At 37.0% G+C, this 247,040-nt stretch overlaps 20 protein-coding genes and 2 long non-coding RNA genes across 27 annotated transcripts in view; 10 read left to right on the top strand and 12 right to left on the bottom strand.

The window, feature by feature from the left end:
• Positions 1-14,498: 14,498 nt before the first annotated feature.
• On the bottom strand, positions 14,499-25,239 carry dkk2 (dickkopf WNT signaling pathway inhibitor 2). Its single transcript, XM_052545083.1, has 4 exons — positions 24,744-25,239; positions 18,627-18,777; positions 18,411-18,536; positions 14,499-16,024 (listed from the first exon to the last, which is right to left on the bottom strand). Exons 1-4 carry the CDS (start codon positions 24,924-24,926, stop codon positions 15,774-15,776), a joined length of 711 nt encoding a protein of 236 aa, XP_052401043.1. The 5' UTR covers positions 24,927-25,239; the 3' UTR covers positions 14,499-15,773.
• Positions 25,240-45,253: 20,014 nt separating this feature from the next.
• On the bottom strand, positions 45,254-62,953 carry LOC127949281 (bifunctional 3'-phosphoadenosine 5'-phosphosulfate synthase 1). Its single transcript, XM_052546349.1, has 12 exons — positions 62,718-62,953; positions 61,881-61,995; positions 61,545-61,780; positions 60,998-61,136; positions 59,213-59,331; positions 58,557-58,670; positions 58,310-58,421; positions 56,749-56,954; positions 52,587-52,722; positions 52,096-52,364; positions 50,474-50,703; positions 45,254-47,030 (listed from the first exon to the last, which is right to left on the bottom strand). Exons 1-12 carry the CDS (start codon positions 62,775-62,777, stop codon positions 46,892-46,894), a joined length of 1,875 nt encoding a protein of 624 aa, XP_052402309.1. The 5' UTR covers positions 62,778-62,953; the 3' UTR covers positions 45,254-46,891.
• Positions 62,954-65,114: 2,161 nt separating this feature from the next.
• On the top strand, positions 65,115-74,354 carry pkd2 (polycystic kidney disease 2). Of its 3 annotated transcripts, none has more exons than XM_052546105.1 (15): positions 65,115-65,279; positions 65,520-65,883; positions 66,838-66,951; positions 67,350-67,483; positions 67,579-67,829; positions 67,925-68,149; positions 68,913-69,141; positions 69,241-69,411; positions 69,504-69,685; positions 70,386-70,506; positions 70,588-70,808; positions 70,901-71,018; positions 71,224-71,387; positions 71,498-71,645; positions 72,541-74,354. In XM_052546105.1, the coding sequence occupies exons 2-15, from the start codon at positions 65,538-65,540 to the stop codon at positions 72,766-72,768; spliced, it is 2,652 nt and encodes an 883-aa protein (XP_052402065.1). In that variant the 5' UTR covers positions 65,115-65,279; positions 65,520-65,537; the 3' UTR covers positions 72,769-74,354. The 3 variants fall into 3 exon arrangements, with proteins under 3 accessions (XP_052402065.1, XP_052402064.1, XP_052402063.1); XM_052546104.1 differs by having other exon boundaries at positions 65,126-65,283; positions 71,227-71,387; XM_052546103.1 differs by having other exon boundaries at positions 65,126-65,283.
• Positions 74,355-74,731: 377 nt separating this feature from the next.
• On the bottom strand, positions 74,732-83,251 carry abcg2d (ATP-binding cassette, sub-family G (WHITE), member 2d). Its single transcript, XM_052546106.1, has 15 exons — positions 82,965-83,251; positions 81,418-81,477; positions 81,136-81,250; positions 80,839-80,991; positions 80,511-80,668; positions 79,910-80,061; positions 79,371-79,472; positions 78,853-79,103; positions 77,073-77,155; positions 76,781-76,870; positions 76,069-76,193; positions 75,751-75,905; positions 75,590-75,679; positions 75,403-75,488; positions 74,732-75,186 (listed from the first exon to the last, which is right to left on the bottom strand). Exons 1-15 carry the CDS (start codon positions 83,234-83,236, stop codon positions 75,039-75,041), a joined length of 2,040 nt encoding a protein of 679 aa, XP_052402066.1. The 5' UTR covers positions 83,237-83,251; the 3' UTR covers positions 74,732-75,038.
• Positions 83,252-83,678: 427 nt separating this feature from the next.
• On the bottom strand, positions 83,679-93,296 carry LOC127949302 (protein phosphatase 1K, mitochondrial-like). Its single transcript, XM_052546391.1, has 7 exons — positions 93,152-93,296; positions 91,747-92,323; positions 90,848-90,948; positions 88,918-89,083; positions 88,694-88,838; positions 85,801-85,935; positions 83,679-85,421 (listed from the first exon to the last, which is right to left on the bottom strand). Exons 2-7 carry the CDS (start codon positions 92,184-92,186, stop codon positions 85,290-85,292), a joined length of 1,119 nt encoding a protein of 372 aa, XP_052402351.1. The 5' UTR covers positions 92,187-92,323; positions 93,152-93,296; the 3' UTR covers positions 83,679-85,289.
• A 540-nt stretch (positions 93,297-93,836) lies between these two features.
• On the top strand, positions 93,837-103,372 carry LOC127949102 (probable E3 ubiquitin-protein ligase HERC4). 2 transcript variants are annotated; one of them, XM_052546041.1, is made up of 24 exons: positions 93,837-94,128; positions 94,311-94,425; positions 94,499-94,575; positions 94,685-94,906; positions 95,054-95,145; positions 95,237-95,367; positions 95,534-95,661; positions 95,766-95,836; positions 95,938-96,056; positions 96,277-96,336; positions 96,433-96,508; positions 96,644-96,830; positions 96,915-97,075; positions 97,158-97,232; positions 97,329-97,403; positions 97,513-97,581; positions 98,019-98,168; positions 98,268-98,408; positions 99,961-100,127; positions 101,247-101,313; positions 101,418-101,476; positions 102,234-102,417; positions 102,499-102,598; positions 102,701-103,372. In XM_052546041.1, exons 1-24 carry the CDS (start codon positions 93,915-93,917, stop codon positions 102,913-102,915), a joined length of 2,955 nt encoding a protein of 984 aa, XP_052402001.1. In that variant the 5' UTR covers positions 93,837-93,914; the 3' UTR covers positions 102,916-103,372. The 2 variants fall into 2 exon arrangements, with proteins under 2 accessions (XP_052402001.1, XP_052402002.1); XM_052546042.1 differs by lacking the exons at positions 101,247-101,313; positions 102,499-102,598; positions 102,701-103,372 and having other exon boundaries at positions 102,234-102,382.
• On the bottom strand, positions 102,243-121,950 carry LOC127949103 (uncharacterized). Its single transcript, XR_008152239.1, has 3 exons — positions 121,806-121,950; positions 111,879-112,014; positions 102,243-102,472 (listed from the first exon to the last, which is right to left on the bottom strand). It is a non-coding gene; the product is annotated as an uncharacterized LOC127949103 (long non-coding RNA).
• On the top strand, positions 104,029-123,240 carry LOC127949101 (probable E3 ubiquitin-protein ligase HERC4). The gene is made up of 25 exons (XM_052546040.1): positions 104,029-104,123; positions 114,811-115,022; positions 115,187-115,301; positions 115,386-115,462; positions 115,572-115,793; positions 115,943-116,034; positions 116,146-116,276; positions 116,446-116,570; positions 117,773-117,843; positions 117,929-118,038; positions 118,321-118,380; positions 118,467-118,572; positions 118,655-118,841; positions 118,927-119,090; positions 119,182-119,256; positions 119,348-119,452; positions 119,568-119,636; positions 120,112-120,240; positions 120,314-120,454; positions 120,543-120,709; positions 120,811-120,877; positions 120,967-121,025; positions 121,431-121,614; positions 121,695-121,794; positions 121,892-123,240. Exons 2-25 carry the CDS (start codon positions 114,812-114,814, stop codon positions 122,104-122,106), a joined length of 2,982 nt encoding a protein of 993 aa, XP_052402000.1. The 5' UTR covers positions 104,029-104,123; position 114,811; the 3' UTR covers positions 122,107-123,240.
• Positions 104,116-112,795, top strand: LOC127949100 (probable E3 ubiquitin-protein ligase HERC3). Its single transcript, XM_052546039.1, has 24 exons — positions 104,116-104,332; positions 104,523-104,646; positions 104,720-104,796; positions 104,906-105,127; positions 105,283-105,374; positions 107,653-107,783; positions 107,920-108,047; positions 108,148-108,218; positions 108,304-108,413; positions 108,576-108,635; positions 108,731-108,836; positions 108,917-109,103; positions 109,182-109,345; positions 109,434-109,508; positions 109,613-109,711; positions 109,816-109,884; positions 110,192-110,338; positions 110,412-110,555; positions 110,814-110,980; positions 111,087-111,153; positions 111,233-111,291; positions 111,640-111,823; positions 111,904-112,003; positions 112,105-112,795. Exons 1-24 carry the CDS (start codon positions 104,125-104,127, stop codon positions 112,317-112,319), a joined length of 3,006 nt encoding a protein of 1,001 aa, XP_052401999.1. The 5' UTR covers positions 104,116-104,124; the 3' UTR covers positions 112,320-112,795.
• Positions 123,241-129,390: 6,150 nt separating the features above from the next.
• On the bottom strand, positions 129,391-131,102 carry LOC127948376 (inositol 1,4,5-trisphosphate receptor-interacting protein; the record flags this gene model as incomplete). The annotated part of the gene is given in 2 exon segments (XM_052544805.1): positions 129,391-131,024; positions 131,026-131,102. Coding segments are annotated over 2 exon segments (693 nt in total), but the record flags the coding sequence as incomplete, so codon positions are not given.
• A 54-nt stretch (positions 131,103-131,156) lies between these two features.
• LOC127949099 (uncharacterized) lies at positions 131,157-139,572 on the bottom strand. The gene is made up of 2 exons (XR_008152238.1): positions 139,476-139,572; positions 131,157-134,032 (listed from the first exon to the last, which is right to left on the bottom strand). It is a non-coding gene; the product is annotated as an uncharacterized LOC127949099 (long non-coding RNA).
• LOC127949093 (calcium homeostasis modulator protein 1-like) lies at positions 134,602-138,031 on the top strand. Its single transcript, XM_052546033.1, has 2 exons — positions 134,602-135,951; positions 137,327-138,031. Exons 1-2 carry the CDS (start codon positions 135,400-135,402, stop codon positions 138,023-138,025), a joined length of 1,251 nt encoding a protein of 416 aa, XP_052401993.1. The 5' UTR covers positions 134,602-135,399; the 3' UTR covers positions 138,026-138,031.
• Positions 139,571-150,499, top strand: zgc:175214 (uncharacterized protein LOC557610 homolog). The gene is made up of 6 exons (XM_052546036.1): positions 139,571-140,664; positions 142,329-142,479; positions 142,892-142,934; positions 143,820-143,861; positions 144,782-144,864; positions 149,774-150,499. Exons 1-6 carry the CDS (start codon positions 140,640-140,642, stop codon positions 149,895-149,897), a joined length of 468 nt encoding a protein of 155 aa, XP_052401996.1. The 5' UTR covers positions 139,571-140,639; the 3' UTR covers positions 149,898-150,499.
• LOC127949094 (uncharacterized) lies at positions 145,700-147,418 on the top strand. The gene is made up of 2 exons (XM_052546034.1): positions 145,700-146,303; positions 146,391-147,418. Exons 1-2 carry the CDS (start codon positions 145,987-145,989, stop codon positions 147,310-147,312), a joined length of 1,239 nt encoding a protein of 412 aa, XP_052401994.1. The 5' UTR covers positions 145,700-145,986; the 3' UTR covers positions 147,313-147,418.
• On the bottom strand, positions 147,830-149,641 carry LOC127949095 (uncharacterized). Its single transcript, XM_052546035.1, has 3 exons — positions 149,142-149,641; positions 148,906-149,062; positions 147,830-148,573 (listed from the first exon to the last, which is right to left on the bottom strand). The coding sequence occupies exons 1-3, from the start codon at positions 149,284-149,286 to the stop codon at positions 148,066-148,068; spliced, it is 810 nt and encodes a 269-aa protein (XP_052401995.1). The 5' UTR covers positions 149,287-149,641; the 3' UTR covers positions 147,830-148,065.
• Positions 150,500-150,535: 36 nt separating the features above from the next.
• On the bottom strand, positions 150,536-169,302 carry pdcd11 (programmed cell death 11). 2 transcript variants are annotated; one of them, XM_052546030.1, is made up of 36 exons: positions 169,178-169,302; positions 168,830-168,942; positions 168,584-168,718; positions 167,822-167,989; positions 167,566-167,727; positions 167,080-167,188; positions 165,890-166,065; positions 165,594-165,701; positions 163,579-163,788; positions 163,368-163,492; positions 163,220-163,280; positions 162,971-163,117; positions 162,011-162,262; positions 161,447-161,572; positions 161,150-161,347; positions 160,758-160,928; positions 160,453-160,666; positions 160,192-160,344; positions 159,352-159,467; positions 158,777-159,261; positions 158,157-158,219; positions 157,933-158,014; positions 157,768-157,857; positions 156,871-156,976; positions 156,479-156,656; positions 156,301-156,357; positions 155,144-155,266; positions 154,935-155,057; positions 154,675-154,843; positions 154,430-154,597; positions 154,188-154,331; positions 153,140-153,390; positions 152,720-152,888; positions 151,904-152,057; positions 151,564-151,729; positions 150,536-150,959 (listed from the first exon to the last, which is right to left on the bottom strand). In XM_052546030.1, exons 2-36 carry the CDS (start codon positions 168,926-168,928, stop codon positions 150,788-150,790), a joined length of 5,430 nt encoding a protein of 1,809 aa, XP_052401990.1. In that variant the 5' UTR covers positions 168,929-168,942; positions 169,178-169,302; the 3' UTR covers positions 150,536-150,787. The 2 variants fall into 2 exon arrangements, with proteins under 2 accessions (XP_052401990.1, XP_052401989.1); XM_052546029.1 differs by having other exon boundaries at positions 154,424-154,597; positions 169,178-169,301.
• A 69-nt stretch (positions 169,303-169,371) lies between these two features.
• Positions 169,372-170,390, top strand: LOC127949098 (ATP synthase membrane subunit K, mitochondrial). The gene is made up of 4 exons (XM_052546037.1): positions 169,372-169,509; positions 169,896-169,998; positions 170,127-170,222; positions 170,307-170,390. The coding sequence occupies exons 2-3, from the start codon at positions 169,912-169,914 to the stop codon at positions 170,214-170,216; spliced, it is 177 nt and encodes a 58-aa protein (XP_052401997.1). The 5' UTR covers positions 169,372-169,509; positions 169,896-169,911; the 3' UTR covers positions 170,217-170,222; positions 170,307-170,390.
• Positions 170,391-170,392: 2 nt separating this feature from the next.
• On the bottom strand, positions 170,393-177,932 carry LOC127949091 (transcription initiation factor TFIID subunit 5-like). The gene is made up of 11 exons (XM_052546031.1): positions 177,479-177,932; positions 176,874-177,099; positions 176,428-176,743; positions 175,704-175,867; positions 174,624-174,759; positions 174,433-174,553; positions 174,198-174,327; positions 173,842-174,006; positions 173,505-173,682; positions 172,543-172,720; positions 170,393-171,049 (listed from the first exon to the last, which is right to left on the bottom strand). Exons 1-11 carry the CDS (start codon positions 177,915-177,917, stop codon positions 170,832-170,834), a joined length of 2,271 nt encoding a protein of 756 aa, XP_052401991.1. The 5' UTR covers positions 177,918-177,932; the 3' UTR covers positions 170,393-170,831.
• Positions 177,933-179,260: 1,328 nt separating this feature from the next.
• LOC127949092 (glycogen synthase kinase-3 beta-like) lies at positions 179,261-199,618 on the top strand. The gene is made up of 12 exons (XM_052546032.1): positions 179,261-179,626; positions 179,897-180,027; positions 184,337-184,530; positions 184,659-184,742; positions 191,011-191,121; positions 191,325-191,455; positions 192,667-192,773; positions 193,432-193,529; positions 193,859-193,954; positions 194,220-194,406; positions 196,069-196,164; positions 196,246-199,618. The coding sequence occupies exons 2-12, from the start codon at positions 179,940-179,942 to the stop codon at positions 196,311-196,313; spliced, it is 1,260 nt and encodes a 419-aa protein (XP_052401992.1). The 5' UTR covers positions 179,261-179,626; positions 179,897-179,939; the 3' UTR covers positions 196,314-199,618.
• Positions 199,619-201,574: 1,956 nt separating this feature from the next.
• si:dkeyp-80c12.8 (uncharacterized protein LOC107963954 homolog) lies at positions 201,575-202,475 on the top strand. The gene is made up of 3 exons (XM_052545063.1): positions 201,575-201,685; positions 202,112-202,261; positions 202,337-202,475. Exons 1-3 carry the CDS (start codon positions 201,640-201,642, stop codon positions 202,438-202,440), a joined length of 300 nt encoding a protein of 99 aa, XP_052401023.1. The 5' UTR covers positions 201,575-201,639; the 3' UTR covers positions 202,441-202,475.
• A 1,497-nt stretch (positions 202,476-203,972) lies between these two features.
• LOC127949277 (homeobox protein MSH-B-like) lies at positions 203,973-206,137 on the bottom strand. The gene is made up of 2 exons (XM_052546330.1): positions 205,745-206,137; positions 203,973-204,858 (listed from the first exon to the last, which is right to left on the bottom strand). Exons 1-2 carry the CDS (start codon positions 206,094-206,096, stop codon positions 204,455-204,457), a joined length of 756 nt encoding a protein of 251 aa, XP_052402290.1. The 5' UTR covers positions 206,097-206,137; the 3' UTR covers positions 203,973-204,454.
• A 23,758-nt stretch (positions 206,138-229,895) lies between these two features.
• The window catches only part of caly (calcyon neuron-specific vesicular protein), a 21,488-nt gene continuing 4,343 nt past the window's right edge, over positions 229,896-247,040 (bottom strand). Inside the window, exons 1-5 of one of the 2 annotated variants that reach the window (XM_052545022.1) lie at positions 238,114-238,244; positions 235,902-236,032; positions 233,612-233,728; positions 233,369-233,482; positions 229,896-231,296 (exon numbers count right to left, since the gene is read on the bottom strand). In XM_052545022.1, coding sequence (XP_052400982.1) covers positions 231,126-231,296; positions 233,369-233,482; positions 233,612-233,728; positions 235,902-236,030 — 531 coding nt within the window. In that variant the 5' untranslated portion in view covers positions 236,031-236,032; positions 238,114-238,244 and the 3' untranslated portion in view covers positions 229,896-231,125. Of the gene's footprint in view, positions 231,297-233,368; positions 233,483-233,611; positions 233,729-235,901; positions 236,033-238,113; positions 238,245-247,040 lie in introns of those variants that run through there. The other variant, XM_052545023.1, reaches the window with a different exon arrangement.

The raw sequence follows: 247,040 nt of genomic DNA, 5'->3' as shown, positions 1-247,040 counted from the left end.
ATTTGTATTTACAGTGTTTACTTTTATTTTGCCTACTATAATATTTAAATTAAAATTTTCCAATTTTACATTTATAAACGTATACATTTTGTCCAAGATCAACTACATACTAATTTCCAAGAAGTGCTTATGGTATTTTCTTAGCACACATTTTATGCTAACCCTCCCTTATATAAGCACACACACACACACACACACTGCCACCTCTCCTCCAGACACTACCCATGAAATGTCCTTAGTGTGCAGTTTATTTTTAAAGCTGTTGTTCCAATTTCCATGGATACTTAACATAGTGAGGCACCATTAGTTATATAGAAACAAGTGTTTTGCCATATCCCCATAGAAAAAGTCTCTCAGGGGATCACTACTGTTAATTTCTCATGACAGTGCAGAGTTTGGTTTTTTGATAGAAAAGTATCGATTTACTTGCCAAAGAATACATCATTCCTCCCACGGTGGGACCCAATTCTATGTCTTGGCTGATGGCAATAAACAAATCATTAGATTTCCAGAGCTGCTGTAGTGCTAGGAAGGTGACAAAGCACTGGAGCCTGTGGTCTCCTGCAGAAGGAGGTGGTCGGGGCTTGTAACATCAGTCTCCAGAGGGGTGGAGTAGACAATTGAACAGGGTTAGGACAGGTTAAAGGGCAGACAGAAAGAGATCTTCTCAACACCAGGAGACAGAGACAATTCGATGAACAAAGCCAGTCGCACGGGTAATGAACCGTGAAAACGTGGAGAAAGGGTACAGCTCTGTATCTGTAATCACACACTTCTCTACTATATAGTAGGTGAAAACAGTGTATGACACGATTAGCATATCCGGATTCACAGTATTCATAAAGAGTATAAAAAGAAACTGGATGACCTCTGACTGTGCGATTATGAAGTGTGCATGGACGCAATACTATCCCATGATGTCACGGGAAAGGATTTGTGAAGGCAGTGAAGTGACATAACAGACGCTGGTAGGTCACATGATAAAATCACACACACATTCAGAGTACACGGAACATACTTTTTTAGCAGCTGCCAAGTACCTACTCAAGAGAGTATGCAATTTTGAATGCAGCTCTAGTCGTGTACTGAAGTATATTAAAAAGGGAAGTCTAATGCCATTTCATTCTGAATCATTTACACTGTTAAAGAGTTGGATTCTGATGCAAACATGGCCAGTGTTCAAAAAGCATGTTGAATGTATAACAGTGTATTTCTGTGACAAATACACTCCTCAGTGATCATATAAGGTGCACACATCGCAACCAGAGTGAGAGCAAGAGCATGCCAATCAATTTGCTTCATTCACTGCACAAGACTAGCTCGAGAAGGATTTGTCATTTTGTTTTTCGATCACGAAATCAACAATGTCACCATAGAAGTTTGATTTTTAGGGTTAGGGTTATTTAGGGTGATCATACATTCCATTTTCCGGGGACACGTTCTGGCCAGGGTGTCTGCATTGCCCTATTACTTTTCAAATCTATTTGTAGAGTAAATCGCAAAGCTCTTTCTCGTTTTATATGTGTTTTGTGATTTCTGTCGTAGCGTTCACGCTGAAAAACCAATGCTTCCATTCAGCCCTTTTGCCATTGGGTAACGCGTTCTTTAACGTTCTGCCTGAAAAAAAAAATGCTGTGGTGCCAAACCCCCACACAAAAAAAGAAAGCCGTAGTGTTTACAGCTGTGACGACGAGTGCTTATACGGATCAACTAAACGCTGGATATTTAAAAGTATCTCAAATATTTATAGTTAAAACATCTGAGAATTTTATTCACCTTTCTGTCATTGTCGCGACGAACTGTGATGGGTTGTTTGACATGTCAGTTGCTACAAAACATGTCATTCCAAACCTACAGCCATCAGTCTGAAGGTCTGGTTTTGCGAGACTACTCAGTGGACAGAGCTGTAGTCACTGCAGCTGACGGTGACGTCAATAACAAGAAGAATAACAACATAAATTACCTTCAGCTTCCCAAAAAACCCAGCATTTTGGAAACAGTAAATGCAGTTTGTTTCTCAAGGGCAGCAACAAAGTTGTGGAGTTATTTTTTTGTTCCTTGCATTTCGGTGACAAATTATTTATAAACAAATTAAATAAAATTTAAGTCAATAAATGTATTGTTCCTGTCTTATGTCAACGTCACAGCTTCCAGAGAATCATCATGCAAAAGCTCTGCATGCATGTGACTCTTTAGCTCCGCACTCGGCACGCCTCCAGGAGCTTGACGGTTTTCGGAGAGAGGCGGTACAGCTGTATCTGTCTTTTATAAATCTTACAAAACTAAAGACTCTTTATGGAGCAATGAAGGATACAATACTATTCTAAAGGTACTCAAGATAACTGGCAACTGGTGTGTTATGTCCCCTTTAAGCTGTTCATTTTTCCAGGTCAGTGTTTGTGTAGTCAATAAGCTCATAATTCATGTTGATGATGTGTTTTATGTCTAGGATTAAATTCAGAGTTTATGTTTTTGAGTTATTACCATCGTAAATAAAACAGCACTTTGGTTTGCTATGCCATCGCCCTTGTGTGCTTCATGTCAGCAGCATTACATGACCTACCATGAACCCTGCTGTGTCTATGCCAGGGTAATCGTCCCATTAAGAATTACATGGAAGAGTTATGTGGACTGTGCTATCAGGTGGGAATTAATGATGTGGCCTTAAAAGGCATTTTTTTTAATGGCTTAAATGACTTGCTGAATGACCTAATGCCTGGAAGTGATGGTTCAAGGACTCTAGTCGAGTATTGACTATGCCCTTTTGCCGTGCAGTTTCCTACTTACTGTGGGAACTGTGGAATTGGACTCAGCTGCTCATGGCCACTCAAGTTCCCCTAAACATTGTTTTGGGGATTGGGTGGACCATATGGGTACCTGTGCTCCCAAGTCTGGTTTTGCCTGTGCTTGCTAGTTTGGTGATGCTTAATCTCATGTTGCCAACAATTCAGACTGATGGCGTAAGGTCTGGGAACCTTGGCTGCTTTATTTAACTTTATTTTTAATTTTATTATATGTCTTTTTTACATTCCCTTATTGTATAGTTGTATCTACATTTTATATTTGATCTAGATTTTTAGGCTCTACTGTTAATGTTATCTGTATGCACCGGGGGTCTGAGAGTAATGCAATTTCGATTCTCTGTATGTATGTACTTTACATGTGGAAGAATTGACAATAAAGCAGACTTGACTTGACTTGAAGAGCACACATGACTGACAGATAAAGCAACCAATCCCATTTCATTTTGTGTCTAGGCATGTTTAGGGCCAAGGAAATCTCCCCACAATAACAGATTGGTGTGTAAAACTCTTTTTAAAGATTTAAAGACATATTTTAAAGATTCTAGGCCGCAAACTTAAATTATTTAACATACTTTTGAAAATCGAGTGTTTAGTTGATCCTGATAAGTGCTAATGGTCACAGCTGGAAACACGATGGCGTTCTTCTTCCATGAGAGGGTGTGGAATCAAGGCGTTTTTGTTTTCAGGCATGACGTTAAAGAACGCAACACACACATCTCCCGAAAATCTTGTATAATTCAACCAATCCGATGATAACTTTGAAACTCCTGAAGTGCTTCCGATTTTGTGTGCGAAATGCATTAGACGTGATGTCTGAGGCTAAGACTAGGTGATCCTAGAGGTCCTTCTGTTGTCCAAAGGCAACGGCCATCTTTTTTTGTTCTGGGCTGCAGATGCTGAGATGTCTGCTTGTCGTGTCACATGCAAAGAAGGTCTACTAGCTTCCTGTGCTCCATATCATGCCCACAGGGGCCAACCATGCTTAGTCTGTCACGACCACGGTTGCCATACATGTCTGTCCTGCCATGACCATGAAGCCATCCTTTAACTCTCTAGGCTCCATGCTTCACAGCCTCCATCCTGGCTCCATGTTCTCCTGGCTCCACATTGGCTTCTTGTTCCATCAACCCTGGCCTGACCCCTGGCTCTGTTCATTGGTCTTGTTATCTTGTTTACCAATTCATTGTTCACAGAATTGTAGCAGTTCACAGCTGTCCATTGTTTCAGGTGCCAGGCCATTGTTTATAGCCCAGTCAAGCTCATAGTCCATGTTAATGTTTTGTTTTACTTCAAGGATCAAGTTCATGGTTTATGTTTTTGGGTCATCGGTCATTGTAAATAAAACTGCACTTGGGTTGTCCTCATTTGTTTCATGCCAGCAACGTTACACATAGCAACAAGCTCAATGGACAAAATGGGTAGCAAACTGAGGAGAATGTTCATTAGAATATTTAATAACATCTAATGAAAAAATTGCAATTGTACAAATGCTAATGGCAAATTGCCAATCGATTGTAAGTGAAGTCGCATGCACTTAGAGCGTTCCAGATCAGTCCCTAGTTAGAATGCTGTCTAAGTAGGAAGCAGACAGAAAGATTGATCATTTGGAACAGGACCATCGAGGTTGAGATGTACTGGCTTGGCACAGACAGAGTTCTCACAATACACACTCAATATTCAGAACTTCCCTTTGTCTGGGCTGAGTGATTGGTAACAGAAGCACAAGTGACCTACACTAGCTGAACCTGGGTTAACAAAAGAGCCAAGCTCTTTCAGGACTTTTATGTTATGATGAATAGAGCTGACAAGCCAAAACTGAACGCTATACAATTTATGATCTGCTCGGCCACACACTCCACTCGTGAAGAAAGAGTATACAGCTGTGTTTTCAGTCAGCACGAATTCTCTTTCTTCTGAGGTAGGAAAACAACCTGCTTCAAGATTTTATCCCAGATTTTCCTCCCACATTCATGATGACCCCATAATGCAATTAAAACATGATAAAGTTACATGGGAAGCAACAATGCACAATTTTATATAATAATACACAAAATTGTATGTACTGTAATAATACACAAACATATCCTATAAAAACTATTTCCTATTCAAATTTTTTTTTTCAAATGTAATTTATTCCTGTTATCAAAGCTGCATTTTAGTTCTTAAGTCTTTAGTGTCCTACATTTTTGTTACTATCAGTGTTGAAAACTGTTATGCCGCTTAATATTTTCCTCTCGAAAATTATGATTAATAGAATTATATATAAAAAAAAACAAAAAACATTTCAGATAAAATCAAGCAAAGGGTGTTTTCATCCGGTGAGCTCATCTCTGCGATATCAGTCTGAATGCTATCACAGGTAAAGCTCATATAGGCTTGGATGTTCAAAAGATCTTTCCCAACTTTTCATGAATGATGGGATTGTGGAGGGAGGGAGGGGGTTGCGGTGGTGCGGGAGAGGAAAGACCAGGTAAAGTTATCCGGTGGGAGCCGCCCAATTTGTGTGATCTGCCCATTCATACGATGGGGTGTGGGGAGGCGGGGAGGCTGCTCTTTTTAACCGCCAGAGGAAGGATGTCTCCTGCCTTGATGAAACTCTGGCGTCCCTTTTGTTGTTTGTAAAAACAAAACAAAAAAGGGCAGTGAGTGAAAAAGGAACGAGGGGGAAAAAAACAGACCGAGAGAGAAGAGAAAGGTTTGAGCCAGTCAGTGATAACAATGCAGTCTGCTCACTTGAAGAGACATGATGTCACCAGGGCACCGGAATCCCTAGTGTGGAGTAAACAGGGTGGGGTACGTTCCTCCCTCGCTCCCTTGCTCCCTCCCTCCAGTTTGCCCCTGCCCCTTTCTCTCACTCTCTTTCTCTGTCTTTTTCCCTTCATCTTTCTCTTTCCTGTCTCTCTGTCTGTCTCTCTCTCTCTCTGTGTGTGTGTGTGTGTGTTCGTGTGTGGACGTGGGAGCTGTTGAGCAGATAATAGCACTCCTCACAGCTCTACTTCCGAAGAGTGGTCATATGAAACGTCCATTTCCAGGTCAGTCATTCACAGTGGTCCCCGATGAGCATGACCGAGCCTGCTGAAGCCTGTCAGAGGATCGGCCCCATGAGGAGGCCGTGTGCCACGTGAGAGCAGGATATGGCTTAGCGTTGTGATTGTGATCTGCTAAACAACTCAAAACTATTAAAACACACTAGCACTCCAAGAAATTTCCGTTTTTTAAATACCTTTCATAAGGTAACAACAATATAGTAAGTAAAAACTGGAAGCATTTCAAATATTTCTTATAACAAACAAGATTAAATAATTTTTTTGTAGCAAATACAGGCAGTTAGTTTTTTTTTTTTTTTTTTTTAATGCATCTGCATTGGGAATGTGCATCTCCATAACTGAGGCCAATGCAATATGCATCTCAATGCTTAGCCAACGATACATTAAAGAATAATATTAAGCAGCTACTGATGCGATGCATACAGTTTAGAGAGAAGAAATCAGTCTACATATAAAATATTGGTCACAAACATAGACTGTATAAAAACATGGACGTAGTGTCCGTGAAGTCACCCGTAGGTTCCTGAAGAGCGATTTGGAAGCTCAAAGTGGGTGGGGGCAGCCATAGCCATTTTGGCAGCACATCATCGTGCGTCACTCCAGGATACATGAAAATGGACACTAAAAAAATGTTAATGAGAATGGCAAAATAACTATTGCATTGTTTGTGAAAGACATCTTTCATGCTCAAGGCTGCATTTATTTGATCAGTAACATAATTAAACAGTAAATCGTGAAATATTAGTACATTTTAATGGCAAAACTGAATTTTATCCGGCCATCCTGTCAGTCTTCAGTGTCGTATGTTCAGTTTAGAAATCATTCTAATATTATTGTTGTATATCTGTTGCACCACAATTTTTTGTATATAGATTGAAATGGATTCTTTTTGCAACAATGTCAAAGTATTTACTGGATTTTTAAAATTCAATTTACTGCATAATTGCTGAATAAAATTATTTTATCGTTTTTTTTTTTATGTGTAATGACCCCAAACATTTGAACTGTAGTTTATGTAACATTGTATAGTTTGTGTTGTTTTGAAATCAGTCTCCACCAGTTAACAGAAGCATACTTGAGTATAAAGCTCGTAACGCAACGGATGATAACTGCCGTAATTAAGACCTCACACAAGACCTTTTTCCATTACTTTGGAATGCTTTGTGAATAATAAGCCGGTAAGCATTATCCGTCCAATTAGCCGTATGTTCTTAAAGGTGGTCATCACCGGGGTGGTCAGAAATTGATTTGTGAGAGGAATTTGGAAAACAGCAGTGCGCTAAACGCCTCTGCATGCAATGCATGATCAGGCACATCCCAGCAATATACCGTAGATGTGACTTTTCCGTGTAAACGCTGCCTCCGAACAAGCCTGCTGACAGCAAGAGAAGTGCCTGCCACCCTCGCAGCCACCCATTCACAGTCTTTCAGCAATGCACAGTGTGCCAGATGAAGTCATGGCCCCTGGCGCTCGCCTATAAACCGGCTCCGTAGATGCCACTGCAGGACTCCAGCGCTGCTTTCAGCATGACCGTCAGCAAAATGGCAGCGGGCTAATGTGTAAAACAGTGATTGCATCTCAATTACGGCTACATGTGCCGAAGTGGCCCCTGGCAAACGTGCTCCAATCTGGTCCATAAATGAAACCCAAGTATGAGCGTGCATGTCTCCTAACCCGAGTGCAGCATGTGGTTCTGCCTTTGAGTTGATTACAAGCAGAGACAGCTGGCTCCGTCTTCGTATCGAATGCTGTCCGTGACATTCCTCCTCCAGTCGATCTCTGGCTCCATTGTCTCCTGGAAGCGTCAGGAGAACGTTGAGACAACCGATGGATGTGCTGATTCACCAAGGGCCCTGGTAATTGTTTGGGCTCTTTCTGTATTTGGACAGGGGGGGAAACTATACCCTTTGCCACCCACAAGAACTCAATAAGGTCCTATCCAGTTAAACTGCCAAAGTGAGACATGTGGACAAAGAGCTCTTTTTGGAGATGTGGAATAACACTGGATGTGGACGGGACGAGGTGATTGGAGCCGTCCTCATGGGAGTAGGAGTGGCAGTGTCGGCGCTCTAAGCCGTTGAAAGGTGCACAATACAACAGGATATCATATTGTTCTGTTTGACAAATGGATGCTCAGTGCTGACTGGAGCAACAGTGGTGTCGAGGAAGTTCAACTCAATAACCACTACAGGTTCATAATTACTTCCCTAGAATGGTAACAAGATCACTTTATCCCTACAAACGTAAAAAATACAAATGTGACACGCAATATTATTTAAATACTGAGTGAACACAATAACATAACTACAATAAAATCACATAAAGCAACTTGACTAAATACAAACTCATGAAATGCAATGTGTACTTATTGGCCACAGTAAGCCATTCTAACTGCTTCTTAGTATTTTGCCCTTTTTCAGCTGTGGGATATTACTTTTATCACCTTTAATAGTTTTTTTTTCTACTTGAATTTCTGTTTTATAATACTAAAACAGCTAATAAACAAAACTTATACAAAAAGAAGATACCTTTATAGTTTTGTTCAATGGTATTAACGATGCCTGTTAAACAATGTCTTTCCTACATGCTTTTTTAATAAAAACGGAAATAAAATATATTTTCTTGCACAGGATGTGGTTTATAATTCAGTTTAGTACCTTCCGAATCTAACATACAGTAATAAGTTTCAAGGTTTTATGAACACACTCTGGGTGCAGACAATCGCAAGCAGCGCAATCCTGAAAAACAAGTAAACCACTATTAAAAACGAATGCAAGTTGGCTCTAGATTTTTCAGACTATATAGCTCAACAATGGTACACACAACATGCAATATCACCGTTAACTGTAAACTTACAATCAACTATGAATAACCCCCTAAACCCGCATCACACAATTTTAGTCCTAGTGAGTAATCAGATCAAACACAGTCTGATTTGAACACAGCCGAAAGCATGCTGGTTAACCAGCAGTGCCACGATATATAACTCATCATGTGATTCACTTTATACTGTAGATGTAAACTTGCAGAGATTCAATAATGACAATAGACTTCCTTTGTAGGTTATGGTTTGTAGTCTTTCAAGAGATGCACCATAGAAATGATTCATTTAACAAATCCCTTGATGTAAAATGTGACATGTAATGAACTGCGCAATGGCTGGCAGAGGTTTTTATTGGACTGTTGCTGACAGATCTTACACTCTCGCAGCATGATCCTAGTGTACATAAACACTCCTCAGCTGTTGCTCCTCCTGAGCTGTTGATCAAGGCTGGTAACACTGGTAACCACAAGGAGAAAAGAACAAGATGGATGCCCACTCTCAAATCTCTTTGCAAACAAACATTGCCAGAGTTTGTTTGTAGACAGACACACTTGACCCCAAATGTGTTGCAGATGAAAACAAACAGGAAACAGAATCTCATCCCAGTAAGTGTCATGAAGCATGTAGCACAGCTCCAGTTCTTGAGATACATCACAAGGCTGTAATCGAAATCATCCCACCTCTGAATGAGCAAGGGAAAAACAACAAATTCAGATGCTGTGTGTAATGTGGGAATTTGTTTGGCGTGTTGCTAACGGAAAATGGATATTCTCTAACTGCTAGCTATTGCGTGTATAATGGTTGCATACACGTTATTGTGGTGTATAATGGGATTGAATAAGTGCATTTGATAATGGGTCTTTTTTTATTTTGTCGTTAAATTAGCAAAAGTAGATTCGGACACGCGCTAGATGCGCCTGCGCCATGCGCTTCAGACCATGCACTTAGATTGTTAAAATAGGGCCCACTGTTATAGACGTTGCAATCTTTGATGGTTATAGTTAATATTCACAGCTGGTGTAAGAACAATAAAGTTATAAAACATGGTTGTCAATTTCGAACACTAATTTTGTGGGAATCAATTCCCATTCAGTAAAATCAAGTCCCATCCTACTTTTATTTTTATTTTTTATATATAAATCCTGCTGGAAATATGTCAAATAACAAAATAGGCAGTAAATGTATTGTTTTGATTGTGTTAGGTCATAAATAAACACATTGTAAACAATACTGTATGACCGGGCCCCTAAAAAATGATTTGTGTTTTACATAATAGATATTCCTGTTCTTTTGACTTTTGTATTATGATGTGGTTTTGTTGAACTATTTTTGTGCAATTTTGCATTCACTTTTCTTCAAGTTACTAGGCTATTCAAACTGTCAAAATAAGTTGACTCCCTTTCTGAGTTTAGTCGATCCCCTATCAGAGCTGACAGAACACACTGCACGGCCAAAATTGGCCTTTACTTTCCACACAAGCTGAACTACAGTGTGACAGGGTGGAAAATCCAAAACTGGAAAATTGAGATTTGAAGTGAATTTGGAGTATAAGAGCTGATGGCCCAAGGATTTAAAGGAATATTCTGTGTTATTTTCAATGTTATGTCTATGGACAGCATCCGTGGCATATAGTCAATTAAATTAGAGAAAAAAATCATAACCTAGTTGAAATAAATTGGTGAACTCTGGGTATTAAGAACAAATAATGTTCAGCAAGACCACCAAAGTCTGTTGTTCGTCCCAAATGAAGCAAAAAGAAACAAAGCAAGCGTACTGCAAACTGATGGAGCCACATTCAATAAATAAAGAGATATTGACTAAATAAATAATGGACAATGCAAGTCTGAGCTTGGAGTGGATTCTGACCTGCTGAGCGGAGCAGAACGTTAAAAGCAAACAAAACAAATAAACCAATTTTTGTGACGCACACAACATTTTTCTGCTGTTTACGTTCTGTCAGATTCAATCAGCTGTGTTTGGACATATGCAGAGATGTCTTTTTTTCACGCTAATTTCTCAAACATAACTAGAGGTAATATTGGTAAAATCACATTTAATTTTCTTTGCTGTGCTCTATCTGATGACGACAGATCTCAGAAATCCTCCTAGTTGTCACATTTTGTCTCCTAATTAATAAAATACACAAGTGGGTCATGATAGATACACAACTTTCTGCAGGGCACTAATATTGATGATCTCCAATTGTCTAGAGTATAACCGAAACAATATTGTACTGAATAGTTCACACACACTTACATGTTTAAAAACAAACTCAAAAGCTTCACATTTTTGCATGTGAGTTATGATTATATGTATTATTTGAATTCTAATTTATTGCACTTTCTACCCTAATATATCAATATTTTGAACCCCTGATTACTTTGTCTCCAATGCATAAATGCGATTCAAGTGACGTTTCACAAGGAATAATCTGGAATAGACGATGAAAGATTGAGGAAGTATGCATGCAGTGACCCGCTGACCGAACTTGAAGCGTCCAGTTCAAAGTAAATATATTTCTGTGATGCACATGACATTCTTTAGCTGTTTACAACATGATCTGTCAGAATGAATCAGCTGTGTTTAGAAATATCAAAGCCACATATGCAATGTCTCCTTTTCATTGTGATCTTGAGCAAACGTAAATCGAGATAGCGTCACTGACATTGAATCATATTGAGATAATATCGCTCACATTTAATCTTGTTTGTTGAGTTTTCTTTTAAAAGCATGCAGCCGGAGCTTTAAGCATTTACTCTGTTTGCAAGAAATGTGCTGGTTTGTATACAGCAGAACTGGCGATTTGGTTAATTCAATGACGGATTGTCTCTTAATTCCTCCCAATTGTAACATTTTTGTCTTCTGATTAAAAAATACACAGCTGGCCATTGGTTATGACAGGTACATGACTAATTGAAATTCCTGGTTTCTTCTCAGTGTGGAGTAATGAGGAGCGAGCCGGACTGATTGTTTCACCAGGAAGAGCTCCAGAAATAAGGGACTGGCATATTGCAGCCAGTATGTTTGGATAAACTCTAAAACAATTATGACCCGTTTCTTGGCCTCTGTGTATGTGGTAGGTTTGGCCTGTTTGAAATGATTTAAAAATCGTAAGAAAAATGGCTTATGTCAAGAGCAGAAAAAGCAAAGAGTAATGGAAACTTTGAGTCTTAGCTTAAACTCAAGCAAACAGAATTCCAGTTTTAACAAGGTCACTGTGAATATCACCTGTGACAAATCTATCTATCTATCCATCCATCCGTCACCAGGAAATATAAACCTGCAAAAAATGTTTTCTGACACATTTACATTCATGCACACAATATATTGCTAGCCAAATATATTGCTTAAATGTTAAAATACAGTTAGCTTTGACCAATTTTTTTTAAGATGTACCAGGTGCAGAGTATTTTGTTCAGCTGTGCCGTTTACAAGATTTATTTAACATATTTTGGCAATATAGATATTTTGTAAGCATAATTTCTTTGTCAAGGTTACTTAAAATGCTTATCTTAAATATTATAGAAATCTAAAAAAAATACAGTTCAGTGTGAGGAATTTTCAGTATTGATTTACACAGATGTTTTACCTATATTATACTGTGTCATGTTTTAGGATTGGAAGAAATGTCTAGAAACGTAATGGAAAACGGTTAATTTCTGCCAGGTCATTATTCGTTTTTCTTCATCTTTTTCTTACGGAGTAAGTTCACAGATGTTAGTCGACTCAATTTAGAAAATGAAAATCCAATAAGCTGGAGTTTATGAAGATATGAAATGCAGCCTGGAGGTGAATACATATGCTCCATCACACTGTGCTGCAACTCTCATGCATACAATGTTTGTTCAAACCCAGGATGCACAATTTCCCAAAGGGCCAAAAAGGAATTTATTTTAAAATATCAGAGAAAACAGAAAGTCAAAAAGGCACAGCCGACACATAAAAAAGTGCATTTTCCCAGCACTAGTTGGGGCTTCATCTGCCACCCCTTGACTTTCATTCTTCCACATCTGATGTCCAGGAAAGTGTGCCACATGCCACCTCACCAGGGCCCTCCATCCATCAACACGACACCAAAGCCTGTTGGCACATGCACAGTCACATGGAGGGCCAATGCCAACAACTGTGTTGGATTACGATGACACATTTGTCTCAGAGAGAGCAGCTTTGGGCCACAGACATCACTTTGAACCAATTAGCAGATTGCTGCTCTGCTCTGAACTGGTGGGTGGCCGACTCTCTTCAGCTTTGGTGCTCAGAAAAGAGCTTCGGTCAGCGTTATATTTCAACTTGGATTTGAGGTTCAATGCCAATCAAGGGATTTTTCAGAGAAAAATTATGAATCCGAACTGATAAAGAACAATGCTTACCTTGGTCCCAAAAGCCCACCCAATGCTAAAGACACAAGTCATTATTTAGAATGAAAAACACATGTGAAACATAATCCAAATGCTTGGACAGCATGACTTGGTTGACCGTGAGCTGAAAGGCTAGTATTTCATAATTATTACAGGTTGTGCCTGTAGATGGTCCAAAAACATTGAGAAAATGATTCATTATGGGCTGCAACATCAGACGCTAGTTCCTTTAACGGTCCGTAAAATGAAACCGCTCTGAATGATTTTCACTAGATCTAGATCACTATAACCAATACTGTTTAAAATAGAAAAAAAGAGCATAAAAAATATGTCCGTTTTATTTTATTTGCTGATCTCTCAAGGTGTTTTCAAGGAACGAATGTGGAAAGTCCCTGCGATTTCAACACTTCCAATGAAAGCAATCAAATCGTCGAGCTGATGAAAGAAGTAAAGCGCAGTGTTTGTAGAGCTGCCACATGCAACTCCGTTAGCAGTCTAAAGACTAGCATTTCTTCCAATTTTCCTTTTTATCACATGCATATCCTTTTTGTTCATCAAAATTCACTATAATTCAAAATACATTTCTGGCCTTTCAAATTTAACCAGTGACTGGTTGCACATGCGGTTCCTGAACGTTTTGGGGGAAATACAATTGCAAAAGAGTAGGAATTTTGGCAAAAATATAATTCCCTTTTAAACCTTTATGATTCAGTGAAATTAATCTTCTTACTCACAATGGCATGATTCAGTTGTGATCAGTGTTAGGGTGTTACAAGTAATGCAAGTTACATAATCAGATTACTTTTTCAAGTAACTAGTAAAGTAACGCATTACTTTTTCATTTTCAACGAAGTATTGGATTTACTTTGTTTTCCCATTCATTCACTGACACTGCCCAGTCTCTGTTCTCTCACCCCAAAACGAAGCCTGAGGATTATTAATTCCACTTTAGGTGTGAAAAGGGCCTTTACAAGTAGCCAAAAATGTAACTTTTGGGGGTTTGTTATTAAAAAACAAATAAGTAAGCCTAGCGCCGGGCACAAAAAGTAATGCAAAAGTAATGTAATGCATAAAAGTATCTAATGCAATTAGTTGCATCCGTGGTCCAAGAATATTTTATGGACCGCTCCAGCTTTGTTAAAGGTTTGTCATGTTAACGGCCTTAGACGTTTTATATTCTTTTGCCTACTCGTAACCTGTCTGGCAGAAACACAAGGGCCCAGTCTCCATGTTTTACTGACATGTTAGACTCACGGCCATTAAGCTAATCGTGAAACAGCCATTGAGAAGAAAGGGAAAATGCATGTTAGTTACTTATGTTTAATGTAGTAGTTAATAAATGTCATTACATATACAGCCACAGAAATACAGAACGTAAAAAACCACTGGGACTCATTCACTGAATGCTGACAGCTTCATAAATTCTTTTTTAGAAGCGAAGACACTGAAGCGGTTCAGTTTAGAGCTGAAAATATGAGAGCAGCCAAATGCTTGTAATATAAAATACATTCTTTAATCTGTTTAAATCACTGTAAATACACATTAAGACACAACAGCACTGTTACGACAGGAACAAAGTAAGCACGAACCCAGGAAATCAGCCATTAAACAAATACACAACATGAGCTCTGCAAAGAAGAAATGGGTTTTGAAAATAATTTAATAGAAATAGTTCTGTGTGGGGATTTTCATAACTGCAGTGTAAAAACAGAGCTTGAAGAAAATGGAACCACACCATGCTATGACAAACAATAAGCAGATATTAAAAAAGTATTTATGCTACTTTATCCATGTCCCCGTCGGTTCCTTTTTACCAATATATACATGATATACAACTGTTTTTAAATACATTTTTGAAAATTTTGCATTTTATTTACAATATAAGAGCTTATTAGTTTTTTTGTTTTATCCTAGCTAAAAGACGGTGTGGAATTTTACAGAATAAAAGCATGGAATATGATTCATAATGTCATGAAGCATCTGCACATTCACTGAACAGCACTGTAAACAACTTCCCTTGATAATCAGAACCGATTTAGCATTTCTGATACAATAAAAACGTTATCCGTTGAATAAAATGATCATACTTCTCAGACAAATGCATTACTAGTGTGTGGCTACCTTGAAAACATACTGTTCCTCTGTTCTGGTGTTACACATAGGATCTTTTTTTTAATACAAGCAAACTCAAAGTGCACTTTCAGAAGAGACTTCAGAAATGTAGGAAAAAAAAAGTCAACTAAAAACTGAATTGTTTTCAGACAATTATTAGTGAACGAGAACCAAAGTCTGTGATAATGTAATAAAAAAACAACCTAGTTAATATTTTAGTGGTTATGCAGTGAAAAACTCATATGTGCATGAAATATTCAATAAAAAAGAAACCAAATCAGAGCATTCAGATACTAAATTGACAGCACGGACATACTGAAATAATGCCAGCGCTTGCATCAAATGGTAAATCAGTGATAAATATGGCTTGTAAATCAATTAAACTCCACCAAATAATCTTGAAAAGAGGCCCGGAGTGCTTCCTCAACAGCTTCGACTGGGCACCCCACCATATCAGTTCGTTCCCATCCCAAACCCACCCTGTTCTGGCACACATTCATCTGTATCTCACCCTTTCTCTCTTTATCACAGCTGAGTAAGTCCTGGAGAAAGGAGACCTCGTCCACTCCTCTCCCAGCGGGACGCAGGGGCCCCAAGGTGCAGCTTGTTTTGCAGGGGCGTCCCGTCTCAGATCCTCTGGCACACGTGCAGCCTGGACCTGGAGAAGCTGGTGGCGTCTTTCCATACCTTGCAGGCAAGTCCTTTGGCACAGTCGCAGCGCTGGAAGATCTCCAGGCTGTGGGAGCCTTTCTTGCGCTGTTTGGTGCAGACTTCGCCCTGCCGCAGCACAGGCTTGCAGATTTTGGTCCAGAAGTGGCGAGCGCAGCAGTAGCCCTCCGAGCAGTCGGAAGATCGCAGGCAAGGGTCGCCCTCGTGACCTGCAGATCAATGAAGATGGCAATTGCATTTCTGTTACTCAAACAGAAGTATGGAACACTAATGATGAAAAGGTCATGGAAATACATGCAGTTAAAAATGCTTTGGATAAAAGCATCTGCCAGATGCATAAATTCATAGAATCCATAGAACTTAATTCATGTTTTGTAATCATTTACTTGTGACCCTCATGTTGTTTCAAACCTGTACGAGTTTCTTTCTTATGTTGAACACAAAGTAAGATATTTTGAAGAATTGTGAAGAATCAAACAGTTATTGGTCCCCATTGACTTCCATAGTGGGGGAAAGAAATACTATTGAAGCCAATGGAAACCTTCAACTGTTTGATTACCAGCATTCTTTAAAATATATTCTATGATATTCAACATAAGAAATAAACTCATATAGGTTTGGAATGACATCAGGGTGAGTAAATTACGACAACTATCCCTTTAAGGGATGTTCAATATATTCCATATGCAGTTCATATAGTTATTTTTTGCTATAATTGTATTTTTTAAATGATTTTCACTTTCAAAATAGCTAGCCCGTTTGAGTTTATTTAATCTTCCTTTACAAATCTCTAAAAGCATTACAGTTTGTAACATTAAAATTGGCATGAAAACAGCCCCATATGTTGTTTTGGCTTACTTATAAAACACTAAAGCATTTTCTGTACTGCATTATACTAATTTCAGTTGCATTATGAGGCCTATATACAGAAACAGTGTTGGGGCCCCTAATTTGAGCAAATCATTTCCTGATATATATTAAGAAATTTGGCCCGTTTGAAGGGAACCTGATATTCTCAGCTTATGGTCTGCTTTACTCTTCAAAGTGATAATTAGTGAAGCAAATATTTATTATGTATATAAATATTACTTTGTCGTGCAAGCTTTTTTTTTTTTTTTCTTTTTTTTTTAACCGTTCACCATGAAAGCTTTTCCTTTCAAAGGCGTTTTAACACAGAAAGTAGACTTCCTGTAACAAAGCCACAGTTTCCTGCATCTTCCATATTGGTTTGTGGGTATTTTTAACAATGAATTAATTCATCAAATCAATCAAACAATCAAATAAATAAATACATTAACTTCAAAATAAACAATAACAAAAATTGATGATTGATTAACAAAAGGAAAAGTTCATAATTTTTTCTTAATAGCAGTCTGTACATGTAGGGTGCCTCAAATGGCTCCGTCTAAATCTGGTGTGGTTTAATTAATGTTTGAGCGTGACTTTGCCGTCAGCATGCATGTTACCGAGGCGAGAATACGGAGGTGTGGGAACAGCACGGCATTGTGATCCTTCCTTCACAGGCCTCCAGCTGTGGTTAAAACTTCAAGATATACGAGCTGCGTGTAGTTACAGCCAAATTTGTGGCCCGCCGTCCCCCTCAACACATGCATGCAACCACATCCAGTGAATCAACTCATTGCAGACATAGTTCATAAGTGAGTATGAATATGAAACAGTCTTAGACCGCCCAAGGTACATCGACTGACTGTGCACACAAAACTAGACAGAAAAACATTGCTTGAGATTATATGTAACTTCCAGAAATCAGGGTACACAGAGAAAAAAAATTTATCACCGGACAGTGTGTCAGGTTAGAGGCATCATTATTCACTAAACTATTCAGAGTTTATTCTAATAACTCGAAACACTTTGTAGGAAGGTTCCTTTAGTTAACACGAACTAACACTAAACTTAGTTCTATCATGAAGACTTTTGGAGGGTTTAGCATGGTAAATTACTTGACAATGTTAACGTGTTTGGTCTTGGGGGAATAGATTTGCTATGTACAGAGACTTGCTTCAGCTAATACATCCACAGACATGCTGCTGTGAGCATGTTGCTGGACATAATATACAGCATACTGTACATGATCACCCTGTAGCAGATCTATACAGGTGGAGCTGGGGAAGGTGGAGGGTTTCTGAAGCACACTGCAACTGCTACAGCAAGTACTATTAAATGTTGAGCAGCGAGCTCACTGGCTGCTAATGCAAAAAGAACTGTGCCAATATTTAACACTTTGGAACATTTAAGATGTTAATAATTATGAAAACAGTCTGTGACAATGTTTTATTCATTACAAAAATTGAAAGTTGTATCTGTTAACATTATTTAAAGGACCTGAGCTGACTCAACTAACCATGAATAGTATGTAAACCTTATAAAAAAAATAAAATAAAAAAAAACTATTTTTCCCCCAGATATTTTCTAGTTTATCATTGGTTATCGGTTCTTCTGCTGCAAACCCGACCAGGCTTTATCCACGCTGGGCAAAAGTCTGTTTGAGTCAATGCTCTCCCTAACCCTGCAGATCTGCAAGTCCTAGACTAATCTTTTCACAAACTGTGGTTCTCCATTTAGTCAGTTGCTCACCTTTGAGAGGGATCTTGGTCTGAGTTTTGCCGTTCCTCCTCCAGCCTTTCTCTTTGTTGGAAAGCTTGCTGTGCTCGTCCATAGGTGACTTGGTCAGGGCACGCTCTGAGATGGGGATGCAGATGTCTAAAGAAAGACAGAAGAGATCCACTGTAACTTTCTTTTAGTTAGTATGGGAAACGATCAATATCTCTCAGTGATCAATCAGGAACGTACAGTTGCTGCAGCGGTTCCCAGGGCAGCACATGCTGTCTCTGTGGCAGCGCTTCTTTCTCCTGCGGCAGGTGAGGCAGCGGGACGGGGCGTGCTGAGGACTGTGGCAGTACGTTCCTACTGTGCACTCTTTATCACTGCTGCATGGATGACCCTGAGAAAAGAATGAGAAAGACGGATCAGATCTGGTTCTTCTCCATTAAATCCTGATTTCAACACAACACTCAAATCTCAACACTCAAAAACCTAGTTAATGTTACAATAAATATAAAACAACAGGAAATAGGGGTGACAATATACATTTATTTGATCCTTAATTTGAATTAGATTTTTACAACCATCATTAATCCTTGTCACCAGCCATTTTATTTTTTTTATGTGACCGCTGAAAATTCTAGATGAAATTACCTGGAAAGTGATCCCATGATAAACTATTTATGATGGGAATGTGATGAAAAGATTGCATTCTGCCGGAGTGCATTATTTCTACAAGATCCTGGGAACATTGATCACTGTACCAAGTCCCGACTGAGTAATTTCCCACTTACAAGATTGCTACATACCAAATAAATGCACTCAAAACATTGGACATTTTAGATTCATTTTTCTGAACAAGATAGTATAAAAGCTCGTTTGAACTGTGGGATAACTAAAAAAGGTAATTGCAATGTTTCATGTCAAAATTCTGTATAATAGTGTATAATAATACACTTACAAATGATCTAATATGTGTTTTATTCTAGTATACCTTCGAGTTACAATTAAATTAGTCTAGAGGGCATCCAAAACCCCTACTAAATAAGCAAACCAAACCATAAGCACATTCATATTTGGTTAAATTACCTTAAAATAAATATAAGCTCAAACTGAACTCAGCTTGACAATGTTAAATGAATCACAAACTCCAGCGTTTCATCACCCATAACAATCTTCAGTTCCGCGTCAAATGCAAAAAAAAAAAAAAAAGCGTGCTCCAACAAGGGGAGAAGAAAATCTCAATATCTAATAGCAAATAAAAACAAGTCTGTTTTGTAGCTTGACAGACCTTAGAGCAATATTCCTTTCTGATGCAAGGAACAGAATTGGTAACATTGAAAACACATGATGAAACCAGGCCAAACCACCAACGATACATTCATGAGACGAATAAGGAATGGATGAGGCTCATAAAATGTTTAAATACTAAAAAGTCACTGACCTCAAACATTCAGTATTCATTCACTGCATCATTAGAAAATGATCGGGTACATTACATTAGCAGAAGAATGAACCATGTAAAACAGACAGTTTCATTCAGACATCATAAAAAAGACTACATTTTCCATCTCTTATTCGTTTCAGTTATATGATGTGCTTAGACGTAAAATGTGCTCAGCTTTCAAGCTAAATTATGTCAACTTAACGATACAAACTGTAAAAGACAAACTGAATTTTGACTCCGAAGCTGCAAGAGTCACCCGCATCTCTCCACAGCGTTGCATAAACCGCCAGAGCCAATGCAGACACATAATCGCGTCTGCACACAATCTGGCAACGTCATCACATCAGGATTTTAATGACCCGGCCAACGCTTGGATACGACTCGTTGATCCTCATCCCTCATTGATTCCACAGTCGGTTTTTATTCCTCCCATACAGTACATTCATGTGTGAGATAAGTGTCACGATGATAAGCTCGGAGACAGACGGCGATGAGGGATGCCCACTGGCCCCTGTGTCACCGCTCTCATGCTCGCAAAAAGGGCGGACTTTGAAGACTAAATGTGCCATGCCTTTGAAAATCATCTCCCTATCTGTATTCTCCCTCATGCTTTCCAAAAACATTTAAGGATTGATATCAGGTAATACCCAAACTACGTCAAGTCTTATCTTGTTAGTAGCAACCGATATGCATGCAGTACTTGAGCAGGCAGATTTGTAAACTGCCAGAAAAAAAAAATTCAGTTAATTTTTTTATTTTCTAATATATTATATATTTGAATACACTGAATAATACATTGATTATACATATATTATATAATATATTGCAAAATATACAAATGATTGCCGCTTTCAATACATTGCAATATATTGGAACAAAAATAAATATTAAACCCATATATACGAATATATGGCTAATATATTACATGATATTATTTTCCAAAATACTGCAATATATTTTTGTTTCATAAGGGTGCAACAAATACTTCTTTCTTTTCCCAGCTACCTTTGAGCCCAAAATAGATATTGTACACTACAGCTTACAAAATAAACATCTTCCATCTAATTTCAGTGTGCAACTATAGGACGGCAAGGCTTTCTTTGAACCCCGTCTAAGTTCATCTACACAACAGACTCATGAAATCCTGAAAAGGGTTTTCACACATAAAACCTGTGTCTCACACATATGTTCCTCTAGGGCCCTGGGGCCCAGCTTAACTTGACCTTGCAAAAGCAAAGCTGACATCTGACACCATGAATGGTGTTAGTGAATTGAGAGGGTTTTCAAGAGTAAAATAAACTATGTCACTGAACAAACAAACCTTATCCACCCTCAAAGGGCATGGCCCTATAGCTATCAGATTGCACAGGAAAGCTGCGCACTCTCCCACTGTTTGAAGCACAAGTTGAAGACTAATCTCACCAGCAAGAAAAAAATATATATCTGGAACAAACCCTTAAAGGCACTATTGACAAAAATATGGGGGCTCTGGGAATATTCCTTTATACACAATCTAGACAACAAGAAATAAAGAGAAAAGGTTCCTCCCATACATTTCAAGCATTTGACTGCAACAAATGACCAGTGGTGGAGTAAGTTGCTTTTAAAAGTAATGCATTGCAATTTTGTGCAACCGGTGATGATTATTCCTTCTTGGCTGTCTTGTTCCTCAAATGAAGTCAAATCCAGATGATTAGCCTGGTTAGCGCTAAAAAGCCGCCACACCTTTGCCTGTTTTATTTCACCTTCTTAGCTCGTTAGCATCACTAAACAGTCACTTAACCTCAGAGGGAGCTGGAGAGGGCAACCCACCTCGCCTTATTACAAGCCAGACCCAAACAATCCCTCCTCGTTAACGGAACCTCAGCGTCAAATTAAATAAGAGGAAAAGTTAAAAGTCCCAAAGCTGCGCCACTGATGTGAAACAGCTCTCGTGTTCATGGGGAATACTATAGCTTCTTCCCCTCTAGTCGCGAGGTTAATGTGGTGAATGAGTTCTGCCAATCCCAATATCCCTCTTTTTGGGTTGCCCACAACTGGAAAGCACTATTAACCCCCCCTTGAACATTTACTCTGATCGTCTATAGTGAGTGATTTTGGTTTGTTTCAAATGTACTGTTAGGTTTATTATATTTGTGGACAACATCTGACATGAGTTTCACCGTCAAAGAGTAAAACGCATTTAAATGAAGTTGAAGCTACTAATAAAACTCTGACATCATGGCTACCAGCCAGCTTAACTTACAGCACCGAATACTGCTTGTGCCCTTCAGGACGGATGTATGAAACTGGGTGGCCGTTTCTCTTGCCTGGCTAATTTGCAGCAGTTGGGAGAACGCCAGTGTGGGAGATTTATTGGGAGCTTGTGTTATAATCTTCGCCATATCCTTGAGAGTTAGAGGACTTGAGAGGAAACATTTCAGCAGCTGTGTAATGACATATAAAATGTAAAGCATTCTGCAGACAGCTCAATCAGATGGGAGAGAAAAATGTAGGGAAAGTGTCTACAATGACAAAATGGTAAATTAATTCCTGGCACTCTTCTGGGTGCCATCATTAACTATTGTAAAGATATTCAGTGCATATATAATTTACGCAATATTAGTTAGAGCCTAACTGGACTAATTTGCTTATTTTTATTATGTCATTTGCACTGTCATTAATTCTAAAACCATATTATGTTTATACATTTTTTTTCTACGCTGAATTATTAGACTGTATCAAAAAATGCTACTGTATCACACACTACTTTGCATCCATCTGACTGTAGATGGCACTATAATAAGATAATTTACATTTTTGTGAACAACTATGAAACTGCAGGGGCTAGATTTATCCAATTCCACCCATAGGGGGCATTACATCAAATATTTTTATTTTTTTATATCCACCACCAATTGATAGCAATAAGAAAAAGCCACCAACGATCAATGTTCATGTCTGTGGGAGTGCGCGTGTATATGGTATTCAAACACATGATGGCTATTTGCTTTTAAAATGTAACCGATATAAGAGGAAACTAGAATGAAATAAATTTCTCAAAGCCACAGGTGCAATCAAGAAATTTGCAACAACATAAAATGCTTCCACATGACCAGTTCTTTCGAATCTGGTATTAAATTTAATACACTGTCAATGTAAACTGTTATACATGCAAATGATGTGTACTCTGTGGTGATCTATGGTGTGACCATTGGCACAAAAGAGCTATGAACAATATAACCGATATAACCCGCTTTCATCATCTACAATTTTGTTTGCTTCATCTATTATAAATTACTGCACAACACACACTACATAATCATGAAGTAAAAAAACACTACCCTTCAGAAAATACAGATAAGTTTATCTTTTTTTTATTTATTTATTTTTATATTGAAAGTCCTTGCTGGTCTCTGCAGCTGATTTGGTTGGTTTTAGAGATGTTTTTAGCCACTTGTTAGTCCAGAACCTTAAATCACCTAAGACCAGCAGAACAATTTTAGGCAGTTTTTTTTTTTTTCAGCAATGTATACGATTTCCAGAGTTGTCTTTAATTAACATAATTAAATCTCCTAAGCAACTCTTTCAGATTTAGAGAGCAGCCCCAGGTATAGAAAGCTGGGATCTTGCCACAATATCTGCAACATCTGCAACTGGAAACTTCCAAATGAGACAACAGTCGCTCTGTTAGCAATCTACAGAGTTGTTAGCAATCTACATTTGGATAAGCAGCTAAATGTAGCATGACATTTAACTAATATTGGACTGTAGTGGTTTCCACATGTATGGCAGTGGTCTGATCATCCAGACCACCTGCGTTTATGGAGATGGTAAAGTTGAGAGCAATTGTTTAGATGAGGGTCTGGCAGGAAAACTTGCATACTGGAGATCTTCCCACTCCAAAGAGGAAGCGAGAGGGAGAAAAATCCCATCAGCTCATCTTTTTTTGCATTGAATTGCATCTGCTCTCAATTACAACAACATCTGCATATTTACAGCTGATCTGAGAGACATTACCAGGACCAAACACCAGAGGATTTATTTATTTTTTAATCTAAAGTAACAATATTGTGAAAGTGTAAACTTAAAACAAGTCTTAAATAAATCTTGAGCTTGGCATGAATCCAGGATTTAACAGACTAGAAATAATGAATACAGCTTTCAAAAGGACATTGGACCCTCAACTGAGGCACTATGACTTTCTGATAATACTTGAGTATTTTTTTTTTAAATAATACATATTTTGAGGCATTTAGAATTGATTATAGTAAATGAGCCACATAATATGAAAAGTCAGTTGCATTATATATATATATATATATATATATATATATATATATATATATATATATATAAGTAAAACTTGGCGTGAGGTCCTGTAGATTAAAACGTATATCAACACTTTGTCAAACACCCAAATGAAGCCTATAATGGATACACATGAGAAGTAAGTAGTCAAGAAATAAGTTTTACGGTTTAATATGTAGCCTATAAAAGAAAATTAATACAAAACAAGATTTCGGTAACAACTAAAAGTTTGTTTACATGTCAGTCACATATCGCTGAGGTAGCCATAGCAACAGTTTGCCGCTTGACCGCGTTCCGTTATCACGAACACAGCAGACTACATCAACAACAACAAAACAACTTTCTGTCAGGTTTATCACTTTAGTGTAGATTGTTTGTAGATCACAAGAACGTGTTTTAAAAACTCGTTTAAAACACATAGGATGTAGGATAATCAATGAAATCTTGCTATTTTAGGAATTTGGCTTTGAGTTTGTCCTCAAACAGTAAGAAATTCCTTTAATTTCACAATTCGTTACAATTCGCACACGTGACATGTGAGACGTACTTCTTTAGCCAGTAGGTAAGTAGAAATTCCTGAAGGTTTTTAGCTTAAACTGATGAACTAATGGCCGAGGTGTCGGGTTTACCTGAGCGGGGATGTTGTCTTTCTTGGGGCCGTCGCTGGAGCGGTTGGCGGCGGTCTGTGGCTCCAGTGATTTGATGGAGTTCACCTGAGCTTCGCTCTCGGTCCCTTGAGCTTCTCCCATCCGCACTACCGCGATCATCAGCATCAACATCCAAAAGCTCAGACTCCGCGAATCGTTCAGCATCCTTTCAGTCTTTTTTTTTCTTCTCTCGGAATGAAAATGTGTTGGTTTCTTGAAGATAATATATTTCCTACGCCACTAGGTGCTTTGACCACCACACTTTGGCTTAAAAAAGTATAAACCCTTTACTGAGTCCATCAAATAAGCTGTCAGATAAAATTAACATCGCATACACATTGCAGATAGACTTAATACCTTATAAGATAAAGATGTGGAGGAATTTAAAGCGTCAGGATGCTCTGTCAAAAAAACATTTAAAAATCAAAGTTGGTTGCAGCAGAGAGGAGGATTCCTGTTCGTGTGAGTGTTTGAGAAGAAGCCTGGCGTTTTATGATGTGGGATACCTTCTTTTTATAGGATGTGTTTCCTCCGCCCCCAGTCTGTATTGACAAAAGGATGAAACTGATCTGGTGCGCCCCTGTTCACACACTCTACAGACTGAAACAACAGGAAACCATCGCAGCACATTTGCGATAGGCTAAGCTTAAAAAAGATGAAGCTGAACCTGCAGGATAAACATAAAAAAATAATGTTTCATAAAATATTTCAGGTGGTATTCAATCAGTCGATCTGCCTGCCTATATGTTTTTTGATACATTTAATTTATTAATTTAACTAAGTATGGTATAAAAAGTAATGTTTGTGGCATACTATATCTATCCAGCCATCCATCATTCCATCATCCGTCCATCCATCTGTCTATCTATATATCTGTCTGTCTGTCCATCTCTCTATATATCTGTCTGTCTGTCCGTCTATCTATATCTGTCTGTCTTTCCATCCGCCGGTTTATCTTATCTGTCTGTCTGTCCATCTGTTTGTCCGTCCGTCTATCTGTCTGTCTTTCTGTCCATCTGTCTGTCCGTCCTTCCATCCATCCATCTGTCGGTCCATCTGTCTGTCCATCCATCTGTCAGGTCAATCTGTCTGTCTGTTTGTCCCTCATCTATCTATGTCTGTCCGTCTATCCATCCATCCATCTGTCGGTCCATCTGTCTGTCTGTCCATCCATCTGTCAGGTCAATCTGTCTGTCTGTTTGTCCCTCATCTATGCATGTCCGTCCGTCCCTCTATCTGTCCGTCTGTCCATCCATATCTCTATACGTCCACCCATTCGTCCATCCATCATCTATCGGCCTGTCTCTCTGTCCGTCCATCCGCCTGTCTCCATATCGGTCCATCAGTCACTCTATCCATCCGCTCATCATCTATCTGTCTGTCTCTCTATCTACCTCTCTATCTCTCTATCTCTCTATCTATCTATCTATCTATCTATCTATAGCTTTCAAAAACTAAGAACTTAGTAACTAGCCCAGTTTGGGGAAAGAAGGTTCAAATCTATCAATCAATTTTTTTATGGGCTATTTGTGTCAAAGCAAATAAAAACATTTCCGCTAATTAAGTATAAGAAAATCATCTTATATGAGAACAGTCGACTAATGAGAGCACAAGAGTTGTTTGCTTTTTAAACTTTCATAGATTAAAAACATAATATCATAAAAAGAAAAACAGAGAACATAAAAAAATAACCATTTAAACAAAATCACACTTTTTGTATGGTTTTAATACAAAACAAATTATGGTTTAGGAAACAATAATAACGTTAAACCGCAAATATAATTACGTAATGTCAGTATGAGTCCTCGCTTAAATTCGTTGCCAGTGACCAGATGGAAGCTTTGAGTTTCCCAGCAGTTGTTTAAAGCCAGGATTTTTTGAGAACACCTGTCTGCTAAAGCGGAGAAACACATTTCTCACAGTTTTGGATAAAAACAACATTCAGGATGTTGATTTCAAACAACTGACATGCTTGAACTTTTACCCATGAATCAGCAGATCTTGGAGGTATAAATTGTATGAGACGGTCACAATAATAAATCTCATGTGGATTAGGACCATGGAAGTAAGTGAACAGTAATATAGTAATGCTGTAATGCAGTCATGCTTTATGATGATGAAATCATAGGGATGGTGTTTTTGGCAGCTAAACGATATAGTGTTGAAATCAAAACCTCACTGGTAAAAATGTAGCCTGAGTGGAAAATATGGTACTTGAAAGTGAGGAACAGGTTCAAGGGTGAATAAGCAGTGGAAAAATAAATAAAGCTTCCAATGAGGTTAACGCAGAACTCTGGGTGGCGTTCTGAAATTCTGTCATCGCCACAGTGCTAATAAGCCAACCGAGATTTGATCGCTACGATGTAATGTTTTGTGCGTATGGACAACATTAGAGTCCAAAGGCTTTATCGCCTCAAGCCATCTCGAGTAGAGCAAACAGAGACAAATTTACAGCAGAGATCAGCAGTTGTTGTTTTTCATTGAATTTCATTCAAATTTGGTGGCCCGCAAGTTCTTAAGCCATTTCAAATGTCAGGAACCATATCCAGGTGGTAACCTCAGCTTGGTTAGATCTCACATCAACATGAGTCATGACTGGACTGATTCCAGTAGAAATAATGCCGCGAGAGGTATAATAAGAGAAACATAACTCATCTGTTCTGTCAATGAAGCGTGTCTTATCTCATCACTCTGATCATATATCAGAATCTACTGTCCTCTGCGTCAAAACTGCAGTCACATCTGCATATTTTATTCCTAATTTTGCTTAACATAAACACACTGTAGGTCAAAATTTGCATGGTACTAAAAAACTTAACACTTAACAAAGACTCCATTGAAATGTTCAATTTGTTGGTGTTCTTTGCAGTGTCCAAAACGGGTACAAACAATGATTATGTTTAAATTAACTTACTACTGTTACTATTTTTGCCGTATATATTATGAACACTATGCTTACTATATAAACAGAACATGAGGTCACTGGACAATGACTTGACAAACAATTGTACAGGTACTGGTCATAATTAGAATATCATCAAAAAGTTGATTTATTTCACTAATTCCATTCAAAAAGTTAAACTTGTATATTATATTCATTCATTACACACGGACTGATGTATTATTTCAAATGTTTATTTCTTTTAATTTTGATGATTATAACTGACAACTAAGGAAAATCCCAAATTCAGTATCTCAGAAAATTAGAATATTGTGAAAAGGTTCAATATCGAAGACACCTGGTGCCACACTCTAATCAGCTAATTAACTCAAAACATCTGCAAATACCTTTAGATTGGTCTCTTAGTCTAGTTCTGTAGGCTACACAATCATGGGGAAGACTGCTGACTTGACAGTTGTCCAAAAGATGACCATTGACACCTTGCACAAAGAGGGCAAGACACAAAAGGTCATTGCAAAAGAGGCTGGCTGTTCACAGAGCTCTGTCAAAAAGCACATTAATAGAGAGGCGAAGGGAAGGAAATGATCTGGTAGAATTTTTTTTTACATGCAATAGGGATAGCCGAATCCTGGGGAGGATTGTGAAACAAAACCCATTCAAAAATGTGGGGGAGATTCACAAAGAGTGGACTGCAGCTGGAGTCAGTGCTTCAAGAAACAGACGTATGCAAGACATGGGTTTCAGCTGTCGCATTCCTTGTGCCAAGTCACTCTTGAACAACAGACAGCGTCAGAAGCGTTTCGCTTCAAAAAGGACTGGACTGCTGCTGAGTGGTCCACAGTTATGTTCTCTGATGAAAGTAAAAGGAGCCCCAACTAAGTATGGAGTGCTGTACATGCTCATACTTTTCATTTTAATACTTTTTAGTTGGCCAAGATTTCTAAAAATCCTTTCTTTGTGTTGGTCTTAAATTATATTCTAATTTTCTGAGATACTGAATTTGGGATTTTTCTTAGTTGTCAGTTATAATCATCAAAATTAAAAGAAATAAACATTTGAAATATATCAGTCTGTGTGTAATGAATGAATATAATATACAAGTTTCACTTTTTGAATGGAATTAGTGAAACCAACTTTTTGATGATATTCAAATTATATGACCAGCACGTGTATTAAAAAAAAAAAATTCAACAATTTCTGGTTCCCCAAAAAAAATTTCAATGAACAGTTGAAACTTTTTAAATTAAACTTTTTTGTTTAATTTAAGTTGTGAAGAACATTTTAATGATAATAATAATAATTGTAAAAAAAAATCTAAATTTTTGTTTGCAATGTTTGTGTTGGTCTAAATAACAATTTTAACAAAATGCCTTTTGTTCTTTTTTTCATGCTTGCCGAGATGGGTTGTTTTTGATCCTTCTAACACCCAAAATCTAATGTTTTATTTCTTATATATTCCGTGTGGTCCTTCTATGTGTGCACATTCAAGCAGAACCAACAATGACAAATAAAACCTGGAATTCAGACCCACCTCAGTGCTGCCAAATATACAGTATGTAAGAATTATGATTGGAACAAAACAATTTGCTATTGCATTTATCCATTTCATCGTACAAATGTTTCTAAGATTCTGAACCCTTTGAAAACCTTTGACCCAAACCATGTTGTTTCCTGAATGTATTTTTCAACAAATGATGGAAAACAGGTGTGTGTGGTTTCTTGTTTTATTTCTGTAAATCAATTACCCATAAAATTCTGCTAGAAGTCAAGGCTTTCTAGATAAGTGAATACGGAAAAGAAGTGTTTTATCTTTTGCCAGGAGTAAAACAACAAGGAAAACTGAGGCTAGGATTTGCATTTCATAAACAAATGCTTTAATGACAAAATAACCTGCAACGTATTATTCATTCAGTCTCAAACAGTCAAAGTTTTTCTTATTTTTGTAATGATTCTGAAATAATTATTTATACAGAATATATTACATAATAAAAAAATAAAATAAAACAAAAATTATCATCTATAGCTAACAATTGAATATAGATAAAGAATTTTAATTTAAAAAAGCTAGAAAAAAATAGATTAATAGACTAAGAAATTGCTATTTTGGTTTACTTTTTTCATTTTATATTTTATTTTGTACTACTGATAACTGATTTTATTTGTAATAATATTGCTTATTTTGTTATTTTTGTTGTTGTTGTTGTTGCACTATTCTCTTTAGCATGTTCTTAATAAAATTACCTTCAAAATCATAGCAGAGACAAACCTCTCCAACCTTCATCAGATTTGGTCAACTGATTCAGAGAGCTTATTCCTCAAGACCCCTAAATTCCAGGAAGTCTTGGAAGAATTGGAATTTTTCTCTGGAATGGTGGGTGAGCATGAAGAGACCACATTGCCTCATCTGAAAATAACCTTTCCTACACTGTCCCCTTTTTTCCGGAAGATGGATTGGGCCATTTCCCTAAAAGTCACAAAATGGTCAAATCATGAATGCAGCTTCTTGACATCTTAATGACTCAGATTTTTTAATTGATAACAGTGACCACATTAACCACATGAAGGGAAGTTGCTGTCAAATTACAGCCTTAGAGGCATAGTCTCTGACTCAAACCCAAGCAGCCTGATCTGGGTTAATACGACAACGCCTCGGGCTTTGAAGGCTTAGTGAGAAGCAAGTCACCTTGCGTGCCAGATATTGAGAAATATTTGATGAGTTATCCTAAAAGACCTTGAATCCATAAAGTGGGGTTTTTCCTGGAGTTACACACAGCTTGATTTCAGCGCTGCATATTTTAAAGGTGTTCACAGGCATCAAATATTTTATCCATATGGTCTTGGATTTTAAGAAAAGCCCCTGAAGAGGCTACTATTGGCCTCTAAAAAGCTGAATTTTCAGCATCATTACTCTAGTCTTCAGCGTCATATGATCCTTCAGAAATCACTCTAATATGCAGATTTGCTTTTGTGTACATTTTTACAAATACACCTTTTTCAGTAACCAAAATCATTTTCATATGATAAATTACTTGTTGTCGACCTGAAATAGTATTCTTAACCCCTTTTTAATTTAAGAAATCAATTTGGATTTCATGTTGAAGTTCTTGTAAATTCTCAGATTAGTATGAACAGCAATCCCTCTTAAAGAAACGCTTCATTTAAAATTTTCATTACATTTTAAAATGTCAATAGCATTCCATCTTGTATTATCTAAATAAAAGTTCTACACAGGAAGTGCAACTTGGAGCAAGTTCATCTATTTAGCCTTACGATGTGCCATGACCAAATACTGTAGGCCCTAAACCGCTCTCATGATAAACTGTGATCTCACAAATATTCCACTAAATCAGTCCAGTCAACCATAAAACAGCAATGCTATCGTGTCGGTATGTTAATAGCATGCTGAAATGCAACAGAACACAACATACTTGTGTGCAATTATTGTTGTGTAATTATAGCGGTGTACACTCCTGATTGGGTTTGTCAGGAATAGGGTTTTAATTATAGACAAACAGATCTTTAAATGTAAATCAGACACAGAGTCATTGTTGTTCGTGTTCTGTTCTGCTAGTAAAGGGCTGCAAATGTTTTTGTGAGTTTTTTTTCCTTATATTGAGAACACGGTGAACCACCATCAACACTCAATTTCAGAGCAAATAAAACTTTACATCATCTGCAGTACCAGAGGGAATCTGATCCATGGAATCAGCAGATTGATTTTTTTTTTTCACTGGAATTGTAGGGTTAGTTCACACAAAAAAAAGAAAATTCTGCGTTTCGTACACAATTTTAAAAATGAAGATTCCAAAAAGGATTTTTCACACCAATATCATAGAACATACAAAGAAAGTATAAGCCTTTGAGGGAAAGTTCTTAAAAGAACCATTTTTTTTTTTTTTTAGATGAACATTTTAATAATATGATGACATTTTTTTACTATAAAGAAATGGAAAGGTTCTTTGGATGTTAATGGTCCCCTCTTGGAACCATAAGGCTGGGACACACTAAGATGACTTCAAAAAGCTAGCGCGTAGGACCAAAAAGCTGCACTGGAACACACCGCACTGACTACTGCCGACGGCAAACAAACGTGCATTCTGCGCATGCGTGAGAGGAATGAGCAGTTCATATCAGCAGCTATTAATGGTACACATTTGTCATTCAAAAGGAGAAACCGAAACAAATATATACAAGATTAATGCAGATATATGAAATGTAAAGAAAGCAGCGCCTACTCACCATTTGGAATATCAGTAATGTTAATAACTTTAATCATTTTAAGTGGCACATGTTGTTATGAAAACATTCGCATATTAGAATGATTGGGAAAGATCACGTAACATTGAAACAGCCTTCTGTCTGTACGGCCTTAATTTACATGCTTGTTTTAATCTCTTTCGCTTTAATTCAGGGGAACTGACTCGTTCGCTTAACTAAACATCCAATCAGAGCTCTCACTTGCAACATGTTGAATCGGGCAATCTGCAGCCGACGTGAGCCCAATAAGAGCCAACTAGTGGAACACTATAGATGCCAATAACTTTCATTTTTAAGAGTGTTTAAGAGAGTTCCAAACATGTATGCCTTTCTTTTGGAGAGATAAACAACATTTTGAACTATTTTTTCTCTCTCCATACAATGAAAGTTCAAAAAACATGGTGGATTACAACATATTTTTTGTTTGAACACTATTATTTGTAGCTGAAAGCATAATCAATCAACCTAATAGTCAATAAATGAAGACGCAATGGACATGGGATTTGTAGAACGTTTTAGAAGTCAGGCATTCCAGTTTCTTTGGATCCTGGGTTTCAAAAGTTATTTTCCTTTGTTGTCATTTAAAACGTTCAGTAAAATCCATGTCTCTTTTTAAGGACCAAAATTGCCTCATTCTGTAAAATCAACGCGCTTGTGACTTTTGTTACAGACTTCCTCTGAATTCTTCAGCGTTCCCTCACATTAATCTGGCCACAGATCAGTATCTAGGTGCTCCTTTGTACTTGGCTTACAAGCATTTGCAGTGACATCATTTTATGTGATCACTCAATGTCAAAGCTCGTAAGCTGCACAGGATTGAATAACTGCCACACAATGGCTCATTGTCCCTAAACATGAGATGTAGAAATTGCAGAAACAACAAGCAGGGACCGGGAACCCTGTGTAATGACTACCAGAGTCCATTTCAGCCAACGCTTACATGCCCAGCTGGCATGATAAGATGCCATGAAGTCCTGCATGATTAAGTCGTTTTAAAGACAGCATTGGATATTTTTAGAGAATTTGAACGGTGTTATAAAATAAAGCAAACTATCTAGAGAAAATCATAGCACAGTCCTGAATTCATATTGACAGTTTTCATGATTGGTTCAGATTCTAATCAAGGAGATCTTTAGAGAAGAATAAATCAAACTGCATTCAAAGTCACCCTTAAAAGACAGCTGCCTGTCAGTGAATTGTGAGACAGCTCACTACGTTATGAAACAGAGCTACTTGTTGGCTGTGATTTTGCCTTGGGTGACATTTTCTACAAACTGCTGAACTAGCATAGAAGCCTTAGTTTTGGTCTGATGACAACTTTTCAGGAGTGCTGACACACTGTTGAGGCGACAATTGATTCCAGAAGACCTTCTGGGTGTAAAAGGAAGAATTGTGGGTAACATTAAAAAGAGGTTCCATACTTTGCCATACCACAAGCATCTAACTGCCATAACAGCTACTCCTGTTCTGACCTGATTTTCACCATAGGTCACTGACAAATGTTTGGATGAATAATTTGGGTTTAAAAGAGCATGGAGATGTTCCAAGCAGAATTAAGAATGTCTTATCAAAATCCATCATTGTTGTTCTTGGACACTTAACTACCCAGTTCTGGGCAACAAGAGTGATGAGCAAGCGTACCATCACTAAAATACTCAAACCACCATTTAATAAACACTGAAACATAAATACACAATGTCTAATGAAGTTTGGCTTCTCTACAGGGAAGACTGCAGTCTCTGCTCTGACCCCCAGGCCGGGTTTGAGTATGAAGTAAACACTAAACTAGCACATTTTCATTAGCAATGCAGTAAATTGGAACACATATCCATACATTCAGACTCAAATGCGCTTGACGAAAGAGTAAAACATATACTGAGACATTTAAACAGTGTGTGATGGTGCAAAGTACATTGTAACCATGTGTTGGACTAAATGTTGCAAAAGCTTTTCACACTCTGGGAGAAGCAGGGGAGATAAGAGGAATTGACTTAAAAAAAAAAAAAGTATTTACTTTCTTTTAAACTTTGTGTCAATCTGGATTTGATTAGCCTTGAGAACACAAAAATTTCATTTTTCTAAAGAAAAGGGGGAAATTTTGTAAGAGTGTTAAGTAGTTCCAACAATGTGACTTATTTTAGAACATAAATGGATGTTAAAAGAGCAGCATATACTAGAAAAACCAGTGGTTCTCAAACAGGGGGCTGAAATAAGTCTTAAAATGATTTAAATCTAGTTAAATTAACATGATCTTAATTAACATCCTAAAAACACTAATCATAAGCGACGCAATAGTTTGTGTGAGGAACTGACTAAAATGCTATTTGTTATCCACTGAAACCTGCTATAGATTTTCAAGTTTGGTGCACTGCAGTCACTCACAAGACAAGGAATGATATATGATTGACATCAAAACTAGCGTAACTTGAACATCGATATCAATGAATATTTTCAGTAATTATGCCGTTTTTTGTTCTATTGACATAAAAAGAGCACATTTTGCTTAATGTTGGCTGAATTAACACTTTCATAGTCTATTCAGTCACCATATACGTTAAGAAGGTTAAAGTCAAAACCACCAGCTGGGCCTTTGTATGATTATGAGCCCTATATATTTTTGGCCTTTCAGCTCAGCCAAGAAAGTCACTTTTGCTTTCTCTCACTCAGCAGACAACTTAAAAGGGATTTGAAAAGAAAGGAAACAGCCAAGATCAAATGTAATTTGTCTGAATAGCGAGGAAACACTTCTTTATTTTCAGTTCAAAGGGCCTCATAGAAGTCTGTAATACCGTAAGCAAACCCAAAGTACATTGTAAGTCTATTCAACAGCCACTTCCTAAAGTCATTAAAGGAAAATCTATACTGGCACGGGTCCAAAGCTCATTCTATTATGAGTTTTAGATGGAGTAAAATGATATCAAACAGACTAATCGCATTTATCCAAATGATTAGAGTTGAAATCGTAACCTATCCTGCGCATTATTATAAAGCTTCCACTAAGGAAAAAAAGTCCATTAAACCATACAACACATTTGTCCTGGCAACAAGACCAACAGTGCAACAAAATACAGTAATATAGGCTACTGTATGTGTTTAAAATACCTGAAGTTTTCTGCGGTGATTATCGCTAAAAAGCGTGAGACACAAGATGGCGCCAGATGTGATTGTATAAAATAAAAGAGCGCGAGTTCACGATCTATGCCAGTTTCAGTTATTGAAACAAGCAAACTGAAATCGCTGATATGGATTACTACTAATATTAAAAATGTCTCACCACTGGATGCCAATCAGAATCGAGTAATTTCCGACGCGTATAATATGCATATATTAAGAATTAATATTAGCCTAATGGTTACTACATTGTACTTATAAATATACTAAGTCCTTTAAATAAGAAAAGCGATTATTTATTCATCCTCATAACAATCTTTTTTTTCAGCGAGAATTTGACAAGTAGCTACATTAGGGTATATATATATGAGCTCAATGCATACATTGGCGTAGAAACAATTTTTACTCTAAATTTCAAAAATATGAATTAAACATTTGCACATTTTGAAGTACAATGACAGAAATAGTAGGTTATTTTACATTTACTCATTTAGCAGACACTTTTATCAAAAGCGACTTATAGTGCTATAAAAAAAAAAAATCCAGTATGCGTGTTCTCTGGGGATTGAACCCATGACATTTGCGCTACTAATGCATTGCTCTAAAACATAATCCAATAATGTTTTTTCTACAACTTAATTTTTTACGAAGTAGGTGAATAGCGTTACTAATTACGCCTATATACACTGTAATGCATTTTATCTTTTATACATACCCTGACTTACTGAAAATTCCTTGGGACAGTCCTCAAAAATGTTTTAGTAAAAATTATATGCCACAAAATTCACTGGCATCAAAACAAAATGGAAGTTTGAAAGAAGTCAAAAATCATGTAGAAATCTGTCGACTCTTAAGCTTCACAAATGAAATCCATGTGCAAGGATAATGCCCACTGTCACTCTGACAAGCATTAGTAAGCCACTCAGTCTGTGTGTATATATATTTTTAATATGTTCCATCTGCCTTTCCATCTTGCCTGATTTTCACACTAAAGAATGATTAGGTGTAAATGAGCAGAAGTGGAATCCAGACTCCCACAAATACACACAAGGGGATAAAGTTAGTAATACCACAGCAATTTCTCACATAAATAACCCACTCCTGGTGGGATATAACAGTAACGGAGCGCTTACGAAAGGCAAGATGGCAATGTCCCCTTATAAGAGTGATTCAGTGGGACAGAGTGTTTACATCACAGATGTTCCACTTCATGGAGGTCCAAAAGACCATTTAATTGTGTTGTCCCACTCCACCAAAAACATGACGCAAATAAAACGTTGATTTGAATGCATTTGGCAGAGAACCATAGACGTGATACAGAAACACATTTGTTACCTTGATTTGGGATGTAGATAGAAAATGTCTCTGGGGAGCCATTGAGGGCTGATGCATCACGCATACAGGACGTGTTTCTGTTCATATTCATACTGCCGAGAGCTCTTGGCACTTAGCTGGAATTTTGTCTGCGGAAAGTGAAAAAAATCTGACATTCCGATATACAGAAAAAATATCTGTCATTTAGGCCGCTGGACACACTTGTCTGTAAAATTACCTTCTTCAATCAGTTTTCTGGTCTTTCTCGGAAGCCCTCTCACTTTGATGGTGAACATGCTTGTATTATTGGCAAATAAATGTTGGAATACTTAAACAATTAAACCCAATAATTGACTGTATTAAAAAACGGAATGCATTAGATAAATGCCGATTTCTTTCATGAAACTCTAGATGGCACAGACAGATGGGTTCTTAATGTAACGTGATATTCACAGCGTTAAATGGCTTAGCACAAGCTGATTGGTTCATTTTGAATATGTGTTTTGGAGGAGGCGTGGCTTTGGAGAGTGATTTGCTGGGAGGGTGGGATCTTATGCTTCCAAAGCTAGACTGCTATGCTAACCTCTCTGAAATCACCTACCCTACCTTTAAAAGACCCCCAAGCTGAACACCAATCGTTTTTGAGGCATGGTGCTGTTTGCAGTTATTGAAAGTCAAATAGTTGTACAAAATAATACAATATGACAACTGAATTGAACTGTGAGCCTGCGGCAGAATTTCGCCAAGTTTCCTGGCAGAAGGCATCATTTAGACACCATTCAGAAGCTAGATGATGCACATACAACTATTAATTTGAAAAATAAAAACTATATTGTTCACACAAAGAGTGGAACAAATACACAGTGGACCAGGTACCAGGTATAACAGCAGAGGTTCAAAAGGCAGAGCATCATGGAGAGTATTCTCCAATTTCTCATCATATCCATCCAAGATCTTGTTATGCTTGTTATACAATTTTTATTTTATCCCATCTGCTATGGACCACTGAAAAATTATATTTTTTGTCAACGTCTATTCACATTGGTTTCATTCTAAACCGGTATGATTTTCTTTTTTTGTGGAACACAAAAGATATTTATAAAACAAACAAAAACAACATTTGACCCCATTAACTTTCACTGTATGGACAAAAAAAACCTTCAAAGTGTCTTCCCGTCTGTTCCACAGAAGTCAGTCATAAAAATAAAACTTCCTTAGAGTACATTGTTCACTGAAGAAACCCCCCTTCTTCTAAAAAGCTGATACGACAAGACGACGAGTTTCTAATTACAAAGAATAAAATTACAAGCTTAGAGATCTGCTGATACAACAACTAAAGAGACTTGTATATTTATCCAACTGCACAATAAACAGAAAACACTGACGTTAAATTATGGATGTTGTGCCAAAGCGCATCTATACACAATAAGCTCCAGTGGAGCCATATTATTTGAGGACAAATCTGAATATATCTCTTCCCTTGGCTAGTCTGGATGTGGCCAAGGGAAATTAAAATTTCAGGGGGGACACGGGGAGGGGGAACGAATGGTTTCTGACTGTCCTCCAAGAGCGTGATTATCACAAATAAGATTCCAAAGCTAAATATGTCTTTGTCTCTTCCACAGTCACTGCTAATTAAATCTGTCCGATATAAAGCTATTTTGCATTCCACTAAACTCAGAAAGCTGGCTCAGGATTAAACCAGGAGGGCAGCAACAATACTGCTGGGGGATCCGTTGGGCCTGATTTATGGAGATGTGTGTTTTGTTGGAATTTCTGGACAATGGAAATGGAAACATGCAATACTACTTATAACTCATAAAAAACTTGTAAAAAAGCCCACATTTGGCTTTGGCTCTGAGGATAGAGGAATGGTAGTGAAGGAAGAGTGAACTATAAAAATCAGGACACCAGGAGTGAAGCTGTAAGCCAGTCTCTGGGGAACTCCTGGATTACCTGAACTTCAGGGTGGGCTGCTCGCTACCAGATCTAGATAAAATGTTTTTTTCCCCCCTTTGTTTTAACTCCTGAGACACTAAAAGACAAGAAGTCAACAGAACAGTACGCACAAATGCTACTGTGCCACTGATGGAAGTGCTGAACATAGATTACTATTAAAAAGTGTCTGTTTTGCCCTCATTACTGATGTAATACAAATTCTTAATTACAATTTACCATAATGTTTTGAGTAGAAGCATTGGCATGATGTGACGTAAATTTGTTACTTAAAAAAATAAACCAATCTGTAATTACTAATATAGGAGATATTAAAATAGCCAGAAAGCTGCAAATAGCATTTAAAAAAAAAGTGTAAAGGAAAAAAATTAAAGTGGAAGAATGAACAAGAATGAAATACATAATTATCAACTTTTTTAGCAAAATTTAGCAAAAAACAAAATAATAATAATAATTATTACTATATATATATATATATATATATATATATATATATATATATATATATATATATAGAAAGATAGATAGATAGGATAGTACAGAAATATAATTTAAATATTAAATATATGTATAGGCCCTATGTATTTCTCCAATTCAATTTATTGAACACATTTTTTTATCTGCATTTTCCTGCTATTCTAATCTTATGATTATTCTGTGTTTTATATTCATTTGCATACATATACATACATATATATATATATATATATATATATAACAACTTATCTAAGTACTGACTTACAGAGAATAAATATGGGCATGTGATAGAATTTTGAATAACTGCAAATAAAAATATTTGTATAAGGTTTTTTTTTTAATAAATATATTTTTATTGACAAATAAAATGTATTGGTCTTTTTAAACTGTTTACTTATTTTATTTTATAGTGCCTATAAAAAAAAGTAATAGACAATACACTCAGTACAGTAAGAAAAAAAAAGTCAAAATACAAAAAGAATTGCATACAGAAAGCTTCATTGTTCGCTCCGCACAATAGCTGAGCTTTAGGGAGGGGTCAAATGCGTGGTTTTTGGGGTTTAATGAAAAATCACCCTTGTTTTCGGGCCCGATTGCTCCTGTTTTCCGGACTCCATAAATGAACAATTCCCTTTCATTCACCTCTCAGGTTTAATTCATGTGTTTATTTTTGTTTCGGGACCTAAGGATGAAAGCCTGGAGGGGGAGGGTGGGCCTGCTTCAATTTCCACTGATTCATTTACGTATCCGCCTTCATTCACAGACTTAAAGAGTGTTGCACAATACCAGCCAACTGTATTGTTGATGAAAACCATAAAGGAGGCATTTAGTTGGGCTATTTATCCTCTACTTAAGTCCTGCACTGTGCCTGGTCTGTTTGGGATTGTGTTCACACATACACACACACACACACAAGGCCTTCTCCTGTTGCACCGGCTGTCTCCTGCGGAAAGTGCGGGGCCAAATAATTACAGCTGCTCATGATCAAAGCTAGAACAATGTCCAAGACAAATACAATCGCGGCATCGAATAGCACCACAGCAGATGATATATGGGAAATCAAGATTGCCAACCAGGTGCTCAGCCAACAAGCCCTGGCTGAAACAGAGCCACTGTGTATTACTAATAAAAACACATGGCTAAAGGCCAAGCAGATGTAACTACACACTCATATTTCCGCTATCGGTTATTAATTATGCGAACAAAGCTTAGGTAATCTGCAGTGGCAGAAACGTGAGATTTTGTTCAAGCCGGGCTTTGGGAAACGGTACAGTGTGTATCAAGATGAGACTGTATTTATGAGCTCACAAAGCTACCACTCCATTTGCATGCTGTCATGATAGGATCTTCAGTTTGAATGCAAATGCCAGATTGCTCATATATCATCAGGTTGTGTTTATTTATGGCCAAATACCGTGAGAGAGAACGTAAACCAACACAAATGACCTCAGCCTCTTAAACCTCAGACAACACATGTATATGTACGGTTATAAAGTTGCATATTTTATTTTTTATAATGTATTATTAATTCTCTTTTTTTTTTTGTAAAGATATATATTGGAACTTAATATGCAGACATTCAATATAATATATCATTCAAAGACTGATTTCCTTGATAAGGAAACATTGCATGGCCCTAATATTGCTTTTTTGTTGAGCATCTCCACCAGCAAAATTAGGATGTTTGTTTAATAGAAAAGCATTTAAGAAACCTGACACTTTGAATACAATTAATAGATTTATACACACAGCAATTAACAACTTTACACATTTTCTTTTTTGTGTGTGTGCCAAATTCACAACCCATATGGTTAGTAAATGAGACCAAAACATTTTTTTGTTTGGTGACAATACTGATGGACAAAAGACCATTTTTTTTTGTTTCTATGTAAATCTGGTTTCTTTTATGCTTGCATTTTTTTTTTTTTTTTTGCATTGTTTGCTTGCTTTTTTCTAATACAATTTCTTAAGATGCAGTAAACTGAATCATTATATACTATAATTGCATGTTGAGCATGCAACTTAACTAGATTTCCTGTAATAGAAAATCTAAACAACTGAAACAAATACAATACAAAATGGCAATAATTTCACTATTGCATGATTTGCATCCACCATGTTTTTTCAGTAACGCACTCAGAAACTCGGGGATAGTAATTTTTTGTGCAGTTTAAGTGTGTTCAGCGCTTAAATATAGCCTTTTTGAAATTATTTAAATGCACCAAATGTGTCAGAGTTCAATTTTAATTTCAAAACAGCTTTAATATCCTTATAGCTAATTATCCAAGGTTTTTTGTTTTATTCTTAAGAACTCAATTCTACTTTATTTCATTGACATTTTAAAAGGTACAGCATTCTAGATGCAACCTACCAAACAACCAAATGACTCTTTAGCTATGATTATAAAATGAAAGCAACACAAAAAATATCTAAAACTTGAAAAGTAACGTTAAAAGTAACTTTAAACCTACTGAATTTATCCCCCTAAACACAGTTTCTAGATGAACTAGCAACAATCACTAGCAGCGCTACTGGCGCTGTACATGTTTACTTTGTGAGGTACCGGTACCCCCTGAAGGGTGGTCTGAAACTGCTAGTGATTAACAAATAAACTCCGGGATTAGTGCATGTTTCTCTTCTCACAGATAGCATCTCTGTCTCCTGATTCAGGAAGGACAGATAAAAGGAGAACAGTGCAGCATCAGGACGCATTCAGATGGTGCTGACGCAAGAGACCGCTCCACATAACCCATTGCATTTGAATACAGTAGCGTGTCAGTGAACGCTAATGTCTTATTAATGCATCGTTTTGACCTATAAAGCATACAGCAGATGATAGCATCAGTGTTACCTTCGTCATCAACTCATTGTGGCCAAAAGGCACAGAGATGTGCTGACAGCTTTCAATCAGACAGACAGTGTCACTCCAACTTCCCTGTCGCAAATATCGTGACTGACTGAGTGCAGCGCATTACCTGAGAAACACACGCAGACAAGAAAATCAAACTATCAGCATCAAGTCTGGTACATACTGTAGCTTGTTCTAGGCATGACATAATAACGCAAACATGAGGAGGACATTTGAAGTCAGCGCTAACACTGAAAGATGCATTCACACTGACAGTGATTTGAAGCAGAAAATGTTCTTAACACATTTATAAGACTATTCAGAGTAGGTTCCAGTTGGTCCTAATTTTTTTCGCAAATTGTGAATAATGTTTTTTTTTTTTAATAATAAAATAAATAAAACCTTCAGGTCCATATATTAAAATGTCATCACAGATAGAAAATTGCAGTGCTGACAAAAATGAATGAGTAAATAAATGCATACATATTATCTACTAGGACCCAATAAAAAAAAGGGGGGGGATTCTCTTGAATGTATGTGATGGTTCATGATGCTGGAAATACAAGCACAATTACTTTAAAACACACACATATAAACTAACATAATACAATTTTCCACACTTTTAAGATAGACTGAGCTTCACGCTGACAGATTTTGAATCTATATAAGTATTAAGATACAGACACAGCTGTGAAATCTTAAAAGATAAATATTATTAAAATTAACCTCATCATTCTGTCAGAACATAATAGCAATGTGCAAAGGCTTCAGTTGTACAGTAGATATACTGTCCGTGTCTATATACATACATATATATATATATGTATGTATATATATATATATATATATATACACATATAGACAAAATCTTGTTTACTTATAACTGGATCACCACTTGACTCCTGGAAATGGCAGATTTGAACAGTTCCTGTCATTTAGACATACAATATGCATCATATGGTTTGTGAACATCCTTACTGAGACGACGGAGTCTTTCGTAATGACAAAGATCACTTTCACTCAAGGTAGGTGGCATGAGGTTGGAGCGCTGCCATACCGTATAAAGACACTCAGACGGTGAACGAGGACAAGACGAGGAACGCGAGAGGCTTGACTGTCAGGTCCTCCTCCTCGCTGCCTCATGGGACTGGGTCCTCATCATGTCATGAAACAGATGCGTCTCTTTGATGTGAACATAGTAACATGTAGCATTTGATTTATGATACCCCTCTATCCATGTGATCTCTTCATTGCAAAACCCTTAGATTTTAGTATCTGCAGATACGCCAAACCGGATGGAAGCAGATTAAAATACACTATACACATAATAAATAGAACTAGTAATACTGTATGTGTCTAGTAAAGTGGGACCGGGGACTAAGCTCGAGTTGTTTTACTGTTATTTATACACCATTATAGTTTTTTTTTTTTTTTTAATTAGCTTTTATTTTCAGTTTTCATTTTTATTCCAATGTTTTATAGTAATTTTGTTATTGTAGTTTTTTTTCTCAACACTACGATTCAGGATAAATTTATTTTATTTCAGATTCAGTTTTCAGGTTTGTTACTTAAAGAGACAGTTCACCCAAAAATGAAAAGTCATCATTTACTCAACCACATTTCTGAGTTTCTTACTTCTCTCGAATACTAACAAAGATATCTTGAAGAACGTTGGTATCCAAACAGTTGCCAGTAGCCAGTGACTTTCATTGTATTTTCTTTCATTCTCTGGAAGTCCATAGCTACCGTCAACTGATCGGTACCAACATCTTTCCAAATATCTTATTTTGCTTTAAACTTGTGTTTAGAATATACCTTTACATTCTTGTAGTTAGTTTCCAAGTTAACTCAAATTTTTGTTCAGTTGAAGCTTTTTATTTGATTTCAGATTAATTTCAATTACCAAGAGTCAAGTTTTAAGATAATAGCCCAGCTTCATTGTCCTTTTATAGGAGGCAGATTTTGTCATGGACGGCTTTGTATGGAAGTAGAAGCAGATGCAGGGGAAATGTGGCCGGGCTTCATGTAACAGTTTAATCTACCGGTACAGCCGATGATGATGTCACATGATGGAGTGGTGACACTAATTAGTCACGGAGGATGTGCAGCAATGCGTGCGAGTTACCGGCCACTTTCCACACATGGGTACAAAATGGGACTTGAGAGTTTCAGGAAAAATGTTGGTTCTTTTTCAACAAAGATTCCGAGAAATAAGGTGCTCAGGTATCCAATTTGTTAAATCATGCATTTAATGGGAATGTAACCAATATCCTTGGCATTGCTAGAGTATTGTATAAAATTAAATTAAAAAGTCACCTTTTTTTCTTACAAAGATGTTGACTGTTAAATGTTTGCACATCTAGAGTCAAGACGACAATGAAAATCGAATTGGATTGTCTTCCCGCCACAATGATGTCAGTTCATGGGTGTCACAATTTTATAAAAATATTTAATTTTAGTAAGAGGCGGCAATATGGCTGTGCGCAAAACATGAATTTGGTAATAATTAGTAATTTTAATAATTATTTTTATTCTCTAATGAACTTCATATCAATACAAATGGAAATTGTTTGACTGTTGTAGGTCAAGACGGTCAAAACCTATGAGCTGGAACGCTTTGAGATCTCAAAAAAGACATGAACTGTCTGCTGAATGATCCAAGACTCTGGAGTTTGTATACTTAGAAATAAACTCTAACGTGTATTTATTTGTCAGGAAAACACATGCTGTTCTGACAGAGACGTCTATCTTCAACAACAACAAATATATTGACCGCAATAATTTGTTGAAAATATCTTCACTAACCCATCTTTACATGTTAAGGATATTTTAATGATTTCCACATGATTTGATGCATTTACCTTTATGCATTTTCAGCACTGGAGGGAAGGTCAAACGGGCCCAGGCTCGAACCAGGTGTTACCAAAAGCCGCTTCCCTGTCTGTCATTATTAATAAAGCCTGTGTTAACTTAAAAGACACTGCTGAAGGAAAAAAAACAGTTGGCAGAAACATTTACAAGCATCATTTATCATACACATACACTGTTACGTGATTGACTGAATGCTACAAGTTGGGCACCCTTTGTATTGACATTTTTTCTGGCAAATTTAGTTAAGGCATAAGGCTGGTCTTGCGTCTCAATCGAAATAATTCAAGTGATCCCATAGGAATATAGGTAAACTGATGAAAAGGGAAAATGTAACTTTATACCAAGGCAAACGTTCGCGTCATGTTCAGATTGAAGAGCTGTTCACTCATGTTGAAGGCGCCACTCGATGCGGATCACAGATCGAACAAGATCTGGCAGAGGACGTATGGAGAAAAACATGACGGCTGGCACATTTGGACGTTTCATCTCCAAGCAGGAATCAAAGGAGAGGGCAGGGTATTCCTGAAAGAGTCTGGATTAACCCTAGGTGTCCCACTTTCACAGGGGCGCGACCGCATCTGGAGGCCAGCTGGCTCTCTGCGTGTACTTTCTGATGTATTTCATTGACCTTGTACAGCAGTTGCACACGGCACTGTTTAACTACGGGAACTGGGGAAAATGTACGTTATGATGAGTGATTTTCATGCCTTTTCATATTTTTAGACAAGCGCAGACTTTTAATAATCAATGAAGCTGTTATTTGTGATTTTGTATTTTTTGGTGGAATGGTTTATTAAAGACACTGAGGTAAGAAGGACAATGCTGTTAAAAATAAACAGGGCAACTATGAATTGTAAACTGAAGAACATCTACATGAAAATCTTTCTATTCTAATACAACACAAAAAATCATAAAAATAAATACTACAAAAAATGCACCTAAAGACAAAGCTAAATAATTTTGTTCAACAAAACACTATATTCAGACAAAGGAATATCAAAACACTATGGATAGAAATGTTACAGATTAGACAGATGCTATTAAAGTAATGCCAGTAACTTCAAAAACAAACCTCACAGATTTCAATTGTTTTTCTGCTTTGCAAGCAAATTCCTTAAACAGCCGTCCAGGTTTTAGAATAAAATGTTGCCAAAAATGAAGACAAAGATACTGTTGTCACCACACTCAGTTGAATAATCGTTGAATAAAACAATAGGGATTTTTCTAATGATATCAACCGTCACAACAACCGTATACAGTCCCATCCAGGCACACATTTTGGCTCCAACAATTGTTCACTGCTCAGTACATTAAGCTCCATCAACAGCAATTGAAATTATTTGATGGTAAGACAAAAAAAAAAAAAAAAGGTGTACATTAGTGTACTTGCAATGTATTTTTGCATTTTTATATTCGTAAATACTAGTGCTGTCAAACGATTAAACTAAAAATTTTTGCTTACATGATATACGTCTGTGTACGGTGTATATTTACTATGCATATATAAATACACACACATTCAAGTATATATTTCAGATTTTTTTAAATATTTCTTTAGAATATAAATTATATAAACGTAAATATAGACATGTAAATATTTTCAAAATATATACTGTATATGTGTGCATTTATATATACATAATAAACACAGTATACAAAAATATATTATGCAAACAAAAACTTTTATTTTGGATGCGACCAATCACGATTAATCGTTTGACAGCACTAATAAATACATTATTTGTGCAGTGGGTCTACTGTTCTAGGTCTTTTGTTTGGATATTTCTCTATGCAAAAAGTCCTTTATTTTTGCACCAATTGTGCAAAGCGTCTCAGCTTTACTGATGTTACCGACTTCCGGGGGTTTCTAAAAAAAAAAATAAGAAAAAGTCCAAATCTATTTTTTTGTTGTACTTCTGTTGACAATACGTCATAAATGCTGTCAATAGAGCTCAAAATGCATGAAAGCCAGAACAATGCTGTAAATATAACAGTTTCAATAAAAGCTCTTTAAGGCAAGTAGGGCAATTTTAAATGTACATGTTACCTTTTATCCAATTGTTACAGTGATTATGGAGTGTACAAGAATAGAGATGGCATAATTTGGCATAATCTTTACAGTATTGAAAACTTAAAATGCACCTTTCACAAGTCAACTCACATTTTTTTTTTTTAACCGACAATATAAAAATGCTGCCATAAGACTCTGAACTATGAAACCGACAGTGATTTAATGAGGAAACAACATCCAAAACATTGCAAGAAGTCCTTTGGGTGGTCCCAGTGTTCAATCATTGTGTGTGTGTTTTATTTTTTACAAACCAAGAACTTCCTTTCCCTTCTTCCACTGTAACAGAATTGCTTCCACCTGTCTCTCCGCACCTGGAAACCTGCTTAGGCCTTCTCTAAAGACTGGTAGTATTCCTTGAGAACATTCCAGGCTTTGGGTGCCATGAAGCCTTCCGGAGGGTTCCGGCCTTCACGAGCCATCTTCCGCATACGGGTTCCTGAGATGAAGTCATAGTCCTGGTGTCTGGGTAAAATGAGACGGCAGAGGGAATGTTAAGATGTGCATGGTAAAGGGACAGTGTGGTACCCAATGTGATAAGAAAATGACAAAGAAACATAATCTCGGGGTTTGCGTCAGAGATAATATAAAGGTGTTGTACACTGCTCCTTTGTTCGAGACATTTCACTCTGGATGGAACCGTGCATTGTTCTCTGAAAAGAGCTCTATGATAAAATATGTTTTCTCAAGTGGCTCTTCAAGCCGTATAATTCCTTTCAACGGTGCAAAGACGAGGAGGTAAACAGGCTGACTTTACTTCTAGACAAAAAATAAATTAGCAAGAAAGAAATCTAAACTTCAGACCCATGTCATTAAATCCAAACTCTCGGCTACACGTTTTCATTTAAACAAATGCTTTGAAAATAAACAGAGTGCAAAACGTCTGATAAATAGAGTTAATTAGTCTCCAACTGCATGAATAAAACTCGAACACTAGTCTAAATACAATCCTCAACGGCTCCTACGGATTTGGTTTATTTGTTACGGATTAGTTGTTCTTCAATTAAGACGCAGACCTTAAGAAAACAAATTCACGCAACGCAATGAATTTATAAATGTACACTGTTGCACTGCGCTTTCCCTATCGTAACCACATTCATTAAACTGTGTCGTTCACAGCAGCTCTTCAGTCTAGACAAGCAGTTTCATATGTGCTTATAATGTGGAATGTTGAATAATGCATTCGAACAAACCCAAGTATTTTGAATCAGTCAAGTCATTTTTATGGTATTGATAGTGTTCAGTAGGATTAAGTAGGTTAGGTCAGTAGGTTGTGTTTTTAATCAATTAATACTTCAATTCAGCAAGAATGCATTAAATTGATTAAAAGTGAAAGCAAAAAGTGACAACTATAATATTACAACATTTCCTAATTCAAATAAATGCAGTTCTTTTGTATTTTTTTAATCAAAATGTATCCTTAAGACATTGTGTGTCTTAATGTACCAACTTCTGAAAAGTACACACACACACACACACACACACACACACACACACACACACACACACACACAGGCATTCAGAACACCTAAGCAATCATCCAGTAGTAAGAGGCAAATATGATGCATTCTACTATTGGATGAACCGCCAAAAGATGGTTTATAGAATATTATCACCATTCCACCTGGTATTCACTTCAGTGGGGTGAAGGGGTGGAACACATAAACTCCAACTCCATAGAGAACAGTTAATATGAATTTAAATGAGAAACAGCTTGGACTGATTTGAGGCATTTTAGAAAAGGACTTCAAGGGGGATGGGCTGGCAATTAGGCTCAGCATCCATATTCGTCTTGAATTTGGCCAGGCCCAACACCCTGCTTAAGGAGTAGACAGAACGCCATAAATTTACTAAGGCGCCAAGTGGGACCCTTTGAAAGTCAGACGGAGTGCGAGTCTGCCACCCCAAAATCACCCCCCAACCAATATTTCGGTGGTCTTGCTGGGCCATATGAGGGAAGCGATGCCAGTAACCTCCAGTCTCACTGTCGCATGCTGCTCGACTTCACATATCAAGTTAAGCAATGATCTCAAGAAATAACTGCACCACTTAAAACATAGGTTAAGGAGTAATAATTCCAAAAATTGTCTCGTATTACTTTTTTCTTGCATGGAAGACAAAATGAGATGTTTTACAGATTGTTCAAGTTGCTCTTTATTAACTGCTTCAAATGTTTATATTCTTTTACACTTAAAGAGTTTATATGAATTGCTATTATTTTGCTTATTTGGTGTAATCCAATGTGTCTATGTGGTTTAAGGTTCAAAAAACATTATTTTCTACATACTGTAGATTATTGTTTCTCCTCTATTCCCCACCTTTTCTGAAACGCAACATTTTTTCAAAGCTCATCGATCTGAAAAGCGAGGTATACGCTGATTGGCCAGCTATCCAGTGCATTGTGATTGGCCGAATGCGTGTGATGGAAATGTTATGCCCCTTAACACTGTCATGCCGTGTGTTCTGGTGCAATGAGACATACACCAATAAAACGAGGCATTCACATATCGTGTCGACTAAACATAAAACCATTTCTGCATTTGTGTTCAGAGAAACATCAAACAACAAGCTCTAACAGTTACTCTACACTGCTCAAAACTCGCATTTGAATCATCAGTGCAAATCCTTTACATATGAAAATGTACTTATAGACTGTGAGTCAGAAGTGCCAGACTGTCCTTGCATTGTTTATCAAAATGCACAGCACGCATCTGAATATTTGGGTTGAACCTTTCCAGAACAGTGTTGTAAATATAACTTAAATGTGTAATAGGAGATCTTTGAAAATGCTAACATTAGCCTGATAGCACTGAAAGGGAACGTCCCACCCTCCCTGCAATCGCTGTCCAAAATAAAAGTTACCCCTTCTTTCATTGTGTGAACATTTGGGCGGTGTTATGCAAATCTTCCCACATCGTGACGTAGACATGTGAGGGCATGTTAGAACGAGCCGTTTTAGGAAGGCATGGTTGACTTTTAACTTTGATAAAGAATATCTCTTTGGGTTTGAGACTTTAGTCTTTGCAACTTTACAGATCTTCTTTATGCACCAAGAGCTTGTAACACTCCAAAGAGATAAAGGAAATTTTTAAATCGTGTCATATGACCCCGTTAAACCCTAAGTGACCATAATGCACATAAATGATTCGTATAGATTATTTTCAGAGCTTTTTTTTTTTTCCTGGTCCATCTATTTAAAAGGTCTTTGTTGTTGTTGTTCTGCTTCTTCCATGGAAAAAAAACAGTCATATATTGTTTTGGAATGACCTGAGGGTGAGTAATGGATACATTTTTTTTTTTGTTAAGTTATTCCTTTAAACTCCGTGTGGGATGAGCATTTGCAAAAAGATCATGCAACATTAAAAGTCCACTGTCTTTCTTCAAGTCAGTTTTGCTGCATGTTGACATGCTGCATGGTCTTCATCAAGGTTGACTGAAAAGTCTGTTCACTTGATAGCAGTGGGCGCTATTAATTGCAAGACGAGACATAGCGAAAGCGCATGATTTTCGTTAGTCATCTTCTGCAGCATTTGCACAGGGCCAGAGGAATAATGGCAGATCTCCCCTTCTAAATGACTTCAAAGAACGGAGCAAATCCGTAGAATTTGGTGAAGGCACACAACAACAAAACATTTCCTGTTATTCTTGGCAACGCAGCTAGGAATCGAGGAAGCCTGACATGGAGGGAAGTTTGTACAGTGATAGATTGCTTGAAGATGTATAGAAGATAAATGTTCATCAAGTAAATTCATGCTTTCAGCGGTTGGTTTCAATTTACAACTGTCAATATACCCAAGTCTCAAATTTGATGAAATTAGTTGCTTAAAGATACTCGTCTTACTGAATTTGTATAGTTTTAATAGAACGGAAGGCAAATCTAAAGAGGAAAAAAAAAGATAAAAACTTACTTTTTGGGGTCATAAAAATCCATGGCCTTCTTGGCTTTATTGTAGGCTGCCACTTTGAAAGGCACAATTTCCAAGGATATGAGTCCAGGGGCCATGGTGAGAACTTTAGCCCCGTGGGAGGGCTCGTAGAGGTCTTTACCTGTGTCTGGGTGAGGCATTCCTGCGGGGTCACGGCCCACTATGTAAAAGTTGGCCCCAGCCACCATCCGGGCCCTACAGTGCCACTGCACCTGTTGAGAGCAGTTTGAATGTATTTTATGTTTACTTAAAAACAAATCCAACTAATAGATAGTCCAAGCAGTTGATTTATGAATGAGAATTGGAGTTGTTGTTGAGCTTTGTGTGAGAAAAAGGCAAATTTTAAACCATTATTTGCTTAAAATCTTTCCCTCTGTTATAGCTCTCAAATGTCATTCACATTTGTGTATATTTGAATATGGCATAACAAAATGTTCTCGCGACCAAATGCATGCGAATAAGATTTGAGAGCACCCACAATTGTAATTGACGTACAAGTCAAACAGATAGACATTAAAAAAAATCTGGAACAATCTGTGCTTAAGATTTTATGTCTGATTAACAATCCTGTGCTTAAAATTGGAAGAACATTGATCATGTAAACCAAATGCAAATGTGAAATTTTGTTTAATGGCACAGAGAAAGTGACGATTTAAAAAGAAAAACGTAAAAACTTATCATTTCAAAATAAATGAAAACATCTCTTATTATGGACGCATGATTAGAATTGGCCTACATCACCTAAGCTAATTCTTTTCTGTGGAGTCAGTGTGTTTCCTGTGGGCTGCTTTGGTCTTAAGACTCGACTGCTCCCAATAAATTTTTTAATGTCCCCAGCCACATGATTAAAGAACAAGAGACTTCAAAATAGCCATGGAACACTACACCAGCAAAAGTTTGTGTGTGTGTGTGTGTGTGTGTGTGTGTGTGAGAGAGAGAGAGAGAGAGAGAGAGAGAGAGAATGTACTGGCTTCTAAACAATTTGGTTCTGTTTACAACTCTCTTGGAGACACAAATCAAATCACAAATCAGATGTGTGACGCCCACAAGAAGAGCCTGTCCCCGTTGTCTTCAGCCTCAAGCACAGGTTAGGTGGAACAGATCAGAAATCCAGTGCACCTCCAACAATTCATGGAGGAATGTGCCCTGTGCAAGCTTCCTCACCACTAACTTTCCATACGACTGTTCACTGGCTTCAAATGCTGTTTTAATTATCATTCATAGTACAAAGTGCAATAAATAGAGCTTCTTTCTTTAAAATATTGCATATATCAAACAATTTCCAATTCCTGACGAATTCAAGTATGGGATACTTTAAGAATTACATATTGAGAAAGATCTCAAAAGCTACAAGGCTAATTTTAATCTGGTGTTTCAAAATGAGGAGCTAGCAGCTGCATTACAATAGGTCTGGGGAGGGGATGTATCAAGTTTTATTTTTTTTATGTGGTGAACATCATATCTTAAATAGATGACTAAATGTTCAAGATTCTCCACTAAAAGCAAGAAATTTTTTTAAATATAGTGACCAGCTGACTTTAAGTTATTATTTTAATGGGGTGCCTCAGGTATCTGTTCTCGGTCCTTTTTAAATTTACACTAACCTCTGTTGGGCCAGCGTACATCATCGGTGAAGGGAAAATGGCCACTATGGTGGAGTTGGGGTCAAGCAGTCCCTCCTCCAGTACAGCCGCATGCTGTTTCATGCGCCAGGCCAGCGGCACGTCATCATCTTTGGTCCAGCCACCCAATGGGTGAAGCAGAAGCACGGGTCGACGATAGCCACGTTCAATTAGACGCCGATGTGTGTCCTGCATGAGCAGCGCATGGCCATTATGCACGGGGTTCCGCAGTTGGAAGGCAAAGACGGCATCTAAAAATGAGAGAAGAGTGTTTAATATTTCAAAACTTGCCCTATTTACAATTGTATTGCAGCAATATATGGATGAATGCAAGTCTAGGACAATACAAATCCATTAATGAAATTGTATGTCTGTGTGACCTGCTACGGTTCGAGGCCAAGACAACTTCTACCTCACAACATACTAGTCACAATTAGGTCAAAGGGAGCAACTCTTTGAGTGAAGCTCCATACCTGCATTCATCTCTTTAAACTTCTGCTTAAGTTCGGTTGGTGTGAGCCTGTAACTATCCAGCCCATCATTCCAGTAGATCCGATCCAGCACCTGGAGATCACCACCAACCAACCAATCTCCGCTCTCCATCACCATCTGCCAAAGGTTAGACCATCAGGATAAACAACAACGATCATCTGTACAATCCTGTTGGAAAAACTATCATAATTTGCCCCGTCTCTTTGAGGCAGGAGGAACATAAGGAACCCTTCAGATTCTGAAACCAAATAATGCATGCAAGAACATACTGACTTAAACTCTCAACATGTTGTAATAAAGTGGTCTTACATAGCTATTGAATAAAGTCTTGTCTACAGTCTTCTTCTGGCCACAAACCAGCCACAAAGACAGAAAAAAAACGGTTTAAATTTGCCAACCACATTTGGTTCTGAAAACATACTAAAATCAAACAAAACTATGCATTTCAAAAATATGATTTGTGATTTGTACAACCCAACAGGCTTTTCCTTAAAAGTACTCATTGTAGCAGCCTATGACCTTACATAGACCTTACAGTTTTGTTTCCCTGTACAAGTTGAATAATTCTAGTTAGAAAGCTCTAGTCTACAAGCTCTTTTCTACAGAGTTCCATTTAAAACCAGGAATTACAATCCCTCTATATAGTGATCTATTATATCAGGCTACAACTCTCGGCTGCTTCTGCTAATATTTTGCCTTCAGGAGGTCTTCGCTGGCATTCATTGCACCGGTAACTTGGCCAGGGTTAAAAAGCAGTACAGTATGGTGAGAATTCCACAGCTCTCAGCAGATTCAGGGCCACTAGGATGGCGCATACCATTTCACAACCCCAGACTTTCATCTATTGATTTGACTTGACAGCAGCACTGGTGGCAAGAGAACTTTATGTGCAAGTATGTGATCATATTAAGCAAACTTGGAGAGTTCTGAAAGCGGTGAATGTTAATAAAACGCTTCATCCACTGCATTGCTTTTGCATTTGAAGACTGAATGCATGTGCAGCTGTCATTTGCTGGCCACAGTATAGCAACAGTAGCAGCCGTTTATTTAATTTATGTTGCAGAGCCTGGCAATGGAAAAACTCAATGAGTGATCTGTTGGCACCAATCGCATCTATACAGTAAATCAACTCTATTAGCTGTCATAGAAAATAGCAGAGCACTAGTTGATCACTGTACCCCTTTCAATGAGGGGAAAAAAAAAAAAAAAAAACATTGATAATGCAATTAGGTAAATGCTCTCGAGTCTGGTTAACATCCCCCTGCACCAAACCCTGAATGTGGATTCAGCTGTCAGACTGACAGCCGAAATAAACAGGAAAAGTGTATTTACCTCACATAATGGAGGCCAGTTTTACAGTCCTGCTGATTGACACGCTTCAGCAGAGAGAGTTTAACATGCACACCAGACACAGTCAAATAATGAGATGAACGATTCTATGAACATACTATATTCTCATCTCACATACCTTCATATTTTACACATACAGATTCATAAAATCAAATTCCAGATTCATAAGCTCAATAACATTCGCAAGCCATTTTCCGCAAACAATTTTGGTTCAATTAAAAACAATAAATATATAAATGATGACCAGTAACCTGATATTTAAATTTTATCCCGTTCCAACTAGAACAATTTAGAACTATAATAAGAAGAAGAATTATGCACACCAGATAAAATAAATGGTTTAAAACTCTACATATCAATTCAGGCATGACAAGATCATAAAGTACACCAAGAAAAATGCATATTCATTTTGAGATTTGCTTATTATTGGATGATTGAATGAGTGTTTTACTGTGTGCATGCAATTTCTTTCTTTGGTCTATGGATGGGTTTATTTGTGACCAAAGGCAAGCAGACAGACCGGGCCATTCCAGAGTCCGAAAGCTCTCCGTTGGCGCCCATTAGAGCAAGCTGGAGCAGAGCGGAGCCATTAAAGTCCACCTAAGCCCACAATCCCTACTTACAGATGGAAACAATTGTTCAGTATTTACTCTGCGAGATTTGTAAGAGGAAGGTGAGGGGAGAGGAGGGGAGGACAGCGCCACTTGCCTAAACACGGTTTAAATAGAACGCAGGGCGAGAAATCCAACTAAAACACATGTGTGAAATGAAGGAGGTCGAGGAATAACGAGATTACTAAAGCGGAGGCTGAGAGAGAGAGACCTTGTTTCCATAGACCCACGAAGAGGGCATCACGGCTCTGTCTTCTGTCAGAGCGCAGTCCAAGGAAAGCTTGGCAATGCAACCGCACAAAGACCTATTAAAGCATCAGGTCAGCTGTTTCTCGCTAGACATCCATGACTGTACCTTCAAAAAATGGGACATAAGTGGAAAATCTCTTCTTTTAAATACAATTACAGACACAAACCAAACTTCATTTGAGAAGAAAATGTCCCTGGGATAACTCACAGTCACGATCTTAGGTGTCTTCTAAGGAACAGTAGATTTAAGCTTTAATGTCTTTAGTGCAACACTGCGGGTTGAGTTTCAGATCAAGAGCAAAGCAAGAGCAATAATATTTGCTTATAAACATCACTAAAGGGACATGAAGCAACCGTCATGTATTCCTATAAAGTGTGCTCAGTCTCAGACAGGTGAAAAGTGATGCATTAATGGATCATGCTGCTGAATCACTGTGATTCTGCTTTCTTTTTAACATGTATGTGGTCTAAACAGTGCTCGCATTCACGGCCTGCATATAATCGGGACTTTCCAGGTGGTTTGTGAGTCAGAAAAGAAAGATAAGGGAGGGAGCTGACAACAAAAATTAGATACAGAATGATGCTAATCATTTCCAACTGCTTACATAAGTTGATAGAAATTTTTATCAACAATTTTATCCTAACCAGCATCAGGTCTATGGTTACGTTAACATGCATGTGGTTACACAGCACAACGAAATCTCATTAGTCCAAAATCCAGCTCCACACTGTTATATAGGTGCATTCACAACACATCAGAATTAGTTCAATTCTGAAAGAATAATTTCAACGTAATTGTACGAAACTTGGAAACGGTTTTGGCACTTGCTATGTGAACACAAAAGAATTAGGAAAAAGATTTAGAAAGGTTAAATTGGCCTGCAATTTTTTTTTTAAATAGTCACTTGTACTGTTTGACCACGTAGGAAATAGTGTGAAGCAAATGTTATCTAATGGAAACATCTGGTACAGCATCAAAACTAATTTTCATTTTTGAGATATCAAGCTCAAATTTGGAACATAACTTGTTTAGATTATGGCTTTGATTTTCACACAATTTTAGAGTAAAACATGTTTAGAAAACACATTTCAAATAAAAATTTTAAATAAATAAAATACCATTTGTCTTTTTCACTTCAGCAATAATCTATATATATAAAGACACCAAACTGCTCAAAGTAATTTAAGGACAGTTTATGTTTGAAATTTTGCATGCCCAAAATGTAGTTAATAGTTACCCCTTCATAATTGGTAAAAAATGTATCATATAATTTAGTAATGAATATATATTAACATACGAAACATTAACGAAAAAAAAAAAAAAAAACGGTCATTTTTGAGCAGCACCAGAAGTTTAGGACATTTCCAACTTGTAAAATGTAACAATTACTTGTAAAATCTAAATTTGCTGCGAGCTTCTACTTCCTCAACACCATGTGGAAGCACTTAAAATGGCAGTGGCTTTAACATTACAATGTAGTTATTTTGTAATATTTCTAATAACTTCTATAATTGACTACTGTAAATGTCTTAATTATACAATAACAATTTAAAAGCAAACAAAAAGACATACAATGCAGTTTAATGTTGCTAGCGGCGTTAAACACCGATCTACTGTACCACGAAAACACTACGTTTATTAACAAGACGTTTGCACAACTTCTTGGATTGAGTTTTTCTTCTATTGATTGCTCGAATTATACCAACTCATTTGGAAATAATAGTGTTGAAATTTAAACGCAGAATTCCGAGTTCTAATAAGCGAGTTTCAGAGAAGAGTAATTACAGTAATCTAGTAATTACAATCAATCAAATACGTTCTAAATGACTGTGATTGTGTCACATCATGCAGAACTTTTGCTTGTTCACTTTTGTTAGGAAACTGTTAGTAATCTACTAATCATACAGGTATTGTCTATATTGACCCCCTGACCTTGATGTGAGGATGATCCTTGCATGTGGTCCCCCACTGCCGCGCACAGCGCTCTTCCTTGCGATGTTCGTAGAACTCTGGGTTTCGCAGTATCGCGACCCTCTGACCACCGTAGGCCAGCGCAAACGCAGTGCTGCCATCCAGACGCTCCTTATCAGCACCGGAGATGGGGAGGACCACTGGCACCGACAGGTTAATAACCCCACCTATAAACAGAGGACAGATGCACAGTACATATATCAACCAGACTGGGGCCAGACCGAGTCCTATGACCTATGGGGCAAGATAAGAGAAAGAACCCTTGAATGTGAAAGTGATGAGTTTTCTAAGAAAGTTAGAGGTCTGACACCTTGATTGAAGCAATATGAGCGGGAAGCTTTTAAAATCCATTTTCAGGATCAAACACACACACACACACACACACACATCATAGCAGAAACAGCTGTTTTCCATTAGAAAGAGCCCAGCGAGCATCCCATTTCAGCTCAATCCAAATTAAACTAGTATTAGGCCGCAACATGCACAAATCTGTCCGCTTCATAAAAATGGCAGTCTGGTCCAACAAGAGTCCAACTGGGCATACTGTAAGGATCAAAACAATAAGACAAGGTGTGATGTACAGTAATCGAGTTTAATGACGCTGCTGATGTAATGCATGGACACCTAATGGCTTTCTTTTGCTGCATCCTGTCATAACTAAAACTAAAGATCTACTAGGTCCACTTTTTATCTTAATAGGTGTGTGTGTATGTGTGTGTGTGTGATGTGTGTGTGTGAGTGTCAATGCATAGCTTGGATGCATATTTGAATACTAGGCAAGACAACACACAGCAGAGCGTTATGAGGCTGTAAAACTAAATTGACACATTTTGGAAACTCAAGCTTGATGTGGGAAATTGCTGTAATTACCCAGTCCTATAAATGCGAGGACCGCATTATGGTTTTAAAAAGCCATTCGCACATTTGTCGTTCTTGTAATCAAAAAGGTGCCGACTTTTTATTTCAGATGATCGGGTTTCTGAAACTGGCTTGAGAGCATGCAATCAACATCACCCAAGCCACCATTAAAACTATAATAGCTCTTTTATTTCTACCACTAATTAACATTTAAAATCCACTTTCTGAGGCTTTCAGATTCCCTCACTGAAATGAAATGTTTTCTTTGCGATTGGACCCCAATTCTGAGTTGTTCTCCTGATTCTAACCAGAAAGATTAGATGATTACTAGTAGGTTCTTGTTCACATCCTTGAGTTGGGTTTCTTCATGCTCTATCTGATGTTGGTTTCCAATCAATTTGCTTAAGTTTTCTCTTTTAAATAAATGTGCAAAATAACTCAAAAACGCGTTTCTCCACTCTGTCATTGTCAGTTAAAATAAAATGATTCAGTGAATGCAAACAAGTGGAAAAGATAATGCACTTCTGAATGTATTAGTGGCTGACAGGAAAAGGTGCATTGCACTGTCAAACATCACCATCTAGTGGTGCATTCAGATGACAGTGCATGAAAAAGAGATCCATGCCATGAGAAGACACAAGATCACGCAGGGTCATATGTTTACCATCAAGCAGACAGTTGAAGTGTAGACACTGCAGGTACTCGCTCTCCCTCATGAAGCCGTTCAGAGGAGTAGCCCAGCCCTCAGCGAGCACCTGAACCCACTGCATGTCCACCTAACACACCAACACAGACCACACATTAGCTGCTAGGATGTACACAAGTCATGCCTTATTAAGTCATAATGTATGTGCAAACCATTTTCAAGAGTTTAAACCTGTATTTGAGTGACACACGAAGAGAGAAGATACCTTAGTGATCTCCACTGCTGGAAGAGTCTCTGCATCAGCCTTTGCCAAGTCCAGCTTGTTCTCCTGCACATAGAGCTCCTTGACCTCGTAGGATGCGTCCACAGGAACTATGTCCTGCAAACAGTCAAAACATTATCAGACAGAGATCACTGTCATTTATTTCCAAGTCTGATGAAGGGATAAGAGACACTGCTAAGCCAACTTGCAACTTTGTTTGAAAGAATGAGTGTTGAAGTACAACTGTGGCTTTGAGTTCATCAAATATGTATGTCACAATAGAGTGCACAGAAAAATATACCATCATGTAATGTGATAATGACTTTAACGTGGTTAACGCACAAAAACTTCAGTTTAAGGCCATATTTAAAATATGATGGTTAAATGCATGAAGGCATCAAAAAGTCAATTTATTTAATTAATTAATTTTATCTAAAAATAGAAATTTAAAAATTGCCGTCTTGTCGTCATCACAGAAATGCATTCATTTAGCCATGAGTTGCCACTGCTAAATAAACTACAGTTCAGATGTTTGGCAGTACGATTTTTATTTTTTTTGAAGAAGAACTAAATAGTTTTATTCAGTAACCTATGCATTATTTTGTAAACCAAGCGAGACATTTAGATCACTGTAACATGAATGAGAGGAGGGAACTTACCCTCTCCTGCAGGAGGTCCAGTAGCTGCTGGATGCATTCGTTCACATTGCAAGAATCCGTCTTCAGTACCAGTTCAGGGGCCTCTGGCTTCTCATACTCAGAGTCTATTCCAGTGAACCCTGAGGACAACAGGAGAAACCGGTTAGATTAAAAACCCAATTCATTCACCAGCAGAAACAGACATACTATGAATGCACTTCATGAAAACAAGTTTTCATTCAGTAGGACTTGAAGCAGTTTAGTTCTTAGTAGTGCTGAAAAGATTTGGTGTTTTCTTCCACTGTGTAAAGCAGCTCAGATGCATTGAGCATGTATCAGTTAACATGTACATGAGAAAGACACTTCCTGCTATAAACCTTAATCGTTTTCATCACAAAATGTGGGCAGCTTTCAGATTTGCATCTTTTGTGTATGTGATTTGTGTCACCTGATTTACCCTCACTTATTCTGCAGCTCCACAGCAAAAGAAATGAAATCTAACAACAACAGCAGGAAACACAGTCACAGTCATCTCCTACCAGAAACCTGCTTTCCAAGAATCACCCCAAAAGGCTTGTGATGAATCACCACTGAACTGCTCAAGATGTTTGGTGACAGTGTGACCACTCAAAGACCTTAAGCTTACTCTCAAACTACTCACACAATGGTAAAATCACAATTGTGCTTCCCGATATGAAATGCTACGCACATACGCAATAAGCCCACAATCTCCAATTTTAAACATTTTGCAAAAAATGTAAGAACGCTTGTCTTGTCTCGTTTAATCATTTCCCATATTTCTGCATATACAGGTCCTTCTCAAAAAATTTGCATATTGTGATAAAAGTTCCTTATTTTCCATAATGAAATGATAAAAATTTAACTTCATATATTTTAGATTCATTGCACACCAACTGAAATATTTCAGGTCTTTTATTGTTTTAATACTGATGATTTTGGCATACAGCTCATGAAAACCCCGAATTCCTATCTCAAAAAATTAGCATATCATGAAAAGGTTCTCTAAACGAGCAATTAATCTAATCATCTGAATCAACTAATTAACTCTAAACACCTGCAAAAGATTCCTGAGGCTTTTAAAAACTCCCAGCCTGGTTCATTACTCAAAACCGCAATCATGGGTAAGACTGCCGACCTGACTGCTGTCCAGAAGGCCATCATTGACACCCTCAAGCGAGAGGGTAAACACAGAAAGAAATTTCTGAACGAATGGGCTGTTCCCAGAGTGCTGTATCAAGGCACCTCAGTGGGAAGTCTGTGGGAAGGAAAAAGTGTTGCAAAAAACGCTGCACAACGAGAAGAGGTGACAGGACCCTGAGGAAGATTGTGGAGAAGGACCGCACTGCAGATGGAGTACGTGTGGCCCTTGGGCAATAAATATATTGGGCAAAACATGTAACACCTGAGGCACCGCTACAGTGAGCTTTATGACCAATGCATGGCAAAAAACATCCCTGAACACAGGTTTTATTTTATCTTTTTATTATAATTTTTTGCCATATGTCTAGATTTTGTTTGACATCTTTACTTAGTGATTATTTTGACTTAAGTCTGTTCTAGAGACATGTTACAACTTTTTGATAAAGCTCTCATTGATTATCTTTTGGAAATATGTTTCAAATTTATACTGAATGCATTTTTGACTGTAAAGCATGCCTGTGCGTGTCAAAATCGTGATTAAAATCGAAATCGCAAAATGTATCAAAAAATCGTGATATGTTTTTTTTTTCCATATCCATTACAGCCCTAGTAAAAATAAGCATATTTGGACACATATTTTGTTACCTCTGATTTCTCCAGCTCTAGCTCTCTTATAGAGACCCTTCACATCTCTCTGCTCACACACATCCAGAGGGGCATCTACGAACACCTCAAAGAATGGAAGGCCAGCAGCTTCATGGATCTTCCTTGCATTCAGACGATCCTGAGGACATACAGCAGACAACAACGGATTCAACATTTAACTTTATAAAGCTTACTGCATCAAAGTTGAGACATGCAGGTATCTCAAAGGCAAGTACATCTCCCTTCAGGCTACGTGTGTGTTTTAGCTGTGGAATCCATAATGATTTTTATAGAGTAAATGTGAGAATAAGACAAACACTTCCTGGACTGAGGCAACTGAGGTTTACTTTGAATATCTTTACATGCATATTGAATGTTTCAGTTTGGGTTTCAAGAACGAGCTCCATATTCTCCTATATCAGACTAGCCATGAACCATAAAATCCTGACTATAACAGAAAATATAAAACATTCGATTTTTCTGAATATTATTTCATATGTCAGGCTTTACATGGTTATACACACACAAAGTTCTGCATGTTTCTCACCCTGCTGTATGGGGAAATGAAGCTGGCGATGCACACAAGCCCAGCGTCAGCAAACAGTCTTGCCACTTCTGCGATACGACGAATGTTCTCCTCGCGGTCTTCGGGGCTGAAGCCCAGGTTCTTATTGAGGCCCTGCCTGATGTTATCTCCATCCAGAGTGTAGCAGGGGATGCCATGACACACCAGATACTCCTCCAGAGCCATGCTGACCGTCGTCTTACCCGCGCCAGACAACCCTGAGGATGCAGAACAATGGGTATTTTCAGATATAGGCATGATAGAAACATCAAGTTTTTAATTTTCCAAAATAACAGAAGAAAGGGGTTGATAGAGTACCTGTAAGCCACACCGTGCATCCTCGAAATCCTCCTCTAGTGCCGACGACCTGGCCACGCTTGTTTCTACTCACATGATGGGCTTGATACGTCACATTGGTGGCTCTTTGCATCCCCTGCACAAATTGTAGGAACCACATTTACATCACATTCACAAAGACCTCCTGTTTGACTGACGTACTGTAAGTGATGTATAGCCTGAATGCACTGTTATTTACTTTGGATAAAAACGTCTGCTAAATGCATAAATGTAAATGTAATAAATGAAATACTTAAAGAAAGTGTTTTCTTTCGGTAACATTTTCAGTTAAAATTTGTATGTTGTATTGCACACATTTCTTGGTGTTATTTTTATTATATATAATATAATAATAATAATAATAATATAAGTTATAATTATTTTGTTATATATGCATATATAAATGGAAAAAAAAACGTTTAATGCCATAATACATATACTAACTAAATAAATTGCAGTATCATGGTAACATGCCCAAACATGGTCATCTTTATTGATGATATTCAAAACTATTGCACAGACCTATAAATCAAAAACAGTTTATAGTTACACTGATAAAGAACGTGGTATTAAATGATTACCATATCTATGTACCATGGTATTTACATACCCCTAAGAATACCATAGTATGTTACACGTCCTAGAAGCCATGTTAGTATCGTAGTAAATGTCCAAAAAGTGCTTGTGCTGCCTAGAAATACTGTCTAGGTGGGCAGCACACTAGGTAGTAAGACACAAGTAATATCTACGCATAAAATGATTACGTTGTAACTGAACACATCAGTAATGCAACATATTCATCCGCTAACAGATACTCACCCAGCTCTCGGGCGCGTTACTCAGCTTCTGCTTCTTACTCGAGTTACCAGATGTCTCCATTATAACCCGCAGAATTCACACTTGATGGATAAACGAATAAGATAGTGCGATATATATTCGAAGGAGATGTTTTAATGGAGTGCCGGATCCACTGTGTCTGTGTATTGAAGCCCAAAGGATTACAGGCTGCGGCACGGGAAGCGATGGAGGCCCGGTTAAGTCCCGCCTCTCACGCGTCAAGTCTCCGCCTACTAGTCCATTGGATTGGCAGGAATGACATCAGAGCCGATCATGATTGGACAATTGAAAAATCGTTCATATAGCCGTGGAAACCAAACAAACAAGTATCAGTTTTTATTTATTTATATATATATTTTTTTTAGTTAATTCTTCTCTTATACATGTTTATGGTTTTTAATATCACTACTAGTATATTTTTATATGTGTGTATTTAACGTTGACATTTTTTATTCATTGTATAACTTATTAATTACATAATATAAATTACATGTTTTGAAAGTTTAAACCGTGTGTGTGTGTGTGTATGTATATATATATATATATATATATATATATATATATATATATATATATATATATATATATATATATATATATATATATATATATATATAATGTGTGTGTGTGTGTGTGTGTGTGTGTGTATCTATATATCTATCCATCTATCTATCTATCTATCTATATATATATATATATATATATATATATCTATCTATCTATCTATATATATATATATAGATAGATAGATAGATAGATAGATAGATAGATAGATGGATATATATATATATATATATATATATATATATATATATATATATATATGCTACAATGTATTTTTTAGGTTAAAATGTATGTCACAACTCTAACAGTGTTTTTGCAGTTACATACTACTTAATTACATTGTCCTGTGATGAAGCATATAAAAACAGTATGAAAAAAGTGGTAGAAATAGAATTAATGTCCTCCCATGTACAGTGATTTTATTTTTATAAGAGACATGCTTCATAGTGGTACAACACAACTATATACCAAAATAAAATAAAAAAAAGTTATACAATACAACGATGTACAAAGTGTACACAATGTAAGAATCACCACCTCCACATTGATGCCAATAGGATTAATTGGCTAAATTGTATGAAGCCTATGTTTAGCATGCTGAAAGGTAGCAGTTAAAGTTGTAAAACGAGGAACTTCCAATTTTTGGAAACCTGAATAGCCATCGCAGGCCTGCCCACTATTGGCTTAACCACCCCTGATCCCTTATTATTAAACACAAATCGTTAGGGCTATACTGAATACCAGAAAAACAATAGACTTGATTGCATACTGAACGAGTCTCATATTTCACACAGTCTCTGTCAATGAATGCAAATGGGGCCAACAATTCAGTGGTTCAGACATTTACATAACACACCAATGGAGATGTATTTGTATACCTCTTTGAATTGTGTAAATATTATATGCTCTGTGCATGTCAAACTCACCCAAGCTTTTTTTAGGCCTGTGTGTCAGATGTAGAATACAAGCAGTAGGACTATTTACAGTATTGACATTTTTTTTTACAAGCACACCGCTGAAAGTAATTCATTATAATAAATGAATTATTTAATACTAATAATTAGGCATAATTAGTAAAGCATGACATTAATGACCAGATTTGTCATATATAGTCACTTGTAATCTACATGAATGACAGAAAATTTGATTTATTGAAAAAAGCTTATACACTCAAAAACCAAAAGGTTCCAGAAGGGGGTTTTCACATCGATGCCATTGAAGAACCATTCTGAATTTCTAGTTCTTAGTATAAAGAACATTTATAGTTTATAGAACCATTTTCGAAGTATTTATAGTATTAGGCCTACTCTTATAAATGACAAACTAATAACTCCATATTGAAGTAAAACATTTTGTTTGTATATATTTAAAGCCTATTATTAAAAACTTCAGCGGTAATTAACTGATATAAAGGTAATATAAATGGCTCTAGATATAGTTCATTACTTTCTAAAGCCAAATCGCACTTGCATATATTTGAAAGTATTTTTATTTGATATTTTGATTGGTTCAACGAACTGTCAATCAGACTTCCGAATCCAATCCTAGAGAGGGGGCGATATCTTGTTGCCAGGCAGCAAGAGTCCAAATTAAAACAGTTACAAATGTAACAAATGTAAACTCACTCTTTTAGACCTAATGATACAAATGTATTGTAATTGTTTTAAAACGGTTTTAACCGATTCACAAATTAATTTAAAGATGTGTAAACTATTTACAAAATCGTTCATTAATTACGTTTGTATTAAAAGCGCGTTGTAATGATGTTGTGAGTGTCAGAACTGAGAGTGTGGGGGACAGAGACAGGGAGGAGCCGCACTAAAGAAGGCTGATGTTTAGTTTCCAGAGGTTGATGTCAGTGTAACTGGATTCCTCCAGTCTGGAAACAACTGGGAACAAGATGGCTGTTGAGGGTGGACTGGAAAACTGCTTTTCCAAACTCTCACAGAAGCTGGACTGAAGCCACCCAGAGAAAAACATGCAAGTATAAACTATTCTTATATTTCGAAGCGTCAGTTTTTCCACACGAATACCTTCACTGCGTTTTTGTTGTTGTGGAAGTTTTCACTCGGATTTCATCGTAAAAGTAGATTTTCGATTTTTTAAAAGCTGAAACAATAGCTGTTCAATAACTCTGACTTGACGGAAATCAAGTTCGAGACTTTCTGTTAGTGTTTAGAGTTAAAGAGCGACTAAAATGAAGACGTTTGTTTCTGTTAGGTTACTGTAAATGACACGATGAGCTCCAGTCGCGTCCGTCCTCAAGCACCGCAGGCCTCTCCGCCTTACGAAGGGATCGAGATGGAAAAGATGCATCATGAAGAGGTGGGCCTCGGAGTGCCCGATGAGAGCCCCTCTCCACCCACCTCCAGCTCCAGACAGGCGTGGAGCCGGGATAACCCAGTGTTCGAGCCGGAGGAGGGGATGATGGAGGCGGACTGGCCTCCTGCGAGCCCCGGCCGGAGGTCTGTGTCCACGGCGTCCAGCAGCAGCATCAGTGCGCGGATCAACAGAGGACTGTATCCAACTCCACCAGCACAAGAACACCGCAGCTGTGGGAAGAGGATACTGGAGAAAATGAGAGGTCAAACTTCTGCTAGCATTACTGTGGTTATGTTTCACTACACTGAAGATACAAACAACAAAACGATTAAAAAATATATAATAATCATCATCATCTGAATAAATAAGCTTTCCATTGATGTATGGTTTGTTATGATAGGACGATATTTGGCTGAGATATAACTATTTGAGAATCTGGAATTTGAGGATGCACAAAAATCTAAATATTGAGAAAAAACTTTTAAAGTTCTCCAAATGAATTCTTAGCAATGCATATTACTAATAAAAAATTAAGATTTGATATATTTACGGTAGGAAATTGTAAATATTTTCGTGGAACATGTTTTTTACTTAATATCCTAATGATTTTTGCCATAAAAGAAAAAGCAATAATTTTGACCCATACTGTATTGTTGGCTATTGTTACAAATTATATACCGTGCTACTTATGAGTGTTTTTGTGCTCCAGGGTCTCATAGAGTAAAACTTTTAATAGCCTTGCAAGGATGGGTTACACTTCAGATAAAGTTGCTTTTTTTATATAAAGGGCAAAGATAATTTCTTTAGTAAAATGGTGAAAGGGTCTTATTTATAATTTTCTTAAATGAAGCATCCCAAAAATATCTACCATGGTTTTCACAAAAGGATCATTTGATACTGAACCCTTGAATAATGATGTTTAAAATTCATCTTTGCATCACAGGAATAAGTGATATTTAAAAATAAATAAAAAATTATTTAAATGTATTTAAAATGATTTTTTTTTTTTTTTTAAAAGCCAATAATATTTCACAATATTACTGCAAAATAAGGGTTAAAGAATAAGTTGTATTTTATAATTAAATCTATAGTTGGTCTGTATTTTTATTATTACTTAATCTTAATTTGTAAGTGAAAAGTGCCTAATCATATAGCTAGGTAAGCATGATTTTGTGAATTAATGGAGGATTTCTTTTTTTTTTTTAATCTTTTTCAGTGCTGTGGGATACCCGTCTTTTGGGTGAGAGCAACAGCAACAGAGAGATGTACCTGAAAACCGTCCTACGAGAAATGATCACCTACATCCTCTTTCTGGTCACCCTCTGCATATGTACGTCGAATATCAGACAGTTTCATGCTTGAATATGTCAATGCATACCATGTTACATTAATATTTTTTATTCTTTTACATTTCCTTTGCCTAAATGTTAGAGTAATAGGAGAACTGCGAGATATAAAAATTGTGAGATTTAAAGTCAGAATTGTTAGAAAAAAGTCAGAATTGTGAGTTTTTATTTTGCAATTGTGACTTCAGATCTCGCAATTCTGACTTTATAACTCGCAATTGTGAGTTTATATCATGCAATTCTGAGAAAAAAAATAAACAATTGCAATAAACCATTTTTATTCAGTGGCAAAAAAAACGGGCTTCCATACCAATACGCTCTACCATGTACAGAAACACAACATGCTATTCTGTTTAAAACACATTATTGATATTTGTATCAGTAACCTATGGAATGGTGAGCACCAACATGTACTACTACACCAAAGTCATGTCCCAACTCTTCTTGGATACACCGCTGACAAGCGGAGAACCGACGACCTTCAAGACCCTTTCAACGATGGAGGACTTCTGGAAAGTAATTATTCCACTGACTTGAATGCTCTTTAACAGTATGAAACTGCATATTAGTTCCAACTCCATCACAGATGTTAATGAAACCATTATCTGTAGTTCACAGAAGGCCCTTTTCTTGATGGCATGTACTGGGAGTTCTGGTACAACAGCAAGAGCCTCCCAGAAAACCAGAGTCTGATCTACTACGAGAACCTCCTGTTGGGCGTCCCACGTCTCCGGCAACTCAAAGTACGCAATGAGTCCTGTTCTGTCCATGAGGACCTGCAAGACGAGGTTTACGACTGCTACAGTGTCTATTCTCCTGCCAATGAGGACAAGTCACCATTCGGACCGAAGAATGGGACAGCGTATGTAACAATACACATATATCTTGAACAATAAAATATTGGCTGATCTTTGGTCTTTTACTGGTAACAGTTTTGTTATTCTGTTTGTTGGTCAGGTGGAGGTACTCAGAGGAGAGCAGGCTGGGTGAGAGCAGTTACTGGGGTCAGGTGTCGACCTATGGCGGTGGTGGATACTACCAGGACCTGTCACGCACTCGAGAGAAGTCAGCCAATCAGCTGCAGGAGTTAAAAAACAACCTGTGGTTGGACCGTGGCACTAGAGCAGTGTTCCTGGACTTCTCCGTCTACAATGGCAACGTTAACCTGTTTTGTATTGTGAGGTAATGAACTGAAGCTGTGTTACAAGTGCATTAGATTTAATACTCAGTGTGGATTGTTACTATAAAAATGATTAAACCAAGAATACCAAATATTTCATTTTTGCAATTAATTATGCCCAAACCTTATAACATAGTCTCAATTTAACACATCAAGCTTTTTTTGTAAACATTTTGTACTTGTACTTAAAAAAAAAAAAAAAAAGGTTTCTTGATTGATTACATACTGAATTGTTACTGATAAATAACTATTTAAATGAAAATTAATAACTACATAGGTTTATATATAGTGTAGATTTAACATTCTACTTTTCTAGCTTTTCTGTACTTTTTACTTCTAAAGTATGAAGAACCTTGGATTAAAGTTTAGTATTTGTGATGGTTTAATTTGCCCACCATTTGAACACTCTTTCTTGCATTTATTTAATTTAAATATATTATATCATTGAAAAAACTATTTAAGCGTAAAACATTACAACCAAAGATTGACAAACTCAAACTCAAGATTTTGGTGCTACGAATTAAGAGTTTGTTCCCTCATTTTTATATAAATCCAGGTCACAATTTAACCGAAAAGAGGGAACAAATGAGCAAATTATGAGAACGAAATGACTATGCAGTGTACTTAAAACAAGAGCTAATTATAATTTTTTTTTAATTATTTTATGTAATAAGATATAGCATAACTTTAGCATCCATGCTTTACTTTTCTTTACTTCATATACGAGGTTTCCTCAAAGATCTGTCACTTTCTGCTTTGCTGCAGGTTGCTGGTGGAGTTTCCAGCCACAGGTGGCGCTGTGACCTCCTGGCAGTTCCAGACGGTGCGTCTCATCCGGTACGTGTCCAGCTGGGACTACTTTGTGGGGATGTGTGAAGTGGCCTTCTGCGTCTTTGTGCTGTATTACCTGGTGGAAGAAGTTCTAGAGATCCGCCTGCATCGTTTGCGTTACTTCAAGAGCCTGTGGAACTGCTTGGATGTTCTCATCGTCGCAGTAGGTCAAAGTTCATAATGATAGATATCTGTGGTTTACTCCAGCCACTACTGACTGTGACACCTTGGTTTTTGTTCATCTTGTTCATCATCGTCACAGCTCAGCGTTCCAGCCATCATTATGAACATCTGCAGAACGTCAGCGGTCAGTCACAGACTTCACTTCCTGTTGGAGAACCACAGCACATACCCCAACTTTGAGCCGCTTGCTCGCCTCCAGGTTCACTTCAACAACCTGGCTGCCGTCATTGTCTTCCTCTCATGGGTGAAGGTGAGGTCTCTCGTCTCAATATCTGACATGTACAAAAACTTTTTTTGTTGTTGTCGTTTCATCAAAATACAGCCGTCTTGCTTCTCCCACAGCTTTTTAAGTTCATTAATTTCAACAAGACCATGAATCAGCTGTCCACCACCATGTCACGCTGTGCCAAGGACCTGATGGGCTTCGCCATCATGTTTTTCATCGTGTTCCTGGCCTACGCTCAGCTGGCGTATTTAGTGTTTGGAACTCAAGTCAACGACTTCAGCACCTTCCAGGCCTGCATGTGAGTTGTGGAGGCATCTAAATAACCAAAAATATACTTCGAATATAGTATTATATAAATAATAATATGTAATAATACACAAAAACATGATGATAATTAGTTGTTAGCTATTTTGAAAAATTAAATACAAGATTAAATCCATCATGCATACATTCGAAATGCATGCTATAGATATTACGGTGTATGATTTTACATATTTAAACTTTTTTTTTTTTGTTTAAATAAAATGTAATTTAACTACAGTCCCTGCATTACATTTTGTTACTATTATTTATTTATTTTTTTGCGGCTGTTAGAACAAAGAACAGAAGGGCCACTTTTATTTTTATTTATTTTGTATTTATGAATGAATATTTGATTTCAGTTATTCATTTAATTATAAATCAATACATTTAGTTAGTACTTTTAAAGGGATAGTCCACCCAAAATGAAAATTCTGTCATGGTTTACTCACCATCAAGCTTTTAATATGAAAAAAAAAAGGAAGCCAATGGGGAACAGCAGCTGTTTGATTACCCACATTCTTGAAAATATCTTTTGTGTTCAACAGAAGAAAGAAACTCATACAGGTTTAGAACAGCTTGGAAATGATCACCAAATTAAAAGTTTGGTGTGAACTGTCCCTTTAAGACAATTTGTTTTCCAAATATTGTGATACTTTATGAATATAACTAATGTTGGTGGTTTCTGTTGCTCACAGTTTCACACAGTTCCGAATCATTCTGGGAGATTTTGACTTCTCAGAAATCGAGGAGGCCGATAGCGTGCTGGGCCCGATTTACTTCACCACCTTTGTGTTCTTCATCTTCATGATTCTACTGGTAAACACAAACATAAATCACACAAGATCAATCCTAAATGTGCAAATGCTCGTGTTTTACTGGGCCTTTTGTTTTATTCAGAATATGTTCTTGGCCATCATCAATGACACTTACTCTGAGGTGAAAGCTGACATGGCCCAGCAGAGGTCAGAGATGGATATCACAGACCTCATCAAGAAGAGCTACAACAGGGCGATGGTCAAACTCAAGCTGAAGAAGACCTCCATCAATGACATCCCAGACAGTTTACACCAGGCTGCAGGCAAACTCAGCTTCGATGAGCTCCGGCAGGACCTCAGAGGGTGAGAAACGTGTACCCCCACTGTATGATGCAGTTTAAACCTCTCGCAAAATGGACATAACTTTCAACTGTTTTATATGCATCTGTGCACAGAAAGGGCCATTCGGATGCTGAGATTGAAGCCATTTTTGCCAAGTATGACCTTGACGGAGATCAGGAACTGACAGAACACGAGCACCAGCAAATGAGAGATGACTTGGAGAAAGAGAGAGTGAGTGAAAAACTAATGCTACAGGATCTCGCACGATTAGTATTGTTGTTGTTTTTTAATTCAAGGTACACATAATGTACAGGTCTTGTTATCCTTGGGAACTGAACCCATGACCTTCTGAACACCGTTAAATCATGTCAAAGAAAGAAGCAAATTGCTAAATGACACTGAGACGGATGCTTAGTATCTGTTGAACACTCGCCAGGAGGACTTGGATCTGGAGCACAGTTCGCTGCCCAGGCCAGTGAGTGGGCGGAGCTTCTCGCGTAGCCAGGATGACTCCGAGGAGGACGATGATGAGGACAGTGGACACAGCTCTCGTCGCCGTGGCAGCAGCTCAGGGGGCGTGTCATACGAGGAGTTCCAAGTGTAAACATCGCCTGTCACTCAATATCTTTTAGCTAGGATTACGCTTTCACAATATATTGAATGTTTGAGCTGTAAATAAAAGGTTCCCTGTGCTGATTGTGGCCCATCAGGCTCGTGCGTCGAGTGGACCGCATGGAGCACTCCATCGGCAGCATCGTGTCAAAGATCGACGCCGTCATCGTGAAGTTAGAGGCCATGGAGAGAGCCAAGATGAAGAGGAGAGATGTGCTCGGACGGATCCTGGATGGAGTCATGGAGGTGATGATAAAAAAAGTTTCACTTGAAAAAAATGTGGGCATTTATATATTTTTTTATATATATTTTACACACAAGTCAAAGTCTCAAATAATTATTCAATGTCACTTATGCTCAGCAAGTCTGCATTTATTTGATTAGCAATACAGTAAAAAAAAATTGGTATTGTGAAATTATTTTTACAATTTAAAATAACTTCTCTTTGAATACATTTAAAATGTAGTTTATTCCCAAGATTTTAGAGCATCACTACACCAGTCTTCAGTGTCACATGATCCTTCAGAAATCATTCTGATATGATCATTTGGTGCTCAATTATTAATAAAGATGCTTATTATTCAGCAGTTTCAGTTTTGAAAAGTTTTTAACACTTAATATTTTTTTGGTAAATTTGAATGTTAAAAGAACAGCATTTAACATCATTGAAATATAAATATTTTGTAAATTAATCATTTGTGTTGAATAAAACTATTTAAAATAGAAAAATAAAATTTTCCAACCTTTTGCTTTTTAGTGTACATTTTGTTTAATAATTGATTTTATATATATATATATATATATATATATATTATTATTTTTTTAATTATTTTTTTCACATTATTAGTTAAATTACTATTTACTTTAAAAAATATTTAGAATATTACAACATAATTTACTACTCAATAGAAATGTAATCATATATACAATATACATTACTGTCGAGTTGCATTTTTGCTTTTAGACAAATTATTTGTCAGGACATGGAGAGAACTTGTGTTGGGACTGTGCTTTGCGATTCCCAAAAAATGTGTTAAAGACAGTAGGTTTTGAGAGACAGCTTTAGTCATTTTTATATTTAATTGTTGATTAGACCAATATATTGTAGCATACATTAAGAAGTCTAATTTGATTCTCTCAGGACGAGAGGATGGGCCGAGATCCAGAGCTGCACCGAGAGCACATGGACAAGCTGGTGAGAGAAGAACTGGAGCGCTGGGAGTCTGATGACACCATGTCACAGGTGAGCCACCATCAGGCCACTCCCATCATCCCGTCTGCTCAGCTCCGCCCACGCAGCTCCCGCTCACCATCCTCACTGTCCAACGAGGGTCCAGATGGAGCGGCCAGTGGGGCTGCCAACATGTGAAGGGTTTTAATTGTAAAAACATTCCTACAGATCACGAAGTCCACAATTTGTTCTCCAGTGCCTTGCCTGGTGCAGTGCACTGGGCAAAATTTACTTAAACAGTATTAAAGGTCCGTCCCAAAGCCACAGTATTAAGTTAAATAGTAATAACTATTAATAAATAAACATTAAGAGTTAAATAGTCCTGCAAAAAGCTATTTATTTGGGTTTCTTTATATTAAAGTTAAAAGGGGCTTTATGATGCAAAAGTTGAGATAAATGGAGTTTTTTTTTAGTTCTAAAACACAGTTTCCTTATTATTTAATAAAAACATTTTTTTTGAATATGTTATTGAAATAAATTAGATTTTAAGGTCAGTCAGTGGAAGCTTAACTTTGGTTTGCCCATATTAACCAGGTACATTTAAATGCATTTTGAAATTGATGTACATTTAGCTTTTTTCAGCAATCTTAGCTATGATTACTTCTATTCAGTATATTATTTTCCTATCAAGCTATAACTAATTTACTGTATGCATTGATCCCAAAATTGCAATACATTAGTAATGGCTGTTAAGCAAAAAAAAAAAAAAAGTTCAATTAATACATCTATGTGAACCTAATAGTCACAAAAAATTACCTTGTCACCATCTGGTTGGAAGTCATTGGCTTTGGAAAGTATATAAGAAGTACATTTGATCACATTTTTTGTACTGTATCCTGCGATGGTTGAATGCAGTGCTTACAGTGTGGATGAAACGCAGTATAGATATGCATTATTCTCACTAACCTACAATATTAAAGTCCATTTTCATCCATAATGAAGAAACCAGATGGAAAGCTTACAGTAATGAAGGAAATAATGTTCAACAAGGATCAGTATATATATATATATATATATATATATATATATATATATAAAGGGAAAATAGCTATTCTTACACACAATTATACCTTACAATGCATCTCTTACATGAGAAGTAAACATTCATAATTGTCAAACAGTGAAGGTGGTCGCACAAAACTTTATATATAAACTATAAACTATGCATTTGGTAATCAGCTTTTGTGCATTTTTCCCTCAGTTTGCTTTGCATATTTTGCAGTTCACATCTTGTTTTAGTACAAGTGTGGCATGTTTTGTTAAACATATATACGTAAATGTATTTTTAATAATTATGATTCTTAAATCATTTTGATACTTTAACAAACTTCGATTTGGAGTGCATCTGATTTCATGGGAAACCCATGTACTATTTGTCTTAAGGTTGGATTTACAGAGCTTTTCATGATTCCCTAAATGTAAAGTGTATAGTTTCTGCACAACTAGCATCAGCAAACTGCTAAAATAATTGTTTTCATAAGTTGTATAAATATACAGTCAGACAGGTAACCACTTGTGCCAGATGTGATATGTTGGGTCGCTCAAATCAGTGTTTGGTGCTGCTTAAGAAACACAAATTACACACTTCTTCTGAAAGCTTAAGAAAAAGGTCAAAAAACTTTTTTGTTCAATTTCCTCTAACTCTGTATGGTACTCTGTTGTTGTCAGATTCTATTACAGTTTAATATGACAGTCATTCAAAATAAAATCCATTCAGACTCAAATCATGTGCTCATTATTTGGCTTGATCCCAGTCATAATGCCCTCTAACAAAGTGACTATATGATCTGTACAATAGGGATATTGTGTAGTTATCAGCATAGCCACCAAGTTTACTAGCTTTTATCCATGGTTTTAGCATTGTTAATGTGGATTAGGCCACATTAAGACCAGTTACACGGATTATGAAGGAGCGAGTCGTACCAGGCCTGTGACTGAAGGAACAATGAAAGAGTTGACAAAATATTTACATTGAACTTAATCATTTCAGTGAAGGTAACAATGTAATCTTATGAAATGCTCTTATTTAGGATATCTTGTTTTTTTCTAATAAACTAATAATGTTTCGATGTATTAGTACACTAACAATCAACATGAAACATTCACATAAAACCCATTTTATTCCACTAATGCAATACGTTCGAACAGAATAAGAAAGAAAAGTAAATTTAGGGACACATTGATTACCAGAAAAATAATGTGAACTGATTAACTATTCATGGTAAGGCCGGACATGATGTGTTTTTGTAAAGTAAAGAGAGCTGATTTTACTATGAATTCTACAGTCTTGAATTTGGGACGAGATCAGTATAGAAATCCCATCCCATCTACCAAAATTATATTGTAAGATAGCAGAATTGAGTGTGTTAATGTGTGATGATTCTTAAAGCCAACAATAATCGGAACATTTACGAGAATTTCGGAATGAATCGGAGCTTGATGTAAGCGATGATGAGAAAAATCAAAGTCATGAGCGCAAGTGCTATGTGGTTGTGCCATAAACCCCAGGATGAGTAATCGATTCCTTGGAACGCCAGATGCTGTTCTCCTGTGCACCTGTCAAATATAATGCAATAGAAGATTATGCTGAAATATACGCTACCATCACACTGACACCAAAATTAAGTTTTTTAACTAATTAGTAAGATAAAGTGGCATAGTTAGGTGGCACTACTGGCACGCCAACCTTACACAATATATAAAATTCTAAATATCTCAAAGTGCAAAACAAAACTTATTAGGAGACTAATATATACATATGTTTTTACATACATGAGGATGTCAGCAGCAGGGCTGCTCATCACGGCGGAGACATTCCCACAAAACTTCAGCCCCACAAACTCATTTATCTCCAATGCCTGTTCAAAGGATTAGACGTTCCTCAACCATCATTAAAATATTATCTCAACAGAAAGTCTTTTAGTCACTCGGATGTAGGGCCAGAAGCGGAAGTTCATACCTCGAGTCCATAGCGAGGGATGCTGAGGTACTTCAGCCAGGACAGCCAGTCCATGATGCTCTTCAGGTTAACCAGCAGACCAGAGAAGATCTGGACACACATGCAATTCAAGTTCTGCTGTAAAAAGACTTGTTCTGAGGCGTGCGATTGTGTGAACTTGCCATCATGAAGATGAAGCTGATGGTCATGAAGATGTTGGCCACGGCCACCACTGATTGGTCAGCTGAGATGGCCATGGTCATGGACGCAGCCGCACAAGAAACCAGAATCACTGTCAACATGAAGATGAAGAATGCTGCCACTGTGGGTTTTAACCCTGCAAAACAAAGATTTCAACATATTAGAACATCCGCAAACGTGCACGCAGAAATACATTTGAACTGTATAACGTTTACAGAAAACTGGTGGATCTTGCAATTCAATTAAACAATTAAGACATTAAGCACTGTTTCTTTAAGGTATAATAATTTACAACATACCAATCATGAAATAAACAACACCGGTGAAGAGTATGGTGGGGACTGTGCGCTGAGTGATGATGTCAGACAGGATCTTAGACAGGAAGTAGACAGACACTCTGTAGTATCCACTTGTGATTTCATGACTGCAAAAAAAAAAAAAAAAAAAAAGTTAATAAATAACATGCTAATTTAAACTGCAGAGGTGGAACAGATGCATCCAATCCATAGCTGTCCTGCATATAACACAGAATGAATCACAGAGATTAAGTAGAGAAATAATGCAAAAATATGTTAAAATATAGAAACTGTGAATTATGTATATAAATGTATTTAAAATAGAATAATCTTTAATAATATTTTCATTTATTAGAATTATATTTTTCATTTTTAAATTGTATATTTATTATATATATTATATTATATTAAAATAGCAGTAATAGTAAAAAAAAACACTTCAATTGCATATTTAAAAAGTTGAAGGCAGAACCAAAACTGCATCAAAACAGCTTTTTGATATTAGGGACAGAGACAGTTTTTTTTATGCAGCACTGCATTATTACAGATAATTTAGAGATCAAGGATATGCAGAAAGAGAAATAAAATCACTCGCAAGAACCTTTCAGTTTCTCATTGTTTATGTGTGGTTATTTGCAGCATCTGATTCTCCGTAGTAGCAAATCAAATATTTCTTGAGCTTTTCTAAATGTCAAACTGGTGTCGAAGCACTCACATAAACAGTTTGCGCTCAGTGATGAAGAGTTCGGCAGCCGAAAGTGTGCTGAAACATTGATTCGTTGTGATGAAGAACAAAACACCAAACCTGGGAAGAAAATGGTGACATTTGCATTTAATAATTCAATAGTAAATAGTAAATTGTAGAAATAGTAATATATATAGTACAGGATTTGTGTACTTTGTCCAGAATAATGGGAAGCTTTATACATAGACACACACAGTTTTAATAAAAGCATTAAATGAAATAAAGTCACTCAATTCCATTTACTTAAGAACGATTATCTCACCTGTTTTGTATGCCACTCTGGTCATCTTTGACTCCATAGAAGATTGCACCAACAATGGCAGCCATGAGGGTCGTGACAGCCAGCTGCCAAAAATAAAGATCATAATTCAAGCAGTGTGCTTTAAAACTGGTAATAAATGATTTCAATGTAATTGACACATGAACATGATTTTATTAAGATATTCCTTTGAAGGTAAATATAGAAATACGTAAAGAAATGCATAAGAAATAACTACTAGCAAATCAAATTCAACCAGTGGCATGCACACACAAACAACTGAGATCATTTACTCAAAGCTAATGGGCAGAAGGAGTGACAGTCGTCACAATAATCTCTTAAAGAATATGATCATTGTGAAGAACAGTTGGCTAAGCAAATACAGCCGAGCTCTGGATGATAAACCACTCTCCAATCCTGATGTCGAGGCACCAGCACTCAACTAACTCCAGTCAGGTGATGGTCTGATAGACACCATCCTGTCACACTTGTGAGACGTTTCTCCACACTGCATGGTGAGAAATCATATCACTTCAGATCCTCGAGGCGGGTGAGACCCAGATCACAATGGTCACCAAATCCGCTTAACTTTGACTTTGAGAAATTAGTCGAAAGCCTCTGGGAGCAATCAGCTGTTAATAATTTGATGGTATTTGGTGGTTAATGAGCATCTAAGTCTCTAGAAAGTCTCTTTTGAGGAAAATCTGGAGCGGGATGGTAGTTGGGAGGGAGGAAATGGATCTAAACCATTGGGCAATACATTTTTGTTTAGGGAAATTTGTCTTAAACTGAATGCTTGAATCTCATGAAAACAAAAGCTGGTTACAATGCAAAGGAATAAATTATTGTCACTTTATTTTATTTTAAATTAACATACCATTAACTATGACTTGCCTCAATTAACTCCTAATTTGCCTCTTATTTAAAGTTAGTAAGGTAGTTGTCAGATTTAGGTATTGGGTAGGAATAGGGATACTAAATATGGTTATGCATAATATGTGCTTTATAAGTACTAATAAACAGCCAATATTTTAATAATTGGCAGGCTAATAAGCAACTAGTTAATAGTAAAAATTTGTCCCTATATTAAAGGGTTACCAGAATTATGACAAAAGTCTATATTGGAACCATTAGATGACATTGTAACATTCTTTTTTTATAATAAATTTTTCATGTGTCTCAAGGTTTTGTTTGTAATTACCATCACTCTCAATTTTCATACTACAATTCTCAGTACTGCAATACAGGAATAAAGTAAAAATTTATGCTAAGCATAATTGTACTAGAAGGCAGAAAATTATTGTTCTATAAGAAAATCATAATAGTCCTACAAAACAATTATTTTTTAAAAAAAGCAGTACATTATATATATCAAATATTTTAACATTTTTCTGGCATTACAGTAATAGGAACTAATGGACCTAATAACAGGCTTTATCTTCTTTATGCAAAATATGATTTCTTATTATACAAAAAACCTACAGTAGCAGCAGAAATTATAAAATTAGAAATTATATTCAAATTAGAAATCTAAACTATTGACATTTTGATGTATTTTTAAATACAGCACTCTGTCGGTTTTGTGGTCACATTGCTTTAAAAGAATACAATAAGAAGTTAATTTATATTTTTAGAAATTAATTAATATATATATATATATATATATATATATATATATATACATACACACACACACACACACACACACACACACATATACATATATGCTTGTTAACAATTTAGAGGAAGGTCAGACAGACCAAAGCCATATATACGGTGGTACCTGTGCTACTGAAGTCTGAGGGTTCAGCATTAGATTCCAGAAGGTTCTCCACAACACCCAGTGGAGCTGGTGGAAGAACGAGCTGTTGTAGGTGATGGTGTGACCCTTGGCTCTGATGTTGTTGTCTTTGGCCCAGGTGATACGCTCTAGCTCCGCTTTGATGCTCCGTGCATAGCTGCAGTTTCTGTACTTCTCCACCAGCTGATCCTCAATAGACTGCTGGCTGACGGCTGCCACTTCAAACTCAAAATCTGCCAACAGCATTACACATGATGTCATGTAAAGTTATACACAATTCATAATCTACAAATAGTTGACAACACTAATAATATATGAACCCAACAGCTTATGTTTTTTCTTATTTATGGCCAAATACTTTGTAAATGCCTTTTAACTAGAAGCAAGACATGTTATAGGCTATTGTTGAAAAGTTCTACATTACATTTCTGATGAGGAAATCAATTGACAAGCGAATCTGGCTCCTCAAAATCCATTTAAATGGAAATATAACAAAGTACCTCCGTTATTGTGAATCTTTGTCATGTTGGCAGCAGCACAGCTTCCATTAATGATGTCCAAGAAGAAATCAGCCGGGTTATTATGAGCTTCACAGGCGTATCCTACAATATCAATTGGAAAAAACACCATTAAGCGAAGAAATATTAGTATTTAAAATATTGTATTTCTGTAAAACATTCACATCTTTTGACACTTGACAGGTCAGATATTAGAACTAATAATATTTGAAACCGATAAGAATATAACTTTTAGTATGGAAGCCAATTTTCGACACTTAATAAAAAATAAAACAAGGTAATTGTGACTTTTTAATTCAAAATTCAAGTATAGTCACAATTCTGAGTTTTTTTTTCACGCAATTGCAAGTTTATATCTCGCAATCTTGACTTTATTACTCTCAATTCTTAGGAAAAAGAAAGTCAAAATTGCGAGATATAAACTCGCAATTACCTTGTTTCATCAGTTCATTCAATCAGTGGCGGAAATGGGCTTCCATTCTTTTATAGATTTAAGTCATTGTATCTGTAAACTATTCTACCGATGTTGGTAAAGTAGTCTAGAGCATCTTGAGTGGGACCATGATAAACTTGTTTGCCGTTGACCAACAGGGTGAGGCTGTCAAAGAGCCGGTAAATGGAGTATCGCGGCTGATGAATAGACATGATGATGGTGCGCCCCTGACCGGCCATTCTGAAAACAAACAGGGTTGAGATAAAACAACAAATCAATACTTAAATTATAATTAATTTTGATAACACTTTATTTTAAGATGTCCTTGTTACACATTACATGTACTTACTTTTATTATAACAACAATACATTATGCATAATTACATGCAAGTAACCCTAAGCCAAAGCGAATCCTAACTCTAACTATATAGTGAGTGCATGTTGTTAATTATTTAGTTAATTAAAATAGGAAGTTTGAATATATATTTTTAAAATCGTAATAAAGTTTTTAATGTATTTTGGAACAAATGAAGCCTTGAGCAGAATATACTTTTTTCTAAAACATTATTAAAAAAATATCAAACTGACAACAAAACTTTTGAATGATATGATGACTTGCATATCTCAGAAATGGATACGGAGAACTGAAACTCAACCAATGGCTGCTTAATTTGACAGAAGATACAGACCTCTTCAGCAGCAGGAGCACAGAATAAGCTGTGCTGGCGTCCAGACCAGTGGTGGGCTCGTCCAGAAACAGCACAGAGGGGTCTATGATCAGCTCCATCCCAATGCTGGTCCTCTTCCTCTCGCCACCTGAGATACCTCGGATCAGCTGCGTGCCCACCTGTAAAAACATATACACTTATGGTTTATCTACTTTGTAATGGGACACGAGTAAGATTCTGTGTAATATCAGACATGATAGAACTAAATGAAGATTAAAAATGGCAAAAAATATGGAGATCGCTTACATAATTTTATATATATAAAAATATATTATGCATACTATTTCACCTTTGCATCAGCGACTTTGTTGAGGGCCAGCTCTGAGATGAGGTGGTTCACTCTCGCCTCTTTCTCTTTTGGACTGATTTGGGAAGACAAACGTAGCGCGGCTGAGAAACAGAGGTTTTCTCTCACCGTCAGAGTCCCCATCACTATGTCATCCTTAACACATAACCACAAATGTTGTAGATAATGTATTGATATGGTCAACAAGAAAACTTCATTCAGAATCCCAGTATACGATCCTACACCTTAAAAGCATTTATGCATCAAAAAGTTCTCACATCTCAATATAGTGCATTGTACCTGGACAACATAACCAGAAAGACATTTGAAATTAGGTGGTTGTATGGCTCCATTGATTAGAACTTCACCAGAGAGTCCCGCGGGATCCTTCCGGGCTGCAAGTACATCTAAAAAACTGAAAGAGAGAGAGAGAGAGAAGCGGACGATAATGATGTTTCTTTAGCATTCATCTAATTGATTCCACATTACTGGAGGAAACTAGTCAGGAGAGATTCTCCAAAACCTTGATCCATTTGGCACCGATATCTTATTAGGATGTGTAGAAGTCAAATATGCACTCACGAAGATTTGCCACTTCCCGTAGGACCCAAAATAGCATTTAAACCAGGTCTCATGATCCCACTGAAAACGGAGATAAAAATGAGATTATGTTCATGTCACTAGCTATGGAATTCATACGGCACTGTGGAAAAAATGAGGTACGTTATTGCACAGTCTAAAAGTAGAGAGCCATGTGTTGAGATGAATGCTGCCCATCTAAGCAATGGATCTGAATGTCAATGCATGGCTGACGAAACACTTGTTAAATCTGAAATGCTTATCAAACTATAATACTGTTAAAAGTAGGTCATCTAGACGCTGCTGAGACCCTCAATTTAACTAAGTCTTTTATTAGGTCGAGATCACACTTGACTGCATTTAACCCTGGTGGCTTGTAAGCCAAGAGATCAAGAGATTAGAATCACAAACCCATTCTTAATATCATATAATTGACACTAACACTATGGAGAAGAATGCGCTTGGCTCTGGGAAATGGCAAGCTCATTTAATGCCTTTAAGCAGTTTTTCGGTTTTCTGCTGTCCATTGTTCTGCCGAAAACATTTTATTCAATTCAAGTTTATTTGTATAGTGCTTTTTACGATACAAATCAATGCAAAGCAATTAAGTTTCTACAATATTTAGTAGTAGCTTATACGTGTTGACTGTCAGTTTATGTGCATTTGACAGAAATTTTCAGAAAAATGTATACAAGACGTAGTCAACCAGACGATGATCATTATTAACAGCAATTATTATGTGATTGCATAGTAGGTAGCGATATTTGTTAGTTCTGTGTGTTGTTTCAGGGTTAGCATCATCTCATTTCATGCAGCACGTGTAAAATTGTTTTATACAGAGGTTACAAGAGACCTTTGGTATGCTTCATGTTTCTATGAGGCCATGAGAAATGTCTTAAGATCCATAAATGTCACTGTTTTTATTTTTACTGAATTATTTTTTTAATGCCAATGACCCCTAATCACATTGTGAGGCAAATATATTTTCAAATTTAGCATATAAGCAACGTGTTCTTGAACGTGCACATGGCAAAGAAAGAGAAAATGCTTCACAAAATGATGCAAATTTATTTATGAACTAGGTTGGAAATAAAATAATTACAATGAATTGAATGATTTGAAAGCAGGACTGCTACTACAGCCATATGAGAACATTTGTACATTAGTGTTGTCATAGAAGGTCTTTTGAAGTCACAAGGAGAGAACCTTTTTAAATTCTTGTGTTTCTATGATATTTTTATGATGTCATAAGTGAGCCTTTTTAAATTCCTATGTTGCCATAGTGATAAAGTTCTTATGATGTCATAGATTTTTTTTCCCCCAATGATGCAAAAAGAGAACATTTTAATATTATTGATGTTAAATACTTGAATAGAACTAAGAGAATGATTGGGGGGGGGGGGGGGGGTAAGAATTACAAGAACATCAAGAGCTCAAGTGTAAAAGATATTGAAAAGCGCCAATGGAAAATTAACCGTTGACATACTGAAGAGAGTATGAGCACTAATCATTTTTCATTGGATCTTTTTGTCCGTGTGTCATTGACTCACTTGAGGTCCACCAGAATCTCTTTATGGACTGTTGTCCTCCTGCAGATGGGTCCACTCTTCTGCTCCACTCTATAACGGATGCTGTGGAAACTGACAGTAGCTCCATGTTGCTTCTTTATGAGCTCCATGGCAATGACATTTGACCCAGACTTCCCATTTCTGCCCGTCTCTTCAGTGATTTGATCATGCTCAAAGACAGCATTATCAGTCATCTTCTGACAGGTTTTCTCCCTTAGAAAACATACGCAATATGATAAAGAGAAGAAATGCATTTAATTTGTATGTAGGCGCAAAAACAACAATGTAAGGGTTGCACTAAAATAAATATAGCACAAGCTTCAATTTACTGTATTAATTCAACATAGGTGAAACGGAGAAAGATGCTTACCTCCTCGCGCCGCTGCAGTGACTCCTGGACGTCTGGGGTTTAAGCTCTTCTCAGGAGTATCAGATTGGGGGAAACTATTCAAACCTGACTGTGCTCGAGGCAGTGAAGCAGAGATCTTATATAGATGGAGCGGAGGGAGGGATTTGGGGACAGGAATCAGGGTTTAAACCTCCTTTTTACATTTTCCTGTATTACATTTACTGGAACACAAAATACATGTTTAATAATGGAAAAAGATATGTTTTTTGAGACAAGCCTTTTAATGACTCCTTGAATATAATATTAAGTAGATAGGACAACAAATAAAGAGGCAAAAATCAATCATGTTTATCCAACAGAGATGTTTCTGGTGAAACTTTATTCACAGCTGCATTATACTTCACAATAAACTGGATATCAATAAAGCCAAGTTAGGTCCATATATAGAGCAGGAAACACTTGCAGTTGTTTTACAGATTGTTCTGAGCAAGATCCATGCACAGTTGTATTAACACTGAATATAATATATTTTGACAAACATATTAATTGGAGAACAGTACATATGAAAAAAGACCCCTATCGTACAGGATGTGCTTCTGGACCTTAAAAGAGGAAGACAAAGGAAAAAGGCTGTTGAAGGCCTAAAATGAGAGTACATGCTGAATGAGAATGATGAGAGATAATGCAGAAATCAATCAATAAAAAAACTGCATCAAAATATGAACCAGTCTTGCAGACGTGAATAAAGTCACCGACTAGTTGAGGTCACATGTGTATGGCTCTACAAATAAAAATCACTGGAAATCAGAGATCATGACAATAGCCTTCCAATTAAAAGCTTTAGGTTATAAAGTTACAGCAGAATGCATGCAATTACATCAATTCAGTGGATGAATGAATGAAATGTCACATTTCTGCTTTACCCAGGAGAGTTAAAAGAAAATATTTAAATATAATACACAATCACATACACCATAGAGTTAACTGTCCATCGTGTACATTATATAAATAACAAAAATATCTGGACTTTGCTTTATGTATTGTAGGGAATACCACTGAACAAAAATAGTTTAGTAACACTAAACAAGCACAAGTCACAGTTTAAAACTTCAGTTCTAAACCTAAAGTTGAAAGAATGACTGGAAAGTGTCAGAAAACAACAAGGTTTATGGAAAAGGCACAGAAAAAGAATTGATTAGTTTGCGAAATGATCCTCAAGTTAGGTTGTTGTTTTTTTTTGAAGTAGCTTTAAAATTGCTGGTAGTCAAGCTGGAATAAAGCATGGATGAATATTCACACTACAAATAGGAGACAAAGTTATTGAAATATGTGCTTGCACAAGAAATAGTCCACTTCAGTATGTACAGTGGTTTAACGCTGTAAATACGGGCTTATGAAAGTGCACAGCCATCAGACAAAGCACGTAGACCACTGAAATGTGCTTCTGCGTGTCATTTAACACTCAAAGACTAGAGTTATGAGGATTCCAAAACATTGAACCTCGCATAATCTGAAAGTGCTTAAAATTCCTATTCTGAAAATGAAATGAGATTCACAATAATAGTACGGAGAATAATTGTTGATTCCACCTACAGCACACTATTCTGAAGTATAGTATCTGCAAAAAGTAAAAACCAGAACTGAGGTAACCAAATGAAAGATACGCAACACAGGTTAGGAGCTAAAAGCGGGAAAGAACCATTTTCAAGACAAGGATACATTCGAACCTCAGAGGAACTGAGGTTCAGAAAACCACTTCTCCAGACAAAGTTAGCTCTGTGTCATTCTGTTGAGTCGACAGCAACTCAAGACCACATTAAATGTGGGTTCTGAAAGTAATAGTCTTTTTTGAGTTGATCGTCACAGGATGGATTAGGAGAATATTGCACATTGTTGAATTCAGACTAGGGAGTCACTGCTGTGTAACGGTTAAACCATCGTGGTCTTCTTATTTTTGATTAGGCCCAACGGCTAGTGGAGACGAAACTGCGACTGAAGGAGAAGCTCACGTCACAGCTTTTGTGTTTGCCCCAGGCACCGAACGGCACCACAATGATAGTGCTGTTGTCTTCAGAGCCATATTGAAGAGCCTGAGAGGGACAGAAGTGTATGACAAGAAAAGAACCTTTGAAGTTATTATGCAAACGTATGCATGTTTAAACCTGCTGCATTCACTATAAAGACAAGAATCAATGAAGCTGTATGAGTACGCTCACATCACAGTTTATTTGTGTCCTTGTTGTAAACAATCTACTAAATCAACACTTAACAAAATGAACTGTTCTTTATCTCATTTGATTATTTTCTTTTTTTATTTATAACTCTGACACACACTAAAAAACAAAAGAAAAAGAAAAATTAGCAATCATTGCACAATTTTATGTTCCCATACAGGGCTAAGGGTTGGTAATAACTAGAACATATCCTAAAAAAAAATAATAATGGTGGATGTTGGATTCAATGACTCACCTGCTCAGATATGCATTGTGCAGCCTCTTTAGGGTCGTTACATTGGTTAATGAAGTCACAGATCTCCTGACTGTTCATGATGAAGTTAATGCCGTCAGTGGTGAGTGCCAGAAAGGAGTCGTGGACGTGGTGCAACTGACAATACAGGTAGACTTAAATCAGTACAACTCAAAATATAAATTGCTTTTGAATATTGAAATTTTATATTTATATTTAATATATATATTAATATTTCATAATGTCATCAAAAATATTTAACTCAAAAGTACTCAATGTAAAATTCTATGAATTGTATGCATAAATACTAGGGCTGGGGTCGATATCATTTTTTAACCTAATTGATTACATGATGTGTTGATTAATTAATGAATCGCAAATTACATTTGACTGTAAAAACACCTCCAAAAGATTATTTAAAGTGTATTAAATGAGAAATTACTAAATAAAGCACATACATTTTTTTTGTGTGAACTATCCCTTTAAAGTTTTTTTTCCTTTAAAAAAAAATTCTAAATAAGAAACTAAAACATCCAGTAGGTGGGGGTAAATGTCTTTGAGTCATTCATTAATTTGAGTCATTCATTAATTTGATTCATTCAAAGCACAGATTCATTCAGAAAATAAACACTTTAAATATACAAATATTTTAGTTTAAATAGCTTAAAATATTACACAATATTAACTCATTTAGTGAACTGTTGTATAAAAATCACATTTGCACTCAGGACAAACAGCACTAGTGTGATATCGCTTATCATCACTATTTATTATTAAAACTATTTATTTTACATTATTAGTAATAGAAAGGCAAATATTATAATACTTTCTCATTTTTCGTTAGCATTCAGCTAATATGTATTTATATAATTTAAACAAATCTTTGAATGACTAATATATATTTCATTTCACAAACTTAGCCGAATCCAGCTGCGAAATCTTGTGAAATGTGCATTTGTATACTGCATGATAGCGTGTTCTCTGCGTGACGGTCGGTCCGTGCGAACTGAATGCAGACAGGAGAGTTCAGCTTCACCTGAGATGCACGATCGACAAACTTTAAACTCGTGATTTCCAATTATGCTGCTCTTTATCTGCTTTATATCGACCACCCTGCTTTCCAAGATGTCCTAGGTTGTCCAAAACCTAATATCAGTCGACCATTAGCTTTTACTTATTTTACGTATATTTTACGTAGCTTTTATGTATTTGGAGTCTCTGCGCGAGAGCTTTGGTTGAAAATGTAATAGTGATCACAAAATTGTGCTTCACTGAAAGATACGCATGACAATCAAAGCTTCTGCCTAATTGCAATTTATCAACTTTGCAACTTCATTTCAATTAAACGTGTAGCCCTAACTCATACAGGAGTATTTTTGGCCAAATATCTTGAAATTTAGTGCATAACTGCATTCATGAAGTTGTTACCATGAATCATATTTGTCCACATTCAACTGTATTAAATGAAGATGAAGTACAGGTCTGGGGACAGGGACGTGTATATATATATATATTAGTGGTGGGCATAGTTTAATTTTCTTAATCTAGATTAAAATGGCTCATTCGAATTCTGCCAAAGGCATTCAGAATATGTGTTACCCAAATAAAATTGACAAAGATTAAGTCTTTGAGAAGGGGTTTATCAAGCTAGGTGGTGAATTAGAAAAGGGGCTCATCTCCTGTTTCCAAAATGCATCACAAAGTGCTTGAAAAAGCTGTAAACCAATTCCACATTGCACAAAGTGCAAACAACCTTACGCCTGTTTCACACATACTCCGTCTGCAGTGCGTATGCGTGGCATATTTTTTACGCACCCATGTTAACGGATTCCAGTTGCATTCCAGGAGCGTTGCCTCTGCAACAGTGCAGCGATCATTTACGTACCGAGTAGCGGACTGCAAACGCGTCCTGTGTGAAAGCACATAGAGTCCGTGCTGCACCACATACGTAACACACAGGCACTGCATACGCACTGCAGACGGAGGATGTGTGAAACAGGCGTGTACAGGGCTGTAGCTGGGGTCAGCGGGGACCCAGGTTGTACCAGTGGGCCCTGTTTGAAATTGTTTAATTTGTCTGTTTGTTTATTTTTATTTATTTGTGCTATTTACACAATGTTTACGTTTTTTTTCAAGTTTGTGATATAATACACATCCCATTTTTTTCCTCAACTGTTTACTTTCACTTAAGAAATAAGTTTTTTCAAGCATAATTTCCTAGGTGGATATTTTGACATATTTTGTATATATTTGTCGGCACAAGAGAAAAAATAAGCAAATTCGATGTTCAAGTGTTTTGAGACGTCTTTCTCTGCATGAGCCCTGAACACCAGAACACTGAGAGTACTGAATTGGGCTCTTTCACATCTTTTTGTTTGTTCAAACTGCGATTGGTATTTGTTCGTTCATGAGGAGAACTTCGCAGAAGAGAGCTCGGTTCAGTGTCGCTGTCCGTGATACGCGGCTCTCTCTCTCTCTCCCGAAAACAGCACGCGAGCAACCAGCTACTCTGTTCAGCTTTTCCGTGTCTTGTGTTTGGATGCTTTAATGTTTAAATGGACAAGCAGTAAGGCTTAAAAACACGTGAAAGGGATAAGCTTTCGTGACGATGCGCAGCAGTGGCCCGTCAACTGTCCTGAGCATCTTTTTAGGCTGGCCTCAGCCAGTCGGTTATTTAAAATATCAAGGTGAAAGTCATCATAGCTTGCTTAGTATAGACCCAGCTCTCAACCCAACTTTGAGAATAGATTAACGGCGATATTTTATTTTAATCGCCCAATAAGAGTCTCACATTAACGCAGCATGTTAACACCGATAGCGGCCCACCACTAATATATATTGAATATAGTCAGCACATTATTAATATGTTAGTGAATTTAAAAGAAAAAGCTCTCACTGAAATCCTCTTAGTCTCTGGTTCTGCGATGACACCTGACGTTTTGAGGTCAAAATCTCCAATGCTGCGTGTCATGGCCAGTCTGCCATTGACATGAGGCTGACCCAAACTGTTCCACGTAATACAACCTCCAGTCTTCCGTATTCTTCAGAAACAAACAGATTGTGATCAAAACATGCGCTCTGCAATGCAATATCTCAGTGTGCTCAGAGCAGTTAGTGTACCTCTCTTTTTCATCCTTTCTCTCAGGCGTGTGATCCTCAGTGAGTTTGAGGGCTTTTCCTTTGCGGCACAGCATGGCTCGGCTGTCCCCCACACTGCCCACCACCAGCTCGATCCCATCTCTCAGCAGGGCCACAGTGGCCGTGGTCCCTGCACTCAACAGAGAGGCTGTAACACACCAGAGAGCGAGGCATGATGGTTAGTTTGTGATGCGTTGAAGGTCACAGAAACATTATAACATGAGATATAGAGTTTGTATCTGTTTTAGCACAAATCACACACAGAAAATAGACAGCTATTTACTTAGTCTTGATTTGCATGTAATGCTAGTACACTATACTACACAATACCGTGCACAATACTGAGTTTCCAAAAGAAATGATGTACTGGAGTGGTCAAGGCAAGCAGGTAGCATTGTGACTTTGACTAACTAAGGCACATAGGACATTAAAAAGTAAACATCATTGTTTAGGCAAAACATTATGCATAGTGCTTAAATAAAAATAAAAAAAGCATAAAAGCAATAGATTTTATCTCTTTTTAGCAAATAGCATTTCTTCACTGAAAATGACTCCCGCAGTAAATATTCTACAGTGTTCAGTTCTCTGACAAATAAAACTATTGTTATCAATACAGAAAACAAGCTTTGAACACAACTAATCAATAATTTTCCAGCAACCAACACATGTGAAGAAGGCAGAGCACAGTAAAGGGAGATAAAGAGAAAGACAGAAAGGAAAGAAAGAGAGAAAGGTCAGGAACCTTCCAAAAGTCCACGCAAGGACCCGCTGGAGCAATCTAACCCTCCGGCCTCCATAAAGGTACCGCAGAGCTGCAGCTCTTATAGGGGTAAGCTGGGTCCGCGGCTGTTGTAAATATAACACGCACACACAGGGCAAGATTGGACATGTCACGCAGCAGGCCACACTAGTGGGCCACAAACTACATGAATATGATGGACCTAGTATAAATCGTATTTATTCTATCACAACAGCATTTCATATCCTTATAAACAACATTTTTTTTAACCATGTATTTATATTATATACTAAAGGTGGGACTCAAGTCATCTTTGATACTCTTTCAATTCAAGATGTTTCTATAATTCCTGATGCATCAATTTTTTCAGCGTAAGGTGCAAATTTTTACTATATTAAGATTTATAGGCTAAACCTGTTATGATGAACAGAAATGGAATAAATGAGCATAGCTTCGAGGTTTAACTTTACTTAAGTTTGTTAACAAATTAATGTACATCACTTTTCAGCCCTATAAAAATAGAAAAGAATTAAAATTAGAAAAAAACATTGATAAAGGTTCTGCATGCCACAGCACAGATATCTGACTACTTACAACAAGCGGAGTAAAGGAGCAAACATTTTCAAAAACTTAAATATTAATTTTAAAAACAGCAAATATAATTTACAGTTCCCTAAATGTACACACACATATACATTATATATATATATATATTTAGCTTGTCACTAAAACAAATTCCTTGTATGCCTAAGCATACTTGGCAATAAAGCTCTTTCTGATTCTGATGAAATGTATTTATTTGTTATAGTAAAAGGTTTTATAATTATTTGCATTGTAAGAATACTGATGCATCTAGGAATCATTTTTAACCCACCCCTAGTATACACAAGCATGTAAATGCTATGTTGTTGGGATGGATGCAGTTTACAGAGCCAAAGAGAAATCTGTGAATAATCATGACAAGATTATAAAGGTACTGACTGCTCTGTATAAGGGATCATAGTCAAAATCATGTATTTAGTCTGCATTGTCATGTTCAGTTCACAAATGTCCATTTGGCTCTGTTACATGTTTACCTGATGCATCAAAACAATAATTATTTAAGACTCTAAAACAACAGCTGAGAGACTAAGCATGCTTAAACAACAAATAAATCGGTAAAATAGGACCTACCATCTGCACTGATGTGAAGATCCCTGGCTAAAGCTTTGTCCACCTCAAGAAATGCTTTGGTTAAAACTAATTCCAAGTTATCCTCGTCTTCTGCAATGTCTCTGAAACACATGAAAAATACAACATAAAAAGTTAGCTACCCTGAAACACAACATGCCCCAATTCAGAAGCCCATAATGGAATGGTTCAAACCGGTTTAGATACTCAGTCCTCTTGAATTAATTCCAAGAACGAGTCATGTTAGTAAATGCGGAGCTTGCATTCCAACAAAGCTCTACCTGAGTAAAATCATGAGCTTTTTCTGTCTATGAAACATCTTGCATATTCTTGCCAAATTCATAAAAAATTAAATATAACCCCACTAATTAAATATAATATAATATTAATAATACTGCTTTATCCAGAGGAAAATATTCTGAATCAGCAGAGAAATATACTAGTGGGTTTAGATGCAAGATGAAAATGGATTTGTTTCACCCTTCCATTTTCTGCATGGAGTTTTTACTTTCACAAGACATTGGGATAAGAGGATCCATTGGTGAGCAAATGATGTAATGCTGAATTTTGCCAAATCGGTTTTGATAAAGAAACAAACTAATCTACATCTCGAATGACCTAAGGGTGAGTAAAATTTAATTTTTACTTAAACAGTGATGACCAAAATTATTAGAACACTAGTATTTTCACCAGCTAAAAATGGTTTCAAGTTATTTCTAACTTTTGCTGTAGTGTGTCAATAGGCAAAATGAATATTTGGAAATGTAAACTGATATTTCCTACTGACACAAAACAGAAAAAGATAAAAAAAATAACTGACTTAAAATCATTTTTAGCTGGTGAAAATAGGGTACTAGTGCTCTAATCATTTGTATTATTCCTTTAAAACCACTGATCCTTACTTAATATACTTCTCCATGTTTCTGTGGCAGAAATCAGCAGCCTCTGCTCCTCCATGCCCATCAAACACTGCAAAGTACATGATGTTGTCCGTCATCTGCGATAGCTGATAGCGGTCTTCGTTCACCTTCCGCAGGCCAATCTGCGATGCACAGCCCACCTTGGACAGGCTAACTTTAGGAATGGGTTTACCATATCGGATGCTCGACGGAAGCAAGATGGGCAAATCAATGCGGTTGTCCCAGATCCCAAAGGAGTCCCAGGTAGTTGGCAGGCCACTGCTGTCCGGATCAAAGCGAGAGTTGCTGCACAGAGGAGATGATGGCGTGTGTAGAGCCCGTTTTGGGTCTTGTTGGTGGATGCTAGTTAGGCCGAGGGCAGCCCTGCAGCAGACACGGGATCCGCGGAGCGTGGCATATCGCACAAGAAGAGCCACTGACATACTCCGTAGCAGGATACTAAACTTTCTGAACAGGCAATAAGAGTCTGAAACAAATGGCCCTTAAATATGCTCCAAAAACCAATGCAGAATGTGGATACACTGGTCTCTGTAAATAAACAGTCTTGAACAGGAGTTCTCTGAAAAACAAGGAAAATAAATTATTGACTCACCCTGAGGCTTGTTAATCCCTAGAGTGTACATACTATGCAACAAAGCACGTAGCTTTCAGCTGTCTCAAAATGTAGCGAGATGTAAACAAAGACAGACAGCACATTGGGGTCACCTATGATTTCCAAAAATAGCTACTTAGCTCACTGGGTTTTCAAACACAGCCTTTTTGTTTGAACACTAATAATAAGATTACAGCTCCTCCCACTGAAGTCAATGATTAAAAACATGAGACATATGTACATAATACATGCCTAAAAATTTTTTTGCATAGGTAGTGGTTAGGTATAAGAAATTCTTTGTTTAATCACTAAACAATGTTTTGACTTTCCCAATGGAGGCATTCAGCAACACTACAACTGTGCCCCACCCCCTATTTAACTCATACTACAATTCATACGTTATAAACCAATGACCCGCAAAAACAACATAAAAACGGTCATTTCTAATGGAAATAACCAAATTATAGATAGACGGGCGAAGAAACATCGAGTTAAATATGAATAGAGGGTAAATAAACATGACGTAACTCCTCGCTTATATAACAACATGCTAGCAAAACATTCAAACCGCTCTCTATTAAAGTTTTAAACAAAAAACGGTAAAGCAAAATAGCTGAAACAGACATAGATTACAGAATGAGCGAATTATTGAGTTTAAACATTTACCACAACATGCAAAACGGAGAATAATCCTCGAGCTTTCGGAGCTGGCGCTGCTAACGTTAGCAAGCAAAGGGATTTCTCAACGGCAATTCGCGAATGTTGTATAATTCTAGATGTTTATTTGCTACTTACCTTTAACTGATATGATGACAATGATATCTGGTATGTATTTATTTAACTTAACGGGTTAACTGAATGTAATATCGTACAGTAGGTAATTTCTTCTTTTAGCTGCTGCACACAAACCGCCTAATGAAGGAAAATATACATGTGGGCCAATCAGATCCCTCCGTTTCGTCGGTGGGGTTCAATCAGTTGATTGGCCAGACTAATGTGATTGACATAGCTCTAAACCAATGAGTTAAGGGAAACTGTAGTAATAGGCGTTCTAATCTTAGACATATCTCATCTCAGAAGCTTGTTGATATTATTGTTTGTTTTAATTGTCTTAATAAAATGTCTCATAACGATTAAATATTTATCTAAATTTAATCACACAGAGAACTTTTGACATAAAAAGCTTGAAGAGGGATGTCATGATATACAGAATGACAGTCACTGTCACCATTCACGCTTTTGTATGGAAAACACGAATGTGACTTCTGAGTTTTCATTCCCCGCTATTTTACCTTAACATCGCCTTTATGTTCTGTGGGAAAAAACTGACGGTCATTGTGGACAGGTTGTCCTATTCCACATATAAAACAACTCGATGGTAAAAGCAACAAATACAGAATATAAGATTCAGTATACTTTCGTTTTGTGGGAAGCTTTGAATAGTATCGTTTTGCCTGAAACAAGCCTTACCGGTTTAACTTTCGTGTTTGCAATTTAAGACGAAGAGAATCTCTTCAGGAGTCTGTTGAACTGTTCTTCTCGTGCATCAGCTGTGATCATGTTGTGTTTTTGGGGAGCGCAGGTCAGAGAGGGTTTGGGGCTGGTGAAGGCTGAACAAGTCAAAAAAGGCAAGTGTGGATTGCGATGCTTATGTCCAAAAACAGCAGTTCAGGACATGTCAGCTGGAAGGAGTTTTGCTGGATTTATCCGGGATGGGAAGGTCTCGGTCCTGAGATTGCGCAGTGAAGACTATAATCATGATGGAAAACTAAGTATGATACACTAATGACACATTAGGTCCTAGTTTAAAGATAAAAATGTAAGATAAATGCCATATATTTATATTTGGTCTACTGATACTGTATGTTTATTAATTTAATGGCATTATAATGAAAGTGTGTTCATTTTTATAGTCTGAGAAGTTGAACTGATGAAAATAATTTATGTACTACAGAGAAACTACAGCTAAAGAATAAAACATTCAGACAAATTGTGTGTGGAGGAGATGGTGCGGTGCTTCTTGCTAATGCAGGAAATGTTCTCATTATGGACAAATCTACTGTGTGCAAGTATGTTTATGGAGATCAAACAGCATAAATGATCATAAATGATAGTATCTGACAGAATGTCTTGTCTCTGTAGGCCTCTCAAAGGTCTGGAAAATAGGCAGGTGATTCAGATCGCATGTGGAGACCATCATTCAATGGCGCTAACTAAGGGTATTGACAACTATTTCATCTGCCATTTGCTTTCATCTTTTAGCTTCTCATGATTGAGATGAATTGATTGAGGTTTGAGTGTAGATGTTGAGAGCTGTTGCTCTTTCAGATGGTCAGGTGTTCGTATGGGGGGAGAACTCTCACGGTCAGCTGGGTTTGAGGAAAGATCATCCCGGCTCTCCGTCTGCTCAACATGTTCAGAGTCTGAGTGGGGTCCCGCTGGCTCAGATCAGCGCTGGAGGAGACCACAGCTTTGTGTTGTCTCTCTCTGGAGTCGTGTTTGGATGGGGAAAGAACTCTGCTGGACAGCTGGGCCTCGGAGACACTACAGGTCTGATCATTTCATCATGTAAAAGCTAAATCAGTAACAGCATGAAAGTACACATAAATGTACTAAATTTGTGCTATACTGTGAAGTCTATATCAAAGCATGAATATGATTTATGTGGAAGTGATTAACTGACTGTTACTACCACAGACAGACACGTCCCAACGGTTGTAAATAGTCTGAATGGGAAGAAAACTGTGTCCATCTCATGTGGAGGTGAACACACTGCCACTTTATCAAAGGTACTATGGTCATAATATATTAGATGGTATACTGTATTTAGCATAAAAACAAGCTGGACAGAAAATAATTAGTAAATGTTTCATGTTTCAGGGTGGTACAGTGTTCACATTTGGATCCGGAGGCTCTGGTCAGCTTGGGCACAAATCATTTAGAGATGAGCATCATCCGCGGGTGGTTGCTGAACTGTGGGGATCTGAAGTGTCACAGGTCACGTGTGGGAGGTAAAGACTGTTCGTAAGCTTTATTAGCAAACAGCATCTCAGAGCAATAGTACAGATTTTATTATGCACTGTTCTATGTCTCTCATACAAAATTCCTCACATGGTTAACATGTCTGATGTTTGAGTTCTGCTCAATAAATTAGGCATTCAATTCTTTTTTCATAAGACATCACACACTCGTATCAGTCGCATCGTCAAAGCTGATCTACTCATTTGGATGCTGGATCCAAGGGAAGCCTGGAAATGGCAAAATGATCAAGAAGTTTGTGCCTTTCCCTGTGGATCTGTCAACTAGTAATTAAAAATCATTTCTTCGCAATGGTCCATTTTATCATCAATATTTGTATAATATTCATGATGATGCTTAGAGATCTGAATGAAGTATTTGTTGCACACAGAATGTAATCGTGAATATACGATTGAAAAGCTTATTGCTGGGGAGAATCATTACTTTGCCTTGTTTTTCAAAGTAAGACATGGTAGTTTTGATTCATAAATTATTTAAATAACTGTTGCACTGTGATTACTTATGTTTTTTCTTGTTTGTTGTTGTTGTTGTTTTTTCTGTAGGGACTTGGCAACAAATCTGCAATGTCTAAACCCAATCCTAGTAAAGGGATTGTGACATTAAATGAGAGGATGATTGAACGTTGGGTGTCAGAAAGAGATTCATGGGTAACGATAAAGAGGTGAGTGCCTGACTCAGTTTTATAGACAGACTTCTGTTTTCATTTATGTGTAATTAAGAAAATATTTCCAAAGTGTTTGTCAGTTTTTGTCTGAGTTTTACTGAAGGATTCATCAAATAGATTTGACTTGTAAGTAGAGTATTAGAAGTCTTACTAGTATTTCTGTGGCCTGTAATTTATATATGTTAGGGTAATGCAAATAAATGGACAATATTTACAGGGAAATAACAAAGATGTTCTCCTCTGCTGCCTGTTTGAATGGAAGTTTTCTCAAAGCAAGGTAATTCTGAAGTAAATATGTCTAGTCATTTTTCAGCCCAAAACAAATCTGCTGAAAGCATCACAAATATCTATGAATGTTTTTTTCTTTTTGTAGCCAAGATGAACAGGATTTTGAACTGGCTGAAAAAGCTTTTTCAAAGTTATTAGGGAATGAAAAGGTGATATCAAAGGTAATAGTAAATCCAAAATATCCAGTTTGTTTAACAGGTTTAACATTAAGGGGCTGAAAAGGGTTTTACTTTCACAAACTGAGAGAACTTAATTTGTATGCAACCTGAAATTCCTTTAATTTTTTTTTATCTCAGGTAATGAAGGTGGTTGAACAGATGCTTCGTTCTCTGAATCCGAATCCAGTTGGTGAGGAATCGCTGAGAATTTACATTCTCCTCCCTGAGCTCATCAGATGTATCCAGAAACAGCAACGAACCGAACTCACTGAAGCTCTGGCCTCCAAAATCCTTCAGCTGGATCCCGATGCTCACAAGGTGTTAGGTAAAGCTGGGACAACTTTCAGCCTTTCACTTGTGTTTTTGGCTTTGTTGCATTTGTCTAAGTATTTTTAGGTTATATTCTCAGAGAAGCACTGGTCCAAACTCCCTGATGGTTGGCTCAAAAGCCTGGTGAAGTTATTTCGTAAAGCATCTGCTGAACTGATTGGCCAGATTTCTTATGGTAAAATGAACCAGGATATACAGTGCTTGGAGAAGTTTTTGAAGATTCTTCAGACTATCCATCAGGTGCCTTTTTTAAACACTGGATTAAGATGTAATTTAATCAGTCATCCTATAATACTCTATTTGCTTATACTTTATTTTGAAGGTCTGCTGCAGTGCCAACAGAGACATCCCAAACAGGGATTTCATCATTCATGAGATCAATGATCTACTAGATATGGTAAGAAGCAAAGCAATAGTGAATACTGCTGAACAGAATTCTTTTCTTTGAGGAATACTAAAATACAAGAAAATTCTCTTTTTTCTACATCAATAGCTGCAAGTCACCTTGGAATACCTGAAAGAGTGCAATGATGTCTATGATATAGTTTTGAAACAACATTACTACATTGTGGGTATTGAAGGCTTGTAACATGATAAAAGTAAATATTTGCATGAACTTTTTATGTTTTTTGTTTAATAACTTAAACCTATATTTCTCCCATGCATCTTTCTTTCAGAGAACTATTACAATATTATTGAAGTTCCCTTTTGCGGCTGATTCTGCATCTAAATGGAGAATGTTTTGTGTAAGTGACATATACCATGCTAATCTGAGGGTATGTTTACATGACAATTATGTATTAAAAACTGAGAAGTTCTTCCATGGATTTATTTGAAACATTTTGCATACAGACAGCAACATTGGCAAAACAATCCTCTTTCACACTTCGTAAAGAATATCACTTCGTAAAGAAACACTACGCACCTGTGCATATACCTATACTGATCACATAATATGCATGCACAGTTTTCACAAATTCAGGAGATTTTTACCTGGAGATTATATTGTTTTCAAAAACTTGCATTTTTAGACTCCCAAAATGATGTTGTCATGTAAATGAATGGCCAAAACGCTTTAAAAAGGTTTCCATTTTTAGTTTTAGAAAACCAATGTCATGTAAACACCCCGAGAATGTAATCATTTTATGCAAATACCCTGCTAACATTATTGTACTTTTTTAAGTACCTGCGGAATGAAAAGCTACAGAGCATTTTAGGCTCATTCATGCATAATGACAATACCAACATGCTGCAAATAAACAGGGAATCAGTGTTGACGGACACACTTGAGTATCTCAGACAAAACATCCACTCATATATCCATCCATTGAAGGTAAATGCAATAGAACTCAAATTCAAAAGTTAACCATTTGAAACATCTGATAAGCCATTTTACCATATTGTAAGGCTTTGATTTTTTTTTTCTGTTCAGGTGGAGTTCATTGGGGAGCATGGAAGTGATATAAGGGGTTTATCAGCAGAATTTTTCTCCCTCCTTTCCCAATCTATTTTGAAATGGGAGAAAAAGGTGCTGGAAGTTCAAGAGAATTCACTTGTTTGGTTCAATCCTGATGTAAGTTTTACGCTGAACATTCCTTGTACATTCTAATGTGGTCTTTCTCATACAGGTGCGTCTCAATTAATTAGAATGTCATGGAACAATTCATTTATTTCAGTAATTAAACTCAAATTGTTAAACTTGTGTATTAAATGAAATCAAAGCATACAGACTGAAGTAGTTTAAGTCTTTTGTTCTTTTAATTGTGATGACTTTGGCTCACATTTGACAAAAACCCAATCACAACAAATTAGAATATGGTGACATGCCACAATCGGGCTAATCAACTCAAAACACCTGCAAAGGTTTCCTGAGCCTTCAAAATTGTCCCTCAGCTTGGTTCACTAGGTCAGACTGATGATCTGACAGTTGTCCAGAAGACAATCATGGACACCCTTCACAAAGAGGGTAAGCCACAAACATTCATTGCTAAAGAAACTGGCTGTTCACAGAGTGCTGTATCCAAGCAAGTTAACAAAAAGTTGAGTGGACGAAAAAGTGTGGAAATAAAATATGCACAACGAACTGAGAGAACTGCAGCCTTATGAGGATTGTCAAGCAAAATCGATTCAAGAATTTGAGTGAACTTCACAAGGAATGGACTGAAGCTGGGATCAAGGCATCAAGAGCCACCACACACAGACATGTCAAGGAATTTGGCTCCAGTTGTCATATTCCTCTTGTTGAGCCACTTCTGAACCACAGACAACGTCAGAGGTGTCTTACCTGGGCTAAGGAGAAGAACTGGACTGTTGCTCAGAGGTCCAAAGTCCTCTTTTCAGATGAGAGCAAGTTTTGAATTTCATTTGGAAACCAAGGTCGAGTGTTAAGTTTACGCAGTTTGTGATGATTTGTGGTGCAATGTCATCTGCTGGTGTTGGTGCATTGTGTTTTTTGAAAACCTAAGTCACTGCACCTGTTTACCAAGAAATTTTGGAGCACTTCATGCTTGCTTTTGCTGACCAGCTTTTTGAAGATGCTGATTTCATTTTCCAGCATGATTTGGCTCCTGCCCACACTGCCAAAAGCACCAAAAGTTGGTTAAATTACCATGTCGTTGGTGTGTTTGACTGGCCAGCAAACTCACCAGACCTAACCCCAAAAAGAATCTATGGAGTATTGTCAAGAGAGAAACAAGAGACCAAACAATGCAGATGAGCTGAAGGCCACGGTCAAAGAAACCTGGGCTTCCAGACCACCTCAGCAGTGCCACAAACTGATCACCTCCATGCCACGCCAAATTGAGGCAGTATTAAAGCAAAAGGAGCCCCTACCAAGTACTGAGTATATGTACAAAATATTAACATACTTTCCAGAAGGTCAATAATTCACTAAAAAAGTTTTTGGTTTTATGAAGTATTCTAATTTGTTGAGATTGGTGGGTTTTTGTTAAATGTGAGCCAAAATCATCACAATTAAAAGAACCAAAGACTTAAACTACTTCAGTCTGTGTGCATTGAATTTCTTTAATACACAATATATGAAATTAACTTTTCCATAACATTCCAATTTATTGAAATCCACCTGTATATCACATATATGTGCGGTGATGCTTGTGTCTTTTCAGGGCATGGAAGCTAATAGAGATTTTTACTATCTTGGTGTTATCTGTGGAATGGCGCTCTACAACCATCATTTTATAAACATTGACTTCCCACTGGCCTTGTTCAAGAAACTCCTCCAGCAGAGTCCCACTCTGAATGATCTGGAGGAACTGTCTCCTGTGGAGGCCAGGTAAACGATTAAAGGGGGGGTGAAATGCTATTTCATTCATACTGAGTTTTTTACACTGTTAAAGAGTTGGATTCCCATGCTAAACATGGACAAAGTTTCAAAAATTAAGTTGTACGTTTGAAGGAGTATTTCTGTTCCAAAAATACTCCTTCCGGTTTGTCACAAGTTTCGGAAAGTTTTTTCGAGTATGGCACTGTGTGACGTTAGATGGAGCGGAATTTCCTTATATATATATATATATATATATATATATATATATATATATATATATATATATATATATATATATATATATATATATATATATATATATATATATATATATATATATATATATATATATATATATATAACCCTGCACAGATTACCAAAGAAAAAACAGCATTAAGGGACCAGTGGATGGAGTTTATTTTTACAGAGCATCAACGGAGTTCCCTGCATTTCGAAGATGCTTGTTTTACAAACAAGGCCCAGTTTGACGACGGATTTGCGTATCGTTTATTTCTTAAGGATGATGCAATCCCAACGAAAAAGGGTCACGATCGTGTGTTGGAACCGTAGGCGGTGAGTAAAACTGCTTCAAATATCTCTGCCTCCATGTTAGTGCGTCCGCCTCCCATGCCGGAGACCTGGGTTCAAGCCCCGCTGGGAGCGAGTTGTTGCTGCTGCTGCTCTCGTTCAGTTTCAGCCTCGGGATCTGATTCTGGATCATAAAAATACGGCTGAATCTGACTGGTAGCCATGGTTTGTTTTGGATGATGGTTTTTTCCTCAAGGTAATGTCACAGCTTCCAAACGCTCTCAACGCAAAAAGCCTACTGGCGCTCGTGATTCTTTAGCTCCGCCCACATGTCACGCCTCCAGCCGGTCGTGTTTTTCCGGGAAAAATCGGTACAGACTATCTTTCTCTTATGAATATAATAAAACTAAAGACTTTTTGGAGTTATGAAGGATGCAGTACTACTCTATAGGTACTCAAGATTAACAGGATATTGAGTGAAAACGAGCATTTCACCCCCCCTTTAAAGACCAGGAGACATTAGATGTTTTATACTGTAGGCTTCAAAGTAGTGTTTTAGAGCAGATCATATTTATAATTGTATTTCAAAAATCCCATTAGAAGTCTGAAAAGCCTTCTTGAGGAGGACGAGGAGGAAGTAGTGGATATGCTCTTTTTGGATTTCATGGTAATACAGTTTCTGTGGTTGACTTGTATAATTGTACACAACTGTTATCTTAAAACTTACATTTGTGACCCTGGGCCATTCGTGCTGTTATTTACCTCCTTCAGGTCAAAGGGCAAGAGCTCATTCCAAATGGAAATCAGATTCCAGTGACCAAAGCTAATAGGTAGGCTCTACAATGTAATTGTCTGTCTGTCTGCCTGTCTGTCTCTCTCTCAACTCTTCAAACTTTCGATCAGACTGGTCCTGATAAAACATTCATTTTCTATTTGTCCTTGTGATGTTATACTGTTTTATTAAGTTGCTTTTGTACATTTCTCAGATCAGATCAGAACTGAAATTCTCGAAACAACCTCTACATCACAGTCACTTGTGCACATCAAAAGCAATTTCTCATTCTTTTGTAGGAGTTGCGAATTATTTTGTATGTTCACGCAACTGATTATGTACACTTGTCTGCTGTTTCCTACAGTTGCTTATATGTTGATCAAAATATATTATACTGGTTCTCTGTTGAATAGTCCTACCCCCATAACATCAAATAATTAGTTCATTGCTTAAGCCTTTCAATGCAAAATGTTTAAGCTAGTTCATAAGTCATAATCTGTCATTTCTATTATCCTGTTTTTTTTTATGTTTTCTGAATTTATGAATTGTTACAGGCTTTTGAAAGTAATCCATTGTATTGTACTGTTTGTAAAAAAATTTGTTTGTTCTGTTTGTCGATATTAATATTAAGTATACCAAAGGGACTGAGAAAAACTGAAAAATACTTCAATTAATTATGCATTACTTATGAATGGATATTACATGAAAAGACAACATAAAACAGATAATTTAGCCTATAGATGATGTATGTGTTCCCTGTTTTTGCAGTGCTGGATTTTCTTGTGTTTCATTGCAATGTTTCATTTCATTTGCAGACTGGAGTATGTGGATTTGTATGTAGACTTCATTTTCAACAAGTCAGTAAAGAGTCAGTTTGAGCATTTTTCAGAAGGTTTCTATAAGGGCTGTCCACTTGATGCCTGGAGCATGTTCCACCCTGAGGAACTCCAGCAGTTTTTCCAAGGCTCCCCTAAATACGAGTGGAAGGAACTTCAGCTGGTAAACATGTTCAAGAAACGTTCACATTTTTTATGTTTTAAATATTCTGTAATACCTGAGTTTTTCCTGCTTCAACTTCAGTGTGCTTCCTATGAAAAGTGCTCTGCCTCTGATGAGCTCATCAAGAACTTCTGGACTGTTTTCTTTGAGTTATCTGAAGAAAACAAGAGAAAATTTCTGGGTAAGTGTTGTCTTTAACGTATGAGCATCTTGAAGCATCATGCACATTTAGGGAATATCATTATTATTCTTTCACATCCTCACATTATTCATTTTTCTCTAGTTTTCTTGTATGGGACGGACCGTGTACCTGTGGGAGGTTTCTCAAAGCGCGTTCTGAATATTTCACTGTTAAACTGTCCTGATGCAGATGACCGACTGCCAGAGGCCCAGACCTGTTTTGGCATATTTATTCTTCCCAAATACAGTGACATCAATACACTTCGCAACAAGCTTATACACGCAATCAGCTTTTGTGAGGTTTTTGGACGAGAGTAAACTTTCCTCAAGGTTCCAACCCCTAAATATCTGAAGTAAAGTATATGTTACTAAACTTTGTAGCTCACTAGTTTTAAATGTTACATGAACTGTTATTCAGTGTTGACGATTTTCTTTCAGTCATAGATTTGCCATATATATGTTACTCTTTTGCTTAATGTGGTCACATTATTTCTGTTGATGTATAGTTGTTATAAAAAAACTGTGGGCTTAATAATCACAATATGAGAGCTATACATATTCTATTTTATATATATCATAAAATATAATGACTTTTCATTGTTTTTGCTCACAGCGGGGAGAATAACTTAACAAAAGCACTTTGTTATAATATAATATAATAATATAATGCATTATTATGTGGATATTCTGGTATGTCAACTTATAACCTTTTACTGATTGTTTCTTCAAACATATTTAATTGATCTAAATATCTAAATAAAAATACATGTTTTAGTAAACACTGTTGGGCTCATTTATAATCTTTTTTTAACAGGTTTGATCCAATTTTCAGCAAATGTTTCTTGTCACACTTAACTACTAATGTCCTCCCAGCACTTTGAACTTCCCTCATTGAGGATGATGACAGCCTCAGAAAAGTATGAAGCACAGAAACGTTCACACGAAAAAGCAGAATTTTTTTCTTTTTGAACATGAGTACATCTGATTTTTTATTCTTTTCTTCATTGGCCATTTAAATTTGAAAAAGTAAAATAAAATCGTACATACCCTCCTAAATGTCTATTTGTATCAGTTATAAGTTAGAATGGCATAAATGATTTACGCAGGAGTTACGCAGAGCTTATACAGAATTTCAAACGTCATCATCCACTTTTTCTCTATGAAAAACGTGTATAATGGAGATTTTAGTGAGTTTTTTAGTCCATTACATTTTGGCAAACACTCTTTTTGTGATCCGCGAAGGAATGTACTACTGATTTGAAACAACATCGGAGTAGAAAAATTGCCTTAATTTATTGGCGAACTATACCTTTAAATTTTGGTTTCGTTTTCCAGTGACGTCCTAAGATATTCTCACCTACTTTCATTTTGTGTGAAATTGAACAAGTTTCGCTTAGGCTGAAACCAACAATTTTCTGATTGATTTCCGTGTTTGATTTCAGTTTCATGTGAGTGTGTTCCTCAGACCAGGATGCACTGCAGAAAATCTCTTCAGGAGTCTGTTCTTCTCGTGCATCAGCTGTGATTATGTTGTGTTTTTGGGGATCGCAGATCAGAGAGGGTTTGGGGCTGGTGAAGCCTGAACAAGTCAGACATGGAAATTCTGGAATACAATCTGTGTGTCCGAGAACAGCAGTTCAGGACATGTCAGCTGGAAGGAGCTTTGCTGGATTTGTCCGGGATGGAAAGGTCTCGGTCCTGAGATTGCGCAGTGAAGATTATGACCATCATACAGGTATGATAAAATAAATGGCGCTTTGGTTTATTTCATGTTGTTAGATTAAAACCACACAGGCTAAAACATAATAATTGATAAGATATGCAATGAAAACATAAATATTTTTTAATAATAAAACATGTTTTTTATGTTTATAAACATGTTTATAATATTTAAAATATATAGGCCTATACATTATTTGCCCCAGAATCACTAGAGCTAAACGACGAAATTGATGACAGAATCATACAGATTGTCTGTGGAGGAGATGGTGCGGTGCTTCTTTCTGATTCAGGAAAAGTTCTCATCATGGACAAATCTAATTTGTGCAAGTATGTTTATGGAGATCAAACAGCATAAATGATCATGGATTATAGTATTTGACAGATTGTCTTGTCTCTGTAGGCCTCTCAAAGGTCTGGATAACAGGCAGGTGATTCAGATCGCATGTGGAGACCATCATTCAATGGCGCTAACTAAGGGTATTGACAACTATTTCATCTGCCATTTGCTTTCATCTTTTAACATCTCATGATTGAGATGAATCGATTGAGGTTTGAGTGTAGATGTTGAGAGCTGTTGCTCTTTCAGATGGTCAGGTGTTCGTATGGGGGGAGAACTCTCACGGTCAGCTGGGTTTGAGGAAAGATCATCCCGGCTCTCCGTCTGCTCAACATGTTCAGAGTCTGAGTGGGGTCCCGCTGGCTCAGATCAGCGCTGGAGGAGACCACAGCTTTGTGTTGTCTCTCTCTGGAGTCGTGTTTGGATGGGGAAAGAACTCTGCTGGACAGCTGGGACTCGGAGACACCACAGGTCTGATCATTTCATCATGTAAAAGCTAAATCAGCAACAGTATGGAAGTACACATAAATGTACTAAATTTGTGCTATACTGTGAAATCTATATCAAAGCATGAAAATTATGCATTTTGAAGTGATGAATTCAATTCACAATTCTTGTCACCAAAGACAGGCACATCCCAACAATTATAAACAGCCTTAAATTGAAGAAAACTGTGTCCATCTCATGTGGAGGGGAACACACTGCCACTTTATCAAAGGTACAGTATCATTATTTAATAATAATAATAACAATAATTATTTTTAATTATTACAGAGTTAGGTCCATATATATTTGTTGCTGACCAAACATATGCATAGAGTTGCAGTTATATAATGAATACAGGATTATAATGAATACAGGATTAAAGTGCACACTCTGATCTTTAATTTGAGAGTATTCTCTTCAAATATCAGAGGAAAGGTTAAGGACTTAACAGCTATTTAAAATCGTACCTCCCTTTTTCAAGGGACCATAAATTGGACAGTTCACTCAAAATCTGTTTCATGTACAGATGTGGGCTATTCCTTCATTATTTCTACATCAGTTAAGATGGTAAAAGGTCTGGACTGGAGTTGATTCTAAGTGTGTCATTTGCATTTGGAAGCTGTTACTGTGAACCCACATCATGCAGTCAAATGAGCTCTCCATGCAGTGAAACGGACAATTGTTAGGCTTCAAAAATGAAACAAATCCATCCGAGAGATAGCAGGAACATTAGGAGTGGCCAAATCAACAGTTTGGTACCTTCTGAGAAAAAAAAAGAACGCACTGGTGTGGTGAGCTCAGCAACATAAAAAGGCCTGGATGTCCATGGATGACAAGTAGTGCGATGGCATGAGCATGTTCTTCCAGTGGCACTGGGTCCGTGGTGATTAGCGATGACGTGACAGAAGAGAGAAGCAGCCGGAAGAATTATGAAGTGTACATGTACAGTATATACTCTCTGCCAAATGCACAAAATTGATTGGAAATGACCCAAAACATATTGCAAAAGCAAGGTGGAATATTCTGGAATGGCCAAGTCAATCTTGTAGGGGAATTACAGTTAAAACACAATGACCAGATATGATGAATGAAGACCAGGAGTCAGAGATGAGTTCAATTAATAATAATTTTACTTCCATCAGCAGAAGTCAGCTTCAATACTCTCGATGTAGTTCGTAGTATTTCAAACCATTCAAAATCACCAACAATTATACTCCAGACAGAAGATACTAATAGCATCAAAGCGCTTGTCAGCAGAAATCTGATTGGTTTCAAAACCGAACAGAAAATAACTGAAGTCAGCTGCAGTAAAGGCCTGGCAAAGCATCACTGATGTCCATGAGTTCCAGACTTAAGACATTCAATGCCTGCAAGGGATTCTCAACAAAATATTGAAAATACAATTTTTTTTACGGACCAAGCCTCATAGGGGCTGTTGTATCTGTACAGATTAAGAAAGTTAATCAATGGCAGCCCTATGAAAGAACATTGGAAAATTATGAAATTTGGCACACTTGTAGTGATGGTCATGAATAGTGATCTGACCAAATTTGGGGTCTCTGGAATCGTCTCTATAGCGCCACCACCAGTTCAAACATTCAACATTGAAATGGAAATAACTCTTGATCCCTTAAATGAAACTTACTACATATGGTTACTCTCATCATGTTGATCTCTTTGGAATGAGCTGCAAAGAAATGACTGAACAGAACTAAAAAAAAAGTTATGATGCTGTGAACTTAAATGAGGTTGACTTGAAATTGGTTCAAAGGCTTTATCCCAATCAAACTTTTGAAACTTTGTACACTTCATCAACTGCATGATATGAGGGTCCATGCCAAAGTTGGAAACAGCACCACTTTTAAGTCATGAGACATGAAACTTTGCTCTTTTTGCTTATAACTTTTCAACAGTTAGTCAAAAAAATCACTTTACTTTTGTAAACATTGTCCGAGTTTTATTATTTTTATATATTCTTTCCTTCCCTGGGTCATGACAATTCTGACAAAGCCTCATTTACAATTTTACATTAATGTGGCTGTCCTCCAAATTTAAATAAATGTAAAACAGTTTTTTTTACTACTCCTCCTACAATTTTTGCCCAATTTTGTCCAAAATCTGACCAGATGATCTTTGGACCGGGATGCACAAAAATTTATAGCAGCTATATTTATGATTATATTTATTTGTCCAATTACATTTGAGCCCCTGAAAACGGGCAATCTGTGTATAAAAATGGTTGTATTTCTTTTTGTATTATTTTATGTTATATTTTTGTCAAGCCCTTGAACTGAAGCTTAAAGTCTATACTACAATTTATTCTGGATAGTTTCATTTGAATTCTATTCTGGTGGCATACAGAGCCACCAGCCAGATAAATTGTGTCAGTTTCCAAATATATATATATGGACCTAAATGTACTATTTTTGAATAATAATATATATCACGCTACATGAATCATGAGATGTCTCATAATGAAATAGATGCTGATGTTATGGCTGTATCATTAGGGCGGCACAGTGTTCACATTTGGATCCGGAGGCTCTGGTCAGCTTGGGCACAACTCTTTTAGAGATGAGCATCATCCGCGGGTGGTTGCTGAACTGTGGGGATCTGAAGTGTCACAAGTAACGTGTGGGAGGTAAAGACAGTCGGTGTTCAGAGAAATACTTCAGATTTCATAACCATAACATCAAGATAATTCCTCACAAGATATATATTAGCCCTAATAGAAGTCTTTGTATTCAGTTTAATAATGATTTTTTTCTTGTGTAAAGACATCACACACTTGTATCAATCACATCGTCAAAGCTGATCTACTCATTTGGATGTGGGATGCAAGGGCAGCTGGGAAATGGAGAAATTATCACACAGTCTGTGCCTTTCCCTGTGGATCTGTCAACTGGTAAGTACAAGTCATCATTAAGCATTAGGGTATTTTGTAATGAATATTTTATATTCATGACGATGCTCAAAGATCTAAACGAAGTATTTGTTGCACACAGAATGTAATCGTGAATATACGATTGAAAAAATCATCGCTGGGGAGAATCATTCCTTTGCCTTGTTTTTCAAAGTAGGACATAGCAGTTTTCATTCATTAATGGTTTAACATAAATTATTGCTGCACTGTGTTTACTCATGTTACTTGAATTTTGTAGGAACTTGAAAGTAAGGGCAAATCCAATCCAAGCAGAGGGGTTTTGACATTAAACGACAAAATGATTGACCGATGGCTGTCTGGAACTGATCCATGGGCAACAATAAAGCAGTGAGTGTTTTCCTTACAATCTTGATCTTATGTTTGTAGGATTCTTACTATTTTTATAATCAGAAGTGTAATGATACAACTGAGCAATTGTATACATGAAAGAAATGCATATACTATAAATGGATTAGAAAATAATAATTAAAAGTATTGTGTAATTTACAGGGAAATAAACACAGTGTTCTCCTCCTCTGCGTCCCTGAATGGAAGTTTTCTCAAAACTAGGTAAAATTAGGTAGTTATATTTAGTCATTTCTCATTTTTGTGCCTAAAATGACTACTTCCATTACAGATTTGAAAATAAATGTCTGTTTTTGTAGTTGTGATGTTCATTATCAGACGTCTGAAGAGCATTGTGGTTTGGATTTTGATCTGGTTAAAACAACCTTTGCAAAGATATCAGAGAATAAAAGCTTGATAGCAGAGGTAATAATACATCTAAAATCTATAACCAATTTTACTTACATGTGAGATACTGTTAATTTGATTAATTTTTTGTATCTCAGGTAGTGAAGGGGGTTCAGCAGACACTGCTGCCGTCTCTGAATCCAAATCCAAATGCCGTTGAATCGCTGAGAGTTTATCTTCTCCTCCCTGAGCTCATCAGTCGTCTCAAGAAACAAAAAACCGAACTCACTGAAGCTCTGGCTTCTAAGTTTCTTGAGCTGAATTCTGATGATTGCAAGCTGTTAGGTAAAGATGGAAGACTTTTCAGTGTTTGACTTGTGTTTTTGGCATTGTTGTATTTGTATTTTTATATTATGTTCTCAGAGAAGTACTGGTCCAAACTCCCTGATGATTGGCTCAAAGGCCTGGTGGATTTATTTCACAAAGCATCTGCTGAGCTGATTGGCCAGATTTCTTCTGGTGAAATGGGTTATGACATAACTAGACGCCTGAAGAAGTTTTTGAATGTTCTTCAGATGATCTATCAGGTGCCATTTTAAACAAAGATGCTTTTTTAGTTCAAAGATGTAATTTAGTCTATCATTGTATAATATTTGTTTATACTTTGTTGTGAAGGTCCGCTGCAGTGCCAACAGAGACATCCCAAACAGGGATTTCCTCATTCATGAGATCAAAGATCTACTAGATATGGTAAGACTAAGAACCAAAGCAATAGTGAATTCTGAATTCTGCAAAAAAAAAATTTTTTTTTAGGAAAACCAAATCACCACAGAATACTTTTTCTACATAAATAGCTGCAAGCCACCCTGGAGAAACTGATGTTGCCATTTTGGGGTTTAGATTTTTCTGATGATATTGTGGAGGATAATGTGAAGTTGAAAGATTACTGCTTTGTGAGTATTAAATGTCGACTTGATACATGATGTATGTCATTTTTATGTTTCTTGTTCAATTACTTTGAGAAAACTTATATTACTTCAGTGCATCTTTCTTTCAGGAAACTATTAAAATATTGGTCAAGTTCCCTTTTGTGGCAGACATGGTATCTAAACAGACAATGTTTTGTGTAAGTCAGACATGGATATACTAAGTCATACATATGCCAAACATGCATATGACAAATAACTATTTTTTTAAGTAGCAGTTCACCTAAAATTGTAATTCTGTCATCATTTAGTCACTCTTAAACTAAGAAGTGCCTTTTTTTTAACCATACGATGGAGATCAGTGGGCACCAAACTGTCTGGTTACCAATCTTCTTTAAGATATTTTTGTTCTGCAAAAGAAATAAAGTAGTATGAGTAAATGATGACAGAATTTTTATTTTTTGGTGGACTATCCCATTAAAGCTAACATCATTTTACTCTTTTTAGTATTTGCAGGGACTTTTACAGAGCTTTACAGACCCAGGAACCATCATTTCAAATGGCAACGTGTTGCACATAAACAGGAAAACAGTGTTGACAGACACGCTAAAGTATCTCGGACAAAAAACCCACTCATTTTGTTTTCCATTGCAGGTAAAATAATTTTAGAATTGAATTCAGAATTTAAATGTCTGATATGGTATTTTAATGAAAATTTCCTGTCCAGGTGGCGTTCATTGGGGAGAATGGAGTAGATATGAGGGGTTTATCGGCAGAATTTTTCTCCCTCCTTTCTCAATCTCTTCTGAAATGGGAGAAGAAGGTGCTGGAAGTCAATAAGAGATCATTGGTGGTTTGGTTCAATCCTGATGTAAGTTTTACACCAAACATTCATTCTTCCTAATGTGGTCTTTCTCGTATATCACATATATGTGCTGTGATGCTTTTCCATTGTCTTTCTAGCACAATTGTTTATACACTTATACAAAGTTTTTTTTTTTTTTTTGGTATGTGTGTTGTTGTCTCTGTGTACTGGAAGCTTATGTCACTAAAATAAATTCCTTGTATGCGCAAGCATACTTGGCAATAAAGTTAATTCTGATTCTGATTCTGATTGTGTCTGTTTCAGGGCATGCAAGCTAATCGAGATTTTTACTATCTTGGTGTTATCTGTGGAATGGCGCTCTACAACCATCATTATATAAACATTGAGTTCCCACTGGCATTATTCAAGAAACTCCTCCAGCAGAGTCCCACTCTGAATGATCTGGAGGAACTGTCTCCTGTGGAGGCCAGGTAAAACGATTAAAGACTACGAGACATTAGACTTTTTATACAGTAGGCTTCACAGTAGTGTTTCAGAGCAGGTCATATTAACTGTATTTCATAAATCTCACATTAGAACTTTGAAAAGTCTTCTTGAGGAGGACGACGATGAAGTAGTGGATATGCTCAGTTCCGATTTCACGGTAATACAGTTTCTGTGTTTCATTTGTATTAGTGTACACAGCTGTTTTTTAAATTTATGCTCTTATTTACCTCTTTCAGGTCAAAGGAGAAAAACTCATCCCAAACGGAGATCAAATTAAAGTGACCAAAGCTAATAGGTAGAAACTATCCATCTGTCAACTCTTCAGAATATTTTTGAATGTTTCAAACAAGCTTGCCTCGACAAAACATTCAATTTCTAAATGTCCTCTTGATGTTATTGTATATAGAGAGTTATAACGGAGTTAATGAGGTAGTGACACACAGGTGGAAGTGTCCAGGCAATGATGAGTCAAGGCAATAGGTTATGTGAAATGAAGTTTATGATGGGAAAACAAGGGAGTCGGGACGAGTGTCCTCTGGTGGGACTCCAGCAGGAGGATGCAACAATCCATCACTGCATAGTAAAAACACCTTTTTTTCTGGATTTCCTTGTGTTTCATTGCAAAGTTTCATTTCCTTCGCAGACAGAAGTATGTGGATTTGTATGTAAACCTAGTTTTCAACAAGTCAGTGAAGAAACAGTTCGAGCATTTTTCAAGAGGTTTCTATAAGGGCTGTCCACTTGATGCCTGGAGCATGTTCCACCCCGAGGAACTCCAGGAGCTTCTCCAAGGCTCCCGTAAATACGAGTGGAAGGAGCTTCAGCTGGTAAACATGTTCAAGAAACGTTCACATTTTTTATGTTTTAAATAATCTGTAATACCTGAGTTTTTCTGCTTCATCTTTAGTGTGCTTCCTATGAAAAGTGCTCTGCCTCTGATGAGCTCATCAAGAACTTCTGGACTGTTTTCTTTGAGCTCTCTGAGGAGAACAAGAGGAAATTTCTCAGTAGGTGCCGTCTTGAACATATGAATGTCTTGATGCATCTACATAAGGGAATATCATTATTATTCCTTCACATCCTCACATTATTTTTTTTTTTTCTGTAGGTTTCTTGTATGGGACGGACCGTGTACCTGTGGGAGGTTTCTCAAAGCGCTCTCTGAAGATTTCACAGTTAAACTGTCCTGATGCAGATGACCGACTGCCAGAGGCCCAGACCTGTTTTGAAATATTAATTCTCCCCAAATACAGCGACATCAACACACTTCGTGACAAGCTTATACATGCAATCAAGTTTTGTAAGGTTTTTGGACGAGCATGAAATTTCCTCCAGATTCCAGACCCTATGCAGTCAAGCATGTGCTGCTAAACTTTGTAGCTTATTGGCTTTGGAAGACTCATATTGGCTAGTTCTCATCATTTATATAGGTTAGACATCATTAAATTGCTTATATATATGTAAATAAACACATTGTGAGAGCTATAGATATTCTATTTATGTCATTATTTAAAATATCTTGTTTTACTGTTGGTAGAGTAACTTAACTAAAGCACTTTGTGATTTGATCACCTAATATATATGTTAATATACAGATATTCTGGTATGTTAATTCAAATTTATTGTATGTTTTGTTATTAAGTGTTTTCTTCAAACATTTTAAGTTGCTTAGATAAAAAAAAAAAAAAATCATGTTATAGTAAATATGTCTTGTATTATCTTTAGAAATGATGTTCATCATATTTACACATGGAACAAAAGAGGCAACAGAACTGGAATAAAATATGTTTAAGTACCAAGTTATTGTTTTGATTTAACACAATGTTTTCACAATTGAGTTTAGTTAATATCCTAACTTTATGTTTTTAACCAGTGTAAACCAGCAAGAGATTTAAAATGAGTGATCGAAGTGGCCTGTTTTGTCGGCTGAGGCAGGTCATACCACAATTTTGGGGCTGCCACAGCAAAGGGGTGGTCCCCTCTGAGTTTATGATTTGTTTTGGACACAAAACAAGAAACTTGTTTTAACTACTGCTCTAATCTGACGAGTTTAAGGTCAGCGTCGATTTTAACCCCTAAGTTAGTAATAATTGGCTAAGTATACTGGGCCAAATCACCCAGCTCAACAGAATGGGTCCTGGTAGGACCACCAAAAACCAGCAAAGGATCAACGTAAACCAGCAAAAGGACCAACGTAAACCAGCAAAGGACCAGCGTAAACCAGCAAAGGACCAGCGTAAACCAGCAAAGGACCAGCGTAAACCAGCAAAAGGACCAACGTAAACCAGCAAAGGACCAACACAAACCAGCAAAGGACCAGCACAAACCAGCAAAGGACCAGCATAAACCAGCAAAGGACCAGCGTAAACCAGCAAAGGACAAACGTAAACAAGCAAAGGACCAGCATAAACCAGCAAAGGACCAGCACAAACCAGCAAAGGACCAGCGTAAACCGGAAAAAGGACCAACGTAAACCAGCAAAGGACCAGCACAAACCAGCAAAGCACCAACGTAAACCAGCAAAGGACCAGCGTAAACCAGCAAAGGACCAACCTTAAACCAGCAAAAGGACCAACGTAAACCAGCAAAGGACCAGCGTAAACCGGCAAAGGACCAGCGTAAACCAGCAAAAGGACCAACTTAAACCAGCAAAAGGACCAACTTAAACCAGCAAAAGGACCAACTTAAACCAGCAAAAGGACCAACTTAAACCAGCAAAAGGACCAGCGTAAACCAGCAAAGGACCAGCGCACACCAGCAAAGGTCCAACGTAAACCAGCAAAAGGACCAACGTAAACCAGCAAAGGACCAGCGTAAACCGGCAAAGGACCAGCGTAAACCGGCAAAGGACCAGCGTAAACCAGCAAAGGACCAACGTAAACCAGCAAAGGACCAGCGTAAACTGGCAAAGGACCAGCGTAAACCGGCAAAGGACCAGCGTAAACTGGCAAAGGACCAGCCTAAACCAGCAAAAGGACCAGTGTAAACCCGCAAAGGACCAGTGTAAACCCGCAAAGGACCAGCGTAAACCAGCAAAGGACCAGCGTAAACCAGCAAAGGACCAGCGTAAACTGGCAAAGGACCAGCCTAAACCAGCAAAAGGACCAGTGTAAACCCGCAAAGGACCACCGTAAAACGGCAAAGGACCAGCTCAAACCGGCAAAGGACCAGCACAAACCAGCAAAAGGACCAGTATAAACCAGCAAAGGACCAGCATAAACCAGAATCTCAGCATCAAAACATACCTAACCAGCATATGCTATTTTTTTCAGCAGGGAAGTTGGTAAAATAATGTCTGTCATCTTCTACAACTTTTAGTTGCATTACCACCACCTGCTGGACAAGTCTGAATGTCGGTACAGAATAAATATAGCCCATATATACATTGTATAACATCCTGCCAAATTGTGTGAAAACGGTCAGAATGTGGTGCTTTAAGCAATATTAAGTCACACTTTCGAAAAAGACGGAGTAAAAAAATGTATATAAATATATTCATTTTTGGATGAACTAGGCTGTCTCTTTAAGTTTTGGTTTCGTTTTTCTAATAAATCGTTATCCCTCATCCGTATTTGTCCTCAGTGAATAAAATGTAAATAAGATAACTGCTGACTATTTATTTTTATTCAGTGGCGCGGAAATAAGGACTTCAATGGGTTAGATGGTCAGCATTAAAAAAACTACAAACATGGTAGATACAATTTCCAAACGCTTTCATTTTTGGGGAAATCGAAAAAGTTTCGTTTAGTCTGAAGTCAGCATATCCTTTTTTACTTTCGTGAGTGTTTTCTTCAGACCGTGCATCAGCTGTGATCATGTTGTGTTTTTGGGGAGAGCAGATCAGAGAGGGTTTGGGGCTGGTGAAGCCTGAACAAGTCAGACATGGCAATTCTGGAATACAATCTGTGTGTCCGAGATTAATTGTCCAGGACATGTCAGCTGGAAGGAGTTTTGCTGGATTTATCCGGGATGGAAAGGTCTCGGTCCTGAGATTGCGCAGTGAAGATCGTAATAATGGAAAACTAAGTATGATGCTCTAAATGTCACTTCATGTCATAGTTTAAAAAGTTACAAATCCAAGTTTGTATGTGAAAGTATATGATTTACTGAATTATAGCCTACTGTAAGTGTATTAATGACATCATCATAATGAATTTGAATTAATGAAAATACTTTATATACTCCTCCAGTACAACTACAGCTAAAGAATGACAGAATCAGACTGATTGTCTGTGGAGGAGATGGTGCAGTCCTTCTTTCTGATTTAGGAAAAGTTCTCATCATGGACAAATCTACTGTGTGCAAGTATGTTTATGGAGATATGACAGTATAAATGACCATTAATGATAATAGCATATATCTATCTGACAGATTGTCTTGTCTCTGCAGGCCTCTCAAAGGTCTGGATAACAGGCAGGTGATTCAGATCACATGTGGAGACCATCATTCAATGGCGCTAACTAAGGGTATTGACAACTATTTCATCTGCCATTTGCTTTCATCTTTTAACATCTCATGATTGAGATGAATCGATTGAGGTTTGAGTGTAGATGTTGAGAGCTGTTGCTCTTTCAGATGGTCAGGTGTTCGTATGGGGGGAGAACTCTCACGGTCAGCTGGGTTTGAGGAAAGATCATCCCGGCTCTCCGTCTGCTCAACATGTTCAGAGTCTGAGTGGGGTCCCGCTGGCTCAGATCAGCGCTGGAGGAGACCACAGCTTTGTGTTGTCTCTCTCTGGAGTCGTGTTTGGATGGGGAAAGAACTCTGCTGGACAGCTGGGCCTCGGAGACACCACAGGTCTGATTATGCAAAAGTTTAATATAGTATTAGTATAGTAAGAAAGTACATTTAAATGTACCAAATTGTGCAATAAATATCTATATCAAAAGCATCAATATGATGTATTTGGAAGTAATGAATTCTATTCACCATTCTTGTGACCACAGACAGACACATCCCAACCATTTTAAATAGCCTGAACGGGAAAAAAACTGTATCGATTTCATGTGGAGGAGAACACACTGCCGCTTTATCAAAGGTGGAGTATAATTTTTGTATTGTTATATTTTATTTTCTGTAGCATTTATATACTATTATATATAATAATTTGTATCTGAAATAGATGCTGATGTTATGGCTGTATCATTAGGGTGGCACAGTGTTCACATTTGGATCCGGAGGCTCTGGTCAGCTTGGGCACAACTCTTTTAGAGATGAACATCATCCGCGGGTGGTTGCTGAACTGTGGGGATCTGAAGTGTCACAAGTAACGTGTGGGAGGTAAAGACAGTCGGTGTTCAGAGAAATACTTAAGATTTCTGTATGCACCTTTTTTAAATCTCATGCAAGCATAACATCAAGATAATTCCTCACAAGATAGATATTAGTCCTAATACAAGTCTTTGTATAGTTCAGTTTAATAATGATTTTTTTTAAATCTTGTATAAAGACACTACACACTTGTATCAATCACGTCGAAGCTGATCTACTCATTTGGATGTGGGTTGCAAGGGCAACTGGGAAATGGAGAAATGATTGCACAGTCTGTGCCTTTCCCTGTGGATCTGCCAACTGGTAAGTACAGGGGCTGGTCATAATTAGAATATGATCAAAAAGTTGATTTATTTCACTAATTCCATTCAAAAAGTGAAACTTGTATATTATATTCATTCATTACACATGGACTGATGTATTATTTCAAATGTTTATTTCTTTTAATTTTGATGTCTATAATTGACAACTAATGAAAATCCCAAATTCAGTATCTCAGAACTAGAATATTGTGAAAAGGTTCAATATCGAAGACACCTGGTGCCACACTCTAATCAGTTAGTTAACTCAAAACACCTGCAAATACTTTTAAATGGTCACTCAGTTTAGTTCTGTAGGCTACACAATCATGGGGAAGACTGCTGACTTGACAGTTGTCCAAAAGACGACCATTGACACCTTGCACAAAGAGGGCAAGACACAAAAGGTCATTGCAAAAGACGCTGGCTGTTCACAGAGCTCTGTGTCCAAGCACATTAATAGAGAGGCAAAGGTAAGGAAAAGATGTGGTAGAAAAAAAATGTACATGCAATAGGGATAACCGAATCCTGGAGAGGATTGTGAAACAAAACCCATTAAAAAATGTGGGGGAGATTCACAAAGAGTGGACTGCAGCTGGAGTCAGTGCTTCAAGATACAGCACTGAAAAGACATATGCAAGACATGGGTTTCAGCTGTCGCATTTCTTGTGTCAAGCCACTCTTGAACAACAGACAGCGTCAGAAGCATCTCGCCTGGGCTAAAGACAAAAAGGACTGGACTGCTGCTGAGAGGTCCAAATTTATGTTCTCTGATGACTGGATATCAGGGTCCCAGAGTCTGGAGGAAGAGAGGAGAGGCACACAATCCACGTTACTTGAGGTCCAGTGTAAAGTTTTTTTTTTTCATACTTTTCAGTTGGCCAAGATTTCTAAAAATCCTTTCTAAAAAGTAATATTCTAATTTTCTGAGATACTGAATTTTGGACTTTCCTTAGTTGTCAGTTATAATCATCAAAATGTAAAGAAATAAACATTTGAAATAAATCAGTCTGTGTGTAATGAATGAATATAATATAAAAGTTTCACTTTTTGAATGTAATTAGTGAAATAAATCAACTTTTTGATGATATTCTTATTATATGACCACCTGTAAAAGTCATAATTTAGGATTAGGGTATTTCTTTATAATTATTTTATATTCATGATGATGCTCAAAGATCTAAACGAAGTATTTGTTGCACACAGAATGTAATCGTGAATATACGATTGAAAAAATCATCGCTGGGGAGAATCATTCCTTTGCCTTGTTTTTCAAAGTAGGACATAGCAGTTTTCATTCATTAATGGTTTAACATAAATTATTGCTGCACTGTGTTTACTCATGTTACTTGAATTTTGTAGGAACTTGAAAGTAAGGGCAAATCCAATCCAAGCAGAGGGGTTTTGACATTAAATGACAGAATGATTGACCGATGGCTGTCTGGAACTGATCCATGGGCAACAATAAAGCAGTGAGTGTTTCATATAGTGTTTCCATTTACTGATACTGACATAAATTCAGATTTTATGTATACTATTCCCATGCCATTTTTGAAATACTGGGAAATTGCATGTGAAAATGTCACGACCGTAATACATTTGTCCTTTTTAAACTTACTGTTAAATAGAAGAGATTATTAACTATTATGTATAAAAGGTTGTACCCTAATATAATATAAATCAGCAATTGTATATATTTATGCATAAAAAAATGGACTCAGAAATAATTTGTAAAAGTATCTTGTTATTTACAGGGAAATAAACGCAGTGTTCTCCTCCCCTGCCTCTCTGAATGGAAGTTTTCTCAAAATGAAGTAAAATGAAGTAGTTCTTTTTAATATTTTCTCATATTTGTGCCTCCTTCCGTTGCAGATATTAATCTAAATGTCTGTTTTTGTAGTCGTGATGATCAATATCCAAGGTCTGAAGAGCATTGTGGTTTGGATTTTGATCTGGTTAAAACATCCTTTGCAAAGTTATCAGAGAATAAAAGCTTGATGTCAGAGGTAATGGTGTACATTTATAAACATGAAAAATGTTCATAACATTATAAACAATAAGAAGGAGCTAATCGTTTTTGTATCTCAGGTAATGAAGGTGGTTGAACAGATGCTGCGATCTCTGAATCCAAACCCAGTTGGTGAGGAATCATTGAGAGTTTATCTTCTCCTCCCTGAGCTCATCAGACGTCTCAAGAAACAACAACGAACCGAACTCACTGAAGCTCTGGCCTCCAAAATCCTTCAGCTGGATCCGGATTCTCTCAAGGTGTTAGGTAAAGCTGGGAGAACTTTCAGCCTTTCACTTGTGTTTTTGGCTTTGCTCTATTTGTCTTAAGTTTTTGTATGTTATATTCTCAGAGAAGTACTGGTCCAAAATTCCTGATGATTGGCTCAAAGGCCTGGTGAGGTTATTTCGCAGAGCATCTGCTGAGCTGATTGGCCAGATTTCTTCTGGTAAAATGGGCTATGACTTAACTAGACGCCTGAAGAGGTTTTTGAAGATACTTCAGATGATCTATCAGGTGCCTTTTTTTTTTTTAAATAAGCTTTTTTGGATCGAAGATGTAATTTAGTCTATCACTGTATAATATTTGTTTATACTTTGTTGTGAAGGTCCACTGCAATGCCAACAGAGACATCCCAAAGAGGGATTTCCTCATTCATGAGATCTGTGATCTACTAGATACAGTAAGAACCAAAGCAATAGTGAATTCTGCTGCACAAAGAGATTTTTAGAGGAAAACCAAATCACCACAGAATTCTTTTTTTGCATCAATAGCTGCAAGCCACCTTCAAGGATCTGTTAATGCAGTTATTTCTGCTATTGCAGTCTGCTATGACTGATGATTGTGAGGATATGCTGAAATTGAAAGATTATTACTTTGTAGGTATTGAAGGCTTCGGACATGATACATATCAGTACATTTCACATAGATTTGCATTACATATAGCAATAACTACCAGAAATGTTATATTACTTTACTGCATTTTTCTTTCAGGGAACCATTGAAATATTGGTCAAGTTCCCTTTTGTGGCTGACACTGTTTCTAAACGGAGAATGTTTCATGTGAGTGCCAGACATGAGGATGTACTCAGTCATACATATCCCATACATGAATATGCCAAACAGCTATGATTTTAAGCCAAAGTTCACCCAAAATGAAAATTCTGTCATCATTTCTTCTTTTTAAAAAAAAATAAAGATTTATTTTTGCCTTTATTAAGAGTATTTAGACAGGATGTGAGGGAGAGAGAAGGGGGTGGGATTGGGAAAGGTCTGCGAGCCGGGACTTGGGTAGCCCAAAGCACAACAGTGCTAGAACTAAAGTTAGAACTAAATTTATTTTCTACAATATAATGGAAGTCAATGGGTAAACTGTTTGGTTACAAACATTCTTCAGAATATTTCTGTTACGCAGAAAAAATTAAGCCATACAGATTTGAATTAGACAGAATTTGCATTTTTGGGTGGAAAAAGCCAACATTATTTTCTCAACATTCAACATTACCTTTAAAAGCCAACATTATTTTACTCTTCTTAGTACTTGCAGTGGCAACTCTTCAAACCCAGGGCCAGTGCCAATGTGTTGAACATAAACAGAGAATCAGTGTGGCTGGACACACTTACGTATCTCAGACAAAAAAAACACACATATCGTAATCCATTGCAGGTAAAAGAATTACAGAATTGAAATCAGAGTTGAAATGTCTGATATGGTATTTTAATGAAAATCTCCTGTCCAGGTGACGTTCATTGGGGAGAATGGAGTAGATATGAGGGGTTTATCGGCAGAATTTTTCTCCCTCCTTTCTCAATCTCTTCTGAAATGGGAGAAGAAGGTGCTGGAAGTCCATGAGAGTTCGCTTGTTTGGTTCAATCCTGATGTAAGTTTTACACCAAACATTCATTCTTCCTAATGTGGTCTTGCTCATATATCACATACATGTACTGTGATGCTTGTGTCTGTTTCAGGGCATGCAAGCTAATCGAGATTTTTACTATCTTGGTGTTATCTGTGGAATGGCGCTCTACAACCGTCATTATATAAACATTGAGTTCCCACTGGCCTTGTTCAAGAAACTCCTCCAGCAGAGTCCCACTCTGAATGATCTGGAGGAACTGTCTCCTGTGGAGGCCAGGTAAAACGATTAAAGACTACGAGACATTAGACTTTTTATACAGTAGGCTTCACAGTAGTGTTTCAGAGCAGGTCATAACTGTATTTCATAAATCTCATTAGAAGTCTGAAAAGCCTTCTTGAGGAGGACGAGGAGGAAGTAGTGGATATGCTCTTTTTGGATTTCACGGTAATACAGTTTCTATGGTTCATTTGTATAAAAGTGTGTGCAGCTGTTGTTTAAATGCTTACATTTGTCCTGTTATTAACCTCCTTCAGGTCAAAGGAAAAAAACTCATTCCAAACGGAGATCAAATTGAAGTGACCAAAGTTAATAGGTAGAAACTATCTATCCATCCGGCCAAAGTTTATATTTAGCAAAATGACCTCTTGATGTTATAATAGACTTAATTTAATTATGCATTACTTCTGAAATACATACATGACAAAACAACATAAAACGGCAAATGAATCTACAGATGCTATAGATCTGGGGTCAGAAATCTTGTTCCTGGTGTGCTGGTGTCCTGCAGAGTTTAGCCACAACCCTAATCAAACACACCTCAACTAGCTAATCAAGGTCTTGCTAGGTATACTTGAAACTTCAAGGCAAGTGTGTGTTGAGGTAAGTCGGAGCTAAACACTGCTGGACACCAGCCTCCCAGGACCAACTCTGGTGACCCCTGCTGTAAATGTTCCTTCTGTGCATTGCAAAGAAAGAACTTTTTTTTTTTTTTTCCCAGACAGAAGTATGTGGATTTGTATGTGAACTTCGTTTTCAACAAGTCCGTAAAGAAACAGTTCAAACATTTTTCAAGAGGTTTCTATAAGGGCTGTCCACTTGATGCCTGGAGCATGTTCCACCCTGAGGAACTCCAGCAGCTTTTCCAAGGCTCCCCTAAATACGAGTGGAAGGAACTTCAGCTGGTAAACATGTTCAAGAAATTTGCCAATTCTTGATGTTTTAAATATTTCACAGTACCTGAGTTTTTCTGCTTCATCTTTAGTGTGCTTCCTATGAAAAGTGCTCTGCCTCTGATGAGCTTATCAAGAACTTCTGGACTGTTTTCTTTGAGCTCTCTGAGGAGAACAAGAGGAAATTTCTGAGTAGGTGCCACCTTGAACATATTAATGTCTTGATGCATCTACATAAGGAATATCATTATTATTCCTTCACATCCTCACATTATTTATTTTTCTCTAGTTTTCTTGTATGGGACGGACCGTGTACCTGTGGGAGGTTTCTCAAAGCGCTCTCTGAAGATTTTACTGTTAGACTGTGCTGATGCAGATGACCGACTGCCAGAGGGCCAGACCTGTTTTGGCAGATTAATTCTTCCCAAATACAGCGATATTAATACACTTCGCAACAAGCTTATACATGCAATCAGCTTTTGTGAGGTTTTTGGACGAGGGTGAACTCCCCTCGAGGTTCCCAACCCCAAAATATAAGCTATACAGTCACAGATTTGCCACACAGATATAACACAGATCACTCACTCTTGTTGGGAATGAAACATTTTGCTTAAGATTTATATAGGTGTTATTAAAAAAAAGTAAGTATTTGTAAATAAACACAATAGGAGAGCTATAGAAATTTTAGCAAATTTGGTTATTTGGTGTTAAAATAAATATATATTCTCCTTTATTATTTCTCACATTATCTTTTAAATTATATAATTATCATTCAGGGCTGCTGCTGGTCTAATGAGTGCCCTAAGCAGGATTGTATTCAGGGTTGGCAAGTTTTCACAACAAAACCTGCCCAATTGCTGCTCAAAACGAACCCAATTGCGTTTCGAGCGCGTACCATGTTTAAATTCACATTGTGGGGGGTAAAATACAAGTTTTGGTGGGGCTCCCTGGTAAATTAGCATCTCAGGGACAAAATATTGCGTTATTTGTGTCTCTTAGACCCGCGGACACAAAAAACAACCCACGACAACAGTGTTAAAGTAACCCAATTCCACAGGAAAACTGCAGACTTGGCAACACTGATTGAATTGTTGTGCCCCCTCCCACAAATATAATTGACTACTATATAAAAACTACTATAGGCATCAAAATAGAACTTTAATAAAATATCAAAGTAAATAAGTTGCATTATTTACAAATCTATAGTTACCTATGGCTATATGATTTTAATAATATAGGTGATTGATTTTATAGTTTCAAGCATTCAGAAATCATGCAAAAGAAAATAAAGCAGTTACTAAGCAGTTTTACTAAAAATTTAATATTTTTATTTTTTGTAACAGTTGTGATGATAACATGTTATTTTGTTTAAGAAATTATAGAGGCTGTGTCATCTATATATAGCAAAAAAGTGGCCAAAAATGATAGATTAAGTGTATATTTCAATCAAATGTTTGGTCAATAGCCTACAATGATTTAATTGTCATTTAAGTGTAGCTGCAGCAATTGAATGGCCTTTGGCTCACTTTGCAGGCATTTGTAATAACATGCAATGTACATAAATTGTTTATTTTGTATTACATTATGTATTTTTTAGTGTTATTGAATGAAACCATATAGTTATTAATTTACCAGTCATTATTGCCTCATTGTTTTTATTTAATGCATTTCAAGTTATTTGAAACACTATTGTTTTCTTATGTCTGTTTATTTATGTATGTATATATATATATATATATATATATATATATATATATATATATATATATATATATATATATATATATAATAATAATCTTAATATTTCATTGTAAATTATTAAAGTAACAAAACCATGGTTAATTTGTGGTTGCCATGGCTACAAGAGACATGATTTTTGGTTTTATTCCTGTAAAAACTGTGGCCAATTTTCATAATGGAACTTTGAAACTCAGAGAGAATATTAGCTTTGTTGTTGTTGGTGAAATTATTACAGACATAAAAACACATAATTAACGGCAACAGCCAAAAATGTTTCACAGGATTATGAATGTACCTGAAAGCATGGCTCCATAGTTAGGAATGGATCATTTTATCACTTGTTTATTATTCATGCAACAATGCTATTTTTAGGGGTGGCACAATATATCGATATGGTGATATATCGCTGTTCTTTTCTATTCAAGACGAGAATCAATATCTGGTGCCAAATATTGATATTTTAATTATTACAATAAGGCTCTCTATATATTCCCTGCTCCCAGCATCTACAAATGCATGGAAAACGCAGCCCTGCCATTTCCACCTTCTTTCTAAACTGCTCTAAAGAACCATGAACCACGTTTTCTATGAAGAAAGGAGGAAGCACAAGGTACTGATGGATAAACAGATTTCCAACCACTGTTGTCACGACTGGGATACAAGGAGACACGGTGAGAGATCCAAATGCGAGTACGTCTTTTATTAAGGGCAATCCAAAGAATACATAGTCCAGGCAGGGGTCAATATCAAACATCAATCCAACATAAACAAGCAAGGACACAAGGTGAGAGCACGACTAGAGATGGACGTGAATTAAACAAGGACTCCGTGACACATACTAAGACAGACCGGATATAAATACACAGGGAGAGACAAACGCTAATGGGGAATTGACTGAGTGCAATGATTGATGACCAGTGACAGCTGAGTGCAATGATTAGACAGAGAACGTGAGGAATGTGGTTCATGAAGTGACAAGACACCGTGGGGAAGGAGGACATCTAGTGGATACCCAGGGAACACAAACCAGACACTGTGACAATACCCCCCCTCTACGGAGCGGCTCCCAGACGCTTCAAGACAAGACTACAAAGCCAGAGACCAGGAGGGAGGCGGACAGGTGGAGGCTCAGGGGGAGGGACAGAAAAAATGGGGAAACCAGAGACCAGAGGAACATGTAAATGGGGAACAGACACCAGAAGTGCAAACACAAAACAGGGAGACCAGGAGGGAGGTGGACCGGAGGAGGTTCAGGGGGAGGGACGGAGGGCCAGGCTAACAGAGGGGAACAGGGACAGGAAGTGAACAAAAAAAATAAAAAAAATAAACAACAACAACAACAAAACAGGAGATCAGGGTGGATCGGGCGTTCAGGAGCCCAGGGTGACGCCGACTGGGCAGGGCCGCGGGGCGGAGCAGAAGACCACCACAACCGTGTGGTCAGGAAGGAAGCCCCCCAGGGCGGTACAGAAGACCACCACAACCGTGTGGTTGGGATGAACGCCCCCCAGGGCAGAGCAGAAGACCACCATGTCCGTGTGGTCAAAACAGAAGCCCACCAGGGCGGCGCCAAAGGAGAGCCAGTCCGGTGGGGCAAGTCTGAAACAAAGAACGTGAACCAGTTAAGGGTAGCCTAAGGGTAGCCTCAATGGCCACGACAGGATCAGTCTGGAAGGCTCTGGAAGTTCCACAGAGGCATGAAGAGACTCTGGTAATCCAGCTGAGACGAGGAGAGGCTCCAGTAGTTCAGCAGAGACATGGAAAGGCTCTGGTAATCCCATGGTGTTCAGACTGGATTCCAGAGGACCAATGCTGACTTCACTCTGCTCCTGAAGATCATTGTTGGCCTGACTCTGTTCATTAAGATCACTGGTGACTTGCATTTGTCCATGGAGATCATTGGTGACTTGCATTTTTTCATGAAGATCATTGGTGACTTGCATTTGTTCATGAAGATCAATGGTGACTTGCCTTTGTTCTTGAAGATCACTGGTGACTTGACTTTGTCCTTGAAGATCACCGGTGACTTGACTTGACTCAGGAAGGTCAACGGTGACTAGTCCTGACTCTGGAGGGTCAATGGTAACTAGTCCTGACTCTGGAGGGTCAATGGTAACTAGCCCTGACTCTGGAGGGTCATCGGTGACTAGCTCTGACTCTGGAAGGTCATCGGTGACTAGCCCTGACACTGGAAGGAACCTGACTCGACTCTGGAGGGTCAACTGGAACCTGACTCGACTCTGGAGGGTCAACTGGAACCTGACTCGACTCTGGAGGGTCAACCGGAACCTGACTCGACTCTGGAGGGTTCATGGGAACCTGACTCAACTCTGGAAGGTCAGGTGTGGCTGACTCGACTCTGGAGGGTCAACCGGAACCTGACTCGACTCTGGAGGGTTCACGGGAACCTGACTCAACTCTGGAAGGTCAGCTGTGGCTGTCATCCTGTGCAGAGGTGCTGGGCAAGCAGCCATCTTGGGCCATGACTTTGGATGGTCGGCCATCTTGTGCTGTGGTGCTGGGCTGGCAACCACCTTGTGCTGTGGCGCTGGGCTGGCGGCCATCTTGGGCCATGACTCTGGACGGGCGGCCATCTTGGGCTGTGATTCTGGAGGGTCAATGGTAACTAGCCCTGACTCTGGAAGGTCATCGGTGACTAGCTCTGACTCTGGAAGGTCATCGGTGACTAGCCCTGACTCTGGAAGGAACCTGACTCGACTCTGGAGGGTCAACCGGAACCTGACTCGACTCTGGAGGGTTCACAGGAACCTGACTCAACTCTGGAAGGTCAGCTGTGGCTGTCATCCTGTGCAGAGGTGCTGGGCAAGCAGCCATCTTGGGCCATGACTCTGGATGGTCGGCCATCTTGTGCTGTGGTGCTGGGCTGGCAACCACCTTGTGCTGTGGCGCTGGGCTGGCGGCCATCTTGGGCCATGACTCTGGACGGGCGGCCATCTTGGGCTGTGGCTCTGGACCGGTGGCCAACTTGGGCATTGGCGCTGGGTTAGCGGCCATCTTGTGCTGTGGCGCTGGGCTAGCAGCCATCCTATGCTGCGGTGCTGGGCTGACCCTCCAGAGTCGAGTCAGGTTCCAGTTGACCCTCCAGAGTCGAGTCAGGTTCCAGTTGACCCTTGTGCTGTGGTGCTGGGCTGGTGACCACCTTGTGCTGTGGCGCTGGGCTGACGGCCATCTTGGGCCATGACTCTGGACGGTCGGCCATCTTGGGCCGTGGCTCTGGACTGGTGGCCATCTTCGGCATTGGCGCTGGGTTAGTGGCCATCTTGTGCTGTGGCGCTGGGCTGGCGGCCAACTTGGGCTGTTGCGCTGGCTCAGCAGCCGTGACGTGAACACTCCTGGGAATCTCTAGGATCTTGTTCAACATGGAGAAGTAATCCAAAAATGTATCAGCGGCCATCTTGGTTGCTGGACTGGCAGCCGTCTTGCCTCATGGCGCTGGCAATGCGGCCATCATGGGCAGTGGTGCCACCATGGCGGACGTGCGCTTTTTCTCCCTTCTCCGTCTGGTGAGACGGTGGCTCTGATCCGTCCCACACGAGCCCCGGGTCGAAGGAGGGCCATGTTTGAGAGCGAGTTCTGGGAATCATATGATGATTCCTAAGAGTACGTCTTTTACTGAAGACGGATTTCTTAGGGACTCTAAAAGTTCCAACTATGTAATTATGCCTGCATTCACAAATTAGCTTGTTTCTTTACATTTGTCACCAAAACAGTAGATGCATTATGAAATAATGAACTGAGCAAAAGTACATTTAAGCATTTCCGGCACAGCATCTCTTAAAATTATATATTTTTTCTTATAGAATGTTTCACATTGATCCATATTCATATATCAGAACTGGCATGTTTCTAATCATCTCCAGTAAGTGTCTATTTGTTTTTAAGTACAACTCTTCATTTGACAATGGCAGACACAAGTTAACAGGTTTTCCCACTCTGAATTCTTCTGGAAATCCAATCTCACTAGGAATGAGAGGATTCCCAACCAGAGCATGGTTTAATGATTTAGCTTTAAGTTTCTGCTTTAAGAAAGTCAGCATATCATGAAGTCTGCAAGCCATCTGCTCAGGGTCCCAAGATAAGGTTTTGTTGACTAGAAGATGTAACACTGCATTCTTCAAGTGGTACTTTGTTAGCCCACATGGTCCAGTCAGGGCAGTCTGGTGTTTGTGTAGGAAGGAAAGGATCTGTAGGCAATGAATATTGCATGCGTTGTCTGGAAGCATTTTAGTTACAGTATTGTTCAAAATAATAGCAGTACAATGTGACTAACCAGAATAATCAAGGTTTTTAGTATATTTTTTATTGCTACGTGGCAAACAAGTTACCAGTAGGTTCAGTAGATTGTCAGAAAACAAACAAGACCCAGCATTCATGATATGCACGCTCTTAAGGCTGTGCAATTGGGCAATTAGTTGAAAGGGGTGTGTTCAAAAAAATAGCAGTGTCTACCTTTGACTGTACAAACTCAAAACTATTTTGTACAAACATTTTTTTTTCTGGGATTTAGCAATCCTGTGAATCACTAAACTAATATTTAGTTGTATGACCACAGTTTTTTAAAACTGCTTGACATCTGTGTGGCATGGAGTCAACCAACTTGTGGCACCTCTCAGCTGTTATTCCACTCCATGATTCTTTAACAACATTCCACAATTCATTCACATTTCTTGGTTTTGCTTCAGAAACAGCATTTTTTATATCACCCCACAAGTTCTCAATTGGATTAAGGTCTGGAGATTGGGCTGGCCACTCCATAACATTAATTTTGTTGGTTTGGAACCAAGACTTTGCCCGTTTACTAGTGTGTTTTGGGTCATTGTCTTGTTGAAACAACCATTTCAAGGGCATGTCCTCTTCAGCATAGGGCAACATGACCTCTTCAAGTATTTTAACATATGCAAACTGATCCATGATCCCTGGTATGGGATAAATAGGCCCAACACCATAGTAGGAGAAACATGCCCATATCATGATGCTTGCACCTCCATGCTTCACTGTCTTCACTGTGTACTGTGGCTTGAATTCAGAGTTTGGGGGTCGTCTCACAAACTGCCTGTGGCCCTTGGACCCAAAAAGAACAATTTTACTCTCATCAGTCCACAAAATGTTCCTCCATTTCTCTTTAGGCCAGTTGATGTGTTCTTTGGCAAATTGTAACCTCTTCTGCACATGCCTTTTTTTTAACAGAGGGACTTTGCGGGGGATTCTTGAAAATAGATTAGCTTCACACAGACGTCTTCTAACTGTCACAGTACTTACAGGTAACTCCAGACTGTCTTTGATCATCCTGGAGGTGATCATTGGCTGAGCCTTTGCCATTCTGGTTATTCTTCTATCCATTTTGATGGTTGTCTTCCGTTTTCTTCCACGTCTCTCTGGTTTTGCTCTCCATTTTAAGGCATTGGAGATCATTTTAGCTGAACAGCCTATCATTTTTTGCACCTCTTTATAGGTTTTCCCCTCTCTAATCAACTTTTTAATCAAAGTACGCTGTTCTTCTGAACAATGTCTTGAACGACCCATTTTCCTCAGCTTTCAAATGCATGTTCAACAAGTGTTGGCTTCATCCTTAAATAGGGGCCACCTGATTCACACCTGTTTCTTCACAAAATTGATGACCTCAGTGATTGAATGCCACACTGCTATTTTTTTGAACACACTCCTTTCAACTAATTGCCCAATTGCACAGCCTTAAGAGCGTGCATATCATGAATGCTGGGTCTAATTTGTTTTCTGAGAATCTACTGAACCTACTGGTAACTTGTTTGCCACGTAACAATAAAAAAATATACGAAAAACCTTGATTATTCTGGTTAGTCACATTGTACTGCTATTATTTTGAACAATACTGTATGTGTTGAAGGGCATTTTCATAGCGCATTAAAAGGGGGGGGGGGGGGGTGAAATTCTCGTTTTCACTCAATATCCTGTTAGTCTTGAGTACCTATAGAGTAGTACTGCATCCTTCATAACTCCAAAAAATCTTTAGTTTTAATATATTCATAAGAGAAAGATAGTCTGTACCAATTTTTCCCGGAAAAAAACGACCGGCTGGAGGCGTGACGTGTGGGCGGAGCTAAAGAATCACGAGCGCCAGTAGGCTTTTGCGTTGAGAGCGTTTGGAAGCTGTGTCTCATTATGGTGAGGACAAAACCAACCAAAACAAACCATGGCTAACAGTCAGATTCAGCGTATATTTATGATCCAGAATCAGATAAAGAGGCTGAAATTTAACAAGAGCAGCATCAGCAATGACATCTCTATGTGGTATGTACTGAAACTGTATATATTTGCTTAGCAGTTTTGGAAAATGACTAAGTTCCACTTAGTCGTCTTTTTTTTATAAGCTGTACATGTGGAAAGTGCAGTTTGATGACAACATCGCATGTTGTTTACTTGATGTGCTTAACGTTACGCGCCGACAGCTAAGTTAACAACACAGAGATATTTGAAGCAGTTTTACTCACCGAATGCGGTTCCAACACACGATCGTGACCCTTTTTCGTTGGGACTGCATTATCCTTAAGAAATAAATGATGTGCAAATCCGGCGTCAAACTGGGCCTTGTTTGTAAAACAAGCATCTTCGAAATGCAGGGAACAAACACAAACACTTGCACAACTCCGTTGATCCTCTGTAAAAATAAACTCCATCCACTGGTCCCTTAATGCTGTTTCTCTTTTGGTAATCTGTGAAGGGTTGTCTTGGCCTGGCAACCAAAAACACACTCCTTTTGTGACATTTCGCGATGCTCTCGCTCTGATCAGTGAATGTCTGTGCTCTCAGTCAGTGCTCTGCTATACGGGAGCGCGCGCGCTCTTCCGGCAGACGTGCCCTTAGGACCCATATAAGGAAATTCCGCTCCATCTAACGTCACACAGAGCCATACTCGAAAAAAAAAACTTTCCGAAACTTGTGACAAACCGGAAGGAGTATTTTTGGAACAGAAATACTCCTTCAAACGTACAACTTAATTTTTGAAACTTTGTCCATGTTTAGCATGGGAATCCAACTCTTTTAACAGTGTAAAAAACTCAGTGTAATTTCACCCCCCCTTTAAACATTCAGACCAACGGGTGTGTGAGAATATGGCAGAGGGAGAATACGTGATCAGATATACCTCTGAGTCTTTAAATCTGACCACAGATGTGAGATTGAACAGTATGACCCGACCTGACCTGAAACGAACTTTGAGATTTCCAGGGTTTTCGCTATTCTGGAATATGAGGTCAAACTCATACTTGTAGCTGATCTCATCCCATGCTTTCTTAACGGCTGTCTTAAACCACTTCAGAACATACTTTTTAGCAAGATATGAGCTATTTTCTAGGCATAGAATGCCCTTAATGTACTTTTCAGTCACATTATCTTTTTTATTTGGATGTAGAAGACACAACGTATCATCATCATCTAAGCTGGAATTGCTGCAAGGGCAGATGGTTGAACTGGCATCACCTTTGACCATCCTGACTCTGCAACAGTACTGGATGGTTGAAGAACCTCTACTTTCTTTCAAAAGCTCAAACTCAAAAGTATATGGCTTTGGATGGACAACAGGTACATGTATGTCGCACATGAAGCACTTTCTTGAAGCCCATTGCTCGTGTAAGCTCCCAACACAAACAAAGTCTTCAATCTCCATGTCCGAACTTGTAGTCCTCAGCTTCCAGCAGGTCATTCACAAAACCCTCTACAAAACTCACAAGTTTGCCAACGGTGATGGTGGAACCAAGGTACGCTGGTTATGGAAGCTAGTTAAGGTCTTGGAATCAAGATCTGAAACTTGGGACGTGTTCAGGCATCTCAGTATTTTACTTTGCATCTAGGCAACTTTTCTGAATACATTTTTTAAAATAAAAAAAAATTTAAATCAAGGAGAGTGTCTTTCAAAGGTACAAACTGTATGTGTCCTCTTGGTCACTAGGTTGTTTCCCTTGAGTTATTGTTGTCAACCTTTGACTTGAAGTTGGTATTTTTTGGTCAATGAATAATCCCTGATCAATTTGATGTTTGTGATGGACCAGTCAGATTGTGGCTTTTCCGGGTGTGCCACATCCCCCTGAGAACATTCTGGTCCACAGTGGGCCCTGACTGGTCCTCATTGACATGATCATGTGTTAGGCCTTCCTTTGACATATGCAATATCTGTTTATCTGTTTCATTATCCAATATTTCCTGGTCATCTGGTGCAAATGCCTTTTGGTGGAAGTCATTTTGCTCTCCCACTGGGGACATTTCCTCCGTGTGCAGCACTGTGGTCGTGTCATTTGGCATAATTTGTTGAACATCTGATGTGTCCCCCTCTCCTTTCGGCACCCTGCGATGACTTTGTGACTCTTCCTGAATTGAATGTGGCAGCTTCATGGCAACACTATGCTCCCCATGTTCTAGCTTTGCCCCCTCCTCCAACAGAAAGTGCTCATGGTCTTGCATGCTCACCATAATGCAATCATCTTGGTCGTGAAGGACATTGTGATCCTTTGAGAGGAGCAGACTGACGACAACAACAAACACCTTTGGTAATGTGTCCTTCATCCTATGAATGAAATGTTACCTCCAGTACAAAAAAGCTGTATATTTTCTTTGAAAATATTCATAAACAACATCATCAAAAATGAATGTTGAATTGCTTTTGAAATAATAATAATTATATTACATTTTTAATATTTAAAAAGTTGAGGCATCAGTTACTTTAGAAGCTTGCATTCTGCAAGTGAACGTCGCTTTATTGTGCCATCCCAAAGAATCACTCTTACAGACTTTTAAACTGGTGGAATGTCCTCCCCAACTCAATCCGAGCAGCCGAGTTCTTAGCCATCTTCATGAATTGGCTAAAACCAACCCTCTTCCATCTTTATTTAATTTTCTAACTCTAGCACTCTCTATTCTAATTATATTAACTTGTTCTAATCTTTTTGTATTCTATCAGTTTTATTTTAATTTATCATACAATTAATAAAAGCAAAAAAGATCTCGAACACTAGCTTGCTCTATTCTTCTATTCTTTTTATTTATATTATTTAAAAAGCCCTTGCTATGTGTACTGCGTTAAGCTGAGACTTGCATATCATTGCTCTTTTGTTGATTTAGATTGCTTCCACTCTGTCCTCATTTGTAAGTCGCTTTGGATAAAAGCGTCTGCTAAATGACTTAATGTAAATGTAAATGTAAATATATTACTGCCTTAAAGTTCCAGTAGCACCAGTGTCCATCATTCTGAAATATTATTTAATTTACATCATCCACTACTACTTAATGGATATTTTTATATGTGATTAAACAATTTACCTTTCAGAACCCCAACTTTAAGCACAACATTTTTCTCAGTGTAGTTTGTAGAGCTCTGTTAGGTTTTTTGTTTCTCACACAGAATGTACTCTGTCAGAGTTTGAGTTTGACAGAACACTTCCTTTACACTGTGCTGTCATAAAACCCTTCCTCTTTTTTTTTTTTTTTTTAATAGTACAGCGGTAACACTTCTACCTACGATGTTATATGCAAGTTTGTCTAATAGCTGTGTATGGACCAAAAGATAAATTGTAAATCGCTCAGTAATCAAAATAAACCCATTAGTGGTGCATTTCAAACCATTCATTCCAGAAATTTTAGAATCAACTAAAACACTCAAATATACACCAAGACATACTATCCTTTTTTATTAAAAATACAATTCCGTTCTCTGTAAGAACAAAGTTGTTCTGAAGTCTCAATAGTCTCTGCCAGCTGAGGTTACTGCCACAGCAATGAAGCATGTGGACTCTCTGAAGTTAAAAACTGTTGTTACATTTGATTTGCTTTAATGGTGCTTGTGTCCACTTACCTTGCTAAAACACAAGTCTCTGATCACTCAAATATTCGCAATCCTTTAGCTTTGTTTTATTCTTAGGTTTTTTTGTTTTTTATTGATTGGGTTTAATTTCGTGATGGTATGGTGATTGCCTGTTTTTGAATGAATATTTACCTTCAGGAATAAAGGAATGTGTCCATATGAAGTGGTAAACGAATATGAGCAAAATGTGAAGTTATATTTATTGGCTTTTATGCCCTTACTGAATAGGACAGTAGAGATTAGACAGGAAAGCATTTTTGATTGGATAAAGGGGGACGAGATCAGCAAAGGGGAGAGGATGGGAATTGAACTTGGGTCACCCCAAGCAAAGTTGTGCTATGTGTCACCACACTAACCATGTGGCTATAGGTGCTGACTGTGCAAACCCTTTTGCTGAACTGATATGTATTCATTGAGGTGAATCAAAATCCCATTGATAATATTTTCTGGGGATGCATCGTGGTTTATTAATCAAGTTGATGAACCTTTGTCCAGTCAAGCCCTTCAGGGGAGATGATAACTACTAGAGCAGTCATGGCCTAATCATCTTGTAACCTGAGGGTTGCGGGTTCAATTCCCAGCAACGGCAGGAATTGTCAGTCGGGGAAGTGAATAAATAGCACTCTCTTCCACCTTCAATCATCAGTTTCATTAGCACTGGTATGCATATATTCTGCTAGGTTGTACTCAATACATACTGTATAGCTAACAATAGAGTGTATAGTTAAGGTTTTCCACCAACTGTACCTGAAATTCCACAGAGGATTTATTTTGAAATGGGAGAGGCAATGCCTTTGCATGATCTCTGAGCCACACCGCCTGTTCCCATGGTATCGCCATCTATGCAAATACATACAATCAACCATATAAACTGATTAAAAAAATAAAAAAAATAAAAATAATTTTATACTGAAATTATGATGTTTGCTAGGACAAAATACAAACAGACAGAAGTTTAGGATATCAGCAGATTTACATTTTCACCTGAGAACTTCAGAATCTTTCGCATCACGTGGAAGAAGGTGTGTATTTCGTTTTGTTTGTCAAAGAGAGATAATGAGGGCTGAAACGGAAAACACAAAATCCTTTGCTTTTACAGGCGGATGAATATTTTGCAGCACATTGCAAAATTCTGTAAGTAGACAGAGTTTTATATTTTATTTCTTAATAATTTAGTCAGTGAATTGTCTCGTGACCCTATTTACAGTACTTAGTCTAATTATGTATTAAAAAAAATCTACAATTTACTGCATATTGTACATTTTTTGTTAACACTTTACAATAAGGTCTCATTTGTAAACATTAGTTAATGCTTCAACTAAAAGAGAGTAATGTATATTACAGCATGTATTAACCTAATAATGTTAGTTCATAAAAAAAAAAAAAAAAAAAAAAAAAAATTGTTCACTGTGCATTAACAAATTTGTACTTTTGACCTTTTAAACTTGTTTTAGTAAATGTTTAGATTAACATGAACTAAGAAGATTGATAAATGCTGGTATTGTTCATTGTTAGTTCCAGTTAACTAATATTATCCATTTTTCATTATTCATTTAATTCCAAATTGACTTTATACATACTTTTATTTGCATCTATACGGTGGCACAGTAGTGCACAACACAACAAAATCTCCACGATACAACAAAATCTCTGCAACACAATTAAATCATCACAGCATGCCACATAGGACAGATTTTGTTGTGTTGAGCTCATTTGTTTGTGCTGCGGCTTGTTTTCATTGTGTTTTTACTTGTTTCTGTTGTGTTGTGGCCTATTTCTGTTATGTTGTGACTTGCCTCTGTTATGTTGTGGCTTGTTTCCATTTTGTTGTGGCTTGTTTCCGTTGTGTGGTGCTAAGTTCATCGTGTTGTGGCTTGTTTCCGTTGTGTTTTGCTTATTTGTTGTGTTGTGGGTCGTTTCTGTTGTGTTGTGCCACTGTACATCTGTGGTTGCATGAAGAACCTTAAAAATTAATGGAATCTTTCTACTGCACAAAAGGTTTTTTATAGTGAAAAAATTTGTTCGGATAACTGCAAACCCCCCAACCCCCCACACTCCCACCCCCCAGGATTTTTATTTTTAAGATTGTAGATAACTTTTTTTGAGCAAGACATTCTGCATGTAAAATATCAATATTTACCCTCCAAGTAACAAACCTTTTTTCACATACAGGTTGATATCCAGATAGACCAATCCAAGATATCAACATGGATAAGTTCCGTATGATGGCCCAGATTCTCCAGTCCAACCAAGAGTCTTTTATGAATGGCATTTGTGGCGTCATGGCACTGGCGAGTGCTCAGCTCTACACGTCTTTTGAATTCAACTGTCCCTGTATCCCTGAATACAACTACTCATACGGGATCAGTATGCTAGTTATTCCACCTATATGGTTCTTTCTTTTGGGTTTTGTACTAAACAACAATATCTCGATGCTGGCAGAGGAGTGGAAACGGCCGGTGGGACTGAGAAGGAAAGACCCTGCAGTCATTCGTTACATGTGTGTGTCCATATCCCAGCGTTCGCTCATCGCACCAGCCGTTTGGATATCAGTGACTCTGATGGATGGTAAAAGCTTCCTGTGTGCCTACAGTATGGACCTGGACATGTCGGAATTTGGCAAGAATGTAAGTGGACATGGATTGTCTCAGGAGCAACTCTTACGAACACTGGCCAAAATACCATGCAAACATATATATGATGGCCAGCACATCCTATCGAGAGAGGCCGCCACCAGATACATATTGTGTATTTCACAGGTAAGATGATGTAGTTCTGCTTACTGTATTATTTGCCACTGCTTGGTATTAAAGGGATAGTTTACAAAATGAAAATAAAAATTCTGTCATTAATTACTCACCCTCATGTTATTTCAAACCAGTAATACCCCTTTTCATCTTCGGAACACAAATTAAGATATATTTGATGAAAGCTGGGTTTTCTGACCCTCCATAGACAGCAAGGAAACTACCACGGTCAAGGCCCAGAAATTAGCATAGACGTCATTTAAATACTCCATGTGACATCAGTGGTTGAACTGATGCATACAATACTTTTTGTGTGCAAAGAAAACAAAAATAATGACTTTATTAAATAATTCTTCTCTCATGAATGGTGGTGGGCATGATGCGGAAGAGAAGAAATCATTGAATAAAGTCATTATTTTTGTGTTCTTTGTGCACAGAAAGGATTCATTTAGAATGCTCTCTGATTTAATCAAAAATGATCTTAATTTGTGTTTCGAAGTTGAACGAAGGTCTTACAAAAGTTGTCTCAAACTCAATACCTGGAGGTCCACAGATCTGCACAGTTCTGCTCCAACCCTAATCAAACACACTGATCCAGCCAATCAAGTTCTTCAGGATTACTAGAAACCTCCAAGCAGGTGTGAGTTGTAGTTGGTTGAAACTAAACTGTGCAAAGCTGTAGGCTCCAAAAGAATTGAGTTTGAGATCACTGTCTTGCAGGGTTTGGAACAACAAGAGGTTGAGTTCATTTGTTTTGGGTGAACTATTCCTTTAATTCAAAATGAAAGTATTAGAATTACATTAAAAAAAATACATTGTGCATTTCTATGCTGCCTAAACTCAAAAAGTACTCAGACTCAGAGCACAACAGTTGGGTTCTAGAAGTAAAAATAATTAATTTGTCTACAGAAATGTGGAAAAGGTGTTTAAAAAGTGTAATTCTGCAAGTTAAAAAAAAAAAACATTTACACAGAGTTTAAAAAACTGTAAATTAAATAAAACATTTTTTACATTTTTGCTACTTAAAACAATGGTTACTTACAATATTTAAAAAATCTTAAACCTATTTAAGTTAGCTGCCAAGGCAACATTTCTCATTTTCAACATAATTTACTAAAATAACTAAAAATGAAATAAAAATGTATAAATGGTATAAACATATAACAAAACTAACACACACACACATCTATTTGTTGACAAAAGGAATTAGGAAAATACTTAAAGAACCATGGCTTCTAAAAATGTAGCACTCTGAACAAGCCTAAAACTATTGGCATAGACTAACTTAAAAATGTAGTCTTTTTAATGGCACTGTACAATGAGGCTGAAAATAACAATGTTACTAATACATACATTTATTTTTTTGTTTGTATTATTAATATTCCAGGCTTTTGGATGGTTATTCTTGATGATCATCACAATCGCTGCATTTCTGATCAGAGCCATTCGTCCCTGCTTCACTCAGGCGGCCTTTCTCAAAACCAAATACTGGTCCCACTATGTAGACACAGAGCGCAAGATGTTTGATGAGACTTGTACAGAACATGCTAAAAGTTTTGCCAAGATCTGCATCAAACAATACTTTGAGGATGTTAGCGGTGAGATTCAAAGCTTTCATGATCATCCACGTGGAGATGATAGCGACGATGAGGACGATAAACCTGACACAGAAGAAGACAAACTGTTGGGCGTTCGGCGTCAAGACACCATGAATAAGGTGCTGTGGGACTGGCACACGTGCAAACCTCCGCTGAGTCTGAGAAAGTATGGAGATGCTCGCACTGAACAAAATGGCGATTGTAGCATGAATGCTAATAAAAATCAAGACCAAAATATCTGTGATAAAACTGAACTTATTAAGGGACAAAATGTCTTAAAATGCGGTTATGTGAATCCTGGCCTTGATATCGGCCAAAGCAATTTAGACAAGGGATATGAGAATGCTAGCTTTAGCATAGAACAAAATGGTTTTATGAATACACGTAGCAATGCTAGCACAAGCTTTAATGGACTGATGAATGGTGGTGTTTCTTCTCCATGCAATCCTCAAAGAAAAACATGGGCTGTGTATTATAGCAAGGTTTGAGATATATTTATGTCACATCTCACTAGAAATCCTATTATATTGCTTTTCTAATGTATGTTGTCTTAACCATCAAAATACATTAAGGTCTTTGCAGTTATATTATGCATCACATTGTATAACCAAAGCAATAAATCATAATTCTAGTTTGATATTTATATTATATGCTCTACTTTATTTGCTCTACTTATTTACTCTACTACTGCAACATATATCTGTCAGTAAAAGTCATACATTTATGTGAGCAGATGATGAATAGTTGAAATAAAGTTGAAATAAAATGCTCTCTCACTTTGTGCCACCAGAGACCACTATACAGCACATCTCACCACATTTGACACACTGGTTATACTCTCTATTTGATGTAATTTTTCTACTAATATATATATATTTTTCATCTTTGGAACACAAACTGATATATTTTTGATGATATCTGAGAGCTTTCTGACCCTGCATTAACACAACTGTAATGTTCCCAGGTCCAGAAACATAGTAAGGACATCAATAAAACAGTCCATGTGACATCATTGGCTCAACTTAAGTTTTGCGAAGCTACAAGAATACCTTTTCTGTGCAAATAAAACTAAAATAACAATTCTGTCTATGCAGAGTCAGAAAGCTTTCAGATTTCATCAAATATCTTACATTTGTGTTCCGAAGACGAACAAAAGTCTTACAGGTTTGGAACTACATGAGGGACAGAATATTCATTTTTGGGTGAACTATCCCTTTAAACATAATTGTTTATTTCAGTTATAAGCATGAAATAAGAAATTAAGTTTAAAGGCCTATTTCACCCCAAAATTCTGTCATTTAGAATTTTCTTTTAATTTAGCATTTTTTAATCCAGTATTTATATTTTACTTTATTTCATCTTCATTTCAATTACTGACTTATATATATATATATATATATATATATATATATAGTTTTAGTTTTAGTTAACAACTAGTTTTTCATAAAAATAAAAAAAAACTAAAACACACACACACAGACACACACAAAAAAACACTTGTATGACTGCGAATGGCAATCTCAGAATGAAATGTAACCTGCAATTTTTTTTAGATAACCAGCAAACAATCTGCTTAACACAAAACTGAACTCGTATACCACTGATAAGTCATCAAGATCGCTGAGTGCGACAAACAGAGACACAGAGAGAGCACATGGTTGTTAGGCAAGCAGCAGCTGTTGTCTCTAGAGCTGGATCCATTGCGTTGGGGGTTGGTCGCCTGAGTCTGTTGTATGTTTCCCCCCCCCTTCTCTGTTTAAAAGCTACAATTATATTCTGTGGTTAAACATCAACAGGCTTTGATCATGTCAATGCTTTAGTAGGTCAGACAGCAACATGATCTGTATCAGATCAGCTGCATATACGTGTCACTAATTCAGTCTGCCCTATTGTTTTTTACTCTCGATTTTTTTTTCACTTGCTTGTTTTGTCTCTCACCTCCAGCCTTTGTTTTCTGCAGCAGCGTGCATGCATGAGGCCTTACTTCCTTTAAAATGTTGCAGCCCTCTGAGTGAGACATACAGAAGCATTGGAGGCCATCCTGTGACTGCAGTCGCGCAGGGGATTGGAGGAGGGGAATCGCTCAGGAAGGGAGGGAGGGATTGGAGGACAGAGTTGCGAGGCAAATCAGGATCACATGAGCACAGATCTGTTTACAAACTGAAACTGTGCAGCCAGGAAAGACGCAGGAGCCTTCCTGGAGAATATTACTGGCTGGCCTGACTAGAAAACATCTTTAACCCCCAGATGCTTGCGTTTTGGCTTGGATATTTGTTGAATGAGCTAAGGGTCTGTTCGGGTTTTTTTTTTTTTTTTGGTTTTTGTTTCCACTTTCTTGATGAAAGGATTGAGGGAGCAGATGGTTTTAGGTGGAGAGAAAAAATACTCCCCCACAAAGGCGCACACATAAACACTCCAGTGGCTTGATGGTGGTGAAGATACTGTTCTCTTCGATCTCTAAACGGCTTGCTGTTCGAAAAAGGAATATAGCTAAAAAAAAAACAGACGGGTCGAGGTTGACATCAAGGAAGAGGAGCTAGAAAAATCTTACAAAAAGTCTTTTGCAATAAGGGTTTGAGGGAAGACAAAGGCTGTAGATGGAGTCTTGTGTCAGCTTGTGTGTAATGGACGTTTAGAGCTCGCCAAACCACAATTCGCAGGAATTATTACTAAGATATTGGTTAACTTTTGTGCAAGACAACAAAGAAGATCACGTATGAAGTGCCATCTGGCCACATACGGACTGGATCCCAAAGACGACGAATATCAAGGGCACATTACGCTCTCTTTGTCTGTGTAACAAAGCACCTTGTGCATATTCACATCAGCGGTGCCAAAGAGGGATTGAAATCTTTTGTTCTTCGATGCTGACATCATAAAAGTGGGATGAATGGAGGAATAATTGAACTATAATCAAGACAGCACACCCTGTCATTTGAAGAGCTGCTTTTTAGACCCGTCTGACCTACGGGAAGAACGTCAGGAAAATTGTCGGGAATAAGTCAACCCGGAATCAAGCTTTCACTTGTGTCCTCCAGCCCCCGCATTGCCTGTTTCAGACAAGCAGTGAGTTCGCAGCAGCAGCGCTTGGAGTCAGATTACATGCAACCATTCCAATGGTGTAACGGTGAGTGGATCTTTGCGAAAAGTCTAAGCTGAACTTGAGTTAGTTTTTTTCTACCAGCATTAGTCACTGAAGTGGTATTGCTGCTCGGGATGTTGAAACCAGTTTGAAGAAGTCAAGGGGAATTATTCAGAAAGGTCAAGATTGTGGAAGTATTCGTGCTATGCCTAGACTGTTTTTAACAACCCGCATGCTGTCAGCCTTTTGCTCTTCTGAAAACTGATATGTCTAGAGTTTTATTTTTAGATGAAAACATGGATCGGCCTATAACGAGTAAAATGTTAAATAACAGTAACGCTAAGTGAGTAGAAGAGGACTGCATTCTGATTACTAGCGGAAATTGCTCAGATTCTGATTATGTATACATTGTATGGAGAGTAAACGTGTCAATGTGATTGCCTTAACCAGATAAAACAATTAAAACATCAGGGATACTGGCATATTTATATATTAAAAAGACTTTTGGGTCATATATATATATATATATATATATATATATATATATATATATATATATATATATATATATATATATATATATATATATATGGTCATATATATATATATATGTGTGTATATATTTTTATACACCATTTTAAAAGTTTGAGGTCAGTATGATTGTTTAAAAAAAAAAGTATTTTATGCTCTATTTAACACTGTATTTATTTAATAAAAATACAATAGAAATAGATATTCTGATGTATTTTAAAACTTTTTTTTTAGATTATAACATTCAAAAGACAGGATTTATCTGAAATAGAAATCTAAGAATTCTTATGTGACATTAAAAATAAATTTTTGGTCCATCTAATGTGTCCTTGGTGAAAAAAATAAATAAATAAATTGTGTATGTGTGTGTGTGTGTGTGTAAATATACAGTATGTATACAGGAAGCTGCCGAGCAAGCAAACTTCTTCTGAATAAATCATTAACAAGAATATGGACCATCACTTGAAAATTGTGTGCATTGCACATGGAAAATGACATTAGCCACCAACAAAAATGTACCATGGTAATACTGAGCAATTTCTGAGCAACCTGTACACATAAATTCAAATATAGCATAATAATAAATATTTGATTTTCATTCAGTAGCCTAACATAATAAACAAAACAAAAACATAATACAATAAAAGTTCAGCTGTAGAGAACTGTAATCTTTGCTTCAATATATGCCCAAATATAGTAATAATACTGAAAATTCTCCAAATGGTTTTAAGACCTGAATCCTATGCATATGGCACACATTAAATCTCACTTTACCCTATCAGAATGACACAAGCTTACAATAATCTCAGTGGAAGCCCCTCTATATAAGCACCTTAGATTAATCGTTCTTGAGGGGGATTCTTCCAGACGATGTGTTAATCTTTAACTTTTATGCTGACTGACAGGAGAGTATGAATGGAGATGAACTTCACATGGTTAGAAAAGAGTAATGTATGAATGCTATTTTTTTTTGTTTTTAACACACTAACACACATATGGCTTCCTGAAAGGCCAGATGGCAGTTTGTTGGTGGCAATTATTACACAGTTGTTCGTATTTGTTTTGTATATAGCTAATCTCCCAGAATTCTCTGAAAATGGGCGTATCAAAGAACTGTGTGCTTCCTGCTCGGATATTTTTGTGTCATCATGTGCGATTTAAAGTGTGTTTGTATACAGGCTGCCTCTGTGGTCTAGGGCTGCAGCATTCAGACTGTGATATGTCAGAGGAAGACATCTACCGTTTGCCGCTCAACGTGTACGTCATTGTACTGGGCATAGGCATGTTCATCTTCATGCTCAGTGTAATCTTCTGCTGCTATCTGTTCAGGCAAGGACCCAAATGCATTCACGACATCCGCACGACTGCTGTTACACATCAGATGAGTCCTCTGTTGCTCTCTGCTCCTGTAAAGACATGTAGAAAGACACGTCTGAGACATCATTTTCTAAAATTAATACAGACATCCTATTCACATACTGGTTTGTTAAACGGTGCGATTTAAATGACACTTTGAATCCCATATTTAATCAGACTTTGAGTTAACACAGTATAAATTGGAGTATAATTTAGTGTATGCATTATGTAGAAGTGTTTTACATGCATACGAGAGAGTTTGACAGAGGAAATGCTGCAGCGAAATTAATTTCACAATCTTTTGCACCACCCACAGCAGTTCTGCAGTTAAACTCAGGAAGTGCAGAAGTGTTTCATGTTTTTTTTTTTCCTCTTCTCTTTACAGATTGAAACAGCAAGGTACAAGGGAGCAGTACAGCTACAATGAGGTGGGCCTGAAACAATAAAATTTGATGTAAACATAGCAATATAGTCTTAGCCATAGTCTTGATGAAATCCAATCTAACAGATGAACCTCATTATATACTTTTCTCCTCATATATTTAGTTAGCATGTTAGCAACTGTGAGATACAATACTTTTATTTGGGTTATCTGACACAAGAAAGACAGGATGATATTTTCAAACAATAAGCACTAAAACCTGGGCCTAAAAATTAATTTAGTATTTTTCCAAATGGTGAAACGAGGTACTTAACCTTCATAATACTGTTGATCAAGCTCACTCGATGTTATATCAGAGGCATATTGATCTTAAATATCTAATGAAAGTAAAGGGTCTCACAATGAAATATGGGACCTGAGTTATCGTTTTCAAATAAAATGCTACAGTATGTAAACACCTATCACATAACATTAAATCAATTAATCGATCGATCAATTCATCAATTAACGTAGTCATCATCATGACTCGATGAAGCACACAGTTAACGTCAATTATACGTTAGTTACAGTGTTTGGGAAAATTACAACCCTTTCCTAGTAAAGATAAAATATGTTATTTTTCGGTATTAAAATACTTGATCCCAGTTCAATATTTTAAACAACTGTAGGTACCTCAAAAATGATAAACACGGTGTCCCTGTGGCGTCACTGTTTCCGTTTCTAGTCTTCAGGAGCTCGGCTGTCCTCCAACGACTCGACATGCGTTGGGGGCGGGGCTATATGTTTGTTTGACCAATGGCTGACCAGAGAGCTGTTACCGAGAATTAAGTTCCGTTCGGTGGCGCTAGTAGCGCAGAAATTAGCTTTCTAACTTAAAGTGATTTGTTGTAAAATTATAAACAACATATTTTCTTTTCTTTTTTCATTAAAGGTGGTGTTGAAAGGTGCAGGAAAGAAGCTGAGCCTGCTGGGAGTAAGTGTCATGAGCTCTCTGGGTGTGGTTGTTTGAACTTATGTGGGGTATCAAAGCATTTTGAATCCAAAGCATTGTCTTAAAATAAAATACATTTTTAAAAAGCAAACAAAATATAAGGGCCAAACTGAAATTTATATTTTTCCTTTCAGTTAACAAAAGGGAAATTTAGCTTCTTTTTTTTCATTATTAAATATGATTAATAAATTGTAGCCTGATGGATAGGGACATGCAAATTGGCGGATACAGTTTATTTGCATTCCACACTAAACAGGGTCCAATAGATTCAATCAAGGGACTATTTTGTATAAACACAAGTGTCTGAATCAAAGATGCTAGTTCGTCATTTCAGATCTCCCTCGCAGTGCATTAAAAAATCCTTTTCAAGCAAACCTCAGGGGAAATTCTTGATTAAGCAGCCCTCTGTGTGATTTTTGGATTCCAATAAAGCAGGTCCCCAGTTGGTTGAGAGGACCTGCATTATGAGAATCCAGATGTGAAACAGATGATGTCCATTAGAATATAATAGAACTCCAGACCATGAAGTGAAGTGAAATACAGCCAAGTATGGTGACCCAAACTTGGAATTCGTGCTCTGCATGTAACCCATCTAAAGTGCACACACACAGCAGTGAACACACACACCGTGAACACACACCCGGAGCAGTGGGTCACCATAATCGGCTGTATGTCACATCACTTTTTGCACTTTTCACTCCCCCATTGGATTATGAGTCCAAATCTCTAACCACGACTTTCCTGCATGATGGTGCAAAGTATGAAAAAATGTGGCTGAAACAAAAACACAGAGAATTGTTGGCGAAGTTACATCCGGCATTCTGTAGCGTCCTGTTGAAGTGTTTAAATTATTTGTGTAAATGAAAAGAAGACTAAAATAGCTTGTTTCTTGTGTATCACAGCAGCCCTGTGCCGTGTGTCTAGAGGAATTTAAGACCAGAGACGAGCTGGGCGTCTGCCCGTGTTCACACACCTTCCATAAGAAGTGAGTTCCACTGAAACAAGCATTTACTTAATGGGGAATGTCACATTTACTTAATGCAAAAACCTGCTTGGAATAGCCAGCAGAATTCCATAGAAAACTCATCATTCACAGTTCATGTCCTTGCACAATATTAAAAAAAAAAATATATATATATATATATATATAGTTATAGTATATCAGTAATTTTCTTTGAAAGAAATTAACACTTTTATTTAGCATGGATGCATTAAACTGATCAAAAGGTTCAGTGAATGTTTAAGTGTTTGCAAAGATGTTCAAAGATTTCCAATTAATGCTGTTCTTTTAAACTTTCTATTAATCAATGAATCTGGTTCCTGAAAATTCAGTTTTACCATAATACCATCAGAGGAATCAATGCAATTTTAAAATATAATAAAACAAACAAAAAAATGTTATTTTGAATGATAATATTTCACAATATTATTTTTTTTGTAACTTTTTTTAAATTTTTTTTTTTTTTTTTTATCAAAAATGCAGTCTTGGTGAGTATAAAAACACTTCATATACATACAAAATCTTACCAACCCCAAACCTATATTTTATATATATATATATATATATATATAGTCTACTTTAAGTGTATAAATCTATTTACACACTCCTATTTATGAAAAAGATCATTAGATAATTAAGTTAAATTAAATTAGAATAGATTAGATTAAGTTAGATAATTAAAAATATAATGATATTAAAGCAACTTATATTATAATGCAATGCAATTCATTTATTTGAAAATTATATGCTTATTATATGTATCACTCTTACTATTGCTAACACTTCTGACTGCTAACAAACCCCTAAACACATCAAACTGCAAAGCAACAGCCTAAGGGGCCGTACACACCGGGACGAATATCGGCGCGCGTTATTCGCCAGCGTTTTCCAACACGTTTTTTGTGTTCACACCCAAGCGATTTTCGCTGACGATGAGCCGAGTGAACATGCAAATTCATTCCCTGACATTAGATGGCGCTTAATGTAAAACAGAAATACCCCTGTACACAAGGTGGCGCTGCGCAACTTTACGCTTCTTAAACTCGCTTTTCACTCAGAAGAAGAGTGCAAGTATTTACGCGCTTGTCAGAATCATACAAAGAAAACATGAATATTTCAAGCACCAGTAACTCTAGCTCCGGTTCCAGCGATGAAGAAATTATTGTTCTGTTGAATGAGGAAAGACGCCGGAAAAGACGCCGATTTTGGGTACATCCCATAGTTACGAGAAGAGAAGAACATGGGGAGTTTTATCGACTGGTACAAGAGCTGAAAATGTATCATGAGCGTTTTCGGGGGTATTTTAGAATGTCCGTCAGTGAGTTCGAAAATTTACTTCAACAACTGGCTCCCTTGCTGACGAAAGAACAGACACACTACCGTAAACCAATCGACCCAGAACAGCGTTTGGCCGTGTGTTTACGGTGAGTTCGTTTACATAATTCTTCACTTCAAAGAATGTTGTAAAAACATATGTGGAGCGTTGTTAAAAATTAGTATTTCTATTTCAGTTTTCTAAGCACTGGGGACTCGTACCGCTCTATTGCGTTCAGCTTTCGACTTGGTGTGTCAACTGTGGCTTCGATAGTGAGTGAAACCTGTGATGCATTGTGGCACTGCCTCAGAGATGAACATTTGCCAGTGCCTACTGAAGAGATGTGGAGGAGTACAGCCAGGAGATTCCATGAAAGATGGAATTTCCCTAACTGCTTGGGAGCCATGGATGGGAAACACATATTCATCCAGGCCCCTGCAAACTCTGGTTCTCTATACTTTAATTATAAAGGTACATTCTCCGTTGTATTGCTGGCCTTAGTTGATGCAGATTACCGCTTCCTGGTGGTTGATGTGGGGAGCTATGGCAGCAACAGTGATGGAGGAATCTTTGCCAATTCTGTACTGGGAAAGGCACTCAGAAATGGAACTCTGAATGTTCCCCCACCAAGTGAACTTCCAGGTGCTCCTGAGCTGGGAAAAGTTAACCATGTCATTGTGGCGGATGAAGCTTTTCCGCTGAAACCATATCTCCTCCGGCCATACCCTGGACGCCGCCTCCCCACAGACAAGAGAATTTTCAATTATCGTTTGTCTCGGGCACGGCGCATCTCTGAAAATGTATTTGGCATCCTCAGTCAACGCTTCCGGGTTTTCCAAAGAACTTTACAGGTTCAACCAAGTGTTGTTGACAAAGTTGTCAAAGCTGCTTGTGCGTTGTGCAATTATTTGCGCCCGAACGGAAATGACCAGAATCGTGCCACAGAGGATGACCATGATTGTGAGCAACCACTACAAGGCTTTGAACATTGTAGGGGGCAGCGGGCATCTGTGGAGGCCCAAAATGTCCGAGAACTGTACAAAGAGTACTTCAACTCACCAGCAGGAGAAGTTGCTTGGCAGTATGACCATGTGAACCATGCTCTGGGGAACAGATAATATCAACCTATAAATTTGAGCCATTTTAATTACATTTTCCATTGAGAAAACTGCTAGTGTATGTGTATATATACAATTTCTGTGAACTTGAATACACTATCAAATCTATTGCATCTGATTCTTCATTAATTAATATGGCAGCACTCACCACAGCAAATTAAATATTTTTGATATAACATGTTCTATCAAAGTTAAAGCATAGTTTTTTTTTGCAAAAAGTAAAGTATTTGGTCACTTCAACATATACTTATTTACAACTAAATGTAAGTTGTATTTTTGAAAATGTGTATTTTTAATAAACATTTTTACTAGCATTTTCTTTAAAATGTTCTCATTCCCTGCACAATGCTGTGCCCAAAATGGTTATGTTCCTGTAGATTGATAACTGTTGCCTATAAATGCAGTGACTCCATAATTAGCCACATAGCTATTTCAATAAGAGGTCAAGAATACTTATGTACAAATATATGCCAAATCCCAAAATATGTTACATTACTTTCAAGTCACTTATGCACAATTTCTTTTGGAAAAATGAAACATTTTTTAATGAACTACAAGTTGCAATAACAATCACAAACATAAAGTAAAAAAGGGCGTCAGAAAAGGTTGTGCAAATAAGTCACAATGACTGTAGTGCAAGTGAACAATAGTGCAAATAAACATTTATGAAACGGCCATTTTCAACTAAATTTCTTGAATGTAAAAAAACAAACAAAAAAAATACAGAATTAAAATGTATACAGTAAACATCTATTAGGGTAGCCAAGAAGTTGTAGAGCAGCCATAGTTTGTTGGGGTCTGTGGGGGGACCTGATGGTAGGACACCGGTGACTGCTGTGGAAAAAAAGCAGAAGAGGCCTGGCCAAACTCAGCATCATGCAACAGCTGATGTATTTTTAATTTGACTGAAGACTGTACGGCTGGGGACAATCTCCTTAGTGCTGGTATCAAGCCAAGAGCAAACAAGTAATTTTCATCATTTTGTTGCTCTCTTCGTTGCTCTCTGCGCTCCTCTTTCTCTCTTCTGCGTTCCTCTTTCTCACTTTCCCTGGCTTCTTTGGATAAAAGGTACCGGTCCAACAAGTCTGGTGTCTCTGGCCGTTTTCTTTTGTTGAAAGTAGACCTGGTCACAGTTGGGCTGGAGAAGGATGATCCTGGAGACGTGCTTGCTGATGCTTCTTCTCTGTCGCTGACTTCTTTTTGAACCACCACTTGCTCAACCCCTTCATTCATATTTTCAGGAGAAATATTGCTGTGAACACTGTAAAGACAAATTCAGTTTACATCAGAAACAATAACTCACACTGTGGGCCATGCCACACTTCATACCCATCTTGACAAAATACTCCAGAGCTTAATGTTTAATTACTAATTTAGTTTAGATTCATACAAATTTTAATGTACCATATGTCAGGCAACAAAATTTCAGCAGAGGTTACCTATACACAGAACATAAACTAATATATTGAACTAGAGGTGTGATCGCATGGTGAACAGGGAACATGCAATGATATCATGTTAATCAATGTTTAATGTCAATGCATTATAGCAGAGCTCACACAGCTATGTATTGTAATGTTCTAATAATATTACCTTCGAAATTCAGTTGATGTTGCGAGGAACTCCATGACCTTCATAAATTTCCACGTCTTCTTGTTTTTAGCAGCCTGTCCACTTCGGCAATCATCTTCGCGCTTTTTTCGTGTATATGTATCTCGCAGGCTTTTCCATTTGTGTTTTACCTCCTCCACTACAGCACACAAACGATGGCGATTGTCAAACGTTTGTAGGAACGTACATGAAAGACAATTAAATTAAATGAAACTCACCATCAAGGCCCATTTGCTGTGCAATACCACTCCATAACAGTTCTCTTTTATCAAGATTTTTGTAATCGCTGTCACGTTTGTCATATAGTTCTTTGTGTTCCGACACCAACGAGACCAGCAACTCTACATTCATCTTGCCTTGCATCTTCTTCGTCTTATTTCTTCCCGGCAGTGTAGACGCTACTTGGCGTATATCTTCTTCGCCGTTACGTATGTGTGCTCACAGCAAGACAGTTTTGTGTTTGAGCGCCCCCAAGTTGTGTTTTACTGTAACTTCAGAAGCTCCAGACACGTGTGCAAAAGTGCCATTCTCATTGGTCGTATAGTTTTTGACGCGGTGCGTCAAACCAAAAAAACGAACCCGAAGCGTTTTTTAAAAAATGACTCTTTTACGCGTGGCGTTTTTCGCGTCGGTGTGCACACTCACATTGGCGCCCTTTGTTTAGTCACGAGGCGTTAAACGTCGGCGAATATCGCGCGCGGAATTCGTCCCGGTGTGAACAGGCTGTGACACTGTCACACTGTGGTGACTCATTTTGCATTGACAAGTATAAGTGCCAAAAGTGCACTAGTTTGCGATTTGCACCAGTATTTCTAAAGACGTCTCTTGTTGTTGCGTTTGTAACTTGCAGGTGCCTGCTGAAATGGCTAGAGATCCGCAGCGTCTGCCCAATGTGCAATAAACCCATCATGCGTCTCCACAATGCTGACACCCCGCGAGGAGCCGAGGGGCTGCAAGACCCCGAGGAAGTGTGACCCCAGAAATTGTATGGCCCACGGCCAGATTAACACCCTCTAGTTCTACGATTGTTGGAACAGATCATGTGACCTGCCTAGGCTCTCCAAAGCCATCTATATGCACCGCCACAGCGGACCGGAGTCAAGACAAACCAGGATGACACTAGTGATTCAGTATATTGCCAGTAGACAAACATAAGAATAATCTCCTATATATCGTGCCACAAAAATCTTTAAAGTAGAATCGTGCCGAGGTTCTAAAGCGAGAGACACACTGTGCATGCTGGGTAACGAGATCAAAATGAGAGGTAAATATCTCAGGAGTTTGCCTCAGGGGATCCTAGCAGGCAACAAAAGAAAACATTAAACTTCGGCAATTAAACTTCTGCTGTCGTTGGACAGCCGTATATATGTAATAATAGGGTTGTAGGTGTAATGCTGTTTGACCGGTACTACAAGGTCTTCATCAAGATCCTGCGTAGTCCTTACAGGAATATTAAATATGTAATCAATAACCAGCAGTTCTTATCCACTATCGTGTTCATTGCTTGAATTGATCCCTTTTCACTGTTATTTTGTATCGTTTGTTTTTGAATAAAATGTCTTGTTTTTGTGGTTAACCTTCCTTTTTATAAAAGAAATGCTGGATCTAGAGCTTTCGGTGGAAGAATTTTTATTGCAAAACATGTATGACTTCATATTACAGCAATATTTTAAATCCATAATAATCATTTATGAAATCGGAAAATGTGGTCACTTATAGATGTTCAATGACATGACATTAAAGTTCAGGAAACGCACAAATACAGCTCCAGAAATGTGTATATAGGTGCACAAGGGATTAAAAAATGTAGGATTAAAGAAGCTCCTCAAATATCCTATTAATCTTAAAGCAAAAAAAGATGGCACTAGCTGGCAGCTTCTGCTCCTTTGGACTCCACATATTCTAGAGCTTTCTGTTTGACCGCCTGGATGGTCTCAGGTGTGCCGTTCTTCTTCTCATACTCCAGGTAACGCTTAAAGAAGAACTTGATCTTCTTCACTGACACGCTCAGGTGAATCACACGATCAAAGAGCTCCCTGGAGGAAACGGGAAATGCATTGTGAGAAAACTAGAAATCTGAATAAAGATTACAATTTCAAGTCTATTCCACCCTACATATAATATTGATCATATATACAAGCTTATTTTTAACTTTCAAATAAATAATGGTTTTATTAATTAAATCTAAATAATGCAGTAGTTTGATTTGGTTGCATGTGATCTGATCAAAAGGGTCAATTCTTAAAGGGATAGTTCAGCTAAAAATGTCAATTCTGTCATCATTTACTCACCCTCAAGTTGTTCCAAACCTGTAAGATTTTTTTCCCCTTCTGCTAAGCACAAGAGATTATATTTTGAAGAATGTGGGTAACCACACAGCCGGTAGCCATTGACTTCCACAGTATTTTTTTCCATGCTATGGAAATCAATGGCTACCGTCAAATGTTTGTTACTAAAGGTCTTTAAAAGTATCTTCTTTTGTGCTAAACCGAAGAAAGAAACTGGTTTGGAATGACTTGAGAGTTAGGACATTTGTATTTTTTGGCTAAGCTATCCTTTTAAGAATTCATAATTTGGACTGTATGAAGAAAACAGTTCAAATTTTCTCTCCGACTAGTATCGCCCTGCAGCTGTGTTTACCTCACTTCCTTCTGAGAGCCGTGCTTCACCATCAAGTCTATAAACACAGACCAGAGGTCTGTGCGTTTGGGGTAGGTACTCAGAACCTTTTCAAACATGGATTTGGCTTTCTCAGCGTTCCCATACTGAAACTCCAACCGGGCAAATTTGGCAATCAGGTCCACATCTGGAAAGGCAGCAAGGAAACAATGCATGAGCTGTAAACAGGAAACTGACTGAATATCATCCAAACTGCCTTTCAGATTCCCAATTATGAATTAATCTATTCCTAGTGAGTCGCTCCACACATACATAAATGTGGGAATGAGGTATGCATGTCTGAAGTGTTACTGGCACTCACGTTCTTTATTGGACAGGCTCTGCAGCGCCCTCTGCAGAAGGGCATTTGCAGCGTCGCTCTGACGCTGTCGTAGCAGGAAGTTGCCATAACTCAGATATACAGCTTTCTCCTGTTTGAAGCGTTTCACCATGCTTTTATATAGATTCTCAGCCTCCTACACACACACACAAACACAAACACACACACAAAATGTAATACAGGGTTTCAAATTTTGACAACTTATTTGTTCTCATCAACTAAAAAACTTGCTATCAACAACTATCGATCAATATTAGTGGTTAATACGTGGTTTTGTTTTTAAATTCAAAACAACATCTGTATTTTAAAAGGCATTTCACATACATTGTAATATTATGATGGTTTGTGTAGCATGAGAGAGATATATATATATACACACATACATACACACACGTGACTGGCCAAGGCTCTCCAAAGCCTATATAATCTACATAATCTATATGCACCGTGTATACACTAAATGTGTATTTTCAGCATTATTTCTATAGTATTCAATGTCACATGATCCATCATTTCTTATTATTATCAATGTTGAAAACAATTATTTTTGTGAAAATGCAAGACATTTTTTGATTTATAGAAAAAGTAAAGAACAACATTTATTGAAAATATAAAACTTTTAGAACAATATAAATGTTTTACTGTCACTTTTGGTCAATTTAATGTCTTGCTGAATAATAAAAAAAAGAAACTTCATGACTAAAATTTGGTCAGACTGCCCACTCTTAAGCCAAAATATATGTCTCAGTATCCCTTTCTAACAACCACACCGGTCACATGACTGAACATGATGCTTACTTTGATCTTGTCCGACTTGGCGTAAATGTCTGCTAGCTGCTGATACACAGGAAGAGGTTCACAGAACTGGATGGCCCGTTCAAAGACTTTCTGCAAGCTTTCTTGTGTCCCGTACATGTTCTCCAGATTTAGCATGGCCACCCACACATTCAGCTTCTCCCGCTCCTCTCTAAACACACAAACAATCCGGTTAACTCTTGTGACAAAATTGAGCTTTATTCAGATGCTATTTAAAAAAAAAAAACTAACTAAATTATGCAAGACCAGGGAAAAGCAACACACCAATAAGCCTTTGATCAAAGGCCTGTCATTCATTTGCAAGTAACATCAAAGTGGAATAACAAAAAATTAATTGACTGTTTTCAAACATGTTTCCTGTAACTGCATGCAAGCTGTACCATCTTAAATCAGTCTTTTCACCTGAAGGAGATGGTTTTGAGGGCTCTCTCGCCGACAGCACGCGCCTGCTCGATCTGCGTGGCCTGTAGATGGAAAGCCATGTACTGCAGCCAGAGGAGGGAGCTGTCTGGAGACGACAGGAGCAGACGCTCAAACGCCACTGTGCTGTCCGGACGCACAGACGTGTCCATGAGCTCCGCCTCCAGTTTGCTGAGCTGCTGCTCCACGTTCTGCTGCTCCTGCTTCAGCTCTTTACGGGACTTTTTCATCGGCTGGTGAGAAAGAGGAGCCGTTTACTGTTTGTGTGTGGATGTGTGTGTGTGTGCAGACTATGCACTGTAAAAAGTGATTGCAAACAAAATGAGTATCATTTATAAGAAAATGCTATTTTAAACTTTTAGATTCAAAATGTTCCACTTTACATTTAACTGAATGTGTTACTTGCCATTTCTTTGTAATTATTAAACCATATATATAATGTATATATATATATATATATATATATATATATATATATATATATATATATATATCTCAGAATCAGAGCCGATAAGAACATCACAATAATCCAAACCACTCCAGTCCATCAATTAAACTCTTATGAATCAAATAACGATGGCATTTTAAGAAACAAACCTATCACTTCTGGCTAAAATACATGTCATCTATCAATACTAAGTTGTGTGGATCATTGTGATGTTTTTATCAGCTTTTTAGACTCATTTTGACGGCACCCATTCACTGCAGAGGATCCATTGGTGATTGGTGATGTGATGTAATGTTACATTTCACCACATCTGTTGTGATGATGCAAACTCATCCATATTTACCATTACATTTAGGCAAGTCAATTTTCAGTAAACATTCATTTTTGAGTGAACTATTCCTTTAAGACATGTACGATTTTTATAACCTTAAATCTGATCAAAACTATTTTCAAGACCCTATAAATTCTACACCAGACTGTTTCAGTATGTGCACCTTCCACTGTTATTATGGAAAATTAAATAAAAAGATATTCAACCGTCTACACGGGAGCAACTTAGGTTTGACGCATGTGTGAGCTCACCTTGCTCGTGACTTCCTGCTCGTCCTCACTGGAATCACGGGTGTCGTCTACTGCGGCAAAAGGTGTTAAAGAGCACAGTGTGGATCCCCACGAGAAGCCAAAAGCCATCTGCAGCCGTTCTGGTTCCTTTGCCTCCAGATTAACCTAAACAATCAGACGACAGCGGTTACATACAGAGAGGCAGCTAATATAAAATTAAAAACTTATTGATCTAAAAAAAAAACAAAAAAAAGCACCTTTACTTGGTCTGTTAACGGTGTTACTTCCTCTTCTCTGAAGAACACTTCTACACCACTGTCATTATCCTCTGTTTTAGGTTTCCTTTTTTTGGTTTTCTTCTTTTCTGTGGATTTGACTGGGCCTTCTTTTTTCTTTTTAATCGTCTGTCCATTTTTCGCATCGTCTTCTTGCTAGAAGGATTCAACACAAGGTCAAATCCATCTTCTTGGAAACTATCGGTTAAACACAAAAACTCACGCACACTTACCTGGCTCTCAGAATTAACCCGCTTCCTCTTGGTGGCTTTCGCTACATATTCCTCGATCGGCTCTTTTTTCAAATGCAATGGAAGCTCAAGGGATTCTGGGAGCAGATCTGGTTTGCCAGTGTCCTTTGGCAGCAGTGACAGGTTCACATGCTCGTTCTTACTGTTCACACTGATTTAGAAAGCAACCGTCTTTAGTCGTATAGCACTACACATCGATACATTTAAATGTTTGCACAATAGCTGGTCATTTTACACATTACCTGAGAACCTTGGCTGTCAGCAATGCATTCGCGGGAATGTGTTCGGAAAACGTTTTTTGGTCGTTCACAAAGTATTTTGAAGCATTCTGGAAAAGAACTCTTCCTGAGATGGTTCTTGATAACCTTCATACGAGAAAAATCATTTTAATCCAACTCGTGAGGCTAAAATGGTTTCTTTAAAAATGTGCAGCAAAATCTAAATACTTTACCTCACAAATATGCCTAGATCAGTAACCGACATCAAATATCCTCTGATAATCTGGCCCTCTTTTATATCAGAAATTGACTGAATGTCTGGATCTGTAAGATTCTGATTGTGGTCCTTGTACAATCTGTAGAGAGGGGATGCATTTGAGTTTAAAATGAATAAAATGGGAAATTTTAATTACTTGCAAAAATGGCAAACGTAAAAAAAAAACTGAATAAAATAAAAAAGGCAGATTTTTTTGAGACAATGTTACATTTTAAATCATCCTCATATACTCTAACACAAAGCAACCATTTATTTGTAATGCTTTCAAGATGACTCAAATGGAAAAGGCTTGTCAGATGTCCACATGAGAGCAGGCCTGTTTTATGAACTATTTAATAGTTTCAAATGACTTGTCAGACAGTGGCCAAAATATGCAAGCCAGCAAAAAATAATCATCATCATCATCATCATTTGCACAATTACGCAGATGCAGGGCTGATGTTCTCAGTATTCTGAGAAGAAAGCAACAGATGATATGGGTCAAAGACCTACACAGACCTCCCATTTATTACTGCAGGAAACGCATCACACTGCTGCTGGTTCTCAGGATAGAAAGAGCACAAACCACAGCAGGGTTCATTTCAAATGGTGTTTTTTTAACATTCAAGATAGTAAAAATAGAACCATGTTTTGCCTCACACTTTTGTAAAAAAAAAAAAATTAAAATAATAATAATAATAATAATAATCTAAATGGCCCAATTTATTGTCAAAAGCCTAATTTCAATGTCCCATGAAAGAAAAATAAAATAAATAAAAATAATATATAATATAAAATATAATATAAAATAAGGTAACATTTAGAAAAGTAGATTTTTTTTTTTTACATTATTATTGTCATTACCACATTATTGTCAAGTAATATTTCTCTTGGTAATGTACTTGTGGTTGTATGTGTTTATAATATAAAAACTTCAATTATAAATAAATTAACACTTAACAGGTGAAATATGAAACATATACATGCTATAACAGGTTTACATGTAAATAAAATCAAATAATAAGCACTGTGAATAAAACAAAAATAAATAAATAAATGCATTCATTTAATGGAATGTTTTAAAGAAGCAAAGTGATGTTTCATCTCATTTTGAAATGATGCTTGATTATGTACCTGGAGGGACGCAATGAAATGTTGAAGTTTTCATTTTCCTCCCCAATAACGTAGCACCTGCATAAAAGACATGCACACACATAAACCAACTTCACATTGGAAGCTTTTTACTGCTTTGGTGCAAGAAAAATCCTTTCAGACATTCGTCATGAACAATTCCAACTAGGTCGTGACTCACCGGACTAGTTGGCCCAGCTTGTAGGGCTCTAGCGGGTTGTCTGTGAATTCATCAGAGAGATCTGTTAGCGAAGCCAAACCCGAATTCCCAAACGGGAGCTGGAGAAACAGTCCCATGTGAGGCACAATTTTCCAAACCTTCGCCATGGTGATCACCCCTTGCTCCATCTTGTACGTCCCTACAGTAACGGCACACACACAGGAAATGCTAAAGAGACTTGAGGGACGACCACCACATGCGTCATGACGGCAGAAGCGCCACATCAGGAGCTGTGTGACTCAGCGTTTGGTATAATGAGGACATGAACTAGGAAATGTTGTCACATCAAATCGCCTCTGACAGTACTCTGCTTCGAAACAGTTATGATTGCAGATGAAACTTAAAAGTATTACCTGTGAGTGAAAGGGAAAGACGAAAAGGTTTGGTGTTACCAAGACCAACAACCTTTGCAGAAGCAGTCTGTCCCAGTTTAAAAAGCGTCTGTGGGTGTTTAGCTTGCTGTGGGAAAAATCCATTTGAAAACATCATAGCTTGTTTTTTTCAGAAATGAATGCAATTTAAAAAACATGCATGACTTAAAAAATATTTTTTACAAGTAACATTTTAGTCACCATTAAATTAACCCTTTCAAATAAGTTTATTAAATAGAAATGAAATCATTTTTATAATAAGCAAAGCAATATTGTAACATTTCTTTTCAAATTCTGCATTTAACAAACAAGTAGGGGTGGACAAGACGATCAAGATCACAATAAGAGTCATTTTACTTCACTGTAACAATATAGTTATTTTTGCTTTAAATAAGGTCTTCGTGATTTCAAAATATCATTTTTATACCATAGAAATTTCATAATTGTCACCAATGTCAACATCACAAAAAGCTAAAACTAGCCTAAACAACAAACAAACTTCAAGCTCACTGGACAAATAAACAGTCAGCGATTATTATTATTATTATTAATTATTAATAAATTGTTTAAAAACACTGCATATTCTTCACTGTGTACATATCAAATATATATATCTTCTTATTAAAGTTACAAAAGTGATTCAGGCAAGATCAGCAGGAATATTAGACTGCTGTCACTTTAAGAGCTGCCCGGACCTAATACACTGTTATGTGCGTTTTCCTTCTCAGCTGTTTGTTTTTGATAGTGATAAGTTTTAGTGTCACGGAGTGTGTGACCGCGATTGAGACGATTGCTGACAAATTTCTACCAGCTAATCGTGTGTACCAGTATATCGCCCACCCCTACAAACAAGGAAAGGAAAGCTGTAAAGAGACTTACGCTAGCTTTGGTAATCATGGCTAACAGTTCAACAGTTCCCATGACGTTGGGCTTCACATGGACTTCTAAGCACTGTGATTCTTTGTCGAACTGAGGAGAAGGCAAAAATTACTTCAACAGCTCATGCAGTTTAAGATTACTTTTCCTTAAACTGTAAAAATCTACCTTTGATGCAAAGCATGTGACTTCATCTCCAGGTTTGTAGTTTAATTTGTCAACTGTCTTCTTGTCAGCTTCATTCAGTTTGCTGAAAAAAAGAGTAATGTATGTACCACAAAAAAATGAATAGAAAAAACACACCCAGAAAAATATTTGGTGCAGCTGTTCCCACATGCTGCTTCCTCACATTAATGTAAAATTAGTGTATGGAGAGCTGCAGAAATGCATACCTGGGCAGAAGAGTGAGTTCAGGGAGGCAAACCTTAAAGGAGGGATGAGAGATTGGCAGGAACCTGTTGAAAGACAGACAATATTTTATGAACATCAAGAAATTACAAATTTCAAGCTAGTTAAATACAGAATAAAACAATGCCAAGAGTCCATGAAAGCTGACATTATCTACACAACACCAATGATAAGTATTCATTCCAGCATATTCCTCAAACTAAGCCACAAAAACAAAATATGAAAAAATATGAGTCTGTAACGGAGCAAAAAATGCGAAATGCTATATTTATTACATTTTGATAAACTTATTTAAATCTACATGTAGTAACAGTAACAATAGAAATAAACATGAAATCGTAAAAAAAAAAAAAAAAAAAACGCTGTCCCCATAAAACAGCATTAAAAAAAAAAAAATACAAAAACTAATAAATTAATTAAAAAAAATTAAAATCGAAAGATTTCAATGAAATGCAAAAAAAAAAAAAAATCTAAATTTTACACTGAAATAAAGCGTTACAATAAAAAGTCAAATAATAATTGAAAATAAAAGAAACATAAAAGAACTTACAGAATATAGCTTTAAATAAAATACATAAGAAACACTTAACACGGCTATATTTACTTGTGACCATGAACTGTTTGTGCTCCAATCACTCTGGCTTCGACCTTGCTCCCGACCTTCAGGGTTGATGTTGGGAAGCTGCCGACCACTGGTGACTCCTCGATCTGAGATACATGGATACTTCCTGCGGTCCCCGACGGCAGCGTCACCACCACATCCATGGGCTTCACCTTCTTTATGGTCACGGTCATCACTTCCCCAAGACCTGTGCTCTTAAATTTGCTCTGCTCCGGTTTCTGCGTTCCTCCCGTGGCGTTCTGTTTCTGACACTCGACAAGAGGAAGACCTCCCAACTCCTCACAGCTGTTCTCCTTGACGGTCACATTCAGACAGGAACCAACGAGAAGTTTCTTTGAGTTTAAGATGTCATTTATGTGAGTGCGAGTGGGAATGATGGTCAGGTGACCAGTGTCAGCCAATGAGACGACAGCAAATTCTTTGTCGGTGTACTGGACAGTGGCAGTGAGTTTGGAGTCCTTTTCCAACTGAAGACAAACAAAAAGAACGAAAAAATGAACTAACAGGCCTGAATAAATGAGATGCAGTGGATTTTCAGGGCTTTGAGTTGGACTTGCCTTTTTCCTCAGGGTCCCGGTCAGCTTTGGAAGCAGCGACACATGGACCTCAGACTTGGAAATGTCGACATGGAGAACGACTGCAGTGAGTTTGCAGCCTGGACTCACATTCACACCTGAAACATTGACACAAATCTAGTTAGATGAGAACTAGCACGTTATCCATCCATGTCAAGATCACCAAATTCACACACAACCACTGATATTGTAAAGTCGCCGGTTTCACAAGCTTTCCACGAGATGTAGACAGTCCAATGCGAGTATCGTTTCAACAGGAAAGTTATTTTTTGGAATCAAACGGTCCAAGACGTTCAGCTACAACATTTTTATTGCAAACTAAAAGTAAAACGATTAAAATTAGGTAAGTATATTGTGACCGTATAATCGTTTGAATGGGTTATTTGAGAAATTGTGCAGTTTAAATTCCGATCACATTTTGCCTTCCAACTAAGGGAAATTATACGGTTATTTTATATTATATTTATTAGATATGGGTTTCATTAGTGTGTGAATGTAAAGTGGACCAAGTTTAAAGTTGAACCAGAACAATATATAAATAAACCAACTTTTTCACAGAAATAAATACAATAATATTGGACTATTTTACTATATATTTCCAAGTGAAAACTAAAAAAACAATCATGGCAGGTAATTGAAAAAGCTGGAAAACAAATATTAGATTAAAAACTCTAAATGGACTGAATTTCAACTCAAATGGATCCAAGAACTGTAGCTGCACAGTATACTTAAGACTAAAAGTTGCCATTGGTATAACTAGTAACAAGCTGTTCTCATGACAATGTGAGATGAATTAATGTTTAAGAGGAAGGCAGTCCTCACCTTCTGTGTGGTACTTTGAGACCAATACAGTGGCTTCACTGAGCTGATCTGAGGTCAGTGTGACCGAGCCATCCTCTCTGCTATCGCCCACCGTCACCTTCAGTTTATTTCCCAGAGATACAGCAGAGAGCTGCTGCAGGACGTCAGACTCGCCTGGAGACAACAGAGATTTGGATATCTCGATTAAAGATATTAGAATACGGCAGAAATCAGAAGTTAAACACCTTATCACTTGTCATTCATCAGAGCCTACGCTCATACCTCTGCAAGTCATCATCTCAAAGATGGCCTTCTTTTCCTTCAGACCCTGGATCAGTCTGGCTTGGGACTCCTCCTCTGAGGAAATCAATTCTGACACTCTCAGACTGACCAGAAACCGGTTCTTCTCTTCATCCAAATTGGTGACTTTGGCGACAACCGTCTGGCCGATGTCAAAGACGACTGAGGTGTCCGTGACGAACTGATCACTCATGGCCTACGGCGAGACAGAAACACAACATCAAATTTACATAAAAATGTACAATTCCAGTCTGAATCCCATCTAAACGACCCAAACAAAGACGTACAGCTTTGGGAGCGAGGCCGAAGAGTTCATACGGGAAATCGATGAAGACTCCGTAAGGCATGATGTTTTTCACCCAGCCGACCATCTGCATCCCCACCTGGAGCTCAGAGAAGTTTTTGGGGCCGCTGTCGTCCTCCAGACAGGCCTTCAGCAGGGGTTTCTTAGTGAGAGTCTGAAAACAACTAGGTTAAGAAGAACTGAATCATGTGGAAGTGCGAGTCGACTCGACTGCGCAGAAACTATTTAAACGGAGCTGATTGTAGCTCCAATGGTTTCAACTTATATATATATATATATATATATATATATATAAAAATAAAGGTGACTTGACAGTCAGATATTTAATAGTTATTTCTACTGAAAACAAAGACATGAATGGCTGTGTGAGGATACAATGCCCCTCTTCTTGGTCTTGCTGAGGCACATTAAATTAGAGATGGTGTCGCCCTCCTCCAGCACCATCCACAGGGAAAGGCAGTTGGTCACGTGGTCAGAGAGGTGCACTGTGGGTATAAAAGCTGGCACCTCCTCAGGAAGAATGGAGACCTCCAGACCATCCAGGACTTTGCGGCACACTTTTACTTCAACCGTCTAAATGGGACATAGCAATAAACGTTTTTTTGTTTTGTTTTGTTTTTTCACATGCTTTGAAAAGCAAGCAAGTATAAAAACTTTTTTCGGCCAAATTACCTTTCCAACCACAAAGTCAAATTTGGCAGTCTTCTCCTCTTTCACGTCTCCCTCAGTAACGGCCCTGAAGGATAAACGTAGCATCTTTTTTTCTTCATCACAATCCAAGACTTTGGCCTTGACAACCTGCAGAAAAAAATTAACAGTGTGCAAATGAGTGTGACCTGAAGGTCAAAGGTTCAAGAGACAGAAATGTGCGACTGGAATAAATTTGACAAAATACACAATGTGCACGAGCAATATAAAATACACTATCATTCAACTTTAGAGACAGTAAGATTTTTTTAAATGGTGTCTGAAGTATTTTATGCTAACCATAGCTGCCATTATTGGATTAAAAATTGGATATAAACTTCCATTTTAAAATATAATTTATTTAAATGTAATTTTCTGCACAATTACTCCAGTTTTCAGTGTCATATAATGCTTCAGAAATCATTCTAATATGCCGATTTGATGCATAAGAGAGATTATTAATCATACTGACCCCACATTTTTGAACAGAAGTGTAACAATTTTTAACTAGATGCATTTGACAGTTTTTAAATATTGCTTTTCTCTGACCTGACCAACGAAGAAGAGCTCTTCTGGATTACCCACATACTCTGTGGACAGTTCTGCCTTAGGAACCAGACCCTTCACATCTTCATAGAAACGAACAATGCAGCCAAAGTCCTTCACACACACGATGAAGCCGTGGGAGACGCGGCCCACCTTGGCATCAGCGTAGGACAGGAAGAGAGGGAGTGTGGACTCAACAAGGGCCTTCTTCCTGGTCAGGCACAACTTCTTCTGCTGAGCGTCCACTGACAACACCTAAACAAACCCAAGATAAATTAAGAAGAAAGGTAGCAAATAGACTGTCAGTGAAACACAAGCCTGCATTCAAGGGGACAGAGAGATGTCAAATGCCAAGAGTACAAAATTTGGGAAAAATAAAATTAATTCAATAAAAAACGTTTGCATTGTATTAAAAAAAAAAAAACTCAAGACTGCATTAAAGTAGAAAAAATTTAAAATAATAAAAACATGAAATAAACAAAAATTTATATACACATTTCAAATAATCAAGGCAGCTTTAAAATCTACATAAAAAAACTATTTTTTAAAAAGATGTGTAAAAAAGCATGGCTAATTAATGTATTTGATTAAAAAAAAAAACACTCATAATCTGTTTGTTTCAAATAATCAAAGCAGTTTTAAATGTTACATTATTACAAGTCTGCATTAAAGGGGATAGAAAAAAAGTTTACAATTTCAGGAAAATAACAAAATAAACAATCCTGACAAAAAAACATTTAGCATAATCCATTTTTACATTTAAAAAAACAACGACAATATTTTTCCAAACTTGTAGCCATTTCACTGCCATGTGATTGTGAATGTTTTTTTTGTTTTTTTTACATGCAGTAACCCCAAAAAACTGCAAGACTAATTATTACTACTTTTCCAATACTTTCATCATCTTGGACATCCTTATTTTTCCCCGAGCCAAACAACAGTGCATGACAGTAAGATCCTCACCCTGCACTTGACCCTCAGTCCACTAGTGAATATCTTCTCTGGGTTCTTTAAGACAACATCGGCCAGGTGATTTCTGGGTATCAATCCTTTGATGTGGTTCGTTATCCTCACATACGCACCCTGTTTCTGCAAATCCATAACTGTTCCCTAAAACAACACAGGAAGCATTTGACCACAAGCACAGTAATTATTTTGTGTGACATTTCCTGCAAATCCATTTCGATTTCGTGCTCAAGCACGGCTGCCCACCTCAACAATTTGTCCCACTTTCACGTCTTGATATCTGTACAACTCTGTATTAACGGTGCTCCTATAAAACAAAACAAAATATATATATAAAATAAACTGGGAACCCATAACACCCTAGCAACCACATAACAGCAGCCTAGAAACCAACCTGCGCAGTGTGCCCATGTGCATCCGCTCCATAGGACTGTAATCTATGATTCTCAGAGTGAGTTCAGGCTGGGACAGTAAGCTGTTTGGGTTGAATTCTTCCTTTGCCTCCTTCGTGAGGTTTTTCTATATGTAAAATGCAAATAAATCTCCATTAGACACTCAGATTAGCGTGCATGTGTCATCTGTGTGAAGACTAGCTGTGTACTCACATGCACAAAGACTGTGGTCCCGTCAGGCATCTTCATCAAGGCTCCAGAGTGATGGTGCAACGCAGACATCTTACAGCACTGCACCACCTCACCCACCCGCTCACTCGAGACCTCATCCAGCACAGCGCCGCCTGGTGGCAGGAGATGCCAGCGCAGGGACAGACCCACATGCCGCGTGGATGGCTCCACATACAGAACCCGCGCCAGGACCTGGAACAGAACCGAACTTCACTATTGCCTGAGAATCAGTGTTACTTTGCCATTATTTATATACTATTATACCCTAAAGTTTTCACTTCTACATTTTCAGTTTTGATTTTAGTTAATGATTCGTGATTGCTTTTTTGATTGTTTTAAATATAACCATTCAGGATATTATTTTTTGTTTATTTCAGCTTTAGTTTTACTACTTTTATTCCAGCTTCAGTGATTCAACTTAAAACTAATCCAAAATTTGTTAAAAAGTGTTAAAAAGTTAACATTTTACAACTAATATTTATATTTTACACAGTTTCTGCAGGTTTTATTTTATTTGAGGCTTTTTAAAGACCTTGTAGGAACAATGTAGAGACATTTTAAAGCTGTATAAGCAACACTTTTTTATATAGATGTTATGATTTATATAATAGACATATGTGCTAAGGAGGTCAATTCAAAAGGGAAAAAAGTCTGCAATTCCCATTGAAAGACATTTGTTCTTATTTTATTAAAACTCAGTTTAGTTCACTTTTTCAGAAAGTTTTTCTTTACATCTTCATTTTGCATCTCAAGTTAATGTATCTTGACTTAAGGATATTTGTATTGGAATACAAGAATGAAGTACTGAGGTAGATATTGATTTTTGTAGAGCATGCAGCATTTAATGCCATAACTTTACAATTTAAGACTTTTTGGTCTGATTTAAGACTTAAAACTTCATTTGTGTGAGGGCGAGTACCCACAGAAATCCTGATTTGATTTCAGATAGATATATATATATATATATATATATTTTAGGGCTGTCAAATGATTAAAATTTTTAATCAAATTAATCAGAATTTTCAGTGGATTAATCAGGATTAATCACTATTTGCAATTACACCTGAATCCTAACCATTTTTTTCTGAAATGCATAACAAAAGATAAATAACAGGACACAGATACATAATTTTCATGTATTGATTCATCAATATGTGGTTCTTTTTTTCTGAATTTCAAAAGTTTAACATTTACTTAGATCAAATTTACCTGAGCACTATATCAAACCATGCCATTTAACTACAGATAGTTAAATAGTTTTAGGTGAACCAGTGGTTAAATATAGCCACATATCTACGAAATTATACATAGAGAAACTCGAAAGAATGAACTCAGAAACACAAACATGCGCCCTCTGCACTCTGGGCACTCTTGTTTTTAGGAGGTCTTCATTTGCTCTGCCACAATACTTTAGGATAGATATTTTCTCGTTCTGAAGGCTTCAAGTGCCAGTAAAACCAAGTAAAAATGCATATGCTTTTCCAAACAGCTGTAATTTTCACTGTATTGCATGTAGGTGTTCTGCACATGCGCAGTGTGAAACACAGGACGCTATAACAGGAAGAAGCTCCAGCGTATCAACTACCAAAGTCGTCTCTGTTTATCGAGCTTGGCATGAATGTATTTGAGAGTAACTGGGGTAAAACCTTAAGCTTCTTCTGTGTTTTCGTCGCGGCGCTCGCCGCTGTTTTTTACTATCTTGAGAATTCAGAGATCGACGAGACTTTCCTGACCTAAATAATTTGTCACACTGCGCATGCGTGAAATGCGTCAAAAAATTTGACGTAATTAACAACAAACAACTAATAAACGTTGTTAACGCGCTATTTTTGACAGCCCTAATAATATATATATATATATATATATATATATATATATATATATATATATATATATATATATATATATATATATATATATGCACACACGTTAAAAATATATATACATTTATACAGATATATTTTTTAGCACTATTTCTATGGTCTTTTGACTCGTACCTCATCTCCTGTGTTGTAGGTAGATGCTTTGTCCTCATCAAGGTGCAGAAAATCAACCATTCCAGTAAAAGATGAAAGATACGTCAAGATAAGCCCATGAGGAGTAACCTAGCATGACAAAACATCAGCAGACAATGTCAACATCTCAAAAAGATTGTTCTAGAACACTTTAAAATGATCTTAAGAGGGAATTCAAACTGCTTACAGTGACTGTTGTACCTGCATATTAAACCAGGACAGGAGGAAGTATTTTAACATCGACATGGTTATATTATGTCTATGTGCAGTTGACTTACCTTCTTGATGCGTGCCTGGATCAGAAGTCCTGGCAGGAGTGTGTCTAGGGTCCATCCTTGCTGAGTCTCTGCACAGGCCTTTCCAAGAGCCTGAGGATCCTGGGACAGACGCACCACACGGCCATCGTTCTTGACTTCCTCTATCAGGACCGTCATGTACTGACCCACATTCAGATCTGAGATGAACAGGAAACTTACAATCATAATACTGCTTTTATTCTGTTTAGAGGACATGGACAGTTCATCCAAAAATGTTGTTGCCATTCCTAGCATGCATAACTTTATTATTAATATTTAAACATTAAAATAAATGTACAACCTGAATGCACTGAAAGTCGCTTTGGATAAAAGCATCTGCCAAATGCATCAATGTAAATGTATTATTAATGTAATAAAATATAAAAGTTAAAATTATTATTTATCCTTTACTTTTCCAAGGAAGGTTCCAGTGAGATTAAAATAAATCTCTTCTTCCAGGGAGTCCTGGCCAAGATGACCAAGCAAAAAGATTCACATAGTTTAATATAATTTGACAATGGATAAAAAAAAAAAAAAAGTGTAAAATAAACATTTATACTTTAGATGACAACATATATTTTTTTAAAAATACACAGATATTTAATAAAAATATAATTATAAAAGGAAGTAAACACTGTAACCAACAGTGCACTCCGTATTCTGGGAAGTTTGTGTGCATTGGGAATCATATTTTTCAAATAAAGCCAGGGTAACACTCATTTTACATACAGCACAAAGTGAAAATTACATGAATTTGACAGTGGGTAAATGCATAAAGCGGAACATAATTTAAAATCACAAGTTTAATGTTTAAAGCATTCAGTTAACACGGACCGACCGTCACACAGAGAATACGTGATCATGCTGAATAAATATGCACACTTAAGATCTCACAGCTGGATTCGACTAGGTTTACAAGGTTTGGGAAATTAAATGTTCAAAAGTACTTTAGTAAATACAAATAATTTGACATCTTAAAGCTATTTCTTGCCATACAGGTTTGGAATTACATGAAGGTGAGAATATGGCAATTAGCATTTTTAGTTTAACTACTTCAACATTATTTTAACCAGTATGATTTGAGAGTTATTCATCTTGTCATTGAACTACAATAAACAGTATATGTACACTAATGACATGTTATGTTGCTGTATTTTTGGTGGATTTCATACCTTTTTTTGAGGATGTGCTTTGCTTGGGCAGGAAAGCTTTAGTGCCACTGATTCCGATGTCAACCAGGAAGCCGTGATCTTCCACACTCTCCACACATCCACTCAGTGTCTAAAACGTTAAGACAGTCTTATCTTAGTCCACAAGTGACAATTACTCTAAAGATTCAACAACAACTGGCTGATACATACAACCAATAGTATAAAAGTTTGAGTTGCTCTCAGTTTTTTTTTTTTTTTTTTAAATAAATTAATATTTTTATTTCGCAAGAACAGATCAAATTGATCAAGAGTGACAATAAAAATATTTGCGTTACAAAATATTCCTATTTTGTACAAATTATGTTCTTTATTAATTACAAAAAGCTGGAAAAACTATCACAAATTCCACAAAAATATTAAGCAGCCCACCATTAATAATAATAAATGTTTCTTGGGCATCAAATGAGAATATTAGAATGATTTCTGAAGGAAAGTTTGCAAACTCACCATTCCAGGTTTCAAAGAACCTGAACTCAACACCTTGTTAACCCCTTTAGGGTTGATTGACACTTTAAGACTAGTTTGACCCTCCTTAAAGGAGTCGAGAGACGACACAACGCATCTGATCAGCATTCCAGGAGTAAGCAGTTGTGGGAGAGGGACAACTTCCTGTTTAGAGTAGACAAACACAAACAAAATGCATCCTTTAATGATAACATTCACATACAGCTTTACATTTTCATTCCTTATGCCGCTGTGGTACCTTCAAACTGTCTTCAGAGTCCACGTTGTCCTTAAGAATACTGGTATAGGAGTCACAAATGTTGAAGATTGGCAGGTAACCAACAAGACCGCTGGGAAAACCAACTACTGCCTCAAAGTCTGACACTTCCTTCACACAGCCCAGCATCAGAGTGCCAATCTTCAGATTCTGGACCGAGAGATCAATACAATACAAGAAATTAATAATAAATACATATATACATACAGTGATGGACAAAATTATTAGCGGACTAGTATTTTTATTTAAAAACATTTTTTTTTTAAAGTGCGAGCCCCAAGGGTAGCATGCAGGAAAATAATAGTATCCTAAATCATGTGTACGATTTACTATTTCGTTCCCTCGATTTGTTCAATTGTGAACATTATTTATAAATCGAGGGAACGGAATAGTAAATTGTGCAAACGATTTAGAAAACTGTAGAAACAAAATAGTAATCGTGTGTATGTGTTAGTACATTGAGGGAATGAATTTGTAAATTGTGCGCATTATTTATACATTTTTTTCTTGTATGTCAGATGCAGGGCTCCATATTTCTAGGGGTGGGCTAAACTTTGGACGAAAACATAAGTTGGGTTTCCATCGGGCTGGTTTTATAGGCATTTTGAAGTATCGCATCAGAATCGAGAGATGGAAACATTGAATTTCAAACTGCCTCAATTCAAATTGTCACAGTAGCTATGTTTCCATCCAAAGAGTGTATTTTAACTAAATTTTGCAAATATCTAATATGCATATACATACCCGTAAATGAAGAATTTCCACATTTGTTTCAGTATTAAGTTTTAAATCCCCTCTTTCTTCTTTTCGTTGTTTAGTTTTTTGCTTTCCATCCTGTTGCACGGTCTTTCTCTTCTTTGTAACCACTGTTTCACGTGTCTGAAAAACATGACACACATGCACATTACTCTCATGGCAGATGTGAAGGCAGCACATTGATCTGAATTAACATCACTGTTGCTGTCACTACCATCATTATCATCGACTTACTTCAAAAAGATTGTCCACTTCGTGTGCCTTAACCTTTTTGGAGTCGGTGGTCTTCTTTTCGGTCCCACCACGGGGGAAATCTTCCTCCATAGACGCCATTCTTCACGATGTACCTAAATATAAAGGCTCTAATTAATTCCAATCAAGAAACAAACGTAAAAAAACAGAGTTTTCTTAGACATGAATCCTGGTCTTGTCTCACATCTGCTCACGTGTCTTTACAAAACTGCAAGCATGGACACATTAGAAACACAACATATATAGTATGCAACCTTTAACCAACACATTCCTTACATTTAGTAAAACCCTCTAATTAGAGGGGGGGGAATACAAAGTATGTTTACTTACGGTCTAAAAAGTTGCGTAGATCAATGTAAAACTATCTGAGTAACGTTAAGTCAATCACATCATGCTCCTCAGAAACGTGCGTTCTATGCATGACCCGGATGTAAACACCGACAGGCGGGATTTAAGATTGTACGGCAAAGAAAAAGAATCAACCAATAGGATGACGGGACAATTAGATTGAAGTCTCTGCGAACCTATTGCTTTAGTGTAAAAAGTGATTGACGTGAGCGTAATCCAATGGCTGCAGTTCGTACAGACTATTACCGCGAGGGCGGGATTTCCTGAAACCATTCACTTTCCGGCTACTCCACTGAAGGGCACCAGTTTGCTTGGTAAGTCATGTTTCACATTTTAATAGAAATGCCTTTTATTCAGCGAGTTTTGAAAGTCAATGCTGTTTTTATGTTATTTGCAAAGCGAATATATAACGTTACTGCTCAAAACCCGCGGGTTCGCTTTTAACAAATACGCTTGGTTTAGCAAACGGACTGAGGAGCTAATATATAAATTATAATATTGAACACATTTGAACTTTAAACATTATTGACATTACCTATAAAATCTCGCTATACAACTACATTTCAGAAGAAGAATAAGTTAACTGTCTTCGTTTCAATAAGCAGTGTTGTCCATTTTGAGCGACCTTATGTATTTATGAAAAACGTTGCGTAACTTATGGATTTATTTATTTTTATTTATGAATCTGGCTTATTAACAGATTGCGCACAGAAATCATGGGAGGACACGACGCAGGAACTCACCACCAGTTCACTGGCATCGCCAAATACTTCAATTCATACACAATCACAGGCAGGAGGAATGTAAGATGAATTACACTCGAGCAACACAAACTCTGCCATCATTATGCAATTAAGCACAAGTACGCATTGCCTTTGTATTTTCCACTACATTAAGTATTTAAACCGAACTGTTTTCCCCTTGACTTCAGTGTGTGTTGGCCACATACGCCAGTATCGCTGCCCTTGTCCTCTTCTTCAAATTGAAGCCCAAGAAGCAAAAGGCTGTGAAGTCAAGTTAACTTATAGTAAGTACTGCCTAAACGTAACTTTTCCAAAATCTATGTAAATTTCCGAAAGTTTAATTCCATCTCTTTTTCTTCTGTTTCCAGGATGTTTCAGGAAGCTAGATGTCATTGTTTTGACTTCAATTTAACTATGTGAAGAATAAAAAAAGATCACTTGTACCAAACAAATATTGTGTAGAAAACTTGTTTTATTTACAATTTTAGGCACCTAGCATTAAAATTTGTACAGGAGAGTATTCATATGCAACGTATTTCAAAGATTAAAAACCAGTTTCTGAATTTGAAAAGTTCATTTACAAAGAAGAAAGGAGACATAGAGGGCCTTGAAAAAACAAGATTGGCAGTGATGTTATCGTTGAGAAAAAGAAATTAACTCCTTGTGAGCATGAAAATTTGATCTACGATCAGCATCCGAATGATGCAAGAGGTATTTGTGTCTGCTCTAAGCTCATGTATGCTCTGTGTTTGATGGTTCACTGTGATGTCTTTCTCTTCACTTGAACCTATTTCACATGTTGGGATGAGCAGTAATCTTTAAATAATATGCACCGTTGATGAAAAACAGACACCGCTACGTAAAGCCATTGTCCTCAGGAATCCCAGGTCCCTTCACTGAGAGGTGTACGCGCCTGCAGCCAGTAGCAGGTTGCGTCTGGTGAAGTGGAGGTGGGTGACAGGTGTGGATTTGCTGTGATACGTCCCAAGCAGCAGCTCCTGGGAGTTATCCGGCAGGGGAACGTGGCCCGTCGCTGCAGTGAAGTCGTCGGTCTCCACATCATCGAAAGCCTTAATGGAGTCCCATAGTCGAACGGTGTTATCCATAGAGCCTGGAGCAAAACACAAGAATTTCAAGTTGAACTGAATGACCTTTATTAAACCTGTAAAGACTGACATGTGGAACAATAGTGTGAAACATTATTTTTCTTAAATGAAACACAAAAAAGGGGGAAAAAAAACTGCAATATTCTATGTTTTAGTTAATATTTGATACAAAGGCTTTTATATGTAATATAGTGTCAAATCAATAGTTGTTTTCATCCACCAATTTCTATGCTCATAAATTCTAAAAATCAAGTAGGATAAACTTTTTATACGATAAGAAAAAAAATGTGCATAAACTACGATAAAAACACATTTACCGAATAAATTCCACCATACGCATTGAAAAAAAGTAATATGACTTTGCACTAGGGGTTGTACGACTACTGATTTCTGCTAGTTGATTTCTTATTTAAAAAAAATAATTGAGTTACTTGACTACTCGTGGTTCATGCTACTATAAATGAGAAGACATTAAATAGTTCTTATTAAACGTTTATATATCACATGTGTAAATTGTCTAAACTTTATAATTATGACATTACATATTGAAATTTTTTTGGTTAATGCATGCTCAAGTAGTTGATTGCTGCCGACTAGTGGTTGAAGTAATCAATCACTCGACTAGTCTACGCAAGCCCTATGAGACAGGATAACTTTACTAACCAGCGGACCGATCTCGTAATGCAATACAATACAGTAAATGTTCTTTAAAGGGATACTCCACCCCAAAATGAAAAGTTTGTAATTAATCACTTACCCCCATGTTGTTCCAGAAAAGCTTTGTTCGTCTTTGGAACACAATTTAAGATATTTTGGATGAAAACTGGGAGGCTTGAAACTGTCCCATAGACTGGCAATTAAATAACACGGTCAAGGTCCAGAAAAGCATCGTCAGACTCAGAATAGTCCATAGTGGTTCAACCGCAACGTTATGAAGTGACAAGAATATTTTTTTGTTTGAGAATTAACCAAAAATAAAGACTTTATTAAACAATTCCTGTCAACAGTCTCCTCTGTGTCTCTCCACATCACTCAGCCGACTGCCTACGCTCTTCTGTGTCAGCCGCGCCACAAGGATGCTTCTATGTGTATTTATGCTTTGATTTGAAAGGCAACAGCACATCCTTTTCGCGCGGCTGAAACAGAAGAGCATAGGCTATCTCAAGCCTCCCAGTTTTCATCCAAAATATCTTAAATTCTGCTCCGAAGACGAACTAAGCTTTTACGGGTTTGGAACAAAATTTAATTTTTTTTTTCATTTTGGGTAGGAGTATCCCTTTAAAAGCCTGATGTTCTGTATAATTTCTCATGCTCGTTATATATTTTTAAAGAATGATGTATGGATCATCAAGTAAACTAAAACAAAAAGACTCATACCACAACATAAAATGGGATGTATTTAGAATTAAACTAAAATGCCTCTGACTTACTAAATAAAAAACGAACAAAAACTATCAATTGGACAACAGAAGGCATTCATCAGATTGTGTTGTCTGACCTGATGCGAGGATCTCTCCATCTCTGCTGAACTTGAGGGCATAAATAGTGTCTGTGTGACCCTTTAACTCTCCGATCATCAGTCCATGTCCAATATCCCATAGTAAAACTCTCCCGTCTGTGGATCCAGATGCCAGGAACTTTCCATTGGGTGAAAATGCTAGAGAATGGATGGGGCCCTGAAAAACAAACATTATCATTTTACATTACTCATAAGACTCTGTATATAGAAAAAATAAGGGCCATTGGGTAATAAATTATTAATGAGAAAGACATTATAAAAAAAAAGTTAAGTCGGTCTGTTAGTGAAGGGTTTGAATGGCATGACAAGGGTCAGTGTTTTGAATAGCAGCTGAAATAAAATATATAAATTAGACCAAAACCTTAATTAGAAAATTACCTTATTTTCCGGACTATAAGTTGCACCTTTTTCATGGTTTGGCTGGTCCTGCGACTTATAGTCAGGTGCGACTTATCAAAATTAATTTGACATGAACCGAGAGAAATGAACCAAAAGAAAACATTACCGTCTACAGCCGCGAGAGGGCGCTCTATGCTGCTCAGTGCTCCAGTAGTCTACACTGAACACATAGAGCGCCCTCTCGTGGCTGTAGACGGTAATGTTTTCTCTTGGTTCTAAATAAATGCGACTTATACTCCAGTGCGACTTATATATGTTTTCTTCCTCATCATGGCGTATTTTTGGACTGATGCGACTTATACTCAGGGGCGACTTATAGTCCAAAAAATACGGTAATTGAAATACAATACGTTTAAGCTGAAGTACTAAAATGACTAAAACTAAAGCTCACAATGAAAATATTAATACTATAATAGTAAGGCTACATAACACTGAGAGGGAGAAAATTAATAAAGAAAGAACGTCTCGGAGACAGTGATGCAATGCTAATTCAAAGACAAATGAGATGATTGGGACTTCCTGTCAAGTGCTCATTTCAATACCTTGTGACCTGTGAAAATGCGGACACAGTTTCCATTCAGGACATCCCAGAGGCGTATAGTGCGGTCGGTCGAGCCTGTGGCCACATAGTTAGAGTTGGGGTGGAATCGCGTGCAGGTGACGTCAGCTAGATGCCCAGCAAATATCCGCAAGGGCTGGTAATGATCGGTCGCCCAGAGGCTGGGAATCAAATTAAGATTAAGAGCCTACTTGATTAAGGCATTGAAAACATTTGCAATATCTTCTCATTTATAGATGGTCACTTCATAACCAGATTAAAAAAAATGGTATATATGACATAACTCATAACGGCATTATAATAATGAGAATCTACTGTACCGTGCTACTCTGTCATGTCCTCCAGACACAAAGTAATAACCAAAGGGTGAGAAGTGAGTGTCCCACACCGGATAGTTATGTCCTTTATACCCCACGAGACACGTAAACGTTTGCAGGCTCCACAGTCTGACTGTTCCGTCCTCAGAACTGGACAAAAGATAGTTCCTGAGAGACACAGAGATATTAAACCACACTGTCAGATCTGCTCGGAACGCTTTAAAACTGCAGGACGAAAACCCATCATGCAAAACATGTTAAGTCCATAGCAAAGCAATTGATCAGCTGTTCCTTACGCTTACAAACCTTCATTGTTGTCTCGTTTTACGTAGAGATACTTTTAGAGGATAGTCTGATACCTGTCTGGACTGAAGCTGAGACCGTACACCGGCCCGCCGTGACCGTAGAGGATCTTCAGCTCACTGGCCGTCTTCTCATCCATGATCCTCTCCAGAACGTCATCAGACTCTTTATCAATCAGATTCAGCTCTAGAGGATCGGACAGCATAATTGAAACCATACATCGCTTACACTGATGTCTAGAAGTGGAAAAATTGGGGTTGAGATAAAGGTAAGATTTATGGAGATGCATACCTGTTGCAGATTTGACTTTGCGTAGTTTTTTAGGTGTGACGCTCCATACGCGGACTGTGGAGTCTGCAAACCCTCCCGCTAACAGACTGGAGTCATCAGTGAAGTCTACTGCCGTCAAACCCTGAGCCACAACACACAATAAGCATTTGTGAAGTCAAGCAACACTAAACATCAACGAAAACCCTGCCAACCTGGTAGGCGTTGAGGAACGAATAGAAGCAAATGGAAGGCAGGTTCTCCGGGTTGAGCCGGATTCTCTTGGTGCACTCCTTCATGTACATGACCTTGTCCAGTTTGTCTGAGTCCTTCAGCTCCGGCAGAGGGATCCTGTCAGACAGAGAGAAGAATATCAGGTTATGAAACTGTGCATCCAGTTTCAAATCATTTCTAAGCATCATCTAAATTCTAATGGAAAAAAAAACAAAAAAACATGTCCAATATACACTACCTTTCAAATGTTTGGGGTTGGTAAGATTTTATAATGTGTCTGAAACAAGTCTGTTTTTAAATGTGTTTAATCGCATCCAAAATAAAAGGTTTTGTTTACATAATGAGTGTTCACTGTGTATATTTATTATGTAATTTAAGAAATATTTTTATATATTAAATATATTTATATATAATATGAAATGTAATAATATAAAAAAAAATAAGTGTATATACATGTAAATATTTTCAGGGTATATACTGCATGTGTGTGTGTGTGTGTGTATATATATATACATACATTAATAAACACAGTACACATACAGTATATTATGCAAACAAAATCTTTTTCATTTAGGATGCGATTAATCGTATGACAGCATTAGCTTAAAGTAATTATTTTCTATTTAATATCTTTTTAAATGTAATTTATATCTGTGATGCAAAGATTCATTTTCATTATTCCAGTCTTCAGCATCACATGATCCTTCAGAAATCATTTAATGATTCAGATTTATTATCAGTAAATGTTTATTATTATTATTATCAATGTTGAAAACAGTTGTGCTGGCTTAATAATTGAATGTAAATAATGATACATTTTTCTGTATTCTTTGATGAATCTAGAAATTGTAATGATTTATTTAAAATAAAACTAGAAATCGTTTGTAACAATGAAAATGTTTTCACTGTCACTTTTGATCAATTTAAGGTGTCCTTTATGAATAATAATATTATATATACACACACACACACACACACACACACACCCCAAACTTTCTCAAAAGTTAGATCTGAATGAAACTGGTTTTTCATAGTAGCTGAATACTGAGCTTCTGTCGTACCTGTTCTGTTGAGGAGCGTTGGGGTCTTGTTTCTTACTCTTGGAGCCCACACTGTCTTTTTTTGTTTTCTTCTTCTTGGGCTTCCCTTCCTCATTCTCTGCTTCATCATCTTCATCATCTAACGGGACCTCTATCTCTGGCTCCTTTAGCAGCCCATGGAATACCTGGAACCATCAGAAACAATACATACATCATTAAACCACACGATCATTTTCAAATAAGAGATGATTGTAGTTCGAGAGATTGCAAATATGAGATGATTTTTTTTTAAATCACTTTAAATGCCTTTCCTCATAATTTCCTCAAAGAACAAACTTTCTCATTATGATCTTATCGAGTAATGATATTACAAAACATCCCTAAACACTAGTTTTCAAAGGATTGTTATTTTTTTTACATAAATGAACACATTTATTTGGCATTAAATTAATTAAAACACATTTACAATGTTACAAAATATTCCTACTTCAAATAAATATTGTTCTTATAATAAAATATCAAATAATAAATAAAATAAAATAAAATAGAATAATTTCTAAAGGATCATGTGACACTAAAGATTGGAGTAATTTTGAAAATTCAGCTTTATTTTACAGTTTTACTGTATTTTTTTATAAAATAAATGCAGCCTTAATGAACATAAGAGAGTTCTTTCAAAAAGTTAAAAATCTCTCCAATCTCAGACTTTCGAACTGGATATTTTCCATATGGAAACATATCTAACCTTGACTTTATTGACTTCTCGCCTGGCCTCTCCTGCAAAACTGCCGGACAAGCTGTCGATCTGGCTCTTGCTGCGTGGCATGCCGTCAAAGATGTCGATGTACAAGTGCTCCTGAATGATGTTCCATATCTGGTTATTATGCCTTTCCTGCAAGTGTCTCTTGAGCAGCTGGTACGAGTCTCTGGAGATGCGCAGCACGAACCGGCTGGTGCGGAAGTCCAGCAGCGCCTCGTTCCCCTTCAGGTGCTCTTTCTTAGTGAGGCCGCAGAGAATGCGCAGGTCATCCTGATAGTAACACTCCTGATCGCCGCCGAACCTATCAGCACACAGCAAACGAACAGGTTAAGCCACTACTGAAGAGTCCAGTGTTTAGATTTACTGAATAAAAATGGCCATTATTATCATCCCTGATTAATACCACAGCTTAAACAAGATCTGATGCTTACTTCTCAAAGAAAGCCTTTGCTTTACTCTCATGGTTGTTGTAGACCAGCTCCAGGTACATGTGGACGAACAGAGGGTAGAAGAGCTGGGACAGCTCCGCTCGGTGACAGTCCAGCACGGACTCGATGAAGTTCTTCAGGCCGGTGTAGTACACCTGGTACAGAGAGGGATCCCCCTGCTGACTGTACGCTGATAACACCACACTGACATCCAGCTGCTCATCTGCTCCTGCAGCCGACAACACAAACATCACTGTCAATCACACACTCACATGTTTGTGATATACTCTAACTGCATGTTGAATAACGCATGCACTGGCATGAGAAAGTTTGGGAACCCTTTGCAGAATCTGTGAAAATATCAATAATTTTAACAAAATAAGGAAGACTCTTATGCTCATGAAGGCGGCATTAATTTGATCAATATCACGGTTACAGAAAATACTGGGAAATATTACAGTTTAAAATAACTGTTTATATTTTAATTTTAAATATAATTATTCATGTGATGCAGAGATGATTTTGTACTGTATTAACAAATTAAAAGATGCAATGCACCTTTAATTTACTCATTAAAGGTACATCGCATGATAAATATCGACACTCACTCTTGACTGTTGCGGGAGTCGGTGTGTTTTGGGGGGCGGCTGCTGATGGGATGGACACCCGGCTGAGCAGAGAGTTTGCATCCCCTCCACCCCCGTCCCCCTTCCCTCCTCCGCTGCCCTCGAGAGTCTGTGAGTCCTCCTGGTCTCCTAAACCGGCTTCCCGCCGCAGGATCTCCACCGAGTCCGACAGTTTATTCCGCTTTAGAAACTGCAGAACTGCGATCAAAGTTTGCTGGTCCTCCTGCGTCGGGGCTCCGCCGGCGGTGAGGGGCGTCCCGCTCGCTGTGCTCCCCGAGAGGTTTGACGTCCCATCGCTGAGGACTTCTGGCTTTGTCTCTTTCTCTGCGTCCAGCTCCATCTGTCCATCTTGCACAGCCGCCATTTTTCCCCCTGGCGCTGAAAGCAATGGCGTCATGACGTACGCCGCGTAGTACTTCATGACGTAGGCAGCCTCCTTTTTTTTTTTTTTTTTTTTTTTTTTTTTTTTTTTTTTTTAGATGTTCTCACTGCAGAACCACACAGTCTATGTGCAGAACACGAGATCCAGGAGTGCAACTGAATATCCACTACTCATGTGAATTTCGTAGTGATGAAAAATAAACAATTTTCATTGCATCTATACAAAGGTATTTTGGTTGATGTTAAGAATTTGATTACAAGAAAACTTAAGACAGCTGTTAAACTGGGTGGGTCTGATATCTGAATGATATATGTTGATGATTATGGGATAGAAAAATTATAAAGCGTATATTATTCAATTTCAATCAAAATTCAATCTAAAAAATGCCAGTTTCATATTGTATTAAAATAAAATGAACTGGTTGACCAGTATGAGTTTTGTATGAGAGATATAAAAATTCTTCAAATACTTTTCTTAGATGATATTAGTAAAACATACATTAAACATTTTAAATATATTTTAAACTTTTGCATAATGTAGCCTAAGTAGATTTTTGAAATGACAAGAGGGAACAACCAGACAAGTCGAGACAAGTCATAGAACCCTGATTATTTCTTATAATTTACATGACATTTGTATAAAGTGAAAAGATTTTCTGTTTGATTATTACAATCAATCATCACTGGTTTGTATTCTCCACTCATTTCCCTTCAGGGCGCGCGTGTCACGTCTACGCCATCACAAATTCGAAATGACGTCGCGCGCTTTCAGCGGAGAGCTTTACATTACGTTTGAAAGCGCGTCTTTACGTAAAAGACGTATTATCTTCCAAAGTGACTGTGAAGGCATTAATGTAACAGCAGCGGATGAGCGGAGAGAGGGAGTACTGTACTGCGCTATCCTTCACTTTCCGGTAGGAGGTGGTGTATGGAAAGCCTGACTAATTTCCGTGAATCGGTTCTTTTGAACAGCTAGTTTCAAAGAAACCATACAGCGATTCTTTACGTCATGACGACATTACGTCACCACGTGGTCCCGGCGTGGCTCTGAAACGTTACAAAGCCACATGTAAACACATATTGCTGTTTACTATGTTGTTTTCGATGGAATTTTATGCAAAAGAGTGTTTAGTGTCCCAGTTCAGTCAGTTTGCTGCAATGACACAACTCATAAAAAACATATAGTTTTCCTTTATATTAAAAATCCTGATTATTGGCTAAATGTCCCGTCATACATGTAATTACAGTAGTCAATTGGCTCTTAAAATATTTACAATACTGTCAGCGGAATCAAGAACCAGTCCGATTCTGGAACGAGTCGTTTTGAAAGAATCATTCGAAAGATTCGATTCATAATTATGAATGATTCATTCGTGAATCTCACTCACACACATCGTTAGCAGAGGGTGTCCAGAGCGGCTGTGTCACTTGGAAGGAAACATCCTCGTCAGGTTTTTTTTTTTGGGGGGCTCAAGAAAAACCTAGCGACATCCTTACAGTCATTTGGAAGAAATATGCCTGGATTGTTTGCGTTTTAGCGAATCTAGATCAATATTCACGGACTGATGCGGCCATGGCAGGTCTCGGTGTCCGCTTTATCGATACACGCCTGAAACATCTGAAGGATACAAAGTGAAAGATACATTATAATTGAGTTGATCTGATCTCGGCGGACTTCACCAGCGCGCATGCGAGATAACAGTCCTGTGCTCTGGATGATATGCTGATGTGAACCGATATAGGCTGAATGTATGTCCAAGATAATGTGATTTTGTTTTTCCATATCCATTTTTCTGTGACACTATAATCGGCGAGTCAAAAACGGGGACTAATTTTTAAGCAATTTGCCTTTTAAAGTGTTTTTAAACGGTACATTTGGTGGTTAATGAACGGATATCTTCATCTCCAATCAGCTGACCACCTCTGAATTCACTGCATTGGAAGAGATAACCTGGAGTTATCCTTTATTTGCTTAAACAGAAGCTATTCGGAACCCAGATATTTACTCTTGTGTCAAAGGAGCCTGTAAGGATCGTGGTTGAACAGTAACGGCATCTTGGAGATGTCAGGCCGGCCTAGGACCACCTCATTTGCGGAGAGCTGCAAGCCAGTGCCGCAGCCTTCAGCCTTTGGCAACATGAAAGTCAGCAGTAAGTATTCACTCTGTATCTCATATCGGAATATTTCTCTGCCAAACAAGAAATTCCCACTTGGTTATGATCGGGATGGATATGTTTATTATATGCAGTTTGTGAGCATTTGCCATATAATCTTTAACCTAATGTCTGGATCTGTCTTTAACCTGCTGTCTGGATCTCAAGGGATGGGTCAGGTCCTGTCTTTTATTATAAGATCTATCAATGGAAATACATTTGCTGCATTGTGCTCTGAGAAAGCACACTGCCTGGGCATCATTGCACAGCTCAGTAGTTTATTCCGGGGAGGTTGCAGTGCCTAGACCTTTTTTTTTTCAGCAAGATAATTACTGCATTAACATGCACACAAATTGTCAGATTATAATCAGATTTTTAAACATGTAATCATGTAAACACACCCTGATTACAAGTTGACTAAAATTTAAACCATTAAGAAAAATCCATTACTTGAAATGAATTAAACATTTACTGAAATAAAAGAAAAGAAAATATATACAAAAAAAAAATAAAAATATATATATATATATATATATATATATATATATATATATATATATATATATATATATATATATTTTTATTTTTTTTATTATTTCAGCTAGTTGCTGCATTGTTTAATTGGGTGTAGTAAAAATAAACATAAAAATAAAATTTTATAAAAGCTACATAGAGATTATTAAATAACACATGGAAATGACAGAAATGCACAGAAAAATAAATAAAACTTCAACTAAAATAAAATGAAAACAGAAGATACAAAAAATATAAACTAATTCCAAATGTTAATAAACTATAACAGTATCCCAATGATCCTAAACTAACACTGCCCTGATTACCATAACCAGATTAATCAGATATTCCTGGTTATAGAAGTCTGAAAAAGACAGGTGTCACATGTTATATTATTATTATTACGACAGCGTTTACTTTGAATAAATATATGCCAACTGTCTATTACAGATTAAAAAAAATATATATATTGTGTCCAGTTTTGGTAATCACATTTATATGATAAACACGATCATATTCTAATATTCATCAGAAAATTCCTGTATGGACACAAAGGTGTCATTTAAAGGGACAGTTCACCAACAAAATAAAAAAGTAATTTACCATCAAGTTGCTCCAAACCTGTATGAGTTTCTTCCTTCTGTTGAACACAAAGGAAGATATTTGAAAAATGCTGGTGGCCAAACAGTTGACGGTAGCCATTGACATTTTTCCCATACTATGGAAGTCAATGGCTACCGTCAACTGTTTGGTTACCCACATTCTTCAAATATCTTCCTTTGTTTTCAACAGAAGGAAGAAACTCATACAGGTTTGGAGGAAGAGTAAATGCCACATTTGACATGTTTGTGTAAACTATCACTTTAAGAGCTTAATCTGAGACCTTTCAGCTGGTTAGATTCACTGTCCTACCAAGAAAGATGTTCCTTGATGAGCTCAGTGCTTGTTTTAGTGCTCTGAGACCCTTCAGCAGGTATTGATTAATAAGCTATAAATGTCTCGAGGCGTAGCTCACAACTTGATATCTCACATACTTTCTAGCTGGATCATGTCTAGCTGCCTGAGCTGTAAAATTGTCCATTGCCCCTCTTTTAACCCAAGCCCCATGGTTTGATTGACAGGCCTCTCTCCAGAGCCTCAGCCCAGCTGGATCACTCAGTTCCTGCACTAATGATGTGTATCTCACCCCTGTGCTCCTCAGGAAACGAGGATCAGAGGGATGTGTGTGACTCACCTCTGACTCTTCCGTAGATTCACAGTCATCTTAACATTAGATGAGGACATTTGGATTGGCGCTTAACACATCCATGTCTGTCTTATGGTTTTCTACCATAACGGAAACTCAGTGTTTCATTAGATCTATTTGGGATTAGGTTTTGGAGTATACAAGCAGACATGTACAGCTTGTATTTTCCCTCAAACAGTACGTACAGCAAAGTTATTGTGGGAAATAGTTTTTTATTGAAATGTAGTGTACTAAATATATACAATATTGGAATATAAACACATCTAATTAATTCTATCATCAAGTAATTCTTCATTGCAGTGTGTTGAAACATTAGTTCCTCACTTGATATTAGAGGTCAAACGTGAGTTGTGGGAAATGCATGAAGAATTGAACACTTTTATTTCGTAGAGATGCATGAAAATCAGTAAAAGTGACAGAAAAAAAAACATTTGTGATGTTAGAAAGATCTATATTTATTTAATGTGCTGTTTGTAACTGTTTTCACCCAAAAAAATATGAACCAGCACAACTGTTTTTATTTTCAAGATTTGGTAATAATAAATGTTTCTTCAGCAGCAAATCAGTATATTAGAGTGAAAATTCAGCTTTGCATCACAGAAATAAATTACATTATAAACTATATTAAAATGTAAAATACCTATTTTAAACTGTTAAAAAATTATTGTTTTTTTTTTTACAATATTTTTGATTAAATAAATTCAGGCTTGCTTAGCATATAAGAGACTTCTTTCAAAAATCTTAAAACATCTGATCAGTTCAATAGAAACAATAAAAATACATATTATGAAATAGGCATTGTGTTTATTCCAAATGCAGTTTTTTCTTTTAATTGCATGTATGAGAGAGGTTGATCTGATCAGCTGACAGCTAATGACTCCCAGCATCATCTCTACCAGCTGACTCATCTTCCTGTCATAGCAATGCCCAGGCCTGAGGCAGCATGATTCCTCCACAGGGTGCGTCCTAAAGAGGGGCTACACCTGAGCATGTGACACGCTCATTATCATCACACGCCAAATAGTCCAGGTCTAGACATGCTTGTCAGAGAACAGCAGCAGGCCTCTCTTCATAGCTGTGAAATGTAATTTCACAGCTCGTATTAAAGATAATACCATGAACCTGTCCAAGCAAATTAGGGTTTAAACCTATTTAGAGCTATTATAGGCATCCTTAGGGTAGGTGTCTATTTAATGTGTATCAGATGAGCCTGCGAGGGACAGACATTTGTTAAATGGGTCAGTTGGACTGGTGTTGATCATTAATATATTATTGACATTGAAAAATAATGTCTTTTCAGTAAACAAAAAGCTGAAAGAATAATATCTTGGTACCATATTAGTAGGTGTCAGTTGGGAAATACTGGCAGATATTTTAATAATTCACACGATCCTTCGGAAATCATTCATATATGCTGATTTGCTACTCAAGAAGCATTTCTTATAATCGTGTTGTAAATTATGTTGTAATACTGTTATATTTAATATTTAGTAAATCTCAAAATGAGTATTCATTTTAATGCCATAACATGAAAATAATTATTGGCTTATAGGCATCATTCAGGATTTTAATATTAGTGCATCCCTAAGTGCAGCCAATTTAATTATGACATGCATCCTGACTAACATTCATAATAATAAAAACAAATATACAAGGGTTGATATGTAGAAAGTTGGTGTTTGAGTTCTGCAGGGCTAATCATTGGATATTCATAATCAGTTCATCTTTTATTTACGATGGTTTCATTTTCATCTGTTCTTAATATTGTGGATGGCGAGGGATAATCACTTTGTATGTGAGATGATGTGATTAATTCTGAAAAGTCTCTCAGAGCGGAGAAGATTAAGCTAAGCTGCGTCTTATATTAAATGCCTCGGTTTATCTGAATTGCTAAATGACTAGTCGGTTCGCGAGCTGGATGGTGTCAGAGGAGCAGGATGGGAAGATGATCTGGGTAAGTAATGGGCCGTGACTCAATTAAAATTCCACGCTGCATACGTTTGTGAGCCGAGATCTTTATTAGCACATCGAGCGATTGTGTGTGCACACTCACACCCTCTGACTCATCACATTTCCCCGTGCTGAACATGCACTCTGTCTGCACTTTACTCCACGGCTCACCTGACTTGCCAAACACACACACACACACTTATGCTATTTCACTGAAATTGGCTTCGATTCCCTGCAAACATGCAGCTAGACTGTTCAGTGTAATAATGCAGTTTTTGTAATTAATTTCTCGTAATAGAAATATGAATTCACAGTGAGGGAGAAAAAAAATGAGTACTGAGTTTCAAAATCTATTTCTACTTTATAATTGTGGACAGTCCCCATTTTGTCCTCATATTGCCCGTTTTCATGTTGTCGAGCACTTGCTCAGGGGTGTGAAACTGTGATGAGGTGTGAAGCGGATGTGTTTAACTCCAAAAATGAGCTCTGGCGAATAAATGATGCACGCAGGATCTCACGCTAATGAGCATAGTAACAGCTCAAGAGCATGTGACCATGTACAACAGGCCAGTTCATGTTCTATCGCTGTCTCTTTAGGAGATAAAGATGGCAGTAAAGTTACAACAGTGGCCGCGACCCCCGGTCAGGGTCCTGACCGACCTCTGGAGGTCAGCTACACGGACACAAAGGTCATCGGGAACGGCTCGTTTGGGGTGGTTTATCAAGCGAAGCTGTGCAACACCGGAGAGCTGGTGGCCATAAAGAAGGTGCTGCAGGATAAAAGGTTTAAGGTAAGAATTTCTTTATTGCTGGTTTATTATTAAGTCTTAACGAGGCAAGTTTAGCCATCAGCATTATATTGATGTAATTTCTCATGATTTTTTCTTTTTCTCTGCCTATCAATTGTTTCTCATGACAGAATCGTGAGTTACAGATCATGAGGAAGTTGGATCACTGCAACATTGTCCGTTTGCGCTACTTCTTCTACTCCAGTGGAGACAAAGTGAGTGCCACATTTCTTACCTCTGTTTTTTTTTTCTGAGCAGCATCTTGTGCCCTATAGACTAGAAACATGCTGTCCAGTAGTTCCCAGCAAATGCTCAGGGTCGTGGGATATGTACTCCTATAGTGTAACCCCGAAGTGAAGAGCAGTCTGATATCTAACTTTTTAATGAGCTGTGCTTGCGAGGGACTGCAGCAGAGCCTCTTGCTCAGAGCATCAGTGTGAGATACACTATGGATACCAGCAAACTCATACTTGAAAAAATTTCAACCTTTAACTCAAGTGTTTTTATTGAAAAAAAAAGATGTAGAGTAAATTCTAAGATATTACAAGAAATTATATTTCACATAAGGAAACATAAGCCTATTATTTGTATTGCTATATTACAATTATTAGTTTAATATGTTTTTTTTATAAGTATTTGTGGCAAAATTGACATGAAAATGGCATAATAGATGATAACACGGTTTCGGCTGAACTTAAAAAGTCTAAAGTCACCTTTCCACAAATTAAAGCCTACAAAAGTCTTAAATCAGAGCAGAAAGTCTCAAATTCATAGTCATGGAGTTGAATGTTGCATGCACTGCAGAATGGAAAATCTTCCTCAGTGTTTTTGTTTCCCAGTACAAATCTCTAAGCATCAAGGTACATTTACTTGAAAATGAAGTCTTTTGTTTTTACAGAAATTGAGCAAAATGTATTTAATTTATGGTTAAACAATAATAATAAAAAACATCTGTTAAGAAGTATGAATAAAAACTTGTTTTCCCTTTGAATTAGCATTTTAAGAGCCCATTAGCTGGTATTTGTTCTTGTTTTAATCAAAAACTCAGTTTCAATAACATTCTCATAAAACAAGACTTCTTATTTTATGTAGTTTTGCGTCTTTAGGCATTTGCACAGGAAAACAAGACACAAATACAGATGAAAATAAATCATCTGAAACAAATACTTTTTTTTTTTTGCATTGTGATCAGAAGGTACTGTAAAAATGTCCAAAGTAGTTGGGAGCATTTGTTACGTCTTCCTTAAAAAGGTATTAGAAGTCTAAATTTACCTTCATAAAACCTGCAGAAACTCTTAATAAATATGCAATCAATCAATCTTAATAGTGCTGTATCTTTTCATTTCATGCATATATTTAGTGGGGCTGTGTATCATCAGCCAAGCCATGATATGATACGATACGATACGATACATATCCCAATACAGGACTGCACTGAATTTCACCTCAGCAGAATATAGTAAAACAGCTGTTCATAAAACACTGCATACCATAGGGCCATTGCTAACTATTGGAAGAACATGGAGTTGACCTCTGCATTGTGAAGGGCATTCATAACTGTATACAATACATACACTAGAAGACATCTGCTATCCAAACAGGGTGGTATTTTTGTTGTGATCTACAGCTCAGGCTGTTCATGCCCTCCAGCGTTGACCTGTGGATGGGATTTCAGTTAATCCTGCGATAGCCCCGGGGGCAAAACCTGTCACAGCAGTGGCCAGAGACAGCTCAGTAGGAAACTTTTGATTGATGGGAAGCTAAACTGTTAGACCAGCCCTATTTTTACTGTATGACAAGCTCTGGCTCCTGTGCAGCCAGCCAAAGGAACAATGTGTGCGTGTAGAGAGTTCACCGAGTTCAGGTCTATGGGAGTTCAGACTTCTCTTTTAATGGATAATCGGTAAACAGATCACACAAATAGGATCGGAGTCTTGTCAGGATCCTATGACGAGAATGCTATAGCATTACATACACGAGAATAGCTTTTTACAGAGTAAAGTTCTAACTTTACAAGCTACAGACGTCCAAAATCAACCATTTCTTTCTTTTTGAGAAAGAAGAACAAGGTACCACAATGTAACCCAACACTAAGCATGTTCATATAGTTCATGTCAGAGTCAGTCCACTTCAGCCAGGAGGGCCGCATTCATATATAAATATAGATTGCAGCTCATGCTTTAGCTGTGGTTTGGAAAATGATTGGTTGTGAAACTTGAGAATTTTTCTGAGCAAGAGGGTCTGTTTCATCCACATGCTCCTTTGTTTCCCTTCACATTTTGGATTGAGTGAATTCAACTGAAGTGTCACATCAGTCAGAAAAGCAATCAAGAACCTTTCCATGACTAAAGCAGCGTTTAATAAAGTATTTTTTCTCTGTGCTGACTGGGGCCCGAAGTTAGGATTTTCAATATTACTTCCTGGGAAATATAATAAATACATATTTTTAATAATATACATTTATATGTGTATATCTCTATAAATACACTTCCTTTGCTAAGCTTTTTCATGTTCTTGAAAGAAGTCTCTTTGGTTCACCAAGACTGAATTTATTTGGTACAATACAATTAAGTAGATTTGTGAAATAGCATTACAATTTTTAAATATGTTCTACTTTTAATATTGATTTTAATATTTAAGTTATATATTCCTGTGATGCAATGCTGTTGAAGGGATACTATGGCCTGAAACATACTTTACACCAATGTATTAATTCACAACACACATACTGCCTTGGAACACTGAAGTCCTTGTCATATGATCTTTCATTTCAACAAGAAAAGTAATTTGTTCAAAAATTTGGGTCAGTACATGTTTTAAAAAATTAACTTCCAGCAAGGATGCAACTTTATATCTCAATTTTCCCCCCAAAAAATATCATTTGACACTGAAGACTGGAGTAATGATGCTGAAATTTCAGCTTTACCGTCGGAGGAATAAATGACATATTATTATTTTCCATGTATTTAAATAGAACTTACTGACCCAACTCCTTTTTTGAATGGCAGTGTATGCATCACTTTCCTCCTTTTTAAAAAAAATAAAAAATTGGCCTGTTTATTTTACTCTCTGCATTGTTTTTACATAAGTATAAGTATATCTGCAATTTGAAGAAAGTCTAATGCTGATGTAATGAGATATGTTAGCACCACAGTAAGGCAGAAACATGTTATCCTGATGATTTAGCTTGTGTAGAGTATGTTTATGGCTGGTGAAGCGGGTGTCTCTGGCCGTCTCATTGACAGGGCTGTCCTCACCGGTTTAACCCTCCATTCCAGCACGGTGACATAGTGTCTGACCACTGCGACTCCGTCCCGACGGCTCCCCTGGTGTCACAGAAACAGGATCAGTTCAGTTATGTAACCCTGTCCAGACAGAACTCTCACCCGTTTACTCACGTTTGGCAGTGGGGTGGTTGAATCAAAGTTCATGGATATTAGCTATCATGTCACCTTATAGTCAAGAGCAGAAATGCCATCTAGACACAGGAGTATGCAACCACGAGCTGCATTTGCTAAAATGTGCCCAGCTAATGTATCCCACAATGCAATACGGTTGTCTTGACCTTCCAAGCTCTTACTATTTCTTGATACAATATCAGTTTTTTTTTTTTTACACAAGCATGGATTTAAAGTAAAAAAAAGAACAATATATCTGTTTCTGATATTCTGACTTTTAAACATCAGTAATTTCAAAATATACAAATGATATGCAAATAAAGAAAACTTATTCATCATATTTCATTCAGTCATATTTCTCCCTAAATTCAAAAAAGAGGAAATGGTAATAAACATAAACACACATATACAGTATATATATATATATATATATATATATATATATATATATAAATAGATATATAATATATAAATTTAAAACAATTATTTTTATGCATATTTCAGCTATGTATTTTCATGCTGCATCATGAGGTCATGTGGAAACAGCATAACATACTACCATTTTTTTGGCAGATGTTACAATATCATGTATTTTAGCATAGTTTAAATGCTATATTGACCAATTAGCATCAATAACATAATGTCTCTCTCTCAAAATGTGTAAAACTCTTGTCTTCTCTCATTGCCAATGTAAAGGCATCAGCATGGAACCTTGACACTAATATTTGTCATTTAGCAGCCTCTTTTATCTGAGGAGATGTATCTAAGCCAATCACAGCATGACTCAGAAACCACTCAGCCAATCGCAGGACAATCACAGAGCCGCTGTCACTGTTGTGAGGCAGGAGTTGGCTCAGTGCCTTTGGCAGGCTAATTTAGATACATTAAGAAGTTTATGTCTCTGGGAGGCAACACACAGAGAGAGAAATAAAGACTGTTGTGTGACTCGTGTGTTGAGTTTCAGACCCCCTTTTCCTCTTGAAAGACCACCGCTGACATGTTCTGGTTATCCACATGGTTCAGTGAATATAGGAATGAAATAAACACTCTGGTTTATGGGCGGAGGAGACAGTATGACCAAAATCCCAAAACATTTAAGTTGCAGAAACTGTTAAATGCATGCACCAACTTAAATAATAAAATACACTTACCGGTTGTGGTCCATAAACAACGCCTTCTCCAGACAAAGAGGGAACTGCTCCATCTTTCAAGAATAATCTTTGTGCGAATCCGGCATTAAACTGATTGAGATTGAGGAAGCTATCCTCAGCAAAATGTGCTGCACATAGTTTTACATGTTTAAACATAAATTGTAACCATCGATCTCTAAGTACAGCATCCCTGGGAAGCCCAAACAAAGATGATTGGACACCGAGATGAAAATAACAGCGTTTCGACGACATGGTGACAAACACAAACACAGCTCTTCCTCTTCTCCGTCGGAGTGCAACAAGACCACGCCCCCTTTTTTGTGTACTCATGGGGCGGAGGTTAGTCAAAAAACAGTTCTAGTGATGTCATTACTACAGGAACTAGAGGGATGTAGTCCATCTGTCCGGGTTGTTCGTTGTAGGCGAATTCTGTTCAATAAAATATCTCGCTTGGCATTGAACTTTGAGCTTTAGAATTTTACAGATATTATTTATACTCTAACAACAACATTACACACTAACTAAAGTTTAAAACATGGGATCACGAAGAACGGGACCTTTAAAATAACTGTATTCTGGCTGAATACATTAGAATTAATTTACGTGATATAAGAGTGAGTTTGATGAATAGAAAGTTCAAAAGAACATCGCTGATTAAAATGGTGTCCAATTTAAAAGTCTTCGCTGTCACTTTTGACCAATTAAATATGCCACTGAAGAAAAAAAGGAATATTTATTTAAAAAGAAACAAATTACTGACCCCAAACGTTTGAGCAATAGTGTATATCACTGTAATGGTATGTTGTATTAAAATTAAACTACAAATAACTTGTATATTATGTAACCAATGCTTATTTATATTTGAATAATCTATAATAGAATAAGTCATTCTGTTGCAGTATAAAGCAAATAAAAACACACATCCATATCATATTTTTCTTAGGGCCGGGACTTTAACGCGTTAATTGAGATTAATTAATTACACAAAAAATAACGCGTTAACTAAGATTAATTAATTACAGAAAAAAAATTCCCGCATTTTTAATAACTTATTTTTGCAACGCGGAACGTTTCTCACTGGATGAGTTTCGGCGGACCGATTATACTGAAGCACCAACTAGCGTTCGCATATCACTGCAGCACATTGAGCCTCAAGTATCACCTCAACGCAAAACATATAGCAGCTAGCGTGGACTTTACACTTTATGTTGAACTATGTATTATTTTGTTGGTGCAACAGTTTATGTTGAACTCTTTATTGTTTTGGCCAAGGTTGTTGAGAGTTGGACTTAGTATGTTATGGCCTCTGAAGCAACAGAGAGATGTTTTCTAATAGTCAGGGTTTCCAATGTTCTGAATGGAATTGACAGTATTGTGCTTTACTTAAAAAACACTTTACAGAAGGTTCCAGCACCTATAAGCTTCCTGAATTTCTGAAATGTACTATTTCTAAATTGTTTCTAAATATGCTATTGCTACACTTCATGGCAAAAATTGCACTGGTCTGCTAGACTTGGTTGAACAAAAATAAACAATATTTTGTTGCTTAAGCTTATGTATTCAGTCATTATTTAATGGTATACTATAAATGCATGTGAAAAAAAATTACTTCTCACTGTTCTCAGGTCAAATATTTATATGCGATTAAAATGCGATTAATTTTTTAATCGAGTCCCGGCCCTAATTTTTCTGATTATTATTATTTTCTCACCCTCATGTTATTCATGTCAAAAGAACATGGGAACCAAAATAAGTTCTTCCTTTCTGTTTCTTGTCGACACAGTGGAAGTCATTGGGAATCAGAAGCTATTTAGTAACCAACATTCTTCAAAATATCTTCAGTGTTCTGCAAATGAAAGAACATTTTTGTGTGGACTATCCCTTAAAGATGTTTTCCTTTCATCCCTCACCTGTCTTCTTCTTCCCACCCACAGAAGGATGAGGTGTATCTGAATTTGGTGATGGACTACGTGCCTGAAAACGTGTACCGGGTGGCCAGACACTACAGCAAAGCCAAGCAGAATCTGCCCATGGTCTATGTCAAGGTAACCTCTGACATTATTCACTGAACATGTGTGATTTTGTTTGTTACTTAGTGAAACCACTCAACTAATAGCATGGATTTTATGGTGTAACGTTCTAGTGTAGATATACTGGCTGGATGTATGACTTTGATCCATTTCTGATCTTTACGGTGGAATATTTAGCTAATTCTGCTGTATCAAAGTCACTGTTTATGTGTTTTCAGCTATACATGTACCAGCTGTTCCGCAGCTTGGCGTACATCCACTCGTATGGGATCTGCCATCGAGACATCAAGCCGCAGAACCTCCTGCTCGACCCAGAGACAGCTGTACTCAAACTCTGTGACTTTGGAAGGTGAGGCGGGGAAATTGGGTGCTGTCTTCCGTATAACATCTGCTGGAATGTTACCAGCACTTGTTCATTTCAAGATCTTGAGTAAAACAATGTTGAAATGTTGCCTGGAGTTCTGTATTGATGCTTATAAATCTCTAAAACCTTTTGTTGATTGACATAAAGAAAATTGAGTAAACACTGACTACCATTCAAAAGTTTTGGGTTAGTAAAAAAAAAGAAAGAAAATGAATACCTTTATTCTCTAAGGAGACATTAAATTGATCAAAAATGACAGAAAATACCTTGTTAGAGAAGATTAATATTTCATGTATAGGTTCTGTATCACAGTTTTCACAAAATATGAAGCAGCATTGTTTTCCACATTGATAATAATAAGAAATGTTTCTTGAGCACAAATCAGGGATTTAGAATGATTTCTGAAGGATCATGTGACACTGAAGGCTGGAGTAATGATGCTGAAAATGTAGCTTTGATATCACAGGAATTAATTTGGTTTTAAAATATGTTAAAATTCAAAACCGTTATTGTAAATTGGAAAAATATTTCACAATATTACTGATTTACTTAATTGTTGATCAAATAAATGCAGCCATAGTGAGCATAAGATACTTTTATTTTTTAAGTCTTACCAATCCCAAACTTAAAAAATGCTGTGCATGTTTGTGTTTCTTTACAAATTGATAATTTGGAGTGAATACTGAAATAAAAGCATGCAACAAGTATATCATACACAAGATGTCAACTTAAAAGCATCCCAGGATGCACTTCAGTGGAGAGAATAAGGACTTTGTGCTTCTGGCATGTGAATAGAGGCAATATAAAAACACAGAAAGACGTTACTTGTGTGATGTGGTGGCTTTACTGGAAAACGTCCTCTGGCAATTTTCCAGAAACTGAACAAGTCTCTTGTGAAAGTGACTATTTCATGGATCAAATCCCATCATCAGACACATTTAGCTTTCTGGTCTAAATCTGTGGCTGTCTTTTTTTGATTAAACTGCTTTAAACTTCTTGAAGTTTTTTTTTTAAAGATTTGTTCCTCTGTAACAAACATTTGGATGTAGTCAGTGTTTGGCGATAATGATCATGATTATTGTTCTTGTGATGATAGTGTGTCCAACGATGATGGCTGTTTTAATGTAAATGACATTTCTGGTTCTGTCTAATTCTCTCTGTCTGTGTCTCGGTCTGTTTCTTTCTGTCTCCTGCAGTGCTAAGCAGCTGGCGCGTGGTGAGCCTAATGTTTCCTACATCTGCTCGCGCTACTACAGAGCCCCTGAGCTCATTTTCGGAGCCACAGACTATACTTCCAGCATAGGTAATCTAATGCTCTTTTTATTCTAAAACGTTTTAAACTCCACCACCAGCATTGGCGTGCTAATGCTAACTCTTTTATCAAAAAGATTCAGTATCATACAAAATCCTGTCCTGTTGTAGTTTGCAGTCATAATATAAACAGGACTTAATTCAGATAATATACAATAGATCATTTTATCTTGAGTGTTACATTTAGTTAATCATTGCGTTTGTGCTATGGTGTCAAAAATATGTATTTGTGATTTCTTATGATTTTTTGAAAGTCAATTATTTTCACCAATATTGCATTTATTTGATCCAAAATAAAGTAAAATACTAATAAAGTATTCTTGCCATTTAAAGTAACTGTTACTATTTGAATATGTTTTAAAATGTAATTTATTCTTATTTTTGCAAAACTGAATTATCAGAAGCCTCTAGAAACTGAGATGCATTTTTCTTTAGGGTTCATTTAAAAAAAAAAATTCACAGTTAAAACTACATGCATCAACAATCCATATTGCAGTAATTTCTAAATGCTTGAATGAATCACGAAGCTGTTGTGTAATGCTAAAAGAGCTTAAAAACAACACTGAGACATGCTAATGACGTGATCGAATACATTTGTGCTGCTAATCTTTGTTGTCAGATGAGTGAGTGCTGTGTTTGTTTTCATACAGACATTTGGTCGGCGGGATGTGTACTGGCCGAGCTGCTTCTTGGACAGCCGATCTTTCCTGGAGACAGTGGTGTCGATCAGCTCGTTGAAATCATCAAGGTATGGAAGTATATGTGTGTTGCATGACTTTCATAAATAATAATAAAAATGAGCTTCAACTTTTCTGTTTGCTGAAGTGTCTGAAGTGTAGTATTAATATTAAAAGTATTTCTAGTGTTACAACGAACCAACGAACAACAACATTTATTCTGAGCATGCACTTCAGGAGTTGCAATGCACTTTAAAGTACAAAGGTTTTAATCTTTTTATAGTTCATCAATTGAGTGATTCCAACTACACTGTTCCTCTGTTTACAGTTGTTGTAATAGTGGTGGTGTGTGGACTATATATTTTAATAGCAACAGAATAAGAGAACTTGTTTCCTCCAGGTGCTGGGAACTCCTACACGAGAGCAGATCCGGGAGATGAACCCAAATTACACTGAATTCAAGTTTCCACAGATAAAGGCACACCCGTGGACTAAGGTTAGCATGAGCGTTTCCATGTGTTTCAAGCTTTTTTATCACTTTAATTCTAGACTGTGATTCTGGTCTTTACAACCATCTTACTCAGACACATTTTATCTAATGAGTCTGAGTTTTTCTGTCAACACAGATGCAGTTTAATTGTTTAAAGTAGAATACAAATTTATTTCCGAAAAAAAAAAAAAAGCATTTTGTACAGTCAAAAGTTGAAATCATTATACAGAAGTTTGTATAAAGTCCTGTGTTGTTGTCGTCCATATGTTAGGTTTTCCGGCCCCGGACCCCTCCGGAGGCGATAGCTCTGTGTTCCCGATTGTTGGAGTACACGCCTACGGCCCGATTCACTCCTCTGGAGGCCTGCGCTCACACTTTCTTCGACGAGCTCCGTGAGCCCAACCTCAAGCTCCCGAATGGAAGAGAGCGGCCTGTGCTGTTTAATTTCACTACACAGGGTATGCTGCACACAAATGATGACGATTGATTTAATCTTTTTGATGTATTGTAACAAGTATTAACTGATTAGCAAATGTACACCATCATTCAAATATTTGGGGTCGGTAATAGTTTTAAAACGTTTTTGAAAGTCTCTTACGAAGACTGCAGCAGCGCTCACATGAAGTGCTCACGACTTTCTGATGATGGAAGTTTCTGATGATAGCATGTGAAGACACCAGAGAAGTGCTCTTGCTCGGCACAGTGGAGTGCGTTGTTTTGCGATCACACTAGTCAAATGAACCAGACTTTGGGGTCAAAAGCACTCGGGCACGGTTAAGATTGCCTAGTGTGAGTACACCTGTTATCTCCCGCATCACCGCAGACACCAGTGTCTCGCCCATCAAGTGCTGTCCTGCACCGCACGCTGTTGATTTGGGTTCCACGATCATGCAGGTCTCTACTCGGAAAGTGCCAGAATGCTATGATGAAGGCTCTGGACTCCGAGCATACCATATTTTCCGGACTATAAGTCACACTTTTTTTCATAGTTTGGCTGGTCCTGCGACTGCACCGAGAGAAATTAACCAAGAGAAAACATTACCGTCTACAGCCGCGAGAGGGCTTTCTATGCTGCTCAATGCTCCTGTAGCCTAAACTGAAAACATAGAGCGCCCTCTCTTGGCTGTAGACAGTAATGTTTTCTCTTGGTTCTTGGTTCTAAATAAATGCGACTTATAGTCCAGTGCAACTTATATATGTTTTTTTCCTCGTCATGACGTATTTTTGGACTGATGCGACTTATACTCAGGTGCGAGTTATAGTCTGAAAAATACGGGAACTTGTTTTTCTAAAACAAACTATGAAATATTTTTTATAAAAACGTTAGTGCCCTGGCAGTGGCAAATAGCTTTGGTTTTTAATTAAATTAGATTACATTAATGTTATAATTTGAGATTTACAAGAAATATTTTAACTGCTACAGTGCTACTATGTAAAAGGAATACTGCTGTACTGCTGTTTGTTTAAAGTGTTTGAAAACCAAATGTTATTGCACTTTTGTCCATATTGCAGTATTTTTTAATTGTAAAAGGGCACAATACAGTACTTTTTTAATAATTATGGAATTTTGTGCATGACAATGTGATTTTTCGCAGAAAATCATTTGATCAATTGCAATAAAAAAATGTAATTGTTGCCCAGCACTAGTAGTTTTTGATTCGTAATATGAATTACTATACTATTGGACAACTTTAAAGGCGATTTTCTCGATATTTAGATCTTTGTTTGTTTTTTGTTTTTTTTGCATCCTCAGATTCCCGATTTTCAAATAGTTGTATTTTAGCCAAATATTGTCCAATCCTATCAATCCATATGTCAAAAAGTCTCAATTTCAGAAAATTTACCCTAATTACTGGTTTTGTCATCCAGGGTCATAAAAAACTCAAGAAAAAAAATCTTACTGTTTTTTTGTTAAAACTGAATTTTTCAATTTTTTTGATGAATAAAAAAAATTAAGAAGAGAATTGATAGTAGTAAAAATATTTTGTAACATTGTTTTGTAACATTTGTAACATTTCTTGTCACTGACCCCAAACTTTTTTTTTTAATGTTAGTGTAAATGTTTTTTCACGTGCATAATTCTGTCTTTTGCACTAATATCCATTGCATTTAATCATCAGAGTTGTCCAGTAACCCCTCGCTGGCCTCTGTACTCATTCCTGCACATGCTCAGAACCAGGTGGAAAACTCTTCCCAGTCTAACTTGGCTGCAACAGGTCGGTTTTTCACTTTTGCCCTCTCACAAACCCCAAGACTGTCCTCACCTCCTTTTTTTAAACCTTCTCTTACTGTTCCAGGTGCCAACAGTGGCGATCGTGGTCCGAACACCAACGCTGCCTCTGCCGTCCCTAATCCTTCAACTTGAACCCCATCCACCCATCAATGGACCACTTTTACGCTGCTGCTTATTAGCCACGCCCACTCCCCAGGGTCAATGGCGTGGCTAAAACTAACCGAAAAGCTCATGTTATGATGGATGCACCAAACCAAGCCTTCCCCAGTCATTGTCTTTGGTTTTATTATTATTATTTTTTATTTATTGCTCTAAAGGATGAATCGTGGGCTCTGAAACACCGCCCCAGGATTATCTGCGGTGATGTTTGACAGTTATCTCTCTTTTTCTCTATATATACACTCATAGAAACTGTTACACATACAAATAAGTTTTCATATGTCTACTTTGACATTTTTTAAAGGGAAATCTGTATGCTGTAGCCGCTTCTTCTTTTATAATTGTCTCGGGCCCCTTCCTTGCCATCTGTGCATAGAGACAAAGACTTTATGAGCTGACACAGACGGCACAGTTGGGATACAAGAAAGCTGGTTTCTGATTGGTCGATACAACCAAATCCTGAATGGCATGGACTGATTTCCAGGGCTTGTGTACATTCTGTAGATTATGTGAAATATATGCTAATGACTTTTGCCTTTTCCCTCAGTATTGGGCAGATGTGTTGTATGCTTAAGCTGTATGCCGCTGTGTACCTCTTTGTTTTCTGCCACTTTAGAAAGAGTGGCATTATCCATTCGTTTCCTGCTCGTCTTCCTCTTTCCCATTGTATACGACTTCACTGAACTCTACAGACACGTTATATTGGATCATTTTCTGTGAGTGAGAGTGTCTGTGTGGGTGCATGCTGTACGTCTTATGTCTATAAATACTGTATGCTGATTAGTGAGCTAAATGAATTAAGCACGAAATTAAGGAAAACGATAATCGGGACCTTAAAGGAATAGTTCACCCAAAAATGAAAATTCTGTCATTAATCACTCACCCTCTTCAGAAGACAAATTAAGATATTTTTGGATGAAATCCAAGAGCTTTCTGACCCCCCATACACAGCAACACAACTGCAATATTCCCAGGTCCAGAAACATAGCAAGGACATCGGTAAAATAGTCCATGTAACATCAGTGACTCAATATCAATATTGTAAAGCAACGAGAATGCTTGTTTTGTGCAAAGAAAACTAAAATAACGACTTTATTCAACAAGTCTTCTCTTCCGCATCATGTCTGCAGCAGTGAGCTGCCACTGTGGAAAGAGTATCTCGAAACATGTGTTTACTTTAGCTTCAAGTAACCAACACATGCCATGGCGCTGCTGCTTACGTTAACGCAAAAATGCATTGTGTACATGAAACCGAAGCAACTGTTTGTGTCGTGATATACTCTACTCAATGGAGGCACACCGGTGCAGATGGGATGGGAATTGTTGAATAGTTGTTGTTTTCTTTGCGCACAAAGCATTTTCTCATAGCTTCGTAAAATCATGGTTGAACCGCTGATGTCATATTTACTCTTTTACCAATGTCCTTGCTATGTTTCTGAACCTGGGAACATTGCAAGTTGTGTTGCTGTCTATGGAGGGCAAGAAAGCTCTGGGATTTCATCAACAATATCTTATTTTATGTTTCGAAGTTGGAACAACACGAGGATGGGTAATTAATGACCGAATTTTTATTTTTTGAGTGAACTATCCCTTTAAATAGGAACATGAACAGGTTTCTGCACCGCAGATTCTAGCCTAAAGAAAGATGTTGGGTTTAGTTCTCAAATTCACGTCATTGGTGTTAGAACTCAGCAGGAGTTAGCAGCTGAAAGTGGTCTGAAACCCTTAACCATCTGGACTGCTTTGCAGGGAAATTGACACTAATGATGAGGCGGAAGAAGATTAGATGGCAACACTTTCTCTGCAGTACATTCGCTTCCATTTCTTGTTGTTTTTCTTCCTCTCGTTCTCTTTAGTGTCCCCTAGTGTTCGTGGAAGTGCACAACCGAGGCTGTTGTATCTTGTTCCACCGAATTAGTACAGTCACTTCAGACTGTTTATGTCTCTACCAAAAGTGTTGTTGAAAGAATTTCCATCTGTTTTGTCGCACAGTTAAACTCCCATATGTGAAAATAAGCATCGTTTGCTCACACTCAAGTTGTTCCAAACTCATGACTTTCTTTCTTCCATGAATCTTAGAAAAAAATGTTAAATTATCTTTTATATACAGTGGGGGGAAAAACACTTGCGTGCTATATTGAAGTTTATATTCAAGACATACTTGTATCTTATGGGAGGAAAACAGAAATTAAGTTAACTATTAATTATTCATTTCTAACTCTCAAATACTGTGTTGTGATCAAATTTGAATACACTTAGCATCACTGAAATTAAACCTAATATCTCCAACCACTTTCACTGTATGGAAACGATTAATATCAGTACAATTATTATTTAAAAAAAAAAAAAAAATGAAAGAAAAAGTACAGGTTTGCAACAATATGAAGGAGAGTAAATGATGGTCATGATCATTCTTGGGTTAACTGTCCCTTTAATGTTGTTGTTTTGAACTTGTTTTTAAATAATCCAATAATGATGATACAGTATGAAGCTGCTCCATCGCTCTCAGTATAGTATGTACTGAAATGATAATTTGACTAAACAATGTATGCTTGGCAAAGGGAACTTAAACTAAACTCTTGTTCAGGTCAGTTCACTTTCATAGCAGGCAAAATAGATTTACAGTGTTTTTTTTCTTTCTTTCTTTTTTCTTTTCTTTTTTATACTTTTAACTTAATGTTTCAGAAGCACTTCCTATTAATCCTCTTGTTGGTGGAATTTATTGTACGTTCTTTTAACAGTTATGGAAAATCACATTTACAGGGTTTTTTAAATCATTAGTTTTTTATGATTATTTCTAATATGTGAGAATACAGTGTCTTTGTATCTACAGTATTATTTTGGAATAATATCTTTTTGATTTGTGTTTGGGCTTTTGTAAAATACTTTCAGCAGCACTTAAAGGAAGTGATGTCATGTAGCGCGACAACCTTTTTCATAAGTTTTATTCAAATGTGTTTTTAAGTACATCCTTGCTAATAAAGCCAGTGCTGTTGTTCACGGTTTCCTCAGCATGTAAAGTATCACATTTCTCAGTGACTCTATTTGAGACGAATATGAGGTGAAAGGGGAAATGGAGAAATATACAAACGTGACTGCTGGTTGCCATGAGAGTTAAACAGCCAACATGAAACAGCTGTTATTTTATTTTATTTTCCTTTACGTGACAGTATGTTGTATGTTATACTGATGTGTGTTCTGTCTCTTGTGTGTTCTGGTTCAGAGCAGTCACCTGATACTGTACTGCATTGAATAAAGTGTAGGATAGCCTCACTCCATACATTGCTTCTTCTCTCTTCATCACTGAATGCCTGGGGGATGTTTTCTCCCCTCACACCTTTAAGTCAGGAAACTGTATGAATTAGTCAAAGATTTAACTCCTATAATGTTCCGGACCTGTATGAATGTCTTATATATATAGGACACAGAAGATATTTGAACATTGGAAGAGATATGGACAAAAAAGCAACATTCTTCATTCTTGAGACATTCTTCAGCTTCACAGAAGAATGAGAGTCACACAGGTTTGGAACAACCCAAGTCATTTTTTTTTTTTTTTTTTTGTGTAAACCAGTTTTTTTTATTACATTACATTCTTGAATCATATATGTCTCTTTCATCAGTTGTGAACAACAATGGTACATTTAGTTACTCATTGAAATGAGTTAATATATGACTCACAGTTTTCATTGCCACTAACCCTAATTTTGACAAAGTGACAAAAATGTAATACAGTAAGTAGCTTTTCCAGTCTCTTCTGTTTGTTAGTTTATAGCAATGGGAATGACAATAACAAAATGTCATTCTTTTCATTTATGCTTATTAAATAATGGCAAATAGTACAAACATAGTTGAACTGTCTTAGTGTGACCTTGGCATTAAATTATGCTGATAAAAATGAATAACGCCACATTATGGTCTTGGGTCATCATGTTCCAGCAGTGAATGATGCCTTTGTGATGTTTCACAAATAGTGAATAGATCTCACACTGCTGCTGCACAAATGTAACAACTCATTAGTAATTCTGATTTTTTTTTGTTTTCAATCTATAAGATAATGCATGCTTCATCACATAGCAATAAATGGTTGATTTTGCTAACACACACACACACACACACTTAACATGCATTATACATATGTTAAATATAACATATAATAGATGTTTTCTAGAGAGAGAGAGAGAGAGAGAGAGAGAGAGAGAGAGAGAGAGAGAGAATTTACCATTCAGAAGCATCTAGTTTACAAATTTTTTTTTTTTTTTTTTTTTTTAAAGTTACACTTTCATATATTCTAGATTCAACACGTTACGTAAAACAATTTAAAAGTTTTTTAATTTTGATTTTTAATTTTGATGATTCGAGCAGTTCATAAAAGTCAAAAATCCAGTATCTCAAAATATTAAAATATTTACATCTGAGTTTCATTAAAGGCACAATATTTTTAGATTTTAGATCTTTATTAGGTTTTATTAAAATATCCAAAACCACTAGAACAGTGTTATATATTTTGCTGACTTGTGTACTTACATTAACCCAAATGTTTCAAAGAATGTTTAAATCCAGAGGAATAAGCAATTATGGACCATGTCCATAGCGTAATCGTGTTGCCTGCCAAATGACATCATACGACGTTGGTTTCCGTTTTTTTGTAGAAAACATGGAGACATTATGGAGATGGTGATTTAATTTTCCAGCAGGACTTTAGCACCTACCCACACTGCCAAAACCACTTCCAAGTGGTTTGCTGACCATGATATTACTGTGCTTGATTGGCCAGCCAACTCACCTGACCTGAACCCCATTTGGAATCTATGGGATATTTTCAAGAGAAAGATGAGAAACAGTGGATCCAACGATCCAGACGAGATGAAGACTCAATAGTTCCTCAGCAGTGCCACAGTCTGATCACTTCCATGCCACACATCACTGATGCTGGAGGTGGTGCTGAAGGAGCCCGACCAAGTATTGAGTACATAAATTAACATACTTTAAAGAAGTTGAACTTTTCTTTTTTGAAAATCCTTTTTTGATTTCCGTGTGCTGTAAGCTCTAATCACCAAAATGTTTTTCTTTGCAAGAAAGTTACACCTTTCACTTCTTAAGTTTTTGAGATGCACCTGTATATGTCTAGATTCTCTGACATTTTCACGTCCATTCAACAATCACATCACTTAAGTTTAGTAATGACGCACATTTCAGGACAGGAGAAACCTCCCACTGACTGTTTAAAAGTGTATCAGTCTACTAGAGTCCACTTCCAGTGAGAAACGTCCTTCAGCAGCTATCTTTTTGTTAAGAAATGAAGCCGTTTTGCACTGTTTGTATCCTGTTGCTTCTTACTCATGGTAAGCCTGATTGTTTATTTAAGTTATTATATTTGGTCCAACTTTTCAAATTTTAAACTTTTCATGTAAATGCTACGATTTTTCTTTGCTCCCATTAAGAACCTTTAACATCCATGGAATCTCCCCATTCCACAAAAAGTTCTTTATGCTGGGGGAAAAAAAGGTTCTTCAGATTAAATATTCTTCAAACTAAGAAATTTTTATTATCTTTTAAGAATTTTTTTTACTGATTATTGAAATTATATGTATAATATTTTTTTTCACTGATCGGTTCACTGAAAGCTTCTTTGTAAAACCAAAAATGGTTCTTCTGTGGCATCTCTGCAAAAACCTTCTATTTTGTACCCGTTATTTTTGTGTTATTATATGCAAGTAATATATTTCCTTCAATCGCTAAGATTTTTCTCTTCTCTTTTTCTGTCTCAGATCTTGCTCTCTTATCATCCACAGGATTGGCATTGAAGTGTAACCTGTGTGTTTCCAAAGGGAATGGGGACCCCTGCACTCCATCAGTACAGACATGTATTTCTGACATGACGGCCTGTGGAAACGTCACATTTAGAGCTGGTTTAACGGGTGAGTTCAGCAATCATCACAACCCTTAAACAGAACAGAACAGAAACAGAACACTTATTTGTGTTGTTTCCACAGCTCCTCCTTCGATCCGTTCCTGTATAAGCATGTCGACCTGCTGGAGCTATTTGCTCTCTCCAGAAGTGAAGGCTGTGTGCTGCAGGACTGACCTCTGCAACTAAGTCAACAGACCTGTAATCAGAATCATTAGAGACTTTAGGGATTTTAACTTTCTGTAACTTTGGCAGTGTGATTATATGAATTCTTCTGAACCCTTAAAGGCGCAGCAGGCAAATGTAACAACGAATTGCAACAAAAATGTTACAAACAGCAATGATGAATAACTTTTTGCAAGAAACAATAAAAGCAGTCAAGCAGTGTCTGTTGTGTTCCTACAAGGTACAGTCTGTACAGAGGTCACACAAAATGAACAAATAACCGTGAGATATCACTTTAAAATAAAGTTTGTGGTTAATAATGAATAATAAGTGCCACTGGAGGATTGAAAATTGAGATAATAGATCTTAGTCAGTGTGGCGCCATATAGGCTCTTTCATTTTGGCAGGAATAAAACGAAGCTCAGCCGATTTGCAAAAAATCCGATTAAAACTTTAAGTGGACAGAAACGCCATACAAGAGTTTTCAAAGTTGTGAGTTATGAACCTGATCTAGGATCGGTGAGTGCACAGCCTCGTTTTCAACAGCGTAAAATTCAATGTGACGTCTAACGAAAATGACGTCTATCCTGTCTAAAGGAAGATTAGACTTTATTACATTTCCTTGTAATTAATTGACAGCATCAGTCAAATGTTTTGAGACGGATATCTTATTAGGTTAGCTATGAGGATTTTTTCTGTGTTTGTCACTCATTAAAAAGAAAGGGATACTGCTTCAATTTTTCTTTTCTTGTGTGGGTGTCACGTGTCAACTGAAAACTTGGTCGTTTAAGGCTGAAGTGGCTTAAATAGACAGTAATGACCGTCAAAGGGTTTCAGATGGCGCCACCTCCTGGACAATAGACGAATAGAAACAAGGGTCAAGGATGGAGCTTTGTCGCTACTAAAGCTTAAAAAAAAAAAGTTAATATAACATAAAATACTACAATAAAATAAACTAGTTCCTCAAAATAATTACATAAATAGCCTACAGGTTAGCCTATTCATTATAAATTTGTGCAAAAAAACGAACACTCACTGAGCCTAAATCTGACCAAATTGCTAGTAAATTTCCCTGTGATTTTGCCCAACAAATAAAATGAAATTAAATTAAATTAAAAACTGAGTGAAATTAAAAGATTAGTTTAAATTTTGGCACTTCAGATATCTTGACAAAAAGAAATAGAGGACTCTGTCTCTATTTTAGATAGCCTTATTATTGTGCGAGACGGGTGAAGAAAGCTTTGGCGTTATAAAGCGGAACACCATTTATCTTTAGGTAATATTCCGCACGTCTATGTGGATCAAATGCCTGCAGGTTTTATGCATAGCCTATTTCCAAAATGTAGAAATTTAAATATCCCTTTTAAATAAGTTTAAATAAAATCGAATATATATATATATATATATATATATATATATATATATATATATATATATATATATATATATATATATATATATATATATATATACACGAATAAAATCGAATGACAGAAATAAGAAATGCGATGTCAATAGGCATCCATAAGTTAAGACGATAAAACAGGAAACGGATAAACTTTAGAAAGAATATTTTTATTATTTTATTTTAGACTAATAAATATTTGGTCTTTCAAGGCACTTCCAACATAAGGCCAATAAGTACTTCTTCTGACGGATAACCTCCGAGTCAGATGATCTTAAAAGAGTTACACATCTACCTGCTCCACAAGAGCACGTCACTGTACAACACACACAATATACAGCAGCTTCCTTCCGTCATTTCACCTGGCTTTAGGGAATCGGCTTCAAATCTGGCATTGCCGTGCCCGTGGTGATATTAGAATTAATTACAGTAATAACAAAGATTAATTAGAAACTGTTCCTCAAATTAATTAGCCTACAAAAGCACATGTTGTTCGTTAAATTTATCCAGCACTTATTTGTGCAATTTCCAACGTTATTACATGGTAGCCTAATTTTCCCTTTGAATTTCGTGTAAACGTTCATTATCTGCGCAAGTCATTTCGAAGTGGAAGAAGCCGTCAGATTAATGTTTTTAAGACAAATAATACATCCCATAAGACACGGGTCCGTTAAATAGTCCTGGCATCGGAACGGGCCGCGGGAAAGAGGCTGGAGGTCCGTACAGAGATGATGGAGATCCCAGAGGGAAGGGAAGCGCGAAGGGGGCCAGAAGCGGCTTGGAGGCGCATTTGAACTTCTCCAGCTCGGCCTCCTGAAGTCTCTTGGCCTTCGCCCTCCTGTTCTGGAACCAGATCTTGACCTGAGTCTCGGTGAGGTTGAGGGAGCTGGAGAACTCGGCCCGCTCGGCGATGGAGAGGTACTGTTTCTGCCTGAACTTGCGCTCGAGGGAGAGCAGCTGGGAGGTGCTGAAGGGCGTGCGCGGCTTGCGGTTCGTCTTGTGCTTGCGTAAGGTGCACGGCGGTGGGCTCGGGTGACCTGGAGGAAACGGCGAAATAAAATAGATAAATAAATGAATATTTCGTTAGCAATACGAAAACGATTCACAATGCCTTTGAGTTTCTTGCTCACGCATTTCTGAAAACCCTTCTTTCTCTTTTGCAAACTTATCTGAAATGTGGTTTAGGCCTATCTTTTTTTTTTTTTTAATTATTATTATTTTAACCACTTTAGCTTTATTATTTTGCTGCTAAACAAATATATATTTTTTAATTGTCATTTAACAATAGCAAGAATAATATTTGTAAATAAATTGCTATTTAGCTACTTTTACTGATTGATTATTAATTAGTGCAGTTGTTTAATATTTAATAGATACAAATATTTTGTTGTCATTGTTTTTTGTAGATTATTATTATTATAGTAGCCCAACTGTAGCAGTTCTCTATTTATTAATGAGAAAGGTGTGATGGTTAGAATGTCTAAATATGGATTATTAAATATTTTTTTTAAATATTATTTTAAAGCATTTTCTTTCTCTGTCTTTCTTTCTTTCTATAACATAAAACTACAAAACATTTGAATAATTTTATAAACAGACTTTAGCCTTTGGCTTCCTTGCAAGGCTTCTTACTGGCAGATACATATTTCTTGTTTGATCATTTTGGAAAAGGTACCAATAACCTTGAAAATATGTTTCTATAAAATAATGCATTATTTATTTATAATAAAAACGCGTTCTTTTCAAACGATTAAACAATTTCTAAATGCACAAAAGTATATTAAAAACACAAATGTAGTAGGCTAGCCGATATCTGTGAATAATGAGGGTGAAGGTAATTACGCATTAAAGTATTATTGCGTTTACACTGTTTTGAGAGAAAATAAAACTCAGTTATGACTGTAAATAGTTTTAAACACTTACGAGGAGATGTGAAAGATGAGGAGTTTGACCAAGTGCTCTGTTCCTTGTCGCTTAATTCTTCACTGTCGTCGTTTAGGCTGTCCGAAACGCTTGTCAAACTGTCCACAGAAACTTTGGTTTTCTCAGCAAAGTAAGTCCTCACTAAGTCCTGTCCCAGTCCCAGTCTCGCCGGGGTGCACGCGACCTGGCAGCTGGATTTGGCCATCAGGGATTCAACACTGAACGGCAGGTAAGTCTTCTTCACTTTATGTCCCGTGTCGGTGGTCATATCTCTCGGCTTTTGACTTTCCTCGCTGTCCGAGTCCGATTTCTCTTGAGCTGTCGTTTCAACGGGTCCCTTAGGAGGATTCATCGTGAACCATCCACCGCAAGCTGTCCCAACAATTTCTAACAGGTTATGGTCATGCGCTGCTTCAGTACACTTATAATAGTTCGCAAACTGCGCTCCTCCAATCAGCGAGCGCGCTCTTCCAGCTGACTAACAGAAGTCTCGATTTGATTGGTCGGAATGTTCCACTGAGGCACTCTGGGACCAATCACAACCGACCCCTCAGAAGTCATGTGGTCAAGTTGACACCAAGACATCAAGGGGATGTTGAGAAAAATGAGTAGTTAATCGCGGATGTCTTGCTGAGATGATGTATAGATGGCCTCGGGGCTCTTGACTCCTTGGAACACAAAGTAGACCAATTTTAGCCCAATTAAACAGTGGGGAAGCGCTCAAAGTATCTGTATCCGACTGTTGAGAAGTCATTGAAAAGGCACAATGGAATTACTCCACACCAAAACTTTGGGAATACACGGTAAACAAGAAAACCGGAATGTCTCGTTCGTAAAGTTACAGTTTGTAAATGTTGTTAAGAAATTATTTTCATGTAAGATAACAAATAAATCTAGATAAATAGGCTACCTTCCATATAGGCTATATATAGCCTATATAGCCTGTATAAAATGAATAGAGCTGTTTTATGATAAAAAAAAAGTTTCATTATCATTAAAAATATACTTTTTTAGAGTCTAAAGTCAGCAGCGACTAGGAAAGGGAAAAACGGCTAGCCTATCACACACACACACACACATATATATATATATATATATATATATATATATATATATAGGCTATATATATGCGTTAGCCTATACACACACCCATATAAGATACTAGCCTATATTATGGGCTACTCGAAAAGCACCATTATTTTTTTCTATTAAAAATAAAGTTTTTTGAAAGTTTTTTTTTTAAAGCATTTCTTTAGTATATGGAAACTTTTCATGGTTGCTTTATTGAGAAAAGCTTTTGTGAAGGCAGAAATTGATTCGAAAGGGCTGTAAGTTACACAATACTTAGGCAATTTAAGGCATGTCACGGGCTTTTAAGGTTACAAAAGGCTCAGCTGAGAAGCGAGCAGAGTTTTCTTCTCTCTCATTTAGAGAGCCAGACGAGCTGCGTTCTGGAAGGCGCCAGAGACGGTGGGATCAAAAGAGAAGGTACCTCGAGGAGGAAAAGGCAACAGTTTAACTCCACTTAACCAATTGTCCTCAAAATATGTAGTCCTGAGCATAGCTTCAAGGCCAAACGGTGACGTCAAGAAAATGAACCAGTACTTTCCCAAACCCGAAAAAAAAAAAAAAAAAAAAAAACATTGAGAGAGAGAGAGAGAGAGAGAGGACAAACTCTCCTTAGTGCTTTTAATAAGTTTGAGACTCACTTCTCTTTCCAAAAACAACAAAGGAACATAGGAACGCATGCGTATCAGTATTGTGTGTATATATATATATATATATATATATATATATATATATATATATATATATATATATATATATATATATATATATATATATATATATATATATATATAAACTGGATTTTTAGGCTATTATTGTGTTAATATTCATATATTAATTAACATAAATGTTGTCATTCCAACTGATCGATTTAATTATTGGTGGCATCTTGAACCGATTCAGATGCTCTAAAATTCTCTAAATAAAAGCCGACGGTTCTTCCTCTTACGGGTGACAGATCTGTCACGGTGGGTCTGAAATCAAACGCACTGGTCTCCCTAAGCCCCCCTGCAATAAACTTCCCCAATCTAAACGATAAATAATTGAAAAGATCACGGAAGATCCGTTACCAACACGCTTTAATAGCTGTAATGATTGAGTCGACTGACTTTTGTAATTGAAGACTCGTTTGGCGCGAACAGATGAAGACAAAACTTCATCATCATTACATCTAAAGGATGTGGTCTCTGTCCGCAGACTCTTCATAGCATATTTGCCCTCTCAAGGCTGGGCTTTTGTAGGCTGCATAATTTATATAGCCAATAACTGCTCTTTTCACATGGAGTCACTTCCAATCATTTTCAAGCTTGGTTGAAACCACTCAGTCAGTTCATAAAACCAGAGGCCAAGTCAAATTTAGCAGCATCAGAGCAACACATTACACACTTTAAATGTTGGTCATTGTGCGCTTGACATTCCAGGAATTCTCTGTCTGTTTGAATATTTACGCGATCATGCATGCATCTGACTAATATCTTACAGTTGGGTTAATTAGACAGTTCTTTCCCTTTCCATGTTTAATCTTTAAAAGTGAAAGCATTTTATTCTAAAAATAATTTTAATATCTTGATATATATATATATATATATATATATATATATATATATATATATATACATATATATATATATATATATATATATATATATATATATATATATATAGGCTATATATATATATATATATATATATAAAGCTTTACGAAAAATGACATGACTTCTTCAGGGCACCTTATGTGTGTGCCATATTTTATAAATTTTTTTTTTATAAAAGATTATATAAAATATATATATATATATATATATATATATATATATATATATATATATATATATATATATATATATATATATATATATATATGAGAAAGTATATATTTGTTTAAAAATATATCTTTTTATATTAAAATTTTTATTTTTAAATTACAAAGTTATTCTATTGAATTTAAAAATACTGAATCATATTTTTCTTGGTTTTGTAAGTAGTATGAACAAAATACACTGGAATCTATGAAACAAACCTTAATTCTCAGCTCCTTGTTCCTTGCAGTGTCCTCCTGGTGCCATTGATACTTGTGTTTACATTCTTCACCAATGCATTCTTACCATAGCAATTTATAATTTCCAGTGAATAATATACACATGAGCTCAAGAGGCAGACCGTTACTCAGGTTGTGGCAGAGACAGTGACTAATGCTTGGAAAGAGAGATAAGGAGTTTAACAGTGGGGAATAACTGACACTGTTATGAAACAGATGACAGATGAGGGGGTTTTATATTTGTCCAGAGCTGAATGCACTGGGCGTATTCTGCTCATTACAGTAATGTCTCAACAAAGGTTTAAACCCACTATGCGACAGATCTATTATTTTCTGCAACAAAACTCTTTGTGTTCAATGAGTGATGGAAGTGTCCTATAGTAAGACAGACAGTGCTGTCCATTGAGATTGGACTTGCACACTAGATTCGTTTCCTTCAGGCTGTTTCATATTCTTAAATTGAATTAATTAAAAAATCCTTTAGAGAGAATAACAAATTAACTTTGTTTCCAAATTTTGTAAGCTGCCTGCAGAGAGAGAGAGAATATTTTAAATCATTATACTATGAAATGGCTTTTTTGAACAACTTGATATTTTGTGAAAATTTTAAATGAAATAACTATAACAAAAAGGACATTTATCCAACACAGAACAAAATTAATTTATATCATATGATGCTTTTAAAGTTGAAGCTCACAACAGAGTGCCTTTTTTGCCAGTTGTGCTGGTTCCAAAAATATATTTCCCATTCACTTTTCCCATAGAAAGAAAAACAAACAAAACAAACAACAACAACAAAAACACTTAATTAAAGCATAGTAAGCCATAAAGCAAAGCAACCCAAACAAGGGCAATCCCAACATTACAGACTTTAATTTGAAGTAAAAAAGTGATTGACAGTCGGAACAAATAGACAAAGATATGAGACTACATACTTAATGGCTTTAGGGCGGGAAAGAACTACAATCCCATGAAGCATTGCAAATGATATTAATCAAAGAAAAAACAATAGGAAACATAAAAATATTAGTTTAAAGTAGATATATCTATAGAAACAAATTATGTGTATAATATGCACGCTGTGACTGTCTGATTTGTGGAATTTTCTGTATAGCATCATGGGTAATGTAGTTTTTCACCAGGGATTCTAGGGTTAAACATGATTATATTAAATGCAAGCTGAATTAATGCAGACAGATGGGTTCAACAAAAGCATAAATCAATTAACAACCTCAGCACTCACAACAGGTCTGTCTTTAAAGGTTTATCAGTTATGGTTAAAAATCAATTTTCCTATGGAGGACATTAGTGGAGCTTTTACTTCCGGAACCCAAATGTTACACTTTGTTCTCAAAAAATGAAAATGTGTCACATTCCACACAAATTCCGGTAGCAAAGCTACTTATCATTGTGTGATTATCAAACTTTATAGTTATCGTACTTAAAGCAGTATCACATATTTAAATATTACATTTTCTCAATATATGTATGTGTTGTGGTTTTTATGCATTGAGTACTGTGGTCTATTGTTGGTCCTGTATCTCATGCACTTATTGTCCTTGAGGTTATGTTTTTTTTCTGATTTAGGATGTTGCCTATGTAGGCAGCACATTAGGTTTTGGAATAGACCCTACAAGTGTCTGTGTTTGTGAATGCTACTGTGACAGTTCTATATTTACACCAATCAACCATGAATAGTTATGTGTGTGTGTGTGTGTGTGTGTGTGTGTGTGTACGGGCATGCACTGTGGCGACTCCATGGTCACTCATACTAACCAGGAATGTCTCCACACTTTCATAGGTAGTTAGTGGCCAAAGATGCACTGTTATTTCTCATGAAGACTCCCGCAGCTGCCTAAATTACGCTTTAACTGCCGGGGTCACATCTCAACCGCGGGCTATTGTATGAACTCCAGCACTTGGAAGGTCTTGGAGTGGGTATTTTTCTTTTGGCTGTAGACTTGAGTAAGACTGCAATACGAAACTGTGCTTATTTGTGGCACAGCTGAATATACAAATTGACCTAAATCATCTTAATACGCTTCACAGTTCATGCCACTAACAGATAGATTTGGAGTTATGGGTACGTGGCCGCAAAACTTGACAATAGTATCACTCCACACATTCGTTCTCATTGGACTTCATCATGAACTAATGCCTTTTTTTCCTCCCAGTAAAATAACGTGATTTGCATGTGAATTCAGTTTGAAGTCGTTACATACGAGGATTCATGAATGTCTTGGGCGTGACAGAAAAGTGGATCTTTGTGAGTTGAGACTAACTTCAAACCTGTGGAACATGAGAGGAGGATCTTATGTTTTTTCAAATGTTTTACTCATTAAAAAAAGCTTTGTTCAGTGTTACTGATATTAAAGTTTTAGTAGAAGTAGGATGTATTGCTTTGGGGCTGAAAATCTGAAACCTTCTGAGGGTTGGGTGTTTTTAGAGGCTCATAAAATTACTTTTTAAATTCTTCGGTATTCTTATGATGGCATTTTATTTTCCTTTTTTATAGGCCCACTGGCATCTCCTTCGGCTTGCCATCTGGTGTCATTTGATTATGTGGGAGATCAGGCATGAACAAATATGTGTGCTTGGTTCTCCTGAGATTACAATTTGAAAGTTTTACCATGAAAAAGCCGGGCACCAGGGGGCCGGTGGGTTGAAATGACTCTTTGAATAAACACTCTTTGGTCTCTCTCAATGAGAATAGAGAGGGAGCGCTGAGCTTTTAACAGCGTTCACAGGACACGAGGCAGGAGGTCGGAGCCGCTGTCTCTGGGCAGATGTCTGTTTCACAGTGTCTGCGCTGATCCTAGAGCAGTTTTCTAGTTTCTTTTCGGTCAACAGTTTGATTTCTGAAGAAGGTGAGGTAGAAGTTGCTTCAAGATTAGTTTGAAAGATTGGCTTCCAGACAGAACCGAGCTTATTTTATTAGTTACTGAGGCTTAAGAACTTGGGAAAAGTTGTTCTTATGATTTGGACACAAGACAAATACAAAGTCCCTCTGTAAGTTTGCATGAGTAGGAATTTCTGTCCATTCCATCTAAACATGATTTGAATTGGGTTTTCTCAGTTAGAGTTTAAATACAAATGTAAATATAATAAAGACTAAATATATTTGAATATATTTTAAATTAAGCATTAAATTAAATTTAACTAAATGTAATAATTTGGACAAGACTTTGTGGGAATTAAAAATGAGATAAATAATAAAACCTTTTTTAAATAAACATATTATAATACAAATATTAATATGTTTAAGATACAGTAGTCATCATTTAACATTTTAAACCCTCTGGAGGAATTACATAGTTAAAAAAAACTATAAATATATGAATGATATTGTAAATAAAAACAAATACTGTAGTCTAAAAAAATAATCTGGGGGAATTAAAAGTAAGGCAAAGAATAAATAAAGTATATATTTAATATATTTGGAAAAAAAAATGTTAATTATTTGGTGAATTTTGGTGAATAAGGTCTTTCTTAATAAGATAAATAAAAAATGAATAATACCATTTCGAAATAATAAACACTAATCAATGCAGTAATAAATTTATAGAAGTATTTTAAATAACTTATTTTTATTGAATAATAATAAAAAAAAGAATAAAAGGGAGGTTGAAATCTTTATTAATTGGAAATTAATTAAATACATATTTTACAGTATATGCACTTATCTTTCAAAAAGTTTTCCCTCTCTGGTTGAGTTTTTTTTCTTCCACCTCTCTCGGACAGAAGGTGTGCGAGAAAAAAAGGGTAAAGCCGAGCGAAGGGAAGGGGGAACTCGGTGCTTTGTTGTTCTATTGCTTAATGAGGTAGAAAACACAATTGCACTTTTCTGAGTGTGATAATTGTCTGCAGGGTGATGTAAATGAGATGCGTGGGTAATGCCTTAAAGGGATGTGTGTCTTGCTGTGTGAGGAGAATGAGGAGGAGAGGGAGGGGAGGGTCGAGAGGAAGATCACAGGGCCAGTAAGCTTACATTAATCCACCTTACAGGTAATTGACTTGTTGCATTTCAAAGGCTCTTCTGAGGTCTGTTATCAAGAGTTGGGTAATTAGCAGTAGCTATGAGGAATTGATTAAGAGATTAGACCAATGATGACTGCTTTCACATCAACATTGATGAAGCGGTGTGGGTAAACAAAAAGACGCTCATATTTTCTAATCAGAGCTCTATACATAGTCAATCTTGTGAGGCATCATGAGCATAATAATGACACAAACTATACAATGTTAAATATATATTTTGTGCATGAAATATAATATTTAAGGCAGTAGTGTGTGTGTGTGTGTGTGTGAATATGTATACATACATATGCTAATATGCTACACGCACGCACACAACAAAGTTTATTTTTTGTTTATTTAATAAAAAAAATGCTATTTCAGTTTTCTTTTTTCTTTAATGTATTATTATTACAATAATGTATTATTGTTTCTTTTTGTTTATTTGCAAAATTTATTAGCAAATTCAAAATTGTTTCTACATCAAATATTTTTTTTTAAAGATTTTAAAATAACTGTTTTCGGTTTTAATATTTTCTTTTTTTATGTAATTTATTCCTGTGATGGCAAAGCTGAATATTAATCAGCCATTTCTCCTATCAAAGCATTTTATTATCAATGTTGAAAAAGTTTTGCTGCTTAATACTTTTGTGAACAACTTGATAATTTTATTTTGTTTATTATAAAGAAGAGCATTTCATTTATGTCATTTGTCATCAGTTCAATTCATTCTTTCTGAATAAAATGTATTCATTGATACATTTATTTTCCAAGAACTAAACTAAGCCAAATAGCTACATCCATTAAACTGAAAACTGACACATAATGACTTGTTTTGTCATGTCCTCACTTGTGTTGTTTATAAAAATACTTTGACCATTTTCTCTATTTGATTAGGTGATTATCATTCATGGCAAACCACCTTCAGACTCCAAACAAACATAATTAGCTCATTATGCCGAAGTGGCTTGTCAGACTGTTCTCACACTACAAATTTCTTTTGTCCGCGAGCGTTTCTAAAGTTTTTCCACTCAGCATCTGCCACGCATGACCCTTTATGCTGATATCTGCATTCTAATAGATGTTTTCCCGCTGAGACATTCATTTCTGTGTCCTGTCTGTCCACACGTCTGTCCACACGGCTATATATTAGCCGCCGCTCTTGTTTTGTCCCAGTTGACGTTTGCTATCAGCCCCTTATATAATGGTGTAAGAAAGAGAGCTCTAATATTTAGTTGCACGGGGATTTGTCTTTCCCATTCCGCAAGCTTTTCCACAAGGCTGCTGTTACTAAGTGGCGGTGAACTGAAAGGCCTTGCATCCTCTTTTCATCCTCTCCGTAGGGCGCTTTGGCTAACAGCTCTGGCAGCTGCTGTGATCTCTATTTGCCCACCGAGCTCTATAGTCCTCTCTCCGCAGGTGATGTAAGACTCAAAGGACTCTCTAATAATCTCTCTCTCTCAAAGTCGACGGCGACTGACTTTGTGGGTAGCGTTTTCTCGCAAAGCGGGCCTGCTGAATGCGAATGGCGCTCTTAATTGTTCGTTATTCCATCGGCTGGGAAATTACAGACAGTTGCCTGGCTGGTTTGGCGCAACATGTTTGGAAGAGGTGTGGTATCTTCCTCAAAGCACTCCTCTGTTTTTCCTCTCTCAATGCTCCCCGGCAAGACAATCTATTCATACGGTTACTTAAGTGTAATTGCCTTCCTTTGAAGCCTCTTAGAAGCAAATGATTTGCTTTGCCCCGGGGGCGGCCACGGTCAAATACCCGTCCCATCCTTGTCCCGTCCTCACGCCCCCCTCCCCGAAGGGTTGACACTGCTGGCCTGCCCAGCAAGAGGGCAGCTCCCTCACAGAGAAGAAATAATACAGCCCGGGCTGCTCAATTTCTCCTCCTTTTCATCCTCGTCTTTTAAAGTTTTATTAACAACAGCTTTTTCTCGTACGGTGGCGGGGTGCGGGGCGACGGGACGGCGGGCGGCTCCTGGCGAACCCTCAGGTGCTCTCACTGCTCGCTCAATGGCTCCCTATGTGTGCTGACAGGTCAGCGATGCTCTTTAGCAAAAACCCCGGCTTCAGGAATGTTAGATTTAGCCTTTATTTTTGAGATGTGACCGCAACGACTCCTGCCATCAAGAACCAGTTGCCAATAAAATAATTGTCAATTGAAATGCTTATTTTAAATGATTTTAAATGTGCTTTTTATTTTATTCTATGTTAACATATAATAGATTTTTAAAAATAAACGAATAAATAAATGCCATGATACTTTTTTCACGTTTTTTTGATGAACGGAAGTTTCAAAAGAACAGCATTTATTTGAAATCTTATTTTGTCTGTGACTTTTGATTAATTTAATGCTTGGCTTAATTGAAGTTTTGATCTCTTTCCCAAATGAATGAATTAATAAATATTACCTAAACATTTACATGGTTGTGTATACAGCCCACTAAGTTTTGAAACAGAGGCATAGAGTATATTCATTAAACAAAAAAACAAAAAACAAAAACAAAAACAAAAAAAAAAACAAGCTCATGTTTCTGTCATGTTTTTACTTGTGGTTATGAAAATAATATATTTCCCCCCCTATGCAGTTATGTAATTATTCAATTTATCTGGCATGCTTGTAAGTCCACTATTTTCATATTCCATATTCCCTAATGTTTTATGAATCCATTTTGAAGGATTTGTATTGCAAAAAGTAATATGCAAATATTCTGAAACTGACTTATAATAAATAATACTTTTAATCTGTCATGTATCATGTATATATTTCAAATTAATAATCAATTCGGTAGTATCAATAGTAGTATATAAATATTTGTATATGCGTGTGTGTTATTTTATATCAATATTATACTTTATAAATAAAATAAATATGAATCGGATAACATTTTGGTTGCATCACTTAAAACAAAAATGTTTCTTATATATTTATATTTCAAATATTTGCATAAAAATATTAATGTTTTTTTTTACTTTCCTATCAGTATTATTCTTGAAATACAGCTATAAGCAATGTTTTTCTCACAGAATCATCATCATGTATGATGCTTCAATGCAACTTTAGCTGTTTTGCTGATTGATTCATTTATTTATTAATTCGTTCATGTATTAACTCATAGCCATCCTTTGGGTGTGTGGGTGTCTCTGGTGGTCCATTGGGCTTACTTTCACATCTTGAAGATTTTAAGAGGATTTACTGTAAAGTAATTACAGGCTCACTCATGACAGTAGAGTAGAGCAGCCATTGCTTCTTTTAATTAATATGAACAGCAACATCTAATGCATAAAATAGTCCTGGCTCCACAAAGATCCCTCCAACCCCAAATGCCAGAAAGCAGCATTATCTCAGCTTCAGTATTCCTGAGAGCCCGTGAGCACTTGTGTGTGTGTGTAAGCGTCCAGCAACTCTAAACCAGGTTGTGAACATGGCATTTTCCTTGTATCATTTGCTTTGAGGTTTTTAAGAGAGAAGCATTCCCCAACGTCAGGCCAGATGGGAACGATTCTGGAGCGAATTACGAGGCCAGGCAATATACCTGTGGGCGATGCTTTATTTTGTATTTTTTCACAGCTCCATAAAAGAGCTCAGTAATGTAATTTTGATCTAATTTATCTAATATCACTCCAACGCAGGGTACTTTACGCAAAACTAGGCTTCTTGCTGGGCACATATCTTCTTGATCTCCTGTTGAAATAGCTTGTATTATTTAACTCGGAGGATCCAGAGAGGGTCAAGCTGGCTGGAGACGTTGTGGGTTAGCTTTGAATTTACTTAATGGATGTCCCTGGGCACTTGGGATTTTACAATAATATGCTTCTCCACAGAGGTAGACTCCTATGCTTGCGTGTCTAGTATTGAAGCCCGAGGAACTTGGTGGGCTCGCTTGAACTTTATAAGAGCAACTCTGGGTTTCATAATAAACTAAACACTCTTAAAAATATTGGCATCTACAGTTCCATGAAAAACATCCACGGAGCCTTTCTATTCCACAAACGTTTCTTTATAGTTTAAAAAATAAAAAGTTCTTTAGATTGATCAACTTTTCTTCAGGTTCATTAATGCCATCGATGGTTCCATAAAGAACCTTAGATATCAAATGGAACCTTTCCATTCTACAAAAGGTTCTTTTTAGTGGATAAATAAATAGTTCTTCACTTTATTCGAAAATAAACACTCTTTGGCGTCTGTGGTTTCACAAACAACCTTTAACATCCATGGATATTTTCCATCACTGAAAAGGTCGCTTATAGCGAAAAAGCTTCTCTAGAGCTTTCAAATGTTCATCAAATTGAAACTAAATGGTTCTTTTAATGACTGTTCACTGAATGGTTCTTTGGGGAACCCAAAATATTTGTCGTTTTTTTGTTTTTTTGTATGGCATCGCAACCCCTGTTTAATTATGGCCAGTTCATCTACTTTTGGATTTGATATGGTGGCTCCATTTGAACTCAAGCGACTGGATGTGTCCATGTGAACGTCTATGAACACAGACAGTCCTTCATGTAAACATTCCTAGATTACGTGAACGCATGTTCCTTCTACTTCCTTCGACGATTTATCTGCATTACATGTCATCCTTCGATACAACACGGAAAAGCAATAAACCCACAACAAGGCTAAATAACGGAGCATTTTTAGCTCAACATTTCCATTAGCAGTTGTTTTTTTTCCCAGCAGTGAGGGAACTTGTGCACAACTGGCAACCCGCTGTGTGAAATCACTCACTCTAATGGCACAACACACGTGTTTGTTACAGGAAATCGTACAGCCGCTCTATAAGTATTCTGTCGGTGATAAAACCAAATTGCATCATGATGTTGGGTCAAATAAATGAGAACACGGCCTCCTCCCCCCGTGTAATTAGCTCCAGGAAAAGTTGCTCTTCCACGCTGATTTGGAACCGGCTTCTCCCGCTCGACTCCCAGTCGCAAACATTAACAAGAGCAACCGCAGAACTTGGAAACAAATACCTCTGATATGAGCCAAATGATTGTACTGCAAAGTAATTGCACAATTAAATCGAACTGGATAAACTTGTTGAAGAAGTTGCTCTTTAAAGCTCACCACTGTTGCTGTTTGACTTTTCATGATTAGGACTGGGATGGAAACTGCTCCTCGTTCAATAAAACAGCACAGACTCCCCTCGAGCAGTTGACTCGTTGCTATTATCCGTACAAATATAAACACAAAATACCCTCAGCGCCCCAATCATTGTAAATTAAAGAACCTAGCGACCCTAATGAAACTGCTGCAGTGCTGTTTTTATGTGGAAGGTGTGCTGCTAAACAAGCCATTTGATAGGACTACTTTATGCATGCAATGTGTGTTAATGTGCATCAGACTTGTCAGTTCTAGAACCAGTTGTCCATTTTAAGGAAAAGAATAATGATCATAAAAAAGAGAAAACATTTTTTTTTCTCTGTATCCAGTCCACTCTTTTTAATATAACAAAAGATGTCAATTGTGCCATGACTGCATGATTGAGAATCATAATTGATAATATCTGAATCATAAATTGATTCCTTTAAATCGGATCTTTCTCAAATGACTCACTTACCCAGTGATTCATTTGAAGTGGTTAAAAGATTACAAGGAAAGTTCAAAAGTGAATAATCACTTACATTTTATGATTAATTGCTTATATGATTATCCTCTTTTGTAAGTTGCTTTGGATAAGAGCATCTGCTCACTGAATGAATGTACATTTCTGTTTCTTGTTTCTTCTTTTTTTTAAGCAAGATTTACAATAGAATGTCATTTAATTGATTTTATGATACTTTTGAAGCTTGTAGACAGTACATGTGTGTGTTTGTCCTCAAACTCATTTCAGTTTGAATGCAACTGATGCATCCTGATCTGACATTCAGTTAGATACTACGAGCATTATAGTAAACAAACAATGTTGATTATAGTAGAACTCTCAAACCACCACAGGATGTTGTAATAAAAAGTCATTTAGATATGCATCCATTGTGCATCTTCATCACTGTGTTTCTTCTTACAGAATCCATCCAAGTTTCTTAGATGACACACAAACTATAACATGATGGTACAACAGGAATTAGGGAGTATTTAAGTCTTGCCTGGTTCTGTTTTTCTGGGGTTTATGAAGCCAGTCTTTCTGCTTTTTTTCTGACTGTGTGCATTAGACAGATTCTTCATCCCTCAAAATACTGGATGCAGTAGGGCAAAAGCCCTAACAAGCCTCCTCTTTGACCCTGTCAGTGCTTTTTTTGTAATTCACTGGAAAGGCTTTAAAGTCCATAGGATTTACTCTGAAGAAAACTGAAAGAATCCCTGGGAGAAGAACAATGAAGCGTCCTTGATGATTTTTTGAGAAAGCCTGATAATGATTTACGACTGAAATAAGACCCGAAAAGCTTCGCAATAAGAGGGAAGTAAATTCAATTCTTGATGTCAGAGAACATCAAAGGCCTGCTGTGTTTTAAAGATGTAGTTTACCCCAAAATGAAAATTCTGTCATCATGCATTCGTCCCCATGTCGTTTAACTAACCTGTATGCCTTTCTTTTTCCATGGAACACAAAATGTTGAGCTGAATTATTTACGCAAAGCTTTTCTTGACAATTAAAGTCTACAGTAACCAGACGATTCAAAGAAATTGAAGTCTGCCATGAACATATCATATGCGCTTATCCAGATTTTACATCAGTGATAATATAATAATGATGCTGTTCCAAGAAAGAAATAAAAGCATGTTTCTGTAAATGATGGCAAACTGTTTTATCTTTAGTTTAGTTTGAGTAAATTGAAAAACTCCTGAAATATGCTCAAAACTGCTGTAACTGTTTTTTTTTTTATATAAACAAACTTTCTTTATGCTTAACAAATTTAAACCTTAAACAGAAAAACAATTGATATGGCCTATAACTTAAAATGAGATACAAATATCTATCTGTCTGGTAATATATTTCTTTTTTTTTCTCTCTCCAGTGGGGATTTCCTAAGACTTTTAAAAAACACTTTCTCTCATTCCCTGTTTTCAGAACAAGTTTTTCTGTAGTGGAAGTAATTTCTTCTCTTGGGCCTGAAAACAATATAAACACTCAGAACAATAGGAGCTGGGGTGTTTGGGCTGCTCTATTGTCTGTGGGTACTCCAAGCCCATAATCATGTTGTTTGAGGTTATATGGAGCTCATCCTACTTTTATTCTCTCAAACTGTGTCTCCAGCACAGTTCAATAATACTACATATGCAGTCAGTTCTGCTATCTTTGTTTGTTTTGAAATATCAATTATCCTTATGAATGTGTTGCATGCATAGATCTTCAAAACTTTCATTTTTATTCCAAATATCCTTGATCGGAATAGGAAATCACATTTTCAGTGTGGTAGGCAAACAGAAAAACATCGGTTGTTTCTATTAAAACATGCTGATGTGGAATTGCTCTGTAGACTGCCACAGCAATTTAGCATAATAATTGATGCCAAAAGTAATTTTCTTGCAAAAAATGGCCCCAAATGCACAAATTGCAGCACTTCTGCGGCAATAAAACATGGATAGATCAACAAAGAAACAATATGAGCTAATGCTACAACAGTAAACTAATACAGTTCAATTTGTTTGAATGTAATTATCTCACAGCAGGCATTTTCCGGTTAAAGCCAGTTTTTTGATTATGCAGTAGTCAGAGCATGCAATTGCAACAGGGCACAGAAGAATAATAATAGCATTTTAAAATAAAACCAGACCAGAAATCTATATTTGATATCTGTAACCTAACATTCAGACAAGTAAGGCAACTTGGACAGTAAGGCTAAAATTTCTTTTCAATTCATTATAGGTTTTTAACATGCCACATGGCTGCGTTATGTACAGTAATGACGTGAAAACAGAGGTGTAAAAGTCAAATTAACTGCCAGATGAGAGTGCAGTGAGTACTGATGAGGCTGTAAAGACATAAACAACACAATGTACCAGCAGATAAACACACTTTCTGTGAGCTAATGCAACGATTCTAGCTAGGCCTCCTTATGTGAGCTGAGACAAAGTCAGCTTTTCAGAATTTTTTAATGTTATATGTGCCATTTCTGTCCCAGAATTGTTTATTTATTTAAACAAAAAAAAAAAAAAAAAAAAAAAATATATATATATATATATATATATATATATATATATCTCACAGTTTTGACTTTAGTCCCTACAACAGAATTTATGTAAATAACTTATTTTTTTTTAACTTATTTCGTTTTATTATATTCAATCTTTAAATCTCACAGTGTGACTTCCTCATAATTGTGATTTACACATCTCACAATGAGACTTTATCACAAGTGTGATTTAGTTTCAAATATTTTTTTTTATATCACACAATGTCCCTTCTTAATTTAAACAATATCTCATTTATTCTTTTAAACACTTTATATCTCACAAATATTATATAGAGGCAGAAAAAGGCTTCAACAGCAAATGGAAAAGTTGGCGTGCCCTAAAATATAAATTCAAGCACCATTTACCCATAAGAGAGTTTTCTATGCAACTAAGTGGACTTATTACCCTACGATTACTGAGTTGATAACATAGTACGTGTGAGAGCCCCTTCTATAATGTTAAATTATTTCCACAATGTGTATTGAAACTCTTATGCTACATCAAAGCCATGACAAACTCATTTTCATAACAGCAGGAATCAAGTAAGATGACGGGCCGCTCTGGAACCAGTGTCTCCTGCACAAACCCTGCTGTCCTCCTCCGAAGCTGCTCTGAGACTGAAAGCCGAGCATCTGAAGAACAGGATCCTCTGTGTGTCTGACTAATTGACCCCTGGTTCCCTGGGGGTCAATCAACAGAGGCTAAAGCCACCGGGCCACTAACAAGCAGCTCTCGTAAAGCAATCCATAACCAATGGGCAATTTGAAACACATGCTATTGGATATATTTACGACTCCATCAAAAAAAGCGGTTCTGATGACCCCTTCATTTTTTTTTTAAAGACAAATGGCTCATTCTATTTCCTTCCCGAAATGTCACACGTAAAGTAAATGCTTCGTAATCAACATGACTTGTGTCTAAACAACATCCAAATACATTTTTATTATTAGCCTCGTTCAGCACAACATGATTGCGTTAGACTGTTGGGGACGGGAGGATTAGGCTTTATATTAAAAACAGCTGGGCCATTATTCTTTGATTGTCCTCATCAAAATGATCCGACGGAACGCCGCGCGGTCACACATAATCAACAATCACGGCCGTCAGCGTCACACGGACGTAATGCAAAGAGAGCCCGGCAACGGCAATTTACTTGCATTTCAGTCATTTGATTTGCTACAAAATTGTGTTTTTTGAAAATGTTCTCCCAGACTGCTGGAATTCCACGGTGTGTTCTGGAATTTCAGACCACTCAAAAGTGGCTTGATTGTCTTTCTTTCTTTTTTTTTTCAGATCCTGGCATGCCTGGTTCTGGAGAAGGCCAACTGTTATTCCCAGTGGGGTTATCAGACAAAGCACTTCATGAACTGTGCAGCCACTGGCCTCAGACCAGCTGAAACTGCTTAGCCCCAGTCGTAAAGCAAAAGGTCTCTTCAAGCGATCCATAAGTGCTCCTATCCCCAAGAGTGGAGGCCGCGGTCTGTTCAAGCCACGCAGGAAAGCTTGAAGGAAAACAGCATGGCAGACAAGTCAGAAGATCAAAGACCCCCTCAGACGACAGACCCCGTCTCCAGACATCCAATCTCTTCCCCTTCATGGTTCTAATTAGCAGATGGTGGAGAAATGGCTCATATTATGGTTTTATCAATTAGAGAGAGACGTTCATATCTTTCTTTCTCTTGCTGTCGGCTCATGAGCATGGCATAGATAGATGAACTGAGAGAAGGAAAGAGAACCGCTGCTTCGCATTTAATATGAACAAATTAGTTCACCATGGAAAAAGGAACATTTTGGTATTTTCTTTTCTGATGACTTTCAGTCTACAGATGTGAGTCGATAGTACATGCAACAAAAAGATCTTATCTTATGTCGGGATAGTTTCTATCATTATCTACTCACTCTCATGACATTCCAGCCCATATGCAGTTTTTTTCTGCAGTTCAGAAAGACAAATTCCAAATAGCTCTTTTCTTTTTCTTACAACAACATTAGTTTATAATGATCACATATGTTACGCTATATGCTACATGGACTTTATATGAATTTTTTTTTTTTTATATAAATGGAGGTGTGCGTCAATTAATGGAAAAAGCAAATAAAAGGACCACAAGGCTCATGCACCATTGAAAAAAGAAAAGAAAAATGACACTAGTGAACACAGTTCTTGTGAGAGGTCTGTCAGTGGAGTGGGACTGGTCTTCCGGGTCAGTCATGTTGTTTTGGGGTCCTGTTCTTACGTTCACACACCGTTCGGTTATAGAGTGATAACAATATGTGACAAGTGTCTACGTGAATGTACAAGAAAAAAGTTGTTTGTCTTGTTATATTTAATTCAATTCAAGTTTATTTGTATAGCGCTTTTCACGATGCAAAGTTTTGTATGATGTCTGAGGATTGGCAACATCTGATGGCTTCTGGGAGGTTAGTATCATCTCTTCTCAGGTGTTCGTTCATCTCAGGTTTTTATAAGAGCTGGATCCAGACTGAAGCTTGTGCAATTCAATCACGCGTGCATGACCCCGGTCTCCACTATTAATGGCTTTGTCAGTTAATTAAAATTTGACGGATGAACTCGCTCCTCAATTGGACTCTTGTAGAAACAAGTGTTATGACATTTGACGTATTTGAAATATCTATTCTATATTTGATCTGACGGTTAGTGTAAATATTGCACTTCAGAAAACTTTTTTAATTGCTTTTTTCTCAGTCTCTCTATTTTCTATATTTTTAAATAGCCTATGGGTTTGACATGACATGAAGGAGAGTAAATAGGCTTCATATTATTATCATTTTTTATCTATTTAACTAAAACAGTAATATAAGCTGATTGTAGTTTGCTGGAGTGGCAGTGCCGACTAAGCTCCAGTACATGATGAAAACATGAGGTCATGCTAAGAAATAAACAAAGGCTTGCCTCCAATAAATGACTAAGCATTATTAGAGAACTTTGGGGCCCCGAAGTGAACAATGTAAAAAGATGAAGGAATATAAAACTTGCAACTGATTTCCGAGAGTGACAACTTTGATTTATATTAATAATGCTTTCAGAAATTGACTAAATTTATAGTCTGCTGTCAAGATGATTTTACATGCATGCTGCTTTTAAGTCATTTTATTGGAGTCACCAGTGCACTTAATTTACAAGGCATCTTAAGCATTCAAAATATAACCTGACACTGGTTTGTTTAACAAACAAATCTGACACGTTCAAAGAGACAACCAGATGTCACACTGAAAAGATGAAACTAGGCTCATCGAAGACAAAAAATCTCATTAATGCTGCCTTAATCATGTCAGAATGATAAGAGGAGTTCATTCCAACACCACCTCCATGAGTAAGAAATCCAGACTTTCTAGTTTTTAAGCATGTCAGGAAGAGAAAAATGGCTGAGGCAAATTGATATTGACGTGACATTCAGCCAAGTATGGTGACCCATACTCAGAATTCAAGCTCTGCATTTAACCCATCAAACACAATAATAAATGATGATTTAATATAACCTGAATAATGCTGAGATTGTTATTCATGTCATTCTCTTCTGACCTCCTGAGCTCTTCTGAGTCCATTAAAACATCTTGTTTTGGGACACTTTGTATGCCAGACCCTTGGAGACACTCTGAACACAGTGAACTTTAGCAGTTGGCTAAACGCTGTCAACGCTCGGCCTCAGTGGCCTGACTCACCTTCTTAATTACCCATCATCCCCTGCACAGCCAGGCTCTCACAAATTACACCCCATTGAGGACGAGTGATAGAGCTGTCAGTGAGTACTCAGTGTTTCTTAGCGGGAGAGGGCCATCACACATACACACAAACCTGCTGAGCAGGCAAGAGCTGGTGCCAACATCAGAAACACTCCCCAAGCTTTCTTCAGTTTCAACACAGAGGAACAATGACTGCGGTGACACTGACATAATAGAGAGAGCGAGAGAGAAGAGTGTGAGGGGGGATGGGGTGGAGAGAGCCTGGGAAATGATGGATATGATGGAGGACTAGAAGTATTATGAGATCTCCACTGGGACTTTGTGACCTTATCTCAGGGTTGGTTATGAATTGCAGGTCTTCCTGAAGAGTATGCTAATATTACCTGATTGACAACATTTAGAAGTTGGTAAAAACAAAATGATTTGTCTCAGACAACAGGAAATAGTTCACAACTTAGTATTGGACATTTTTTATTGAAACAATAGTGGTGTCTGGGGCAAGTTGTCACACTTTTTTTACATTTTGCCATTTTTTATTTAGTTATTATTCATTACCTCTTCTGTATTTTCTGGTGTTTCATGCTTCATAATTGTATAAGCTTAATAAAAAAAATATTTTGGCCAGTGTCTCCTGTGATGGGGTATGTTGCCAGAAGAGGCTAATATATATTATCAATCAAACGTTTACAATATATATATATATATATATATATATATATATATATATATATATATATATATATATATATATATATATATATATATATATATAATGTTTTTGAAAGAATTCTCAGAAAAACTTTACAGCATTATAACAAGTTATCAAAGGGTATAATGCAAATGCATTATATTTATTCATAATGTGCATTGCAATACATTAAATCTTGTTGTAAATAATTATAACTGAATTTAAAATGCATAGCATAACAATCAATTGATAAGTGCTATCATGCGTTAACTGTGGTTACAATTGTTCATGAGACTGTACAATGTATTGCTGTGCATAATTAATGCATTAAAACTACTTTTATTATGCATTATAGGCACATAAAGGCTTTAAATAAATCTCTGATGCTCACCAAGGCTGAACTTATTTAATATAAAATACAGAAAAAAACAGTAAAAAAAAAAAAGTAGTAAAAATGTAAAATTAACGTTAAGATGTTTTTCAAATGTTATGTATTCATCAAATAGGCATCCATGGAGAGCATAAGAGACTTTCCAAAACATTTTAAATCTTAATTATTCCAATTTTTTGAACGGTATAGTGTATTTGAAACAAAATAGTATTGTTCTGGCCAATAACAGTTAATATGATACATTTTTATTTTTGTTTTTTTAAGTCACAAATCTACTAAAAATAAACACCGGTGATCATTATATATATAAAATATTAATAATTAATTGATTATGCTATATCTTTTTCAAAGTTACCATAATTTTATAATGTGTGCTGCTTTTACTTTGTTTAAAAAAAAAAGCTAAATCAATTTCGTGAAATGGAAAAGGTCACATGTATCATAAAAGTCTTCTGAGTCATATCGCTCACAGAGTATTGTTCATATAATTATTCTGTCCATGAGACACATGGTTCGTGTTCATGCAATTAAGACTTTGATACAATAACAACAACTTCCTCTGTCTGTGAGGCTGTAAATTGGCATCTATTACTCACAATGTAAAAAGAGTGAATGCGGTAACTACACATGATTCCCGGACTTCAGACTTCCTCTAATTCACTCGTCTAAGAATTTGCCCCACCATGTGTAATTGCCATAAATTTGGATTAGAGATTGGGGACAGGTTGTAAGTGGATGTGAAGTCCTGATACATACCCATTTGTAAGTCATTAACATTTTTTACCCTCTAATTTTGCCCTTGAATTCTGCATTTTTTAAGAAGAAAATGACGTTATGGCTCCAGTGATTCTGGGTGACACTATAATTATGACGTTAACTGGTTTAAAAACTGAATAAGAATTGAAATGAAATCATTATTTAACAAAATAAGTCACCAGGACAAAACAAACAAATAAACTATAATTAATGCTCCTCATGCCTTCTCTACATTCATTATACTAAATAAAAACCATCACAAACGGATCATGTTGAATATAAGCATCACAAACTAAAGATCAAACACACATCATTGACTGCAGGTTAGACGGCCGACCAAATCCTGGCCTTAGGACAGTCCCAGTCTGATGTTTAATAGAAATTGTTGCCTGTGTAGCCAGGCTTTGTTTAAACGGGCTTATGACTCAATTTAATCCGTAAAAAATATAGCCATTTCATTACGGAGCACACTCAAATATTTGTTTCTGCGGGTTTCTCCCTCATTGAAGCATAAATTGCTGCAAACTACAGAGCTTGGAAAAAGATTCCACGCCAAGCGGTTCCTAAACGAATAAATCAAGGACTAAACGCTGCCCTTAAACAGCTAAATACATTCATTCAGACAGTCATTCAAAACAGATCCTACATTCAATAAAAACACAGAGCACACACACTGTACACTGGCTCTTGCCCAGCGTCACGGAAGGCCTGCCAGCTGTTATTATGCTTTGACAGTTGTAAGTCACTTGATTTCTCATTGATCCCTTTATGACTGCAATATGGCCTTATTAACATGAAGGGCAAATGATCAAACACAGAGGACTAGGTAAGTAAATGACGTATGACAGAGTTTTTTCTTGGCCTGTAAGGGTCAGGAGGTTCTTGTGTTATAGCAATAAACTCCCCGTCGTAGTGCTAAAACGAGAACACACTTTTTACGCAGTTTGAACATTTATAGAAGCAGAAAGTCAACGAAAAACCAGAGGCTGTCAACACTTCTCAATTTAAAGTGGTTTTACAGCCTCACTTAAACATAGATGCTACACACAGGATGGGGACGTTTATTTATACACTTAGTTGTATTGTAAATTAAAACGAATGTATTTGGTTTATTTTTAATGACTCTTTCAAAACCACGATTATCATATGCGACTACTGCTTTTGCAGAATGTATGTGCAGAAAAGCCTTTTTTATATATGTTTTCATCTTCAGAGAATATATCTAGAATTAAGTAGATTTTTATTAGCCAATGCACTTTCTTATTATTAAGCATAAATCTGAGAAATTAAAAAGGGGACAAAAAAAACAAACAAAAACAAAGGCATACTTTGAAACGTAAATGCACAAACTCTCATAGTAAAATAAATAAATAAAAATAAAATAAAAAACAAACCAATAAATAAATAAATAAATAAATACATAAAAAGAATTCAAACAAAACATAAAACAAGCACAATACACAAAATGAAAAGGAGGACTGTTCTTTAAACACACACAAAAATAATGGGGTGAGAAAAATGTACTCAATTGAAGAAACTGCCATGTCAAATCCCAAGCAAAATAAATCCATAACAAGTCAGCTAATACAATGACAGAAGTTCATTAAAGAAACTGTCATGGTCACGACAAAAACAGACCATAAAACAAGCACAAAACAAAAAGGATTGTTCTCAAAACAAGATAAAGAAAAGAAAAAAAAATGCTGGGGTGAAAAAAAAAGAAGTAATTGAAAAGAAGAAGAAAAAAAAAACGAGAAAAAAAAAACAAGCATGTCCGCTAATACAGTGCAATAGCTGAAGGCCTTAGTATAGTGACCTGACGGTGGCACTGTATACACTCCTTTGAGAGAAAAAAAAGCGAGTTTTCACAGTGACTATCTTTGTGAAGGTTGTCTGATTTATCTTTCTGAGCTGTGTAACATATAACAGGCCACAGTAATGTTGTAGTAGTGAGGAACAGTCAAATCAAGTATAAGCAAGTCATTCTTTTCATTCAGTGAAAGTAACATATCAGTAAAATTACTCACTCACTATATAAGCGATGCAAATGTTCAAAATGTTCTTGCTGGTATTTCATAGTTTTCACCACTTTACTATTATTGTAAAAGTAGTAATAATAAAGAATGAGTGGGGATGTCCTTGTTTGCATTGAGAGGTATCTGTGCAGGATTCAGAAGAACGTTTGTTTAGAGAGTCACTGGGTCGGCTGTCAATCTGAGTCGAGTTCAATTGAGACACTTTATTTAATCTGTATCTGTGTGTGTGTGTGTGTGTGTGTGAGAGGGAGAGAGTAAAAGAGATACAGTGAGTGTGTGAGAGAGAGAAAGAGAGAGAGAGAGGGGTATCTGTAATGAAAGGCATTCTCTGCTGGCGCCAGTATTCAGGAGATCCTACTGAGACGTGCGTGCACACACACACACACACACACACACACACACACACCCCTCAAACAGGGCTTGACCCACAACCACTTTCCACCCTCACTCAAATGAACGCCCTTTCCTCTGACAACACCTGCTGTGAGCTGACTGTGCTGTTCTCTAATAATTACTTTAACACTTTATTGGGTTCAGTGCCTGACATACAGTACAGTACAATGCAAGGAATGGATATTATATTAATTACACAGAGGACTAGAAGGAACATGGTGTGAAATCCTGTTTGTGTGATTGTGTGTGTGTGTGCGCGTGTAAACATACACACACACACACACAAGAATTTTAAGGTTATGTAAAATACAATCTATTAAAATTTGAAATATGACTTTTGAAAATGTTTACCTATAGATTAAATATTCTCAGTTCAATATTAGCCATATTTATATTTAGACTAATACTTCACAAATGTAGCATGCATAATCAATTTAACTTTTACATCTAATTTGGTTGTTTTCTCTTTCATAAAATTGTTCATATAATTTAACTCCATGCTTTTTAATGAATTTATGATCTATAATAATAATTCTAGAATCCAACTTAAGTTTTTAATCCAACCAGTTTTAATGAATTTATGATCTAATTGTCATCATTATTGCCATTTTTTATTTAACTACAATTTTATTCAATCCTTTTCAAACTTATAACACATGATTGCTATTATTATTATTAGTTTATTATTCCAGTGTAAATACGTTTTTATTCAATCCTATTTAATTAATTTATGTTCTATAATAATCGTTATTATTGCTATCATCATCACCATTTTTAAATAATATTAACACTACAAATAATAAATTAAATGTTTATGAATTAAGTGTTATAAATTTACAGCACCACCGCTCTGGATTTTTCTGAATAATACAACCTATTCACCATTATATGGACACCAACTGCAGTTGTAGAAACTCCAGCGCAATGATAGAACCCCACGCTGGTGAATACTGAAACCTTTATTGTGTCATTATCCACTGAGGATGAACAAATGTTTGTCACACACAGAAATAACTAATACTGCAGGCTTTAGGATTTCACCTGCAGCACCTTACAAGAACTTCAATTCTCACTTCCAGCACCAGTCAAATGAATAAGAGAAATACATAAATTAATGCACATTAGAACTTTACATTTAGCAACCGAAAAGAAAAATCAGATCACAGTAAATAAATATAAAGCACAATCATAGTAATAAATAAAACCCAACAACAGAAAAGGGAAACATGTTTCAATCTGCTTTTGGAAGTTTATACATTCAGCTGGGACAGATTTGCTGTAGAAGTGATAAATGTCCACAAAAACAATTCAAAGGTCACTCACCTTCACGAGGTGTTATCACATTCTCAAACTTTTTAAACGATCCACAACATTAATAAACATTTAAATGGCTGCTGGTGCTTTGTGTGTAAATGTTTCAGCACACAAACAAACACAAATGACTGTTTCTAATACCTAAAATAGTTTACTGTTACTCCTATTTACATTCAAATTAATTGGTTTTCACATCTTTAATTTCAATTCTAGGATATTTTTAAGCATGCAAATGTGTATAAAATGTACTTTTTAAACCAAAAGAAAAAAAAATGTCAGATTACCTCATTTAGTAAAATGTACAGAAAAAGTGTAATAATCGCTTTTCTCTTTGTAAATCAAATACACGTTGCTTTAAGACAACAATCAGTAGTTAGAGTTTATTTAAGGGAGAATGATCAGAGTTTTTGGAATAGTTTTTCTAGTAAATGCACTCATTTCTCAGTTGCATTGCAGTTCATTAGAACACAATTCACAGCCGACACGCACTTCATTACACTAAGCTAAATGACTTCATATGAAACCATAAGTGAGAACTAACAGTGAACAAATTTTGCAGAATTACAAGCAGCACGACTAATTCTGCAATGCCACAGTGAGACGTGCCGTCGAAAAGCAGCGTGGTGACATTTAAAACACGTTCGGATGAGCTTCAGAGTCTAGATCTCTTCTAATCAAGTATGGAGTAGATTTCTTTTAAAGCATTTGTATTGCAGAAGAACCTTTCCCATCAAAATTCCCATTTTAAACACGAAATACACACATAAATGCCTTCCGATTGACTTGACCATCAACATTATCTGAATTTCATCCTCATAAACTCTCTAAAGGGAAAATACAGTGACCCCTTCTCGCCCTTATTTCTCGGAGTGGTTCACCTTGTCCTTCATGACTGGCAGCCAGGGAGGAGACAGCTCTGGGATGTTCTTCTTGGCCTGGTTGAGGTGGGTCATGGCGGTGTACAAGCTGCCCCTGGAGTTCTGCTCAGGGTAGTACATCTCCAGAGCCGACGGGGTGCAGTGTCTGTGCTAGATTAGAAAGCAGACGTTTGCAAATAAAGGTTATATAGGAATACATTAACTAGAATGGAGAAGGTCAGGCAGGTTCTGTAATAAATCAAACATAAAGGTGAATGTCATGCAGCGCTGCATTCCTGTTGATATAGCATCGGTAGAGCGGCCAAACTGCTGAAAACTGCCTCTGAAACAACAATCCTGCCACTTCTGTTTACGCACAAGCATAAATTAGGGAAATCAATATTTTAACTAAATGTGTTGAGATGACGTGAAGCTTAGCACATTGTCAGCAAACATCAACAAAAAATACATGTCTGTAAAAATCAATGACCTGAAGTGTTAAAATATATTGTTCGTTATATGTGTGTGTGTGTGTGTGTGTGTGTGGCAAGCAAAACAAACAACAACAACAAAAGTACGATTTTTGACGAAATCTCATTATGGTGCATGTTTAATTAAATGAGTGGTCATTTATAATCATAAAAACAAAAATATAAAATTGTTTCTGTTAGTGTATATCAAATAAATAATAATAATAATAATAATATAATAGATGATATTAACTATTTTAATCCATCAATATGCAATGAATATGTAATGTGCTCTGGTGCAAAATTCTCATTTGAGTAAATTTCATATAGACAGTTTGTATACTCTGCAAAATATACACATACTATATTCTGCCACAAAATTAAGATTGCTGTGGTAATATGTTATTCTTAACAAGAGCATGTAAACAACCCAATCATCTTATACAATACAGAAAAAAAGAAATGTACCATCTACAAAATATTATGCATGGAACAAACACATTAAGTTTTAAATATTTCTAGTTAGAATAACATCTTAGTATATATTTATTTGGAAAGTTACATGAGCACAATTTATAAAACAAATGTAAACTTACAGAACCAGTAGCGATATATCTTAAAATTCCAACGTTCTTAAATTTAAATGAAAACTGATTACATAGCGTAAACAGTGATAAACTATTTTAGGAATGCAAACTATGAAATATTTATTATTTTTCCAATTTGTAAAACAGTGACACTTTACACATACCACAAAAAAGAAAAAAGACAAAAAAAAAAGTGTTTTGCGACTGAAAGACGTCAATCAAGGGACGTCAACATGCCAAAGCTTCCATAAATCTCATTCCATCTTAACAAGAGGCAATTTTCCCGCTCTTCAAGTTAGCAAGGCTACATTACTGTGGCATGCTAATTATGGCAGTGGTATCTGCATCAAAGAGGGTGAGGTGGAAACCCCTGCAGGCCTTAATCACAGTTTAGTCATGGTTAAGACTAATTAAAGACATTCTCACACTCCACCAAAGCTAATGCACCGCTTCAGATGCTGTCCGCAGACTGAAGATCTGCAGCTAAGCTTTGCTGAGCTGCAAACAAAGTACATTTAAACGAATACCACACCAACAAAAGATGCAGTTAATACTTAATTGCTCGGCTCCAAAACCTAACCTATCCTAACAGAAATAAGACTTTCATAGGTGGGTAACTTGAAAGAAAAAAATTGTGCATCAAACTAATTAAGATCCTCACATGGAGCACAAGGAAAACTCAACTGAAATGTATTGAATTAAATTTCAAATCAAATTTAATTCAATACATTGTGAATTAAATTTGAATCATCATTTGACTGAATTCAAATGTTTTGTTCCTGGATGAATCAGCAATTTTGAACAAATGAGTTGAATGAATGATTCAGTGAGTCATGCATAAAGTCACTCATAAGTCACTTGGCACCACTTGCCGGAGTTACAATGCAACTTAAAAATCAAAACTACTAATAGACAGGCTGCTGTATAAACTATTATTCATCTAGTGGCTATCTACCACCATTCACAGATGATTCATTCACAATGAAAGAAAGAAGGATATGTTTTGAGGTGAAAATGATTTTGAGATGTCATACCGGTGGCAACCACTGGCTAATTTTCACTAGAGCCACAAATGAGACATTTGTTTACAGAAGTGTGATTTCTCATCTACATTTCAGAGAAAAAACGGTTTGTAAAGTAGCCCACAAATGTTCTCAGCATGGTGTGTTTGTGCTATACGGGGTACCTGGAGAACGAAGCCCTCAGGGCAGCCGAGCTGATCGTACCACAGCGCTTTATACATGACCAACAGCAGCAGACACGCCAGGAACGCCAAGGTGATAATAATCAACCCAGTCAGCTGGAAAACACAGACATTCACACACCTATTTATGCCTTCCATTTTTTATTCATACTTGTATTTCCCTCACTAACAGAGACAAATGCAAGATCTAAGTAGGCTGGGCAATCTGGCCTCGTCTTTATTTACCTTCAGCTTCTCGGACATCTCATCGTAAAGGTTTATGTTTAGCTTCTTGATGCTCGGAACATACAGCTTCCTCTTCTTCTCCTTCAGCTGATACTCCGCTGTGGTTTTCACAATCACCTATAGAGTCACAGAGAAAGAATGAACTATTAAAATAGTCCAAACAAAGAACAAGATGAGAGGGGGCTGGGTAGAAACCACAAGAATGGGCTCGCTGCTTTCAGAGTTAGCATTAGAAACCCTAATGGAAAACAAGCTGAAGCAAGTAGCTGTGTTTTCAAAAGTTTCGAAATGGTCGACAAGATATTATGTTCCAAGGAACATCTTGACTATGTTAAGGTGGATTGTTGTTAGTCCAATATGGTCTACCAGTTTGCGCACCACTGAGTGACACACAACAATGAGGCTTTTTGGAATTATTGGGACAGTCAAGTCAAGTCAACATTACATCCCATCCAAGTCTTATGTGCTCTGATTGAAGCCCAATTTAGGATTTAGAAATGTAGGACCCACTCCTAAACCTAACCGATAGCTTTAACTAGGGCTGTGCAAAAAAATCGAAAGCGATTTTCATGCACATCTCATCAGTAAAGACGCTCCTGTAATTAGAAGTATATCTCCAGCACGTGCGTTCAGATCAGGGTTGCCAGGTTTTCACAACAAATCCTACCCAGTTTGCTTCTCGAAACTAGTCCAAAATCGCGTTTCCAGGAGGTTCCCCGATAAAAAATTGCTTTCCGGGGTTAAAATGTAAGTTTTATGGCATGGTTGCCTTGGTAAAATTCGCAATTTAGGGTCTAAATATCACGTTATTGCTATTGTCGATTCGACCCACGGACATGAAAAATAACCACAGACTTGGCAACATTGGTTGGCATTTACTACACAGAGCCGTAATTCACTGACAATCTACACAAAATCGATTTTAAAATCGGTGGTGATTCTTTGTCGATTTTGAAAGCGATTTTGTGTTTGTTGTCAGTAGACTACGACTCTTGTGTAGTAACTGCTGCTCCACCTGAACCAGTGTTGCCAAGTCTGCGGTAGTTTTTCATGTCCGCGGTTCGAAGCTACCCCAATACCAATAACGTGATATTTAGCCCCTAAAATGCGAATTTTTTACAAGACAACCATGCCAAAAAAAAAAAACCCTGTATATTTTAACCCCGGGAAGCAATTTTTTTTTTATCTGGGAACCTTCTGGAATCGTGATTAGTTTTGGACTAGTTTTGAGAAGCAACAGGGCAGGATTTGTTGTGAAAACCTGGCAACCCTGATCTGAACACACGTGCTGGAGATGATACTTCTAATACAGGAGCGTCTTTACTGATGAGATGTGCATGAAAATCGCATTCGATTTTTTGCACAGCCCTAGCTTTAACAAAAGCAAACATAAGATAAAACACATTTGCTTAAGCAACCTTGACATTTTAGCTTCTCGCTGAAAGTGCAGTGTTGTACCAGGTGTGCTACCGAGCAAGTTTACTATGTCAGAAAAGCCATAATTGTAGAGCTGGTAATGTGATGCAAACATCAAAATGTATTATGCTAGCTTACAAATCATGCACTTGGCTGTTTGTTGAGGTTATAACATAGTATTGTGCAAAGATATGTGGGATAATGAGTCTTATCAATGAACGCTCTGCCCTTGTAATCATAATTTGCATGAAAAGGAATACAAATCAATGTTTTTCTGCCACTAGTGGTCATTTCTGCTGGAAACCACAGTGAATTGTGTGTATAGATATGTTTGGGAAAAACATAGGTAGAAGCAGGTTTTTCAAACAGTGTAGTTTGTAGGATACACAAGATGTTACTTCAGCACATTAAAAATGCAGAGAGCAAACACCTACTACTATATCATTAGTCATCTTTTAGATGAGTCACTGCAAAGTTAAATCCAAACTCTGCTGTGCGTTTCCATCCGTTACACTTTCCTCTTACAGAGCTTAGAATCGATATAAGCCATCTGTGAGAGTCCTGAAATTAGCTTGCGTGCATTTGCAAAATCAGATGACTTTTGCAAAGACTTTCGGTGACAACGAATCTTGATGGTGTCACATGAATTCTTTCTTTCATGCCAGGCTATCCGCTGGGATCTATCGGGGTGGTTTCCACAATGTCTTTGATGGTATCAGTGGTACTGGATGTCTGCCGGTCCACCTCCGGTCTCCTATGACATTCTTCCCCTTAATGAAGTTTTATGCAGAGTAATGCGTAACAGAGGTGCGCTGCTGTCTTTAATATGGTGCTATGTGTGGGTTCTGCTCTCTAATGCATGAATGGTAATTACCTTATCAGGGAAAGGCTGCTGTAACTGGCCCACCTCCAGTGGAGTGATGAGGGGGATGTTGTCAAAACCGTCCTCCTCCGACGGCTGTCTCTCCATCTTGTCCACCAGGTTACTGCCTAATTTCACCATATCTGAAGCATACATGAATGATTAGATCCTACATTCAGCAAAAAAAAAAAAAAAAAAAAAAAAAAAAAAAAATGCAAATGAACTCAATATATTCAAACAAATACTTATACAATTTCCTTTCAGTAAGTGTCTTACTTTTCATTACTTAGCAATTTTGTGTTATAACAGGATTTTTTTGTTTTTTTTTGTTTATTGTGATGTTTTCATCTAAAAGCAGTTTTTATGTTCAATAAATCATTTGAATTACTTGCTTGGAGAGGTTTTTGGACCTGGTTTCCTATCCTTTTGCTGTGTTTTTTCTTATTGGTGCAATATAATTTAATGTAATATACGTATGTATACACACACACACACATATATACACACACTTATTTTACATAGTATATATGCACACACACAAACGTGCGTGTGTGTGTGTATATGTATTTCGGTTGAACTAAATATATTTCTTAAGAGAAATTAAGAGTCACAGTTACTAATTGATGTTATTGCATAATTTCATCATTCCATGCCATCGTTCACCAGAGAGGATTTGTAACTCTGATAATACTGCATCTGTTGGTTGATGTTTTCCATTTAGAACTAGTTAGACAGTAAATATCTCTCCATTAAGTCTGTCTCTGAGGGTTCTGATGTTGTTACTCAGTTACTGTGAATCTCTCTCCATGTCATTATGACTGAGTGTGCGTGTACACACACTCGCGTCTGTGCATGCTAATTCACCAACACACACACTGTCTCATGTCTTACTCATTAGCCGACTAAGGAAAACATCTGATAGGTTACAGCTCTCTCTAATTATCTTTCTCCAAGCTAATAGGCTATTACAGAGCCCTCTCCAGAATACAAAACACATAAACACAACAATCACTAGTGATAGATGGACACCTCAGCCCACATTAAGCCATTTTGAGATTGTCGGCACCAGCCAATAAAAGCTTAACTGATTAGACATTTCCATAATTGCAGCTATTCTTATTTAAAATGATTTTTGAGTGGATTTTAGGTGGAGATCAGCTCCGAATAGCAAGTAAGGTTTTTTTTTTTTTGGTGCATTATGATGAGTTTATTTGCAAAAGTCAGTTTGCATAAATCATGTTTTTTTTTCTGTGTTTATCGTTTTTTTTAGTTATTATTATTTAATCAAAATACCCAACTGGAGTTTGATTGATATTGGAATGCAGGATAAAACAAAAAAAACAAAAAAACATGATTTTTGAAAATGTTCTTTAAAACGGACTGTTCTTTGCAAATCACAAAAATCTTCATATAGGCCTAGAGATTACTCAAGCAAAAACAGCTGATTTAGATGTGAAAAGGCTGTCTGATAGACATTAACTCTCTAATCATGGATCACTTGCTTTTTTGTATTTGACATTTTGGTTGTTGAAATGTGTCTATCTATTTGTAGTTTTAATACCAAATGATGTAAATGTTATAACCCCTTTTTTTTTATTATTATTATTGTTAAAGACGCCATTAATGCTATTTTGACAATGCATTATATTTGAAGCTGTATTAAAATAAATAATTGCACGTTCCTTTTCAGATACAATCACTTCACGTGGAAGACACCGGAGGCCACGGAACAGGCGTGTTTCATTGGCTCTTCCACAGAACACCTTATTTGCTCTATCAAGGTTATCTGAGATGCCCACATTGAACAGCAGCACATCAGCATGTGTGAGGCGTCCAGATGATGTCTGCGCTGTCCACAGACCAATACAGCATCACTGGACGCTTATCAAATCAGAATTCATTATCAAACACACGGACAAGACAAACGTAAGCATTTAAGCGTAATTTGTAATTCATCACACGTCATTACGCGCTCACCTTGTACCATTATTACGCAACAGCTGTGCGTTTCAGTGAGGCATCATACGTCAAAATAATGATGGATGTTTTTCTTTCTTATGATATACTGAGGGATAAAGCGAATTTTCGATCAATTCTACGTTTCTATCTCGCATTCTCTTGTCTTATCCGCTTGGAAACGGCAGAGAATAAACGATATACAGTTTTGAATAACACAGCATACGATTTTTTTTCCGTCGGAACTGAATGCAGAAGAGATACTCACTGCTTCCCCTGCGGATGTGTTGTTGATGCTGATGGAGAGCTACTGTTATTATGGCGGTGTGTGTGTGTGTGATTGACTGAAGCGCGCTCCCGTCGCTGCTGTTTGATGTCAGCGGTATCGCAGCAGATAACTGGCTGATCAATGTGACAAATCCCATTCTACACATATCCACAATTACTTTGAGCATGTGTGCTCGGTGATTTATGTGAAGGAAAGGACAGTAAAAATGTCAGATATGCAGCAAAAATAATCCTTCGTGCTTACGCGGATCAAAAGGATTTTTAAAGCAAGTGGAATTTAAATTAGCTTAAATTATTAATTGTGACAATATGTGTAAAGTAGCTACCTTTGACACAAAAGTTATATTTAGCAGTAAATTAGTACGCTATAATTATTTTGTTTTATTTTATTGTACGTCTCATCTAGATTATAAAACGTTGCATTTTATTTAGTCTATGAGATGTTAGATTAAAGGAAAATTAGTTAAACGTACATATGGGGGCTAGTTGTCACAAAAAAAAAGTTAATTAAGAAGCAAAAGTTTTACAAAAATTTACATTTAAGTCAACTAAATAACCAAGATGTATTTTATTTAGGTCAGACCAAACACACACACAAACACACACACATTTGGTTATTTAGTACATGAATTCTCTCTGCTATCAGACTCAACCCTGTCTGAGCTTATGAACATTTTATCACCTCTCTGCAGGAGACGTGCTGTGAATTTACCAAACTTAATGCATTTATTTTGCCAACTCATTCATCTAGTCCTTCAGATCTGCATATTTATACCAGGTTTACTGTAGTTTGATTCGTTATGATTATGAATATTTTCTGAGTGTATATATAGTTGTAGTATTCAAGTGGATGATTATTTTTTTTGTGTTTTTTTTTTTTATTCAGACGTCAAAGGTCACCTGGCCAAGTCTGACTAAACTTTAAGACAGCTGAACAAATCCTTTTTATTTTTACCATTTTATTTTTCGGCCATTTTATGTATTCAGGATTTCACTGTGTCTAAGTTGTCACTAGATGGCAGTGTGGCTTTTAAAATAATTAATTTGTTTTAAACACGACTCTCCATCTTATTCCTACCCCAAATTCCACACGAAATGAAAGGGCACATGCCAAACTACTGAACTGCTCTTTCCAGATTTATCACGGATGTTGAGGGGATAATCCCAGGTCAGTCCTGGAAGCTTTCCACCACTTACAGTATTTACAGTAACTGGGACTGAAGTGACCCTTATCCTGCTGGTGACTGCTTTAATGCCACAAGTAATCTAAAGGAAGCCTATGTTGGGAAATGCCAGTCACGGGATAAATTTATAAGCTACACTAAATGTTAAACATTTATATTTACACAAGCCTGAAAATTATAATATATAGAGTTACCAAATGTACAGAGATAAGTTAGTAGATGTTTTTGGTATTTAGTACTGTGTTAACTATTAAATGTTTTAATATCAAGCACATGCTCAAACAAAACCACAGCTGCTGGTAAGGCACAGAAATCATGTGACAGCTTTGAGTGCGCCCCTGAGAGCTGATAAATAGTTTTTCTTTGGAACTGAGTGCTTTTGAGCCAGCTTCTTCCCAAACTGTCCTTCCCAAGCACACAAAGCACCCTAACTTTCATTTCCTACGTGGGAAGCTGGGAACATCTGGGCGATGGGTGAATATGTACTCTTTTCCAAAACAAAACATGCTCATTTGAATTGCTTATGATGTGTTTTTTAATAGTATTCTTGTTTCTCAAGATGAACGGGTAAGAAATATTAATCAACATTTTGCAATTTTCCATGTATCTTCCTCAATGTAAACATGATCAAATTTATGTTTACATCACTGAATACTTGGCAAAGTGTGAAAGAAAATACCCCTTTTTTTATCTAAACCCCAACAAAGCATGTCTAATCTAGAGTTATTAAATCAAAACTAAACTTTCCTGTAATTATAAAGGTCAGTGAGGATAAGAGCATAATGTCAAATTAAGTGTGTGTGTGTAAGTGTATGTGTGTGTGTTTGTTCACAGTTGTTCCTCATCATTCATATAATAGACTCCCAATTACTGAAAATGTTGGCATCAGATAATCACCTGAACTAATTTGCCCTCTTTTGCTGTAACTCTAAAGGTCAGGTGTGGTTTGGTTAATTATGGGATGTGGGCAGAATGAATTCAGAGAGGCCTTTGACACTCCAGACTGCAGAAACATAAGCAACACTGAAGATACTTCCAAACTCCAAAAGTCACTCACCCCAAATAAAAGGGAATAAAAACATTTGATAATAAATTATGTAACACCATAAATATTATACAGTTATTTCTGAATGTTGTTTGAATGGTAAAAATGTCTAGTTTTTTTTTTTAATACTTTTTTTATCTTAATCATATTAAAGTTCAGGAAACATGCCATTTTATAATGTTGCAAACATTACGGGTACCTTGCTTTTGAATGTTCTCTGTATGTTCTGAAACAATTAGGCCTAACATAAAAAAAAAAATGTTAGACAAATGTCCAACTAAACATTTCAGAAGTATTATTGTTCCTAAGTTAGGTTGAACATTTCACTCCTTCTCATTAAAAAAAGAAACATGTTTGAATAAGTTCAGCTGTAAAGTTTGGAAAGTACCAGTTGCAACAGCAGCCGTGTTGTTTGTCTGTGATTAATGTTGCTTAGATAGACAAAGGCCACATTCATCTCATCTGCGCATCAAATGCCTGTGCAAGAATCACAAACACACAATTATAGCAGTAGTCGTTTATGAATCACAAACACACAATTATAGCAGTAGTCGTTTTATGTCTAATGATGTCTCAGAAACGAAATCTCTTTCCGTGCAGATGGAGTCTGGACTGTGGCGATAGGAATAAAATCAGAAGTATTCCTCCTTCGGTTACAACCTCCTCCGTCTAAGCAAAAGTGTTTGGTATTTCTGTTACTACAAAGCAGCAGATGGAGATCAAAGCCTGTGGATTGACATGTTCGTATGTTGCTGGCTGCTTCATGTAATATTTATATTCTACACTGGTCTATGTATTCTCTGCTCTACTGATTTGTCCATTTGAATGTTCCAGGTTTATACAACTCCACATGGCGAAGATGAAACTGTAGGCATTCCTTCCAACCCTTCATTTTCTTCTCCTCCCTGTAGGGTACGCTCATTCTATCATTCAATCAACAATCATGTTTTACATGAGTGCCAATTAAAGAAGATAAAAAATAAATGCGAACTGCAAGTTTATGTTTATATGTCAGAAGTACGATCATATAATACTATATTTTTTATATATTTTTTGTAATTTACATATTATGCCAGTAGGTGGCAGCAATTGACAGTCTATCACAAGTGGGTTGCACCAGCCGCACGCATCCTGCGTGACCAGGGCTGCGCTTCCCAAAAGCATCGTAAGCCGAAGTTGATCATCGCTCCATCGGTTTACAGTGCTTTTGGGAAATGCATCCTAAAACATTCCACCCCCTGGTGGCTGCCTGCAGTACAGGTTAGAAACCACTCCCTCATGTAAAAAAATTATGGGATGTGAGCCAAACTAAAATATCAAATTACTGTTGTTGTTTCTGTGTTATTATCATACTATTGTATGTTCAAGCATTTTTTTTTATTGTTTTAGTTATTTTATGCTATAAAAATCAGCTGTGGCGTTGTGTTTGTGTGCTTGAGATTGAGTTTGCGGGAGTTTGGGCGGGACTAATATCATAGCTGTCACTATAAACAGACTCCGGGCCTTGGGTTCCAAATGATGGTATTGACACAAGGTAACAGTGCCTATTTCTGGGACACATTACCTTACTTTCACATTGCAAAAAAAATTGGATAGGCCCACAATTCATTCAAAAACACTCATTCTGGAACTAAATTAGTTACAAATGCTAATTCGAAGAAGCAGGCTAGTGAGTCGTTAAGTCATTCACTCAAACAATTTGTTCACAAAGACTGGTTCATTCAGGAAGAAACATTAGACTGATTTTATGATTAAAGCATCATTCCTTCAACTGATTTGTTCAAACATGCTCATTTCTATAAGAATGAAACAATTTAGTGAGTCATTCAATTACTCAAACAATTATTTCAGTAACTCTATAAACTTAGGAACAAAGTAGAGAGAGGCAGGTTTTACTAAGGCTTTGTTTGGAGCTACTTTTGTTACAGTAGCAAAACCAGTAAAAGCAGCTGACAATACCGTTTCTGAAATGCTTGTTACTCAGTATGATTAAATTATCTCCTATGTCCCTCTCCACCACCTCCCACCACTTCTACAACAGCTGATGATTTTGCCGCATTCTTCTCCTGTGTGAATGCAAACACATCCCGGGGATTGATTCCGGGACCTATTAACTTTGCCGGGTTCAGTCCCGGAACGAGCGCTGTGTGAAGAAAAGCCAGAACAAATGCCATGTCATAGTGATGACGCACGTCATAGCGCAACTCTTTTACCAGGTGTTTCGAAGGAAGATGTTTGCAAAATGTTCGCAACAAAAATTTTTTTTTTTAAACTGTAATGAAGCAGAGATCAGTTAGTTCCTCACTTTCCGCGCTGAGGCTGAGATCGTTCGACAGCTTAAGTGAAAGTTAAAGTGTCTAGCGTTTTCGACTCATACATTACACGTCACATCCTGACTTCACATGTCTTTATGGGACCTTTACGGGTTGTGTGTGAACGCACGCACATATTTTGGGTAATCACTGGCAGTATGAAAGTGCAAAATCTAGCGATCCGGGAATAATTGCTGAGTTGTAGCCATCCTACAACATGCCCTCTAGATCCAATCTTCTCACACCTTCTCCAAGCAATCTCTCTTACACGTTTACCAGCACTCTAACACATTATAAACACATCTCTCTTCACAGGCACCTTTCCCACATCATTCAACCAGGCTCGTGTAACCCCAGTGCTCAAAAACATTTTTCAGGTTACGCATGTAATCATGGTTCCCTTAGAATAGGGAACGAGACGCTGTGTCCTCTAGAGGGCACTATGGAAATGCCCTCTAGAGGATGCAGCATGGAGTTCCCTTTCGAAAGGGAACTACATTTAACACTTCACTTACAGATAGTTACAGACCTGTCTTTCTCCTTCAATTCATAGCGAAAGAGTTATTTTCAACCAGCCATCATAGTTTATTTCACAGAACAACAAACTGGATGCTAACTGGTCAAGTTTCAGAAGTGCTCATTCATGTGAGACTGTGCTACTGTCAGTCACAGAAGCCCTACGGGTTGCAAAAGTTGATTCTAAATCATAATTTCTTAACATCAGGAAGATCATGCCCTTTCTAGTGCAGCATGCTGCACAACTTTTTGTCTAGGCCCTGGTCATTTCTAGACTGGACTACTGCAATGCTCTTCTGGCTGGACTTCCATCAAGCACAATCAAACCTCTACAAATGATTCAGAATGCACCTCCACCTCTCTTTATCTCCTTGCGCTGGGTTCCAGTTACGGCTTGAATTTAGTTCAAGACATTGATGCTTGGATATAGAACAGCCACAGGCTCAGGACCTGCCTACTTCCACTCACTACTATGAATCTTAAAGTGATGTAATATTCAGCCATGTATGGTGACCCATACTCAGAATTCGTGCTCTGCATTTAACCCATCCAAAGTGAAAGTGAAAAAGTAATGACATTTGCCAAGTATGGTTACCCATACTCAGAATTGGTGGTCTGTATTTAACCTATCCAAGTGGACACACACAGCAGTGAGAAGTGAACACACCCACAGCAGTAGGCAGATCCAGCGGGTGGAAGAGAGCACTGTTCATTAACTCCCTCCCACCTACAACTCCTGCCAGCACGAGACTCGAACCAGCGACTTTCTGGTAACTAGTCTGGCTCTCTAACCATTAGGCCACAGCTGCCTCCAAGTGCACACACACATGCACGCACGCACACAGGGAGCAGTTGGGAGTTCAGTGCCTTGCTCAAGTGCACCTAAGTCATGGTATTGCCAGCCCGAGACTTGAACCCACAACCCTAGGGGTTAGGATTCAAACTCTCTAACCACTAGGCCACGACTTCCCTAGTTGTGGTCACTTGAAAATCTACATCCCCTCCAGAAGTCCGAGATATGCTAGTGAGCGACACGTCGTGGTACCATCACGGAGAGGCTCAAAATCACTTTCAAGAACATTCTCGTTCACCATTCCTGGCTGGTGGAATGATCTTCCAATCCCTATCCGGAATGCTGCATCCTTGGCAATTTTCAAGCGACAGCTGAAAACTCATCTTTTTCATAGCTACTTGAATTAATCATAAAAAAACCTTTCCCTTTATTAATTCCTTCTCTTTCTAGCTTGTACTTATTCGAACAATGCCTAAAACTTGGTATTACAAGCACTTCATGTGTCTGTTTGCCTCTTTAAGAAGAATCGCTTCACGAATCCCCCAATTGTAAGTCACTTTGGATAAAAGCATCTGTAAAATAACTAAATGTAAATGTATATGTATTCAATTTTTGTTCATTTAGCTGCTGTTTACAAGGGTTATCATACATTCATGCTGTATTTTGAATTGGCTGACATTTGCTTGATATTGGTTAAATATTATATTATTTTAGGACCAGTATGCTTGTGATTCATATCACAAGAAGTGGTTCTGAAAATTATTATATTATATTATATTATATTGTTATAAAGCTGTTTATAAAATGCAATATATTATAATATAAATTATATATATATAAAAGAAATAAATGAATAATAAAATAAACCTAAAATGTCAACTATAAACATTATTGTAGCTTTAGAATTACTAAATCTTCTGGAATGAAAAGCTGAACCGCAGTCCCAAAATGACATTTTAGTTATGTAGCCTGAGTGAGGTTTCCTTGTGAAAGTATGTTGAAGGTTATGCTTTCCCTAAAACATTCCATGGAGATTAATCATAATAAGGAGAAGGAATATGAGCACCGAGGCCTGCTGTAAATCCCCAGATGTTCACCAGAGGAATGCTGCCTGCTCATTACTGACTGGTTCTTCATGATTTAGCTTTAGCGAGAAGCGTATAGTGTTCAGGGACTTGAGCTCAGTGAATTTCCACAGAATGCTGGATATTCTCATCCCTCTCATTCTTAAGATACAGTAAAAGAAAAGATCTTGGCTCTGCGCATGCTGTGTTGCGTCAGTTCCAGGTGTCATGGATTAATCATTTGTCTGCTTCCCGTTTCTGAATATTTCTCCATTTGACTGTACATATATTTGAATGTTTTCATCATCCATGGTCTAATCAGGATTGGTAATTTCCTTTTCCTGTCTCAATTCGGTCCAAATAGAGATAAAGTATAGAGGTCACAGTTATTGTGTTACTAAGCACTAGACAGATTATTTTTATGCTCTTTGACCTCTCAAGCCATTATTAAACTGAATTGTCAAGGCATTTAAAAAAGTATATAAATAAACTATAGGCTGTGCACCTATAAATACGTATAACAAGTAAAATAATAAGTACAATAGAAAAATGAATATAATTAATTTAAATTATCATTAATTTAGTACAATTACAAAAACAAGATGCACCCACAAGATGCATTCTAGCATTTAAGAATTAAACAGAATATATCTTGGAAAGTAAGTTTTAACGAATAATCATTCAATTAGCATTTAATTTAATTAATTCAGTTAGTTTTTTAATTAGTTGACAACCCTATAAGTGATATTAATTTTCAAACAATTAACTAAACGTTTTGTACTATTGAAATTTGTTCTAAGCAAATAATAGATAAATAAAAAGACACATTGCATAACAATGGTTATGAGTTCTTTTGAAGATCATGAGCAGTGAATATATTTTTATTATTTCTCTCATTTCTTAATGGCTTATGTTATGCAACAATCAAATATTCAATGCTAAAATGTTTTTTTGAGTAACGGGTGTGAGAAATCTTGTAACCTGATCTGTTTACTTATTCAAAAGGTATGAAACCATGAAGGAATATAGATAACTCTCACGTGTCTTTAATCATGTGAACCAAGGATCAATTGTTTGCTCCGTGGGAATATGTTTGAGTGACGAAAGAGAGATGGCACAAATTCAGGAGCGAGTTTCGCAATTCGTTAATCGCTGTAAAAATATGAATATCTTCCATCTTATTTGTTCAGTCTAGAGCCAAGTTCAGTCAACTGTTATGTCAAGCTGTAACTCGAAACAAGCATACTATAAATCTAAAGATTGAAATCTCAACAAATATTGCACAAGACTTAATGTGGAGTTAAATACAGAGTGTACAAGTAAAATTATATAAAATGCATGCATAAGTACAGTAGATCAGAGGGTTGTGTAGCTTACAGATAAACATGTTCTGACCAAAACACACAATCATATAAAAGAGAAATAACTTGGCAAAATCAAATCATAAAAAAAAGCTAAAACAAAAAGATAAGAGGCCTTAAATTCCAAGGAGCATAGAACAGACCAAAACACTGGTGATAGGAATATTAACAGCTGATTTGATTCAATACTGATGCCATAAGATTGTTTTAAGAAAATGTGATTCATTTGAAATAAATCAGGCATGGATCAAGTGTTTTTATCTCTCACTCTGTCAGTTCCAGCATGAAGCCCAGGAGGCTTCTGACCTCTGTAGATCGTCCCACTTACAATTCTCGAGCTCCAGGAGAGCCAGAGTCTGGATGACTACTTAGACTCCATATGAGTCCCAACCCACCTACCCTTTTATTGGACCCCTCCGGGGCTCCCATCTGTCCCCGCTGCGCATGGCCAAACAACCCAGCATGTCTTTGGCCACCACAGGTTCAGTGGTGGCACACAAGCCCAGGGCTCTCTCTGGACCTGACAATGTATTACTAAACTCGACAGACTCGAAGAGCACGGCATGTTCAAATCAGGACCCTCTGTACTGGCTCTGATGGAGACAAAAATGATGAGGACAAACAGCCTCGGA

Source organism: Carassius gibelio, chromosome B1 (genome assembly GCF_023724105.1).
Source record: "Carassius gibelio isolate Cgi1373 ecotype wild population from Czech Republic chromosome B1, carGib1.2-hapl.c, whole genome shotgun sequence".
NCBI classification, from domain to species: Eukaryota; Metazoa; Chordata; class Actinopteri; order Cypriniformes; family Cyprinidae; genus Carassius; species Carassius gibelio.
This window is presented reverse-complemented; position numbering and strand designations above follow the sequence as displayed.

Bases quoted from the DNA above. Each gene is read 5' to 3' on its own strand.
- pkd2 (XM_052546103.1), top strand. The intron at 71,019-71,223 runs GTGAGTGAAAAA...AACACTCGCCAG, and splicing joins ATGACTTGGAGAAAGAGAGA to GAGGACTTGGATCTGGAGCA. The intron at 71,646-72,540 runs GTGATGATAAAA...TGATTCTCTCAG, and splicing joins TCCTGGATGGAGTCATGGAG to GACGAGAGGATGGGCCGAGA.
- dkk2 (XM_052545083.1), bottom strand. From the start codon at position 24,926: ATGCTGAACGATTCGCGGAGTCTGAGCTTTTGGATGTTGATGCTGATG. The intron at 18,778-24,743 runs GTAAACCCGACA...TTCTTTTCTCAG, and splicing joins AAGACAACATCCCCGCTCAG to GGTCATCCATGCAGCAGTGA. The intron at 16,025-18,410 runs GTGAGCAACTGA...ATTGATCTGCAG, and splicing joins GACCAAGATCCCTCTCAAAG to GTCACGAGGGCGACCCTTGC.
- LOC127949302 (XM_052546391.1), bottom strand. From the start codon at position 92,186: ATGTCAGTGGCTCTTCTTGTGCGATATGCCACGCTCCGCGGATCCCGT. The intron at 90,949-91,746 runs GTAAGGATCAGT...CATGTGTTTCAG, and splicing joins AACATGGAGAAGTATATTAA to AGACATTGCAGAAGACGAGG. The intron at 85,422-85,800 runs GTGAGTCATTGA...TGTCCCTCTCAG, and splicing joins CACAATGCATATCTGAGCAG to GCTCTTCAATATGGCTCTGA.
- LOC127949094 (XM_052546034.1), top strand. From the start codon at position 145,987: ATGAATATTTCAAGCACCAGTAACTCTAGCTCCGGTTCCAGCGATGAA. The intron at 146,304-146,390 runs GTGAGTTCGTTT...TTTCTATTTCAG, and splicing joins CGTTTGGCCGTGTGTTTACG to TTTTCTAAGCACTGGGGACT.
- LOC127949102 (XM_052546041.1), top strand. From the start codon at position 93,915: ATGTTGTGTTTTTGGGGAGCGCAGGTCAGAGAGGGTTTGGGGCTGGTG. The intron at 94,426-94,498 runs GTATGTTTATGG...TTGTCTCTGTAG, and splicing joins GACAAATCTACTGTGTGCAA to GCCTCTCAAAGGTCTGGAAA. The intron at 101,477-102,233 runs GTAGGCTCTACA...TTTCATTTGCAG, and splicing joins CCAGTGACCAAAGCTAATAG to ACTGGAGTATGTGGATTTGT.
- LOC127949100 (XM_052546039.1), top strand. From the start codon at position 104,125: ATGTTGTGTTTTTGGGGATCGCAGATCAGAGAGGGTTTGGGGCTGGTG. The intron at 110,339-110,411 runs GTAAAATAATTT...TTTCCTGTCCAG, and splicing joins CATTTTGTTTTCCATTGCAG to GTGGCGTTCATTGGGGAGAA. The intron at 111,824-111,903 runs GTAAACATGTTC...CTTCATCTTTAG, and splicing joins AGTGGAAGGAGCTTCAGCTG to TGTGCTTCCTATGAAAAGTG.
- pdcd11 (XM_052546029.1), bottom strand. From the start codon at position 168,928: ATGGCGTCTATGGAGGAAGATTTCCCCCGTGGTGGGACCGAAAAGAAG. The intron at 163,493-163,578 runs GTGAGTACACAG...TTTTACATATAG, and splicing joins GGACCACAGTCTTTGTGCAT to AAAAACCTCACGAAGGAGGC. The intron at 159,468-160,191 runs GTGAGGACTGCC...TCAATGTTTCAG, and splicing joins CTCAAAGTACCACACAGAAG to GTGTGAATGTGAGTCCAGGC.
- zgc:175214 (XM_052546036.1), top strand. From the start codon at position 140,640: ATGCAACCATTCCAATGGTGTAACG. The intron at 142,480-142,891 runs GCAAGGACCCAA...TTCTCTTTACAG, and splicing joins TTCTGCTGCTATCTGTTCAG to ATTGAAACAGCAAGGTACAA. The intron at 144,865-149,773 runs GTGAGTTCCACT...TGTAACTTGCAG, and splicing joins TCACACACCTTCCATAAGAA to GTGCCTGCTGAAATGGCTAG.
- LOC127949093 (XM_052546033.1), top strand. From the start codon at position 135,400: ATGGATAAGTTCCGTATGATGGCCCAGATTCTCCAGTCCAACCAAGAG. The intron at 135,952-137,326 runs GTAAGATGATGT...TTAATATTCCAG, and splicing joins ACATATTGTGTATTTCACAG to GCTTTTGGATGGTTATTCTT.
- LOC127949092 (XM_052546032.1), top strand. From the start codon at position 179,940: ATGTCAGGCCGGCCTAGGACCACCTCATTTGCGGAGAGCTGCAAGCCA. The intron at 184,743-191,010 runs GTGAGTGCCACA...TCCCACCCACAG, and splicing joins TCTACTCCAGTGGAGACAAA to AAGGATGAGGTGTATCTGAA. The intron at 191,456-192,666 runs GTGAGGCGGGGA...TGTCTCCTGCAG, and splicing joins AAACTCTGTGACTTTGGAAG to TGCTAAGCAGCTGGCGCGTG.
- LOC127949277 (XM_052546330.1), bottom strand. From the start codon at position 206,096: ATGAATCCTCCTAAGGGACCCGTTGAAACGACAGCTCAAGAGAAATCG. The intron at 204,859-205,744 runs GTAAGTGTTTAA...CGTTTCCTCCAG, and splicing joins CTCATCTTTCACATCTCCTC to GTCACCCGAGCCCACCGCCG.
- LOC127949098 (XM_052546037.1), top strand. From the start codon at position 169,912: ATGGGAGGACACGACGCAGGAACTCACCACCAGTTCACTGGCATCGCC. The intron at 169,999-170,126 runs GTAAGATGAATT...CCTTGACTTCAG, and splicing joins CAATCACAGGCAGGAGGAAT to TGTGTGTTGGCCACATACGC.
- abcg2d (XM_052546106.1), bottom strand. From the start codon at position 83,236: ATGCATTTCTTCTCTTTATCATATTGCGTATGTTTTCTAAGGGAGAAA. The intron at 80,669-80,838 runs GTGAAATAGTAT...ATGTTTTTACAG, and splicing joins ACAAAGTCGCTGATGCAAAG to GTGGGCACGCAGCTGATCCG. The intron at 75,187-75,402 runs GTATGTAAAAAC...TATATTTGACAG, and splicing joins CCTGCTGCTGACATCCTCAT to GTGCACAGGAGAACAGCATC.
- si:dkeyp-80c12.8 (XM_052545063.1), top strand. From the start codon at position 201,640: ATGAAGCCGTTTTGCACTGTTTGTATCCTGTTGCTTCTTACTCATG. The intron at 201,686-202,111 runs GTAAGCCTGATT...TTTCTGTCTCAG, and splicing joins CCTGTTGCTTCTTACTCATG to ATCTTGCTCTCTTATCATCC. The intron at 202,262-202,336 runs GTGAGTTCAGCA...TTGTTTCCACAG, and splicing joins ATTTAGAGCTGGTTTAACGG to CTCCTCCTTCGATCCGTTCC.
- LOC127949101 (XM_052546040.1), top strand. From the start codon at position 114,812: ATGTTGTGTTTTTGGGGAGAGCAGATCAGAGAGGGTTTGGGGCTGGTG. The intron at 116,571-117,772 runs GTAAGTACAGGG...TGTTGCACACAG, and splicing joins CCCTGTGGATCTGCCAACTG to AATGTAATCGTGAATATACG. The intron at 120,455-120,542 runs GTAAGTTTTACA...TGTCTGTTTCAG, and splicing joins TTGTTTGGTTCAATCCTGAT to GGCATGCAAGCTAATCGAGA.
- LOC127949091 (XM_052546031.1), bottom strand. From the start codon at position 177,917: ATGAAGTACTACGCGGCGTACGTCATGACGCCATTGCTTTCAGCGCCA. The intron at 176,744-176,873 runs GTAAGCATCAGA...GTGTGCTGATAG, and splicing joins GCAAAGGCTTTCTTTGAGAA to GTTCGGCGGCGATCAGGAGT. The intron at 174,760-175,703 runs GTACGACAGAAG...TCTGTCTGACAG, and splicing joins AACGCTCCTCAACAGAACAG to GATCCCTCTGCCGGAGCTGA.
- LOC127949095 (XM_052546035.1), bottom strand. From the start codon at position 149,286: ATGCAAGGCAAGATGAATGTAGAGTTGCTGGTCTCGTTGGTGTCGGAA. The intron at 149,063-149,141 runs GTGAGTTTCATT...TGTGTGCTGTAG, and splicing joins ACAGCAAATGGGCCTTGATG to TGGAGGAGGTAAAACACAAA. The intron at 148,574-148,905 runs GTAATATTATTA...TTGTCTTTACAG, and splicing joins ACATCAACTGAATTTCGAAG to TGTTCACAGCAATATTTCTC.
- LOC127949281 (XM_052546349.1), bottom strand. From the start codon at position 62,777: ATGGAGACATCTGGTAACTCGAGTAAGAAGCAGAAGCTGAGTAACGCG. The intron at 58,671-59,212 runs GTAAGTTCCCTC...GACTGTTTGCAG, and splicing joins TGGACCTCCTGCAGGAGAGG to GACATAGTTCCTGTGGACGC. The intron at 58,422-58,556 runs GTATCTTCTCTC...TTGGTGTGTTAG, and splicing joins CAGCAGTGGAGATCACTAAG to GTGGACATGCAGTGGGTTCA.